Consider the following 243,659-nt stretch of genomic DNA (forward strand, 5'->3'; position numbering starts at 1 on the left):
GTGACCACAGACATATTTGGACCCCCTGATTTCTGACAGGAAAAACATATGGTTTGAGTTAGAAAATGTATGTCATTTCTTATTTTTATTCTGTATCTTTTATGATCTTTACAGATTTTTATCATTTAGGTCATTATTGTGAAGTCACTAGAATGTGGTTGATTCATCCTAAGTTTTCTTTCGTCACAGCAACTGAACTGTTGTTTGAAAATAACCAATTACCTCATTTATTCACATCCTAAGTCTTTTTTCTTCCTGTTCTGCAGCTCAGTTTAGAAGGACACCTCTATCTTTCATATGTACAGTGGGGAGAACAAGTATTTGATACACTGCCGATTTTGCAGGTTTTCCTACTTACAAAGCATGTAGAGGTCTGTAATTTTTTTTAAATCCAGAAAATCACATTGTATGATTTTGAAATAATTAATTAGAATTTTATTGCATGACATAAGTATTTGATCACCTACCAACCAGTAAGAATTCTGGCTCCCACAGACCTGTTAGTTTTTCTTTAAGAAGCCCTCCTGTTCTCCACTCATTACCTGTATTAACTGCACCTGTTTGAACTCATTGCCTGTATAAAAGACAACTGTCCACCCACAATCAAAAAGACTCCAACCTCTCCATAATGGCCAAGACCAGAGAGATGTGTAAGGACATCAGGGATAGAATTGTAGACCTGCACAAGGCTGGGATGGGCTACAGGACAATAGGCAAGCAGCTTGGTGAGAAGGTAACAACTGTTAGTGCAATTATTAGAAAATGGAAGAAGTTCAAGATGATGGTCAATCTCCCTCGGTCTAGGGCTCCATGCAAGATCTCACCTGGTGGGGCATCAATGATAATGAGGAAGGTGAGGGATCAGCTGTGATGGCAATTTTAGTACAATGTATTGACACTCGGAGTAAGGAACACAGAGACAAACATTTCTCTTGGCACATACTCACAGTTTTATTAACTATTATGCAAAATATGAGAGACGCGTCAAACGCTTACAGACATAACTCCATACATGAACAATCCATATTTATTACATAGAAAAAGGGGTGTGGTAAGTTGTTGCCCATCGGTCTCATGTCAATCAAACACATGCCCTTTGTTCTATCACATCTATCTACCTCATGTGGTTAACTTTCTCAACCCTTAAGGGAAACTTAAAGCATCTAGACAGCCTCCAGGTCGGCAGATGATTAACCCTACAACCTATTGTGACCAATCAAGAATGTCCCCTAAGACATATACCAGATCCCTCTCTCCTATGTTCCTAAAGAACAGAAAGGACTGACACCCTTCTTTGTCAAGGCAGGAGGACATGGCCCAAATACCTAATAATCCTCTGATATTATACAGACATGTGATTCACAATCAAAGTAAAGATTTACATACCAGCCAATGGAAAGACAGATATTTCTCAAACTTACCTTAGTTCAAAATTTCCATAACACAGCCCAGAACTACACAGCAGGACCTGGTCAATGACCTGAAGAGAGCTGGGACCACAGTCTCAAAGAAAACCATTAGTAACACACTACGCCGCCATGGATTAAAATCCTGCAGCCCCCTGCTCAAGGCAGCGCATGTCCAGGCCTGTCTGAAATTCGCCAATGACCATCTGGATGATCCAGAGGAGGAATGGGAGAAGGTCATGTGGTCTGATGAGACAAAAATAAAGCTTTTTGGTCTAAACTCCACTCACCGTGTTTGGAGGAAGAAGAAGGATGAGTACAACCCCAAGAACACCATCCCAACCGTGAAGCGTGGAGGTGGAAACATCATTCTTTGGGGATGCTTTTCTGCAAAGGGGACAGGACGACTGCACCGTATTGAGGGGAGGAGTGGCTGGGTCTTCCAGCATGACAACGACCCGAAACACACAGCCAGGGCAACTAAGGAGTGGCTCCGTAAGAAGCATCTCAAGGTCCTGGAGTGGCCTAGCCAGTCTCCAGACCTGAACCCAATAGAAAATCTTTGGAGGGAGCTGAAAGTCTGTATTGCCCAGCGACAGCCCTGAAACCTGAAGGATCTGGAGTAGGTCTGTATGGAGGAGTGGGCCAAAATCCCTGCTGCAGTGTGTGCAAACCTGGTCAAGAACTACAGGAAACATGATCTATAATTGGAAAACAAAGGTTTCTGTACCAAATATTAAGTTCTGCTTTTCTGATGTATCATGCAAAAAAAAGCAAATTAATTACTTAAAAAATCATACAATGTGATTTTCTGGATTTTTGTTTTAGATTCCGTCACTCACAGTTGAAGAGTACCTATGATAAAAATTACAGACTTCTACATGCTTTGTAAGTGGGAAACCCTGCAAAATCGGCAGTGTATCAAATACTTGTTCTCCCCACTGTATAAGTGGTTTAATACATTATCCACAGCATTATTAATAATTTGACACTGCTTAAAGAGACAGCGTTATTTTTTCCCATCTACCTTGTACATGAGGCTTTCAAAAACTCCCCTGTACTTTGCTTAAAATTAAATGCTGACAAAGAGACATACAGAATACTGAATATTATATGTACAGTGGATGTAAAAAGTCTACACACCCCTATGAAAATGAGAGGTTTTTGTGATGTAAAAGAACAAGACAAAGAAATCATGTACTTTTTCCACTTTTAATGTTACCTATAATGTGAACAATTCAATTAAAAAACAAACTGAAATCTTTGAGGGGGAAAAGTGGGAAAAAAGAAAAACCTTACAAGACACACTTGTCTTTGTACTCCTCACCTGGTTGCCACAACACACGCTTGACACCATCTGAACCAAATAAGTTTATCTTGGTCTCATCAGACCACAGGACATAGTTCCAGTAATCCATGTCCTTAGTCTGCTTGTCTCCAGCAAACTGTTTGCGGTCTTTGTTGTCCATCGTCTTTTGAAGAGTCTTCCTTCTGGGACAACAGCCATGCAGACCAATTTGATGCAGTGTGCAGAGTATGTTCTGAGCACTGACACGCTGACCCCCCCACCCCTTCAACCTCTGCAGCAATGCTGGCAGCACTCATACATCTATTTCCCAAGGACAACCTCTGGATATGATGCTGAGCATGTGCACTCAACTTCTTAGGTCAACCATGGCGAGTTCTGAGTGGAACATGGCCTGTTAAACCGCTGTATGGTCTTGGCCACTGTGCTGCAGCTCAGTTTCAGGGTCTTGGCAATCTTATAGCCTAGGCCATCTTTATATAGAGCAACAATTCTTTTTTTCAGATCCTCAGAGAGTTCTGTGCCATGAGATGCCATGTTGAACTTCTAATGACCAGTATGAGGGAGTGTGAGGGTGATAACACCAAATTTAACACACCTGCTCCCCATTCACACCTGAGATCTTGTAACACTAACGAGTCACATGACATCAGGGAGGGAAAATGGTTAATTGGGTCCAATTTGGACATTTTCACTTAGGGGTGTACTCACTTTTGTTGCCAGTGTACTCACTTTTGTTACTCACTTTTGTTGCCATTATTTTGAGGGTACAGCAAATTTACACTGTTATACAAGCTGTACACTCACTACTTTACATTGTAGCAAAGTGTCATTTCTTCAGTGTTGTCACATGAAAAGATATAATCAGATATTTGAAAAAAATTTACGGGTGTACTCACTTTTGTGAGATACTGTATATCGTCAACATGTAGTATATGGCTATTAAACCACAGTAAAGGGCCATTCTAACAAAAAATGCAAAGCCATTTATATTCTAGCTGTTTGGATCCTGGATGCTGAGCAGCATTCCAACACAATTTACATGTGACTGTATTGTTCAAACAGCACTGCTTCTCATGTATTATTGCATAAATACCACAATAAACCGGTTACTAATGAGTTTAGAAGTATTTGTTTGTCATAGTCTCATATAACGTAGCTTTTAGGCAGTCAACTATCAGGGCTCGAAAGCACCAGTCCGAAGTAACTGAACTAGGGAAGACAGTCATTTAGAATTTTTGTCTTTGTAAAAGTGGAAACATCCAAGTGTTTTGATATTGACAGGTATATACTCAGCCAATCTGCTTTAAAACACCTGGTGGGGACATTTTTAAGCTCATTGTGATTTTGTTTATTTCTAGTGAATCCCTCCATTACTGTTATTCTTGATCCTGCACTAAACAAGCCAACAAATGTCTTGACAACACTGCAAGTAGGAAATGAGGAGTAATGTGTAAGAATATCCCTTTAAATATTTGGGCACTTGAATAAAATGAATTAATAATAGCTTAAAGTTTAGGTTTGTGTCCATTTCCCTGCCACACAAAATGTTATACCTTTAGCACAGCATTTAGAGTTTTTTAAATCCTTTTTATTGATACAGCCCACTTTAAAAATGTATGTGAAACTTTCAAACTATGTTAGAGGATCATGAAAACACTCAAGGAGGAGAGGGATCATCAAATAAACCTTAAAAGATTTCACTCTCTGCACAAGCTGTACCCTGCAGCTTGCCTTCTGTTTTTATAGCACTGCAGAACCTATCCACACAATTAAAGATGCACTCCAGGATATTTGCACAAAGAATGTGTATAACAAAAACACAACATACTGTATTCTACACAACAATTTGAATTTGAATCTACCAACACATATGAACCTTAGCATATCATACAAATTGTACAAAAATAATAATCATGTGCAGGTTGTAAACTATTTTGGTGAGTAGTGCACTGAATTATGTAGAGTAGTAAACAAAACGGGGTAATTTTGGGGTAATGTGGGTAGATGAATAAAAACATTTCTAAAATGTCATCCATTTTAGAATACAGATATAAGAAAGTGTGAAAAACTGAAAGGATCTTAATACTTTCTGTATGCACTGCAATTTAACAGGTTGTCATGTAGGTGTAAGGTGATTGTGTTGTTTACCTACCCTCTGTTCAGCCTCAAACCTCTATTTCTGAGTTTCCATTAGTCAATCCTATCCATGCTGTTTAATTGACTTGTTTAGTCCTCATTTCAAACAGATGTCTTTTTTTGTAGATTAAAATCCTCTGTTCACTTCAGAAATCAGGCTGTTATCGTTAAGTTAAATTTAAAAATGGTAAGTACAGTATATGGTTGAATTATCTTCAAAAACATTAGTGGTCGTCTCTAAATGTTAATTTGGGTAAATAACCAAATTAATTTAGTAAATTAATTATTGTATTTATTAAATTTTTCTAATTGGTCTTTGTCAGTGATAGGCAATTGTTTTCAAGTGAGAACATACAATTTACATTAAAGATTAATCTGTATGGAACTGTGCAAAAGTCTTCTGAGGGAATTGTTTAAAGCCATTATCTAAGCACCTGTTTATTTGTTTGAAAAAAAACATATAACATTGAATTAAACATAAATTCTATGAGAAATAAGAAAATCCTGAACATTTAAAAAAATCTGTATTTTGTGTGAGAATGCAAAATTAAAGCAATTCGTTTAGCACACTACGTGCTTCAAATAGAACTCTGGTAAATTTTTTCCCTGTCTTGTTTTTCGATCTTTTCCCTGTCCACTAATAAAGACCAAAATATATCTATTTATTCAATATTTAGTTGAGATTTGCTCTGCATTGAGTGAGGCAGAGGGGCAAAACAAGCTACCAATGTTTTATTTAACTGTTCTAGGACTTTTCTGGGGAAGTCGTTAAAAAGTACCACTATAGTAATGATGACTTTGGGAAACGTCTTTATGATTTAACAAAGATACCACAAAAGTTCTAACAATAAACTCTGTCTTTTTTTGGGAAACTGGGCTCTGGTACAAACCGAATGAGGAAAAATTGAAAAAAAAGTGAGGAAACCTTTGTGTGTCACAAAATGCAAAGGTGTGAATTCTCAATTATACTGTAAGCCACCTGCACTTTTCAAAAGGCCCACTGCCTCTCCTATAGACAATATTGGTTTGTGTGATCAACTGCATTCACCCTTCTCTGGTACCGTGTAGTGAAAGATGACCTGAGTGCCATTCACACATTTTAGTGTGAGCAAGCTGAAGATAGGAATGTTCTATTGGCTTGAAGTCCCCCTGATGACATGAACCATCGCAGTCATTAAGTGGTATTATGTGTTACTCTAGAGCAGACCTGGGCAAGATAAGGCCCAGGGCCGGATCCGGCCCGTTGAGTCCTTCTATCAGGCCCGCGATACATACAAAACATTTAAAATAATTTACTGTTGCATATTTATTTATTTTCTAATTAAAAGTCCTGTGGCACTCCCAGTAATAAGTACAGCCTTATCATAAAATTCCTTTAAGTTGAAACAAGGTATTTGCGTTGCTATGATACGTAGGGACCAGCACCACAATCCACAAGCGGAAGTTATCATTTGTACTTGTACTACGCAATTGACCTCTCGCCGGCCCTTCCCCCAAAACGGCCATTGTCCAGTCACACATCATAGCAACCGTTACTACGTGAGCAGGTCCGACAAACATTGACTCCAAACAAGATGGTGAAGCGGTGCGCCCACGGCGTTTGTAAATCGGACACTAGATACCCCGTGAGATTGTCTGGAGGAGTTGTGTTCTTTCCATTCCCAAAGCCGAAAACACAACGTGAGCAGTGTCTACAATGGATAAAACAATGTGGACGGCCCCACTCCTATTTAAATGTGTCGAACATTACGAAGCATAAATACATCTGCTCAAAAGTAAGGCTAACAGCTAACTAGTTACTGTGTTGTCTAGATCTACTAACTAGAGGCAAGAACACAAATTGGACCTAAATTATGATTACCATGGATATCATTGCCAGAATATTAACCTACTCTCTAAGCTAAGTTTAACGAGCCCTTTAGCTTTAGCCAACATTAGTTAACATGTTAGCTACAGTAGCTGCTGTTGTGTTGGGTCTTTAAGCTCCCCAACTTTATTTTTCGTCAGTTTACAACAAAGTCGAACATAGCGCCCCAACAAGCAACTTTAAATAATTTTGTTTTCATCTTTCATGTAGCATTTTATGAACGGAAAACGGTTATTCTCAAAACAACAGAGAAATGTTAGTTAGCTTTGAATGGCTTTGACGCACATGTAGGTTTAGCTAGCTAACATACCCTTGTATTTAAAAAAAATAGCTACTCGCAATAGAAAATAATAGACCATAACATATGAAAGAGAACTTACCAGGCAGTGCAAGAGCATGACTGGTCCACAAGGCTGTGCTGGTTGCATTTGAGGTACAGGTCATGGGGTTTCTCAGATTTCGCTTGAGACCGGTAAGCATTAACCTCTATAGTAGTCATGTCTCATTCATTGCGTATTTTTATATTTTGAATATATCCCTCCACTGCATACTGTAACACCTTTTGCCTCGATCTAGAGGATATCGCGGAGGTATTGCTCCAAAAAAGGTCACTGACACGCACGGGTATACCTCTTCCCATCATGGCAATCTGTCCCGCTGGTCGTGTTTGACCATTTGTTTGTCGGACGTAGCAACAGTAACTAAGGGGGGCGGGGCTCGGCGAAAGGCTAATTGATGGAAATCTCTGGAAATGAGCCTATGAAAAGTTGATAACGAAAGCAGGGTATTTAAAAAACTATTGACAGGAAAAATATTTATTTGCAGATGTCGCAGGTAAAGCAACTTGCGTCACAGTTTTTAAGAGTACAATTTGCAGAGGCACTTACAGAGCAAGCATGCAGGGAAATACAAAAACTGTCACCCGATGCTACAATTCAACAAGTCCAAGCGCAGATGCAGCCTCACTGATGAAAATCTTGCAGCAGTACCGCACACTTCTTCAACAGAACCGCACAACTGCTTCTACAGAAATGACTCCTGACTTTACCTCACTTGTCAACGCCCATACGAGGCTCTCCTGTTCATATTGAGTGAGTAGCCCTAAAAGTTCATTTATTGGGTCTGGGCTGCTGGAATCGCTGTCGTTTAAAGCACGTAGTACAAAAAATATACTGTATGAAGTTAGATGACGGCAATTATACCAACATTTGCTTTGAGAGAAAATCTTCAGAAGTGACTTATGTCTGCCCTAATAACTATTATACCTATATAACTATTATACTCTATACCTTATTTAATGTAGCGTACTCTGTTGAGTTAAAAGTTAAGTTTTAAGGCAAATATGTGTTGCAATATTTCTGATGAGTAATTTTTTTTTAGGCCTTTGCCTGCCATAATAACAGTTGTTAACAGAAAATAATAATAAAAAAAACATTGTTAAAGTAAGTTAAGTTCAATTATGAAAACGATGTTGCATGAAAAATAAAAAAGCATAAATATAATATGCAAGTTAATAGAGTTAGCTATGTTGTGTGTTTTTTAGGCATGTTGGTTAAAAAAGTAATCTGGCCCACAATGCTCTCTGGCATTTTCAAATATTGCCCACCCCTGCTCTAGAGAGATGTATTTCATTCTTGGCTCCAAGCAATATTCCACAGAAGGCTGTATATTCTTTAATGTTTTCAGTATTTCACTTGTGGCATTTTTTTTCTTGCACACACAGTCCAGAGCTTGGCATATAGAGTTATAGGCCTGGTGTACGGTACATTTTCATGTATGAGACTTTGTCCAATCTGCGCTGTCTGTGGTTAATGGCCGTATCATGTTACTTTTGTAATGTTGCTCGCCCCTGTCACAGCTGGCTTCTCTACTTTCTTCACTGCAGATGAGAGGCCTAGAATGCGTCTCTTTCCATCAAAGTACAGGAATGTTCAATCCACATTGGTATCCCTGACCGCACATAAAAACAGCATCTTTCTGTCGAAAGGCCTTCAACTTCTCGACCTTCTGACTGCTCAGCCCTGCCTGGTTTTATGGGCAGAGAAACAAGGACTATTAGTGGGGACACATGTACTCACCTGTTCTCTGCCCATACTAACCAGAGTTCAAAAGTCACCAGGCAGTCCAAACGTACACCCTGTATTGTACTGTAAGTTTTAACAGGTTCTTTTGGAAGGCTGGACAATTAAAAATCACATACAGAACCCTATAGCTATTGATTAAGATGCTTAGAATTAGCCTTTCCCATTCTAGGCTAGCTCAGTCCCCAAAAAGCCTTAAGAAATATAGTAGTTTTTGATAGTGATTACAGTAGCCACAGTGACACAGAGAATGTCAAGCATCCTTAAGTGGACAAATATAAATCATAGTCACATTGGTGTACTGAATGTAATCCAGTATCAAACAATATTCCTACGTAACTACAGTTAGTCATCCCGAACAAATATGCACCATACTACAGAGAGAACCAGCGAATGAGGATCAACCTCTGGGCTCCCAACACCCACCATCTGCTGGTCCATAAAACCCTGTGTCTACCTCCGGTCCACTCCTACACCTCAGACCCCTTGAACAGAGAGGACCCACTAGGTCAGTACAGCTGGCCATATTGTGTAGGTCTATACTGCCCACCTCCCTCCGTCCTCCCCCCACCGACCATGTCGATGCCCGAGGGATTTTCTGACTCACAGAAACCTACTCAATGAGACAGAACACTTCCTCCTACACTGTTATTCCACATAAACAGATCCTGGAATTCTGTTTCGGTTTCCAGGGCACATGCATTCTAAGCACTTGAGAAATATGGGTCATTTGGATTTGCCCCTTACTTGTTCTGTTTATCAAATCAGCAATGAAAGCATACTCTAACAAATTCAGGTGAACCGGGCCACATTATATGCTTTTCTCATTTGCAGAGTGAACATTTTCTAAACAACAAACGAGAGTTCTTACTGCAGGTGCGTAGTCCGACCTAAATACTGCAGATAGTACTGGACTGTCATTAGTTTCAACGTAACGTGCTTAAACTGTATCAATATAGGGATTGGAGATTAACTGTAGATGTGTGTCACCTGGCTTGATCAACATTCAGTAGCGTGTTAGCAGGGCATACACATCTAGATCTAATTAAGCCTCTGTGTTGGACCCCTGTGAGTGGGCAGAAGGCACTGGGCTGGGGAGAACCACAGAACCTAGCTTCCACCTCCTCAGTGCTCCACTTTCTCCTTCAACCATTTTTTCTTCTTCTGTCACCAGCTTTCATCCAGGATGTGTCATTCTTCACCATAATTTTCATTAGCTCCAAATCTTTATATAATTGTTAGAATGATTTTGTTTTAGTTTTGCAGTTGTCTCTGTTTATCTTTCTATTTAGCTTCAACATTGTCTTAGAAGCCATTTGTAATGACACTCTGTCCAGCCTACTCTTCCACCTCTTCCTCTTTCTTCTTACATGTATAATATGTACAGTGGGGAGAACAAGTATTTGATACACTGCCGATTCTGCAGGTTTTCCCACTTACAAAGCATGTAGGTCCGTCTCTCACAGACCTGTTAGTTTTTCTTTAAGAAGCCTTCCTGTTCTCCACTCATTACCTGTATTAACTGCACCTGTTTGAACTCATTACCTGAATAAAAGAAACCTGTCCACACACTCAATCAAACAGACTGCAACCTCTCCACAATGGCCAAGACCAGAGTGCTGTGTAAGGACATCAGGGATAAAATTGTAGACCTGCACAAGACTGGTTGGTTGAAGATCAAATACTTATGTCATACAATAAAACGCTAATTAATTATTTAAAAATCATACAATGTGATTTTCTAAGATTTTTGTTTTAGATTCCGTCTCTCACAGATAAAGTGTACCTCTGATAAAAATGACAGACCTCTACATGCTTTGTAAGTAGGAAAACCTGCAAAATCTGCAGTGTATCAAATACTTGTTCTCCCCACTGTATGAATGTGTCACTTCCACTTGTTCCATTCCCGTCTCTAGGCTAGCCTGCTGATGGGTGTTGTTTGGACAATCTTTGCACACCAGTGGGGCTTATATGAAAGGATGTGTGCAGCGTGTGTAACAATGTCACAAGACTCCCTTTATGTGAGCATGGCCTGAAACAATGTTAGGACAAATGTGTCTGAGCTCCTACTTCCCAGTCAGAAATTACCCTCCAAGTGGAAAACTCTGTGTTAACCAAGTTATAACCCCTGATATTTTACCACTGATATTTATTCCTAAGGGATATTCCAGGAGAAATGTCTCAACAAATTCAAATGTCCACGAACATTTCCGGCTTCTCTCCACCAGATAAGCAAGTTGCTGAGTTTTTGGTTCCCAAAACAGGCTGGTTCTTGATTAAATCATTAGGTTAAGTGAAGCGCAGATTAGTTGATCCGACAACTTGCTTATGCATGCAGTATTTAAAAGGTCCTCATGACCAGTGGCCTCGTTAGCCCTGAGCGTCCGGGTCTATAGCCACGAATCTTTTATGAATAGCCCCGGATCTCAAACGGACCAAAAAATTATAATAAAAAAAAATAGCCCCTGATCTATTCATAAGTAATTCCGATTGAGCATTATGACAATGTAGACGTGTAGGCTGCTAGGTGTACATCGAAATGTTCCGCATGTACATTCAAAACCCTGTACTTTCTGTCCTGGGTGTGGCGGGAGGGTGGACTAAGCTCCTAATGTATTGTGATCCTAGCAACGCCTCGGCTCATGACAATGACAGAAAATGTGATGTCCATGACCTTCTCAAGAATTATAAAGATGGAGCACAATATTTTAGTACTCTGTAACAAGAAATGATTGCTACCTCAACAATCATGGACATTTACTTCAAAATAATTTGTCTGATGTTCTTATGGGCTGTCAAAGTTAACGCGTTCCTGTGTGCAATTAATAAAACATTTCTTCAAAGCTGTTTATTTTTTTTGTTGCCATCCACGCATTTTTCTTTTGAGCCTCAGAGCCATAGCGCTTTAGAGGGAGCTGTCAGGATCGCGGAACCCGCCCACACTAATTGTTTACTCCTCCGCGTCCAGACTGAAAATGAATCGCGCATGCGCATGCAGGAAGCCCCCACTGGCTTTTCCCGCCTATAATGTAAAATGTAAATGTTCTTTGTCTAAAATAAATCCCTGGACAAAAATAAATCACTGTCTGCATGATTCGACTCGCACAGCCTCAGTCACTTACTCACCTCATATCGGAAAAAAAATATTAAAATATCCATTCATGATGCTAATGGATATGATGCAAATTAGGCGATGACGTCATTTAGCGACTTCTGGCGGCTTTTAGGACAGCCAATAGCGACTTTCCTTAGTGAGGAGTGGGCAACACTGTGTGCTTGTTGAGAGTACAGTTTAGCCTACGTATTTCACTGATCTTCATAGCAAAAAGCTTTAATTTAAGTGTGCACATCAAGGCAGCAATCGATGACCACGTTAATGCATTTCATTCGATTTTCTTAAGGCAGGTTGATCACGTGGGAAGGCACTGTCTGCAGTTTTTGGTTGGCTATTTGTTTCAAGTGTATTACTATGAACAAATATTTGGCAAAATTGGTCATATCTCCCATTTCGTATTCGACTAGTGTTTTCTAAAGTGTACGGATAATAATTCAGCCACCATTGCTCTGAAATGTTTATATAATTTTATAAATGATATTTCTAATGTGCTCCTGCTTCGGTCGTACAGGGACCTGACAGCCCTTAGCAAAGGACCCAGGACCCCATATTCCCGAAGAACTCTCCACAGGATGCTGCAAGGGACACAGTCGAATACCTTCTCCAAATCCACAAAACACATGTGGACTGGTTGGGCAAACTCCCATGAACCCTCCAACACCCCGTAGAGGGTTTTGAACTGGTCCAGTGTTCCACGGCTCGGACGAAAACCACACTGTTCCTCCTGAATCCGAGGTTTTACTATCGGCCGTATTCTCCTCTCCAGAACCCTGGCATAGGCTTACCCGGGGAGGCTGAGAAGTGTGATCCTCCTATAGTTGGAACACACCCTCCGGTCCCCCTTCTTAAAAAGAGGGACCACCACCCCGGTCTGCCATCCCAGAGGCACTGTCCCCGACTGACACGCGATGATGCAATGGCGTGTCAACCAAGACAGCCCCACAACATCCAGAGACTTGAGGTACTCAGGGCGGATCTCATCCACCCCCGGTGCCTTGCCACCGAGGAGTTTCTTGACCACCTCTGTGACTTCAGCCATGGTGATGGACGAGTCCACCTCTGAGCCCTCATCCTCTGCTTCCTCAATGGAAGTCGTGACGGCGGGATTGAGGAGATCCTCGAAGTACTCCTTCCACCGCCCGACGACATCCCCAGTTGAGGTCAACAGCTGCCCACCTCTACTGTAAACAGCGTTGGTAGGGCACTGTTTCCCTCTCCTGAGGCGCCAGACGGTTTGCCAGAATCTCTTCGAGGCCAGCCGATAGTCCTTCTCCATGGCCTCACCGAACTCCTCCCAGGCCCGAGTTTTTGCCTCCACAACCACCCGGGCTGCAGTCCGCTTGGCCTGTCGGTACCCGTCAGCTGCCTCAGGAGTCCCACAAGCCAACCAGGCCTGATAGGACTCCTTCTTCAGCTTGACGGCATCCCTTACTTCCAGTGTCCACCACCGGGTTCGGGGATTGCCGCCTCGACAGGCACCGGAGACCTTACGGCCACATTTTTATTTTACTATCTGTATTTCAATATGGCAACGACACATCGTTCTACAGTATTCTTAGTTTTCAGTCACTTGGTTGTTCTGAAACATGGCGGCTAACACTGGGAATTCTATAGAGCTACTTCACAATCTGGTCACATTTTCTACCTTTACAGCCCATGAGTGTTTAGAGCACTTCGCAAAACATGAAGAACAAAGGTATGCAAACACACCCAATGTCAGGTTAACAATTCCTACTGTTTAAATGACCCACCATTGGCAGCCTGGGTTGTTATGGAGAAGGTTGGATTGGTGGATTATTCACTTTTATTAATTGTTTTGTTTAACAAGGGAGGTTTGGTTACCTTCACTAATGTTAGCTAGGACACTGGAGTTGGTTGCAGATGAAAAGAGATCAAAATTATTACATGTAGATATGTGGTTAGCACATCCAATGGAACTGCAACTATCTGGCATTTTGAAGTATAACTAGTGAAAGTTGTGTTGTTGTCGATGGAGGGCAATGGAAGGAGAGTTTCTTGCCCTTTAAGTGGGCGTTCCCATATGCCGTGACGACACGTCAAAACTACAAATTGCTATGATGAATTCACTGACAGAGACCATCCCCTATCAGCCAATCACTGGGGGCATTGTTAAGTAAGCTTGTTCGTGGAACACAACATCATCCATAGCAACGGGGTCAACCCCGCCCTTTCTCTTAGCGTAAGACTTCAATATTTTTTAGACTACTCTATAGTTTGATGATGACCCAGTAGATGAACTGATGCTCTGACTGGATGGTGGTGCTAATAGGGCTGAGTCCTATGCTAATGACGAGAAACTGTATTCGGCTTTGGCTGATACTGTTGGTTTGAAAGGCTTGGCGGTTCCAATGTTTAAAATGACACAAACCTTCCTTAAGGATTCTTTGAACAGTCGAGCGAAATTCAATTTGATCTTATCAATAACTTTATAAGGGTTCACCTACTACATTAGGCCTATTCAAGTTGTCCTAATACTTCAAACCTCAAAAAATATATATATATTCTAAGCAAAAAATGCCAATTACCATGTTATCAGCCACAATCTTTATAAGCAACAGCTGCAATGCTGATAATATACAGTATGTTTTTCATAGCAGTGTACATATATTGCATTTTCAACATAAGAAGAATGAGAGTGTGTCTGTACAGTTTGTGTAGATGGGGATAGACTCAAACACTAGTGTGAAAGTGTCAGATTTCCCAGTTGAACTGTTGGGGATTGTTTGTGTGTGGAGACCTCTCCCACTGTCACTCTTCTGTTTTATTGCCCATGATGCCTGGAGAGAGCCACTAAATACAACAGTTTTTCTGTGTGTTATCATGTTTGATGTAGATGACCCTAACCCAACAGATAATTAATTACATAGCAATTTGATCTACAGTGTTGTGACTTCAGATGTTGGTGTCTTAATGTAAAGTTGGTTCCATGTTTTATATTATATTTCATTTGACAGATTTTAAATTCAAGCAACTGTGTCCTTGCTCCTTTAAATTACAAATTAATCCAATGATGTACAAGTACATTATTGGCATCATCAATGAACATAACCACTGGACTGTGACGGTAAGAGCCCATAAGGCAGTACTAAAAAGTAAGATTAGATAGACAATATAGAAAATACACTAAGTATGTGTGTGCCATATGCATGCATCTTTGTGTGCTTGGTTCTGTCTGTCAGAATGTGAAAGGTTATGCTACCATACCAGCAGAGGGCTCTGTTCCTTGACCCAGTGAGAGAAAGTCCAAAAGAAAATCACAAGATGCCAAAGCGTGACAAGGAAAACACTGCTTTTAAACTAGTAGGCAGCAGGTTTGGTTCATTGGTTGCTATTGTTTCTGATCAGGCTACACATCCTGCATTCTTGCTGGAATTTGCTCTAGTTTTTGTTTGACACTTCTGAGTACAGATGTCTGTAATTCCCCTCCTGAAATCACTTCCTATTCCTGTTTTGTGACTCTAGAACTTTGTTCTATTTGAGACACTAAATGTACAGCAAATTCCACGGTTTGTGCTGCAAATTCCACAGTTTTCAGAAGCATTCTAACCTGGGTGTCAATAAAAGGTTAACAGAGAAATTATAATTAATTATTTTTTTTTAAATGATCCAGCATACAAATATTTAGTTTAGGTAAAAAAAAAAAATACAACTCAAATTTGCTAGCATCAAGTTATATACATTTCCTTAACATGTTTTGACCTGTTCCTAAATTTCTTTAACATAAAAGTTTTACCTACTTTAGTAGGGACAGACAAAATCAACTCGTGGATGCACTTGTGGCTTAAGTCATTGTTTCAGCCAATCCAATACATCTGGGAATGTCCTCCACTTTTTACACCTAGAAAACTCAGCTCCACATCAGCTCCACATCCTCTGAAGCAAACCTTCTGTTGAGTTAAATCTAATTCTCAGAAAAATTATAGAAATTATCTATTAAAAACTACCGGCTGAAGCCAAACATTAGTCTCTGGAACTAGTTTTGGTTTTGCTCTAGGACGCCCACAGGCTGATCTAAAATGGTATTGTTTGAGCACAGTAAAAATTTACAATTCCCAAACAATAAAACACTATGAATACAATTTTACTATTTTGGGAAACTTACAAATAACATTATAAGCACTATCATTGTCATATCAAATAAATGTCCATTATTTTGAATCGTACCTCTCAGGAATTATGTTCGTTTGGAACTATTCTGTTAACTGTGATTATGTTCAGTGGGAACATAAATCGGTGCAACTGTGTTCGCTATCAACATATCTCCAGTGCTACTGGTCCTTAATGACTCACTATTATGTTGCTCCTTAACGTAATTGTTTCGAAATGAAAAATATGTTGTTATGAATAACATTTACGGTTAAAGGTTATGGTTACCGGATAAGCGGATGAAGATGAGATGGTTATGGTTAATTTAGGATTACGTTTAGGCATCCCAGAACTGGCGTTAAGGTTAGGAATCAGGTTAGGTTACGGTTATGATTATGCATCAATGTACGACAGTTGGGCTTAGGAAGATGGTTAAGGTTAATGTTACTAAAATAGAAAAATGTCTAAACAACCCAATTCCTCAAACAATAATCTTGCCTCTCACTGGAATTGAACTCGCAGCCATCGGACTGAGAAAACGCCCATGCAGATAGCTGCTCTATGAATATGTTTAAAACTGCCCCAACTGGTTTCCAATTAGAGGTAAACAGCACTTCTTAAATGTTGACACTGAACATGGTCGCAAATCATGAAGGACAGATCGCCCTGGGATACGTTGATATTGAACATAATAGCATTGCTGATACATTCATACTAAATGTAATTACGTTTTCCAAAATAGTTACATATGAACATTACCCCTGCAATGATGTGTTGATTTTTTTGGAAAAGCAAAATAATCGCATATGTTAAATTTGCACTCAGAGATTTTCTAGCCTTGGACCTGTAAGTATTAACCTTAGGTGAGAGTGGCGGGCAAAGACATGAGCGCAGAAGATATTACACTTTGGTGAAGACATCACCCTATCGTGATGATACCCTGCCCAAGTCCAACCAGTTTTTCTTCTGTGATTACATTCTGCTACTGTCCATCTCAGGGCTTGACCTCCCAGGGTTACATGTAGAGAGGAGGGACAGCTGTAGATTTAATTCAGACATGGCACAATTTCCAATCGGTTTATAGATTTATGACAATCTTTACATTGCCTCAAAGTTCACAAAGTCCCATGCAGGAAGCTTGGATTTGATTGGAAAATCCCTGCCCACAGAACTTTGGTTGCCTTTAGAAGCTCAACTTTAATTTGTCTTTTCCATTGTTTTGTCTGCCCCTACATCATCCCTTTCAGCTATAATTTGTTTGATCCAAACTTTTTTAATAAAGTAGGCTTCTATAACTGAATAACTTATTGTTGCCTAGAAGCCTGAGCCGGTTTGTGGCTGATGAATAAATGTTGGCATTGTTATGGAGGGATATATTGTATTTTGCAGAGTTAGAGTATTTCATCTGTGAACATTGTGAGAAAGTGATTAAAGAGATGACAGTGAATTGTATTGGTAGACAGAGTTATGAATTCACTATACTAGAAACCGTTTTCTGAGAGAGAAGCGTGAGAGAGCGTGTGAGCGAGAGAGAGTGAGCTGGAGCCAGTGAGATAGAGAGTGGGAAAGATCGAGAGTGAGCAAGAGAAAGCTATGCAGCCACTTGATTGAGGCTCTAACTATAGAAAGCTCCACCTATTATTAACATACTCCATTGTAAAAAGAAAATCTTTCTTGAGGATCTTTCAGGTACGCCTTCTTCTTGCTAAGAATTTAGCAATGGTCAATGACCAGTAAGCATTTCACTGTTCACCACATGTTGGTTAGCATGAGACAAATAACATTTGATTTGATTTCTTCAACTACAAACTGTAGGCCAATTTGAGACTGTAGGTCAAGATGAAACTCTAGGCCAAGTTGAAACCATAGAAGGTCCTATAATTTCTGCATTGTGGAGATCCCTGATGGAATCAAGGAATCGAGACTTGAACATGGATTTCCACATTTTTATATAAAAACAGAATTCTAATACAAAGGCACAATATTAATAATAATTACCACTGCATTTTGCCAACTGTAAAAGAGTCGCAAATCTTGAAGAAGACTGAGCTCTGTGTGCAGTATGTGTTCCTTATTGCTCATTGGTTGTGTGGCAGTATCAGGTGGATCTCCATGGAGAGCATTTTTTGTGTGGAATATCTGCCTTTGCATACACCACAACAAAAGGGAAAGTTCCACCTAAAATAATTTGGATGAAATTCCCCTTGACCTGGTGGTGGGTCTGTAGATCCATTATGTCATATTTACAATAAGCCATTCACAACGGCTCCTGTGTTGTTGTTGTTTACTCTCTGAGCAACAGATGTTGTGGTTAGGGAAAAGTGCCAGCAAATTCCAGAGGCTACCTCACTAATATTCCAGTGTTCTTTTGCCTGTCTTCATTTTTTCTATTTATTGGCCAGTCTGAGAAATGTCTTTGGAACTCTGCATAGAAGGCCAGCATCCCAGAGTCGCCTCTTCACTGTTGACGTTGAAACTGGTGTTTTGTGGGTACTTTTCAATGTAGCTGCCAGTTGAGGACCTGTGAGGAGTCAGATTCTCAAACTATACACTCTTATGTGTTTGACCTCTTGCTCAGTTATGAACCAGGGCCTCCCACTCCTCTTTCTATTCTGGTTAGGGCCAGTTTGTCCTGTTCTGTAAAGGGAGTACTGCACATCATTGTACGAGATCTTCAGTTTCTTGACATTTTCTTGCATGGAATAGTTTTCATTTCTCAGAACAAGAATAGACTGATGAGTTTCAGTAGAAAGTCCTTTGTTTCTGGCCATTTTGAGCCAGTAAACCTACAATTGCTGATGCTTCAGATACTCACTAGTAAACCTATAGATGTCATAAGTGTTTCAAGTAACCCCTGTGGAGAGGCCAGGTACCCCCAGGGGTCCTAGTACCCCTGGTTGGGAACCACTGCTTTAATCAGCACAACCGCTTTCAGCTGTGCTAACATACAGTAATTGAAAAGGGGTTTTCTAATAATCAATTAGCCTTTAAAAATGATGAACATGGATTAGCAAACACAACATGCCACTGGAACACAGGAGTGATATTTGTTGATAAAGGGCCTCTGTACGCCTATATAGATATTCCATTAACAATCAGCCGTTTCCAGCTACAATAATCATTTACAACATTAATAATGTCTACACTGTATTTCTGATCAATCTGATGTTATTCTAATGGACCAAAAAAAAATATTTTCAAAAACAAGGACATGTCTAAGTGACGCCAAACCTTTGAATGGTCCTGTACATTAATTCAGCTCCGCCAAATGGTGTTCTCTGATGATTTCAGTTTGCAATGTTTTTTCAGGTGAATAGTTAATCAATTTGCTATTTTTATGTAATAAACTGGATGGGACTTGGCTGATCCCTCCAGATGACCTGGCTTGCTATTGGCTGATCCCTCTAGATGACCTGGCTTGCTCTTGGCTGATCCCTCTAGATGATCTGGCTTGCTCTCGGATGTAGAAGGTCGCCTGTACGAAACAAGGTTTTATGTTTTTTTTTTCTCTACTCCGACTCTAACGTAATATATCTTACGAAATCCCCTGGCTAACATTTACTTAAAATAGTCTGCGTAATCCATCTGAGACCAGGTTGGACTGTCAGATAGTCAGCAGGGCAACTCGCTTACATTGAAGCCACTCAGACACGTGTTATGGTCTCAATTACACCAAGGTTTTGCAACACTCAACACATTGTTCCGTTCTCTCTGCCCCTCTAGCCCATAAATATACTCACCTATTTTTAGAGCTATTCATTAAACACGCCACCACAGCCTGAGATAATGAGGCCACCATTTGATACACAGGGTTTGATTTGCATCTTTCAAGGAAGCAACATGCTGTGCAACTAAATGAGGCTAACTACGTTACCTTTGTTGACTCCAATTCATTTAAGAGATTCTTCAGTTTTAATGGTTTTGGTTATAGTTTTGTGAATGGCATACAGGAGGGGGTGAGTGATCTGTAAACGGGTGGGTGACTGACGTTAGAACGTGGGCCTGAAACCAAAGTTGTTGGTTTGTGGGCCGGCGAGGTTAAGATGTGTTGTTGTGCTTTAGAGCGAGTCGCTTAACTTTAAACGCCCTTCAAATGCTCAGGATCTGGGCATCTGCTAAATGTTATTTTTTTCATATATAATAGTTGCCATTGTCCTAATAAATGTATCGAAATAAAGCCCCCGTGAATCTGTTATATTCCTCTTAAAATGTCTCCAGGAACCTGATAGGCTCCATGTTTTTCCTCCTGAACCATTCCCCTGTCCCGATGCACATTATGGAGGCCGTGTATCACTGTCAGCGGAGACGGGCTTAACGGAATTAGAAGCAGTAACCTCCTTTGCAACATTATGTCTCCTACTCTCTCCTCTCTCTCTCGATCGTTCCCCTTTCTCTGGATGGTTAATGCAGCAGTAATACAGTCTGAGATATCCAACCTGCGTGTGTATTTATTAGGAACTGTGGCACGTCTCATCTGCAACGGTAATTAGTGATTGGAGAGCCGTTTGGGTCCTAATTACTGGCAGGTTCTTACTGTGGAGGGATCCATCACCTACTGGGCATGTGCAGAGTCTGTTTAGCGTCGTGTTGGTACAGCATATCCTTCCGATGCCAGGATCTCACATTTGATATCCAGGACCACCCATTGGAAATGGATGCACATGACTGTAAATTGCTGTTTTTGCTGATAATAATCTCAACTTAATGGTGTAGATTTATTGTGCCAAAATGAGCCCTACTTCAACATTCAGTGGGATAGTTAGTTTGTTTTCCTCCAACTAAGTGCTGAATGCAACAAGCAAGATGCATAGTTTGCAGGAGAGGATTGTTTTAATGTTCATTCACTTTAATTTCGTTTGACACTAAGGGAAGGATTAAAGATCGACAAGATTAATATATGAAATAGTTGTTTGTCTTAGATTTTTGCAACTATACTCCATCATCTTCCTCATCAGCACAGATCACACTGATGAAGTTAGCGCTTTTGGATGAACTTTTAGCTATTGTGGAAGGAACATTTGATTTATTGAATCTCCCCACACACTATATGTGGTGCAGTTTTTTATAGACCTGTTGTCTTCTGGTTGAAGGTGGTGCAACTTCTCTGAAAAAGCTAGTCAACTGTGGAATGACATAACGAAACCCCAGGACCGTGTTTACAACACTGTTAAATGGCCAAACCAAACTGCCACCCTGGTCCCCCCTGAGGAACTCAGTGGTGCTCCCCCTCATCCCTGCAGAACTCAAAAACGTACAGCTCCAAAGCCTGTCAAATATATGTGTCATGAAACAGGGTAGCTTTTGGGGAGCTAAAGGACTGTTTCAAAAGCCATAGGTTGAGACATATAGTATTTAAGCTAAAAAATTACAACATACTCAACTACAGCGAGAGGGTCAGCTCCGACATTAATGTATGTGAGGAAATGCCTGCCATCTGAAACATTTGTATCACACCGCATTGATGAGCCACGGTTCACAGCCCTGCATCAGGAACCACGGCGGTGATAAAGAGTATGCCCATGGGGCTCAGCAACAGAGGAGCCAAACAAAAGGTACGGATCCCTTACAGAGGAGGCTAAGAAAGAGTTTATTTTCTGGAGTTATATAAACCAAACGTAAGTTTGCAAACAGAGTGGAAAAGCTGTTATCCAGCCACCTGTGTGGAAAGGCACCAAGCAGATTACAAAGTGTAAGCCTAAACCCCCCAATGCCGACGTGGGACCGGCCCCACCGAGAACAATCACTGAAATTCCTCAGACGCTTCATCTCAACGACGTTACGGCGCCGCGAAGGTGCCCCGGCAGGTGTGCGACTTGTCACGGCTGATAGAGAGGCCACGCGTCCGTGTCTAGCGGCCCCAGATCGAGACCTTAATCACAGAGTCCATCCTCACCTCCTCCATCACCGTCTGTTGCACGATGGAGAGGTGAGCTGCAATCCGTTATACGGTCAGCAGGGACAGTCGCCGGGCCACCTTCCCGTCATGGAGATCCTACACGACTTGAGGTTGAGACAGCAAGATCACCGCTCAACCGTTACAACGCAGGTCGCCCACCTTTTTCAAACATTCTCAGGCAGAGAGCAGTTGGGTGGTGTAGACATGGCCGGCCTTAGCCTTTTGGGGGCCCTAAGCGATATTTGAGAGGGCCTTAAGCGACTGCTTGTGTCCTGATTGTTGGGTAATAAAAAAAAAGACATCCACCTGAAGAGTTTCATTTACCGTGCTGTCAGTAACGTACCATCTGCCTCCCAGTGACTGCCTCGACAATGTCAAGCCAAAATGTTACCTGTTGACTGAACAGCCCCACTATACTGCAGCCTAAAACTCTGCTCATCTCATTGCGTCTGTTTAAATCCACCCCCTTATTTTACAGTAGATCTGTTCTATTTTTTGTAATTCATTCTCGTCTCGTTGTCAAACTGAGTACTGGTGAGCACAGCCAAAGACCTCTATTCACGTAACCTGATCAAGCACTGGTTCCAATAGCATGTCAGCACGGAAATGAGAATATATGAGCAGAAAGGACCCCTTACCCACTGTCAAAATGGGCGTTGGTGGATCTTTCCCCCTGCAGAGGCTGTGGAGGTCTCTGGTAATCCAGTGCCCCTGCTGGTGTCCACATAAAACATCACGTGCCACTGTACACACCAGTTATAGATTAGACAACATGCTATTGATTATATGGAATTCAACTGAAATACATTATTCAAATACAGTTCAAATAGTGTCAAATAACTAAAATATTAATTACGTGCTGTTGATATATACATATTCATATTCACTTACAGTGCAGTTACATTTGAGCTTTAGGAAGAGGATTGTACCAGAGTGCCTATGTTCTATATTCTATCTTAGCTAAACTTGCTTTCTTTCTGAGCAATCTGTTTTGCTAAACATTTCCTAATGAAACTGCTCAAAACGTAATTGAGTGATGCAGTAAATCTGTCATGGGTATGGGCCCAGTGAAGAAACCCACTGTAGCATGTCTGGTGAGGTATTTATGTCTGTTTGAAATGTGTGCAGACATATTACACAGACTCACTTAACACACTAATGTTACTCAGACTAGAACATAAGCAGCCAATCTATCAAATGTCTACTCAACAGATGCGAGCTGAGGAAATTAATGAGGAAATTAAGGGAATTAAGAAAAACATATAGGGAATGGATTTAAATGTTGACAAAATGGATTCATACGTTTAGGGAATGGGATAAAAAGTTGAGGGAACGGAATTAAAATATGAGGGAAGTGATTAAAAGGTTGAGAGAATGGGATTAAAATGCTGAGGGGATGGATGAAAAAAAATAGGGAATGGATTAGCCTGCCGTTTTTACATGACCCCTAAGAGGCCCTGCTAAACCAACAGAAACAAATTCTGAAAACAAGCTACATAGTCTAATTCAGAGACAACTACAAATCTGAACAGGCTTGATATTCTTGTTTTGACACTTTCTATATTCTACTGTCTTGTTTCAGTTATGAAACTGTGCTTGTTTTCAGAATTGTTCTGTCTTGTTTCATGAGACCTGTTCTAAATGGGGGTTTCCAGGTTGATGTCATTTCACTTCCGCTGCTCCTTTGTTCCTGTTGGGTTCAACGTCAACGGACTATTGGACTTCATTGAGGACCTGGATCTTTTGTCCAGAAACCTGGAGGCCTCTGCCAAACCACTTGTCCAAAGTTCTCCATAAACCGCCTGACATGAACCTTTACCAATAATCGCATGTGTAAAAGTGGTTTATAAGATTATGGTTGCGTAACTGGATTGTTTTCAGAGCAATTCTAGGAAAAGAAATTCCACACCGCCCCTGTGAAAACACTTTTTCAGTCCTCCCATAAAAATGTTGCTGTACAATACGACTCACGGAGGTGAAACCTTTGACAAGATGGAGTGTGAAACTTTTCACTTAGCAACATAAGGAAGTATTCATACTTCTGCATGTTCACTCGACGAGCACTAATCCTTATAGCACATTTTCCATAGCAGTTAACTAACACCCACTTACTCAAGATAAACTCTGCCTCCTTTTTCTGTTTGTCAGTAGAATGGCTCCCGAAAACCTTTTAGCGCAGCAAGCACTACATGAGTCTGTCGCCGAATGCCAGAACTAAAAAGGACACAAACGAAATCTTTGCTGCATTGCAGTGTTACTGTCAACTCCGGTGTGCCGTGTTAACACAGTACGCCCTCCACGCAAGATCTGTGTTTTGGTGCCCTCTCGGCTCCCTCATTCGTCTCCCACAACTATTACACCACCGGCACATTTCGGCTGGTGCCAGAGAGCTGAGTAGATGTCCCCCCACCAATACACAGGCCAGTCAGAATTAGTCCGAATGACTTCATAACACGTGTGAATAGGTGGAGTGCGGCTCAATTGCCTAAGCTGGCCCAAAACAAAAAATGATGGTCAACACTGTAATAATCCAGTAGTTAAAACTTCGGGCTCTACCTAAATACATTACCTTAATAAAGGGATTTGTTCGCTTTTTGGCGCAATGTGTGCTTAATGTAATGTGGTTAGATACAGCTCAGTGTTCTGCTGTTGATCCCTTTGGCTGCAAAGAAGATTGTGCCATCCTTTCTCAAGGTCTGGTTACACCCCTCTGTCCACCTCACCCCTCTGTCCGCCTCACCCCTCTGTCTTCCTCACCCATCTGTCTTCCTCACCCCTCTGTCCGCCTCACCCCTCTGTCCGCCTCACCCCTCTGTTTTCCTCACCCATCTGTCTGCCTCACCCCTCTGTCTTCCTCACTCCTCTGTCCGCCACACCCCACTGTCTTCCCCACCCCCTGTCTGCCTCACCCATCTGTCTTCCTCACCCATCTGTCTTCCTCACCCATCTTTGTTCCTCACCCCTCTGTCCGCCTCACCCCTCTCTTCTTCATCCCCTCTACCTTCCTTAAGCCTTTATCTTCCTCACCTCCTTCTCTTCCTCGCCAACGTTGCCTCTCTCCTTCCCTTGCCGCTTTTCGTTCTTGATCAGTTATCTGACAGTCTTGTCTTGTGTCTCTGCTTTCTTTCAACTTTGGCTTCTTTGAGCATGACTTTACACACACACACACACTACTGTTCCTTTCTGCAAGCGTGAACGTGACGGCATAAATGAGTGCACGTGTGTGTGTATGTGTGCGCTGTCAGTGTGCTGTCTGTGTGCTTTGTGCGTACTGGGGCTGCAGCCTATAAAGTAGCAGTGAAATCCTCTACTAGCTTGTGACCACATTGTCTTGGACCGGGTCTTTTATTAATAATGTTTACATTATTAAATATTAACACGACTAGTAATGCATTCACATTTTCTCCAATTCCGAGGGTGTAACTGTAGGCAACAAAGCCTTTTAAAATGTTGGACCATTCCACCAGGTTAAATGATTGCCAGCCGGTGCTGTGCTGGAAAAGAAAGTAAGCATTTTTGAAGTCGTTACAAGTCCTCACCATCCTTCCCTCTAAGCCCATGCAGCTTTTCCCTCTTGATTAGTATTTGCACTGGATTGAAAGGCCAAGGGATGCTCGTTGCCACGTAACCCATCTAATTTGCCCAAGTAATACAAAGTGTTCTTAAACAAGTTTGCAGGATGTGTGTGTTTGTGTTTTGATCTGTGGCCCGTTTGATGTCAGTGATCCACGGTACTTCTACAGAGGAGGCAGAGGGTACATTAGTATTACATAGAGAGGGGCGGTTTCCACAGTTCCCTCTCTCTCTTTCTCAGTCTCTCTTTCCCTCTCCATGCAGTGGGGGCATACTCTGTGCATGAACGTGTTATTGACTAAGTGTATTGAGATTTACGATTCAAGGAGATGGCCGTGTTCATCTCTCAGTACCCTACAGCTTGTTCAGACGATATACTGCACCTGTTTACGAGCCACCGTCACAAGTCCAAGGATGCTAACAGCCAGAGGAATGTATAATATGTTCACGCGACGCAAGTGGCTGCTTAGATTTATGAGTAGGATTGTACATGCTTATATGCTTACATGACTTGCTGAAGTGGGGCGTGTCATTTCCACTCCTTCAATCTCACTGCAATGGAAAAAGCATCATTTGCTTACATCCAATGTTTTTCTCCGTCAGACATTTTATGAATCCACATTTTCACTGTACACGTGATCACAATTCTAGTTCCAAGACGGCAAGATTTGATTTACCAAAAAGTGGATGGGACTGATTTATTGGCACATGAAATCATTGTGCACTGTAATTTAAAAACAAAATCTCTAATGCTGAAACACTTGTGTAATATCTGAATTATTTTATCTCTACACACTTTCTCCATTGATTACAGGACAGAGAGCAAAAAGTCCAGGATCGGAAAGAAACTTCTGATAATCACAAATTGGAAAAAAACAAAATCAACACTGCACTCTTCAAAACAAGGGCCAAAATATGTAAACACAGAAGGCAGTTACTTTAAGCTTTACTTCAAATCATTTAAAACCCAAGGTACATAAAGCTGATGGTCTTAGTGGCTGGTTTGACAGTTATGTGGCCACAAGGTGTCAGTAAATTGAACTTAAACCTTAGTAATGTTTTGCTACCAGTTCCCTACAGGCAAGTTAATATTGGGTAAGGTGGGTAATGCCAATTACGTAGCATGAAGATGCATGCATAGATAATCCACACTGAGAACGAATAAATACCATTTACTATCAACTACCTTGACCCCTAAATAGCTCCTGCTGCTACTGTATCCAAGTCCCAAGGTTCCCCCCGTCTGATGCTGAATTGATTGTTTCGAGGCCTAGGGTGGTTCAGAGGTCAAATGCCTATGGTGCACATTTAGGGCCGGCTCCAGGCATTAGAAACATAAGCGGTCTCTTAGGGCCCTCCGACCATTAGGGAGTCCCTTAACGATAGGGGAGAGGGGGGCCCAAATTAAATTTTGCCTAGGGCCCCCAAAAGGCTAGGGCTGGCACTGTGCACATAAACTGCTGCGGTGTGAGTTCGAACCTGGCCCACTGCTTTTTCAGCCAAAAAATCTCTCCCCAATCATTCCCGTCATGTGTAACAAATACAGACTGTCCAACAAAGCATGGCAAAAGCCTGAAATATATATGTATAGAATGGACTGGTTAAAATCTGGTCGACTTCTCCAGAGAAAGGTTTGACAGGCTGAAATACTGAAATTGTTGGGAAGAGTGAACAAAACCAAAGTCAGTCCCCCCTCTCGGAGACAAGGAAGCGGGCAGCATCACCGGACTGGAGACCATGGTGTGGCTATGCGTCGGGAGGCTGGAACAGAGGAGGTGCCTCAGGTTACTGAAGCATGAAAATAAAAAACGACTGACTTTAACTCTGAGAAATATTATGGAAACACTGTCTCCTTGTCGCCGGTCTAGCGAGCGTGCAGTGAGGTGTTTCTCTTCTGTCGAGTCATGACAGTCTCTATTTGCCTAGGTTGCTACCATCCTTAACTAGATGCCACCCTTATGATGCAGGGCACCTGTTAGGTGAAGAACTAACCAAAGACGGCTCACCCAGTTACCTACCCTCTGATAGCATCAAATCACAGTTCCTGGTCGAATCTGCACTCAGTTCATCATTTTTTTAATCTTTTGGTGGTATGAAATGGGGATCCTGAAATCCTAAATCCTGAATGGAACAATCTACAATTCCCCTCTGTGTACATGAGTGTGTGTGTGTGTGTGTGTGTGTGTGCGTGTGTGTGTCTGTGTGTACACTGTGTGCTGCGACTGCAGGTCATAAAGCTGGTGAGCACATCATCATCAGCAGGCCAAGGATTTAACGGCTCCCACGCCAGCTCACTGTGGTTTATGCTGCTCAAATTCTCCCTGACAGCATATGGGCGGGAGGCTGCCTCACAAGCCGACTCACACAGTAGACTGACATGCTCATGCATCAACACACACACAAATGTACACATACTAGCACATAACAAGAAATCAGCTTCTTCCAGTGCAGCGACACAATCATAGGCTTTTAGCTGACTTAGCTAGTATGTGTGCAGAAGAGATGGGTATATGTAAGCGTCCTCCTCCTATTGCATCCCGCGTCTTGTCAATGGAGACGGCTTACATGTTGAAATGGTGTACAATGTCAGTTAGTGAGTTTTGTGCTTAAATCTGTGCAAAGCATATAATGGTCCAGAAATCCAGATCGTTTTCTGTGGAACGCCTTGGGGGGGTATTCCAGTGAGTCGAAGGATTGGAACAATAAAAATGTAATGACAGTTAGTCAACCTTTATGAAATAGTCACGCTTTGTTGAGCAAGTGGTGTCTTGGCGTAATTATTGTATTCCCCAAAGTGTAGTGCATTTAACTTAATCAGAAACCAGCCTTATAACTCCTGTCCCAGTGTACATTACTTCAGGATGAATCCCTTTCTTCAAGTAGAACATCATTTTGGTTGTGATTATTGTTGTAACCGTAGTATGCAGGCTGTTGAAGTTCTATGTTAGATACATAATATCTTATATCTAATGCCATGAACAGCGCAAACACACAGGTATTCAAAATGTATCAGCATTCCGTATCATTAACGCAACAAATGTACGGTCAGTACCTAAGCTTTGTCAACTTGTTGCAAAAGGATACTGACCCAGACAACCAGGTTCGGGGCGTTCCCTAACCAATTAGTGACTTTCATTTTCAACAGGCTACGAGGTAAGAGTGAAAGCTTGCAAACCCCTCGGACCTCCATGGACAGAGTTTGACAGCAGTGAGTTGGTAATCCAAGTGTTTGTCTTGGTTCAAATGCTGGGCCTCAGGTGTTTCCACATCGGTCTCCCCTGATGAACGTCTGACACTCATTGGGTGCACTCACTGTGTTTTTTCTTCCTTGGGAAAATATATGGACAGAAGTAATTACATGAACAGAACATCAATGACACAGACTCCAAAGTCAACACGCCTAAGGAAAGCCAGTGAGAGAGTAGTTTTGTTTTTAGCAGGTTTTTATCATTTGTATTGGCTCTTATCCAGCAAAGGCCATATTGGAAGCAACCAGATCTACAAACCAAACACCCCCATGACAAAAATGATAACGGTCATTTTGGGTCAAAATATGTTTAAAAGCAATTATCTCAGAGCCTTCTAGTACTGAATGATGCTCCCATACTGTCCCTGATTGATCAAGGTACAGGTGGTTTGGTTCTAAAGGTTCCTTAAAATGTTTTGCTGGCTGTTAGTAGGCATTGTATTTTTGCTTTGAGCTGGAGCTTGTGGTAATATGCAGAGCATATACAGGCCGTAATGTACATGGTTAGTATGCTCTCGACTGCGCAAAGTATTTGGACAGGATCCAAGGCGGGTCCCCTTTTGTTTTCATAGGGAGTAGAGTACCTGTTGTACCCTCTTGACAACAGTGGTGACAATGACAGCCCTCCATGTTGATTCATTGTTGTTGTTCATCAGGCTTACAACTTAAGTGTGGTTGGTAAACTGGATTGTGGAGCATTCGTGCGAATCCACTAGGGTTTGGTTGACGTGGGCCATGACAAGGCTTTTGAAGCATGTTATGATGATGATTGAGTGCAGCGAAGGTTACCAGTGCTCCCGTTGTGTTTTATAACGGCAGCTGCATTAGTGCACGCTCGCAAAATCCTCTGAGATAATCAAAAGGCAATCTTTGCGGAGTGTCCCTCATCTCAGCCTCAAAGATTGAGAGCACCTGCTCATTTGGAGCAGCAAAAGCTTTCTATGTTGACTCAGTGTTGTCTGCTTCAAAGAGAGCATAGAATATTATGAATTTGTCTAAAGAGGCGTATTGAATGCTACAATGCAGGCTTTCAGCAGGATCTGGGTTTCTCCTTTCATTCAAGGCTATTGGTTAGGATATATTCATATTGATATTGTGAGAACAACATTGTCCTCACATTTCCTAATGAACCTCCTCACAGCTAATGTATATTCTTCAAAGTTGGCGGAGTCCTTTGTGAATTAGTCAGCCTTTTTTGTATTCCCTCTCAGAGGCTCAAATTTATTTGGTAAATGAAAGAGGGTTTGAAAAAGTAAAGTTTTTTTGTCTACAATGACATGTATATATAGGGATGTATTTAACCATAAGGAGACGCTGGTAAGTCCTACAACCTGCAAAGAAGTGATTGACATAGGGCTGGTTTCGTGCGTATAGATAAAGCCTAGTCCCTGGACAAAAAAATCTAGCTTAATGGACAGTTGTCAGGTGTAGTTTTGATATACCTATGTAAAATATATAGAAACTACCTCAAACAGTTACACACAGACCAAGTGTCAAACCAGGGGAATAGCAGATTAAACATTAAATTGTGAGTTCATGTCTGCTACTGTATGTCCGATGTTGTCTGATCCTCTGGCAAACTCTGGTGTTCCCACAATCACACTGGGAGATTATTGTTTGTCCAGTGGATCGGCCCAAATTCAGACACTGGCTGGAATGACTTTAGAGTGGCATTTAAAAAGCAAAACCCATACACACGTACACGGCTCCAATCTCTCCAGTTTGAAAACATCAGAGGCTATTACAGCTGTGAAATAAATGGGATTGTTGAATGATATCTCAAAATATCCTTAAACAACCCCTGTAGACAGGAGCATATATCTAAGTGTAGCACAGGATAGTTTGTTTATTAAATATGCACACATTGACTTATTAGGTGTGCAGTACAGTAAAAATAAAAAAATAACTGAATAGACTGCACTGTGGCTTCAAAGGTTAACTACAGCCACAAATCCATTTTTACAGACTTAAAAGTATTCTCCTTGAGTGGTTTAGGTATTGCCAATCTGTTGACCATCCCATTTTTTTGTTCAAAAGCCAGAATACGTGATATGTGGTATGGGGGTGCATTAGTGCACATGACATGGGTGACTTGCACATCTGTGAAGGCACCATTAATGCTGAACAATATATACAGGTTTTGGAGCAAAATGTGCTGCCATCCAGATGACATCTTTTTCAGAGAATGCCTTATTTCAGCAAGACAATGCCAAGCCACACTACACGTATTACAACAGCATGGCTCCTTAGTAAAATAGTCCGGGTGCTAAACATGCCTGCCTGCAGTCCAGACCTGTCACCCATTGAAACATTTGCTGCATTATGAAACAAAAAATACGACAAAGGAGACCCTGTTGTGTTGAGCAGCTGCAATCATATATAAAGCAAGAATGGGAATACATTTCTCTTTCAAAACTACAGCAATTGGTCTCCTCAGTTCCCAAACGCTTACAGAGTTTTGTTAAAAGAAGAGGTGATCCAACACAGTGGAAACATGCCCCTGACCCAACTTTTTTGAAACATATGTTGCTGGCATCAAATTCAAAATGGGCATGCATTTTTCCAAAAACAAAGAACATTTCTCAGGTTCAACATTTTATTTGTTGTCTTTGTACTACTTTCAATTAAATATAGGGATAAATGATTTGTACATCATTGCATTCTGTTTTTGTTTCCATTTTACACAGCATCACAACTTTTTTGGAAATGGGGTGATTTTGGCGTATAAGCCTGAAAATATAAAGAAGTCAAAAACCTGGAAAAAACGAAACATAATTGAAATATAATTGAGTGAAAAAGAGAATGGAATCAGGGGGAAAATAAACAGGATTTTTTCCCTTCAATCGAATAGGCAGGAAAAGATGTACAGTAATACAACCAGTAACAGCCAATGAGATGTCACAATGGCATCATCAGGATTGGTCATTATGGAATATTAATATATATATAGAATGTATTAATATAGAATATTGTTTAAATTTGGATGTGGTCGTTTTCAAACTTACTTGCAACCAGAAAATATACTCCATTTGACATTAAACATCAGGGTCTGACCTGGGAAACTAAAGACTTCACATGAAACTTTTGGGAAAGCATTTGGGACTTACCTCGAGACACTAAGTTTAAAACTTGAGACTTGCTAAGGACATGCAAAATGTTGACTTTGTCTCTATTATTAAGACTCCAGAAGTGGGGTCGTGCGGCTTGCCAAAACAGAATACCAATGGTTTGGAGAATATTTTGGGTTTATCAGACAGTGGAGGAAGAGTGATTTGGCAAGCGGTGCTGACTTCCTTCACATTAGTGACAGGACAATAAAACTAAAACATTAGTTAAATGTCCAGAAGTACCCACACGTGCCTTCACGTGTTCAAATTAATTCCATTAATTGTATTATTGATATAGTTTATTAAGGGGATGTTCTTTGCCTATTGGCAGTTGAGTCGCCCTGAGAGAGTGGTGGTAACAGAGTGCTGCTGACAATGCAGTTGTGGATGGTTGCCGGCTTTGTTCTGTCACATTGAGAGATTTGACACCCCAAGTCATGGTACACCACCTCACTGAAGTATAGCCCCATCATTCCCTCAGCCTCAGCATACACAAAGGAGACCAGGCTCAGCTCTGCTGGGTTTTGTGAGACTAGCATTTTACTATTCGTTTTTTGGGGGAAAACATTTTAGATGAATGATTGGAAGCAATTTAAATGTCTACACAGTCTTCACTGAATCTTTGAAGATTTGTAGACACTTTGTTGCACAGTGTGTTTTGGGAGACTGTAAGAACACTGATTGCACTCTGTACTCTAAAAGTTTGGATTTACCATCTTTAAAATGCAGTTGGTTGGCTTTGGACTAACTGCACTGTGGTCCCCGATGTGAAGATCTGACATTTGTGAAGCTGTGAGCCCTGATAAGAATCAGCCTGGACTGAGACATCCTGACATTAATTTTCCAGAGGGAAATCCATCAGGGAGATCCATGGAGCCAAGTTGATTTAGTGTGGAAGAAAGAAACCCCTTGTTACTCGTGCCTTGAAGGTACCAATCACTGACTAATGTGTCAGTGACTCCATAAAATGGTACAAAACTTGATCGGTACTGTGATGTATAAGACATTTATTTCGGCATATATTCTTTGAGATAATCTTGATTGGAGCACACTGAAGTTGCAGGATGTCAAAAATAATATAAAGATACTTGCACACAATGCATGAATGCGAAAGCTTATGCATTGATAAGATATGATCAGTACATTATTATCTTTATATGAACAATGATTATTATAACTAAAGAGATAAATTCTTTATTAATTACAACCTTGATGAAAGTTAGTATTAAAGAGAACTGTTCAAGATGATCTATGTAAAGTACATTTAGTACAAAACCCTTCCCATAAAATGTTGCCAGACGTTGTTGTCTTTTTAACTAAAAGTAAAAAATAGGCATTTTGATTCTATAAATCTGTATGTATCATCACAATCAACGATCATCTAACTGCATTCATGATTGCAACCTACATCCAGTTATAAACATATAATCCTGTGTCCAGTCATTAAAATGCTGCATGATGTAATTCTTCCCTGCAAATGTAAAACAAACAGCTGTTGCTCATAGAACTGAGCTGGACGACAGCGAAAGAATCCTGCCAGGCATTTCAATCTGCTGCCAGTCATTCAAATGACCGATAGATTTGAATGACCCAGTAAAAAAAAGTATGAATTGCTCTCGAACTGTGCACCGCTACATTCTACCCTGTTCATTCTTGTGTATGATGTAAACATGTGCAATATGACTCCGAATATAGAGAGATCCTCATTAACTACATAGTCCATTTAGTATGCTATGTTTGAAGGTAACAAGTCTGAGGCTTGGGGTATTTGTTACCTGTCTCTACTGTAGCTATAAAAGTGCAGCAGGTTGCTGGTATGTCGAGAGGCAGCGGAGAGGGACAGCAATCCTCCGCACCTGCCTCTCAGTAATCCAAGAGTCTAAATGCGGGGGATGGAAAGCCGCCCTAAAGTGAGGAGAAAGCCATGGGACTAATGACATTTGGGTATATTTTTCAGACTGTGACAGAAGACCGCAGCACCACCACACAGTTCGTCCCTAGTAAAACAACCACACAAGTTTATTGTCTACAGTGTTCCTGAGCTCTCGTTCACATGACATTATCCATTGGTATTAAAAACCATGACGAAGAGGTAAACTTGCAGACTGTCTGGTTTAATTTACTCTGTGAAGCGTGTAGGAATTATAGCCCTTTAGATACATTGACCTTGAAATTGAAAAAAAAAACTTGGTTGCTTCAGCAGCCTGCTGCAATGCCGTCCAACTACTTTTCAGGCATTTGGTTGGATCAGAGAGGACAAAATGTTTGTGTATACTTCAGAATTCATCACAAAACAGGCCATCCACGTAGGTTGTGTGTATCCATAGAGATCCAAAAAGAGGGGGGGGTGGGGGGGGCAAAACAATCAGACAAAAAATGGGCTGCTTCAGAATATTCACAGTAAAAGTAGCATACAATGTTGTTTAATTCTAAGCTATTTGTTTAATGGAAATCTTATTTGGTGGATTTAAATTCTGTTTGGTGCGGGTGAGAGGTGTGGGTGCATGCGTGTATGGTTGTGTTTCAAAGAATGTGTGTGTTTGTGTGTGTGAGAGTGAGAGAGAGGATGTGTTTGAAGGGGAGCACTGTGTGATAGGGTGTGTGAGTCAGGGGAGTGTCAGAAGTTATCTGAAAACTAAACTATGTTTTATAGGTTTTTCCATTTACTGCCAGAATGAATGCTGATCATTATGATTTTATTTCTGTCACAGGCAGGCCTTTGGATATGAGAAAATCTAAATGAGTTTGCTGTAGTCTATTCTGTTGTACAGTAAACAAAGTGAAGTTAAACCCAATGCGTTGTAATGATTAGAGGGAACAGGTTTTGTGTAGCACATCTTCTGTCATTTCACTGACACTTCTTTGCTCCTCATATTGCAACAACAGCAACACAAACTGATATAATTTGCATATCATTTCATATTCAAAATTAGTTTGCTGATAATGTTGAATGTGTTCCATATGTTTATCACAATTGTTCGCCAGATGTTCAAATTAACTTAAAGTTTGCTACAACAGTGTGCCACACAAGTAATTAGCATTTGAAAATATGAATATTCCATAAATGTGCCAGAACTGTTTTGCAAGGGCACCGACTGCCCAACCACAGAGTAGCATTCCACTGCTAATATCTCAAAAGACTAAACTACTTAACTACCGACTCTCATCATACTCGTGTAGGGGGAAATCATCCATACAGTTTTAACCTCAAACAACAGCCGTACACCAGAGACCTGATTTGTGCCTTTTCCCCCAAATCAAGTCGCCCTAAAATGCACATTACCTTTTCTATGTTTTTGTGGTGAATTCACTATAAGACTATGTAGCATTGGTATGTCCACTCAGTACCGCTGGGGACAGTCCCCCACTTGTGATGAGTAAATTATAAATGAAGATATATATATTATACAGTTTATGTATTACATTGAACATTTAAATAAAAGTGTGGTAAATGTTGTTCAAAACAATAATACAAATAAAGTCAAATCAGTAACATCTGGAGTGACTGAGTAGTGATTGCATACATTTAAATAGTTTTTCATACTGACTCCTGGGAATTGAACCCAAATCTTGGCATAGCAAGCAGAATGCTTTACCAACAGAGATATGTTGGAGACTATTGGCAGCCTTTCAACAGCAGGCCTAACTTTTCAGTTTCTTAACAGTTTACTGTATCTCTTCCTTTTGACCGTATTCCCCTGTCAAGAGATGGAGATCATTACAGCAATGTCAACAGTTGTCAAGTATTGTCAGTGCCATGGATAAAAACAATTAGTTGTGCTGCCTTATGTCGAAAGGTTTTGATACAATTAAACCCTCAATTTTGTTGAGCAAGCTTTCAATACTAAGCTTCTATTTAAACAATTTAGAGTGGTTCAAGAATTATCTCTGTGGCAGGGGCGAAGTTTAGCTTTCGCTCCCATGGGTGCGAACCTTAGCTGTGGAGGCCCCCCACCCAACCCTCCACAGCTAAAAGCTTAATAGTGCTACCTGATTTTCCAACTGAATGATAGAGGCAGATAATATTCAATAGCCTATTCCCAAAAAAGTACATAAGTTTCATGTACCATTATGAACAGACACTTGTTATTAGACTACAGCAATACCTACCTGCAGTTACAAAACTTCGCTGCTAGCTGCTGTTGGACCTGTTGGATCATAACTGTATCTCTCCCTTCCCTTCATCAGTGTAATGTCAAATCTATCCATCTTTTCATTCTTCTGCTGGTCAACAACTTTACTGAAGATGTTTCTCAAAAGCACCTATCATTAAATTATATTTTTTATAATGTAATGCTATTCTTTCATCTGAGTGGCAGACATATCTACGTTCTATTTTTGTTTTGTTACTTAAGTTAGCTATTTTCCACAGTTCAGATCCTTAGCAAATGAGCCAACAAGATCGACGTTGCACCCAGGATTGCCCGATTCACTGACAATATACTGCCCACTCACCCGCGGACACCACAGAAAAACAGCACAAATGCTATTTCTTCTATTCGACCTTATCTGGAAATCTCTGCATCTGGCGACACTGGTTAAACCCCCATGGTCACATTTTGGTCAATCATACAAATGCATTATGGAATAATAAAACAAATATAGATGTATATCACTTCAGTGTCAACTAAATAGTATGTAGCAAATTAATCATATTATAATTTTATTCTGCTTGCTATAATATTTTCAACTGTAAGATAAACGTCTTGTGGGCCCCTGTGATTGGCTGCCATGGGTGCCGCGCATCCATCGCAACCATTTAAGCTTCGCCTCTGCTCTGTGGTAGAATGCGGGCCATAAGTGTTTAAGAGCAAAAGTGATTTTTTTAACCTGTTCAATTACAAAAAAGGTATTTTTGAAATTCTGGACAAAATTGTAAAATTCATGTTTTGTATCTGATTTAGAAAGGCACATAACTATCTGTACAACTATCTGTCCCACACTTCAAAGTGCATACTGTATCAGAGCAAAAAATATATAATTGAAGTCCAAGGACTTTCTGTAGACCTTTGAAATTGAATTGTGTGGAGGCATAAAGCTAAAGCATTGAACACTTCCAGGGGCACAGTGAGCTCCATCATTGTGAAATTGGTGAAATTCAGGCCTTTTTAGTGGAGTTGCTACACAGCAGACACTCCTGAGTAAAAAGCATTTGACATGATGCCTGAAGGACTCTGAGAGCATGAGGAAAAAGATTATCTGTCTGATGAGACCAAAATCAATCTATTAGGTCTGAAAGCCAAGTGCTACGAAAAACAAGTTACTGCTCATCACCTGGCTAATACCGTCCCTACGGTGAAGCATGGTGGTGAGAGCATCATGCAGGGACTTGGAAACTGGTCTGGATTAAGACAAGGACGAATGGAGCAAAACACAAAGAATAACTGATCCATAGCATATACCTGAAGCACACAGCCAAAGACTAGTCTGATAATGTCCGTGAGAGGCCCAGACAAAATCTGGACATGAACCCAATTGAACGTCAGTGGGGAGACCTGGAAATCACAGGTCCCCAATCGATCTTATAGAGCTTAAGTGGATCTGGAAGGAAGAATGGTATATACTGTAAAAATCCAGATGTGCTGGTTGAGGCGTACACATGAAGAAATCTTTCCTGATATCTGCTCTCCTGTTATCTGCTTTCCTGTTATCTGCTTTCCTGTTATCTGCTTTCCTGTTATCTGCTTTCCTGTTATCTGCTTTCCATCTTAATGATCCATTGTGGCATGTGTTAAGAACGGGTGATGGATATGAGGCCTAATTATTATTTCAAACAAGTTATTGCTCACCTGACATGGGATACATGAAAGAAAATGTATCTTTAGTTCCCCCCTCAAGGCTGAACTTGGCAAACACCATAACATTATTGACCTGCATTATTCCTTTAACCTGGATGATGCTGGATTACTGTCAAAGGAGATTTTCATCTAGCAAAGTTAATATGAACTGACAAATATTTGTGTTACGTACAAAGCCAGACCCAAACCTCAATAACCAATTAGATCATGTCTTTTGGTTTTTCCTGCTTACCTACAACTGAAAACTCAAGAGGGAGTCGGCAACACTAAGGTCAGTGAAATGGCAGACAGAGAACTCTGACTATTGTGGATCCAGGATTCCAAAATGGAGAAATGAACATCAACAGCTAAAAGCTTCATTAGAAAATGTGTGAATGTTGTTCAAAAATCAGAAACAAAATCCAATCGCATATATCCTAACCGAAAATCTTGCCTAATAGGAAAAACCCAGATCCTACTGAAAACTGGCACCATTGCGGTCAGCGCAAAGTACCACAACGACCCAAAAGTAAATACAAGATCCTGAAATCTATGTTTAACATCTTGGTGACTTGGGATGTACACTTGTGACAAGGACTGGATGCCATCAGGGATTACAAATGTAAATCCAACTGAATGGTGCCAATGACGCCTCCCTCCCAGAGGAGCTCCACTCGTTCTTGCTCTGAGGCGGACATCAAGTGAACCAGAAAAACCCTCACTGCTAGAAACGACAAGATGCTCTGGTTCTCAGAAACATCACTCAAAAGATCAAACCCTTACCAAGTGGCCAGTCCAGTTGGCATCCCTGAGCTTGTCTGCTGAGTGTGCCAACCAGTTGGTGGGCATCATTACGGACATCTTTTTACCAGGCTGTATTTCCCTTTAGCTTCAGCGAGGCTGACTATTGTCCAAATTCCAAAGAAAAGCATTGAAATGTGTAATAATGACTATCACCTGTCATGTGAATGCATTGGGTGTGGACTCACTTCAATTTGACCACAGCCATATTAGATCCAGGCAGGAAGCATTTACCATAGCAATTGACCCAATCTCAAAACACAAGAGGAATGTTTGTTTGAGAATGCTGTTCGTTGTTCCCTCCACCCTCGTCCCCATGCTCAGACACCACCCTGTGCAAGTGGATGCTAAACCTGCTGACAGACCGCAGGCTCTTTTTCAGACCAAGGCCACCCAGCTGTGTTTCAACTCCCATCAAGTTCACCAAGTTCACCTCAAAACACAAATGAGTAACCCTCCAGACAGGAAGTTTAGTAAACTGGATTTCTTTCTGTAGGCCGGTATTTTTCATGAATTACTGCATTGTTCCACAAAGTGCTGCAAAGCATTAAAAAGTCCTGTAATTCTTCATAAAATGTAGCAAAGTTTCATAAGATATTTCAAATATATTAACAACAGCTGTAATGTTTCTTTGAGCATATTGTAAAACAGTGATTAATTACGATTAACTCTATAGAAGATGTGAATAATCACAACTAATTATTTGAAACATTTAACTCCACTAGTCTGAATACTGATGTACATCAAATATATTTTATATTTTCTAATAAATTGACTCACATTTCCAAAAACCTTTTTTCTCTTAAAATGTTTAAGGTATTCTGTGAAGGTTGATGGCAAAAGATAAATGTAATCAATTATGAAATCTATAACAAACATAAATGTGGAGAACGTGAAGGGGACTGAATATTTTTCAAAGGCACGGTGTACCTACAAAGAAAAGAAAATAGATATCAAATAATAGCTCGAATGAACACCTGAGCATCTCATCCTTTTTCTCAGTCTGAGTCATTTGTTAATGAAAACAAAATAGACATGAAAACAGTCTTCATGTAAATAAAATAAAATGCCTTGATTTAGGCCATAGAATTTTCATTTAAATATACAAAATATTTAAGAAGTTAAGGCGTTTCACATTTACCTCTTAGGATCACTATAGGAGCACGCAGTACTGGGCCTCCATTTTTCCAATGGGCTCTCTGTGATTGATGTTTTGCTGTATGTATGTAAAAAAAAATAGGGACACTTCTGTGAAATCCTGTGGAGTAACCTTCAATGGAGAAAACGTGTCCCATGGGCTGCGGCATATTACCCCATAAGCACTTTTCGAAAATAAATATTTTATTAACTAAAACAAAATTCCGTCAACTGTTGCCCTTCATTTTCCTTTGTAGTTTGTTACCGTTAAGCATGGCCATCTCTACTTATGCCTTTCTTTCCAAATGTTGCTTTTGTGTGTCAGCAATTAGACATTGATCATGATGGGGGCGTGAATTCCCCCATTTTACCCTACATGAATTGACCAGACTTAAGTTCTGCACTATTCAAAAAATCTGTATAGTATATTTTTTATATTGATCCCGTTCTGGTATCGCAGGTAGATTGTGGTTGTGAAGTTGAGAATGGGTGCAGAATAGCGTGTAGCAGAACATTTAATGATTTGAATACCCCCTTGACCTTTCACTATTTATGCTCCAGTCAGTGGCAGGAGCAAAGGAGCCAGGTCTGGACGGTGATGGTGGTGGGATTAACCTGCTTTCGTCCTTATCACCCCATGTTTTCATTCCGCAGCAGCTCTAATCCCAGCCGTCCCTGAACACATCCCCCTATCTGTCCCTCCATCCGCTAATCTGGCCACAGCGCTTTTTTTTACATTTCAAAAAAGTCCTCCGTCCATCTGTGTAGTAGCACTGTACAGTAGTGTGGACACAAGACCCAGCCAGGCGGTGAATCTGAATCTGTGGAGCTGGGAATCCAGACAGCACCTGGTGAACCAGGCTTGGAGTTCAAGAAAGGAATTGAAGGAAAGGCAAATATCATGGTCGGAATCCCATCATAACCTCTCTCCCCACAACGTTTCCCCAGAAGAGTTACCTTGGGACGGGTCATAAATATGTTATCAAAGAGAGCACCTTGCTGATTACATATGCACTACCATATGGTCACATGGAAATGTCCATATTTTCCATGAAAACATACTTGAAATGAGTTTGAATAGGAAATATAACAAAATGAATAGAAAAGACCATATAGTCACTGACAAGGTTAGAAATAATGATTTTTAATTAAAATAATTATTGGCATGATGTGTTACCACTCACCCATAAGGCCAAACCAAACCAACATCGACGGACCAGACATTGATTATTAATCAGTGCTCTTGAACAACAAAACTGTTTTGAAGGATAGTTGGAGGAGAGAGTTTCAGAGAAATACTATAGTATACCGCCTGTGCACTGCTGGCTGTTGCATTTCTATGTTCAGTGTCTTTTAGTTCTGTGTTCTGTTTCTATGTTATGTTTTATTAGTGATGGCCATTCAAGGCTTCAGTACAGTTCTTCTAGCAGCAGGATATTATGCTAGCAGTGCTAACTCAGTGCAACTTATTTTTCTAAATAAAAGCCATAATTGAAATATATAAGGCAATATTGTTAACAATCCTGTCTGTCAATCAAGCCTGTCATTTTATGTTTAATGTCCATGCCAGTGTTGTTCTTGTCTGTTCTTTCTTACAGACTAGACTGTTAACTATATTGCCTTATATATTTCAATGATGGCTTTTATTGTGATAAAGAAAATCGGGAGTGCTGCCAGCAAAATATTCTGCTGCCAAATTAACACAAATGAAGCCTTGTTTGGCCATCCCTAGTTTGAATCCCATGTTCATTGATTTCACCTGTGTGCAGTTTAGTCGGGACACCTGAGTCTCGTTTGTCTCTCATCACCTCCCTATTTAGCTTCCCCAGTTCACTGTGTTTCTGGTTGGTCATTGTTGCATGTGATGTACTCTTCTGAGTCTTTGGTTTTTGAGCCTGTTATTACGTCTGTTTATTAGAAGTCCTTCAATCCACCACCTCTGTGCCTGTGTCCTGCTGATACTCAACATGACACATATGGGGCCCTGCATGGATCAATATATTGGGAAAACTCCATGTTTGTTCAAAAAGTATTGAACTCCCCAAAAACAAGTGGATGAAAATACCAGGAGAGGATGAAATCATGTCATATAATTTTATTACACTGCCTTCAACATCAGTTGTATACAACTCTTACCCTACGAGGTCCAGAGCCTGCTGGTTTTCTGTTGAATCTCATCATTCATTGCATCCACCTGGTGTCTCAGGTCTAAATAAGTCCCATATTAGAAGGGTGCAATGAAAAACATTAGATCCAGATTGAAGTACCGCAGTTCTACATTCTAGTTCAATGTATGGATAATCACATTTGAATTAAAATGGCGTGTAACAGATTTGACTACGTGACAGGTTTTAAAAATCACATTACCAGGTATCTCAAAGCTCAAGTTGATCAGTAATAAATCAAGGTAAAACTCTGATTGGGGTCATTGAACAGGCATGACCTCAATCTCTTTACTGCTGGCATCTTGGTCCAAAAGAGTTTACACCTGTTGGCATGCAACCTATGTAGCTGTCTGCTAATGTCACGGAGCAGAGGATTGATGCATGTTTGAAAGCGGCAAAACAGAATGTCACATGATGGTATTTCCATTTTGCTAACATCAATAAGAAGACAGGGTCATGTAACTTTCACACACTTAACAAAAGGTGCCAAAATGTTTCTTCCCATTAAAGAACCATTCTGGTTCAATTTAGGACCCTTTCCATGGAGGATTCTACATGGAACACAAAATTACTCAACTTGGAACACAAAGGGTTCTTCAGGAATTAATGTCACCACAGGAGAATTTAAGTGTTCTCCTGTGGTGACATTCGAAGAACCCCTTTGGAAGCCTTTTTTCCTAAGAGCGTACGTATTTATGTGTGTTTACAGAGGGAGAGTGGGTAGGGGGTCCTTTTGAAGTGATGTTTTGCTCAGGTATTGGCCACAAACTTACATTGTGAGCTATTCAAAATGATATAATCCATGAAAGGCCTGGCATCCACGTCAATCATTTAAATATTTATGTTAAGCTGCCAACATTCAACCAGGGGTATCACATGTCCTCCCTCTGGGAAGAAGAATTCCCCACTTCTGAAGCTTTTAATCCTGCCCCCCTCTCTTGCCTCACCGCTTAGATTCACCTGACCTCGCAGGGATAAGTCGCGATAAGAAGTCATACGTCTGTTTAAACACACCTATTTTTTCACAATAGCCTGATTTATTTATGGATTCAGGTTGGGGTTGAGGCAGGTCATTGGAGAGTAAAGGCTAGCTAAAGGGAGGGTACCACTGTCAGGCCCGGCGAGTCACCGTGGTTACAGGTTCAGAGCCACCAGCTGCCGCCACGGCCAAGGATGGATTTAATCCATGTCACTTTGCAGGGACGGAACAGGAGAGGGCAGGGGGTTGGAGTGGGAGGAGGGCATGCTCTACTAAAGGACGGGGGAGGGGTCAATAATCTCATACCCGTAATCATTTGGGATTTAAATTTCAACAGATGCCCTTCAGAGTGACTCATAGTTTTTCCTCACAATATCATAGTACTTGCGTTTGGTCCCACATTATAGGTAGTGGATTGGATTATTGCACACTCCTTTACAGGACTTGACCGATTGTACTGTACATTGAGGAGTATGACTATGCTATATACATTAACGGTCAAAAGTTTGTGGTCACTTAGAAATGTCCTTGAAAGCATAAGAATCGCATAATTTATCAGAAATACAGCATAGACATTAATCATTTTATAAATGACTATTGTTGCTGGAAATGGCAGGTTTTTTATGGAATATCTACTTGGCATACAGAGGCCCATTATCAGCAACTACCCCTGTGTTCCAAAGGCATGTTTGATAATCCATGTTTATAATTGAACTGGTCATTAGAAAGCCCCTTTGCAATTGTGTTAGTACAGCTGAAAACTGTTTTAGATTAAACTTTGTCATTGAACAAGTACATTACAACAAAATGCAGTTTGCGTCTAACCAGAAGTGCAAAATAGAGGCCTGCAGAAAAATTAAGTAAATGTATGTACAAGTGGAATGGGCAGGGTTAGCAGCAATGAGGTTCCTCAGGTAGACACGTGTGTAACAATCGAAAGTGTAAGTACAATGGCAGTTCTAAAATGTGCAATGAGGGCAAGTTTAAGATGCAAGAAATTGCCAAAAGACTGAAGATCTTGTAGAATACAGTGTACTAGTCCCTTCACAGAACAGTGCACACTGGCTCCAACCAGAATAAAAGGGAGTGTGAGACCCTGGTGCAAAACTGAGCAAGACGACAAATACATTAGAGTGTCTAGTTTGAGAAACAGATGCCTCAAAGGTCCTCAACTGGCAGCTTCATGAAATGGTACCCACAAAACATTAGTCTCAATGTCAACAGTGATGAGGTGACTCCGAGAGGCTGGCCTTCTAGGCAGAGTTGCAAAGAAAAAGCCATATTTCAGATAAAAAGAAAATATTAAGATTGGCAAAAGAATACAGGTGTGTAAAAGGCACATAATAATGCAATGAATGATGAGATTCAACAGAAAACCAACAGGCTCTGGACCTCGTAGGGTAAGAGTTGTATACAACTGATGTAGAAGGCAGTGTAATAAAATTATATAACATGATTTCATCCTTTCCTGGTATTTTCACCCATTTGTTTTTGGGGACTTCAATACTTTTTGAACAAACATGGAGTTTTCCCAATATATTGATCCATGCAGGGCCCCATATGTGTCATGTTGAGTATCAGCAGGACACAGGCGCAGAGGTGGTGGATTGAAGGACTTCTAATAAACAGACGTAATAACAATAGGCTCAAAAACCAAAGATTCAGAAGAGTACATCACATGCAACAATGACCAACCAGAAACACAGTGAACTGGGGAAGCTAAATAGGGAGGTGATGAGAGGTAAACGAGACTCAGGTGTCTCGACTAAACTGCACACAGGTGAAATCAATGAACATGGGATTCAAACTAGGGATGGCCAAACAAGGCTTCATTTGTGTTAATTTGGCTATTATGCTGGCAGCACTCAGATTTTCTTTATCACAACAAAAGCCATCATTGAAATTTATAAGGCAATATAGTTAACAGTCTAGTCTGTAAGATAGAACAGACAAGAACAACATTGGCACGGACATTAAACATAAAATGACAGGCTTGATTGACAGACAAGATTGTTAACAGTATTGCCTTATATATTTCAATGATGACTTTTATTTTGAAAAAGAAAAAATCTGAGTTAGCACTGCTAGCATAATATCCTGCTGCTAGAAGAACTGTAATGAAGCCTTGAATGGCCATCACTAATATAACAGAACATAGAAACAGACCACATAGAACTAAAAGACACTGAACATAGAAATGCAACAGCCGGCAGTGCACAGGCGGTATACTATAGTATTTCTCTGAAACTCTCTCCTCCAACCATCCTTCAAAACAGTTTTGTTGTTCAAGAGCACTGATTAATAATCAATGTCTGGTCCATCAATGTTGGTCTGTTTTGGTCTTATGTGTGTGGTAACACATCATGCCAAGATCAAAATACCCTTTCAAGGCCCTCCGGAGAAAGATTATAGAAGTCCAGAAATCTGGGAGGGGTTACAAAGCCATTTTCAACCTATTCAAACTAAATCTACAAAGGGGGGCAATCTACAAATGGAGAAAAATCCAGACCACATCTACAAATCCAGCCCTAGAGCTGACCTAAAGATGTTCAAAAAATATAAAAAAAACTCCAGGGGAACCTCAAAGGATATACAGGTCTCTTTTATCCAAATCAATGTCAAAGTATGTAAGTCAACTGTCAGAAAAAGACTGCAAAATCTTGGCGTACATGGGAGGTCAAGAAGGACAAAACATTTGCTCTCAAAAAATAATATCACTCAACCTGACGAAACTTGGGTGCAGACCAAAACTACTGGAACAATGTATTCTAAACAGATGTGTCAAAGTCAGAGCTTCTTGGATGTAATACCAGCCACCATGTTTGGCGAAAACAAAACCCTGCCTTTTAACAAAGAACCTCATACACTGTAAAACATGGAGATGGTGGCATTATGGTTTGTGGCTGTTTTGCAGCCTCAGGGCCTGGACAACTTGTCATCAACAAGTATTGACAAGAATGTTAGGCCATCTGTCAAGAGCTGAAGCTGAACTAAACAATGATATTGCCACAGGGCAATAATCCAAAACACCCAGGCTACAACAGAATGGCTCATTATGGAATGGCCCAAACTTGAAATGGGACATGCATGCAAAAAAGGTCACAAACTGGATACCGTTGATGGTGTGTTGAAGAGACTGATAGAAAATTAACAGAAATGGCTACATTAAGTTATTAACCATGGGGTGCAACAACAGCTATAGAAGCTAGGGGTGTACTTAATTTTTCAGCATGATAAATTAGAATTTCTGTAGATTTCTACTATTATAGATTAAATGATTGAATAGGTTGATAGATTAAATGATTTAAAAGATTAAATGATTTACAATGTAATTTCTGATCAATTCTATGTTATTTTTTATGGACAAAAAATGTGCTTTTCTTTCAAAAACAATGAAACTACTAAGTGACCCCAAACTTACGTTAGTGTATATTGAAGTACAAATCTATGAAAAAATAATTTCTGAGGGGTGTTCTTACTTTCTCACTTGAATCAATGTCAACCTTCAAGATTTATTTAAAAAGAAAGATCTAATGAATTTCCTGTAAAAAAAAAACTATTACAAGCTTTGCAAATAAGTGTAAGTGACATAGTAACACAAGTGAAAATCAAAAGTAAACTAAATCCTGATAAACAAAGTCACAGAACCTTGTTTGAAACACATAGAAAGAGCATTGGAGTAGAATAATTGCAGTGAATTAGCAGTATTAAAAATATAACACAAGACGACAAAACTTGGCATTGTTCCGGCAGACTTAAATGTACACATTTAACAATTAGTCAAAACCGACACCTTTAAAACAGCCTACAAAACACTTTTCTACAAATAATCATTATCAACAGCAGACTATGATACAATGTGGACTGACTCTTATGTTTGTACACTTGGGGGACTCAACAACCAAAATCACAAGTTTAGCTTTCATAATAAAGAAGCAAAAAAGTAGCTGGTTGTATATAAATGTTACCTGGCTAGCACAAAATACCTTTATTTATAGAATACTCCCCAGGAGTGGCACCATCTGAAACACATTTTCAACCTTAGTTTGAATTATGGAAATTGCTTCACTGTAACTGAAAGCCTAAAATTCTAAATATAAAAAAGAATAAGGGACGACAGTGAGGATGCCGCTGTTTTATACAATTATAAATGGCTTGCTTCCAACTTGCAGCTGTTTTATATAATTATAAATGGCTTGCTTCCAACTTGCAGCTGTTTTATATAATTATAAATGGCTTGCTTCCAACTTGCAGCTGTTTTAGCGTAGATGAAAGGCATTCGCCATGTCACATGTATGTCATGTGAGTTGCTGAGGCAAGCTGCCAGTCATTTGCCCGCAAGTGACGCCAAAGGGCAAAGCAGCTGTTATGCTACGCCCAGCCTCGCTCTAGCTCTCTAGAGGGTTGTTGGCCTGGCACTTAGCAATAAAGACCAATTTCTATTTTCTTCAAATAAAATGTTTTATATCTTTTTTTATACCTACAGGGGTGCTAAATTATCCATCTTATCACCATTGTACTGAAGATGTTAGCTCTGAGCCTGGGTCCTCTCTAGGTTTCTTCCTAAAATTCGGCCTTCTCAGGGAGTTTTTCCTAGCCACTGAAATTCAACACTACTGTTGTTTGCTCCTTGGGGTTTAAAGTAAAAACTGCTGTTGTAAAAAGGGCTTTATAAATACATTTGATTGATTGATTGAGAGAGCTTAGTATACTGGAAATGAAGGGAAACTTATTGAGTCACATCTTGTGTAACCTGCTTTCTACAATAAACAAACAGTAACACACATGTTGTTAGGTATATGGAAGAGGGGTCAGTGTGAGAGACATTCAGTATCTAATATCTTGTTTGATTAAAGACTGTCAGCTTTAGTTTTTGCCTTTAGACAAAATAAAGGTGCATACTGTACTGCTGAGCATATTTAGCTAGGATCTTTATTGCGTTTAATGTTGCGGTTGCAAAAACAGGATGTAAACACATTGTCCAGAGGATAGAGCATAATGGGAGTCTGGCTGGTAAAAGCCTAATCTTTCCTGTTTCTTTCACTGTGTAAATTGGATCCAGTAATTGCCTGAGGCAGCAGATGAGCTGATTCAGAGGAAAGCTTTTCTCTGACACAAAGGTCGATAAAGTCCACCAATCACTTTGTTCCATTTGGATTCACCAAATATGTTGAATGTCAATATGCTGTGCGCTCAGCATTTTTCTCGCCCGTGTCTCACAATTCCAACGAATCTCTCTCAGTTTAGTAATACCGCAGTAAAACATTCAGTCATTTTCAGCTCCAAGGTGCTTAATAAGGTTTTATCTCTTTAGTTCCATCATGTCCAAGCTCTATCACAGAAGAGTGCCCATCACTCCATGTAGGTTTATAATGATACCCCACATCAAACGTTTTCATAGTGTTTCCGGGTTTTTGCAGTACACCCAGCAGCACTCTGGGCTTTTACCACTGACACGGCACATACATCCAGGCATTAAAGCACTACATAATCAACATCCCACTATCTCCCGCTCATTGAGATCCCTAAGACAGCCTGTGCCCATTTGCTCCTCCATTAACCGCCAATCCTCCAGAAGATCCCTCACCCAGACTGCACCCTCTCTCGCTTGTCGTAATGTGTCACTGGTATCAAGTTAGGTCTTTATCCGCTGTTATTGCTGCTTTACTTCCCATTGTCTTTCTCTTGGCCCCGCGTTTGATTGGTCCTTTGCATAATGCATGAGTGGGAACATTACTAGCGGGCTGCCTTCGCCTCGCCTCACTCCTTATTAGATCGTTAATGCGGCTGCCCTCCGCTCAGATTTATCCACCACCGAGAAGTGGCATAGGTCAATAACTCAAGACCCAAGGCTGTGCCACGGGAGAACGTGTTGCAGGCAGTGCCTCCCAGAACCCAATTACCATTAATGACTCATTCATGCCACCACACCGTGAATCATGCGCTCATAACCCCAGCTGCAATTTCGGACACAACTTGAGTTGTGAGCGTAGCGTTTTTACTAATTGTTGCAGACTGCGTCTTTGTTGCCCACAAAGGAATTTGAGTGAGTTGAGATGTGGGTTGGGTTGTAATGTGGATCCCACATTGATAGTTTTTTTTTATGTATGGTTATGTATTTTGCATCTCACACCTTGCTGGGTCAAAGTACTCACCTTAAGTTGAAAGAAAAACCTAATAATAAAATGTTAAGTGTTTAAATAAGCTTTACTGTACTGGAAATGTAAAATTTCTTACAAGGTTGTTGTGTAGAATTGTATGCCAACAATATCAAAAAGGTAGCCAGACCAATGATTGCTCCTGGTACTGTATTGATGTTCATTAGTGAATGTGTGAAATTTCCTGTCAGTGTTCTGGCCAAGTTGATGCTTATTTGATGCTATGGAAGACGTTGTGTTATCACCTCCCAGAAGATGTTGAGCGGTTGCATTAGATTTTAAATCATGGAGCTACCGCTTACCATGCTCCTGCTATTGTGTGTACCAGATACAAACTTGTTTTAGTTACTTTTACTAATGAATTTTGTCTTAATTTATTGTGAATTACTCGTTGACAGTACATGTATTCCACATAATGGAGGGGAGGGAATGTACATAAATATAAAATTTTTAAATGGATCCCCTTGTGTTGGATATGCCCACTTTTCTTTCCTCCCCCAAAAAACAGGAATTGTATGTTTTCAGAAGAAATTGACCTTGAAAAGCAGGAACCAAGAAAGAAACCTAAAGAGTAGACAGGCCCTATGGGATGGACAGTCCTCTTCTGGAAATGCCAGGTGGAAATTACGAGAGTAACTGGGTTTTTAAATCTAAGTCCTTCATCAAGACAAACATTTAAATGACCAGCGGATTGAAAAAAAATACCAACTCCTATCGAGCTAATGTAAATGTCAGCTGCCTTTTCATATTTAAGCATTCGAAAATAATCAATGGTTAAAATGGTGCATAAAGTCTGATCCTCCAGAGTAATTGTAAATGTCAGGTAGCTTTAGAAATGTGTATCACAACCAGTTGTGCTCTGGGCAGAATGTGGGCAGTGTGAGACAGAATATAGATGAGCATCACCGGGTGGATATGAATGACTGGAAGTTGTCAGCAAGTGACTCAGCCCCCCAAAATATGGTCAGAGTCAGCACAGCCTGCCACGCCTAAACAGAGTTGGTGGTTAATCAGTCAAAATCTCTTTACATTCACAGACACACAAACTGAATTAAACATGATCATCAATACACCATCATGGGCGGCTCCATCTCTCTTCACTCTCTTTTCAGCCATTTTACATAGTGTTATACAATTTAAATACATTTATTACATTTGTAGCCTGTTTTCTCCTCAATTTCATGATCTCCAATTCTTGATTAAGGCCTTGCTTTGTGTATCCTCCGAAAGCCACTCTGTCTTGCCATAGATACGTCTTTCACATTTCCACTGATTGGCCCAAGTAGGAGCGCTTAGTTACTTAAATGCAAAATCTCAGTTGGACAAAGGCCCAAGCTGCCTCATTCGTGGGGTATGACACTTTGTTTTGCCTCATTTGGTGTTTGGTTTCTGACAAACACGGGCGTCTTGAAGCAGTGCCAGGGTCTTTGATTTGCACTGGATACATTCAACAAGAGAGGCTTAGAAAACAGCTTCTCTTCCACACAAGTCTCTGGCCAGGGAATCCTCCACTATTGATTGTTTTCAAGGGGATGCCAACACCACCTCTCCTGTTACCTAACAGCCTCCTATGGGACTAGCAGAGCCATTTTCCTCCAAATCTAGACACATCACACCCTCTAACAGGACCCGGTAGTTCACACTCAGAGAACATAGAGAGTCACTCTCCTGGATGGCAGGACCAGTCTGGCAGTGGGCTGCACTCCCCTGGGCCGACAAAAAAAAAAAATTCTCACAAAGATATCCACTCGCTTTCAAAAATAAATAATAAAGAACAAAGTATAGAGCTCACAGTCAGTGTCAGCCAGACTGAGGACTGCAGTCTTTGCCAAGTTGACTTGTATAGACAGGCGGGATAGGTTCTGGTTATTTTTAGTAGGAGTATGAGAGAGAAGCCCTCTGATTCCATTGGATTTGATTGTGTAGAACGACTACAATCAATTAGATATAACTTGATTTCTTCTGTTACTAATGAATTAATCAATTTAATCTTGTAGTAGTTTTTAAAAGAGAATGGGGGAAAAAGATGAAGACCAATTGATGAAGATTGTTTCCGGCTACTTGCAGGAGATAGTTAACATCACTTTTCAGTTTTATCACTGCAGGAGAAAGGCCTGAAGTCCAGGACGTTTCCACAGAATCTAGTATACTCACATGGAATGAAGTCTGATTAAACCTGTATGGAAAAAATATGTGTCTTAATACGTTTTATAACCCTGGCATGATGTTGTCTCCCGGCCCCTGTGCACAGCCCATCAAAGACTTTTTTAATAATGGAAGTGACCAAATGATTAGATAAGTGTGACCTACTGTGTGAATTGTTACAATTCAGAGCTCAGAAGTGTTGTCCACTTATTTCCAATATGTACCAATCTATAGCATACAGTTGTGCTCATAAGCTGGCATACCCTGGCAGAAATTGTGAAATTTTTGGCATTGATTTAAAAAATATGACTGGTCATGCATTTAAGGATAGTGATCATATGAAGCCATTTATTACCACATAGCTGTTTGGCTCTTTTTTAAATCATAATGATAACAGAAATCACCCAAATGGCCCTGATCAAAAGTTTACATACCCTTGAATGTTTGGCCTTGTTACAGACACACAAGCTGACACACACAGGTGAAAATGGAAATTAAATGTGAATTTCCCACACCTGTGGCTTTTTAAATAGCAATTAGTTTCTTTGTATAAATAGTCAATGGGTTTGTTAGCTTTCATGTGGAAGTACTGAGCAGGCTAAATACTGAGCCATGGGGAGCAGAAAATAACTGTCAAAAGACATGCATAACAAGGTAATGGAACTTCATAAATATGGAAAAGGATATAAAAAGATATCCAAAGCCTTGCAAATGCCAGTCAGTACTGTTCAAACACTTATTAAGAAGTGGAAAATTTGGGGATCTCTTGATACCAAGCCAAGGTCAGAAAGACCAAGAAAGATTTCAGTCAAACTTGCCAGAAGAATTGCTTGGGATACAAAAAGAAACCCACAGGTAACCTCAGGAGAAATACAGGCTGCTCTGGAAAAGACAGTGTGGTTGTTTCAATGAGCACAATATGACGATACTTGAACAAAAATAAGCTGCATGGTCGAGTTGCCAGAAAGAAGCCTTTACTGCGACAATGCCACAACAAAGCCCAGTTACAATATTCCCGACAACAAATTGACATGCCTCACAGCTTCTGGCACAGTGTAATTTGGAGAAATGAAACCAAAATAGAGCATTATGGTCACAACCATAAGCACTAAGTTTGGAGAGGGGTCAACAAGGCCAATAGTGAACATAATACCATCCCTACTGTGAAGCATGGTGGTGGCTCACTGATGTTTTGGGGGTGTGTGACCTCTAAAGGCACAGGGAATCATGTGAAAATTGATGGCAAGATGAATGCTGCATTTTATCAGAAAATACTGGCAGACATTTTGCATTCTTCTGCACGAAGGCTGCGCATGGGACACTCTTGGACTTTTCAGCACAGCAATGACCCTAAGCACAAGGCCAAGTTGACCCTCCAGTGGTTACAGCAGGAAAAGGTGACGGTTCTGCAGTGGCCATCACAGTCTCCTGACCTTAATATAATAGAGCCACTCTGGGAAGATTTCAAACATGCGGTTCATGCTAGACGACCAAAGACTTGCATGACCTGGAGGCATTTGTCAAGACGAATGAGCAGCTATACCACCTGCAAGAATTCGGGGCCTCATAGACAACTATTGCAAAAGACTGCACATTGTCATTGATGCTAAAGGGGGCAATACACAGTATTAAGAACTAAGGGTATGCAGACAGAGGTCAGCTCATTTCTTTCTTTGTTGCCATGTTTTGTTTGATGATTGTGCCATTCTGTTATGACCTACTGTTGTATATGAATCACATAAGTAAATAAAGTGTTTTGCCTGCTCACTCGTGTTTTCTTTAAAGATGGTACATCTATTATCAATTCTCCAAGGGAATGCAAACATTTCAGCACAACTGTACAATGAATGAGTGAACAGACTCATGAATCTAAGATACACTACTTTTTAAAAAGAGAAATGTCTTTTTATCCATTAAATTGCCATTAAATTAATCAGAAATACATTGTTAACATTGTTAATGTTGTAAATTATTATTGTTGCTGGAGATGGATGTTTTTTCAGAATATCTACACAGGCGTACAGAGGCCTATTATCAGCAACCATCAGTCCTGTGTTCCAATGGCACATTGTATTTTATAAATCCATGTTTGTCATATCCAGCTCTATACCCTCTACGGTGTGTTGGAGGGTTCATGGGAGTTTGCCCAACCAATCCACATGTGTTTCGTGGATTTGGAGAAGGCATTCGACTGTGTCCCTCGCGGCATCTTGTGGAGGGTGCTTCGGGAATATGAGGTCCTGGGTTCTTTGCTAAGGGCTGTCGGGTCCCTGTACAACCGAAGCAGGAGCTTGGTCCGCATTGCCGGCAGTAAGTCAGACTTGTTCCCAGTGCATGTTGGACTCCGGCAGGGCTGCCCTTTGTCGCCGGTTCTGTTCGTAATTTTTATGGACAGAATTTCTAGGCGCAGCCAGGGGCCCGAGGGTGTCAGGTTTGGGGACCACACAATTTAATCTCTGCTCTTTGCAGATGATGTTGTTGTGTTGGCCCCTTCTAACCAGGACCTTCAGCATCCACTGGGACGGTTTGCAGCCGAGTGTGAAGCGGTGGGGATGAAAATCAGCACCTCCAAATCCGAGGCCATGGTCCTCAGTCGGAAAAGGGTGGCTTGCCCACTTCAGGTTGGTGGAGAGTGCCTGCCTCAAGTGGAGGAGTTTAAGTATCTAGGGGTCTTGTTCACGAGTGAGGGAAGGATGGAACGGGAGATTGACAGACGGATCGGTGCAGCTTCTGCAATAATGCGGTCAATGTATCGGTCTGTCGTGGTGAAGAAAGAGCTGAGCCGCAAGGCGAAGCTCTCGATTTACCAGTCAATCTACGTTCCTACTCTCACCTATGGTCATGAGCTTTGGGTCATGACCGAAAGGACAAGATCCCAGATACAGGCGGCCGAAATGAGCTTTCTCCGCAGGGTGGCTGGGCGATCCCTTAGAGAAAGGGTGAGAAGCTCGGTCACCCGGGAGGAGCTCAGAGTAGAGCCGCTGCTCCTCCACATCGAGAGTGGTCAGCTGAGGTGGCTTGGGCATCTGTTTCGGATGCCTCCGGAACGCCTTCCTGGGAAGGTGTTCCGGTCCCGTCCCACCGGGAGGAGACCCCGGGGAAGACCTAGTACACGCTGGAGGGACTATGTCTCCCGGCTGGCCTGGGAACGCCTCGGTGTCCCCCCGGAAGGGCTAGAGGAAGTGTCTGGGGAGAGGGAAGTCTGGGCATCCCTGCTTAGACTGCTGCCCCTGCGACCCAGCCCCGGATAAGCGGAAGAAGATGGATGGATGGATGTTTGTCATTTCAAAATGCTAATTGATCATTAGAAAAACCTTTTGCAATTATGTTAGCCCAGCTGAAAACAATATAACTGGCATTCTATAGAATAGTTGAGTATCTGGAGCATCAGCAATTGTAGGTTCGATTACAGGCTCAAAATGGCAAGAAACAAATAACTTGCTTCTGAAACTCATCAGTCTATTCTTGTTCTGAGAAATGGAGGCTATTCCATGCAAGAAATTGCCAAGGAACTGAAAATCTTGTACAACGCTGGGTACTACTGCCTTCACAGAACAGCGAAAAATGACTTACCAGAGTAGAGGAGTGGGAGGCACTGTTTCATACCTGAGCAATAGGACAAACACATTAGAGTATTGAGTTTGAGAAACAGGCACCTCACAGGTCCTCAACTGGCAGCTTCATTAAATAGTACCCGCAAAACACCAGCCTCAATGTCAACAGTGAAAGGTTAATGCTGACCTTCTAGGCAGAGTTACAAAGAAAAAGCCATATTTCAGACTGGTCAGTAAAAAGAAAAGATGGGCATAGGAACACAGACATTGGACAGAAGAAGTTTGGAAAAAAGTGTTAGGGACAGATGAATCGAAGGTCGAGGTGTTTGGATCACAAAGAACATTTGTGAGATTCAGACCAAATGAAAAGATCAGTGTTTGACACCATCTGTCAAGCATGGTGGAAGCAATGTGATGGGCTTTGGTGGTGGTGAAGTGGGAGATTTGTACAGGGTCAAATGGATCTTGCAGAAGGAAGGCTATCACTCCATTTTGCTAAGCCATGTTCAGATTATCTCAACATGTTGACAACCAGAATGCCAAAGGTCGGCATGTCTGTAATTTATTCTTTGATGAAAGCAACGTGTGAAGGACAAAATTATTATTTCAATTATTATTTAATTAAAAATCATTATTTCTAACCTTGTCAAAGGTTTCATTTTGTTACATTTCCTATTCAAACTCATTTCATGTATGTTTTCATGGAAAACAAGGACATTTTTAAGTGACCCCAAACTTTTGAACGATTATGTATCTTTTTACAATGAGTTATTTATTTTGTAGTCTGTTTTCATCGTAAAGGTTGGCAAAAATGCTACTTGAATATAATGATATCTTCAAGAAAAATGTAAATTTGTACAAATTTAAAATAAAGAAATGACCTTTAATCATTCAACACGTTGAAAATAACCATATGCCCCTAGTAGGCCACTAGTATACCTTCAAATAATGGTTAAATATCCATCTGATGGTCAAAAGAACCCTTTTTTGTAATCCTTTTAACCCAACATGGTCAAATGTGAAATTGTAGCTGTGGCCTCATCTCAAAAGTCAGTATGCAGCTCCCGTTCAAACCTGAGAAGATAAGTTAGCCTCTGCATGCGTGACTGACAGTTTTGTTAGTCTCTTTTCCTCCCCTGAGCATCTCTCTTTTCTATCAGTCCATCCCCGAAAAGTCCTTATGTAACCTCAGACTAACCAACAGGTCTCATCCGAAACACACAGCCGACACCACACTCTACTGCTTCTCAGTCTGTCTCACACACGTGATATCACGCACACACACACACACACACAAACACACCTCGTTCACTCACACACACACCCACACAGACAAACACACATCCTCACAGAGTATATTCTCTTCAACCAATGCAGTGCCTGCCCCCAAACCAGCACATCTTCCCAGCTGCCATGCATTGCTATTGTACAGGACTTTCCACAAGCCAAATGGTATGTTCCAACAAATGGAAATGTCCCCTTGTGACCTCTCACTAGAAGGGAAGAATGGCAGGTTTCCTTGCCTGACCTGTGTGTGTGTACTGTGCTCAGAGAACCGATCGTTCTCACTGGCTGTGGAGTGTTGACCCTTGTTCCCTCATCCCAAATCCAGGGTCAAGGGTCGTTCACTATTTTTATCCTTCACTGGCCCAAAATGCTTGTCAGTAAATGTCTTCTAACTCCCCCCTCCCTCTGTGGAGAGGAGGGAAATAGGAGGAGGCGGATGAGGAGAGGCTGAGGAAGGAAGGAAGGAAGGAAGGAGGGACTCTTCCTATAGCAGGCGTAAAAAAACAGTGACGATGGGATAAGTCTGCGCTGCTTTCAAAATGAAAAAGGGTAAAACCGAGAGACAGAGAGGGAGATCGAAGAATCTGTCAGTGCATATGCGCTGTGTAAAGAATAGCTGCACTGAGTGAACGTGGTGGAATGTAAAGCACATAGAGGGGGTGACCGCCGCCAGACAGCTGAGTGGACCACAGTGAGTGACGGGTGAGGAAAAGCAGCCGTCTAATGGTTCATCTCAGGCTGCCTCACATGTTCTTCAGACGGGGGGGGGGGGGGGGGTTTAGGTGATACCCCCGCCGAAGTGTTTGTGCCTATGGTTCATCATGAATCAGACTTTTAGTTGACCTGGTTTAGTTATGATGGATGTTTCACTGGCTGCTACACTCTCCGGAAGTAGGATGCTTGCCATTTATTGTTTTGCCTTCATTTTGTTTTGCGCATCCGTCCATGCCTTTGGGGAAATAAAGAAACTCAAACACCTGACCAAATGATTGAGAACATTTTTTCCTTCCACAGTGTGAACAGCATGTGAAACTGTCATGGTTTTAATACCATTATTCATAACCTCCTTGTGAAATACTGTCCATTTCCATTCAGGCTTTGTACCGAGAGAGGGGAGACCACTGTCTCTATGTACCACTGTATCTATGTACCACTGTCTCTCTGTACTACTGTCTCTGTACCACTGTCTTTCTGTACCATTGTCTTTCTGTACCACTGTCTCTGTACCACTGTCTCTCTGTACCACGGTCATTCTGTACCACTGTCTCTGTACCACTGTCTCTATGTACCACTGTCTCTGTACCACTGTCTCTGTACCACTGTCTCTCTGTACTACTGTCTCTGTACCACTGTGTCTCTGTACCACTGTGTCTCTGTACCACTGTCTCTGTACCACTGTCTCTCTGTACCACTGTGTCTCTGTACCACTGTGTCTCTGTACCACTGTATCTGTACCACTGTCTCTCTGTACCACTGTCTCTCTGTACCACCGTCTCTATGTACCACTGTCTGTGACAACTGCGACCTCTGCTGGTTCACCTCCCCCTGCAGCGGGCGGGCCCCAGCGGTCGACGTCACCTGCTTTCTGACGCCACCGTCTTCATCATACATTTCACCTGTGTCTCGTTTGTGCACCTGTTCCTCATCATCGCTGTTTCCCCCGGTATATATGTTCCCTCTGCTCCCCCTGTCTTTGTGTGTAATTGTCTCTACTAAATGGAAGAGCTGTTCAACGCTTTGTTATACCTGTACTGATTTCTCTCGCTGAGAAACATTAAACCTTCATTCCATCACGCCTTCTCCGGTTCCTCCTTGCTCCTCTCAACCCCCGAAGCCGTGACACTGTCTCTATGTACCACTGTCTCTATGTACCACTGTCTCTCTGTACCACTGTCATTCTAAACCACAGTCTCTCTGTGCCACTGTCTCTGTACCACTGTTTTCTGTACCACTGTCTCTCTGTACGACTGTCTCTTTACCACTGTCATTCTGAACCACTGTCATTCTGTACAACTGTTTCTCTGTACTGCAGTTTCTCTGTACCCCTGTATTGTTGTACCACTATCTCTCTGTACCACTATCTCTCTGTACCACTGTCTTTCTGTACTACTGCCTGAGCGTACACTTGTCACGGAAGACAGGGGCTTCCAGTTGTAACTAGAGACTAAATGGTATGAAAAGTTCATATCACGTTTAAAGTGACCAAAATTTTCATGGTTATCAGAATTATTACTGTATTGTTAAAATGTGCTGGACATGTTCAGAAAGTACTGATACACACACTGAAATCATTTCACAAAGTTTTGAACATTAAAATAATAACATTAACATTAAAGATGGCACCATTTGGCCATGAGAAGTAAACGTTTACCTGGTGCAGCTTTTAATGAACACAACCATGAGTAAGCAAATCAAATGGACATATAAAAGCAACACAAGTCAAGCAATGTGCATGTAAGAACAATACAACTATATTTAATCAAATCCAGTGTGCAGGTGTTGACATTAAAATAACACAAAATATGTGAATAAATCAAATGAACAGCACTGATTGTATGTCTGTTCTCTTCTTCATGAAGAAATAAGGTGCTTCTGGGCTAAAGTGTTTCCTGTATGTATGAAACATTATTCACTTGAGATTAAAATGTAAAAATGTCAGCATATTTACTTTGTCCGGTTTAACATTCACTGTAAAGTAGTGGGTGGTGGTCACGATGACTCAAGAGATGACTCAAGTCGTTTTTGCATGTTCTGCAGATAGGGTGACCATCTTCAATTAAGTTTCCCTCAGCACTCTTGCAAAACCCAAAATACTACTACACTTTGGTTTTCTTAGAAGGCATGAAAAGTCTCCCGAACGCTGTCTCTGCCTTCCGCCATGTTTTCATACAACAAAACTCACGTTGGATGCTGCACCTGCGTCCAACTTTTGCTAACTTGGGTTGATGCTCAAAAGTCCAAGTAATTTATTTATCTGGACATTATTTACAGTGAGTTTTTCAAATCACAGTAATCAAATACAGTTTAAGTGATAATTTAAATGGTGGTTTATCGTGAAACTGGTAACAATTTCATCCCTAGTCGTAACACAACTGAAGAGGCTCACCGAGTGCATTATGGGAACACTGAGTCCTTGCTAATCTTTGCAATGGACAAACAAGCGTCTGCCATGTTGCTAACAGATGTCTATTGTGCACTTTCTTGTTTATAAACTAGACACAATAAAACCTGGGTATCATTTTACAATAAGGGTACATTTGTTTACATTAGTTAATGATTTAGTAAATATTGTTAATAAAACACAAGTTACAGGGTGTTAATAAACATGTATTCATCAATGTTTATATTACCTAAGGCAGTTATACAGGTATTAATGTTAATGTATTAGTTACAATGTATTAACAATTACTACATTCTTTGAATAAGTGATTGTTCATGTTTATTCCTGTTGAGGTAATAAACATCTACACATACATTAACTAAAGATTGTATTTTACCTTCTTTCAGACTGTGCATTTAACTTAATTGCATTAATTAACATTAACATTAATTATCCATGAATTATTATTCATGTAGTTTAAACTTTACAATAAGGGTCCAAAAATACCTTTAATAAATGCTTTACTACTATTATGTCATGCTAATAAAGAATCTACAAAAGTTAATTATCCATTAATTACTATTCATATGGTTTACACTTTACAATAAGGTTCGCAAATGCCTTTAATAAATGTTTTACTACTATTAGGTCATGCTAATGAAGACTCTACAAATATTAATTATCCATTAATAACTACCCTTATGGTTTACACTTTACAATAAGAGTCTGTAATGCCTTTAATTAATGCTTTACTACTATTAAGTCATGGTACTGAATGTTTAATCACTATTTTGTAATTGTACCGTTTGTGCCCACAAGCATTTACACGGTATAGGAATAACTCAAAAGGTGAGTACATTCAAGTTTGTCCTCTGTTCTCAACATGTTCAAGAGAAAGCGTCATGCTGGAAGATGTGCTAGTAAGTGAAATGAGCAGAGTCTGAAAAAAGCTAAGTAAAATACAAATGTTAATTAATGTATGTATTAATAGATGTTTACTTCAATAGAAATAAATGAACAATCACTTATTAAATGAATGTAGTAAATATTAATACATGTCAATGAATACATTTACTAACATTAGTATTTGCATGTATGACAGCCCTATATTAATGTTTGTTAAGACCCTGTAACTCATGTTTGTTAATATTTGCTAAATGACTTACTAATGTAAATTAATGTACCCTTATTGTAAAGTGTTACCAAAACCTGTTATCCCAATCCTGTCAACTGAATCAATGTTCTGAATCAAATGATTTAATGTGAGTTCTCTCATATTGCATAAATAAACAACACTTAAACAAGTGGACTGATCCTACAGGGGTTGTGTCTCTGGTGTATCTGTGTTTTCTGCTGATGCAATTTTTTTCAAGGATATGAAACCATTGTTGTTGTTTGTGTGTACCTGTGTATGTAGTTTGTCTGGGTGTTGGATTATGTCCCAACTTCGACTGTGTATTCCAATGTCTCACCCAATTTGCATTTTCCAATGTTGACTCAGTGAGTTTCTAATTAGCTACTGTCTGGTTCTCTAACTAATTAATCTCTTCAGAACGTGTTGTATAGATTCTGTCCAGTCTGTCTGTTTTTCAACTCCATAGAGATTAACAAGCACAACACTAATGTCTTACAAATCACATTCCCTTTCCACCACCTTGAAATATCACTGTATCATTGTTGAAGTAATTATATTCATTACCGTTTGCTTCCATTCATTTAGACTTTGCTGAGCTCTACAGGGTAATGTTTTTGGAAGGGTAATTTTGAGTTGAATCACAGATGACTCCCTTCTGTGGGATTTGCCTGTCTGCTTTTGTGCTTCTACTCCAGTCTCGATTCAGGAATGGATCAGTGCAGTTGCTGAGGGAGGCGTATGTTAATAAGTATGCGTTTGTGCATGCATGGACGTACTGCGTAGGGCATGGAGAGGGGAAAACATAGTCCTCAGCCTGTAGTGTTGTCACCTACGCCAAAAAATTATTTACTTTTCCGTACTGTGAAACGGTAAAACACTTTGTGCTGGCAAACCAGTGGCCCTTGTTTTGAGTGTCACCAAATCACAAGGAAGCTGTACTTACGATGCAGGTAGCTTACGATGCAGCAAGCTTACGATGCAGGTAGCTTACTATGCAGCATGCTTACGATGCAGGTAGCTTACGATGCAGCAAGCTTACGATGTAAGTAGTTTAAGATGCAGATGGCTTACAATGCAGCATGTTTATAATGCCGCAAGCTTACGATGCACGTAGCTTACGATGCACGTAGCTTACGATGCACGTAGCTTACGATGCACGTAGCTTACGATGCAGGTAGTTTACGATGCAGGTAGCTTACGATGCAGCATGCTTACGATGCAGGTAGCTTACGATGCAGGTAGCTTACTATGCAGCATGCTTACGATGCAGCTTGCTTACAATGCAGGTAGCTTACGATGCAGCAAGCTTACGATGTAGGTAGTTTACGATGCAGATGGCTTACAATGCAGCATGTTTATAATGCCGCAAGCTTACGATGCACGTAGCTTACGATGCAGGTAGCTTACGATGCAGCATGTTTACGATGCAGGTAGCTTACGATGCAGCATGCTTACGATGCAGGTAGCTTAAGATGCAGGTAGTTTACGATGCAGGTAGTTTACGATGCAGGTAGCTAGCATCTGTTACAGATCTGCAGTGGTGTTTAGTTCAACACTAGGTTTGCTGTGGGGTAAGTTTGGGTGGTCAGTAGAGGAGTATGTGAAATATCCTCCTCAGCCAGAACTGTCACCACTCGTTAACTTCTCAGTTGTGTCACCTGGTCAGATGCTTCAGGAGGCCGGTTATGTGCTAGCAAATCCGCATTTTGCCAAATCAGCAGGTAGCGGCACTGACTAAGATGGCCACGTGACATCCCTCACACACGCTTGCCATTTTACATTTAACATGTGTGCATATAATATGAGTAGAAGGTATTAATACTGTGTAGTAATAAAGCTATGGTTGTTGTGGTCTGTTTAAAGTGGAAATGAGAACAGTTAGACCGCCATGGATGGTGGCACATCAGACTAATAATCTTGATGAGACTGGTAGTGTGAGTGACGCGGGGTCTCCCTCTGGGCAGCGTTCAGGAGGTCCAGATCCAGACCAGTTCAGGTCCGGACCGGTAAATTATAAATAATTCAGCAGCCGGACACACTTCGTTATCAGTGGGAGAGCTGCTGCATCCTCCCGGCTACTGAAAGAGAAAGCCTCCCAGTTTTCCTGCCTCTGTTCTAAAGCTTTCATTCACAGAAGGCTCTCTCCCTCTGCCACTCTCCAAGCAGGATGTCGACTTGCTTGCGTTGTATGTTAGGCGTTTTAAGAACTGTAGGTTCTTTCAAGGTGGGTTTGGGTGTGTGGGTTTCCTTTGCTTTGTCATCTTCTGGCTAAGAGTTAATACTTTTCTCAGAAGATCCCGAAATATTGGCCTGGAATGTTTTAATCACACAGGGATTTTGTGTTTTTGTGCTTTATATGTGGCAACAATCTAAATTGCTCAGAGTTGCTCAGTAAGTCACTCTGGATAGGAGCATTTGCTAAATCATTGAAATGTAAATGTACTTGGTCTTCATTTCTTCATGATTCTTCATGGCCAACTTGTCATAGTATTAATATTCAGCAGGCTCATTTGCAGAGTTGGAGTTAAGGATTTGAAAAGGTAATGTGATATAAGAGTAAGACGTTGTTTTACAATATGATTTGCACAGAATATTACTCAATATTTTACCAGTTATATTTGTGTTACTTTAATTAAAAACATGTCAAAACGACCAGAGAGACCAAGACAAGTCATAATACAAACCCGATTCCAAAAAAGTTGGGACACTGTACCATTGTGAATAAAAACAGAATGCAATGATGTGGAAGTTTCAAATTTCAATATTTTATTCAGAATACAACATAGATGACATCAAATGTTTAAACTGAGAAAATAAGTTGATTTAAAATTTCATGGCATCAACACATCTCAAAAAAGTTGGGACAAGACCATGTTTACCATTGTGTGGCATCCCCTCTTCTTTTTATAACAGACTGCAGACGTCTGGGGACTGAGGAGACAAGTTGCTCAAGTTTATGAATAGGAATGTTGTACCATTCTTGTCTAATACAGGCTTCTAGTTGCTCAACTGTCTTAGGTCTTCTTTGTCGCACCTTCCTCTTAATGATGCGCCAAATGTTTTCTATGGGTGAAAGATCTGGACTGCAGGCTGGCCATTTCAGTACCCGGATCCTTCTTCTATGGAGCCATGACATTGTATTTGATGCAGTATGTGGTCTGGCATTGTCATGTTGGAAAATGCAAGGTCTTACATGAAAGAGACAACGTCTGGATGGGAACATATGTTGTTCTAGAAATTGGATATAACTGTCAGCATTGATGGTGCCTTTCCAGATGTGTAGGCTGTCCATGCCACACGCACTCATGCAACTCCATACCATCAGAGATGCAGGCTTCTGAACTGAGCGCTGATAACAACTTGGGTTGTCCTTGTCCTCTTTAGTCTGGATGACATGGCGTCCCAGTTTTCCAAAATGAACTTCAAATTTGGATTTGTCTGAGCACAGAACACTTTTCCACTTTGCCACAGTCCATTTTAAATTATCCTTGGCCCAGAGAAAACACCTGCGCTTCTGGACCCTGTTTAGATACGGCTTCTTTTTTGACCTATAGAGTTTTAGCCGGCAACGGTGAATGGCACAGTGGATTGTTTTCACCGACAATGTTTTCTGGAAGTATTCCTGAGCCCATGTTGTGATTTCCATTACAGTATCATTCCTGTATGTGATGCAGTGCTGTCTGAGGGCCCGAAGATCACAGGCATCCAGTAAGGTTTTCTGGCCTTGACCTTTACGCACAGAGATTGTTCCAGATTCTCTGAATCTTTGGATGATATTATGCACTGTAGATGATGATAACTTCAAACTCTTTGCAATTTTTCTCTGAGAAACTTTGTTCTGATATTGCTCCACAATTTTTCGCTGCAGCATTGGGGGAATTGGTGATCCTCTGCCCATCTTGACTTCTGAGAGACACTGCCACTCTGAGATACTTTTTTTATACCCAATCATGTTGCCAATTGACATAATAAGTAGCAAATTGGTGCTCCAGCTGTTCCTTATCTGTACATTTAACTTTTCCGGCCTCTTATTGCTACCTGTCCCAACTTTTTTGGAATGTGTAGCTCTCATGAAATCCAAAATGAGCCAATATTTGGCATGACATTACAAAATGTCTCTCTTTCAACATTCGATATGTTATTTAAATTCTATTGTGAATTAAATATAAGTTTATTAATAATTTGTAAATGATTCCATTCCTTTTTGTACAGTGTCCCAACTTTTCTGGAATCGGGTTTGTACGTGAATGGCCAGATAAGTCAGAAAAATAAGTAATTTTTTATTTCAGAAAATGCTACAAGAATAAAAAATGTAATAAAAGCTAATTGAATAAGGACAAATAATCAAATTATGGAAATAAGGATGAGATTTGAAGGAAGTAGGGTGAGCCATTGATCAATGACAGGCTATGTGCTACGCCGATTATTGTTGGTTTTTAATTATATATAATTAAAAATAATACATTTAGTCTTCCTATTTTTCTTGTACTGTTCTAATATTAAACTTATCCCACATAACTCCCTTATCTGTCACCAGTATTATTTCTATCATTCAGGGTGGTTGCGGTTGGTGGGTGTCCCTTTGGTTGATGCCTGGCAATGTGGGTGGATTTCCTGCCTGTTGGGCCCTGTCCGGGGCCTCCCCCAGGTAGGGCCACAGTGTTGCTGGACCCCCCCGTCTCAGTTCCAAGGTCTTACGCTGCTATACTATTGTGCTGGGGGATTGGGTTAGTTCTCCTTTCCCACAAAGTTCTCCTTCTCCACTATAAATCATTGTTGATATGAGGAATGCATTTTCTGAATTCTCCCAGTCTCCTCCCGTTTTAAACTTTAGGAGGACATGAGGTCCTGGTCCACACCTGCGGAGTACATGGTTTGGGGGGCCCGTTGCTGTTCCTGTCCTTGTCCATCTGGTCATACTTCTGACCTAGTCTAAATTTTAAATAGACTCTAGATTTAGCCCAGATAAATGTATTAATTATTCCAATTGGACTCTTAATATCTCACCTGGCACAGCCAGAAGAGGACTGGTCACCCCTCTGCGACTGGGTCCTCTCTAGGTTTCTTCCTAAAATTCGGCCTTCTTAGGGAGTTTTTCCTAGCCACTGAAATTCAACACTACTGTTGTTTGCTCCTTGGGGTTAAAGGCCGTGTGTCTCTGTAAAAGCACTCTGTGCCAACCGCTGTTGTAAGAAGGGCTTTATAAATAAATTTGATTGATTGATTGATTGGTGTTGTTCTTGTACAGCGTTAATACATTTTCTCCTTTTTCATGATAACACTTCTCTATTTTGACTTGTTATATTTATGATTTATATATTTTCTCTCCTTTTTTACCACTTTTTCTCCTTTTCCCAGTTTTTTCATGTCCAAACATACAGTATACATATGTGGCCAAAAGTATTGGCACCCTTTATTAAAATTAATCACAATAATTTCTAGAATACTGTTGATATTCAAAAATATTGTAGTTCTGAATAGTTTACTAAAGCTTTTTCCACAAAGAAATCCAAAAAGGGCCTTGACAATGTTATTGGCATCTTTCACTACAATAGCGAAATAATTAGATTTCCCACCAGGAGATTCTCCTTTACTTTTGAATTGAACTCAGCTGTGGTTGGCAAAATAAAATCAATCATTCAGCCAGTTTGAATAGAGAAAATGATTCATTGTCTTGTTTTATGCCACTGTTTGAAAGGCAAAGAACATGGAGAAAAGAAAGAAAACCACAGATTTGTCTGAAGAGATCTGACACAAGATTGTTACAAAGCATGGACATCTCAAGGCTACAAGTTCTTCCCCTGAGACAGTGATGTTCCTCTCACCATCATATGTACTTTTATCTGAACACATGAGGCCCTGCCACAGTAGAGTTGCCACAAGACAAAACCTGATGGAACATTGCAGCAAGGGATTGTTTGAATGGTGTAGAAGGCTCCTCTGTCAACTGACACACAGAGTCATGCTGACCTTCAGACACAAGTTATGACGGTTTCAACTTGCACCAGTTGTCTCTAAGTCATTCTAAAAGGCTGTATGCTAGGCGCCCCACTGCTGAGACAGAGCCATAATAATACATAAGCCTACTTCAATTTGCCAAAACATACCTGAAGATGCTACAATCCCTCTGGGACACGCCTGTTGACAGATGAGCTCAAATTAATACTTTCTGGCAACGCACACCGTACCTATGTTTACAAATAACAAACAAAATTAAGCCTTCAAACACATTTCCCAAAGTCAAAAATGAGGACGGTTAAGAAATGTTTTGAGGTTGCTTGGCCTCCTCTGGTACTGGGTGTCTTGAATGTATGTACTGTATGACATCATTAAATTAGGAGAATACCAATGCATGTCAAACCCAGTGTCAGAAAACTGGGTCTCTGTCAATGAGTCTTCCAGCCGGACAATGATCCCCAACACACTTCAAAAAGCAGCCAGGAATGGATCCAGATTAAATGTTGACTGTTCTGAAGTGGCCGGGAATGAGTTCAGATGTAAATCATATTTAAAATAATCGGTTGGGAGGCAAATTGTTATTATGTGAGAACTGGAGCAGTTTAGAAAAGAAGAGTGGATCAAACTGCCAGTACAGAGGTTCAGAAGAGCATGATTATTAAGAGTTAATAATTATGTATTTGGAAAAAAAAAGGTTGGTTCATGTTATCAGTGAAATAAAGAATTCTGGAGACTCCATTCTGTTTTTCCACAGAGCAGGCTAACAATTTTATTTATTTCTCAGGAAATGTTGGCCATTTTGCATCACCAATTAGGCCTCCCAGCTATTGGCACAGTCAAGGCTTTAGGTTAGACTTTGATGGTCAGCTTGGTGCTAGTAAAGAGCATCTTACTTCACTGCACTTTATGGAATGCCACTGATAGACAATTTGAATATGAAAATATTGGCTCAACTCAATGGATAAACTTATATGCTATGAAACCACAACATTACTTTACATATCCACTAATAACCCATTCCAGAAAATCCTTCTAAGACACAAAACATTATAACGTTTATCAGTTTACTAATGATGTGAAGTTCACCACTTTTACTAAGATTCGTTTTTTTCGTCAAAAGAATAATTATTTCCAGTAATTTAGATTTTCCTCTTTATGCCCAGGACATGCAAGTCCCCTTCACACTAATGAAAAGGGCTTCTAACAGTGTCTATTGCAAAGGGATGGGGTTCTACAAGGAACCATTTAAATCTGAAGAATGCTTTTTGAAAGCCAAGTGTTATTTGTTAGGCAAAGAGTTTAAAGTTATTCAAAGCCTTTCTTTCATAAACAGATCTTTCGAAACAAAAGCATGGACGGTCAGTCATCATTATAATAAAAAAAATGGTGTTAGTCAGTGGCTTAACGTCAAGTTTAAAATGTAGATATGAGAAATGGGGGGCAACAACTTGATCACCAGTACTGTTTATTCCCAAAACAGTGAACCTGGAACCCCAGACAGAGTTAAAATGGGCAGGGCCAATATAACTGTTGAAGATAATTTCATTTCTTTCTGTCAAAGCTGTCATTTGACATAGTCCCTCACCGCTTACAAATCTGCCCTACATTTGGGCACAGTTTTTGTACTGTAGGTGGGAATTGAACAGTCTTGAGCTTGAGAGCTTCAGCATTTACTAACAAACCAAAGAGGAAGACAACAGACGAGGCTCCTCAGAGAGGCCTCTTAAGCAGTGCAAATGTAACAGCTCGAACATGATTCCAAAAGACTTCTAAGTGCACCAACAGCTACGTTCTATACACACCAGGTGTTACGAATTCACAGTTAGCTACACATCAAAGCGAACTCAATCTGAGAATTTTGTTTTGGGAATTTCATGAATTAAGCACATATCTGGATTAATTTACACACATCACTTAAAACGGTATTGTGAATTAAAAGAAGGAATTAAGCTTTTCTGTTTTACTGAGGTTTGATGAGGAATATGTTCCAAATCGTGTACATCTGGAACTTATGACATGGGCTGCACGAGCAAAGCCTCAATGTCATTAAGGTAAAGTTACATGTTTGGCCACGTTGCAAGTGTTTGGAAACAAAACTTTACGGAAGAGTTGGAGAATGGAAGGTTCTGCTGTTGGAAATGTGGAAGTGTGGAAATAACCCCCAGAGTTTCTTTTAGGTTGAAGAAAGGCAAAGCAGTGAGGATCAGGGCTGTCAGGAGGAGTGATATGCAGAGCCAGTGCACATTTTCAAAGGAAGCAGATGAAATGAAGAAGTAATTACAGGAGACGCCCTTGAGCCTGTGGATATCAGTCAGATGAGTGACCCTGATGTATTGTATTGGAAGAATCTAGACTCTGCCACGGCCATCGTACTGGCGATGAACTTCACAGGACAAACTAATGAAGAGACGAAAAAAATTTGACATAATAATAGTTAGTCTTTTTACAGTGTGAAAGTTCCTAATCACAGCTCTTCAAAACTAAGCAGGCGGTGGAAAGGAACAAGTCCAGAGTCAAATCATAGTTCTCTTGTGTTGTTTATATGTTCCTGGTAATCCCCAAACATTTAAACTCAAAACACTCCCCCAAACACTGAAATAAATAAAATAAAGGGAACCAAAACACCGTCAGACCCTTTTTGGCTCAGGGGGACAAACGGGTAGCATCACCATGTGCCTTGCGCCTTCGTTTTTCTTTTTGTATTATTTATGGTTTTGAATACTTTTTTACTTTTACCTAATTCATAATAGTATATACACTCACCTAAAGGATTATTAGGAACACCATACTAATACTGTGTTTGACCCCCTTTCGCCTTCAGAACTGCCTTAATTCTACGTGGCATTGATTCAACAAGGTGCTGAAAGCATTCTTTAGAAATGTTGGCCCATATTGATAGGATAGCATCTTGCAGTTGATGGAGATTTGTGGGATGCACATCCAGGGCACGAAGCTCCCATTCCACCACATCCCAAAGATGCTCTATTGAGTTGAGATCTGGTGACTGTGGGGGCCATTTCAGTACAGTGAACTCATTGTCATGTTCAAGAAACCAATTTGAAATTATTCGAGCTTTGTGACATGGTGCATTATCTTGCTGGAAGTAGCCATCAGAGGATGGGTACATGGTGGTCATAAAGGGATGGACATGGTCAGAAACAATGCTCAGGTAGGCCGTGGCATTTAAACCATGCCCAATTGGCACTAAGGGGCCTAAAGTGTGCCAAGAAAACATCCCCCACACCATTACACCCCCACCACCAGCCTGCACAGTGGTAACAAGGCATGATGGATCCATGTTCTCATTCTGTTTACGCCAAATTCTGACTCTACCATCTGAATGTCTCAACAGAAATCGAGACTCATCAGACCAGGCAACATTCTTCCAGTCTTCAACTGTCCAATTTTGGTGAGCTCGTGCAAATTGTAGCCTCTTTTTCCTATTTGTAGTGGAGATGAGTGGTACCCGGTGGGGTCTTCTGCTGTTGTAGCCCATCCGCCTCAAGGTTATGCGTGTTGTGGCTTCACAAATGCTTTGCTGCATACCTCGGTTGTAACAAGTGATTATTTCAGTCAAAGTTGCTCTTCTATCAGCTTGAATCAGTTGGCCCATTCTCCTCTGACCTCCAGCATCAACAAGTAATTTTCGCCCACAGGACTGCCACATACTGGATGTTTTTCCCTTTTCACACCATTCTTTGTAAACCCTAGAAATGGTTGTGCGTGAAAATCCCAGTAACTGAGCAGATTGTGAAATGCTCAGACTGGCCCGTCTGGCACCAACAACCATCCCACACTCAAAATTGCTTAAATCACCTTTCTTTCCCATTCTGACATTCAGTTTGGAGTTCAGGAGATTGTCTTGACCAGGACCACACCCCTAAATGCATTGAAGCAACTGCCATGTGATTGGTTGATTAGAAAATTGCATTAATGAGAAATTGAACAGGTGTTCCTAATAATCTTTTAGGTGAGTGTAATTTAGAAAATAATCACCACAAAGATGATTCCATTGCCCAGATACGAATATTTTTCCAGAGAAAATTTGTGGTGGATGCACTGACTGACTGACTGACTACCCACCCCTTGTAGTGGTTCGAGACGCGGACAACGGAACAACAGGTCCCACGTCGACTCCTGTCACAGTCAAAACGCATTATGCCTTAGGATCTGTTCACGACAGTCAAAACATTTTCTGGATACAACCCTCTGTGGCTACGTTGTAGGAAGCCTAAATCATAACATTTCTGGTGGATCTTAGGATTTGTTCAGTATAGACAAACTCTTCGCTGGCTACACGATTTTCTCATCTTTTCACTTTATGAAAAAGTTACTTATCATCCCCTATATTGATAGATAGTGGTTCAAGACACAGCCTCTCACGTGGGAGACCTGGGTTTGAGTCCAGGGAGGGCACCAATATTCGTCTCTCTTTATTGCGTGCCGGCTGAACTTGGCTTGCCTGGTTTCTTGTTTAAAGGAAGCCCATAAACCTTCCTTAAAAAACATAGAACTGTGTCTCACGCACACACACACAGACACCGTTGTACTTATACTAGATTGACCACTGAGTAAACGCCCAAACCTCCTACAGCTACTGTCTCAGACTCACCCGCCCACCTTACTCATACCAGTTACTGACAACAGGGGAGGACGGTCCTCCTGCTTTGGTAATAGTCACAGCACTCATGCAGAGTTTTCCTCCCCTAAGTGCTTTCATCTTTGACTTTCTCTCACAAAATCTGTGTCAGCTTGTCTTATCCTGGCTGGGTAAATCTGCCAAACAGGGAGTGCTTCAATTTTTTTCCTCAACCACTGCGGTATCACAAATCAAGAGGCTGCACAGCTATACCCAGAACACAACCCATAAACTTCACCTGGAATATTGAGTGTGAATGACTGTGCTGGCTCTTTACTCAGGATATTATATTCATACATCAGGCAGACTAGTGCTCAGGGCTGTGGTAGTCCCTACACACAACAACACATGAACACACGCGAAAGGCTTTTTGAACCAACTGTCATCAGAGGTGCTCTTTTTGCTGTGTCATTAGCGTGGAAAAAGTAGATTCAAGCCGTTTTTGGATATGGCTGTAATATATCAAAATGTGGGTCTGAATGTGTTCCAAATGCACTGTACATTTAGTTTAAGTTGTATTATCCGTATTAACCACAAACACTACATTCAACAAAAGACCAACATTTTATTATTTTCACAGATTTTCTCTAACCCAAGTCACTAAACCAAATTCAACACAAGACCAACTTGACCAACAAGACCAACCACTTTACACTATGGATAAAAAATTTCCTTGACCCATTTTTTTCTTGTTTAATTATCTTTGTGTGACATTTTGGTCCCAGCCAGGACCAAATAAACAAACACACACATATACACACACACACACACGCACTCAAAAACACACACAAACAACCACATATTCTCTCTCTCATCTCAGTCATACACACCCCTCAGTATTGTGGCAGGTCACGTGGAGGGCAGGGAAGCCAGCATTTTGTGAGTCCTGCTTAACTCCAGCGTGTGAGTGTGCCCTGAATAATAAAACCGTTCTTCCAGCTCTCTAGGTCTGAGAAACATACTGTGATAGAAAAACAGCCGCAAATGGATCCACTCTCCTCTTCGGGCTGTAAGATGTCCGCCCTCTTTGTAATCGTCTCTGCAGGCACATGTAGTGGTAGGGCACAAGCACCTTTGCCCTAGCGTACCACGATTATTCCCGCCGACACTCTGAGATGCAGCGGGTCTACGTCTTAGGGCTTGTACTGTTTTTAAACCACGTCTGCCGTCCACCGTGTCACAGCCATGTCTGGTACCTGATGACTGGGTTCAACCGCGGGGCATGAATATGTTAGCCATGGCTGGTAGAAGTGCCCGGTAAGCAAAAGTTGCAGCAGTCGCACCGTGTAGGGGAAGGCTGTGCCAGGGGTCGTGATACCGAAGCTCCATTAAATTCCGCTCTACTAAGCCCCGGTCCATATCGCTACACAGTGTCTGTTAGCTGGGCTAATGCCTTCAGCACCTAGCGCTCCCACAATCCCTCTGGCTGCAGCAGAGACTGGCTGGCTGGACTGAGAAGGCCTGGACCGGGGCTGAGGAACACGTGCACCTCGCATCAATCAAGTCCCAGGACAGCCCTGTGTGGGTGAGGTGTCGGGGGGTTTCAAAGTAGGCCGAGGTTGGAAACGCGTGTGGCTTGATGGATCTGAAGTGTACGTGAACGGTTGGATTCTGTCCACTTCTGATGCAGGACTAAAGTCATCAAACCGGAAAGTCCTTTTTTTCTTTATTTGCGTGATTCCAAGATGTCGATCTTCTTCAGATCTGAAATGTTCTCTGAATAATCAAAAGATAACATAGTCCTTTATGCCAGAAGAGGTGGTCTACGATCATACAGCCAAGCCCTACACAGTCTATTATCCACCAATCAGAAACTGACAAAGGATCTGTGTGTGTAATTGTAATTGGAAACAGATGTTTCTTCTCTCCTATGGTCTGTAGTGTCCATGGGTCTATTCATGAGAATTAAGACAGTCACATGCACGCATATTAATAAACATAATGTCTTGGAGTTCCTAGCTCTATACACGATGTGTGGTCAGGATGTGCAGTTGTGCTCAGATTGCATACCCTGGCAGAAATTGTGAAATGTTGGCAGTGATTTTGAAAATATAACCGATCAGGTTCCTCATTTGGCTCCTTTTTAAATTATAGTGATCACAGAAATCACCCAAATGGCCCTGATCAAAAGGTTACATAACCTTGAATGTTTGGCCTTACAGACACACAAATTGACAAAGTGAAAATAGCAATTAAAGGTGAATTTTTCCACACCTATGGCTTTTTAAATTGCAATTAGTGTCTGTGTATAAATAATCAATGAGTTTGATAGCTCTCACATGCATAAACTGAGCAGGCTAGATACTGAGCAATGGGGAGCAGAAAAGATCTGTGTAACAAGGTAATGGAGCTTTTCAAAGACGGAAAAGGATATCAAAAGATATCCAAAGCCTTGCAAATGCCAGTCAGTACTGTTCAATCACTTATTAAGATGTTGAGATCTGTTGATACCAAGCCAAGGTCAGGTAGACCAAGAAAGATTTCAGCCAAAACTGCCAGAATAATTGTTCGCGATACAAACACAAATCCACAGGTAACCTCACGAGAAATACATGCTGCTCTGGAATATGGTGTTGTGGTTGTTTCAAGGAGCACAATACAACGATACTTGAACCAAAATGAGTTGCATGGTCGAATTTCCAGAAAGAAGCCTTTATTGTCTCAATGCCACAAAAAAGTATTGTTACAATATGCCTGACAACTCCTTGACACACCTCACAGCTTCTGGCACACTGTAATTTGGAGTAAAAATGGTCACAACCATAAGCGTTATGTTTGGAGAGGGGTCAAAAAGACCTATAGTGAACAGAATACGATTCCTACTGTGAAGCATGGTGGTGGCTAATTGATGTTTTGGGGGTCTGTGAGCTCTAAAGGCAGGGGGATCTTGTGAAAATTGATGGGGAAGGTGAAGGTGAATGCAGCATGTTATCAGAAAATACTGGCAGACAATTTGCATTCTTCTGCACGAAAGCTGTCCATAGGACACTCTTGGACTTTCCAGCACGATAATGACCCAAACTACAAAGGCCAAGTTGACCCTTCAGTGGTTACAGCAGAAAAAGGTTCTAGAGTGGCCATCAAAGTCTCCTGACCTTAATATCATTGAGCCACTCTGGAGAGATCTCAACATTTTGCTAAGATGAATGGGCAGCTATACCACCTGCAAAAATGTGGGGCCACACAGACATCTATTACAAAAGACTGCACAGTGTGATTGATGCTAGTTAAATGTGAATCCCATAAGAAATAAAAGACTGTAACGAGGGCACGCGTGGAAGACGATGTATAGACAGGATGTATGGACAGGATGTATAGACAGGATGTATTGACAGGATGTAGAGACAGGATGTGTGGACAGGATATATAGACAGGATGTATAGACAGGATGTATAGACAGGATGTGTGGACAGGATATATAGACAGGATGTATAGACAGGATGTATAGACAGGATGTATGGACAGGATGTATTGACAGGATGTAGAGACAGGATGTATAGACAGGATGTATAGACAGGATGTATAGACAGGATGTAGAGACAGGATGTATGGACAGGATGTATTGACAGGATGTAGAGACAGGATGTATAGACAGGATATGTGGACAGGATGTATAGACAGGATGTAGAGACAGGATGTATGGACAGGATGTATTGACAGGATGTAGAGACAGGATGTATAGACAGGATATGTGGACAGGATGTATAGACAGGATGTAGAGACAGGATGTGTGGACAGGATATATAGACAGGATGTATGGACAGGATGTGTGGACAGGATATATAGACAGGATATATAGACAGGATGTATGGACAGGATGTATAGACAGGATGTATGGACAGGATTTATGGACAAGATGTATACACAGGATGTATACACAGGATGTATAGACAGGATGTGTGGACAGGATGTGTGGACAGGATTTATGGACAGGATGTGTGGGGACAAGATGTATGGACAGGATGTGCGGGGGATAAGATGTATGGAGAGGATGTATGGACAGGATGTGTGGACAGAATATGTGGACAGGATATGCGGGGACAGGATGTATGGACAGGATGTATAGATAGGATGTGCGGGGACAGGATGTATGGACAGGATGTATAGATAGGATGTGCGGGGACAGGATGTATGGACAAGATGATTGGACAGGATGTATAGACAGGATGTGCATGTCCTACCTATTGTCTTTTGTTCAGCTGTCAGTCAGCACTTGCATGTTAAACTTTTTTGCCCATAATGTCACATTAACTTTCTTGTTTCGATGGGAGATACAGTAATTACGTCCCCTTCAGAACTAAAGTCTTTTGAAAATAAATCGGTTAATTTCAGAAGGGCCTCAAAGGCACTTTTTTTTTGTTTCTCACACTTTTTCAACCCCACTTTTCAGTTTTTTACGATAAATGATTTTGACAGGTCAGAAACCCCCTGTCTTTGAGGATTCACATTTGGCATTGAATGTGAATTTTTGACCCACCAGCTCTTTTAAGATAAACATTTAAATTCTCTTTTTACATTACATAAAAATACATACTTAGAGCTTCAAAATGGTATATCATAAACAGCAATTGGTGGACAAAGGGAATATGTTGATGCTTTGACAGTTAATAAACTTGTAAACACACTTCTGGGAAATTGGACTTCAAAATTAATTCCTAAATCTAAGGTTATGTTGCAGCAGAAATTAATCAGACTTGCAGAGATACATAAATGTTCTGGGTTCAAACTGATTTATTCAACTATAACTTTTTTTGAAATATTGGTACAGTTAAAAAACTTTTAATATTACATTTACAGAAGTACACCTTCACTCAGTACTTTGTCAAAGCACGTTTGGCAGCAATTACAGCCTTGAGTCTTCTTTGGTGTGATGCTTCAAGCTTGGCACAACTGTATACTAGAAGTTTCTCCCATTCTTCTCTGCAGATCTTCTCAAGCACTATCAGGTTGGATGGAGAATGTCACTGGGCCATCATTTGAGGTCTCTCCAGAGATGTTTGATCAGGTCTGGCTGGGCCACTCAAGGACATTCACAGCCCTGTCCTGAAGCCTCTGGCATTGTTTTGCCTGTGTGCTTAGGGCCATTGTCCATTAAGAAGGTGAACCTTCAACCCAGTCTGAGGTCCTGAGCACTCTGGAGCAGGTTCTTCAAAGGTCTATCTGTAGTTTGCTCCATTCTTCTTTCCCTTGATCCTGACTAGTCTCCCATTTCTGTTAGTTTGTTTATAGTTTTGCAAAAATGTCTAAAAACCAGTTTTCCTTGGTCAATTTTAGAATATGGCTGTATAGCAACATTTTTGGAGGAAAAAGACCGTCCTCTCTCACTGGTAGGCAGCCAGTGATACATGATTGATTCATATTGTAACTAGCTGGCACAATGTCTACAATTGCCCAAGTAATGCAGTAATACATTGCAAATTTAACCCACATTACACAACTTTATTGGGTCACTTCCTATATTTGGTTAAGATTGTACTCTCACTTGGAAGGCCAGGTCTCATTTGGAAACAGCCCAAAACCACCTTGATCAGGCGGACCATGGTGCAATTAGTGAGTTCTCACCTCCCATACAAAAAGCATTACCGCTTTGGCAGAGGTGTAAAGTACTTCGCAGTGTTCATTAAAACCTAAATGACCAGGTAAAGAGGGTTCAGGTAATAATTTGTACCTGGCAGCTGGTCCCATGGCAGGCCCCTGATTGCTATAACAGAGAATTATGGAGTGTGTTAATACTCCCTGATGGAGGGATTGTGCTGATAGAATAGTTTTTCTACTGCATCATTCTTTTACTCTGTCTCTTTTTTGTAGCCACCACCACACCTCCAACACACCTTTCCTTTGTCCCTGGTTTGTAAAAAGACCTTTTGTTTCCTTCCTTCTAGCACTGACTTTGCTGATAAAATGTACTTACTATTTCTGGACTGTGTGGTTGTCCCAAGACATCATAAAACAAATGCAACTTAAGTCACTCTGGAAATAAGTGCCATCTAAATTACTGACATGTTAATTTAATGAAGGTATATTTCTCCATGGTTTTCTCCCATTTTTTTGTACTTGATTTTTACTGGAGCAATGGCGAGAATTAATTACCCATCTCTGGTCCCAGTGTATGCAAAGCTTTCATGCTTGAGTGACACAAGAGCACTGGAGACTGTTTTGTCATCAGTGTCAAAGTCTTCTTAAGATGACATTGTTCTTTTTGCGTGCTTCAGATACACTTCATTCTCTTAGACTTCTTTCTAAGGTGCCCTTGTGTAGGAGCATCCAAAACAAAGTTCAGCAGCTAAATCTTGTTCTGCAGATAATTCTTTACTTTCTGTAACTGTTCACTGGTGTTACTTGTAATAGAAATCTAAAGCCAGAACCCTCTAAGGCAGGTAAGGTAGAGATCAAAATGCTCTTTAACACAAATACAGTTTATTAATATTTGCAAATAGAGACAGAAAGACACTAACTCAAGATCAGTGACAGTCTGTCTGCTGTACAGTTCAGAAACACCTCCTTTCGTATGGGCAAGAAGGTGGGACAACATCTCACAGAATAACTGACACATGACAATGGTCTCAATTAGCCTGTTCTTGTTCCATTGATTAATTTAGCTCTGTATTAACACATCTAGCATTTTCCTACTGTGTGAACACATGGACTTAGTACTTTACTATCAATACAGAGGTAGCTAGTGATTTTTTACTCTCCTATAGAATGATATAATGAATCAATACATCAGCTCAGTAAAGATCTGCAACATACTGCAGGGAGTGCTACTTTGTCTGCCACTTCTCTTATACATTTGCAAAACCTGTGGCACTTTAAGTTCCAGCATGAGCATAGGCGCTGATTTATGTTTTCCTCCGTGGGTGCTCATAGGCGCACGCCATTTATATATAGATATATTTTCGTGGGTGCTCGCTATTTTCCGTGGGTGCTCGAGCCCCGGAGCACCCACGGTATCGGCGCCTATGAGCATGAGCATAGATTTTTTTACTGAACTGCGGTAACAGCCTTTACAAAACAGTAGTTCATGCATAGTGGTCACTCAAATACAAAACAGTTGTTTATGTAAAGCAATCACTCAAATACAAAACAGAAGTTTATGTAAAGCAATCACTCAAATACAAAAAAGTAGTTCATGTAAAGAAGTCACTCAAATACAAAACAGAAGTTTATGTAAAGCAGTCACTCAAATACAAAACAGAAGTTTATGTAAAGCAGTCACTCAAATACAAAAAAGTAGTTTATGTAAAGAAGTCACTCAAATACAAAATAGTAGTTCATGTCCGACATTCACTAGGCCCAAACCACATGTGATGTTAACTAATGTTAACGTTTATTTACAAACAATATGGAGTCAGATTAGAGATATTCAATTATCATGAAGGTTATATCTTCCTTCCGGTCTCCTCAGCAAATTCTAGGGGGAAAAACAGGTAATGTGAGCAGTGTCAGTGAGGGCATATAGGTCTGGGTCTGAGTGGTAGATGGTTATGAGGCTCCTTCTCTGAGTGCTGTTGCTTTGCCATTTCTGTGTACTAACGAGAACTTGGTGTGTCAGCACTATCTCCATGAAAATGTGCCCATCTTTTGTGATGTATGAAGGCACAAAGAACAACTTCCATCTCCAGAGAGCCTTTATTCTGGGCAAGCTATTGAGGAGCACTCTACTCCTGCATTACAGAAGACGTGAGTGAAATATTTTTTAACACAAATTGCCAAAATGATTGGCTACTCCAACAACTGTAAACTAAGGCCTATAAAAACAACATAGTTTTCAATGCAAAATCCAGTCAAGGTTATAACACATACATTATTCAAAGGAGATCTATATAGGTTACGATAGGCTAAACAGATTTTCCAGTGGCATTGCATATAATGAATCCTAGGATATTGACTAATTATGGTACATTTGTTCGTCTCAAGATGAGTTGAGTTGAGATGAGAAAAACTGTGATATTGAGTTATTGTGAACCATTTTTTTATGTTTGGAGAAAAATATATATTTTCAACATTATACATTTGCTCTGTACCATTTTAATAGAATTATGATTATTTGATGCCAGTGGATTTATTATAAACTTCAAACACACCTTTAGTTTTTTCTTCATTTTTCCTTTTTTGTAGATCTTACATATCTATGCTGGCAATTCCTATCTCTCCTCCTCTCCTTAACCTTCAATAAAATGTCCTTCAGGGCCCCAAACACCGGCATTGTGTCCGTTCCCTGTGTCTCTTCCTGATACATAATAAATACAGCAAGGGCATTTAACTCTTACACCACAATGTTCGGAGCCTGCTGGTTTTCTGTTTCTATCTCATCATGAGCTATACCAACTTGGTGCCCCAGGTCTAAAATAGTACCTGATAAGAGGGTTTGCAATGAAAAAATGGAGTGGAACTGGCTTTGAGGTATAAAGTTGTATATCCCTGAACTAAATGTCTGATTTTGCTGCCCTTGCAAAAGAGTCACCTTCTTAAGCTTGACAGATATACACTGAACAAAATTATTAACGGAACATTTTTGCCCCCATTTATCATGAGCTGAACTCAAAGATCTAAGACTTTCTCTATGTACACAAAAAGCCTATTTCTCTCAAATATTGTTCACAAATCTGTCTAAATCTGTTTTAGTGAGAACTTCTCCTTTGCCGAGATAATCCATCCACCTCAAAGGTGTTGCATATCAAGATGCTGATTTGACAGCATGATTATTGCACAGGTGTGCCTTAGGCTGGCCACAATAGAAGGCCACTCTAAAATGTGCTCGGTTCTAAAATGAGATTTAGAACCAAGCAGCAAGACATAAACTCCAGCTCATTAAGAAGAGCATTAATACTTGTCTCGAGTTTGCTAAAAAGCACCTGGATGACCCTCAAGAGTTCTGGAACAATATTGTATTGGCAGATGAGTCAAAACTGGAACTTATGTGGCAACATGGGCCCTGTTATCTAGCAAAAATCAAACACTGCATTCCACATTAAGAAACTCATACCAGTGGTCAAGCATGGTGCAGGCGGTGTCATGGTGTGGGGATGCTTTACCTCATCAGGACCTGAACAACTTGCCATCATTGAAGGAATCTTGAATTTTCCTTTGTATCAGAGAAGAATACAGGAGAATGTCAGGCCCTCCATCCATGAGATGAATCTGATGCATAGCTGGGTCATGCAGCAAGACAATGAGTGGAAACAAGTAAGCTAACCAACAAGAAATTAAACATTTTGTAATGGCCTTGTTAAGTCCACAACTAAACCCCATTGAGATGCTGTGGCAGAACCTATAAAGGTTTCATGCACCTATATGCGCTTGGTTTGCGCATAGAAACGAGAGCAATTAACATCCCAATTAGTGATTTTCATGTTATCATTGACGCCTGGTCAGCAAGAAATGCTGTGTAGATGATCAGTTTGGCACATGCACCAGAAATATCTTCTTTTTGCTCTCATTGACTTTTACTAGCAATTTCTACACCAGTTTTCTTATTGGCTCAGAACAGGCATCTAGCGGATAGCAATTCAACAAGATGAAATAGTAACCAGCCGTGGGTAGTCGTCAAAATATTGCGTGAGCTAAGTTAGTGATTAGAGGTAAGATGACCGTCAAGTATTCTCATGGTCCTCAGTTGGCCCAATGAGCTACAGCCTTAATGAACATTTAATGAAAAAAAGACTAAATGTCACTGAGATAAAGCAGTTCTGCTGGGAGGAGTGGGCCACAGTTCCTCACAATTCTGGGCTGTTAAAGACTGATCAATAAGGAAGCGTTTTAGCTGCAGTCATTGCTGCTACAAGTGGCATAACCAGTTTTTTCACACGTCAGTGATTGGCGTACAGAAGCTGTGATTGGCTAGTGTTTTGCTTGTGTCATAGGCATTTTAACCTGAGCAGACAAGATAGACCAGATTCTCCATGATCACTCCCAACATGCTTAACATTAATGCAATTAATGCTGTAAGCAATAGTTCTTAACTCTTCTGGTTCAGCTACATATAAATCAAACTTAACCCTGGTCAAACGTTCATCCAGCGCAGGTAACCCACTTGAAATGTAAGTTTCACTCTCTGCACTGAGACAACTAGTCACATCATATCTGCCTTGGGGGCATATAAGCCTCAAAAACTAAATTCACAGCAAAACAAACTCCAACCTGCCCCCTTGAATTTTTACCTTGTTGGGAAGTTGCAGAATTCTGACTTGATGCAGCCTCACTCCTCCCCAGCAACTATCAGAGAGCCAGAGTAAAGAGTTTGCCATTGTAAATGCTTTTAGGTAATTTATTATTGATATAGCAGTAAGGCAGAGAGAGAAAAAGAGATATGGAGAGAGAGAGAGAGAGAGAGAGAGGGAGGGACAGAGGGGGAGAGAGAGAGAGAGAGGGAGGGACAGAGGGGGAGATAAGGAGACTGAGAGGAAGTGGCACGCTATTCTAACGTGTTGCCGATAAGCAAGAAACACAGGGTGATAGGAAGAAACCCAGAGAGGAAGAGTCAACATGAAGATGGAGAAAATCGTTCCACGCTCCCCCAACGTCCTCCTAAAAATGGGCGAGTGGCTGTGGCTACATCTCATAGTCTTATGGTCGTATCCCATGTCACAATGAAAGAGCTTCCCCAGGCCAAGGTCACAGTGCCCGGGGAGAGTGGCAGGATGCTATGTCCTCCTGGATGACCCACTGTCATAACACACTAGACCAAGGAGGAGGAAATGGACTGATTGGCTTAGTCTGTAAGACCGTGGGTGGGAGAGAAGGAGAAAGGATAGAAAGATGAGAGGGAGAAGTGGGCAGGGGCATGGAAGGACTTGACAGATAGGAAGTATTATCCTTGTCAGGAGCTGTTTGACCTGTACAGAACAACCTCAGCAAGATTCAATTTGAATACAATCAAAAACATGATTTTATTTTTACATTGTTCTGTTCCCCTAATAAAGAAATTTCCTCACTACTTTCTCGCATGTGACCTTGGATTTTACAATACAATATGTCACAAAAAATACCCTGAACCGAAAATATAAATGTGACAGAGGAACAGATGTTGCCTGTTGAATATGCTGTAGGTTTAGCCAAAAATGTTGCACTAATGTCACTCAAATCTAAAAAGAAATAACACTGACAATAAAACCATGCTTGAAAGATCTGAAATCATTTATGTTTACCAATGAAGTTGTCCACCAGCTGGGCCGAAGACGTGAGCTGGGTTCTCACTAAGGGTGATACCTGCCAGGTTATTGAGTTTTTGACATAATATTTTGTTTAACTTGAATTATACTACTGAAGTTGGAGAAAAGTGGTTTCAAAACAACTAGCATTAAATTAAGGGAACACAGGATTTAGAACTTCTATTCCCACCAAAACCTTGTCTCGCACAGCCACGTGATCCGGCGAGCTGACATTCAACCGCTATATGGATATCAGTCTGGTCGGACTGGGATTCAAACCGTTTGGGCACAGAGCATTTCAAATGGATGTTGAGAAACGTTCAACTCAAATGTGATTGGATTGACCTTCAACTAATCAAACCAACAAAACACATTACATAGTAACAAAGCGCCATAATTCACAACTACAAGCTGTAAGGTACATCGAGCAGCAGGAACTAAACAAAATCAGCGAGTGTAGCTGATTGGTATCTGAAACAGTTATTGCCGTCTTTGTCACAAATATTTGTGCATCATTTCAGCAAGTACCAAGAAAATATTTGAACAAGAAAAAATTGCAATGAAATCAATGAAATCAATGATGGCAAATTCAATGATGTTGATGAAAACCTAATAGCATTAGGTTTAAAATTGTTAAATGTTCCTGAAAAATCTGTTCGGGTTAGTACTCGTAATCATCTAGACCACATCCCTAATTCATGAAAGTGAACTGATTGGCCTGGTTAAATGGTAGCCGGCTCCAAACTTAAGCCTACTCATCATGACCAGATTGATATCCATGTAGCTTTTGAATGTAAGCTCGAGGGATCAGGCAGATGGACAAGGCTAACCAAAACTCAAGTTATCCTTGAAAAACAAGGAATTGTTGTTGGAAAAAAAGGAAAAAAATTAATCGGAAAGGAGCTAAGGCATTAAAGCCAAGGTGAAGGATGGATATTAAGCAGACACTCTTATCCTAAGCAATGTACAAAGGCAAGTTGAATCTTGCTATAACATCGTGACCACTTCTGACTATTTAAAACCTGTTCCTTATTCTTATGGTTATGTTAACCAGATCATTTCTTTATCTAGATGTGTCCAAAGCTCAAAATCCAAAGCTCATTTATACATTTTATTTGGATTGATAGTGTTATTAGACAACAGGTAGTGCAATTGTCCAAAGCCTGGATACATGTTTTCCCCTTATGACTTTCTTATTTTTGGGCCAAAACATTTAACATTTCTTACAAACAACCTAGAATCCTCATTTCCTAAGATATATGGGACCCAGTCTCTCAGTAACTGAAATAAGTCCTCTCATTATTCCCTACATCTAGAAGAACCTACAGTATTGCTACCGAATATATTCAGTGATGATACATTTGGTATGTTTTGGTATTACAGAGGGATCAAAGGTTTTTGATGTCTATTTAATAAGGGTCATTTCTTAGGGATCATTTCTTTCATTATAGAGCTAAGTTAAAATATAATATTTAATCGTTTTGTTTTGTTTCTTTCTTTGTTCAGATAATGTACTTTGTTCTTACCAAACATGATCTAAGTTTACTAGATTCCTTGAGTATCAAATTGATTCTGATGAATATAGATAATATGGATAAAAAAAGTAATTGTTGTGTCATGACCATTAAGTCCCAGATAACATAATCTTTGCGCTGAACACAAAGTAAAGTTAAGAAAAAGAATTACTAATGAGAAATAGGAAAAAATCAGGGATAGCTTTCACTCAGGCATTTCCAACCTGAGGCACTACATTTAGCTAATTAAGATGTTACATACTGTAGTGTGCTTCACCGCAGCACGACTGGATCAAATGCAAACAGGAATGTCATACTTATGCCGAAGACACAAGCAACCAACGGGGACTGTTTGGCCTACCCAGAGCTATATCATTGTCGGGATTCTTTAACAGCAATAATATTTTTGCATGTGGGAATCCGCTCACAGTGCAACCTCTGAGATGTTGAATCTAGCTGCTTTTAAAAGGCATTATGAAAATAAATAAAAAATGCAAATACAAAACAGAAAAATAATTGATTATATTAGTATGTAGCTCCTTTGGCAGTAATTACTGCCTTGAATCTATTGGGGTAATACCTTACATGCCGTGCACAGCCATTTCTGCCCATTATTCTTTACAAAACTGCTCAAGCCCCGCGAAATTGGATGGGAACACCATGGTTGGGATGGTGTTCTCAGGACGATTTGTGGTGCGTGTTAGGCTTTTGTGAAACATAGCACTTGAAACAAGCTGTGTTTTAGTCTCATCACACCATATAATCTTTTCCACTTGTTCTTTGAGTCTCTCATGCTCTTCCATAATAACACAGGTGCTGGGAAATAAGTATTTAATATATTTATCATGTTTAATTATTAATAAAGTTTTACATTCTTTACCATATAACGATTATATATGGCTATGGCTCTAGATGGCTAGACAATTGGGTCAGAGCATCTCCAAAACAGCAGCCCTTGTGGGGGGTTTTCCTGGTCTGCAGTGGTCAGTACCTATCAAAAGTGGTCCAAGGAAGGAAAAGCAGTAAACAGGGTCACGGTCGGCAAAGGCTCATTGGAGCACGTGGGGAGAGAAGGCTGGCCCATGTGGTCCGATCCAACAGATGAGCTACTATAGCTCAAATTGCTGAAAAAGTGAATGCTGGTACTGATAGAAAGGTGTCAGAACACACAGTGCATTGCAATTTGTTGCGTATGGGGCTGCGTAGCCACAGACCAGTCAGAGTGCCCATGCTGACCCCTGAACTGCCAAAAGCACCTACAATGGGCATGTGGGCATTGGAACTGGACCACAGAGCAACGGAAGAAGTTGGCCTGGTCTGATGAATCACGTTTCCTTTTACGCAACATGGATGGCCGGATGCGTGTGCGTCGCTTACCTGGAGAACACATGGCACCAGGATGCACTATGGGAAGAAGGCAAGCTGGCAGGGGCAGTGTGATGCTTTGGACAATGTTCTGCTGGGAAACCTTGGGTACTGCCATGTGGATGTTACTTTGACACATACCATCTGTCTGAGCATTGTGCACCCTTTCATGGCAACAGTATTCCCTAATGGCATTGGCCTCTTTCAGCAGGATAATACCCCCTGCCACAAAGAAAAAATGGTTCAGGAATGGTTTGAGGAACATAACACAGAGGTCAAGGTGTTGACTTGGCCTCCAAATTCCCTGGATCTCAATCCAGTCAAGCATCTGTGGGATGTGCTGGGCAAACAGCTCCGAACAGCTACCACAGCACACCTTCCGAGGTCTAGTTGACTCCATGCCTCAATGTGTCAGGGCTGTTTTGGCAGCAAAAGGGCGACCTACACAATATTAGGCCGGTGGTCATAATGTTATAGCTGATTGGTGTAAATGCCTTCATTAATACTAAGTTGAAGCTCAACACAGGTCAGTTACAGTTATGTGACATTTTTCATGTGATACTTCCTGGTTTACATGAAAATATATCAGTATGAAGGTGAACTGTTTCTTCTCATCAGCCCTGTTAACTTTGCCTGCTGTGGGGCTATTTTTTGTCTAATGGTCTTCGGTAAATGTTATTAATTAAATGTATCCAGGAGCTAAAACTGGTGGTCTCCACTAGAAAACGTGACATAACTTGCTGTTAAACATTTGTAGTAGTTGTGGGCTTTTAGTACACAAGACCCAGCCGGTGTTAATTTGGCCATGGAAAAATGTATTTACTGTGCAAATACTGCAATATAGGTTTGATTGAATTGAGCCTCACGATCATAGTGAAATGAATTGGCAATATGATGTATCTCTTCTCATATGAAGCAAATTATGGTTGACAGATGATGCAAAATGTGCTGTTCCTAGCTATTGCAAGAATGACTGATTAGTGAAACTGCCTTCGCTTTAGTGTCAGAAGCAGGACTTAATTTGCTATAGAGAAATCTTTGATTGGAAGTGTTTGACTCTATGAAGGATTGCCTGTAGCTAGTGGGGTCCACAGTACTAGTTCACTGTGATGGTGTATGTGTATATCTGTGTGTTGTGGTGTGTTCTACCAATTAAATAATGACAATGGCAATAGCAATTTACTGTCATGCTAGCTCTATGGATATAAGGAAATATTGGCATCCAGCTAAAGACACCCCAGTGAGCACCGTTTGGTCCTGTCAGGACTGATATCTAGTTGTTTTGTCTATTTTTGGTGCTTTTTGGTCCAGCTGCTCCAGACTTGGTGTGTAACGGCATATCCAACCCAGTGTTTTTGGGTAATGTTTTTGTAATGCAGGTGAACAAAATGCAGTACAGTGTTCAGCATTCAACTTGTTCCTGGTAATGTCTGTTGTGGGGGGTTATTTCATGTAACAGGATTGTTAGGTTGGGATCATCAATTTCCCGCTTTGATGCTGCACCAAGTGGGGGGTGGGAAAGTCATCAATACCAGTTGAAAGCACGTCTTTGCCGAAATGAGCAAAAGAGGGAAGCTCACAACGTACTCAAGCCCTTTCTCTACTTTCTCGAATTCTTTCTCGTAATTTAAAGGTACAATAAGTATGTGACAGACTGAAGCGATCTTAAAGATTGTAATCATCGATTTGCTCCTCTAACCAATATCAATAAAAACACTCTGTATATTGTTGTGATGTACTTCAGGCAGTAAGCATGAGTGGCTGGAACTAGGCAGGGCTGCTGAGAGGCGCAGTGGTCTAAGGCACTGCACACCTGAATCTAATCACTAACGTTTGATGGTGAGTCGGTCATTGGACTGTGAAGCACTACAGTAAACACAGGAACGTTCACCCCATTGGATTCCAAAGGACCAGGCTGGAGAACCACTGGTCTACTGCAGGCTTTTCTAACCCTCTCCCCCTACAATGAATACTATTCCACAAAAGAAATACTTGTATTAGGAGTTTTGGGGGATTCGGTGAGAGACCTGTAAGAATATGGGATTTTTAATAGAATTATGAGACATATTGTATTAAGGGTGATTTATTTGGTCAATTAATTTCAAAAAGACAGTTCAGGGATCAAAGTCTATTCACCTGAGCACCTACTCAAACGGTTGAGTGAGAGGGTCAGAGTACACATGACTACCTACTCAGCATTGTTAAGTTGACAATAACTGTTATGAAAACCTCAGCTGTCACAGGGAGATGAGGGAACCAGCAATCAACTCTGTAATGGGTCGGGCAGGTATAGTTTATGCTCAGACACGAGAGCAATTAGCACTAGGTTTCCGATTAGCATAGTTCTCAATGCCTGCTTCTCAGCAGAGAATGTTGTGTTCCGTGTGTGAGAGTGTTCTTCTCCTCCCTCTTGTTGATTTTTACCAGTGACTGGCTCAATGCAGCCATTTATCGATTCAACAAGACCCAACGCCAAGCGTTAGACCCTAGCCATAGGTGGTTATCTAAACACAGCATGAGGTGAGTTAGCGATCGGAGCACCGAATACTTGCAAGATCTACAACATGTGAGGGATGCATCGCTTAAAAGGTCCCAACAAAACGCTGGCAAGGATGACTTTGAGATAATGAAAAGCTTTGATAATCCTTGTGTACTGTCTGAATTGCTATAGAAACACGGTGCGTTGATGTGAGTTTAACTTATAGAGCAGGAACATTTAGTCTGAAAAAGTTATGAGAATGACCATCAGTATGGATAAACAACCTAAATATAATAAATATATATAAATTGATGTATTTTTCTGCAGAGCTGGTGAAACATGAATTAATGGCTTGGAAATTAGGACAGGGCATTACATTATTTTAAAGGTTATATCTAATACAGGCTAAATTTGCTGACACTAATTCAAAGTGAGAGCTTCATTCCAGGATAATAACACAAAGAGAAAAATAACTTCGTTTGGGGAGACTGGCACTGCTTGTCTGAGAAAAAAAAAAAATTAAGATCTCTCATTTATTAGGCTCTATAATGTGCATTTCATAATATTCTCTCTCATGCTCTCTCTCTCTCTATCCCTCCTGATCTACCCCCCTCTAAATGACAAACATTATTAGGAACGTGAAAAGTTTTATGGCATAGCTGTGCAGTGTGCACAACCGAGGAGAGTGTTGGCGATGCATGTGTCATCAGTCACACCTCTGTACCCATGTTCCACCAACAACAACATCAACAGCAGCCCCATGGAGCGAAAATCAATCACTCTGATATGTTAACTTCCTTTAACGGTGAACACACACATGCAGGCTTCCACTTGATTCTCTTTGAAACAAAATTATTCTTTTTTGAGGTCCTTTAATGGATGTAATGTTACCAGGGGTCAAACTGGGATTTGTGAGCTAAGTTCTTATTACTTAGTTTAACAGCTAAAACTATGCCAACTTCAACATTTTAACTAGGCCCAGTCTTAAATGCTGGCCTATTAAATATAGTCTAAAATATAACTTCTTCCTTGAGAAATGAAACCAATGATATACACTGATGAGCCAAACTTTATGACCACTCACAGGCGAAGCGGCCAGCAGAATGTCTACTATGGCACAAGTCACAGAACATGTTAATGATGGTTACGGGAGGAATGTGTCACAACACAGTAATTCACACCCTGCTGTGTATGGAGCAGCGTAGCCCCCTCCAGTCAAAGTGCCCACAATGACCCCTGTCCACCGTAGAAAGTACCTACAATGGGCATGCAAGCTTGGGAACTGGACCTTGGAACAGTGGAACAAGGTCGCCTTGGTCCCATTGAGAGAGTCCCATTTTCTTTTACTTTACGTAGACAGCCGTGATCATGTACGCTGTTTACCTTGGGAAGTGATGGCACCAGGATGTACTGTGAGAAGACGACAAGCCGGTGGAGGGAGTGCCACTACGTGCCATACGTGCCACTTACCTAAACAAATGGTCAGAACAATTCCCTTTCTGTGCTGAGATGACAAACATGTTTTTATAAAAAGAAATGATCTACAGCGTAACCAACTCAGTAATATTTACATTAAATGAGATCTAACCAAAATGCACACCTTGAGAATAGCATATACAAACCCGATTCCAAAAAAGTTGGGAAACAAAAGGAATGGAATAATTGACAAATCTCATAAACTTATATTTAATTCACAATAGAATATAAATAACATATTGAATGTTGAAAGTGAGACATTTTGTAATGTCATGCCAAATATTGGCTCATTTTGGATTTCATGAGAGCTACACATTCCAAAAAAGTTGGGACAGGTAGCAATAAGAGGCCGGAAAAGTTAAATGTACAGATAAGGAACAGCTGGAGCACCAATTTGCAACTTATTATGTCTATTGGCAACATGATTGGGAATAAAAAGAGCCTCTCAGAGTGGCAGTGTCTCTCAGACGTCAAGATGGGCAGAGGATCACCAATTCCCCCAATGCTGCGGCGAAAGATAGTGGAGCAATATCAGAAAGGAGTTTCTCAGAGAAAAATTGCAAAGAGTTTGAAGTTATCATCATCTACAGTGCATAATATCATCCAAAGATTCAGAGAATCTGGAACAATCTCTATGCGTAAGGGTCAAGGCCGGAAAACCTTACTGGATGCCTGTGATCTTCGGGCCCTCAGACGGCACTGCATCACATTCAGGAATGATACTGTAATGGAAATCACAACATGGGCTCAGGAATACTTCCAGAAAACATTGTCGGTGAACACAATCCACCATGCCATTTGCCGTTGCCGGCTAAAACTCTATAGGTCATGGCTGCATAGAAGAAGGATCCGTGTACTGAAATGGCCAGCCTGCAGTCCAGATCTTTCATCCATAGAAAACATTTGGCGCATCATAAAGAGGAAGGTACAGTGTTATCGGCATAAAATGTTAAGTTACAGTTTTTCACTGTCACAGTTATAAGTTATATATAAAGTGAACGGTAAAGGAATCAATCCTTGATCAATCCTTGTGGAACTCCTTTCTCCACAGCAACAAATGCTGATTCGATGTCATTTGCAATAATAGCCTGGGATCTATCGCTGAGATCATTTTGAAACCAGAGGCGTGTGTCTATGGTGTAAACCAGGGATTTAATTTGTTACTCACTCATCCTCTTTTGAATGGAGCCCAAAGTGCTCATGTGCTTCCCCTCCTTGGAGGCCTGATGAAACTGCACCTAGTGGATGACTATTGAAGGGCATTCATTGACTGTATTCATGCTATGCATTTACAGTTTATAGCAGCACAATGGTTGACGAACCAAACCACCTACTGGGCCCAGGTCACTGGGTGTGGGTCAGGCAACACATTTAAGAAGGACCAATAAAACTGGTCTGAGAGGCTTGTTTCAGATCCTCCTGACCGCCCAGACAGCAGTACAAGACAGGGGTCAGACAACTGAGGTCCATGCCTTGCTCTTCATTCAAGCTGTGGACTGTGAGATGAGAGAATCAGAAGAGTGGAGGAATCAGAAGAGTGGAGGAATCAGAAGAGTGGAGGAATCTAAAGAGTGGTTTGGAAGCGATTTGGAATGAACTGGTATGGTAGCCTCTAAGGTTTTCAAATGTTATGAACACCGATCGGCCATAACATCATGAACACTCACAGATAATCTCCTTATCATGGCACCTGTCAGTGGGTGGGATATATTAGGCAGCAAGTGAACATTCTGTCCTCAAAGTTGATGTGTTAGAAGCAGGAAAAATAGGCAAGCTTAAGGAAATTGTTATGGCTAGATGAGCAGCCCTTGTGGGGGGTGTTCCTGGTCTGCAGTGGTCAGTACCTATCAAAAGTGGTCCAAGGAAGGAAAAGCAGTGAACCGGCAAAACGGGGCTTGGTCGACAAAGACTCATTGGTGCACGTGGGGAGCCAAGGCTGGCCCATATGGTCCGATCCAACAGACGACATGTGCACCCTTTCATAGTAACAGTATTCCTTGATGGCATTTGCCTCTTTCAGCAGGATAATGTGCGCTGCCAAAAAGCAAAAATGGTTCAGGAATGTTTTGAGGAACACAACGAGTTCAAGGTGTTGACCTGGCCTCCAAATTCCCCAGATCTTATTCCAGTTGAGCATCTGTGGGATGTTCTGGACAAACAAGTCTGTTCCATGGAGGCCCCACCTCGCAACTTACAGGACTTGGTGCCAGATAGCACAGCGCACCTTCAGAGGTCTGGTAGAGTCCATGCCTCAACGGGTCAGGGCTGTTTTGGAGGCAAAAGGAGGACCTACACAATATTAGGCAGGTGGTCATAATGTTATGGCTGATCGGTGTATATGTGGTCTCATTCCTTATTGTTCTGGTGAAAGCCTTCCAATGACAGCTATCCCAATACCTGACTGTGACACATGTTCCTTGCTTTACCTTAGTGTGCTTAATGGTGATGGTCATGATAGCTGTCTTACGTAGCCCAAAATGAGACACCATCTCTGCCCAATAAAACGCCTAACTTCTGCTCACTACCACCAGCTTCCATAAAGCTGATCACGATAGCAAGAAAATCTAAGTTTTGCCGCAACAGAGGTCAGGCACAATAGTGTAATAAAGCACGGATAACCTCAAGAGGCCGTGATACGTAATGCTTTCAAGACATCTACGGCCCCTTGCCACTGTATCCACCCTCACTGGATGTGGCTACAAGATACACCTCGGTGGATAAGAGTTCTAGTGGAGTGAGCACCTCGATCGACTGCCACAGAGATCCAAGCCAGCTACTGTGTGAATCGTGTTGAGATGTCTGAATAAAGCAGTCACCCTTCAAAGATGAAGTCACCCTTGAAGTCATTCTTCAAAGCTGTGGGAACTGGATGAGTTTGTGAAGAAGACTGAGGTGCAGGAAGCTCATCAATGGCTAAGGGAAGTGCTTGATTGCAGTTATTTGGGCCAAAGGCTACTCTACATAATATTGAGTTTGGGGTGTTAATAATTTTTTCAATGCCATTCCTGTTTATTTTCTGATTTAAAAATGGTCTGAATTAAAAACAAAGGTTCTGTAATATGTACAGTAAAACAAAGAAGTGTGTAGACCAAAAGCATGGGTCAATTCTAACTTATTTTTAGAGGGAATGCGAGTTATTCGAAGAAAGTGCAAAGGTGCCAATGATTTTGGCCACAGCCTAAAATTAAAACTCTCTCATTGAAAACTCTCATTTGTTAAAACTCTCTCATTTTATCAAATGCTAATTGAGGAGGCTGTGGGCGGTGGAGTCAGGCAGGCCATCACACAGGCCCTGGGCCATATGGACATGCAGAGCCACACAGAACACAGGTACTGCAGCGGTTATGCAGCCTCCTGAGGCTCTGTACCGGCTTGGGATTGAATACATTACTGCTGCGGTAATACCTGGATACAATAAAGGTTCAATTCCAGAATGTTCCAGAAATACTCCTTGTATTTAATATACTATTCCAATGTGACACAGACAGTACTGGCTATAGGCCATATGCAGATGTGTCTGCGTCGAGGAAATAGAGAAGGTTTAATATTGCTGTTGAAGACCTTTTCCATATAAGCCTTGAGCACCTCCTGGTGCTTGGTTACAAGTATTGCGCCTGACAGCAGACTAAAATATATCTAAACAGTGGAATTCAAAGTTTTTCATTTTATTTAAATCTCTCTTGAAAATAAATGAATATGTGTATAATCTAAAAACTATAATTTTAACAGTGTTGATGCTTTGTTTCTAATTTGGGGCGATCACACTGCAGTTCTCACTCAACCCGCACTTTGAATACCAATGCTCTTTAAGCCCTTTGAATTCTTATTCAGAAGACACTACGTTATCTCATTCAGAGGCATTTGTTTCTGATTTTCAAGCCCATCAGTATACCATTATGCGGACCAAATGTAAATTCCATCAGTTACCCACTAGCCCATGAATTATAGTTAAAGGCGGGGCAAAGAGTACTTAAAACAAAGGAAGCAGCACTAAAGCATACAGTATAGCTTGCTATTGGACTTTTTCCCATCAACTGTTAATATAGGTTTTTTCAATGTCATTACATTTTGCAGTTTTCACACTAGTGACCGCATTTTAACACGGTTGATTCAATCTGAAACTACCTTTACATTTATGTACACAATCTATAACCCTTTAGCTTCACTGTTTGAAAAGTCTCTAGAGCTGGTTTTGTGGGAATGTATTTAGAAATAATAACAACATGATACATTTCCATCTGTTAGTTTAAAACTCAGTATTAATTAGTTAACATGACAAAATGGTCGACATCATTGAGAATGATAATGATGATATTTCCGTAAATTCATTAAAGGGGTCTTGTCATATTTATTTATTTTGAACTGTATTGATATAAGAGGTTTGATTAAAATTTGGGTGAACCCCTGAAGCCCATGAACCCCTGCTGTGTTTTTGGAAGATCAACATCAAGTGAAATCACGACTTCATAGAGTGGTGAACATGAAGGGCCAGCCGGAATAAACACCTACAACACTCCTAAAAATTGTTATCTGCATTTACTTAATGTCCACACTCTAATCAACCTGGGGTATAGCAATTGGCTAAAACCCACACTTGTTATAAACATCACACAAACATTCCTTCCTCTATGTACCTAAAGAAAACCAGGCAAGGCTTGATTAATACTTAACTGTTAGCAATAACAGAAACATTTACAAACTTGCATATCCTGGGGAAGCCGTTGTAATTTCCTGGAGGCCCAACACATAGGGTAACATGGGGAAAACACCCACCTTAGACATACTGTAGATCAATGTCTACTCCACATGTTTTGTCCAAACTTTTACAACATGGACTTGATTAGAGGTAAAAGATTGTATTTTTTTTAAATGGTTGCCGTTGGCAGATTTTTTGTTATTTGATTAAATGCTTAATTTTTTTTGGAAAGTGTCATTTGGCTCAGCTATCATGGAAATAAGCCCCCTTTCCTGGGGTAAGTTGTCCCCTATTCTTTCCAATTAAAGATTATGCCATAGGCGGAATGTCCCTTTTTTTTTACCTTTCTTTTACTTTTTCCTTAGACTCCATTATGTACTGTTAAACAAAACGTGTTATAATTTTAATAATTCAGGATTTTATATTCCAGCAGTAGATGACCGAATGGTTTTAATTAGTTTGTAATACTGCAGGATAGTTATTACATTTTTAACAGCTTGGTGGGGCTGTCATCATTTCTGAAGGACCTCTGTGTAGACAGACAAAAACAATTATTATTTGTGCTAGACAGGTTGCTGGTGTAATTTGGATGGATAATTGGGGTATTGTGTGTACTATATTGATAGAAAGTAGCAAAATGTATCAAAATGCAGGGAAAATGAATAGGTCTGAATACTTTCCAAATGCACTGTAAGTGGGTCCATCAAAACACACTAGTAAGAAGTATACTTTTTTTTTACTATTACATTTTTTATGTTGATGCTATTTACTGTACTAAAGTACAACTTAAGTACACTTATTTTTGTCTTGCAGAACTGTTCTAAAGAGTGTCTAAATATCAAAATCACAAAATTAGAAAAAAATGATCAACCATAAACCCATACTAATTTAATATATTACTATTTTACTCTAAACAAGTGATTACATTTTCTTAAGGCATCCATCTCTATATAGAAAAAATATAACAAAAAACTAATTCTATATAACAAACAATTAGATGAACTTTCATCAAACTATTTTTTGATAGAATTACTTAAAATAGATGGATGAAATAATTATATTGTTTGTTTGTCAAGTCTAGTGGCGCTTAGAGAAAAAGTTCTAAAAAGGAATGTGTGACTTCCCCAGTGAGTGTATAACCCCATGTGCCCCTACACACTTGGAACACTTCCCCTCTACACCCTTCCTGCTTCTTCCCTGTAGCCATTTTCTCCCTTATTCCTTTCTCTGTGTGAGAGCCTGCTCCTTTAGTTCCTGGCTGGGAGGCTGTTGCAGTGTCTGACTGGACAGCAATCACTCAGAATGGACTACACACCTGCCTGCCTGTCTCTGTTGCTGCTGTCAAGTCTGTTCGCTCCCTGTAAGGACCAGTTGCTCTACTCTGCTCCCTCAGTTGAGATCGGTACCATCAATTCACCTTCCATTCCTATGCACCTATGGCTGTCTCTCACATCCTTTTCCCTCCTCTGTCTTATTCCACTTACAGGGCAAGGGGCTGAAGCTCAGTCACGTGAGTATGAGATACTATTATTTCACAGGTATACAGTCATATTTTTTTATGTGGAAACTTTTCCATCAATGCGGAGTTAAAGGGAAATAAATATAGTGGCTTACAGGATCAACTGCCCTCAAGAATGTTACCAGTTCCGGTGTCTATAATGCCTTTATTACAGCCTAGGCTGATGGCTCTGTTATTTTAATAGCTTTTTGTTGATTTATATATTTTTTATGTGCATTTTTCTTAAATAACTTTTTGTTTTTGAGTTGCTAATCAAATGCTGATCAGTTATATATTTATTTTTTATTTCAACCGTAACACTTGAACATAAATTGTACTCATCTCCAGTCAACTCATTGGAGCTAGTTGAGTGTTTTCATTGAAAATCTGAGGTTTCATCTATTATCTGAAGATCTACAAAGGACTGAAAGGAAGGACATTCAGATCGACTCAGGAGTGTTTCTTTATAGTTTTGTGAGAATTGAGCAATTCTGTTAGTGATGAGCATGGGGAGCGACTGGCGCAACTTGGGAATCCTTCAGAAAAAGGCCAAACATCGAGGAGGACAGGAAGTGAGGGGAAACTGGGTCAGCAGCTTTGGAGAAGTTGCGGTTAGATGGCAGAGATGGCAAGGTGTTAATGAGACCAAGGAATAACCGACAAGTTTCATTGTTCTGCTTCAGCATGTAAATAAGCTTCTGAGAACATTGTCTTTGATACGTTCTTACTGTAATTAATTATATTTATTTTGTGCTGTTGATGGGGTACTAAGAGGAAGTTAGTGTTATAGAATTTTAAAGGCTGTATCTATTCCCAATGGCTGAGTCAAAGATTTGGATCCGAAGTGGTTTTGGCTCAGTTCACTGCCTTTTCTCCTGCATGGGTGAGCTGTACCTATTCTAGAAGCATTACCAAGGAGGAAGTGGAACAAAATGGCTGCTTTGTTGTGTGTCAACTCAGGCCCAATATTGTTGCTGTGTTTAAGTGAGAAAGGGAACCAGAGTATTGCTACACGGTCCCCAGGGAACAGTAAGGTTGGCCTATGTTTGTTAAGTGTTTTCCTCCTTTTCCTTGTTCCTCCACCTCCTGTGTTCTGAGCAGTGGAGTGTAAAGCTCCAGGGACTAAAGAAGGACTCAAATGCAGTGTATGAGCAGAGCACAAACCGGCAACTCCCTGGCTTGTTTTCAAGAATGGCTCAGAGGCGGTTTACTGTGGCTTAAACAAAAATCACTACACTTAATCACAGTTCTTACGCACCCCAAAATAGACGTTTTCATTCGTCTCTTTCTTTCATTGTGTCTTTGTGTGTGTATATGTGTGGTTGGGCAGGTTTCACCATAGACAGTGTCACACTCAGTGTGGATCCCAGTGGCGAGATAAGCACCGGGACCTTTGTGGACATGAACTGTCAGGTCATCGTCAGCCATGACTCCTCTGTCCCCTTGACACACAGCTTCAACCTCCTGCACAACGATGTCGTGGTCTTCTCCAAAAACACCACAGATGATGCTTTCTTTTACCAGCTCATGCCGGCCAGGGCTGCCAATTCGGGCACCTACATGTGTCGGGTCACAGTTCAGAATAAGAGCAAAGGAAGCAACTCCAAGAAACTTGTCGTCACAGGTACTGAAATGGATGGATGATTGTATTGACTCAATGGGAATGTTCTCAGAACCTTTTTTCCGTAATTAGAAAGTATTTTCCTGTCACAATATCAGCCTTAATCCTAGTAACTGACCATGTTTCCTGTCACAATATCAACCTTAATCCTGGTAACTGACCGTGTTTTCTGTCAAAATATCAACCTTAATCCTAGTAATTGACCGTGTTTCCTGTCACAATATCAACCTTAATCCTAGTAATTGACCGTGTTTCCTGTCACAATATCAACCTTAATCCTAGTAACTGACCGTGTTTTCTGTCACAATATCAACCTTAATCCTAGTAACTGACTGTGTTTCCTGTCACAATATCAACCTTAATCCTAGTAACTGACCGTGTTTCCTGTCACAATATCAACCTTAATCCTAGTAACTGACCGTGTTTTCTGTCACAATATCAACCTTAATCCTAGTAACTGACCGTGTTTCCTGTCACAATATCAACCTTAATCCTAGTAACTGACCGTGTTTCCTGTCACAATATCAACCTTAATCCTAGTAACTGACCGTGTTTTCTGTCACAATATCAACCTTAATCCTAGTAATTGACCGTGTTTCCTGTCACAATATCAACCTTAATCCTAGTAACTGACCGTGTTTTCTGTCACAATATCAACTTTAATCCTAGTAACTGACTGTGTTTCCTGTCACAATATCAACCTTAATCCTAGTAACTGACCGTGTTTCCTGTCACAATATCAACCTTAATCCTAGTAACTGACCGTGTTTCCTGTCACAATATCAACCTTAATCCTAGTAACTGATCCTGTCTGTTGGACCACAGGTTTACAGACGCCTGTGCTGCTGGTGAACCCTGAGATGCCATTTGAGGGGGAGGAGGTGATGGCAACATGCCACGCCCTAGAAGAGTCTGGCTCCTTTTACTTTTACTTCTACCAGGACTTTGAGCAGATCAAGCAGGTGCGGGCATCGGGGAACATGGTAGAAACCAAGCTGGAGATGAAGCATGCTGGGGACAAACACCTGCACTGCGACTATGAAATTGTCATGATAGGAAACACTCAGAGGTCCAACAACAGTAATACGGTCAAAGTCACGGTCAAAGGTGAGAGGTCATTAAAAGAAATGTGGATTCTGTTGAAATTCTAAAACGTTGAGTTCTATTTGCTCCGTATCCCAGAGTGAATCCATATTTTAACTCTTTTATGACCTCTTTCGTTGTACTATTAGAGCTTTTCATCACACCTGTCATGAACATTCTTCCTGGTGAGAACGTGATCGAGGGTGACGTTGTGGATTTTGTCTGTAAAGTGGTGAGTCCCCCATTTCCTGTGTCGGTCTTCCTGACCAAGGACAAGAAGATGCTGAAGGAGGCCTCGACTAATCTTACTCATCGGCTTAGAGTGCTGGCTGAAGACTCTGGGGAGTACGTATGCAAAGCAGAAAGAGGCAACTTGCTAAGAGAGGCCTATAAGAGCATCAGAGTCAAAGGCAAGTAATGGATGACTGCTTCTATGTTTTGGCAAAGCTCTATCAACGTGACATTTTGAACCGTTTTAAACTGAAGTAAATCCTCTTTTTAACAAAAGCATTGTTGAAATGATCTTTTAACAGCGTTCTTCATTGCAAGGACTGCGGGACGCATTGTATTGGTTTAACATTTGTCTTGTGGCAGCCCTCACACTGATATCGTATTGACCAGTGTCCCCAGTTGGAAAATGAATGAAGAACAATGGGATGAAACCATCACTGTCTGATATCCACAGACTTGTTTTCCAAGCCACTCCTAAAGATGAAGCCCAGAGAGGTGTTTGAGGGAGAGGTTTTCACGCTGAACTGCTCCAGCAAAGACTATTCCTCTGAGAGAATCAACAGTGGGGATGTGAAGTACTCCTTGTACTGGAACCAGGTCCTCCTGACTTCAGGAGGGTACTACAATGCTACAGCACACCTTTCTCTGAATGGAAACTACTCCTGCCAGGCCTACGCCCTAGACAGAGGCCAAAACCAGGTCTTTAAATCCAGCAACCAAATTGTCCTCAAGGCAAAAGGTGGGTCTCTCCGTGTGGATTATTGGAAAGAATGCTTGACGTTCTCGGACTTGTGCTTTCTTTAGCGATTAGTCTCGTCTCGTCCTTTCTTTTACTTTCTCTTCATCTTCAATCCGCTGTCCCTCTCTTAGTACCTGTGTCAGTGCCTCGTGTGAGCGTGGTCGGGGACAGATTGATCCTAGGCAAGCCCTTCCAGCTCCAGTGTCGGAGTGAAAACGGCAGTCTGCCCATCACCTACAGTCTGCTGAGCCACCACCGCCAGGTCAAGTCCAGGGTGGTCAACAGCCCCCGGGATCTTGCCATCTTCAACTTAACCTCCATCCACAGTATTACTGACCTCCAGAGCTTCTCCTGTAAGGCCCAGAACCATCCCAGTCAGCCCCCCAGAGAGAGCTCGGGAGAGTACCTCAGAAGAATTGCAAACATCATAGGTGAGCCAGGCCACTGCATGTTAATAACTGCGCCAGATGTAGGCACATATACCATATACATATATAAAACAAACTGGTGCAGTCACTCTAACCGACAACAAAGCAGATGAACTGTAATGACATTACCAAACGATATTTCCAACAGTGCCGGTCTCCAAGCCGGAACTAAGCATGATGCCGACCAAAGTGGCCGAGGGGCAGGACTTGACCCTGACCTGCACTGTTCAGCGAGGCACACCCCCCATCACTTACACCTGGTACCACAGTGCCCTGCCCATGCACTCCATCACCATTAACGTCATGCAGGGATCATACATCATCAGAAGTGTTGGTCAGGAGCATGGCGGCGAATACTACTGCATCACAAGCAACCCATCCAATGACACCGAGAGGAGCGGCTCTCTTATCGTTGAAGGTGAGAAGGAAAAGTGTCTCAGACTGAATGTTTGACCAAATTGAACCAAACCTAATTTGACCTACTGTAACCTCTGTATCATTGCTTTGATTAGTGAAGTTGGCCCCCTGGAAAATTTTCCTGATAGCAGTGTTCTGCATCTTGCTGACAGTGGCTATCATTGTATTCATCTTCGTTAAGAAAGGCCTTCTTCCTTTCCGAAGAAAGCGAACAGGGGACCTGTCAGTGTAAGTTGGCCCAAAGCGTCATTAAATAAACTATAATTTTATGTTGACTCAAAAAAAAAAATTCTACTTGTGTTTTTATGTCACCTCCCTCTCAGGAAGCCAGCGAGCACTAAAACAGACGAAACTCTGAGACTGACGCATGGAACAGGCATTGAGGCTGCCAACGGTAAGCTTTGCCCAGTGACTCAATGTACGGTAGGTTCTACCGACAACTTCACAATGACAGGCGTGAAACGTTAACACACACGTCTTTCTCCTGGAAATTAATGCAGAGACCTTTATCAAAACAGTTGTTTTCATTAGCAATGGAATTTGATAGGAAGTCCTATATGGCTTATGTGTCCCACAGCCACTCCTGGGGTCATGGGAAGGAATGTCTGGAGTGATAATGTCTCTGGCTCTGGTGAGTGTATCACAAGTCATGGGTTCAACTACATCTACAGTAATAATTACTGCTTACCTTTTACCTATACGTTTACCCATGTCCCTATAAGCTTACCCATTAATCTACAGCTCCGAAAAAAAGTTAAAGACCACTGCACCTTTTTCTTTCCTTTCCAAAAAAGTTTAATAGGAAGGTTTTGATTGAGGAACCGAAGGGTTAAAATGAAGAGACCACTGCAAATTGAACATTTCTGTTCTTCACTCAAAACCTTCCTTTTCAACTTTTTGGAAAGGATAGAAAAAGTGTGCAGTGGTTTCTTAATTTTTTCCAGAGCTGTATATGTTTGTCCTGTTTAAAGTTCTGCCATTCTCTGTTCGCTGAAAATATATAATTTTATATAAATATATAATTTTCTAGAAAGACACAACCATTACCTAGTTTCTCTGTTGCTTGACAACATGAGACATTCTCCTCTCATGACCTCGTCCATCTCAGGATAGAGAACACAAAACTTATGAAACAAACAAGAGGAACGGAGAAACAAGAAAATTGTCCCGGTTGTACAAAAACTACGACTGAACTTTAAACTGGACAAGCGTAGGCTCAGCGGTAAGCTGATGAAAAAAAAAGAAAGTATCTCGACATTGTTTGTACTCCATCCAGCCTTCAGACGCCAAAACTCAACAGTCACATAGCTGAATAAAGTTGGAGTTCACCTTGTTGATGTGTAACATTCAGTTTGACTATTGTAGAGTCTGATGACCAAAGGAGCGAGGGAATCCCTGAGGTCCCTGACATAGAGTATACAGAGGTCCAGCCCCAGGAGGCGGATCCCGGCAGAGGTGAGTGGAAAGGGCTTCAAATAGTCTTTTTAATGCTTTCACGGCTCCATTTGCTTTCTGTGAAATACTCATGAGCTGTCCATTTGCATTTTTAGATTATGTTCCTATGAAGCATGTGTTTATGCATTCCCAGCTCCCGTAAAGAAAGGCACGGAGACAGTGTACAGCGAAGTGCGGAACTCGATGCAAGGTAGGACTGGCGTTCTTCTCCATGTTCAGTAAAGCCCCTAATACACCGAGCGACAGCTAAGAAGATGGGCCGTGCTCTCTGGGTTTTAAGACATACAGGAAACCAGGCCAGGCAAACTGTAAACATCTGGATTGTTAGCGTTGGAGGGTGCTTTTAAGAAAGCCACGGAGCCAGGTGTCTACTTCCGGCTTTTGTCAAAGGGGACTTCCTGTTAATACAACGCGACCCAATCACAGGGTCCATCTGTTAAGCCTTGTAAGAATAACCCAGCATAATACGTTTGGTCCATTGTTGATTCATTGAAATTGCCGACATGCAAACGTCAGTGGCACGTGTGTTAAACAATGCAACAGCACAGGGAAGGGAGCACTAGTATTGGCAAACAATGGACATGTTGTCAGGGAAACTAATTAGTAGCACACCCGTCAGTGGCAGTGGGTAGAGACTGTGGGTAGAGACTGTGGGTAGAGACTGTGGGTAGAGACTGTGGGTAGAGACTGTGGGTAGAGACTGTGGGTAGAGACTGTGGGTAGAGACTGTTGGTAGAGACTGTGGGTAGAGACTGTTGGTAGAGACTGTGGGTAGAGACTGTGGGTAGAGACTGTGGGTAGAGACTGTGGGTAGAGACTGTTGGTAGAGACTGTGGGTAGAGACTGTGGGTAGAGACTGTTGGTAGAGACTGTGGGTAGAGACTGTGGGTAGAGACTGTGGGTAGAGACTGTGGGTAGAGACTGTGGGTAGAGACTGTGGGTAGAGACTGTGGGTAGAGACTGTGGGTAGAGACTGTGGGTAGAGACTGTGGGTAGAGACTGTTGGTAGAGACTGTGGGTAGAGACTGTTGGTAGAGACTGTGGGTGGTGTGAGTCTGGCCAAAGACGCAGATTCCCTCTTATCACTGGCTGTGATTTCCTGAGCTTTTATCACTTGTTTTCGCAGGTGTCTTAAAGCCCGAACAAGCTGACAGTGTAAGTAGAGCAGTGTGCTAACAGATACGCTCATGCACATTGTGTGAATACATCCATAGACCTCACAACTTTGTCTTGTCTTAGAGGATACTGCATGAACAGACAGGATACTTTTTGTAAAAGGAAATATGTATGTTGTCTATTTCAGCAAGGCTCAGTTGAATACGCCCAGCTAAACAACCATGACCATGAGTCGGAAGAGCAAGAGCATGAACCAAGCCAGGACCAACAATGATATTTATTCTCTAAATTATTTAGCCCAAAACAGAAGTTGTTTTCACATGAAGCTTGTTTGGCCTGCAACAAATTCTTTCTCTATTTTTACACCTCTTTTTACCCAGCATGTAACAGTCTTCAGACAAAATGTATGCTTTGGTAATTTTTAAATAAAACAACATCGCGTAGTGGGAGATCTTGTCCTTTGTCTTTGTTTGAAAATGAAATATTGTTTGACGGTTCCTGTCATCACTCCTGAGAACGTGGACAGATTATGTGTTTTTCTACCCGGAAGAAAAGGCTCAGAGATTCATTTCTCACCCATCTGCGCTCCTTAGATATGGGGGAAACCTTTGAAGGCTGCACGGTGTAATAACATGACACCATTGTAGAGAAGCATGTTGGTGGGTGGGAAACAATTTGGTGAGAAGGAGGGTGTGGATGCAGAAGGGCAAAGGAGATAACAGTGGGTGAGGAGTTTGTTGGTGGGTATGAAGGAGCAGGGAGGATGGTGGATTACCCCTTTGGGGCCACCTTCTCCTTGCTCTTCTTTTTATTTTTTCCTTTTGTACTGATTAAGGACTGTTTCCTTCCTTTGTGTTTGAGAGTGTTGTATTTTCTGCTGTTTGTTGTATTAAAAGGAATCTTAGTGATGATATTGTATACTAAGTTGCGGTGCTTCATAATCATTACACAAAATATTTTAGCCAAATATTGTTTGAATTTGGAAGCAAGAAAAAACGTCCACCTTCCCTGCTTGAAGACCAGGCCAACTGCTCTGCCTCTCCAGGCCAGAAGGGGGCACAACTGCGTTTGCAATGCGTTATGGAAACTTGTGAAGTTGGCGGCATGCTGTTAAAGTTACTTTCATGTGTTGTTTTAGCACAGGGGCATATCAGTTTCAGTTTCCATCCTCCAATGGTTTTGATGGACTGGCACAACTAGTAATTCAATTTCTATTAGTAGGCAACCAGATAAATAAAACAGACTATCAAATGTGCACTCTAATTTCTGAACTTCACTTCCGTCTCTAAGGCTTGCTAAGTCTTCACCCCCAAGGAAATACAATGACCGTCAGATATACTGGACCCCAACCTATATATTTTTTCTGTTGGACCAGATCGGGACCCAGAATGGGGTCAATGCGGACCATGGATTCAGACACAATCCCTAGTATGAACACAAATGAGCCATGGCATTTTTTACTGTACCTGTTTTAAGAAAGGCATGTTTTGCAGTGTTAAGATTAGGGCTAGGTTAAGATTAGGTATAAATGATATGTTATTGATGCTAACAGTAGTTTGAGGTTAAGGTTAGGGTAAGGTTTAGGATTAGTATGAGTAAAAGTAGGATTCTTTAAGGGAAATCAATTTTGGTGTCCCCATTGAGATTGCTAAGTAAATGTGTGTGTGTGTGTGTGTGTGTGTGTGTGTGTGTGTGTGTGTGTGTGTGTGTGTGTGTGTGTGTGTGTGTGTGTGCGCGTGGCTGGTGGCCCTCCATTTGGGGGGCTCAGTCACATATAACAGCTCACAGTATGTCACTTCCAAATAGCAGCACTGCTGAGCAATTATTGCTGTTTGAGGTCAGTTTGCTCTGGTTAGATTATTACATTATTGAGATTGTCTATGACTGTTAAAATCAAATGAATATAAGAACCTCCAAAATGACTGGCACCCTTTACAATGAAAAAAGGTGTGTTTTAAATAAGCACAGGTAATGAGCCAAATATTGTAATTGTTACATTAGTGACAATTAGTGACTTGTTCTTAATTCATTTTTCAAGGGGATCAATCTTGTTTGGTGTACTGCATGCAACCTCCCCTTGCCAGGACAACAGCACGGAACCTTTTCCTTTTATATTTTTCCCTAATATTTCATGAGATTTTATGAGATTGAAGAACAGACTACAGGCCATCTTAGATTATTCCACACATAATCTTTCCAGATATTTCAGATACTTTGGTCTATTTTTATAGAATGTACTCTTCAGTCCAAGTCAAATTAGCGTTAACCTTTAACGCCGTTACAAAGTGTTGAACTTTTGTGATACATTTCCGTTCATTTCTGGATTTCTGGTGTAGTTTATATATAGTTGCTGCTTGTGCATTCTCATTTCAACACCAAAACAACGGCTTCCGTTTCATGTCAACCAACAAATGTAGATGCGTGGAATTTGTTAAACAGCACTCGCACTTGAAATGAAACCAATACTCTTTGGTCTGATTAGATGAAAATTAAGTTATTCTGTCACATCAAAATTGTTCATATTGTTTAAATGACAGCCATTTTTGACACGAAGCCTTAATAAAGAGTGATTGATCTAAAAACTCTTTATGTTCCAAAATGTGTTTATTCAATCACACACTGAACATTTTGTGGTGGTGAAGGCATTATTTACACTGCCTTTGGAATGAACTCATATCCCTTCACTTTCTACGCATTTTGTTGTGTTATAGACATACACTCACCTAAAGGATTATTAGGAACACCTGTTCAATTTCTCATTAATGCAATTTTCTAATCAACCAATCACATGGCAGTTGCTTCAATGCATTTAGGGGTGTGGTCCTGGTCAAGACAATCTCCTGAACTCCAAACTGAATGTCAGCATGGGAAAGAAAGGTGATCTAAGCAATTTTGAGCGTGGCATGGTTGTTGGTGCCAGACGGGCCGGTCTGAGTATTTCACAATCTGCTCAGTTACTCGGATTTTCACGCACAACCATTTCTAGGGTTTACAAAGAATGGTGTGAAAAGGGAAAAACATCCAGTATGTGGCAGTCCTGGGGGGCGAAAATGCCTTGTTGATGCTAGAGGTCAGAGGAGAATGGGCCAACTGATTCAAGCTGATAAAAGAGCAACTTTGACTGAAATAACCACTCGTTACAACCGAGGTATGCAGCAAAGCATTTGTGAAGCCACAACACGCACAACCTTGAGGCGGATGGGCTACAACAGCAGAAGACCCCACCGGGTACCACTCATCTCCACTACAAATAGGAAAAAGAGGCTACAATTTGCACAAGCTCACCAAAATTGGACAGTTGAAGACTGGAAGAATGTTGCCTGGTCTGATGAGTCTCGATTTCTGTTGAGACATTCAAATGGTAGTGTAAGAATTTGGCATAAACAGAATGAGAACATGGATCCATCATGCCTTGTTACCACTGTGCAGGCTGGTGGTGGTGGTGTAATGGTGTGGGGGATGTTTTCTTGGCACACTTTAGGCCCCTTAGTGCCAATTGGGCATGGTTTAAATGCCACGGCCTACCTGAGCATTGTTTCTGACCATGTCCATCCCTTTATGACCACCATGTACCCATCCTCTGATGGCTACTTCCAGCAAGATAATGCACCATGTCACAAAGCTTGAATCATTTCAAATTGGTTTATTGAACATGACAATGAGTTCACTGTACTGAAATGGCCCCCACAGTCACCAGATCTCAACCCAATAGAGCATCTTTGGGATGTGGTGGAATGGGAGCTTCGTGCCCTGGATGTGCATCTCACAAATCTCCATCAACTGCAAGATGCTATCCTATCAATATGGGCCAACATTTCTAAATAATGCTTTCAGCACCTTGTTGAATCAATGCCACATAGAATTAAGGCAGTTCTGAAGGCGAAAGGGGGTCAAACACAGTATTAGTATGGTGTTCCTAATAATCCTTTAGGTGAGTGTAATTAATAATAGATACATTCAATCACTTATAAGTCTGTAAATGTGAAGAAATTGAAGGTTTTGGAATACTTTCGGAAGGGACTGTAACTGACCTGAAAGTGGTTAGCAGTGTAATTTGATGATTGGCAGCTGCAGGTCATGTGCTGCTGGGGAATTAAAAAGACTGTAGCAGAAGAAAACATGAGAATTTGTTTGCTGGGTATTAATGACAACATTTTAATTTGCTCAAGCATTTTTTACAAGACAGAGTTCGGATTTATTAGTGCAGTTACAAATAAATGACCAAAGTCATATGGTGTACCTTTACACCCTAAGCCATTCCTCCAGGACATTACATATAATCCTCTAGCCTGGTAAATCTCCTGAGGCCATTTCCTGCAGATATCCCTTCAACCATCGACCATCCAAATCCTGCCCACTGAGCAAAGGACTTTAACACGTTTTAAAAAAACACATTTCTGGTTGAAAAGACATCTTTTAGATGATTTAACTCAAGTGGGGGAGGTTTCCATTCTGAGGATGGTGCCGTCCCCTGCAGAGGGCCTGGTCTGTAGAGCCTGTTCACCCTGTCAAAGACGCTCCTGCATTTGCCACGTTCCTGAATCCATCATGTGAGGTCATGTGCTGTCACTGACACTGCGCATTTCTGTTATTGGACCTTGCATCTGCACTGGGGAAACTCGACTGAATGTCCTCCCTGGTTACAGTGTCATTGGTATGTATAGGGCAGGTTGTCTTCATACAGTAGTGAAATAAATACAGCGTGATAAATGAGAGTTCTGAACGTTTCCCTTTTAGAAGTGTGGGACGCTGTGTCCCTTTAGTTTTACTGCTTGTGTGTTCGTGTCTTCACATGGTAACATTATCCGACATCTCCTGTATCTGGAGCAGGATTCCAGCTCAGCCATTGGCTAGGCTGCTAAAATTGGCACGTTGACCCCTGTGAAATGCATTCTGGGAATATCCTGTCTTTCAAGTGGCCTTATGGGGCCAATCCTCTGTGCTGCTTAGATGCAGCGGTGAGGTCATCGCGGAAGCAGGTTCATTCTTAGACTTGCTACTATCATAGATTAAGATGTTCCCAACTAGACACTCTGTGGAGCTGTTCAAAAATACTTCTAAAACCTGACACCAAAGTGACAGCATAAGACTCCATTAAGAATGTACCTGATAGCTAACTTTCGAGTATTCATTCATTGCAGAAGCTCACAAAATAATGATCATTATTACCAAAGTCTTGAGGGCAGGTCTGCTTGTCTACACAATGCCCTGACCCAGCCTGTGGATATACACAGACACTTCTCCTTGTCTGGGTTTGGTTGGCACCTAGCCTGCCATTCAAATTCCTATCATTAGACACCAGGCATCAACTAAAAACAATCTGAGGGTTTTGGGTGAACAGTTTTTAGTTCTATTTATTAACCGTGATTGAAATCAGAAATAAAACATGTAAATAAGCAAAACATTATGCAATGGCAAAAGCTACAAATGCTGTGATTAAACTGCGTCAGTTTCTGCTTGGTCAGAGACCTGGCACCTGTGATCCAACTGAAAGCCTGTCCAAACAAAAACATGAGGGTTCTCCCAGTGGGCCCAGTGATCAAAGTGACTGCTTTGTAGTACAGCTGCACAATTGCAGACTTCAATCTGCATCAGTGCACCTGCAAGCTTAACTGACGCCGTTGGCCAGAGAATACAATCTACTCCAAGCATGTACAGTTAGGTCTGAAAATCACTGGACACTGACACAAGATTTGTTATTTTGGCTGTTGATCAAAATATATTCAAGATACAGTCAAATATTGAACACTGAATATGGGCTTAAAGTGCAGTCTCTCAGCTTAAATTTGAGGGTATTCAAAAGGGTTTAGAATTTACAGCTCTTTAATATGTAGCCCCCTCTTTTTCAAGGGACCGAAAGTAATTGGACAACTGACTCATAGGCTGTTTCACGGACAGGTGTGGGCTATTCTTTCGTAATTACTTCATCATTTAAGCAGGTAAAAGGTCTGGAGTTCATTCCAGGTGTGGCATTCACAGTTGGAAGCTGTTGCTGTGAACCCACAACATGCAGTAAAAGGAGCTCTCAATGCAAGTGAAACAGGCCATCGTTAGGCTGCAAAAGAACATCCATCAGAGAAATAGCAGGAACATTAGGAGTGGCCAAATCAACAGTTTGGTACATTCTGAGAAAAAAAGAACACACTGGTTAAGGCTGCAACACAAAAAGGCCTGGACGTCCACGGAAGACAACAGTGGTGGATGATTTTAGGATCCTTTCCATGGTAAAGAAAAACCCCTTCACAAGCCAAGTGAAGAACAATCTCTGGGAGGTAGGCATATCATTATCCAAGTCTACCATGAAGATGAGACTTCACAAGAGCAAATACAGAGGGTTCACCACAAGATGCAAACCATTCATAAGCCTCAAGAATAGAAAGGCCAGATTAGACTTTGCCAAAAAACATCTAATAAAGCCAGCCCAGTTCTGGAACAGCATTTTTGGACAGATGAAACTAAGATTATCTTCTACCAGAATGATGGGAAGAAAAAAGTATAGAGAAGGCTTGGAACGGCTCATGATCTGAAGCATACCACATCATCTGTAAAACACAGTGGAGGCAGTGTGATGGCATGGGCATGCATGGCTTCCAATGGCACTGGGTCACTAGTGTTTATTGATGATATGACAGAAGACAGAAGCAGCTGGATGAATTCTGAAGTGTATAGGGATGTATTGTCTGCTCAGATTCAGCCAATTTCAGCAAAGTTGATTGGACGGCCTTTCACTTTACAGATGGACAATGACCCAAAACATACTACGAAATGCAACCCAGGAGTTTTTAAAGGCAAAGAAGAAGGAAGTAAAGTCAATACACCTGATCTCAACTCGATCAAGCATGCATTTCACTTGCTGAAGCGAAAACTTTACTTGCTGAAGGCAAAGCATCACAAAGCAGGAAACCCACCATGGACTTGGTGATGTCCATGCATTCCAGACAAAGGATTCTTGACGACGTATTGAAAAATGACAATTTTATTTATGATTGTATGAAAATGGTTGCAATTCCTAAATTTTTCATAAAATATTTTTGTTCAACCCCTTCAATTGTAGAAAGGTATTGAGTAAAGCTGAAAGTCTGCACAAATCCATTGTGGTGGCGTACAGAGCCAGAATTATGAAAATTGCGTCAGTGTCCAAATGTTTCCGGACCTGACTGTATGTACCCCTGAATTCTTCTTGGTTAAGCGAGCAGTGTGACAACTGCTTAGGAATTATGAGGCAAGGCCATAATAGAATAGGACATTACAAAACCACACATAAACCATGACAAATAAAAAGCCAAATCAACCAAATCTTGACGTGTTTTAAATGTATGAGTCCCAGAGGGAAAGAGCAGAAAATGAAATTTTACAACTACCACAGGCTACTCTCAAAACACTGGTTATGCACCAATGTCAATTGTATCCAATTTCTCTCAAACCTGATTCTAGGTCATGCAAAGGGGAAGCAACCCCCAGTTTGGGAAATTATCTCCAGGTAGAATAATCGGCAGTTCCTGGCAGACTAGCAATAATACAATAATAATAAATTTTGCTAATGACAATTAATTTTAAACTGGCCTTCATAAAACTTGCAGCTATAGTTGTTATCAGTCTTCTACAGGACAGTATAAGTGAAGAGTGAAGAGCGGAGAGGAGGGGGAGTTTAGGTATTGGCATTGACTGGGCACTTGGCATGTTTAATAAGACTAATAAATCCTGTCTGCTCGGCTATAAATCTCAATATTTTACACAACCTTTGCATTTCCTCGAAAAGCTATGTTGGCAGGCGTATGACTGAAGACAGTGCAGCCCCAACTTGCTGGCTTGGAATAGGTCAAACTCCAGCTGGAGGTTCTATTTGTGTTAAGTAATTAGGTCAATGCAGCACCCTTCTTACCAGCCAAACTTCAGCCTCCAGGCTCCTAGGTTGAATTCATTTCTTTCATAGATTCTCAGCAGCTACTAACGAGGAACGTGTCCGTGAGTTATGCCCCCCAGTATATTAATATAATTGGCTCACGGGGGGGGGGGGGGGGGGGGGGAATCCAGCCTCATCAGTGTGTGTTCACAAGGACATACACTTCACACGGATATTGTGTCATAGATTAAAGCGGGATTACTGTTGAGGTAGGTTTCAATAAATCATGGGCACTTGAAGTGTATATCACTCGTGTGCATAGACTGTTTACCTGGGAGTACATTACAGTTGGGTTGTGGCTATTAAATTGTCTTGTTACAGTGTGCTGTAGATACCCACGATGTTCCAACATGTCATTGTCTGAAGGTCTAATAGCACAGTGTTTTCTATGCAAACCTTTGCTGTGGGGTAAAGGTTTAATAAGGTTAGTTACAGCATGCCACCTGTTTAGCACTATTTCTCTTTAATTGTCTGAGCTTTCCCAGAGTCAAGCAATCAAACCAATGCCCTCTATTGTGCGTCCTCCTCTATACCCATTTGCATGATCAGTAAGAACCAGCCAAACTACGCTTCTCCATTTCCCGCTGACTGCCAGCCATTCCCAGGGCCAAACACAGTCACACGGCCCATTATGTAATCGAGCATCAACAAATTAGATGCCCGCGTGGGCGTCCCTTCACCTCCCCCTCCTTTTCCATGGATGCTAGCTGGGCAAGAGTAACCCTATCGCAACGAAAACAGGCCTTTGCACTCTCCCCTCTGTGTGAAGTTGGGACACTCCTGGCCCGGCTGTGGGCTGGACAGCTGCTGGCCCTGTTTACTGCTGTGGCTGCCTCACGGGGTAGCATTCTTCATACCTGTTCAATGTCAGCAACTGCAGCCCCTCATTGTGATCAGGGTCTCCAATGGGAGCACACAAAACATTATCCTAAGCACTTCATAAAACCAGTGATCCCCTTCGAGGAATGTTTTGGCTCTGTGAAGCAGGAAGTCTTAACATTTTGGTTACCTTTGGGTTTACATCGGAAACTATTCTAAAAAAACAGCCGGAGGCAGGGCCTTCTCTCATAGAGCTTCACTACCGTGGAATGATTTGCCAATTAAGGTTAGAAATGCAAACATTCAAGTGTCTACTAAAAACTCATCTCTACAGCATGGTCTACGATTAAGTGTAGTCTGGCCCAGGGTTGTAAAGGTGAACGGAAAGGCTTGATACTGTCCACCCTTGCTGTCTTGCCAGGTGGGCACTCATCGCCACTGGGATGCCCTCCCTCCAATGCCATTCGGGGGCAGAGTCACTGGCTTGTTGTTGTCTCTCTGTTGCGCACTTGTGCAATTGGGCTGTACTCTGCTGGCAATATTCGGCCCTCATTCAGGGTGGTTGCAGTTGGTGGGGGTCCCTTTGGATGATGCTTGGCAATCTGGGTGGATTGATTTCCTGCGTGTTGGGCCCTGTCCGGGGCCTCCCCCGGATAGAGCCACAGTGTCACTGGACCCCCCTGTCTCAGCCCCAAGGTCTTACGCTGCTATATTATTGTGCTGGGGGAGTAGGGTTAGTTCTCCTTTTCCACTATAAATTTCCACAAAATTTTCCCTGTCTCCTGCCGTTTTAAACTTAGGAGGACATGAGGTCTTGGCCCACACCTGATGAGTACCAGGCTTGAAAGACCCGTTGCTGTCCCTGTCCAAAGTCCTCCTGGTTGTGTTGCAGGTCAAGATGATACCTGACGATTTCAGCTGCCACTGTGCTGACACCTCCCCCCTCCCCCGTGTTGTCCTTGTCCTTGTCCATCTGGTCATGCTTCCGACCTGGACTAAGTTTCAATAGACTCTGGACTCAGCCCACATGCATTTATTAATTATTACAATTTGTACTCTAAATATGTTCAACCGGCACAGCCAGAAGAGGACTGGTCACCCCTCTGAGCCTGGGTCCTCTCTAGGTTTCTTCCTAAATTTGGTTTTTCCTAGCCACTAAAATTCAACACTACTTTTGTTTGCTCCTTGAGGATTAAGGCCGGGTGTTTTGTAAACGCACTTTGTGACAACTGCTGATGTAAAAAGGGCTTTAGAGCAAGCAAGTTTATTTACATAGCACAATTCATACATCGAAGCAATTCAATGAGCTATACAAATTAAATAAAATAAAATATATATAAAAATACAATAACATAAAAACAAATACTCAAGTGAAAACGTCAAAACAAATGAAAAAATCATAATAATAAGAAATACAATAAGAAAACATAAAGATAAAAAAAATTATAAAAAGATAGGAAGCTAAAAAGCTAAACAGTGTGGTTAAGTGTAAGTGCTCAGTCGTAGGCACGTGAAAAGAGAAGTGTTTTTAACCTGGATTAAAAAAAAACTTTTAGGGCACGTCTAAGATCTTCTGGTAGTTTATTCCAGTTGTGTACAGCATAAGTGCTAAACGCAGCTTCTCCATGTTTAGTTTGGACTCTGGGCTCTACTAGCTGACCTGTATTCATGGATCTAAGAGCCCTGCTCGGTTTATATTCTTCAAACATATCAGAAATGTATTCGGGTCCTAAACCATTCAGAGATTTATAAACTAAAAGCACCACTTTGAAATCGATTCTGTAACTGACTAGAAGTCATAAATACATTTTATCTGATTGACTGATGGAGCAGATTGCTGAGAAGTGATGTGTGGGGTCAGAAATGTTGAGTTCTTTTGTATGCCCCACCTTGGAAAGGGCATCAGTAATAATACCCACAATGGCTTGATGTCTGAACTAAGAACATACCCTCACCCTCCAATATCGACATGGTCATGCAGACACTACACTTCAAATATGTTGGCCTTCACAAACAAACATTGGTATTTCTAAAACTGTAATACCTATTAATAACCATAACGTCCATAACAACTTTTGCTCTGATGCATTTTCCAAAAACAATATGGTAGGGTGACGGGCAGGGTTAATGGACATTAAATGGGTTGGTTGTTCAAATTGAAATGTTTTTAACAATGTTATTCTCTGATATTCTCATGTTTGTTTTCCATTTCCATTGTTTGCTTGACTGCAATTTTGTTATTTTTATTGTAAACTGCCACAGTGTTTAACTGCTCAAATGTTGCATGTATATACAGTGGATATAAAAAGTCTACACACCCCTGTAAAAATGCCAGGTTTTTGTGATGTAAAAGAATGAGATAAAGATAAGTCAATTTCTGCTTTTAATGAAATTTTCGAGGGGGAAAAATGAAAAATAAAAACCTTACATTAACCTGGTTGAATAAGTATAACTGGGGATGTGGCTGTGTTCAGAATTAACCAATCACATTCAAACTCATGTTAAATACAAGTCATTACACACCAGCCATCATTGAAAGTGATTCTGATTAATCACAAATAAAATTCAGCTGTTCTAGTAGGATTTTCCTGACATTTTCTTAGTTGCATCTCAGAGCAAAAGCCATGGTCCGCAGAGAGCTTCCAAAGCATCAGAGGGATCTCATTGTTGAAATATATCAGTCCGGAGAAGGGTACAAAATAATTTCCAAAGCATTAGATATACCAAGGAACACAGTGAAGACAGTCATCATCAAGTGGAGAAAATATGGCACAACAGAGACATTACCAAGAACTGGATGCCCCTCCAAAATTGATGAAAAGATGAGAAGAAAACTGGTCAGGGAGGCTTCCAAGAGGCCTACAGCAACATTAAAGTAACTGCAGGTACTGGCTGTGTGCTACATGTGACAACAATCTCACGTATTCTTCAAATTAATGGGCTATGGGGTAGGGTGGCAAGACAGAAGCCTTTTCTTACAAAAAAAAACATCCAAGCCCGGCTTGTCTCCCAAAAGCACGTGGGAAAATGTGTTATGGTCTGACGAAACCAAGGTAATTCCAAAAGGTCTGTTTAGCGCAAAAACAACACTGCATATCATCCAAAGAACACCATACCCACAGTGAAGAATGGTGGTGGCAGCATCATGCTTTGGGGCTGTTTTTCTTCAGCTGGAACCGGGGCCTTAGTCAGGGTGAAGGGAATTATGAACAGTTCCAAATGCCAGGCAATTTTGGCACAAAACCTTCAGGCGTCCGTTAGAAAGCTGAAGATGAAGTTCACTTTTCAGCATGACAACGACCCATAGCACACATCCAAATCCACAAAAGCATGGCTTCACCAGAAGATGATTAATGGTTTGGAATGGCCAAGCCAGAGCCCAGACCTGAATCCAATTGAACATCTGTGGGGTGACCTGAAGAGGGCTGTGCACAAAACAGATGTCATAGCTTACACAGTGTACTATATTAAACTGAATAAAAAATAATAAACATTTAGGGGCAGATGAGTCACTTGAAGTAAAGCGACTTGGAGCCCATTAGCTACGGGATATTGTCATCACTCAAACTGCTGGTAAAAGTAACCGCAGGTTTAATGTGGACTGGTTTTTGAAGAAAAAGTGGCTAAAGATTAATATACAAAATAAGGCACTCTTCTGTTTTCCATGTCTGCAATTTGGTGGAGATGGTACTTGGTCGAGGACGGGTTACAATGATTTGAAACATCTTTCTGAGAGGATTGCAAAACAGGAGAGCAGCGGGAGACATCTGGACAATGCTGTGAAATTGGGCTTACTTGGAAGGGTAAATGTCGAAGCCCAAGTTGACAGTGCATACAGGCGTTCCATTGAGCAGCATAACAAACCGGTGGAGGAAAACAGGTATGTTCTCAGTCAGAACATAACGTATTAAAATGTGTGGAAAATGTGAAACCGCACTTCGAGGGCACGACAAGTCGGTGGACTCCCTGAATCCTGGAACATTCAGATGCATTTTCGAGACTGTGTGAGGGGAATTCGAGAATTCAGAGGCACTCTGACGCTCAGCCCATCTTCAAAGGAACATCTAGCACTGTACAAAACAAACTTAGACAATGTATGAAGTATACAGGGAGGAGATAGCCAAGCAAGTGGATGAGACATCATTTGTTGCCATACAGGCAGATGAGACAACTCATGTCACCTGTAAATCACAAATGGTGGTTGTGTTGCAATACATGTTGCCTGACAATACAGTGACAGAGGTTTTTGGAGTTTGTGGAAGTCAAAGATAAAACTGGACTCAGCCTCTTTAATAGCATCAAGGGTGTGCTGGAACCACTGAAGTTGGGAGAAAAGCTGATCGCCCAGTTTGTTCACTGCTATGCTCACCAGCTGAACCTGACCTTGCAGCAAATTTGTTCAGCAAGGATGAACATCCTGAAGGTGTTTTTTGCTGATTTAACTGCTTTTGACACCTTTTTCTCTGGCGCTCCAAAACGTGTTGCGGCACTTGCTGAGGAAACACAGAGACGCATTCCAAGGCCACCCGCTGTACGATGGAACTTTAAAAGTAGAACTGTCAATGCAGTTTGGGGAAACTGCACTGCGCTGCTCCTGTGTATAGAGGACATACGCACACAGCCAGGATGGGATGAGGCCACCATAATGAGGCATACAGCCTGTCAAAAAAATCAGTGACCAAGCCTTTCTGCAGCTGCTGGAATTTTTTATCTTCCTTATGCCAGAAGTTGATGTTTTATACAACACTCTGCAAAAACTGAGCATCAGTGCATCTGGGATTAGCAGTGCGCTCACCCGTTCCAAGGAGAATGTCCAGAATATTCGGAAGCAAACTGATGAATGGGCTGCCACAGTTCACGATGGAACAGACGAGCCAAGGCGATGAGTAACCAAGTGATGAACGAGGCATGCGACAAAGTCATCTCCCAGGTGGAGCAGAGGTTTTCACAAAGTGACCACCTGATCGCTGCCAAGCTGGTTGACAGCTAGCTCTTCCCACAATTTGTCCTGACATTCCCTACATCTGCGCTTGACTGTGCAGTGAAACTATGGCCTCTAGGAAACAAGGAAAAGTTGAAGTCTGAGCTGACCACTCTGTACCGCCACACTGAGCTTCACACTGGTAAGACGTCCCTGTCTCTGTTAAGATCCATTCATGAGAACAACCTAGAGGCTTCTGCTGAGACCTTCACTCTGCTGAAAATTATCATAACAACACCAATGACGACATCCGAGTCAGAGAGGAACTTTTCCATCTTGAAGAGGGTAAAAACCTTCACTCACAATACCATGGGACAGCTGCGACTCAACGCATTGGCCATGTTGTCCATCGAAAGCCAGCTTTTTCAGCAGCTACATGAAGCATATTTTATCATCCTGCCTTTGTGGTGCTGGTCCGTGCATTGGTCATATTTTTGTGCTGGATCGATTGATATAGATGGTGACGAGTGTCAGTGTGTCCATGCTTATCTAGTAAGTGACAGTGGTAATTTTGCATGAGTGTGAGAGAGAAGGAGAGCAATTACACAAGGTCTCTCTCTCACTCTCTCTCTTCAGTATGTGTACTACAACACCTAGTGTTTTGTGGAGCCATGCTGTTTGTTGATGTGTTAAATAAACACATCAGTAGCAAGAGGGTGTTTTGTAGCTTTACTGGTATGTATCCTATATTTTGAAATGGTTTGTGCCCCATCAATTTTTTACATATAAAAACACCCCTGGTCGTTGCTGTAGCTAGTTAGGCAACATTTTGAAGACTACAAAAATATAACCCTTGAGGTAGCCTATATTTCCTCCCAATTTAAGTATATTTGTAGGCTCCGACATTGAGGCCGAAACTTATAACCACGCTATTATGTATGGGACAATATATTGGTGCCACTCGCTAGCTTGAAGCACGTCTTCGCTAGCAGTCTCAGTGTTAACTCAAACTAACATTCAAAATCCATCAAGCATTTAATAAAAATGTGTTCGGGTATTTAAGTAATCTACAAAAAACCTACAGCACCTGCAAAAAATACTATTACGGACGTACGATATGGGGGTATTATTGTAGCAGAACTATTTACAAATGTGTGTGGAGAATTGTGTAACTGTATCTCAATCAGTGTGTGCGTAATCAGATATGTAAATGTGTAAAATAATCTGTAATGCGTTTTGTGAATGTGTACAGGAATCTGCAAACGTGTATTCAGATTATATGTGTGCGTAATCAGAATTGTATGTGTAAAATAAGTGTATTGAGATTTGTAAATGTGTGGACAAATCTGTAAATGCGTACATATATCTGTGAATGTGTAGAAAATCTGTATATGGACAAGTCATCAGTTACAACTCAGACGGGCCTCTTAATTTGCTGTCTTTTTAATTGTTAATTGTTTAATAATGCGTGTTGCAATTTGCAAATGTGTGTGGAGATTTGTATGTTTTGCCACCAGGCGGCGGTAGGACGCACTGATTTTACACATGACCATTGATGGGCTGGTAACGTTGTGGTTTAAGGAATGCAATTTATTAAATAAATGTCTCCCAGAAAAGCATCTCAGAATTATTGAGCCTGCCAACTGCCTCGACGGGACGGGGTATGGGCTCTAATTCAGGACATCTTGGCTTTCTAAAGCAAACATCATTACTTTCGTATTATATGTATGTTAGCTATCTAGATGTTTGATGTATGTAAACCAAATTAACACGATAACACTGTGGACGCAAGTTACAGCAAAATGTTAGATACAGTAGCTAGCTACAGTCCTAACTACTTGTGTGCTGAGTTAGCAATGTTTTTTGCTAAATAACAGTACAGTAACCTAATGTTTGCTAAGTTAATCTCATACCTAATCGTTAGTAATAACAAATGCTACCAGTAATGTGTATCTTGTTAGTTAATCAATGTAAACAAGTGCAACTGTAGCTACCAATAAATCATGTATTTATTAAATTCACTCCATACAGTAGTCGCTTCAGATACTGATATAGCCTAAATTGACTAATTTGCCTTGATTCTAGGTTACCCAATTGCTTGAATATTGACTAGTTTACACATTTTTTATGTTCACCACTAGGAGATAGATGTACCAGGATAAGTGTGAAGAACGGGTGTCCACTAACTGTTGATCATCCTGTATCTGGTCTATACACCGTTGGGGATGTGACAGGCCATAATGTCCAGCAGAGCAGGTAGCCTAACCACCAACCCTTCCCTATAAGGTATGGAGACTGACCATGTCAGCTTAGTTTACACAAAATGCATGTATTGCTTTTTTTTTTATAAAGGTTGCCTTGTGGGAGAGATCAAGATGTCAGGCAAGACTACAAATTCTCTTACTACAGGTGTGTTTGTGAGGTATAAGTAAAAAAACGCATTGACTTGGATTCCCCTTTAGCTATAACTGTAGAATATATGATTAGTTGAATATTAGTGAGAATGACAAGCATGGCATACTGAAGAAGTTCTGTCTGTTTGTCTATGGAAGGTCTCTGCATCCCACTCCTGGCTTGTGCGTCTGAAGCTAAGTAAGGTCGGCCCTGGTCGGTCCTGGGGTGGGAGACTACAAGGTCGGGCCTGGTCGGTCCTGGGGTGGGAGACTACAAGGTCGGGCCTGGTCGGTCCTGGGGTGGGAGACTATAAGGTCGGGCCTGGTCGGTCCTGGGGTGGGAGACTAAAAGGTCGGGCCTGGTCGGTCCTGGGGTGGGAGACTATAAGGTCGGGCCTGGTCGGTCCTGGGGTGGGAGACTATAAGGCCGGGCCTGGTCGGTCCTGGGGTGGGAGACTACAAGGTCGGTCCTGGGATGGGAGACCTGTTGCTTAAGTGTCCTGCACAGGGTGCTGTGATTTGGATTGGATGGCAAATGGGTGCCCAGACTGTTTGTAGTCTCCATAGATACCATGTCACTGATTGTAAGAGAAGGGGTGTTTACCAGTGTGATGGCAATATGTAATATCATAACAGCATGGCTATCTTTCCATCCCCAGCTTCCAATTGGTTGATCTTCTCTCCTTCTCCTGTAACTATTTCCCAGGTTGATGCTCTAAATTAGACTTTTTTCTCTGACAACATACCTTCAAACCAGGACCTTCAGCATGCACTGGGACAGTTTGCAGCCGAGTGTGAAGCAGTGGGGATGAGAATCAGTACCTCCAAATCCGAGGCCATGGTCCTCAGTCGGAAAAGGGTGGCTTGCCCACTTCAGGTTGGTGGTGAGTGCCTGCCTCAAGTGGAGGAGTTTCAGTATCTAGGGGTCTTGTTCACGAGTGAGGGAAGGATGGAACGGGAGATTGACAGACGGATCGGTGCAGCTTCTGCAGTAATGCGGTCAATGTATCGGTCTGTCGTGGTGAAGAAAGAGCTGAGCCGCAAGGCGAAGCTCTTGATTTACCGGTCAATCTACGTTCCTACTCTCACCTATGGTCATGAGCTTTGGGACATGACTGAAAGGACAAGATCCCGGATACAGGTGGCTGAAATGAGCTTTCTCCGCAGGGTGGCTGGGCGATCCCTTAGAGATAAGGTGAAAAGCTCGGTCACCCGGGAGGAGCTCTGAGTAGAGCCGCTGCTTGGGCATCTGTTTCGGATGCCTCCTGAACGCCTTCCTGGGAAGGTGTTCAGGGCCCGTCCCACCGGGAGGAGACCCCAGGGAAGACCTAGGACACGCTGGAGGGACTATGTCTCCCGGCTGGCCTGGAAACGCCTCGGTGTCCCCCCGGAAGAGCTGGAGGAAGTGTCTAGGGAGAGCGAAGTCTGGGCATTTCTGCTTAGACTGCTGCCCCCGCGACCCGGCCCCGGATAAGCGGAATAAGATGGTGGTAACATACCTGGTAAAATAACAGGCTAGATCAAATAAAAATCTCACCTACAAAACATGTTTCACTCATTTATCTTAATTGCTCTATTCCTCTATAATGTTTCAGTCCATCCCCACACTCACCACAATGGTCTTTTCTCGTTCTCTGATGTTGCGGACTACCAAAGGACAGACAAGGCCCATTTCAGCGGTACTGGGACTGAAAGATATTAACAAAACAATATGTTTGCTCACATCACCCAGTAATTGGGGGAAACTGGAGAGTAGGCTGGCTTTTAGATTCATTTGCTAGTTAAAATTCTCCAGGTTACACGGTGAAACATGTCTCTGCTTTTGTGCAAGGCACCTAATCCTAAGTACTACTGTAAATTGCCCTGTATAATAGTGTCTGATAAATTATTCCAAAGTAAACATTTGTACAGATTAACAGTGGGTTCCAAATAAAAAGGGCCTTGCTGCTTAAGGAAATTTGGTAATAACCAGACAAACAAGTTATAACCAGACAAACAAGTTATAACCAGACAAACTGTACAGTATTAGTTTCAGTTTTGTCACAGTTTTTGTCACTCACCTGTCTCATAGTTTTCCATTCTTCACCTCCACCTCTTTCCAGGTTAACTGCCTGGGGCTCTACACTCTGTCCCCAATTCTGGCCACCAGTGTTCTGGATCACAATGTTCCACCATGGGTCCTGACTACCAAGAACACTACCGGGCTAAACATGCTCAAAGAGATATGCCGCTTATCCTTTACTCATACCAAACATGCATCTGTGTACTCAAATATTCCATAACCTTACTTGGATACTGCATACCACATAGTCTCCAACACCCCCCCGTCTCAGTCCTTAGTTTTTATGCTGCAAGTGTTTGTGCCGGGGGACAAGGGTCAGTCTGAATTCTGAGGTGTTTTTTTGGAGGAATGCCCCAGCTAATTACTGTTGTGTCCTGTTGAATCTGAAGATAACCTAAGTCCTTGGACTGTGTTTTAGGATTACCTGGCCTGATGTCTCATAGTTGTCCCTGATCAAAGTCCACCTGGTTGTGTTGCAGATTTACAGTGATGATGGGCCACCTGGTCACCCATCTGGTCACTCAGCCCACCTGTATTTACTGACCTGCCAGTAATTGGAACATGCACAAATATTGGACCAAAAAGGTCATGTATTCTTATAAATTTCCCCCAGAACAGCCAAAGAGGAGCCCTCAAACTCTGTCTACTCTCTAAGTTTCTTCTTAGGTCCCATTCCTAATAGTTCTAATGCAAAGTGTTCTATAAAATACATTTGATGAACAGAACACCAGTGGGTGAGTGGAACAGCTTATAACCCACCCAACATATGGTCTGTATTCCAGTAATAAATCCTCCTGCTCTGATTTGTATTGAACACTGATACAACCTTACAGCATGAATATTTACAGATGACAAAGGAGAACCACTAAAGCTCCCCAGTTTGAATCCTGCCTCGGTCTGAAATAACATTTATTAAACATTAGTACGTAGTGTGAAATGTGTTATTTACATTAGTGATGAAATTAAGATCTTAATTTTGTTAACTCTATCGCCTTATTAGTACTATAGAATTATAAACGGAGTTGTTCAAACACTAAATGTTGATTAGCTATAAAATCTCGTACAAGTTAGTAACTGGTTTATAATAGTAATAACGCAGGACGTTTCAGGTGAATGGCTGATATACAATGTGAAGAACTTTATCCAGGCATTCTGCGTCACACCATGCCTAAGAACAGACCTTAGTTGTCGTATATTGGTCATATACTACACCCCTTCCTCTCTAATTGCTGAAATATCTTACATTACTATTTATTATTCAGAGACAATTTAAGTATGAATATTGAAGAATGACTGACAAACAAAAAGATAATTCAAATAATTTTATTAAATATGGAAACACATTAAATGCATGTCAAACACACATACAGACCTTTAAGCCCATGATAATGACTGAGTCTGTATATGTCAAAGCTGTATCCAACCACAGGACAGCATCCATCCTGACTGGAAAACAGTTATTGTTTCATAGAGAGGATAAAATAGGCCAGTATTAGCTATTATGGAAACCAGTGAAGCTTGGCCAAACTGATGGGTTGTTTTTCAGATTGTGTGAGATTGGCTGGAACTGTAGAGGTACTGGGAGCAGTAAACTGACTCATTCCCTTAAGGTATCTAGTGTTTCCCTCTGCACTCTTGTGTGTCTAGGACTTAAAGACAATTAGCAAGAAATTACATTTTCAGTCTTAACAGATGTAGATGTCCATGTAGCTACTACCAGAGGCAAGATACTGTAGGTTTACTGGTTTGTATTCTGGACTACAGATAACATGGAGGGTGGATTTTTGCAGTGGTTGTCCATTTATTTTATCTAATTAGATGAACATTGCCAAAGAAAGAAATCAACAATCACAAATGAAGAGTTAAAAATGTCTAGCCCTTGAATTGTAAATTGGGTAGTTCAGGACTTTAACCAATATTTTTCTCCATCAGCTAGTCATACATCTTCCAATCACTTCTCCCTCCACACATGTTTACATTTTGGTCAGTTAGCAGTTACTCTGAGACAGAGAGACCAACAGCAGCAATAAAGGTTAGGCCTTGCTCAAGGGTAGAGTAAGAACTTTAATCTGGGAAATTTGAAAAAGCAACATCTCAGTTACCAGCCCAAACCCCAGTTACCCTTCATGACTGGATGACATGAGCAGAGGTCTTTCACAGGTAGATGCCTCCGTAGTTCCACCACCCCAGATATATGAATTCCTTTAAGACCCAGTACCTGTGGTAGTCTGCAGCATCCAAGCTCTGAATAGACAGACAGATATGGTCACTGAACAGTAAAGACATATAGACTAATTAATACACATGAACAGAAGGTTTTTTCTTTAGCCAATTGATTGTTATTAAACCTGTTATTTTACCAGGTAAGTTAAGAGGCCCATATTTGATATTTTGCCATGACATGGTCTAAAACCCATACAAAACCCATACTCATACCATCAGTGCCATTGGATCTGTAGTGATCAGTCAGGACCCTGTTTAACAATCCATCCAAAAGTAAGCACAATGTTCAGGACACTTAGAGCAAGTCTGGTCTCTCAAGTCTGGACCCACCCTGCTAACTTGAGAGACCAGCCAGCAATGGGAGACTGAGAACTTCTGAATGCCATGCTTACCATTCTCACAAGTACTCCATGTCAGGGAAGTTATGAAACGGGAGTAAACGGTGGAATTGTCCAAACGTTACTAAGGTTGCTCAAGTGACAACAGTTACGAGGTTTAGCCAGACGAGTTTTAGCCAGACGAGTTTTAACCAGCGGAGTCTGCGGGGCTGCACCTGGAAGCTATTGGAGAATTCTTCTCAGGAGGTTAGTGTTGATTCTGCTACATCATACTTACAACTGAACCTGTAATTCAGCAAGTAACTGAATTATGGCGCTTTGGCACTACATCACGTGCGTTGTCGGTTTGACTGGTTTAAGGTCGATCCAATCACATTAAAATGAACTTTTCTCCACGACCCATTGTAAACGCCAAACGGTTTGAATCACTGCCCAACCAGACTGATATCAGTGTAGCTTTAAAACTTACATTTGCAGGATCAGGTGGCTGCGCGAGGCTCAGCTTTTCCAGCTGCTGGGTAAATCTGGGCCTTTATGAGTATGGCTCAACCAGCTGCTGAGGGAAAAAATTAGTAGTCATGGATACGCTTTCTCAACACTTCCACAAATGACCTTGCGCTGTCTGCTGTCTATTCACTCTCACACAAGATTACCGTCTCCTGATATAGATGGTGGGCTCCCTATTCTGGCACAGCCGCGCGTGCCGTAACTGGACCCGGATGGCCCTCAGCATGCATCTCCCACTGGGCGTAGCAGGATAGCCAGGATCCACACTGAGATCCGGCCCCAAAGTGTTTACTGACCAGTAACTCTGTGTGTCAATCTGCTCCCCTGACAGAAGCATAGTGCTGCCACCGACAGGGATCCGTGTGACCAGAGAAGGCCAGGCTGTTTGGGGAAGCGGATCATCACACAGAGCCCATGGGACACAGGGTTATTTTTATTATTATTACTATATTATTATAGCTGCCACCCTGTGATCAAGGACCCTGTCTGCCAACTTGATGTTAATTTCGCAGACAGCCTTAGTCCCTAGGCTAGCGGTGGTCAACACCGGTCCTCAAGTACTCCTAACATCACACAGTCTTACCCAATTCAGTGTGCAAGTAACTGTGTTCATGTGTTGTACCCAATGACCTGAGTGTAGATTGTAGCTATGACACATTACAACACAACATCCTCATTTCACAGATGGATCAGTTATAAGTGTCATGGTAGTAAACAAATATTGTGACAATGAATAGAACATAGCCTCTCACCAAATGAATGGCACTTTCATGATTTGTGTTGCTGAGGTAGATTACCCCTTTAAGTCGTTAAGGCATTCATTGAGCCACACACAAGCCCTTTGGAAGTACATGTTATTTGGAGGCTGTATTTCCCACCCATGTTGCTTACCAAGGTTTAAGTCTCAGGTGTGGGTTCAGATACAAACATCCGTAAGGTGTGGGTTTTGAAATGTTTTAATTACCCGCCTTTCCTTGGAACCTTTGTTGCTAGTAAGTTGTCTAGCAATGTTTGTGTTCTTTGAGTCTCTTGCTCAACTTGTGACCCTACTCTTGCCTCAAACTCCTGACACAGCTGCAAAACACTAAGACAATTACACACCAGGATGGTTTTAACAAGGGACTGATTGGTATTTGGCGCTGTGTAATATGTATAGCCTGGTGCATTACTTGGAGGTCTGGGTCTATGTATAGCACACTGAATGGAGGTTGTTTGGACCCTTACAGTTGCATGAGCACTCCTTTTGGCACGTTTCCACGGGTGATGCAATAGGACAACGAACACACAACTCTCAATACCCGACGACCTCCTCCATCTCAGTTGGGGGGGGGGGGGTTGGGAAAGGGTAGCACTGTACTTCAGCACCTTCTCACCACGCATCCTTATAAGAGACTGAGAACCTCCATAGTAAGTGTACAAAGCCTCTTCCCCACAGCCTCCAACATTCAATTACTCTCACCTTAATGTGTCTAGACATGAGCGCAAGGCATCTGCTTCACCAGGCCACATGCACAGAATGGCCCGCTGGGCTGGGCGGACATGGTGCAGGCTGATAAAGGTTGAGGTTCAGGGCCAAGGTCAGGCAGAAATGAACACTGGACACCTTTAACACAAACGGAACCAACCATAATGAGTGGCAAATGTCACCTACGCGATTAGTTAATGGATGGCGTTAATAGATTTTATTTCTTTACGTAACTGAATACCAAAGCTTTTTACATGCCTCTTTACAATCAGATTTCCGTAGACAGTATGGTTTTGTGACAACCCTCAATGTCCTCTGTCATTATGCTGGCAATGTGCCATGAAATGATGCAACGTAAGCAACGTTTTAGCCAGTTGATCCTTCTAGTGAATCTGGGCGATACAACTGAAATCTAGGGTGCACATAACATTACAACGGACTGTATTGCTTTTCAGTCAAAGCCTGATAGCGACATAATTCCTAATAAAGTTGTCCCTTTGAAACAGCAATGTCTCTCATACCAGTCTTGGTAAGAGAAACCCACTGGGATGGTATTTTCCTTGGCCAAGGAGCCGCTCCTGTGAAATGCCCAAGCCCAAAGCCTTTTAAATCTGGCTTGAACCAGCTTGGCCACTCTTATACGTTCCTGCCTGCCTGCCTGCTGGGAACAGCTGGTGTCCTGGCTGACACTGTTCACACGTACAACTTTCGACACACAAAATCATATGAAACGAAATTAAAGCTCCAACCTCAGTACCATGCAACTGTACTAAACCTCAAAACATTGCTGTGGTACAACACATGTTGGTGGGCAAACTTTTTGGTTCAAGGGCCACATCAGGACTTAAATAATCAGCGAAGCGCTTAACATTTGTTTTGTAGTGTATAGTATGTTAGCAAAAACGGATTTGCGGCCCAGAGTCCGTAATCCTTTCTCCACACTTTCAACCAAGTGTTGTGTGGGCTGTTGTTGGAGGGGCTGTAGTCTTCAAACTAACGGCGTGACACTTCAGAATTGGCTATAGTTGGCCAACCCCTGCTCTAATTCATTAAGAATTTGATTTTACAACATCATATTACACAGTTTGAAATTAAAGGAATTTTACTTGTAAAGGGCCTACGTTTTGATAACCAAAAATATCTAATATTTTTAGTGCCATCTACAGGGAAACCTGTGCTCCTGCAATGAACTCTGAATATTGGATTCTTCTTCCTAAGCGTCCTGTCAGGCAAGATACTATTTGTTCAGTGGGTCCTGGATGTCCTGTATGTGTCCAACGGGTCCAGATGTGTAGGGGTTTATAAGAAGCCCTAGTAGCAGAGTTGTGTTCAAACATAACAAGTTAACTCAAGATAACTCAAGATCTGTCACGATGAGTTATAAGGCTTTTAAGGTTGAGGGTTTGCAGCCTCCAACCCTACCTTCATTTGCCAGTGTGATTATACAGACAGGGTGTGATATCATAATTAAATAATTAAATCATATGAAAATATATTGTGCAATTGTTCTGCATTTTGTAGTTACAATAAATTGGCAGCCAACACATGAAATGAGCTGAAGATGTGTTGATACTCATCTTGAAACGAAAATAGCCAAACTGCAATGCTCTCTTTAGACAGGTCCTGGCTGACTATCGACATTTTTACCTAAATGTCTAGCGAGGTAGAAAGCATACCTACAATATTAGCAGAAAATATATTGCTGTTAATTTAGGAGTTCAAAACACGTCTTAGTGAAGATCACATTTCTTTCTCCTTTTTACATGATTCTTTTCAGGACTTGTATGCTTTATTGGTCAGGAAAGTAAATGAAAGACAGAGGAGAAGGTTATTGCTGAAAGAGCCCTGGACGGGTTATAAAAACATGTTGCCGAACTATGTGTGGAGAGGAGCCAGAATGCTGGCCACAAGAACGTATTCTCACTTGAAATCTGTGTTCATCAGATATGGCAACACTCACACTGATTCTGAAAGCAGGACGAGGTTGCCAGATGCTGCTGAAATGTCTAGCTCAGTGATCGCACAAAACTAAAATACCTAAGAAAGTAACTATATTTCAGGAATATTACAGACATGTTAACACTGAAGCAGGGAGACAGTGGGTAACATGCACAAATTGCTTAGCTACATTTTAATTTGAAGTAGTGTCTACTGTCATGATGTTTAATCAAAATATATACTTCCAATATATCATTCCAATATACACAAATGGAAGTGTTCTGTACGTCCGTACCATTTACTGGCCGGTTTTGCAAACTGGAGTGCAGGTCATTGTTTAAAAGTGTTATGAAATATAATTTATCCTCTATTCAAAAAAATATATAGCTATGACGGGTTTCAACAAGATTTTTACTTTTTTATTGGCAAACCACTTAGAAGTTACATAATAGTGAAAAAACATAGTACACCCACTAATAGAACATCCTGCAAACCTTCCCCAAAATGTATAGGGGCAACATGATTTGTGTTTCTGTTTTTAATCCTGTTTGCTTACGTGATTCCTATACATGTGACTTTTACACTACGATGAGAAAAAAAAGCAAAAAAAGGCCGCCTGACCTGCACCCAATGGCCCTCAAAACATGTATTCACCACAGTGTAAAACATTCATTTGCCTCATGGGTTGGCGACAGCTTGTTGCTCTGCTGACATTTGTCATGGATGTTTTGATGTTGATGAGGTATTACATTTGGGCAAGCTACATAACGATCCCCATGTGTTTGTGCTGAGATGAACACCTTGACTTATGGCTGTCACTGTGTTTTATGGGGCTCAGGGTGGAGGCAGAGTCAAGGGGCATGTGACTGGATGGTGGGAAGGGCCTGGTGGAGGCCCCTCAGCTCCAGGCAAAAGTCACTTGATATGACGGGCACCAAAATAGCCCTACCGAGTGTATATAGGGACCCTCTCCCTCCTGCTTCATCAGACTACCCGCTTGTACTCAGCCAGAGGATACTATATAGAGACAATTAAAAAGAGAGACACAAGAACTCCCGCAAACCAGAAGGAAAAAAAGACTTGAATAGAGCATGTTTGGCGACTGAGGCACCGCTGGGAAAGTTCGGATTTTCTGCAAAGAGTAGAAATCCTACTCTGGTTGGAACCTTGAGGATCTGAATGAAGTGAGAAAAGTCAAGGACAATTTGTGGGAAAAGGACAAAGGACTAAGGAATTGATCTCCCCCCAGCTAGTTTTCTTGGATTTCCCCCAGCCCTCCTGAGCTGAGAGTACAGGGGGGGAAGAACCACGTCGACCGCAGGGATGAAATACAGCTACCAGCTACCGGTGTCCTCGTACACCTCGCGATACAGTCAATGCACACCAGCGACATACACACCAACACACTACACCCCTACCAATTACAAACCAACACACTACACCCCCACCAATTACACCCCAACACACTACACCTCCACCAATTACACGCCAACACATTACACATCGACCAATTACACACCGGCCCACTATACATCGACCAAATACTCACCCAGCTCATATACCCCAAGTCACTACACCCCAACACACAACACTGTATCCCTTTACACCACCCCGAATAAAACCAGTTCGAGTTACACCCCTTCGTACAGCAAGGGATCCCGGTACAGTGCTGCTACGCGATGCACAGCTCACAAACCTGCACCGCAGAACCCTGCACCGCTGCCACTAAAGCCCGTCCGGGCTGTACACTTCTCCAATGACATTATCTTCCAGGACATTGTCCGACATGGAGAGATAGAGCAGATCGGACGCTTCATGAGAGCGAGGAAAGTACGCCTGGATACGTTCTTCCCATCTGGTGAGTGAGCCTACAAATGGAAACGGATTGAAAATGTTCAGAGAATGACTGCAAGTTACCACAGCAGGCAATGGCTCCTCTGTTACTGTCTGTGTGAAAATGTCCCCACTTAACACTATTTAATCATGCTGATGAACATAAGCCATTTCAAACGAGAAAGTTACACTTTTTTTGCCATAAACTGCATATGTATTTACATTCTGAAGCAGTAAACGCATGTGCTGACTGGCTGAAAGATGTGGTATATGAGACCAAATATCACACGTATTACATCATAAAATTTGCTGATGTACTAATTGCATTGTTAAATGGTTTATAATAGCACTAAGGCATCACAGGATTTTGTGGTAAATTGCCAATTGCGCCAGTTCCTGACAAGGCCCATGTGTGGTGATCTGTGTGCAGGTATGGCAGCGCTCCATGAGGCTGTCCTCACAGGGAACCTGGAGTGTGTTAAGCTGCTGGTGAGATACGGAGCTGATGTCCACCAGAGAGATGAGGACGGATGGACCCCGCTACATATGGCCTGCAGCGACGGCTTCCCAGAAATAGCCAGGTCAGCCTTCTGTTGAAGTGCAAACTCGCAAAACATAATATTTGCGAAATGACTCTCCTTACAAAAATGTTGTTGCTTATTAGCAACACACCTTGACCTCAATTACCTGACCGAACCAGTCATGCAACATTCCATAGCCAGTGTAAATGTCAGTCATAAAGCTGATGACTTGTGTGGATGTGACTTGCGCTGAACATCATCATTTTGTCCCCGCTCAGCTACCTGCTCTCTCTGGGTGCCAGCACTGAGGCAGAGAATGAGAATGGGGAGAAGCCGGGAGACCTTATTGACCCAGATTGTAAAGAGCTGGTCAAGCTATTCCAGACAGGTTGTGTGTAACCTACTGGCAACCGACAGTACAGGAAATAAAGGAGCTTGATGTGGACACATGGACACACAGCTCTGGTCTCGACACTGGAATGGAAAAGACCAGCCAGAAAGATGGAGAAAGACTGCAGGGACCAGGTCACTTTTCCTGCTACCGAGCACTTACTCATTTTATAATAGTGACACACAATGCTTTTTGGAAAGGTTTTGCATTAAATCGGACTAAGCTTTGTATAGGTCTTTTTTTTCTTTTGCATTATTTGCTCATAAAATATGTACTTATTTGGTGCTTGTCCTACCATGCAAAAATATTTTTGACCTTTTAGTTGTTCCAGTATCTTAGACTGGTCATAGCCCTTCATCAGCAGCATTACGTTTTCCAGATAATGGGTGCATTTTAATTTAGATTACTGAACAAGAAAAAGTCCCCCCTTCATCTTTTGAGAACTAAAGATAATGATAGAGAAGAGACTTCTTTTAACTCACTGCTTCCAAAGGACTGTCTGTACTTCAGATTGTATTTGGCATTGCTCTCCGATTTTTGCTTGTATGTTTGTGCAGTCGAAAGTTGTGTGTATCCTCTCTGCTGGGCAGAGAGGGGCTTAACAACTAGTAATATCAAAAATTGCATTTGATTTGGTAGGACATAAATCATTCAAAAATAGCTAGCATGCCACAAAACACTGCTGCCACTGTATTGCCATTTTTCCAGTCATGCTTTGCTGTCGTGTTTTTCTGAAATGGTTTACAGTGTTGCTAAGTGTAAGTGGGAATCTGCGGCTTTCCGTTCATCTAATGAATGTCACCAAATTAAAGTCTTATTCTTATTTTTTTAAGTAAATATTTTCATAAATAAAGATTGTTCCAAAATTCCTGATATATGTATGTGTTTTGGTATTCATTTTTGGGGATCTCACTGATAGAGGAATGTAGCAGTATACAGTTTCATTACTTCTAGTACTGCTTGAATCCTGTTCATAGCATACCCACAGTAGCTGGGGTCCAGAGGGGGGCACTCTAGACATTCCTTGTGGTGTGTCTTGCACCTGTGAGCTCAATTTGTGTTGTTAACCTAACCATGTGTATGCCAACATTCATGTACTAATTGAGTGAGCAGTGTAATAACAAGCAGAAGGGCTTGGCTAGCTGTGCTTTGGAGACATGTTTTGGTCTTTGACTTTCCCATACCTGCAGTGGAGCAGAGGCAAGACCATAATCACAAATTGGATACCATAAAATTATAATTTAAATGAGTGGAGAAACATGCAATTTAAGCATAGAATACAAGAGGCACTCAATACAACAAAATTCTCACTTGAAGATTTCTCTTCGGCAATGCTTGGAAAAAGAAATAAGAGGAATAAAATGTGTGTGCTTGTTTTTGTGTCTGTTTACAGTTGAGTGTGTGTGTGTGTGTGTGTGTGGGAGCTCAGTTGAGTAGAGTCTGTGTAAGTGATCAGACAAATTAAGTGTGTAGCAGTCTATAATGCTTTGTAGATAATAAAATAAGTGCCTCCAAACCTCTTAGTAGGCTATGTAAACTATGTTTTTATACAGTCAATGTCTGACCAACAGTAAGCAAATCAACTTTGCATGGCTGTAGTGTGATATGTCCTTGATAATGCAGCATCATTCAGGATAGATTAGAATCAGAATCATCTTTAATTGCTAATGAAATGTACTACCTCCTTTAATGATGCTGCTAGTGGTAGACACCAGAACACAGAAGTTATAGGTTGACATAAAATTGTATACAATTGTAGTGAGCACAAAATTATATCAGTTTATATATTTACAGTTCAGTGAAGTTATATAACGAATTAATTTTGCGATCATTGCCTTGTCATTTATGTGTACTTATTTAAAAATATATATATAAACGTACCAAAGAGGAAGTATCGTCACAGGCTCTTGCTTTCCATTTTAACTGAGAACCGGAACCTCAGCTAATGGGGGACGCCGCGGAGGGTGCCTAAGTAAATCTTACATGTTTAGCTAGCTAGGTAGCCAGCCAGCAAAGAAAGTGAAAGGACTTCATAAAGGTTTGTATACATAAGAACATGTTAAGTAATTATTGTATTAACAGTAAGACATCGAACGTGACTGTATGAATTCCTACGCCGGCGCTATTTGTTCAGTTAATCTGTACACTTATGTGGATACATTTTCAGTAACGTCGTTAGCTAGCTTAATTAATATTCGATTTTGGACAACGTTACAGTAGTTAGCACACTAGCTAACTGACATTAGGTAGGTAATGTTACGTTGATAGAGCTCTAGATATCATTATATTTTGCCTGTCAAGTGTCGAGTTAGTTGACCCGCAAGTTTATTTAACCAACATTTTGAGGCAATATAAAGTACGATAAATTGAGTAACGTTAGACAGTTGGGTATTTTGAGGAGTCGACTCAGTCTTGTCAATATGAATGTCGACGTTAGTTAACGAATTAATGGCTAGCGCAACTGGTAATTCCATATACATTACTAGTAACGAACGCGTTACGTTAGTTATTCATTACTCTGTTTACTAGCTTGCGTTCAGTGTAACGCCGGTAGCCAGCGTAGTACAGTAAGTGTCAGATGTAACTTGTAAACATTGAAACATAACGAAGAAGGAGGCTAGCTTGCTTCAATATGCAGACTAACTCTTCCCGTGAGTCGTCGAATGCAATGATTCATAACTGACTAACGTCAACGTTATAAAAGATATTGCTGCCTTGGCTTTACCGTATAGCTAGCTGAAATGTTGCATTTTGGAGGCTGTATTGCTAACTAGCTATCACATGTAAATATTCCTGTTTGCGATGTATTTTCGAATTGATAATTGAAGTCACGCCTGGTTTCCACCACTAGATATCCAACAGAAGATAAAGAAGTGTCATATTCTCTCAACCCCAAAACTATTTATTAGAAAGGAGTGAGGAGCAGGAGACGGACTGCATACAGAATGACCAGGTTGGAAGAGGGTTGTGTGCCTGTTTTGGTTGTGTGGCATGCCCTGGTGGTTTCCTAATTGTATGTCGAGCTGTATCTTGTATACCCATTTCTACTGCATGCCAAAGAAATCTGGGGTGTATTTATTCTGCCAAAAAGAACGTTTTAGATTAAAACAGACTGGCTAAATAGAAAGACTGGCTAAATCCCTCATTTATGAATACATTGAGTAATTCAAATGTTTGTTTGGTAGAAAATATGTTCTGTTCTGGGGTGTAATCTGGCCAAACAGTTGCATTTAGCTATGAAAATTTGAGATTCCGTTGGAAATATTCAGGTAGGTAGGGCCTTCTCCGTTCTATTTGGTTGTGCTTATTTTCTAGTGAATACACCCAGTTTTCTAGCCTGTCTTTTGTTGTTCAAAATCAGTATTTCTGCTTTATTTCCTGCTTTTGAGAGAGTTTTATTTTATTTTATCTTCACTGATATAGCTCATCTGCTCCCAGGATGGTTAACAGCTACAAGCGGACTTCAAGCCCTCGGTCTCCTACAAACAGTGGGGAGCTCTTCACTCCAGCACATGAGGAGAATGTGCGTTTCATCCATGATAGTGAGTCTGCCTCAGAAGGCTCTCCCTAAGACCCGGCTCTCACATTTTCAGTAGTCTCATCTGTTAGACAAACATTATCAACTTTAAGAATATCCTTGACTGGGGGTTCTGTACTGCTGAGGTATGGTGAGCCATTTGGATGGAATGATGTCTGTAAGGACATGATTAAAATCTAACATGTGTTCTTCACAGCCTGGCAGTGTGTGCTTAAAGACATCAGGTCACCACAGAGCAGTGAACGCAGTGACCGTGGACCACAGGAGTACGTGGAAAAGAACCCCAATCCCAATTTAAATTGTACGTGCCCAAGTTAATCTGAGGATCTTCTTTGTCATTTAAACATTGACTATTCACTAGAGTAATCATTTTTAAATGCTTTCTTGCAGCTTTTACACCAGTTGACCTGAGTGACCTCAGAAAACGCAACTCACAAGACTCCAAGAAGTCCTAGTCTTTCACCTTACAGTCCAATAGCTTTCTCGACCCATTATCATTGGGAACTATTCTTCTCCAGTCTTCTGTCACGCAAGTCAGCCATTCTGGCCAGTCCTGCCCTGGATGCAGTCCCCTCTCTGCCCCCCTGGCCTGGACTAACAACCGCCTGCGTGTCGTCAATTTTGTCTTGCCCTACTTCTCTTCTGAATAATGTGGAATGCAAGAAAGCTGGCATTTGATTTCCTGGGGATCTCTATTCTTGAGATTCTTAGTTTTACATTTGTGAATTTTTCATTATCTTTTTTTAAGTGAATGGGACTGATGCAGAGTTTCAATGAAATATGCTGACATCCATATGCCGAAGTACAAACTGTGCACAAATTCTTCGTGGGACACTTTAACGGACTGGTAGTCTTAAATAGAAACTTTTATTTTCAATCTACAAACAACCTTTGAGGATAATCCTGGTGGGCTGACTATTGTTTTTGAAAGATAGTTTGACAGTTTATTTGTAGATGTACTGAAATTAAATTAGACTGTACATGCAGGTTTTGGAACCAAAAGTTGTTTAGTGGAGATTTTTCATATAAATGAAGCCCCTAAAGTGAACTTCAAGTAGATTCCCCAATATGCTCCCCACATTGACTTACGTTGAATAAAATGTTTTTACAATACTTCACATTCAACACTCTGAATTGGTCCTTACATTCTGACCTAAATGAACTTTTGGGATGTGTCCCCAATATTGCACAGTGCCTATGAGGGTCAAAAATGGTCCAGGATTAAAATTAGGGTCTAAAACGCATTTGACTATAGTCATTTACGCAAACTATGAGTACCTCAATTAAGAAGTTTTTGCTAATCCGGAAGAATCAAAACCATATACCTGGTAGAATGCACCATGCTCTACTGACCAATCAACGCAGGGCTCCCAAACAGGTTCTGGCCCTAACTTTAGGCTATCACAGATGGAGAGTGTAATACTGTAGTCTGTAAAGTGTATTTTTCAATGAATGCCTCTCATGGGCTCTGAGGCATTCTTATGGCAGGCCAAATTTTATTTTAATATTTAATCCTTTCAAGGACAAATCAGTCAATATCTCATTGTGAGCTGTATTAAGAGCAGATGTGAAGTGCACAGAAATATAAAGGCTATAGGCTCACAAAGTAATTACACACACATTCTCACATAAGCAGGTTGGTCTGCTGGGCAGTACATGTCATATTTTGATATGTATTTAAAGCTTTTACTGCAAAATCCATATTGAGTACTGAAAGTACTTTTTATCTCACCATTGGAGCTTAATATGTCTTTAGGTAGTCTACTGGAGTATATTACATAAATTATCAACGACAACTGGTATGGACATACCTATTGTAGCCTACTATACTCCCGTTTACCTGGCTTTAATGTGTAGACCGCTTATACAGTCAGATAAATCCTGAATATTCGCCAGTTCCCCTTATTCCCGCGCACTTTTTACTGCCTACTCCGTAGGGTATTCTGTCTGCACTGATATATTCAGTGTCAACTATTGTTATTGTTACAAGTTGTATCAGCGTTTACATTTTATTTTTAAATCCCTACTCTTTAGGACCCCTACAGTTGCCCCCAGCGCCTGAATGAAAAAGGCATTCGTATTATGAGTGATTCCCTAAACTAATGGGGAAAAGGATCTGAAATCGATTACAATTGTGTGAATAACCCCTCAATTGCGTCAATGTCTTCACAAAATAACATACTAATAATATTTTCCTTTGTATGTCATGCTGATAGCTGAAATGTCTACACTTATGAACTATTTTGTTTAAAATGTCATGTTTAAAACAGATAGGATGGGGGAGAATGTTCTATGGCTTGGACCTTCAATTGGTAACTATTGTACCTCCCGAGTGCATAACTTTCGGTTACCGATCCAACGCGATATTTTTTAGCGTTGGCTCGGCAAAGATGCTTGCTCAACGGTGCATTGTGTGTAATTATGTGAGACGTAGTGCGGTAACCTAGTTGAGTGCGGTTCAAAAACCCAACAGACGTATATCAATGAGAAGCATAACATTTTATTTGTGGAGATTTGTACCTTTTTTACGTTCTCATTAAGCAACAAAAAAAAGTGACGCAGCATGACAAACTCAACGCGATTGGTCAAACGTTTGCTATCTTCTACGTTGTGTGGTGTGAAGTATCTGGCCTCGCCTGTGTTTTAGTCGGTTGTAGTAGTGAGTATCCAGGGGAGGGGGCTGAAAACAACAAACTGAAGGCGTCATCATTCCTTATACGTAACGAGGGTTCGTGGTTATAAAAGCAACGCGAGCTTCAGTCGGGTGTTTTTTTCCCCCTCCTTGCTCATCGACGGTCCGGTTTTTACAAAGTTTTTTTTTTGTTCTTCTAATCCAGGGATCAGTCAGGCTAGTGTGTGCTTTTAGTTCGCTAACAGTTCTGTTCAGCGTAATTAAAACTCAATAATGGCCGATAAGATGGATATGTCACTAGACGACATCATCAAACAGAACAGGCAGCAGAGAGGAGGCGGAGGAGGCCGTGGTGGAAGAGGCCGCGGCCGCGGAGGCTCTGGCGGGGGCCGAGGCAGTGTCGGAGGGGTTGGCCGTGGAGCCGCTGTTGGAGGCTTTGGAGGCCGTGGTGGAGGATCAGGCCCCATGAGGAACCGACCGAACCTGAGCCGTGGCAGAGCAAGACCTACGCCGTACAGCAGGGTATGAGAAAGTTAGAGGAATGAGCTGAGAAAAAGGAAAACACCTGGTTCACTGAAAATGCCTGGGTGACGTCCTTCTCTAATCTTCGTGCTTGCTAGCTGCCCAATGTGCAGTGGCTAGCTCGCTAGTCAACCGAGCACTTAGTGTCGAGTTTCTCTCGAATTAATAAAGGGAAACCCCTTTAAATTGCGGTTGATTTGGAATATAATGCATAACGTGTCCTTGCTCCCCCAACCAATGTCTGTTGCTATTTTGAGAAGAAGCATATGGAGCGAGTTAGTTATTGCTAACTCCGGATCATCTGCTAACCTACAAGGCCCAAGCGGCGCCATTTTAAAGTCGGCGTCTTCAATCAATGAAATATTAGTGGTACTTCATGGTCTGTAGCTGTATCTATCACCCCAAGGAGTTCCCTTGCTGATCAACAGAAGGCAACTACGTCGAAGAATCTCATTACGATCGGAAGTGTTTTGCTCCGTCAACTTTTTGGGGAGTTTTATCCTGCACTCCTATCTGGTGGAGTCCTTTGTTTGGGAGTGGCTGGCGGGTTAACAGTCCCTTTCGGTGGCCCCATATCAACAAAGAATGTTGTTCTGTGTGGATGGAATTGTGGACTTTTGATCGTTTATAATTAAATATATTTATATTCATATCTTCACATTTATAGTAATGTGACTAGTTAGAACCACCCAATCAAAATGGCGTGGTTTCAAAATGGACGCCCAGCTTTGCCTTCCATGTTCAGGCCAGATAGTTTGTTGGCCAATTTCGCTAGCTGTCTCCTTCAAATGGACACTTTACCCGTCAAAGCTAACATCTAAAGAACAATTTGAGCAAAGAACCACATACACCTGGAGGCGACACTGCTGTGGAGAACAACTCCAGCGCCATATGGATTATTCATCATTCTCTCGCTGGAGATGGCCGTGGGGAGATCCTTTGGAGGCGCAGATGGCAAGAGAAAAGTGGGCAACGTTGGTAGTTAGCTAGTCTACAAAGGGGGGTGGGAGTAGAGTTTAAATGAGTCAGTGGTTGCTGTCAGTGTGTACTTTTAAGTGTGTACTTTTAATGACTCGTCTGCAGTTAAGTGTCTATCATAATGGGCTGCTCAGATGTCCCTCTTATTAGTTACCCTCTGGGCCTGTTTGTTCAATTCCTTGGGCCTGTCAGTTTGTACTTAATGCTTTGACTGTCTGACCTGGTCAAGTGGCTTGAATTGATGTTGCCTGTTATTGCACTAGTTTATTTGCTCATAGTGATGGGGTGGGCACTGGGCAGGAAATGTTGGGAATATCCAAGTGGGAGCTGTGTGAAACCACCAGGCCCTTTTTGGACGTGGAGCCCCTGCTCTCCCCAGCACCCAGCCAGCCATGAGGACTGGACTCTGATTGGCAGAGACAGGGGACCATGAAGTTAGCAGGTGCGTTCTCTTTCATCTGTTGCAGCCGAAGCAGCTTCCAGATAAATGGCAACACGACATGTACGGCAATCATGGCTTCAATGCCAACGCCGGCGGTGGCGGAGGAGCCGGCGTGGAAACCGGAGGGAAGCTTCTAGTCTCCAATCTCGACTTTGGCGTTTCCGATGCCGATATTCAGGTTTGTCTTGGCTATGACAACTCTTATGTAGGTATTGTTTGCATTTGATTATGTATTCCACAGATGTACAGTTATTCATGTGATTCATGGTTCATCTTTTGTCATGGCAGGAGCTCTTTGCAGAGTTTGGTACACTGAAGAAGGCGGCGGTTCACTATGACCGGTCGGGAAGGAGCTTAGGAACGGCAGATGTCCACTTTGAGAGGAAGGCAGACGCACTGAAAGCGATGAAACAGTACAATGGCGTCCCACTTGATGGTAGGTTATTGCAGTTACTTTGACAGTTGCCCACACACCAATGAGACTGATATATTGTGATTTGCAGTGTACCTCGCAAACATGGTCAACGATTAGTTAACGATTCAACTAACCTGAACTTTTGCAGGGCGTCCCATGAACATACAGCTTGTCACGTCACAGATCGACACACAAAGACGACCACCCATGCAGGGGTAAGTGTTTAATAATTGGTCGGTTTTCTGACACATTAAGCAAAAGTATCACAAATGGAAGTTAATGTTCTGATGTTTTAAACTACTTCAAATGTAATGAGGTGAAAATGTTCTATAGCATGAATCGAGGTGGAGGTGGCATGAATAGGGGTCGCGGCAGTGGGTTTGGAGGGATGCAGAGAGGACGAGGAGCAGGTCGGGGTGGAGGAAGAGGCAGGGGTCGCGGTGGCCGTGGAGGAAGCACCAAGCCACTTTCGGCTGAAGAGCTGGATGCCCAGCTAGATGCCTACAATGCCAGAGTGAGTTTTGTTTGAAAATTAGGGGAACATTTATTTACTGACCTGAGGGGTGTTTTAAAGTCTTCATTTTACATTTCCTCCCTCCAGATGGAAACCAGCTAAGAGCCTTGGCAGCTCCTCCAGGCTGCATTCCCCTCCAGGCTGAACATGAGGACAGTCGCAGTTGTTACAGCGTTGATGATGCAAAGGGTTTTACAGTTGGAAGTCTTCTAGTGTTAAAATTTGTGTACCAATCTTCTCCTTTTAAATGCTCCGAAGTGTTTTTTACCAATTTGTTTTTTGAAAAAAAATATTGGTTGACTGTAGGTTTGAAGGGGGTGGGGTGTTCCCTGATGATTCCTTCCCCCTATTGATTACTGTAATAAATCCTGCAGTACATATTAACCATATTCTGCCTCTGACTGCTGTTTATATTGATGGGTTTTATGGTGTCATGTCTGCCTTGTTCCAAATGTTGCTCTCTCAAACACACCCTGGCAGTGATCAAATTGTCGGTTTGGGTGAGATTAATCTCTGGTATATGAGGGCTGAATTACTCTACCCAACATCTTGTATGGTTGTTCCTTTTGACTAACAACCTTAGTTGTGAAAGTAGTGTTCATTAACTTAAGTATGTTAAATGGTGGGACCTAACTGAAATTCAAAGCCATGTAGACAATGGTACTGATTGGCTCACTGCAGTTTCAGCCTTTGTCTTTCCAAGCAATAGTGTACATGGACATCCTTAACATGTAGGGATGGTGTCGCATACACAGATTAACCATAGTCTAGGACTCCATCAGGTTCAATGGAAAACTCCATTGAGCTTGTTTATTTTTTAGTCCTAGACTAGGCTTAATCTGCGTGTTGGAAACTCCGGTTAACATTTTGTAATCACCACATGAACACCGCTGCACTTAAGGTGCCATAAAAGATGTCCTCTTCATAGAATCCTGCCAATTTAAGAGCAGCTGCAACGGTCATTTAATTTACATGCTATTGCATCTCAAATCAAAAGGCTCTACAAATACTGACTGCATTACTTCTGCTGAACCACTAGATGGGCGTAGTCGGTTGTCCCCAACTATTCGGTTCAAGTTGACTTGCATGTTGCCTATTTTGCAGTGAAATGTCCGTTACTCTCGTTTTTTGGTCTCCTATGCGTACGGAGTATTTAATCAGGCAAGGTCGTCTGGTCTAAAGGGTTGTGATTTAGCCTTTTACTAAGATTCAATAGATGTGCAATGGTTCCCTGTTTTAAGGAAAACATTTATTTTCGCCAAATTAGTTTCTCATAGCTAAATACATGTTCCGAGTTTAGGGTAACATGATTTGTTTCATGCATTTGATACCTGCCTGTTACTGATTTCACACCCAGCGTTCCGACTTCCGACCACGACAGCCTTTGTAGTGCGCGTCAATATTCCCGGAAGCGTGTTGTGCATTGGACTTGAGCTGCCGCTCCCTCCTCGCCATTCAGAGGCGCGTACTTCAGCGTAGCAGCAGCACCACCACGGTAAGGGCCAAGAAAATAGTTAAACTTGCCAAACCACTTTATCTTTATTACATTTTTTAAGCTTCAACTTTTATCTCCTGTAGGACAATCTATAATAGGTCAAATTAGCATGGGGTTACTTTGACAAGAATGTTGTTCGTGTTCTGTAACTTGTTACTATACAAGCTAACAATCAAATTACAACATCAATGAATGGCTATACTCTCGATTACCGTCTCTATGTTTTTCAGACCAGGAGCTGTTTTCTAGTTTTGATGTCGTTTCTGTGGTAGAGGCTAGTTTGAAGTAAAATGCTAAGTCACATGTCTCAGGTAGGCTATCCTTGAATACCTGCTAATAAGTTGATCTCTGATCCGATCCAGTTGGCCAAGCAAGCCATTTAATTAATTGCAAAACAACAAGGGCAAGTGACCGTTTTTGTCACATTTAAATTTAAATAGGCATTTGTAACTATTTAACTCAAAAGTTGTTAACGTTTTCGTTGTCACTTCCTGGAATATGTAACAGGAATCATTGGAGGAAATGCAAGTTCTTTGTCCGCGATTTCAATCAGAAATTGATCCCATTATTAATTAAAACTGGAAGTGGCGTGTTTACAAACCTGTACGAATGCTGTTTTTTCCCGAATGTCAAGCCTCCCGTTTTTTCCTGTTTCTAACGAATAGCGAAACGTATATACTTCTGTTCTGTTAGCATGTACATACTAGGGCGATTCTTGGTTTGCAGCATCTGCCTGTAAAAAAGTTGCACTTGCAGTAGTATTAAAATATCAAATTGCAGGTTAAATGTTACCTACAATTTGTAATACGTTATGACAGATGGCTGCCAACTTTTTGCTCTGTCTGCTGTGATTTTAGTGGTCATATTCAAGTACTCGATTTTTCACCTTTATTCAACCAGGTAGGCCAATTTAGAATAAATTCTCATTCATATTGAGGGCCTTGGTAATGGCATAACACATTGCGAGGCGATATTTTGTGGCACATGAACACAATCAAGAACACAATGTGGAATGAAATAATTAAGAGATCAATGAGTTACAAAACAGGTGATCTGAATGTACAGATAGATACAGATTATCTCACCATATGAGGTGATATGTAGACATGGTGCTTAGCAGGTGCAGTGATTAGGTAACCGCAGAATATTTATTTTTGAATGAGTAAGGAGTTTGCTGTCAAGTTTGTGTCTTTTGTAATTCATTCTGGTCCTTGAGATCAGAGAACTGAAAATGATAAAATTAGGGGTTAACATTACCAATGATCAGAGAATGAAACTTTGCAGATCCCAATTTTCTATAGGGTAGGTGGACATTGAGGTAAGGTGGGGTTTTGCCTATGAGGGACATGTAGAAAAGTTTGTACCTCATAATTCTGGCGTGTGTATTTATCAAAACACAATTTAACAGAGCTTAAAGACCTCTGTGGTGAGTATTGCAGAGGGCACTGGTGTCAAAACTGAAGGTGTTGTGATAAACTATGCTACATCGAATTGTTTGAGGTGTCTGATCGTGGTGATGCAGTAAGTCTAGGACTGGTAGGATGGTCATTTTTGCCTGTGTTTGTTTTTCAGCGTGGGTGACGAAGGCTTTGTTGTGAAACTGCAAACCAATTTAATATTTTATTTTGGACTGGAGGTGGCTAATGTGGGTCTGGAACAAGAGTGAGCAATCTAACCAGATACCTGAGTACTTAGAGATATTAAAGTTCGCTAATTGATATCCATCGAAGGTTAGGATGTTTGTGGGGAGGGCAGGTACTTTCCATTTAAAGACCAGACATTTTATTAGATTTTAGTAGTTGGAGTTTGAGGATAGCATGCTGTATGTTATTGAAGCTATGTTGAAGGGTGGTCAGTACATAGTTCAACCAGGGACCAGGTACAAAATAATGTAACCTGTCTAAAGGTGAATGAGTCACCTACAGCCTATATATAGGATCAGTTATGTAGGTGGATATCCGTATATTCTACTGCTTTAAAGAATTAAATTCACCTCTCCTGCTAGAATTATTGATTTACATTTCCCCAATATAGTTTCCGGACAAGGCTACACTCCTGCCTCTTATCGACCTACATCAGACCATTACTGTATCTTCCGAAAGGGCATCAGCTCAAAAATACCCTAGCTTTGTTATAATTGTTTTTCAGAGGTTCATGGGAAAGTTGCCTGATGTTGACATTTTTTGGAGTAGTGTACCCTTAGCCAAGTAACATGGTTCCTAGTCTGCAAGAAGATTGGCTGTTGGCATGACTGTTTGTGGCCATGTAGAGAGAGGATGTATTGATCCATAGGGATAAATTGGGCATCTCTCTAATCAATGGTATTATACCACTGCAAGACATTTCTGTTGTATACAGTTTATCTACAACTGCTAATTGTTTTATTAGCTATGTTATTCAGTAGGACTTTATGGCAATTTTCCAGCCATTGAATTGACATTTAAGTGTTAACTTCTTATTCTTCAAAAACATGAACATTGCTCCGAGTTATGACTGCAAACTTATTTTCTCAGATTGAAATGAGTGACATTGAGGCTAATCTTGTTCTCGATAAAGGTTCTCCGCCATTCTTTATTGTTAACGAGAGCACAAAGTTCCATCTGTTCCTCAGCTGGAAGCAGGTGAGACAACAAGTTTGTGGCTAACCCTGCTTCCCTGACAGATTGTATTCTTAGGCGATCTGACTGGGGAAGTACACAGCACCAGCTAGCACACAGGCCTGGCAAGCAATCCACAGACAGCTATCACAATGGAGGCCTTTAATAAAGCTTCCTGCACATTCCTCTCACTCCTATAGCCCGCTTAGCCTGTCCTGACAAGAAACAGACCTGAGGGTGACTTCTTTTCTTTCAGAGCCAGTTGGCTATCTGTCCTCTCAATCACTCACCCTACACGTCGGTCCCTTCTGTGTTTGCTCTAACTCACAAGGGTCTTGGAACGGGACGCTGGCCAGCATCTCCACACAGACTCCTGTTTTACGGATGAGCTCTTATCTTCTGCTGCTTCCTCATTGTAACATGACTTAGACTGGACAAAAAAGATTACAACAGTCGCGCCCTGAGGACATCTGCTTTCTTGGCTGGCTAAAACAAAAAACAGGCTAAACTGTTGTTTGGTGGGCTTGTGTTAGCTTGTCCCCCTTGGGGTAGAGTAATAAAGCAGATTTATTAGCAATTATTTGATACATGAACTTGACAGATCGTAGTGCCTGTTTTTGTTTTTTGTAAGTCTTTGCATCGATTATCATTTCAGATGAAAGGCATTGATGAATCCAAGAACATTTACATAGCGAGGAAAAACTATTCTTCAGAGTGCATTAGGGTTACATACTTAAATTTACAAGTCCCCTGGAAAACAAGGCAGGGCACTAGAGCATGTAGGTGCCAAACTTGTTTTACCCAGGGGGCTGCATTCTGATCGTCTCAACTCCACAGCAGGTTGAGATGAGTCCAAGTTAGTCTAAGTTTTGTATCCTCTGTTGCACATCTTGGCAAGCTGTTCTGTTTCTTATCACACAGGTCCCTCAGCATAATTATAATTTATTTTGTTGGAAGGTGTCATTTCATTTGAAAAAGACATTCCAGAATTTATCACAGATTGTTGATGAACATTCTTTTCATCTTTCCATCTTAAAGTAAAAGTGCTGCCATGTATATGCAATGGCTTTTAGCAGATATTTTCCAGCAGAATCATAGCTAAAAGCTAAAAAAGGTTTGAAGATTATCCGACGACACATCAGATCATGAAGCCACACTGAAAAAGCCCAACTGAATGCACCCTCTATACAACAGTATGATTCACATTGTCTGCTGTCTATCCAGGCAGAATGTAGAGCCAACATTCATATACCGTGATTCTGCTTTGTTCAGTTATTTTTGCAGAATAAAATTGGGTAGTTTAGTAGTTGTGATTGCATAGAATGTGTTGTTCCACTACAGTCAAACGGCGTTTTACGTTTTTTGCTATAGGTTGGTCGCAGCTTTCTGGAGCGTTTTACATAACTTTTTCTCTATAAAACGAGTAACGTATCTCGGCCCCAGTACACTAGAATGCAGGAAGAAACAGAAAGCTGTTTTCTTTATGACAATTATGAATCACTGGTTCCATTAATACATTTGGAAGGATACGGCTATAGTTATTGTTCTCCTTTGACAGTGTTGATGAAATATGAACGCTATATTTGTGTCTTACAATAATTGCAATATCTGGACACCGATTATTATTAATTGCCTAATTTGTTTCAATAGGATTTCAAGTTTAAGTAGAATATATTTGTCTCTTTCAACTGATACGTTCTCAACTTCACTCCTCCCTGCTTTATTTATTCATGTGTCACTTTGTGGAAAGGGGAGGTCCTCCAGCATTGCATCAGCTCTGACAGGATTTCCTGGCTGCAGTTCTTGCTCAAGGCATTCTTCTGTAGTTCGAGCTGTACCCTCTGGTTTGTACAGCAGCCCTGGGTGTCTGATGATGTCACATCAAGCCATCGTTGGTAACCTAAATACCTGCTCATAAAATCAAGGTTGCAATTGAGATATTGCCTGGTTGAAAATGTCTCACGGGTACAGGCGAGGAGATCCGTTTGAAGCGTTTTGCATTAGAATGTGTTTTAAATGCAGTTAAGCAGTCCTCTCTGAACTAGCGGATGTTAGTTATGTTCTCGCAGAAGAAGAAACACAGTCATAGCAGACAAGGAAGTAGAGCACTTTTTAGCCAGCATTTCCGATTTTGCACTTGATTTAAGGACTTACTTGTTAGGTTTGTCAAGGCAGGAGAATTTCCAAAAAATCTTTATGTAGCATTTTGGACAATGGGAACATTTAGAGAACATGAACTGTTCCTCGATTGAGATACATCAGAAGGCTATCCCTAACAGACCTCAACGCAAAGCTACATCACAAGGACACATGAAACGGGGCATCCTGTGGGGAAAAATTGAGAAATGCAAAGGTTCTCTAGATGACAGGAGGGATGAAAGTGTTTGCACGTACGCATGCACATGCATGCACATTTCAGCAGCCCCAGTAAAACAAGTCAATGGGTCTTTCCAAGATACATTAGAAATAATTCTACTGTTCAAGTTTGGGGTCACTTAGAAATGTCCTTGTTTTTGAAAGCAAAGCAAAACACCAGTCTCAGTGTCAACAGTGAAGCGGTGACTCCGAGATGCTGACCTTCTAGGCAGAGTTTTTCCTCTGTCCAGATTTGTTCTTTTTCCCATTTTAATCTTTTCTTTTTATTGGCCAGTCTGAGATTTGGCTTTTTCTTTGCAACTCTGCTTAGAAGGCCAGCATACCGGAGTCGCCTCTTCACTGTTGACGTTGAGACTGTTCTTTTGCGTGTACTATTTAATGAAGCTGCCAGTTGAGGACCTGTGAGGCATCTGTTTCACAAACTAGACACTCCAATGTATTTGTTCATTGTATTCTGTTCTGGTTAGGGCCAGTTTGGACTGTCTTGTGACAAAAGTAGTACACAGCATTGTAAGAGATCTTCAGTTTCTTGGCATTTCTCAGAACAAGAATAGATTGATGAGGTTAAGAAGAAAATTTTGTTCTATGGCCATTTTGAGCCTGTAATTGAACCCACAATTGCGGATGCTCCAGATACTCAACTAGACTATATAATAACAGCTTTAATCAGCACAATTTTCAGCTGTGCTAACATAATCACAAAGGTTTTCTAATGACCACACAGCTTTTTAAAATGATATACATGGATTAGCAAACAACATGCCAAGAGTGATGGTTGCTGATGATGGGCCTTTGTAAGCCTATGTAGATATTCCATAACAAATCTGCTGTTTCCAGCTACAAAAGTCATTTACAACATTAACCATGTCTGTATTTCTGATCAATTTGATGTAATTTTAATGGACAAAAGAAAAAATGCTTTTCTCTCAAAAACAAGGACATTTCTAAGTGACCCCAAACCTTTGAACGGCACTGTATGTTCCCATCCCCCTTCTTGAGTCCGTTAATACAGCTGTGTCGTGTTCCTGGAGGCGATTGTGTCAGTGATTATGGTGGGTTTACCCTGGCATTGGAGTTAAGCCCAATGAATGATTTCTGTAATCTTCGGTTTCTCAATCCCTTCCTCACTGCCGTGTCTCCACCCCCTCTGTGATTTAAAGCTTATTATAGCTTTGGGGCAATGTAGCTGTTTTCTTTCAAAATACACTTGGGATGTCACCTTTTTTTCCCTTCTTTTTAACCCCATCTGAGATCTGGGGATAAGGCTGAGACACCAGATTACTTTAAAGCTTGAATTATAGAAATACACTAATGAGGCTTATCATAGGACTCTTCACTCCTGACACCCCCGAGCCCACTAGCCTGCTGTCCCCCAATGTCTTATTAGCAGTCGTCTCTTTGGCAGTAACCCATGGCTCTAATTGTTGCCAAGGAACGGCTCTTATCTGGGTGTCAGACGCTTGAGAATCCAGAGTGTTTGGATGAAAGTGCTCCTGAGTCTCATCAAATTAGGATAATCCTCCAATTAAAGCTAGTGGTATTTATCTGCCAATGCTAAGAACTACAGTGGGTTGTTCAAAGTTGATACACAAGCAGATCAGCACATTTATACTTATAACACACAACTTCACTCGCAGGCTGTTTATGTCTGTAGTCAAAGTTGACATGTTCACTCATTGAGTGAATTAGACCTCTGATTGGTCCGCTCATCAGCTGTGCTTGGTTGACATCCTCTTTTTGGTTGTTGATGAGTCTTTGTTTAGTTGGTTGGTTTGAGTGCGTGCCTGCAGACTGCCATAAGTGTCCATAATCTTGTTTGCCTAGCGGGCGTAGTCCCTCATGCTAGCTGAGGGCCACACTGATTCACCATACAGGACAGTGATTAACATGCTAGATGAGGGCCACACTGATTCACCATACAGGACAGTGATTAACATGCTAGATGAGGGCCACACTGATTCACCATACAGGACAGTGATTAACATGCTAGATGAGGGCCACACTGATTCACCATACAGGACAGTGATTAACATGCTAGATGAGGGCCACACTGATTCACCATACAGGACAGTGATTAACATGCTAGATGAGGGCCACACTGATTCACCATACAGGACAGTGATTAACATGCTAGATGAGGGCCACACTGATTCACCATACAGGACAGTGATTAACATGCTAGGCTACAGTGGCCCACTGCTTGGGTGGTGCCTCATAGACACATGTATACATTAAGTTACAATGGCTGTTTGTTTGCTGTTGTCATGGAAGTTTTTTTATTTTGTTATCATAAATGCTGCTTTTTGCTATTTCTTAACTGTAGCCATTCCCAACCAGTACGGTATGCTCAGTATGCATGTTGTGTTCTTCCTCCCCTTGTTTTTCACTTCACTTACTCTGAAGCGGCAGCCACTCAAGTTATGTGGAGGCCGTGCTTTGGCGTGCGTGAGGGTCAGGCGCTCTCCTCCGCATCCCTATTATTCATTGCGGTACACCCCAACCCCCCCCCCCCCCCCCCCCCCCCCCCGCTGAATGCAGCGGCACTCCACCAAACCCCGGATCAGGACAGGGTCCGGGGAATCCAGGAGAGGCCGCGGAACGAACGGCGATGACGTGGGAAAGAGGTTCCCCCGAACCTCCGCCCGTTCTCCCCCCTCGCTGCCTTTCCACAGCGTACTCGTTTATACAGGCGAGCTGTCGAAGCACCCCAACCGCCAGCGGGACAGGATGTCTTGCTTTTGTCGGAATGCGGAGAGGCCCGGTTCTGGTTCAGAGTCCTCCGGTCTTGCCTTCGGGCAGGCCCGGCTACGCCCGAAGCGCTGTGAAATCGTGTAGGGTTAAATGAAAGGGTGTTGTAGTGAGGAGGGGTGTGGGACTCTGGTTATCGTGGTGACAGATATGAGAGCCCGCGCCAGGTTGCACTAGTTTGATTTTGACGCAGTTGCTCGGTGAGCTGGGATTCGATGGCATGTTATATCAGTGAAGTCATATCGACGCCTGTGTTTGTTCAGTGTCTGGAGCCCTGCCCATTATGTCAAAACGTCCGTGTTCAACTCTTTTGCGGTGCGCTTGTGTGTAGTTAAATAGCCCCTATAATAAAATTGGTGTGGCGTAAAGCCGTTTTATTAGATAGAATTTGCGCGTTGCTCTTCCCCTGAGGGGCTGTGGATGGCTATTTGGAGCATGTCTGGTTTTGTTAGAGTTCTACACAACACGCAGCTTGATTTGTAATAGTTGGACACTATTTCTAAAACAGCACAACCTGTTTTTCTGTTCTCTTTATTTCCATTTTCCTGTAATGTGTATGGGACCAGGGTTTCTCTGTCATTGAAAGGGGCTGGTTTGAATTATTCTACTCTCTGACATAGTGTGATGTAAAGAATAACCAAGGCTTCCTGTCTTTGTCGGTTAGGGTTTCCTGTGAACATGTTACACAGACATAATCCCATTGTTCTGTATTGTGTTCGTGAAGGTCTGCCTCTGCCCTGTTCGGTAAATGACTATTCTTAACCATGCCATTTGTTTGACCATTCCTCAGAGATGACCTACTCAATGTCGCTTAGTTTATGTATTGTAATGTGTGTAGGCTTGTTGTTGTGTAATGCTAAAGGAAAGGCTATGTTGATTTGCTTCTAAGTGTGACATTTAGGGTCAGCTACTGTCAGTTCCCCTGTAACACAAAACATAAGGGGGTTTACTCTCTCAGTTGTAGAATTTCAGGTTTGACAGAATGCAGTAAGGCAATGAAAATACTTGACGATCCTTGGCCTGCCTGTGGGTTTGGATTTCAGGGTTTTTGCTCCAGTTATGGTTTATTAATGACCTATTCATGTTTGCTGGAGTTATCAGGAAAACTTTTCAGTCTGAAAACAGTAATATGTAAATAGATTTTTCAGGTTTGCAACAGGAACATGTGTGAATGTGGGGATGGGTGACGAAACATGCAAACAGTGTCTTGCCACCTGCATGATCCACTTTCACCTTTTTTTCAGCTGGTTAAGTGCCGTCAGCCAATCAGATCTTCTGAAGGCACATGCAGTCAGGCTGATCTTTTTAATGGTCAAAAGAGTAACAGGGAAAAAGTGTATTATAAAAAAGTAGTAGACAGTGATCCTTTAAAAATCTAATTAAAATGACTTCCTGAGGTGTTAGTGAAGTACATCAGTAATTTAACATTCAAACAATGCACCATTGACTCCAAACTGAGCTGCTGCCACTATGGGCATTCAGAATCTCTGTCTGTCTGTCTGTGGTGCACTTGTCTGCTCTGTGGTAATCACTCACGAGGAACCAGGAAGCCACTCTGCAGAAACGCAGATAAAGGACAGAGATGCAGTTTCAAGGCAGCGTAGCGGAGGCATTACATCAGCAACGACCACACTACTATGTAACCTGGGAAGACCTTTGTATCAGTTGCAACTAAGCGCTACTCATGAACCCCAATGGTCAGAAAAGAGCACCCTTCCTCTAATCACTGTCCTGATTCCTTTGAATGGTTTCGGTGGTCCCCAGGGCCTAGCTGCCGTTGAACGGTGGGCAGGATACTCCTAGCCACATTAGCATGTTGCCCTCCCCCCCACCCTTCCGCTTGATCCGCATGGCTGGAGCTGACTGCACAGCGGTGGAGGGGTCGGGAGGGGGGGTGAAGGAACGGGTTTGGGTCCAGATAGACATCTGCGTTTTGACCACCCAGCCCCTTATTAACAGAACTGGGCCCCGAAAGGCCTGGGGTTTGGGTCCAGATAGACATCTGCGTTTTGACCACCCAGCCCCTTGTTAACAGAACTGGGCCCCGAAAAGCCTGACGTCTACTGGGACTGTGTCCAGACACTGTGAGTCGGGACCTAAAGCCCTTCGTTGCAGTAGAAGCCTCTGGCGAAGCCCAGTCACACCCGGCTGAGGTTTCACTGTACCAATAAGGGTGCCGTGTACGAAGTCCAATGAGAGGTGTGTACTTACATATCTTCTACCAGGGTGACTTATTAAGAACAGTCTCTTCCCTGTGCTGCTTGCAGATCAGTTTAGGGACCTAATGTTGGGTCTTGAATGCTAATGTCTTTCACCATCTGCTCCTGAATAGTTTAAATACACCTCGTCCCTCCCTTGTGGTGGGTGATGAGGAATCTCACGTCTTTAATGGAACATCAGCGTTTTGACCCCTACCAGGTTTCTTACCATTTCAGTAAAGTCAGTGATTTATCTCCAGATGCTGAGTAGGGAAGACCAGTATATCACCCTGATGAAGTGGGAGTGTTCTCCACTCTGCTGTTTTTAATCTTGTCCTCCTGCAATGGAACATTAATAAAGCCGGTTGCCATTTTTCTTCCCAATGAGACAGAGGTCCTTGGAGGGTTTTGTGTTGGGCTCCATACAGCGATCTACTAAGGCAACAGCGTTTCCTTCCAGGCTACTAGTATATTTCCGAACGCATCAGGACAGGCCACCTGAACGTCTTCTTCCTCTCTCGGACTCCGCAGAAGACCATGGCAGAGCACGAGCCTACCCCAGAGCAGCTGGCGGCCATCGCCGCGGCCAACGAGGAGGCTGAGGGCGGGGTCAACTACAAGCCGCCTGCGCAGAAGAGCCTGCAGGAGATCCAGGAGCTGGACAAAGACGACGAGAGCCTGCGAAAGTACAAGGAGGCCCTGCTAGGGAATGCTGCCGTGGCTGCAGGTTGGTGTTGTCTCTCCAACCCCACACGCGCACACACACACACGCACGCACAGCCACATGGTGTTTCTCGCTTTTGACCAGATTAATAAACAAAGCCTCAAAACTATATTTTTTATGAAATCAATACCCCTCATACTCTGCTAGTGTTTCCACGAGGCATTTAATGAATCCTATTTGCAAATCCCATGACTGACAACGGCTGGAGATGTGTGCTGTTGATGGTTGTGGGTTGACCTTTTAGACCGAGTTCGGTTCCTTCTGCACTTTCCTGGGACAACAACAGCTTGCCCATGTCCTTCTTTGCTTCACAAATACTGGGCAGTAGTCCAAACATGAAAATGTAAGGCACCCCTAATGTAATTTGCCTGAGATAATCCACTGAATGACTATAACCTAAATGAGTAATATTTCTTTCAGATACAGGCTGCTGAGTGGAAATGAAGTGTAGTTTAGTTAGACGTCAAAGACTTAGATGGCCCACTTACTAGTAGAGGCCTTTCTCACATTCTTCATCTGTTGCTTCAATCTTTCATGAATTTCATTATCCACGGTGTATTTTCTTTATGGAATGTAATAGATACATGCTTAAATGAGAAATGTTGTTTTTGTGTTGTGATATATTGTCAAATACAGTGAGTAAAATGTATTGAAATGGGAACGGTGCGAGCCTACCCCAGCAACAGGATTACGTATACTAGTCATAAAAAAAGTTATTGGTGTCAGTAGATTGCTGATTGGCCAGCTCATTCATTTCTAGACTGCTGATTGGCCAGTTTGAACACCTCAGGGAAGACTGTCTTCCTCCTGAGCGGTGTTTGAACTGTCTTTTTGAGTTAGAGGTTTGAGGTGGGGTCATAGAAGGGGTTTTATTCACTTAAGCTTTGACGGCATACAAGTACAGGACGAGTCAACAACATTATTTGGGTACACGTTAACAGAATACAAACTTTTTGAAGTCATATTTTCACACTCCAGTTACTACACACATGCGCTTTTTCTATTTTTTAATTGTGTACTTTCCTTTTCTGTTCTTCCCAGTAGATCCCAACGCTCCCAATGTCCAGGTGACACGTTTGACCCTGATGTGTGAGACGGCGCCACTGCCCCTGACCCTTGACCTACAGGGTGAGTACAGCGTTAAACTTGGCTGCAGTCTGGTATTTGGAGGGTGTGTCTCTTTGGCACACTGAAGTTTACCTACTTGTAATTGAGAAATGGCCGGCCGTACTGAAAGACTTGGTTGTGTAATGGGGTCTTAACATGAGAATGTAATATTTTCCATATGAATGCGAAGGCGGCGCTCAAGTGTACCAATGGTAGAACGAGACATTGCCTCATAGCGGCTGAAATGGTAGAACATTCAAAATGGTGACACCTGTCCACCTAGGGTTAACAAACATGCATCCTCCGGTAGAGACGTCAGGCACATTTTCTCTGGGCCATCAGTAATGCGTGGGTTCAGCATTTGTGTTGGGTAATGAGGCATTTCCTCTGCTGTTCTGGGACACTCATGCCCTCATATGGCCTGTAGAGTCAACTACATTAGCCGTAGAGCTGAACCCAAATACCGGGAAGCGCCACCTGGTGGACACAACCGTGGTGAATCGGCTTGACAATCCTTCCGTTGTGCCTTGCATTTTCTTAAAGATGCAGTGTCCCTCCCCTGACAACTGGATTGGTGAGCGCCATGTAATGGACCCCATTCATTTACATATCCAGTCCTACACTATTCCAATTGCATTGCATTTGTCATGTAGCTTATCCAGAGCAACTCATCTCTGCCTGGAGCCCCCTGACCATAACATATTCCAGCATCGACCTGGCCGTTGAAGGCATCTGCCATTTTTATGTAGCCAAGTGAGTGGGACTTGTAACTTCATTGGCTGATGCCAACAGATTGATCCTGTGATCAGCACATTGAATGAGTCATCAGGATCGGCCAAATAATTGTGCCAGAATTGACTGTTTCAACATGGTGATGGCCTCAGTGGCCCACACACTGCTGGAACAGATGTTGTGATACCACTGACATGTAGGTGACAACTCTTTATGTCCATGACATTCTCTTCCTGTGGTCCCGTCCTCCTCCACCCCATCAGGAGACCTGGAGTCCTTTAAGAAACAGTCGTTTGTCCTGAAGGAAGGCGTGGAGTACAGGATAAAGATCAGCTTCAAGGTAAATGAAGGAGCTATGTTGTGTCTGTACAACAAATGGGAATATACTCTGCCTGGTCAATATCAAGCTGTTCTGGACATGAAGCGTTAAAGTGAAAACGAACCGCTTCCCTTTCTAAAAGGGTGACGGTCCTATCCGAAGAGGGGTGGTGACCTCTTGTTTTTCTGTTTCTGCAGGTCAACAAAGAGATTGTGTCAGGACTGAAGTACGCCCAGCAGACCTACAGGAAAGGAGTCAAGGGTAAGTTCCTGCATAGGGACCAAGGCTATCTAGGATTGGATGTTGAAGACAGTTGCTTGGTCCATCTGGGAGACTGTACAGAAGCAACACAGCCTGACAATTACTTCTAATTAGTTCCGGAATGGCCTAAATAATTAATGTTCATCTCTGCCTCTCTCTCTGTCTCTCCCTCTCTTTCTATATGCCTGCCCCTCTCTCTCTCTCTCTCTCTCGCCCGCCTGCTCGCTCGCTCTCTCTCTCGCCCGCCTGCTCGCTCGCTCTCTCTCTCGCCCGCCTGCTCGCTCTCTCTCTCGCTCACTCTCTCTCTCGCCCGCCTGCTCGCTCGCTCTCTCGCTCGCTCTCTCTCTCGCCTGCCTGCTTGCTCTCTCTCTCTCTCTCTCTCTCTCTCTCTCTCTCTCTCTCTCTCCTCTCTCTCCTCTCTCTCCTCTCTCTCCTCTCTCTCCTCTCTCTCCTCTCTCTCCTCTCTCTCCTCTCTCCTCTCTCCTCTCTCTTACTGTCTGTAGTTGATAAGTCAGACTACATGGTGGGAAGCTATGGGCCCCGCCCAGCAGAGTATGAGTTCCTGACCCCTCTTGAGGAGGCCCCTAAAGGCATGTTGGCCCGAGGCACCTACAACATCAAGTCCAAGTTTACAGATGACGATAAGCATGACCACCTGTCCTGGGAGTGGAACCTCAACATCAAGAAGGAGTGGAAAGACTGAGCCTGCGTCAGCCTAATCCTCTCCATCTTCCCAATCCTCCCCCTCTTCTTTTTTTATTCCTCCAATTTGAGATCCATGTATTCATTAGGTATTCAGAATTGTGTTGTGAAGTAATCAAGCAAATTGCTCTCTCCGTCCAACCCAATCCACCAAGGATCGAAAAATCCAGCAAGACACAGTTCATGTTTCAGTTCCCATGACAGTAATGATTCCAGTCAGTGCTTTTTCTTATCCAACCTTAAAAGAAAAAATTCACACACTGATGCCTAATAATGGGGTAGGTTTGGCTGTAGACTAACTTGTTGGCTTCACAACAGATCCAATTCTGAAATATTTGTAGAATTACAATTTGGTAACATATGACAGCAATTGAGCCATTTTGTCTTTATGATCCCGGACCCCCTTCTTAGCCGACTCCTTGTGACGACGAGTACTGAATATGTGAAGAAAGCAAACATTGTGCACAATCATTACTTTGTGTTTTAGTTTGTTTGTATATAAAAGTAAAAGAAATAGAAGAAAAATGATAGCTGAGTTTTAATGCTGGTGTGGATGTTATTGGTAATCAGGTGAGCTCCTCCATCCTTTTCCTGATCATTCTTCTTTCTCTTTTCTTTGTCTTTTTGACATTCCTCTACCCCTGCCTTCCTGCTGATTGTTTAATATGACCATGATTTGCCTTGTAAAGAGTTTTAAAGGGGGATTTGCTGTGTGTTAATGGCTGTTTAGGGCCAACACTTTACACTCACCTGGGGACATTGCCCTCTCACCAAGGTTACGTTTGCACACGGTGCCCAGTTTCCTCACTTTTGAGTCAGCCTAAAGACTGTAGTGGGGAAAAGGGTCAGATTTGGTCCTTCTGAAAGCAGTTTTGTACGGTGGAAAGCCTTTGAGAGCATTCTATGTATCGGGGTCGGTGTTCGGAAACTGGTGGGAATTCCAAACTATTACAGGTGCCATGAACAGCACTTACCTCAGACCCACCAGAGGCACTGTAACCCCTGATGAAAGGTGATTGTCCCTAATCAGGGTGTTCTCCCATTCACCCAGTTTGTTTAGCAACGATGTCGCCTTATTAAGGATTCCTGTAGAACAGGGTTTCCCAACCCTCTGCTCAGTGGGGCAGTCCCAGGTGTTTCACATATGTCTGGTTTTATCCTTAAACTGGTGAAATGTCTTGTTTTTCAAAGATTTGGTGATTCGTTGACAATTTGAAGCAGTAGGGATAGTTCATGGTTGAAACCTGGCTGTAGAATCAACAATGGACAAAATGACCCACATGAGAATAGAACTCAGATTTTTACGAGAGCCACTAGAGGTTTGAGTTAGAGTATAATCTGATCTGGTAGAATTTGAAGAGCCATCGTGTTAATCCATGCAATGAAACTATTGTACTGCTACAGTCAGTGCTGTGTTGTAAGCTAAAAAAAACAAAACGTTTTGTAACATCTATACTCCAAAAGAACCTGCCCTGCGAGAATGATCAGTCAGTTTACATTTCCTGCCGCAGGCAGTATTTTTTTTTGTATCTTGGCCCAGATTCTCTTTCAGTTCGTGCTGACAAGTTTAAGTTTTGAGTCATATTCCAACATAAAAGTATGCAAGTAAAAAAATTCCTGCTACCGCCACAACTATCAAACAATTAAATTAATTGGTTTGGATGATGCTAATTATGCTCTCACCCAGTTGGGGCAATATTAAATTGTGGCTCATACCAAATTGGGACACGTTGGGCATTTCACACAACCCAAATATGTTAAGCATGAACTATCCCTTTAAGGAGCACATTTTATCTTTGCTGTTGTCAAATGGCCAGTAAGCAGACCTTTCAGACACTAACCCCACTCCTGTACCAACTCAATTATGGGCCCTTTCTGGTGGTCCTTGTGGGAAGAGAGGAATGTCGCACAAAGTCTGTTAGAAAACATTGCATTACTACTCCAGGATGACCAACACTGAATGTGCCTCTAGCCAATCCAACCATAAGCTGGTCCCTGTGCTAAGGTCTGTTGACTTGAGGCAATACAGAACTGGTGCTCAACATCAGAATAGTTATTTTGACTTTGTCCCTGTGTACTATTTATAGACTCCTGAACGTGATGTTTTAGGTCAGGTCTACATAGACAAACCGTTAAGTACAACAAGGACAAGAACAGCCAGGACATTATTCATAACCTTTATTTTTGTACACTCCATTTTCTAATGTTGTAAGATTATAAAGTTATGTAGGGCTAGGCTCAGTTCTTTGAATCAGTATGATTGTGATATTTTTTTTTTGGACTACTTTCTGCACCTGGAGATTACGGTTCACCTGTGTCACAATAAAGGGTTCTGAATGGATGTTTTGTCCTGACGTTTTTATTTTGAGTCATTTTACTGCCTGTTCTCAGAATTAACCTAACCATCTTCCCCATTCCATCATGTACACACAACAAAACCGTAACTATTAAAAATGTGGGGGGGAAAAAAAATCTGTTAACCAATTCTTAAAAGACCATATCACAATTTGTACACAATGAGAACAAAAATTGCAATGACAACCAATGTACTTAGAAAAACAGATGGAAACTATATGCAGATCCAACATTTTCAGGATTTATTATCTCCTGGACCAAAACGTGTAATTTCCACCCCGAAGCATCTGCGGATCTTGGCACATGTGTTCCAGGTTGTAAAGTTTGTTCTAATCGGAAAGACTGAAGAATTTAATAAAGTAAGATAAAACTGAATCAATGCCTGCAAGACAAATATACCAACGCAATAAAATAATGTTTCAACATCCACACAGCATCATTCTTCATATTAACATTTTATCTTAAAGTTTCATGCATTTCAATGTTCAAATGAAAAGTGTTGTTTTGAAAGACGTAGACTACAGTGAATACACCTGAATTCTGCAAGCTAAGGTGTTACCAAGGAGCCATTACTTAGGAGACTGAAATGTGATTGAGAGTTCCGTTCCCAAGCAATGCATAATTAGTGTTCATGGCTAAGACACATTCAGTTTCTGGCAATGAGAGTTGCGCGATTAAGAGGCGTCAGGTAGAATGTTTGTAACTCACGCTAACCCTTTTCCTAACCATAACCTAACATATCCATAACCGTAACCTAGCACGTCGTCAAAATCCTCAGACTCTGCACTCAATTTGCCAATATTGTCATCTCAAGAATCATTTTAAGGAGGTAAATTCAATAACATACTATGTGATTTTACAGTTTGGGATACAGCATTCATTCAAGAACAATTTCATTGAGTCCTATAGTCTTTTACAATTTCATTTTTGACAAACTGGCTTTGCCTACTGCTTTTGAAAACCAGTGTATGTTGTATTGATGCAAGTCATGTCTAATAGCTGTGTTTCATTGCGGAGTTCACAACGTGTGAGCATCAGGAATTAATTAAGCATATTGTTGTTTTTGAAAACATTTTATCCCCTCCACATGTTATTCATTATGACAGTCATCATTGGCAAAAACATTAAACAGTCAGTCTTTGTACATTTTAAATATAATTAGTGCAGTATCAGTGTACACTCAGTCAGATTAGGATTTGAAATATTGTGTTGGATTGTCTTAACAAAGGACAGGTCAAAAAGGGATGTTAGTGCGAGACTATGTTGTCATTACTGTGTTAGGTCAAGCAACAAGGCATTTCATCTGCCCAGTTGATGAATGTCTAAGATCAATTACTTCATATTAGGGTGAAATTTGGCAGCGTAGATTTAGATAAGGCTAAACTAGTTGAGGATCATCCGCAGTGGTTGTATTTCCCCCGTGCACAAATAGAGTAACCTGCTATTAAGACATCCAGTGACCACTATGACCAAGCAACATAATCAAAGAAATAAAAATAAATTCTGTTTTTTGTACCCAAAGTTCAGTGTATTTTCAGTAGCATCAGGCGAGAGGGAAAGCAGCTCATTTGTCTTTGGACTTCCTTCCCTTTGGACTTCCTAGCCTTGGGGACTTCCTAGCCTTGGTTCCCTTGGTGGAGTTCACTTCACTCTTGGTCTTCTGCAGGCGGGAGAAGATCTCCTTGAACAGGGCTTTATATTCCGGGGTGTTCTGTCCCAGCCTCTTGTCCACCTGCTCCACCTGCCGGCTGATGCCCTCCAGGGCCTCAGGGGTGGAGGGGGTCTGGGGTGGGGTGGGGGGTCCAGCGGACGCCGTGGCGGAGCAGGAGGTGCCGGCGGTGGCCATGCTGTAGTCTTTCACGGACGGGTCCCTGGAGACGGGCCGCGACGTCTGCACCCCAGCGTGGCACAGGCTCTCCTCGTGGCGCCGGCACTTCCCCAGGAGCTCCTCGTACTTCTCCAGCAGGGCGTGATACTGCTCGTCCACCTCCCGGAGAATGGACATGCCTCGCTTGCGGACGCCGTTGGCGTGGATCGCGTAGCTGCCCTGCCGCCGGCCTGTGGCGTCGCGGGCCGAGATGGCGTTGAGCGCCGTGTCGCTGCAGCTCTTCCTCACGGGGCCACCCTGTTGCGTGCTTTTTTCCCCCGCCACGCCGGACCCCACGGCTCCCTCCCCTCCATCCTCTTGCCCGGGCCCGTCGGGCGTGTCTGTCTCGAGGGCGTTGTTGAGCAGGGTCTGCTCCAGGCCCTCCTCGCCCCCAAGCAGACACACCCTGGACCTCCTCAGCTGCTGCATCTCGTGCAGCTCCGCCTCCAGCTCCTGCACCCGCAGCTGGCAGCCCTCCGCCCCCAGGAGGCGCTGTTCCAGACGCTCAAACTCCTGCAGCACCGCCGTGCACTCCCGCTCCGCCCCTTCGCGCCGGCCCCGTTCGGCCACCATGGCGGACCTCAGGGAGGAGACCACGCCCTTCAGACGCTCGTTCTCCTCGTCCAGGGGCCGGCGTTCGTGCTCGGACACCAGGTCCACACTGCCGGGGTTTGCCACCAGGAAGCCGTCCTCGTACCTGTGCACACACCAGACGGAGGAGGCATTTGAGGCTCCAGCAGAGAGATCCTCTTACGTCATTCTAACACAACACCATAACTAACACCAGGTTGGGCCAGGAGTGTACTTTGGACCAAATGTAGGGTTGTTTGGTAAGTGTAGTGAGCGCATTAGCATACCTCACATACCTAAGACCTAAGTCTGAGTCTGAGGAGAATTTCGCCTCACCGTACCTTGGGGCCGTGCAGAGTTCTTTGAGGCAGGGGAAGGAGTGGACAGTCTTGCGACGCTCCTTCTTCTCTCTGCGGACCCGCAGCTCTTCCAGTGTCCGTAGCTCCTCAACACGAGTCGTCATGGTATCTACCTGGGCCTGCAGAGTCTCCATGGTACCAGTCAACCTGGAGAAACACACGCCTTCATATTACCAAGTGGACCTACATCATGCAGGGCTTTTCCCCCCCGTCGCTTTGGTACTATGCCTTTCATTTTTTACCACTCTTAATACATTGCGTACACAATTACTAGGTGCATTGATGAGCCTTGGATGCCCAACACCCTGTCGCCGGTTTGTGGCTTGTTCCTCCTTGGACCACTTTCGATAGGTACTCCATACCACTGACTGGGAGCACCCCACAAGCCTGGCTGTTTCAGAGATGCTCTGAACCAGTCGTCTGGCCATAACAATCAAGCCTTGGTCAAAGTCACTCAGGTCTTTACTCTGCCTATTCCTCCTGCATCCAACACGTTGACTACAAGAACTGATTATTTGCTTACCATCTAATCAACCCAGACCTTGACATGTGCCCTAATCTGATCAGTTTTTGAGTTTTGTAAAATCATCACATACTATCAAAAATAGTACCACAGTGAGATGAATATTTGTTTGTTTTTTTTACATACAAAGTGGGCACTACACTGCAATGGGATTATACTAAGCCTTTGTTCCAGAACCAACCGTTAGAGGCATTTATTTACTTAAGTATGAACAGTAGGAGCCATTCAAGAACTAAGCCTGTTAACTTCTAAACCAAATAGTTCTTAGCATTTCTTAGACATTCTTGGTATAACCGCAATGAAGAAACTGGTCAGGGTACAAAGCCTAAGATAGAGTGAATACTCATGTTGTGGATCATGGCAGTTAGCAAAACAAAGGGAGACTATTAACCCTCACCTGTCGATCTTCTGCTGGGAAGCCTTGCTCTCCAGAACCAGCTTCTCATTGGTGATCTCCAGTTCCCTGGCTGTCACGTCTAGCTGCTCATAGACTTTTGCATGCTGCTCATTCATCTCCCTCAGCATCTCCAACTGCTTGGACAGGTACTGTAGGGGGCAGATGTGTAAATGAAGACAGGGACCTTACAGGGGGGCACGGTGGAGTTTCCCTTAAACACGTCGTGGTTTTAGCACCGGACCAGCACACTGGAATTAATTAGGCATGGGCTTAGTGATTAGTAGGGCTTTGCAAGCTTTGGAATACATCTCAAATGTGGAACTGCTGGGGGTCCACAGGAGAGGTTGGAGAAGCCCTGATCTAAGGTACAGCATGTTACAGTAGTGCAGATGGAGAGGAAGCTGGGACTACTAAAACACACCCAATAACCCATGACCCAGACATCGAACACAGACATGAGCAGATTAAGGTTAGGAAGATCGGCACTTGACCCCTACCAACTTCCTTTGAGGGCCCTCAATTGTCAGGGGTTGCGGAAAGGACACACTTGACTTTAATGCTGCATTTCATATTCCACTTTTTTATGAAATGAGCATGTAACGCAAATGAACAAATCCCTTGTTGTTCGAGATGTATACCTCAGTTTCAGTTCAAACGTAACATTAAGTAGTCTCGAAATCAGAAAGTATGAGTCATAATCAGGCACACCTATCCATTGTTGTGTGATTTTTTGCAAACTCCAAAATTACACTTAACCAAAAGATTCATCCTCAGTTTTTACTCCCTCAGCTCCAGATTTTTTTTGCAAATGGGAGAAGTGTGTGTGTGCGTGCGTGTAAAAGCAGAGGGGAAGAGGAGTGTTTGGAATTTAGCCTACAGGGATAGATTCCTAATTCCTCTCTAAGAGTGTAAATCAACTTGATTCCGATTCTCCAGCAGATTAAAGCATGTGATTGGTTGATGCGGTCCTCCACAGGCAGTTTGCTTGCAGCCCAATAAGGCAAGTCTTCCTTCACTAATGAGATGGCAGATCAGAGGAGTCTACAGTTCTCCCTCCCCCACAGAGCCACACCCCCCCCCCCACCTCCTCCCCCCACCTCCATGTAGCTGCCCTCATCTCACTGCTGAAACTCAGCTACCACACCAGTTCAGCGCCCAGCTTGACAACACGGCATCTCAACAATTCACCATCGATCATGACACGCACTCCCACCCTCTCATTCAACGGGTGGTGTCAATCCATACCTCGATCTCCTGCACCTGTTCCTCGTTGTTGATGTACATCTGCTGTAGGGAGTCCTCCAGCTCCTTGTTGCGCTCCAGAAGTGTCTTCCCCAGCTCGGCTGCTAGGTGCAGGTCTGTGAGCAGGGACAGAGTGAAGGACGGGGAGACACGGAGGCGAGAGGAACAGTTTGAACACTGAAAAACACATCAACACCATTTCATTCACATTTAACCTGCATGTGATATCACTTTTAGCTGGGAAAGCGTTAAAGCTGTTTTAAGTGTGGCATTGGATGATTACACCGTTTTAACTGAATTATTTAAATCCTGAATGAAAGTGCTGACTTCAAAACTACAGCCCCTCATTTCAAATTCAATAAGAACGACCAAGAGAAAATCCCTTCATTTGATTCTGCCCTGCCAGACTTATTTTATCCTTCTATTCTGATTAAGAACAGCTTCTGTGACCTCTGCCAAGATGGGCACAAGAAAATGGAGTCTGACTGCAGAGAAAGGGGAGACGGAGTGAGAAAACCCAATAAGCAAAGGCTCTGCCCGGATTAGCCAAGGCAGAACACACAGTTTGGCTCAGAACTCCTTAAGGTTCCCAAGACTAGTTTCATGTAATGCATGCAAGTTTTAGCTTTAGTCTCTCACAACTAGACCCATCCCCCTGTTTTCACAACAAAACTGGTTTCTTGGGACAAGGCCAAACAGCACAAGCTACAGCACTTCTCTGCTCTTTGTCTCTCGATCTGCTCTGACAAACATCTCCCAACAAAAAGGCACATTCAAGCAAGGCAATCGACACGAACCGACATGAACAACGAAGGCCCAGGAGAGCGCAGGGAAGCAATTCCCTAGGTTTCCACAGAGAAGCCTGATGGATTCATTATTCATTGGGTGCTGCGTACCTGGCCTGGGAGTGAGGAAGAGGAGCTGCACTGGCTCCAACAGGCCTGCCTCACCACTCGGAGGCCATGACACTACAGTGGTGGCGGGACAGGGGGGTGTGACAGAACGCTTGACCTCCGTTTCGGAACGTGAACGCAGTGTTTTATCACTGGTGTCAGCGGCACATTTGAATCACAAGGGACAGGAGTTGAATTATAGTGCAGCTAGCTGGGTGTGTGTGGGGGGGGGGGGCATGCTACGTGACTAACACACGTGCCTGCTAAACATCCTCCAAGGCCTGAAGGTTATGTAATCCCATGGTTGGGCCTTTCTCAAAATGCGGTCACGTTAAGGTTGTAAGAACTGGCCTGTGCACAGAGATGATTGTTATGGGTGTTTCTCCCAGTAGCCTGTCCTTTGGTTTAGTTTCCCATTAGCCAGCTATGCAAACGCTACACCAAACCATTTGTTTCTCGCCACAGTATGGAGTTTCACAGAGCAACCATCGTCATTACAGGCATTAAAAAAAAACATGTTTTTGACCATCTGCACGTGTGCGACTCACAATAGAATTAATGCCAGACAGGTCGGCTTATCCTGCAGCAGTACAGCATCCTGAAGGATTATATACTTTTTATTTTGTAACCATTTTTGGAAGCACATACAGTGGCTGTCATCAGTAAGGATGCTAGTTGCTTTGCAAAACTCAGTATTACAGTGAGAAACAAACATTTCTGCATTCTGACGTTTGCTGGATAATGGAAATTTCAATTAAGAGACTGGGCCCAGAGCAGAACCAGTCATACAAATGATCGCCTGGTGCACAGATTTCAGTTTACCATGTACCAACATCCTCTACATGTGAAACCTGTATAGCAGGGGTATTCACATCTGGCCCTCAAAGCCAGTTTCACTCCAATTTTTAATTGCAACCTCATAACCAGGGACTTAATTAGACCTGAGATGACCAGGTGGTTGCAATTAATTATGGGACAGAACAGAAGGCTAAGTCCCCGATTAGGGGGTTGCAATGATAAAAAGGAGTGGAACTGGCATAGAGGAGCAGATTTGAATACCACTGCTGCATATGTAACAAGCCAAAGCAATGGCTTTGCTGTCAACCTGACATCAAGTGTCACTTTACAGAATAGCCAACAAGACACACCCGTTTGTGTACTGTGTCTTTCCGCACGTGTGGCTCTGCAACCTCCCAACACCCTTACGTACAACGCACACAGTAGTGACATCTAGTGAAGCACATGACAGCCACACTGCCCTGCCTGCTACAACTATGACATCATCCCCTGACAACTGCAGCCACACACGTGCTCCCTACTGTATGTCGAGCTGTTGACAATGGCCACTGATGTCAACTGGCAAGAAGGCCTGGGTGCAGATCACTTACATAATGGCATAAGCACTCGCCTGTGTGTGAAAGTGACGGGAAAGAGCTGATGCAGCCGACACAGCGTGAATCATTGGCTGGGACGGTACGTGAAGAGTGAAGACGACTGTGGTATTATTTCAATTTAATATGCTGGATGGCCTCAAATCCCTCCAAAACCCGGCGCTCAAATGTCTGATCCCAGGCTGACGGGCAGTGGCTGGAGCTCCCTAATCAGATCATCCAGCTGGGCTTAGCGCTCCGACTATCCGTACCGAATAACGCTGAGAGATGAGAACCCACCTGCTTCCCAAACCTCGATCAGACTATAGGGAAACGCAAAGCTGCTTTGGTACTCTGGGTCATCGGTCAATGGGATGACGTGGAGGACAGGACCAGGTCCCTGTCGGGTAGGGACACGACGGTGCCTAGTGGATGTCTACACGCCCTTTGAGCGGACTTCACTTTTATTTACCCAAAGATGATCACCTTTTTATTTGTTGATTTACCTCGGCACACTTTACCAATGTAGTATCAGTACACTTTAAGAACGATATGACTGCTAATCACACACAACCTGGAAAACATAGATTATGCAGCAGTTCCTCACCTGTGCTATAGATTTAAATGAGGATAAGAGAAGAGGTGGATGATGTTGCTAGGAAAGCTAGTTCAATATACAGGATCAGTGAGAGCAGAGACCACACGACAGTATCAATCTAGCCATTGGCATAGTAATGGGTTCAATTGGGTTAACTAAATCGAATAACTGCGGAAGAGATAAAGGTGAGACTCTAGGAGGCAGGTCTGATCATGTTCACCTTGGCTGAATTGTAATGTTTGTGTATATAATATGGCCTCCACACACACCTCAATTCATGCTCATTGGGAGCGTCTCTCTTGCTGATCCCAATGATTCACCTAAAACCAGACTAATGATTAGTAAAATGTCCTGTGTCTCCAGTCTAGGTTGCAAAAAAATTAAGACCCAACTCAGACATTCTCCTCCCTCAGACTGCAACTAAATCATATCTTTGTCAACTGTCCCACAGAATACTAAGAATCCTTTATGTTCCTGAAAAACCCACTTGTTTTCCATCTCTTTCTGTCAGCCAACTTTGGCAGCCTTGTATCCCAGTCCATCTCCTAAAACCTCCCCAGTATATTCCCGTACCAGGCAGAACCGAGACTTAGCGTTTGTTGGAGACTTAACGAAACTATACCTAAAGGTAAACGGGTTGGTTGGCACGTGACCGTCCATCGTAAGTAGAGGAGAGAAACAGAGGGCGAACTCAGACAGACAGTAGGGTTATTCTGAGAACACGCACTTCACTGACAAGATCAGAATAATTGGCAAAGGCAGGCAGCTCGATAATGGATGAATGGGACGAGAACAGCGCCCGTACACAGAGGGGGAAATTCAAGAGATGAAAGAGTAGGCCTGTGTGTGTGTTTTTCAGAGAGAACAATATAGAAAGATTGAGAAAACGAAATAAAGGAGGAAAAAATACATTTAGAAAAGATGAGCATGGTCTGACAGATGAAACATGTAGCACGCATTTCCAACGCATCCTTCTTCAAATGTAGGGTAATGGGGCATCTTAGGAAGATAGAAAAAACACATTTCCCCATCTTAGAACGTAACAAATCCAGTTCGAACATTATCAATGATTATAATATCGACAAATGAAAGAGCAGGCTCTATATTACACAATTATCTACAGCCAAAGCAACAGAACAATAATTATTCCAGCCTAAAGTCATTATCCTGTTTTCCTGCAGGGACAAATGGCATCATCTGATATACCATGTATTTATAGATATCGAATTAAAGGACAGTGATGATGCAGTCGGTTTTCAAAAGCAGCAGTTTTGATAAGATTCTTTAATTGTAGGCTAATTAATCTATTTGCATACAACAAGCGCAAAACAAAATTATAACCAAATGCAATGTATGACATCGTGCCGGCTTACTTACCCTGTTCCAAATCCCGTTGATCGTACCATGGCTCGTCTTCCTCCGTAACAAACTCCTCCATCCTGCCTGCACGAAGCATCGATGCTCAGTCTATCGTTGTGGACGTTCACCGCACCGGGCGCTCGTCAAATGACGTTTCTCCCGGAAGCAAACGCACGCGTCGTATGATCAATAAATCTCAAACTGCGCCGTCCCCCAAACTGTAACCCTTTCAGCAACTTCCACTATCCAAAAACCGCGGGCCGACCTGTCCTGACATGTATCTAAACACCGTGCAATACGCCTACCATTCGAGGTACGAATGACACAGAGGTTATTTATCGAACATGAAACTACCGACGTCAATTACAATCACAAAGAGACTTCGCAAAAAGGTTCCCCCCCATCAGTTAACAGAAGTAATCATGCGGTAACCACGCCCCCATGTTATGATTTACGTAGGCGTCCAGCTGTTGTCACACGCCCCCACTCACGCTGGTGCTGGACACCGATGTCTCTATCCATTTTGTAATGGTCCCCAACTCCCTCGCCATGCGCGTAACTATCGGGGGCGCGGGAGGTGCGGGTCCGTCCTTGGCCTCTATCATAAAGAAATGTTGTATTTGTATTTTACATCGTGTGTTTCTATTCTGTTATTACAAGCAGAAAGCTAGTACATATAAGGCAGGATCACATGCATATACCGTTTCATAAGTAGGACATCTTGCACCAGGGCCCAGCGCCACGCTATGCCAGTGCCCCTTGCCTATAGAAGATGCTGCTCCATTAAACATTCCTCCCACTTCTACTAATTGTATAAAACCCATGGGCCACTTCATAAACTAACAATAAGCGGTCTGTCACCACAAATTTCATTATTCAAGATTTTATTCTAAACAGGTCTCACAAGGAGCAAACAGTACTTTGTATAATGGCAGGATGTTTTGGGGCATCTTGTGTGCTGGCAGGGTGTTTTGGGGCATCATTGTGTGATGACAGTGTACTGCCCAATTGTGTATCAAGCGTTCTTTGGATATCTATTTAAAAAGGCACCCAATCAGAACCAGCACAGACTCAAGCTCTCCTCTTAGTAGTGACAACTTCATAAAACCAAATAACAGTCATTCTAACAAAAACAAAAATACATTAAACGACAGCTCTAACATAAATCAAGAACAGTGTTAGTGGTTTTGATCAGTCAGATAGAATGACAGACCAGGGTGTATCATAGCAGCAGAGGGGTTTGGCCTGGCCTGACCAATAGCATCCATGTCTGGGTCACATGCTGCTCAACATCCAACTGAAAGCCACCACTGTTTGGAGTTGACCAGGGATGACTAACTGTTTCCCAGCAGCACTGGCGTGCTTTACACAGTAAACGTTCAACTGCTCCGTAACACTGGTTCTCCGCGCCGAGGCAGTATGAGCCTGGGGTTGAGACAGCTTCGCAGCCAACCTATCATGGCTCAGTATCTTGGTTTTGCAAACGTGTAAGGAATGACGGGCATATGTTGGAGAATGGATGGAAGAAGGGATCACACTTCCTGGTTATCCTCCAACTTCTCATCCGTTGTTCCTCCCCCCGTTCCTCTGTGTTCACTGATTTTAGCGCTGGGGGGTCCCTTCAGGTGCTTCCAGTCCGCCTCGCTTTCACAGCGCTTCACGCTGCTGAAGAACTTCTTTATCAGAGATCTGGCCTGCATTTTTACTGTGGACACAAATACACTGTAGGTCATTATTAGAAAAGCATGTACACACACACACACACACACACATACACACCTCAAGACACGCCCGCCTAAAATTGCACCTCTCGTTGCCATCATTTGGGTGTATTTCAGAAATGGATAATCTAGTCGTCAGCTAAATCGTCCCTTCACTGAATGCTTTTAAAACAGCCACTGAATATATCAACAGGATTAAAGGCCCTCGTGCTGCCAGTGGTCACCGCCGTCTCGGTGCATTGATTAATAACACAACGATGCAGTTTATATTTCCAGTGGGTGAGCTACTGCTACAACCCTTTTTATAGTCTCATTTCAGAATGACATCAATCTTGAGAAAAAACGATTGCATGTCTTAGAACAAGCCTTGATGCACGCTGACGGGAGTCATAACCAGAACCCAGGATGAATACAGTGTACGCTCTTCACTGCCTTCAGCAGAGCACGGCTAAACAAACCAATTCCAAAGTTTAAACCAGGCCTTCGGCCCTGCCTACTTGCTTCTTCTATTGTCCTGTGTTGATGACGAAAACTTAACAAGACCTTTGTGAAGGTCACAGGATTCAACTGCACTCATAGAGAGTGTGTCACTGCGCATTCGCCGGAAGAGGCCACTGGAGGGTGCGTCACAGGATTCAACTGCACTCATAGAGAGTATGTCACTGCGCATTCGCCGGAAGAGGCCACTGGAGGGTGCGTCACAGGATTCCACTGCACTCATAAAGAGTATGTCACTGCGCATTCGCCGGAAGAGGCCACTGGAGGGTGCGTCACAGGATTCCACTGCACTCATTAAGAGTATGTCACTGCGCATTTGCCGGAAGTGGCCACTGGAGGGTGCGTCACAGGATTCCACTGCACTCATAAAGAGTATGTCACTGCGCATTCGCCGGAAGAGGCCACTGGAGGGTTCGTCACAGGATTCCACTGCACTCATAAAGAGTATGTCACTGCGCATTCGCCGGAAGAGGCCACTGGAGGGTTCGTCACAGGATTCCACTGCACTCATAAAGAGTATGTCACTGCGCATTCGCCGGGAAGAGGCCACTGGAGGGTCTAGCCCTTTACATGTTGTGTGAATAATAGTATTCACTCCCTTAGCTTTGGAACACTATGGTTAAGAACATTTTCCTCTGTTGTGTAACAAACAAACGTATTCCATGGACCCCCCTGACCAAAATCAGTATGTCTGGTTTTTACGTCCAATCAGTTGACACGTCTCGCTGGATCTGAACAGATGAGATGTTTCTGTACACCACATAATTCATCCTACTGCTTATAGGGCCATAGGGAACTGAACATCACAAAATAGGGCCATAGGGAACTGAACATCACAAAATTTGTAGGGAGGAAAATACCCCCCAAATTGTTTTATAATAAATGTTTAGTTTGCTGCCAGACACACGTGTTTGTCTTCCTCACCTTGACCTCTTCCTCTATTCCTCCCCTCTGCTAGTAGATGAGACAAGTAGCGGGCAAATGACTTGAACAGCTCCTGTAATGACAAGAAAGATTTCACCGATGGAATTTTGGGACGTTAATGTGACAGACGAAGAACGAAACATCCTCATTACTTATGCCTCTTCTCCTACAAGCCTACCTTGGTGGAAAACTTCCCCTGGGTGTAGAAAGGATCCAGACAGCGCACCACAATGTCAGCCACCTCCTTTAGAGACACAGGCTTGGGGGGGGCTTTGCTGGGGCTCCCTGGCTCCAGTACAGTCTCCTGAACTCTGGGGTTAAAGGTCACTCTCTTCTTACTGTCTGAGTGGGAGCAGGTCCGCTTTGTTGGGGGGAGGGCCTCTCTCTCTTCACAGTCCTCAGATAGCTGACCCACACACACACACACACACATACACACACACGTTAAAAATTATGTCACAGTTACATTTTAAATCGGACACCAAAATAATACCATGTAATCTTCATCTCCATACCCTTTGTTTTAGCAGCAATTTGGTCTTGTTGTTGTGGGTGTTTTGCCTGTGAAGAAGAAAGAAGTTAAGAGAGAGAGGAAGAAGAATAAATCCAACCAAAGTCTTTATCTACACTTCATCTTAAGGAGATCTTACTCTGGGGCCGGCTCCAGGACAAATCGAGCTTCCTCATTAACCTCGTCAACATCGTCCAACTTGATGATTTCCCTGGGGTTGTAGTGTGTAGGGACAGGTTCCATGGATATGTTTTCCATGGGACTAGTATCCATAAGGATGGTGTCCACGGAGACAGCAGCCGGTGTGTTGTCCTGAATAGGGGGTGACGTGGGAGACAGGACCTGAGAAGACACGTCATGGTTCTTCATCTTCACCTCTGGAAGGTTTTCACTGGGTTTCTTCCCAAAGTACTGGGCAATGTTGCGGGAAATCTTAGCAGCCTCCGCTAGCTTCTGCTGCTTCTTGGTCAAGGCCTTGCCTCTGGGTTTGGTGGGACTGCTTAGGGAAGCAGCAACTGCACTGGCTTTATCTCTGATGGAGGACGTGATGGTTGGTTCGCTGCATCCGGGCCTCCTTTGCTCCTCCTCTCTGCCTGACTCCCCAGACCCTGCCAGGCCATCAGGGTGGAACCCACCACTCAGTATCCTTCTGTTGGCCCCTGGATCCGTCCCTGTGGTGGGGTCCTCACATTTGGAGGCCCTCAGTAACTCACTGGCTGTCTGGAAGGGGTTGGAGGAGCCCCTTAGACCGGCTCCTATCCTCTTACGCTTCAGCTGGAGGAGAGAAAGACAGGGAGACAGAGGGGGAGGACAGGGAGACAGATGGGGGAGGACAGGGAGACAGTGGGGGGAGGACAGGGAGACAGTGGGGGGAGGACAGGGAGACAGAGGGGGGAGGACAGGGAGACAGAGGGGGGAGGACAGGGAGACAGAGGGGGGAGGACAGGGAGGACAGGGAGACAGAAGGGGGGAGGACAGGGAGACAGATCAGTACTGAAGTTTTGTTTAAAGCAGGTGAAGCTGAAGGACTATTTTGGTTGGGCCTTACTGAGTAGATCTGGGAGGCGGGAGTGAAGCCCTGCTGCTCCTCAGGCATGGAGGATGAGGAGGAGGCTGCCTCATCATTGGATTCAGTCTTGGTCGTCTCTGTGGCCTCAGTGGAGCTGCTGGCTCCCTCTACACACGCTGCTTTCTTCATCTCTGATACCTTAGGAACAGGAGCCATGTTATATTAGTGACAGATCAGATTCAGAAAAAATACCTTCCATAGGGTTCAATACACAAACTGACTTCCAGTGTATTTTCTTTTGTAAAATAAATCAGCAGCCAGGAAGTACTCACCCTCTTCAGGACGGCCGCTTTGTACAGGTTGGAAGACTTAGTGCTCTTGAAGACCTCATGTTCAATATCCACCGCCAAGGAAAGCCTGTCTGACCTGCTAGGGGATTGTGGCATGGCGGGAGGAAGGAGAGAGAAAAGGAGGAGGAATCTGAATGTCAGTTCAGTTGTCCCAGGACCCAGTGGCATCAGTGACTTGGCATTTTAAGAGCATTAGTGGTGCCTGAAACCTGCATGTGCCCGCTGCTGCCACCTGGTGGTTGGTTAGAGCCTCCTGTAGCAGGGCCAGACAGTGTTCCCGGGCCTGGAAAATAGTTGAGGCACAGTTTTTATTTTAAAAATCAATTTTACTTTTATTTAACCAGGCAAGTTGATTAAGAACAAATTCTTAGTTATTGACACCTCTTACTACCTCTTGTAAAAAAGTTTTAAAAAGGGAAGATGTATTAACTTTGTATGATGTGCTTTAACATGCTTTATGAAAGCATGCTTTAACACTGGCAACTTCAGTCATACACCATTAAAAATAACATACAAGCCTTAAACTTTACATTGAAACCGTTTTCCTGTAATACTCCGATGGACCACAGTGAGGCGCTGCTACTCCCCCTTTTAGCAATTAATCTGTTTACCAATGAGAAAGACCGGAGAAACAACTTCTGTATTAGGGTGGGGAAGAGTACATGTCATGTAAACTAGCCACTAGACTTCATGGTGTGAAATATAATAGTACTGAGAGACGAGAGACAGTGGGAGATATAGAATGAGTGTTTTGAAACGGCAATGGGCTGGAATCCTGCAGCCTTTTATTCAGACCAGAGGGTGGAAACGACAACTCCCCAGAGTAAACAATACTATTTCACAAGAGGTTATGTTGGTGGAGACACTGAATTATCCAGGACATGTGAACTAATAACCAAAAGAATGCGAACTGGAATACTACTTTCCCTGCGCTCACTGTGTGAGTATGTGTGTACGTTTCTTTCCCATTGTTGTACCTTCACAGTAAGTCTGGGAATCTTCTGGCTGCTGGCCTCTTTTAGCGGACAGCCGTCATCTGGGGGCACAGTAGAATAAAACAGAGCCGATCAGCGTGTAGTAGTCCTGGAGTCAGTATCCCGGGTCGCGCGTCACCCAAAGGACTCCCATGCGCCAATCACCTGAATCTACACTAATACAACGCTACCGGAAGACCCACCTGGAGCAAGGAAGGACTCTCTGCGGCCCTCAGACACCTAGAGGGGACGACGACAGAAAAGAGGAACAACAGTCACCCTCAAACACGTTCACCGTTTTATAGCGGGACCCTTGGCGTGGGCACCTCTCACCTAGCTGTTACTGGTCCAAGCCCCAAGCTGTTTCTGGCAGAGACTCACAAGAAACAGCCTGAACAGTGCGGATCAACTCAGCACACATTTGGCTTGTCGGTGTGTGTAGTATAAAATGAGTACGTGTTGGGGGGGGGCCTGGGGGGAACTGTTCTGACGGCAGTACTTTTGGGTTGTTCTAACTTCACATGTGGAAGACATTGGCTACACGGTGCCTTTACACGGGCCCCCAGAAACGGCCTTCCTGGCAGACGGACTGGCTGGCCGCAGCTGGGAAACAGATGTAGAGGGAGTTTCACAAAGGTCTGTTTACTGAAGCCCTAACAGGAGAATGCTCAGTAGTGGTGTGTCGAAGGATGAAGTGTGTGCGTGTGTCTCTGTCTCTCTACTTATGAAAGTAAGGCTGTGTGCGCACGCGTGTGCACGGAGGGTGACAATTCACCTTGCGCAGGCTCATTTGTTTCTTGAAGAGATCTCCGAACTCCTTCCTCCTGAGCTCAGATCCATCGCCATCGTCTCCGCTTTCCCAGCCCTCCTCATCATGCCTGAGAGCAATGACATGGCGACAGTCCTCAAAATGACAATGATCTCTTTATTATGACCAGACTGACTGACTGACTGACTTACTGACTGGCCTACTGCATTCAGGGGATCTGTCTGTTTGGAATTTCCTAATGCTTTAAAACATGGAGCTCTTCAGCTACAAAACAACAACGCTAGCATGGAAACCACTCCGTTTACTTTGCTGTTGGCATGGAAACATAATGCCCCCCCCACGCCCCACCGGACAAACAAGATGCAGGCATTGCTGACCTCTCAAATCCGTAGCCTTTCCTCCCCCCCGCGTAGAGGTCCCTGTCGAACCCGAACGGGCCCCGGGGCTGCGCGCTCTGAGCTGCTCCGGTCTTGGTGCAGAGGGTGGCCGCCTTCTCCAGCTGGGCCCGGACCGCCTTGGGGTCCTGACAGTAGTCACAGGCGGCGTCGCACTCGGGCTTCCGGTCCCCGAAAAACTTAGAGATGGTGGCATGGCGGCAGCTGAGAGATAGACACACACACACACACACAAACACGCTCTTACACGTGCCAGAGGTCTCTTCCTGAAACACACATCTTTACCAATATGCTGTTGCCAAGGCATCACACAAAACACCCCCATGTGTACACACACATCACATTGACAGGGAATGTGGCCTAGCGTTCCTTCACAAACCCTACGAGCCACCGTTATCCGTGTCTGCCGTGTGGGTGGACGAGGGGTGCGGGGCGGGAGGAGGAACTGATGAAAGGAGGAAGAATCCTACTACAGACGAGGCGTCCGTGAGACAGCTTGACGCTGCAGAGAGGAGCGATTACGCAATGATTGGGTCAGAGGCAACTGACAGAGGACCTTTATTGACAAATACTGTAACCTCTGTTGTGTAACAGGTCGGCCATTACACAATCAATGGGTGTGTGCACGTGTGTGTGATCAAACAAGGTCACCCTCGACTGGCCATCAATGTGCCATATAAGACAATGGGATAGAAGCACTGAGAACAGAACCTACGTGGATTTAGAGTTCACGCGATCATTCCTGGTTACAGTGAGTGTATCGATCTAGATGTGAGGAGATGAGTAGGTCTTTAAGGGCTGTGCCTCCATTTAGTTAACAGTTAACAATTTGGAGGAGGTGGCCTGAGGTTGTGAGCCTTGTTAGAGAGACGACCCTGGTGAAAACTACCGCTGACACACATGCACCTACCACACCCTTCTCTTCCGACAAACTGGACTGATGGGAAGGAATGACTAGCGTGTGAGTAATGGGATTCCGTAGAAGCCTGTTGCTTCGCCAGGGCAGAGCAACAAAACAAAATTGATTTTTGCGAGATTTGTCACGAGCAACTGAATGAGCCTGACGATGATTCCAAAACAGACAGGACACTTTAAATGGATTTTAACTTATGTGAAGGTTGTTTCTGTCTTTGTAGCACTGGAGTTCCACTTTTACATAACAACAACTGCCTCTTTACATCAACACACGCCATTATATAATATATGCATGCACATCTCTTGGGGGAACACTGAGCAAGCCACTTCCATAACACACCAGCCCTGCCTACCGTGAAATGGAAAGTCAGACTCTGTGGTGATCCATGAGCGGCATGGAGGGGAGCAACAGAACAGTAAACAGAGCGAGAGTGAGAGCGAGAGAGCGAGAAAGATTGGGCAAGAGAAAGAGTGTGAGAAAGAGAGAGTGAGGCCGTGAAGCGACAGTCTTCAAAAAAGTAGACTGGAGGATGTAGATATCCTCCTCATCCGCTGAGGCTGCTGGCTGTAGATGATGACATGGCCTATATTAATACACACCGGGCAGACAGCAGCCCCAACAGGAGTCCTCTGTACATAGGCATAAACAGGGCCGCCTTTCCACTGACTCCAAACACAGCAACATTACAGAAAGAAGAAAAGGCGAGAGGGGCAGAGAGAGAGAAAGAGTGTAGACCAAAGGAGACGGCGGAGAGAGAGAAACACAGAAGGGGAAGTGGGGAGGGAGGGAGGGAGGGAGAGAGGGAGGGGAAAGCAAGCCAATGACAGCCGGGGAAGATCGTTTCAAGCCTGTTCTTTGTTTTCCTTCTGAAACAGAAGAGAGCGGACAGCCGTGGTCGAGGTTGGGTCATCTCCTGCTAATCGGAGGACTTATCTCTGCTAACCCTAATCCTGAGGACATTACCCTGTCTCACTGCAGGCTCCCAGGCACAGTGGGAACTCACACTCCCTGCTGGCTCAGGTAAGATGTCCATGGACCTGTTACTCCAAAATAAGTGATTTTGTGTGTGTGTGTGAGTGTGTGTGTGTCAACTGTCTAGACTAACTAAAAGCATGTGAACAGTGAGATGTAGTTGTAGTCGTCGTGAGTGTATTTCGTCCGTGCCTACAGTGGGGCTGTGTGAACACGGAAAGCCTCCTGTCAGCACGTCTTCATCATCCTCGGGACGTATCTGACAGCTGGATATGTAGCTCAGCTTTAATACTGTGGGAAGGTTGGCTCTCCAATCACTGCTTCCATTCATGAAACCTGAGATTGAGACTGGTTGAAGAAGACTGGTAATGCACTATACCAGCTGGTGAACCTCTACCTGGGGAGATCAGTCGGCCAATCAGTGGACGAGAGAAGAACGACCAGGCCAATCAGCAGTCTGCTCACTTTAATATGTTTTATGATCGGTACACGCCCACTCCATTTTGGGGTTGTCGTACGTTAACAACATTAAAATGTAGAGAGCTGCTTCTCACAGAGCTGAATTTCCTTTTTCTTTTCAGGAAAACCATTTCAAGTCATATTACGCACTTTACTTAGATTTGGAAACACCGGGCCGTCACTTTAATCTTGACTTGGCAACAAGAACCATCGTCCCAATCAACTGCCATCAAGGGTTATTATGGAACATACATAGCTCTAGCAACACATATTAGCCTTCTCAAACATGCATAGGAAGACAGAAAATAACTTAAACACACCCAACCAAGTTAATTCTGCCCTTGAAATAGAGAGAGAGCGAGGCAGGCAGTGAAAGAGAATGTGAGAGAGAGAGAGAGAGAGAGAGAGTGAGAGAGAGAACATGAAGCAACTTTGAAAAGTGGACTAAAGTTACTACACAAATTCCCACAGCAGGAATAGATGATGATGAGCTAACCCACATTAACACAAAACAGGCAGACAGCACAAAAACATAGATCCTGTGGAACAATGCGACAAACTTGGCCTTAATTAGTGAATAACATTGAGGGACTGCTGAGAGCGTTGTGGGACAACTGAGGTCGTTGTGGGACAGCTGAGGTCGTTGTGGGACAGCTGAGGTCGTTGTGGGACAGCTGAGGTCGTTGTGGGACAGCTGAGGTCGTTGTGGGACAGCTGAGGTCGTTGTGCGACAGCTGAGGTCGTTGTGCGACAGCTGAGGTCGTTGTGGGACAGCTGAGCTGAGGAAAACAGTGCACTGGAGCGGTCCTGACAGCGAACTGACAAGTCTCAGTTTGGGGCCACGCCTCACAGTACTCTGATTTGCCTTAAATCCAAATATAGTGGACTCAGTAAGCTCCTTCCCATACAGCGATACCGTCACTCCCTAACGGCAGACTATAATTGTTTGTTGTGCCAGGCTCATGTGCGCCCAGTAGCCTGGGGACGTGTTAGCCTGGGTTCTCTGGAAGATGCACACACCCAATCCCACTGGACCAGAAAAACCACGAGACATCAATAAGCAACACCCAGATTAAAACAGTCTCTCGGTCCTCTTCGTTACAGGAGGAGACTCATTATAACAGCACACTGGCACCTAAATACACAAGGATGAACGCATCACGGCGGGTCATGTACCATTAAAGTCACATATTCTGCATATTCAGTGACATCTCTGACTTGTTGACCGCTCAGTCCATCGCGGGAGATGAACCAAGCCTCGACTAATTACAATAATACACGGCAACAATGATACACCGTTAATAATCCATCTTCCATGACTCGGTGTCTGTTCATTTGCACCTTCACACTCCAGGTGAAGCCAAGTGGGCCCATCGAAGAGCCTACAGCCAGACCCACCAGCCTCACTGGGCCCGTGACATGGCCGACGCCGGGAGGGAGGTCCTGTCCCTGCTAGAGAAGATCTGGAGCAAGCTGCAGGGTCTTCCCACCGCCAGTCCTCTGGAGATAGGGGCCTTCTGTGTCCTCATCCTCTTTATTCGTGAGATCCTACCCTACACCTCCCCCCTACACCTCCCCTCTACACCTCCCCTCTACACCTCCCATCTGACACACTGACAGGCCTGACCGTGTGGTTCAGCGTTGGTGCACATCCCGTAACGGATGAAACTCCAACATTTTTCATATCGCTTTAGAGCACCGTCATCCTGTCAGGATATAAACGTATTTACAACGTAACTACAACGTCCAGTAGACTGCCGGTGGCTGTGTGGTAAATGGTGTTCCCCTTTCTAGTGGTCTTCCTGGGCATGCTGTTGATGACCTGTGTGACCTGCTGTTGCTGCGGCCGGACCAGAACCAAGGACGCTCAGAGTCAGCTGACCCGAGAAGGTCCCCACCACCCTTAACCATAAGGAGAGCCAAAAGCAGGCAGGACCAATGCCGCAGTGTAAACCCGAAACCCTCTGAGACACTCTGGGCATCCAATATACAGGCGTCCCTGCGGAGGGTGTGAAGTGACTCTAGAAAAGGAATACAGCCTTAGAAACACAGACCTCTGTACATTACAGACTCGAACGAAGCCTCCCAGAGAAGCAGCATGACAGCAGTATCAACATTCCGTGGGGCAACCATGAGCTCTGCAGGCCAAAAATACGGTGTTTGACCATGAAGAAGGAAAGCACAAGGCTGGGTTCTTACACAAAGAACCCAGATGGGGGACATAAACACACACACACACACACATCAAATAGCACAAACAACTGCACACATTGCAAAAAGTACAACATCTGAAGGATGCACACGAGAGAAGACGATGTCTGTCGGATATGTGGGTGTCAGCTACACCTCTGCCACTGACTCAGGGAATAGACATGTGGAAAGAACCCTTCTCATTTAACGGAGACATCTTGCCAAACCCCTTTCAGTGTTTCCACATTTCTATTGTCTAAAAGGACCTCTGCCGTGTGATCAACAAAACCAAGCAAATGACTGGTGAGATTCAGAGGAGCGTGCCTGCCCTCTGCTGTACGGACACGGAACTGCAGCAAAGAAGCATTGCATTAAGACACACACCGTGACATGTAAACAATATGACGTTGCTACCTTATGTACTTTTGAATACAAATAGATATTTTTTGTAGCCTGCCTTGAATAGTGCAAAATGCTTTTGTATCTCTCTTGCATGAAATAAAAGGTTTTTGTCATATGGCAGTCATCCTCGCTCCACAGGAGGCATTTTTCCTCTTACCATCATGAGAAATGTTTAATTGTCTTGACTGGCTAAATAAAGATTACAAATAAATTGACTCACCCCTCTTGCTCACAGAAGTACACCATGGCCTCGAAGTCTTTGATGGAAGCCTTGTCCTGATCTTTCTCCGAGCCACGCTTTGCCTGCAAACGAGTCCCTCAGTCACTCACTTAACATTGCATAAACAAACACCAAACACCACAGCCTTATAACGGTGCAGTGTAAAGGCCAGGGGACTCCCATCCCCATACATTCACAGCACCGCAACATCACGCTCCCAAAACCAGCCTGTAAGGTAGGTCGGCAGCGGGCTCCCGTCCTCACCTGTTTGCGAGCCACTTCCTTGCGGATGAGGAAGTTCAACTGCTCCCTGTCCCTGGGGGAGTAATACGTCCGGCAGGAGGAGGGCAGCCCGTCTCTCCCCGCGCGCCCTGACTCCTGGTAGTAGCTGGCCAGTGACTTGGCCAGGTTCCAGTGGGCCACGAAACGGACGTTAGCTTTGTCCACTCCCATGCCGAAGCTGACGGTGGCCACGATGACCAGCACCTTCCCCTGCATCCACTCCGTCTGAGCCTGGGTGCGATCTCCCGCCTTCAACCCTGCGCGAGCCACGGGTAAAGGTCAGGGGTCGCGTCTTGACAACCAACACAGTAACATGCTCAGTGTTCCCACGGGCATGCCCTGTCACCATTTAACCCCTCGAGCAACGCCTCGTCACCTGCGTGGTACGGCTTGGCCGCGACTCCCTGCCTGGTCAGCTGGTAAGCCACCGTCTCACAGCATTCTCTGGTTCGACAGTACACGATCCCACAACCCTGAAGAGAGACACACTGATAACCATCCCGGGCGAAGCACCGTGCCCAGTCGAACGCCACGCCCTTTAGAGACAGCCTTCACACAGAGAGCACACAGTAGGAAGAGAGGATAACTGGGTATCTACACTGCCAACCTGTCCGTCTCCGAGGCTGAGAGCCTCCCGGATGAAGGCGTGCAAATGCCCGTAGGGGTCCTCCAGGAGCTCCCTGTACACCACATCGTAGCACAGGTTACTGCGGAACACGGGCGTGGCGAAGGAGAGCGGCGAGTGCAGCCTCAGGGATTTGGCTATGTCCTCCCTCACCCTCTGGGGCGCCGTGGCCGTCAGGGCGACGCAAGGCACCCCGGGCAAGCGTGCGCGCAGATCACCCAGTTTTAGGTAGTCGGGTCTGAAGTCGTGGCCCCACTGGGAGACACAGTGGGCCTCGTCCACAGCGAGGTAGGAGAGGAGGCTGCGGGATAGCAAGCCAGTCAGGCAGGGCTGGAAGCTATGGGAGGCCACCATCTCTGGGGTGATGTAGAGCAGCTTCAGCCTGGGGCTCTCACTCTGCAGGTCGGCCAGGATCAGACTGCGTTCCCCCGGTGGGAGCTTGGAGTTGATGGAGCACGCAGGGATGTTAAGGTCCCTTAGGTGTTCCACCTGGTCCTGAGGGGGACATGGAGAACGGGAATACAATCTCAGCCAGCTAGTATGTCAAGGATAGGTCAACCAGTGTGATAATCACCCAGTTAATCAGGGACAATCATACAACAGAAGACTAAAGAAGAGAGTGACCTGGATGAGAGCGATAAGAGGGGATATGACCAAAGTAATGCCCTTCGCCAACACTGCAGGGAGCTGGTAGCAGAGGGACTTCCCTGACCCGGTGGGCATGCACACAAACACATCCTTGTCACCTGCACACAAGGAGTCATTTACACGATTACCATTACGGGCCGCATTAGTCATGAAATCCTTTACGAGACAGCAACTGATAATGCTAACGTTAGACAGCAGCCCGCAGTCAATAGACTGGGGACCATGTCTAATCTGGTTAGCTAGCGGCTGGCTAAGATTAGCCCAAAAAGATATATTTGGATTAGCCAGAGCCGAAACAGAGAAGTTGTCATTATCCGTAAAGCTCACCCTTAACAACTGCTTTAACAGCATCCTCCTGCTTCTGCGATCTGAACTTTTCGAACCCAAAATGGGTTTTTAACGCTTTTTCAATGGAAGTCATCTCTCTGAAACACTTCCAATTTCACAACAAACTTCATTCAAGCTCTAGTCGTCGCGTATCGATGACATCATGGCTGTCTGGAAATAATAACGTGCTATATATTCACTAATGAATCCTTCAAGTCTGACACGTTTATCTAAGTTTTATAATTTACTTTTTGTATTACATGTCAACTATATGTTCACCACCAAAATAAATGTTCATGTTTTTTGCAAAACATTCAAGACACCTGATTGGATCAAAGGGTACACACCTTTGTTTTATTAGCCAATAAGAGTTGGGTTCGCTGTGCTTAACACCTAGGGTCCAGGTCAGATCTTCGTTTAATTAGGGTTTCTAGATTCAGGGACGTACAATTTAACATACTTGTATTATGACCAGACATGCGTTCACTACTCTTTTAACGTTCTGGAAACTTCTGATAGAAATATGCTATATAAAACGAATATGCATTTTCAACATGTAGAAATATGTCTGCTTATTGTAGGACCTGACTGACTATAGTTCACAATTGAATTCCCGAACTACAATGATCAACATTAAATGTTATTTTACTTTGGTGATAATTGCTACAAGACTGCGCTTACTAGTGGAATATAACATCTACAACGATTCAAAACATTGTTATAACTGATCGTGGCCCATTTAAAAGATCTGCTTGGGTTAGGGGCGTTTGGAGGAAGCCGTCAGCATTGCCACTATTTAAATACGTCACTCATTGCTTCATGCCACACCCCCGAAACGGTAGTAAACGGACCTCGAGGTTTTGAAGAAACATGACATTTTGTTACAAATAGTTCTGGGACGTAGCAAATGTTGAGGCGAACTGAACGCACCTTCATGCAAGGATTTGTCATTGGTCTCAACGGGTGAGGTGAGTCGTCGTATACGTTTGGGTTTAGGTAGAATTTTGTGTTCTCCAACGACCACTTCGAGACCCAAACCAAAGTCAGATACAGAGTCAAAACCCTGGGAGCGAAGAGGCACAATATTCCAGAATAAACTCCACTTTATCTCCATGGACCTCTCCACTTTATCCTCCGTTTCTGACACCGTCTGTGTGCTCTGGGGTATGTACTGAAGTTAATGCTACTTTGAGACGGTTTGACAAGACCTAGATGCCCAACACTGTAGACACCAGCATTTGTCCTCCTTTGACTAGGATGTGAGTTGAGTGATAACCAGAGTACAGCCGTGTTTGAAATAGAGGAAGACGACTTATTGGAGCATCAGTTCTTCATCCGAACGGTCAGTCTGTTCAAGTCTGTCTTCATCCATCTAAACACAACCCATTAGCAGAAATCAGTCTGTCTTGTGAATCTACAGTGAACCTCCAATGACAGCCCGATCCAACTCTCCCCCTCTGTGTAGATGTGCCTGAGTGCTGAAGCCAGAATGGAGATGCATGTTGTAGAGGTCCTGGACAGAGTCGGGGTGTACTCCAAGCCAGTGCCCATAGCCACCCTTCATCCCAAGTGTCAACCTATGGTCAGTTTCACTGGGTTTGAGCTCATGCCACCGGTCACCTTCAGCCTTCGCTCTGGGCATGGGCCCCTTTTCGTTTGTGGACAGCATGTGACATGTAAGTAACAGAAACAATTTGTGGACAGAATTGCTGGAAAACATGTATACCGTATGTTGATTCTGGACCTTCAACATTCTTTGTTCTCAACTGAACTGATACCTGGTCTGTGTGTACTGCCACAGTGGGATTTGAGGAAGAGGAGGAGATATTCTTCTCATCACCCTGGTAAGTAAACCCATCAAGATCTTCAGAGCCTCATAAAAGGTCTATTTTGTACAATTCCATATTCAATGTCGTTGTCTCTTTTTCAGATTAGCTTGGGCTTGAGAAACATGTTCACATTTAAAGGACTTCAATAAAAACAAAAAAGCACAAGACTTCTGAGTTTCATAATATTTATTCTTCACAGAAAGTGCTTTGTTATTGCAGGATTACATATTACAAGGGTGACAATTCTACGGAATTCTTACAAATGAACGAGAAGTAGAGAACACGTGAGCGCATAGCATAACTTCAGCAAAGAATGGACAGAAACAACCGCACGGAAGAAATGGCAGCAGCGTCAGTGGTCACACAGCTATTCCATAGCGTTTAGTCTTGTTCTTTACAGTAAGGTTGTGATTACAGCAGTGGCGTGATGGTGACCATGAGGGGGAGGGTTCAGCCCCACAGGCACAGGGAAGAACAGAGGCAGTGGTTCTTGCCCCCAGGGGACTTGATCACCAGGTCCTTGAACTCCGTGGTGCCGAACAGCGGAAACAGCTTCTCGTTGAAGCTTTCGTTGTAGGTGTAGATGTGCGAGCGGCTGTCTACGTCGTAGAAGGACAGCTGGCCGCGCTCGTAGTCCAGGTAGACGGCCACCTTGCGCGGGATGAGGCCCGGGGGAAGGGCAGTGAAGGGCACCGTCAGGGCCTTGAGCTCGGTGCCCCTCTCCAGGCGCAGGGTCAGGTAGCCCGTGTTGGTGTTCAGGGACTTGAAGCCCTTCCTCAGGGCGGACTCCTTGGCTACGCCCAGCCGGAAATCTCGCTCGCCCACCTCCACCTCCCAGTAGTGGCGGCCGGAGTCGAAGCCCTCCACCCCGGTGGCGCACCACCAGCCATCGAAGCGCTGGTGGTAGTTGGGCACCTCCTTCCTCACGAAGCCACATCGCATCCTCTTCTCGTCGCTGGAGATGAGCAGGTCAGGGTTGGCCGTGTCCAGGTCAAGTGAGATCTCCACCGCGGCATTGGAGATCCAGTCCCACACTGGAATGTAGATCGAATGGATGAGCGAAACATATTTTAAGAAATAAACCATATGAAAAACGCTTGACTACCAATGCCTGTCCAAGGCGTCACAGACCTGAATGAGGAATGTAGCGGACAGCGCCTATCTTCTGAGTTCTCTGCTTCCAGATGAGCCACTGTTTAGGGATGGCCTCCTGCCGGCACAAAGACAAGGAAAAGACGGCTAGTGATGGCCATTTGAGGCTTCATTAGCCTTATTTTAGCAGCAGGATATGATGCTGGCAGAACTCAGATTTCCTTATCACAATAAAAGCCATAATTGAAATGTATAAGGCAATATAATTAACAATCTAGTCTGTGACAAAGAACAGACAAGAATAACATTGGAACGGACATTAAACATAATGTACAGACTAGATTGTTAACTACATTACTTCATATATTTCAATGATGGCTTTAATTTTGAAAAAGTAAATCTCCGTTAGCACTGCTAGCATAATAGCCTGCTGCTAGAAGAACGGTAATGAAGCCTCGAATGTCCATCACTAAAGACAGCCTTGCTAAGTACCGTGACCTCTGTTGGCATGTTCCGTATATGTAGAGGGAGGACATTGAAGGTAGCCCCACCTTGTCCAGGCCCTGTGTCAGTAGGACCCACATGAGCAGCTCCATGGCTGTCAGCAGGTTGGGCGTGCGGCCGTTCCTCCATGCCGCCTGGAGGTCGGACAGAACCAGAGCCACGGCTTCCCCAGGCCAAACACTCTGCTCAGGTTGAGCTCTAAGGTCCTTGGTCCAGTTGACGATGGTCCCCTTGGCGTTCTTCACGTCCTGCTCACTGAACAGGTCCCGCTCCCTGACCTCGCTGATTTCTGGCCAGCCATCCGTCTGCATGGGCCTCTTCTGTACAGAAAGAGGACAGGCTGTGTTTGGATGTTCAGAATGCTGTATACTGTGTCCTGAAGCTCTGAGTTAGGGCTTAGTTGGTCCAGCCTTCAAGTGGTTTTACCTTGCTCTCCAGCACTGAGGCCCAGTCCAAGATGAAAGCCCTGCAGAGAGGAATAGGCCAGATGTCCTCTTGGTTCCAGATGTTCTGGAGCACCTCAGACCTCTGCAAAACAGCCCAATCATGCACGGCCTTAGAATTATGTAATTATGCGGGGGTTGAGGTTACGGTTATGTTGGCAGTATTTGTCCACAAAAGTTGATAATTATTCTGTATACACTACATAATGGCTGTTACTGCTGCTGTTTACCACATCTATGTAAAAAAAATTCTAACATTTGTACTCTTAATTACATCGGTAACCAGTTCATAATAGTAATAGGAAACTGCAGTGGTATGTGGTGTATGGCCAATAAACCACAGTTTAAGGGCTGTATTCAGGCACTCCCCATTACACTGTGCCTAAGAACAGTCCATATATTGGCCATATAAAACGCCCCCTTATGGCTTAAACCTACCAGGCATACTCGGTTGAGATCCCTAGCGAGCTCCATTATAAACAGCTGATTCTCATCCAAAGACTCTCTCTTCTCATTCTTCGCCCTCTTGCGAGATTCCTGGAAAATGTGTGAAAAGAGTTTCAGGACACCTCAGAGCCCCATAACACATACAAAGTAGCAATAAAAGGCAAAGTTGGCAAAGTGTGAAGGACAGACACTGAGGACACATAATGGTGCTTTAGAAAGTAATAAGGTCAAACCAGAAGAGGAGGAGTCACTTGGCCTGATCAAGATGCACACTATGTTCCTTTCCTGTCAGCAGAAAACAAAAAGATCTCCCTCTCTCCCATAACCCCATGAGTCACCACATCTTTTGTCTACACAACAACACCCTTAGTCCCAGTCAAATTAAGTGAAGTATAAATCAATATAGAACCAAACCAAACCTCGAACTGCAACTCACTAGGGATAGTAGCATCTGCTAAAGGAGTAAAATGTGCATTTACTGTAAATACATAGTAAAGTAATAAATTGTCAGTAAGAATGTGGGGGCACCATGAAAACCCCACCACACTCTGTCACTTTAATAAGATCTCCGACAGAAGAAAAACAGGTTTTACCAAAAACATGGATATTGGGTTTTTGTTGTTTGGATTTGTGATGCGTGACCCACCTTAAGCCTGGCAGTAATGTTCTTGGCTGGCTCGATCATGAAGTGGAAACACTGCATCATCTTGGTAACTGCTCAGATCCTACAAAGAAAAAGACAGATTAAGCAGCATTACAAATTAAACTTGACTGACAGGACACCTGAAGGCAGTTCACCTCTACGTGAAGGAATGTTCAGGTAGGTTGACACAGCCATCCCACTTAGTGAAAGGGTTTCCGGTAACAGGTCTAAAAACACGTTATCTGTTTGAGTGATATAGTATGATGTTTGTGTGATACACAGATAACTAGTAGGACCTCCTAAATGTTCTGTGGGCACTCAAATGTTTAGTATCTTAATCTGCATTGTGCACCACTTTCATTACAATGTGTAAGCCGTTCCTTCCCAGTGCCCTAGTTCTGTTGCCAAATTTAAAGACGCTGGCATGAATGCAAAGGAAGGACGCCTCCACTGCTTGGACCGCAAACATGTTTTCCTTTCATGCACGATTATGTAAATCATTAAACAATGAGCAAAGGACAGGCAACGAATGGCTAATCTTCCTGGACCAAATCATAACAGCAACACCCCTGTGGTCACGTAAGAATCATTCTAAATAATACTGACTTAGAGGAGGTATTGTGTGGATATTATTGAAGTCATCATCGTGGGATAAGCAGGGATTGACCTGGAAGTGGTCTAGGGCATAGGACTGATCATTAACTGGAATAGGATCAGTGAAAACAGTCAGAGAAGAACAGAGGTTATGTAGTCGGTACTAACTTGAATAGGCCTGCATGTTCTCTGTCTCTACTACCAGCAGTAATGTGTTCGGCGTGAGTTTTTCCATACCAAAACACACACTCAGTACTTGCAGGCTAGCCAGTAATAAAGCCCAACCAGATAGAGGACGCAAAACACTAGGGACAAAATAGCAGCGATTGGCCCCAAATAATAAAATTGGTAATACAACACACAGGGAGACAAAACCAGCTGTTATGTGTTAAAATATGCTGTAAACTCAGGTCAACAATTATAATTTAAAAAACTGTAAAAAATAAATAAAAAATAGAACCACTGAATGTTAATGTGAGTAGGTTAATGGAAACTGGGAAGAGAAGAAAATATAGCCTAATTCAGAGAAGGCTTGTACGTCTGGGATCCAACGTTAGTAGCTACATGCATCTTTTGTTTGAGAGCCAAATTGATCAGTGACCCAGTTCTGACTAGTCTAGACTACAGTACGCAGTCTGCGCAAAAAGTAAACATGGACAAGGTCGTGTGACTTTGCCGCACTATAGCTTGATGCTGCAAAACCGATGCATTGGTTTGTTGACATGGTAACATGTCGAAAGTTATCGTATGTGTCGTTGTGTTTTTGACAAATCGCGACATAAACAAAAGCATGCCGTGCGGGCTGGGGAGTTCCATGCAGTCAAAAATCTGTATTTCATGTAATTGAAAGTGTAACACAATCATGCAATTTAATCATATAAACATGTAAAACTTACCTGTCCGAATGTTGTAATGTTAGTCTTCGATGTCTTCCAGACGGGAGAGTATTCCGATTAAATGTAACTTCTATTACAATAGCTAGCGTAGGCTGTGCTGCAGTATGACTGACCTTGTTTACATACAATATTTTCGTAGAACCGAAGACTGTTCGGCTTTCTCCGTTTAAGAATCCGAGTGTAGATGAAGGGTGCAACCATTTTTGTTGGGGTAGCCTGGTTCAGTTCAGTCACGCTTTTTTAAAGTTTTGTAACTACACACTGAAAACATGCAAAATACATTATTTAAAGCTTGCTGCATACATTTGACCATGCCATATATACATGCTGATTTTGAGGTTAAATAATTATCAACCGCATTGTGATTCAGTGTTGTTCACACTGTATACAGTGGTGATAAGTATTTGTAGTTTCCATATGTCAGCAAATAGAACTTTTCAGGCATTTGCACTTAGTCATTTAATATTGTTAAAGCCCAGCTGGCCAATGATATAGTGGATGACATATAGTGGGGAGAACATGTATTTGATACACTGCTGATTTTGCAGGTTTTCCCACTTACAAAGCATGTAGAAGTCTGTAATTTTTATCATAGGTACTCTTCAACTGTGAGTGACAGAATCTAAAACAAAAATACAGAAAATCACATTGTATGATTAGTAATTTTATTGCATGACATAACTATTTCATACATCAGAAAAGCAGAACTTAATATTTGGTACAGAAACCTTTGTTTGAAATTAGAGATCATACGTTTCCTGTAGTTCTTGACCAGGTTTGCACACACTGCAGCAGGGATTTTGGCCCACTCCTCCATACAGACCTTCTCCAGATCCTTCAGGTTTCAGGGGCGCTGGGCAATACGGACTTTCAGCTCCCTCCAAATATATTCTATTGGGTTCAGGTCTGTAGACTGGCTAGGCCACTCCACGACGTTGAGATGCTTCTTACAGAGCCACTCCTTAGTTGCCCTGGCTGTGTGTTACGGGTCGTTGTCATGCTGGAAGACCCAGCCACGACCCATCTTCAATGCTCTTACTGAGGGAAGGAGGTTGTTGGCCAAGACCTCGCGATACATGGCCCCATCCATCCTCCCCTCAAAACGGTGCAGTCGTCCTGTCCCCTTTGCAGAAACGCATCCCCAAAGAATGATGTTTCCATCTCCATGATTCATGGTTGGGATGGTGTTCTTGGGGTTGTACTCATCCTTCTTCCTCCAAACACGGCGAGTGGAGTTTAGACCAAAAAGCTCTATTTTTGTCTCATCCAACTACATGACCTTCTCCAATTCCTCCAGATGGTCATTGGCAAACTTCAAATAGGCCTGGTTTTCTTTGAGACTGTGGTCCCAGCTCTCTTCAGGTCATTGACCAGGTCCTGCTGTGTAGTTCTGGGCTGATTCCTCACCATTCTCATAATCGTTGATGCCCCACGAGGTGAGATCTTGCATGGAGCCCCAGACCGAGGGAGATTGACCGTCATCTTGAACTTCTTCCATTTTCTAATAATTGCGCCAACAGTTGTTGCCTTCTCACCAAGCTGCTTGCTTATTGTCCTGTAGCCCATCCCAGCCTTGTGCAGGTCTACAATTTTAGCCCTGATGTCCTTACACAGCGCTCTGGTCTTGGCCATTGTGGAAAGGTTGGAGTCTGTTTGATTGAGTGTGTGGACAGGTGTCTTTTATACAGGTAACAAGTTCAAACAGGTGCAGTTAATACAGGTAATGAGTGGAGAACAGGAGTGCTTGTGAGAGATGGAATTCTTACTGGTTGGTAGGTGATCAAATACTTATGTCATGCAATAAAATGCTAATTAATTATAAAAAAAATCAGACAATGTGATTTTCTTGATTTTTGTTTTGGATTCCGTCTCTCACAGTTGAAGTGTACCTATAAAAATATTACAGACCTCTACATGCTTTGTAAGTAGGAAAACCTGTAAAATCGGCAGTGTATCAAATACTTGTTCTCCCCATTGAATATACTGTATATATCATAACCACCTAACTCATGTTCATTACACCTGCACAAAAATTACTTACTTATTCATTCCAGCAACGTTTGCACTCTGCTCCATTACACTAATATAATGTAATGGAGCAGAGTGCAAACATTGCTGGAATGAATAAATAAATAATATGCTAAATAAATGCTCCATTACACTATATATATATATATATATATTAGTGTAATGTAGCAGAGTGCAAACGTGTGTGTGTGTGTATATATAGAGAGAGAGACAGACAGAGAGACAGAGAGATCACATCCACTGTCATTATGTAAATAATATCTGCATTCAAATATTTATTTCCAGCACCCTTTATACCCTCCTCATTGCACTATTGTCTCATCAGTCTTACTATGTTGTTGTTTGGTTTATTATGTGTATTTATGTGTACTGTATATTGCATTCGATGACTTGTTGAGTGTCCTTTGTTTTGTTTTTTATGAGTAAGCACACCATGAGCCTGTATTATCCAGAGTCAAATTCCTCTTATGTGTACACATACCGGGCGAATAAAGCAGATTCTGATTATCACTTAGCCTCATTTTTACAATAACATAGCTGACACCCCGAACGTTTTGTTGAAAAGCTAGGGATTGGTCTGAGGACATGGGCTTGACCATCCATCAGAACTATTGTTTTAATCATGTTTTGAGCCTATACAGTGTTTTTTAACTGTATGGGGCCAGACAGTTGGAACAAGCTCATGAGGCGTTGTTCTCCAAGAATAAGTGGCTAGGCTTATGAATAATTTATAATAAGAAAATGTAGATTTCAGCTTTTAAAGAAAGTGCCCTGTCGTAAAATTACCAGATTTTCCAATTACTTTATACAAAATCAAGGCTATTCTATTAATATTCTTGTAATATTTTTTTGTATGAAATAGATTTAATTACGGCTTACTGAGCATATTGGCTAACTTGATATACTTTACTGTTTGATATCCCAAATAATATAGTTAGAGGAACAGAATCATCCAAAGGCACAGATATTAAAATAAATGTTCAGCCTTCTGCATAAAAAAAGGCAGACGATTAGAATGTGTTGGGGACATCTAATGAAAAACAAAACCCTTTCCTCGTTTGCTTAATTTCATTCTAATCCAGAGGGTTATCAGAAGGTCATTGTAAATCTAACAAAGCCTTTAGCCTGTGTTCAATCCCCTAAATACCAAATCTGCATGCTCAATTAGCTGCTGATGTCAGTGATAAAGAGGGGATCCAATATCCCCTATTTATGGTCTCTATTTTAAAGGATCAAACAGCTATATGATATAATTAACTATATTGGGTTCATCCTGTAGGACATGCGCTCAGGGGGATTTTACCAAACAATGGCATTCTGTGTAAGTCTGTCTCAAAACAGACAGGGAAGTTGTTTTTCTGTCGTGTTTTTTCCTCAGTCATTATGCTCTTATATTATAGTATGTTTCCAACTGTGCTTCCCAACTGTGAGAAGCTTAAGAACCTCTCTGTCCTCCCTCTTCTGGTCCTCATTAGATACCCAACTGCAGCAGAACAATGGAGACCTTGTGGACTCCTCATCTAGGCAATTAAATATATAGTGAATGGTCATTCATGTATCTCACTAAAAGAACTGTCTGAAAGGGACAAGATGGGTGCACTCACGTTTCTGTGAAACGTTATCTTTGAGATTGCAATTTTAAACTTGGCCACCAGATGTCAGGGGACAACCTATTCATGAGGGAAAGTGTGAAAGTTACTTGACGAGGCAATCTGATTACAAATTGTATGTTCTGTTTATTAGCTCAGAAAGAAAAAAAACATTCATTTTACTCCTGTTGGTATGATATTTAACATTTGGCAATTTCCCTGTAGAAGAATGTACAAAAAAGAAGTTCAATATGTAACACCTCAGTTTAATATGTATATACATAAATCTGTACATAGTGAGCTTAATGTGTGTTAATAGTCATAGGCCAGATATAAGTAAGTGGTGGGTTCAAAGGAAAATTGACTGATGTTTTAACTTCTGTAAAAACATTCAAATGTTCCCCCCTTGTTGTTCTTTGAATAAGCGTATCTGTAATTAACTGCTGATTAAGCATCTTACTTTTTTATAGACTAGGAGAAAGTATACTTTATATTTGCTGTTTTTTATTCCCCGGCTTGTTCATGGACTATTAAAAAAGGCCACCCAGAGTTTAGTTAATAAAATCAGCTTGTGAACAAAAAGCAATTTGCTTTTGATATTTTCATTGAACACATTCATATAGCTTTTGAATGGACAAAGCCACGTCAGGTTGGAGTATCCTAGAATCCCAGTGCTTAATTGTCTTTTAAGACTCTTGTGCCAGTGCTAAGACAGGTCTGGTGTTGTTGACTCACTCTCTTCACAGGTTTCAAGGCTAACACGCGAGTTGTAGCTGACTGCTGTAGAACTCCCCCACATATGTCTTTGGCTCCCACACAGCTCTACGAAATGAGAGTGGTTTTACACAGAATAGGATTTGCTACAACACAGTTCCCCCTAAAACAGTACAATCAAGATTACTTTCATCCATAAAGTGACTTAAAGAGGGTACCATTGATCAAAAGTAAATAATATGAGAAACAATTGTAAAAAGTGTAACTTTCCTGTTCTTCCCTTTTTGGTGTTTTCATCTGTTTACAGAAATGGTTAGTCTGTACAGACGGGAAGTGTCAGAGCCATTCCTTTTTGCGTGAGATGAACCTGCCATCTCAGATATAATCATGTCATTAGTCATCTCCAGCAGATAAATGGCAATCAAGGTCTCCCCGGTCTTATTTCGGATAACTTACATAACTGACAAGGTTGTATAGACATTCAAGTAGGTCAGCATGAAGTAACCTGCCACGGAGGCAGTGGAGGAATTTCTCAATCTTTGGTCGTCGTCCCATTACCGACGCACTTTCAGCGCTGGATATTCCCACGATGCAGTCCATCTAGTGATCTGATTGGACCTATTGAAAATGTGTAGATTTCTAATGTCTCCCATTCAAAAAGCAAGGAGTGTACAGAGCATCCACAGTCCCGACGCCCTCACCACCGTTGGCCAGGAGGAGTAGGTAGAGGGGGGTCTGAGGGGTTCAGACGGGGAGTCTGGCACTGCTGATCTCCTGAGGTGATGGATCCAGAGAGGACGGGCCCTGAGTGGATAACGCTGTCCGAGTGGTCAGGTCTGCGGCGGGGAACGGAGGGTTCTCCGAGTAAGGGGTGTCCATTACAGACCCCAGAATGTCAAAAGGCACTTCAGCAGACTGACGGATGCTCTCCTCATATGACGGAGGGGGCTGTGGAAGGAAAGACAATCCTAGTTTAACGCTCCTTTAGAGTGGGTGGTGAGAACGCTCTGTGTGAAATAAGAGAATGGAGGGTTTGACGGACCCCAGGGGTCCATTTTAGGGCCTTACATTTTTACACTGTATTTTAAGGTGGGAATTTAAACTGCATGTATGCTGATGACACACCACTGTACCTCTACAATTTGAAAGGCCTTTCAGTATTTGCGACTGGAGCTTGTGATGAGTGCAAGAAAGGCTGTTTTAGAAAGAAATGCTAGAATCAAGCCAAACATTTGCCAATTGGGTGAGAGACCTTTGCTTGTATCAGAAATTTCTGAAATTAAGCAACACAGTCTAATTAATACACAACTTGATTCATATAAAAAGACAAGACGATATTAAAGTTTGATCAGATTTGGCATTGTGTCTGAATTATACTATGTACCTTTGTGTGTGTGTGTGTGTGTGTGTGTGGGGGGGGGGGCCTTCACCTGTGGTTCAGTGGAAACACAAATGGATAAAAGCTTCTGCCAAGTGGTTAAAATGTAAAGGACTGACTCACCCATCACTGTGAACACACCATGGTGAAGAGGCCCTCCCTCCCTACTAGGCTGCACTGGTAAATGGTTGTGTACCAGGCAGTGCTCAGGCAACTCCCTGCATATCTTCATATCAACCACCTAGAACGAGGACTACGATGGTCCCAGGTCTTGGAATGAACTAAACTGAGGGGGGCTATCGCTGTCTGAGATTCAAGCTTTAATCGACTGGAACGTGTAACAGTGTTTTCCAGGTTAATTCAAGTTTCAAATGTTTTTTTTTTTTTTCTTCCTTCCTGAAAGTGTCACGCTAACTTGGTCACGCCGCAAAAAAAGAAACTGTGACCTTCGCCCTGGCGAACGCGAGAGCATCGAACCACAGGTGTTGTGGGTACTGGCTGATACATCTGACACAGAACCTGATCTCATCATGTTAGCATTTACATGACAGATTAGTTTGGCAGCACCCAGGCAGCCATGAGGGTCCCTCCTCCAGTACAAAGCCAATCTCTGTCATCAACCGGCTCCTCCCTCCCTGACTGACGGACTCCTCTTATCTTTTAATTGCTCGGGGGCCCTGAGGGTGGAAGTGAGAGCCCTGCGCTCCTCTACCAGCCCTGTAAAAACACCACACCCACCAGGACAGGGCGACCGCAGTTTGACTGCAGCCTCTTCTGGCCACTGCACAGAGGGCAATTACGGGCCGTCGGTACCCACTCTAGTGTGTGGGGGGGGTCACTTTGAGCTAACGGGGACCGGGTGAGGGACTGGTGGGAGAGCACTTACTGACCAGGTCAATACGTAATGAAAAAGAAGAGCAAACAGGTCGAGTGAAAGAGGAAAGCACAACGCTGTGTTCACCGCTATTGTTTACACTGAGGACCCGGGCATTAATTATGTTTGATGTGCCTGTTTCTCATTACCTTGTTTGCTCGAGCATTACGCAGTCAAACCCCCTGGTAAAAGATCGACACGGTGAAACCTGAAAATGTGCAGTCTGCCTGTCGCTGAAGCAGGAGATGACCTGATAGGGCTCCCATTTACTGTCTTCTGAATAGTGTTCAATCTCTGAATGAGCCCCGGTTATCCCATGACAGCACAGTTCAAATGAACACCTCTAGTTTATCATCTTGTTTATTGTCAAAACTAAAGATGACAGACCCCGGCATTCTTCAGTTAACGGCGGATTACGTGAGGCTGTTTAATAAAGGACCGGGAACTAAAGATTAACTTTGGGTAACAATCCGTAATGTCGACTGTCAGGCAGCATGTAAGAACACATCAGTTCTGTTACCAGGGCCGTCGACGGTAATCCTGAAGCTTTTAGACGACAAGGGGGCCCATGACATGGGGCCCCACAAATGACATGGGGCCCCACAAATCTTTCTCCGGGTTGGCGACGGCATTGTACGCGGCTACATTGTGTTACCTCAGACAGCATGGGGCCGTTCAGGCCAAAACGGTCTGCGATCATCATGTGGATTTGTCTCTGGCGGTCCTTCTTCCTGACGCTCTCGTAGGATGGCAGCCTGGGCAGGGGCGCCTCCAGGGAGGGCAGGCGGTAGCTGGACGGCAGGCCGATCAGGAACAGCTGTCCCGTCTGACGGTCAGAGAGGCGGGACAAACATAGACGGGAGGTTAATACGGGTGCCTGTACACTTCGGAAAGGATCCCTGTCGGGGCGCCACTCCTGACTACAGCGGTCAATAAACCTGTCCTCACACCGGGTATTGACGGGTACTGGCCGGGTACTGACCCGCTCCCGGGGTCCGTTACCTGCGAACGGGCGCTGTTGTGCACTGTGTCCTGAGCCTGGTCCTGGCAGGGCGTTCCCACCAGGGCCTGTCTGCTGCTGTAGTAGTGAGGAGGGGCGTCCTGCAGGAGAATCAAGGAAACGCTGGTCAGTAAATCAGTTTAGTGGCACACCCTTAGCACAGAGCGCCCAGAGACGAGTGCAAAGCAGCCGCGCTTTACAACTCCGACTAAATTTAGAACGTCGATGGCGGCCCCCGACCAAAGGCCCGAGTGGGAATGCCGTCGCTAATTTTAGCCTCATTGACCAATTACACGCCTTGTTTCATCCTCGTGGGTCCTGCCTGGTTTAGCAGTACCATAAATTACTTAGCCTATAAGATGACCACCCTTCGATTTCCGTGCCGCCTCCCCGTTCCGCCCCTTCCAAACAAGATTAGGCAGGCTCACACTGTATGTGGCGCTGGAATTCGTGAAGAAAAAAAAAAAAAAGCCCTCCCGGAAAACTAGGTGATTACCCTGGAGCTAAATGAGTGTCTTTGTGTGGTTGACAATGCAGTGTCCTACTGTGTCCTCAGAGTCCCTGGCAACAAACCCCACAGTGTGGTCTGGTCAGTGCCTCCCTGTCTCCTCCCTTGTAACTGCAGCAGGTAGCCCTTAACGAGCGCGCTCCGATGAACATTATAGACCCCCCACCGCCCCCGCCGTACGTCATTTGGGCAGCATTACACAGCCTTACAGCTAAGTCATTTGTCGCCTGACGGAGAGCTCTATTCAGCGCGAGGAGGCATAATGAGGTGGAGAGAGGCTGGAGCAATTGGAATGGGATTGTTGCCCCGCTGCGAATCACGCACGTTAAGAACGCTCGTTTATATCGATAGAAATGTTACGTTTTCGAGGGCCTGCCTGAACGGTGACATCGCTCGCGTTCCCAGTGACGCAAGTTTGACCTTTGCCACCAGCCCTCCAACATGTGACCGAGGGAGAAGCCAAAGAAACACTTATGTCAAAGGTTACCTTCCCTCGCTAGTTTGCACTTTTAAGACGTGGCAAAAAAGGCCCGGGGATTAAAAGAAGAGATATCCTTTTGTTTACGCCACTGATTCAGCCAGTGTGAAAAAGCACAACCGTGTAAAATCAGAGCTAAAGTCGGGGGAGGACCCCATCAGCAGTGTGCCTTTTTCAGTGCCACGACCTGAAGGAGAGCCATTGTCCCCGCTGTCCCCAACACCCAACAGGAGGGTCTAGCCACTATTCATGGAGCAAACTAAAGCAGTGAAAGGTATGTGGCCGATAGAGGAAAGTAAACGTTCCATAGGAAACAAAGAAAGAGGCTTTTTTCCATGTAAGACTGCCTTCCAATCTGCCTTGCCTTCAAGTTTGTGTCCCCTTAATGATCATGTAACGAAACCACCCTCCTCGACAATATACCAGAGTTGCTCCGGTCAGAGCTTTATGGGAGATTTGGTGGGTTTTCAAGAAACGTAGACAAAAGTCAAGAGCAAAGATTTTGATTGCTTTGCGCGTCCGTTTCAAATGAAAGTAACTTCTTTGTTGGGAAATCTGTTGTCTACTTAGCTTCCACCAGAGTAGGCTGTATCCCTTCACCCAGTATCACTTTGTCATCTCTGTATTTCCCAGAGTTCAATTCCATAAGATACAGAACAAGCTCTCTCAATATTTACACTCCGTCACCCACTGTTTACTGTGAGGCTCCATTACCCTCGCTGGAAACATGTTTGCCCTGTGAACGGACTCCAGGTGACAGCAGGTCAGAAATGGTTGACACGTACGGGAGGACAAGAGACAGTTTAACTTCTCTCTGTCCGTTCAGGCCGGAGCCAAACAGGAGGGGTGGAGGTTTCCTGTCTGTGAGACTGGGAAAATCGGAAGGCATTAGTAGTGTCACTGTGCCCGTGAGATAGCGAACGAACCCTCCCCCAGAGATCGCCGACAGCAGGAAGAGGAAACCTAGAGCATGAGTTGAAACTGGAGACGGACTTCTGTGGAGAGTTTCTCCTTCCTGTTCACCATTTCCTTTATCAAGTTAGGGGCTTGAATATCGGTTATGGTTGGTAAGCTCTGAAGTGAAGTAGTTCGGTAATATTCAGACTGCACATCAAGGTACCAATGATTTATGGAATTGTTTGTGAACTACCGGGAGAATAAGAGTGAGCAAGCCCCCATCGACGGGATCACTGTTTAATTCCTCAGCCCTCACATCTGGGATGACCTGAACTGGTCCCACAACATGAACACTAGTAAGAAAGGCAACAGAGCTCCTCTATTACACTTGGCATGTCCCTCAAGACCCTAACAAACATCTACAGATGCACTATTGGGAGCATTCTGTCCGGTTGCATCATCGTCTGATGCGGCAGCTGTCAACGACAGGGCAGCCACGACAGGTCAACTGTCAAGGGACCTCCAGAACAGTTGCACCACACAGTGCGGAAGGAAAGCTATGGAAAACACCTCAGCCATACACAGACTGGTGAGATGTTTACTGTTAGTCATCATATAAAGAGAGAGCACAGAAAAGGGAAGCATTTTTGACATACAATTCCATATTAATTTGTGGCGAGCATACAACATAAGGAGATGCTGTATGAGCAATGAATGTGTGACATACATGGATTTCCATTTACAGTATCTGTATATTATATCCAAAAGCAGGGAGATTAACAGGCTTTTGAGTGCAGTGGAGTGCAGCTGTTTAGTTCAGCTATTTAAAGGTGTCTTGATGTGGTGAGCATAGTCCTCTCTCTATGGGAACATGGTCAGTCTCTATGGGAGCATAGTCAGTCTCTATGGGACAGATGGCCTGTTACTGAGGGCCACAGGAACAGGAAAATAAACTGCTCATGATGGCAGGATTTTTTGGTCATCTGTAGTACCTGCCTGCCCTCAGGCTCCAGTCTGGGAGGGGTCAGCGAGGATCTGTTAATGCACACTTCCTTGTCCTGTTGTCAAACAGCTATTAAAAGTTACAAGTTTATTTTCGCCAGGCCATTAGTCTAAAGAATCTCCACTACTAGCTGGCTAATGGCATAGTACCCTGTCCTGGACCCTCAGGGTCCTCTAACACACGAACACAGTACCAGTCTCACCTCACACTTACTGTATTTTCATAATGTCTGCATTGCTCCTACATAGTACAGTGTAATTATTCATCCAGTGAATGTATTTATGGCCGTTGCCCTGTGGCTAATATACTGTCTTCATACAGTTTCATACATACATATTGTTTCTATGTATAGTAGTCATTGTTACAATATGTAGAAACACCTCATCTAATCTAATTCATCCACAGCTACACAGGACTACTTACATACAGTCAACTCAAAAAGAAAATAACAACACAAATTTGTCAAATTAGGGCTAAAACATAAGGAGGAGCCATTTACTATAATTTCAACACAATAATTTCTCAAACACAAAAAAATATTTTTTAGTAGTAAGGTTTGTTTCTTCAGAAAATTGGTTTTAAATGTATTGGCAATTTGGCACCCCTAAGGAATATAAAAAATAAAACCAAACAAAGTTGTGTCTATTATAAAATGCTATGCTTTTTCGGTCTTTCACCTGTTCCTGTTTCCCTGGAGTATAAATATGAGGTCACACGCATGTAAAATCCCTCTGTCATCCATTGCCATGAGTTAAACCAAAGAGACAGACAGAAGACAGAAGGTTGTTGACCTACAGATCAGGTAAAGGATATAAAAGAATACCTAAAAAATGGAAAATAGCAGTACAAAGGGTCAGGCCAATAATGAAAAAAAAGTATATTTACCAAGAAGATGACGCAAGTGCATATAGTGCTCACGTACAGTGAGGAAGGTGGTGAGGGAGTGAAAGAAGAGTCAGAGATGAGTCAGAGGATCACAGATTCGGAACTGCACAGCATAATGGAATCTTGGGTTCATCAAGTATCAAAATCAACTGTTAGATGCCACCTCCATGTCATCTTACCTCTTTGGAAGGGTTGTACGAAGGTTTCCCTTGCTGAGCCCAACCACAATTTGCAGTGCCTGAGTTTTATTGAAACTTCAATAAGAATTGTGTGTTGTAGTCAAATGTAATTTTTGGCTTTGCATACCATGTTTGGTGACAAAAAGGAATTGCCTGCAAGGAAAAGCAGGTGATTCTCTGTGGTGGACCACTGATGCTCTGGTGGTGTTTTGCAACTAGTTGTCCAGGGTTGTTAAGATCGATGGCACAATGAATTTCACAAAGTGCAAGAATAATTTAGCCCAAAACCTGGTTGCCTCTGCCAAGAGATTGTGACTTGGCTGTGGATGGACCTTTCAACAAGACAATGACTCGAAGCACATATTAAAATGAACACAGAAATGGTCGTAGGACCACAAAATGAATGTCTTACAATGGCCTCAGTCTCCTGATCCTGTGGTAAACCTGTTTTCTGATTTGAAGAGGGCAGACCACAAGCACAAAACTAAGAAGATGAAGGATCACAAAATCTGCTGAATGGAGGTGTGGTCCAACGTTCCTTTAAAAGCATGAACCAACCTTGTCAGACTTTTCAGAAAGACGCTCAGAGTCGTTATCACAAAATATTTATGGTTTCCAATACATTTGAAACCTTTTCTTTGCAGAAAGAAATCATACTACTCCATTAAATGTTTTGTGTTTGAGAAATTATTGTGTTGGAATGAAAGTATACAGAACCTTGTTTTTGAGCCCAAAACATGACTCATTGTTTACAATACGCTGTTTATTTTTTGCCTTCACTTTTATTCAATTTCATGAAGTATGCCAACACTTCTCGAGTTGACTGTACCTTCTCACCAAATGTGGATAATAACTGGGATATTCTGTAGTCTATTCCAGGGACTATTGTAAATATCTCTTTTCATTCTTTACGCTTCCCTTTTCCTTATGTTCCTCTTCTATTCAGCATTATTGTTATGCTGTTATTTTGAAGCATTTTGATAAACCCCCCTTTATACCTGCCTATCCTGTACATACAATGGTACTGTTGTCTCCTTATGGCTGAAAGCTATGGTATATGTATGTAACAAGGTACAAGCTTGTAAGGTATACGGCCAATTTACCACAATATGAGCCATTATTAGGCACTACACATCCCAGACCAATTAGGATATTCAGCATTCAGGCTTCAATTCCTCCGGTTTATAAAGTGTATTATATATGCCGCTGCTAAGCACTGTGTCCAAGCCGCAATGCGTCGTGTCATGTATTACACACCCTCTTGTGCCTTCTTGCGTACATATACCACATATATGACATCACGCCTAAGGACCGCTCTTACTGTAGTTGTGGTATATAGACAATATACCATAATCTCCCAAGATATTTACTTTAGTATGCTGTATTATTTAGTGTATATAGTGTTTTTGCCGTTTATTATTAGTTGTATTTACTATAATGTTTCATAGATTATCTACAGATGTATAATAGCAGATATGACACAGTAACAACACAATAATAGCATGATAATGTATTAAAACATCCACCAAACAAGATAGAGTTAAAATGTCAGTAGGGAGTAAAACATTATATAGGTGCCTAGTAGATACAGAGTTACAGTATCATAGTATGATAAAACATGTTAAAATGTAAAGCTCTGAAAAAAAGATGCTTAATACTTTAAAAGCACTGAAAATGGCGTGCTAGATAAAACTCTTCTGCCCCAGAAGTTGACATGTGACATGCAGGGAACACACTATGGTCTATAGTTGGTCTATATATTCCACAGTATACTACAAAAATACAACAGTCTGTTTCTGTTGTTAACTGTTTCTATGATTTTTTTCTAAATAATTCTCTTTTAAGAATTACAGATATGTAAACGCTACTAAAATGTGTATTATGAACCGGTTAGTTCGCAACCTAAATGCTGATTGACTGATAGCTGTGGTATATGTAAACAATAAGTTACGTGGGAGTGTCGTATATTGCTGTGTTATATTGGCCATATATCACAAACCCATAAGACATCTAATTGCTCTTATAAACCGGTTACTAATCCAATTAGAGTAGTAAAAAGTGATGTGATGTCATACCTGTGATATACATTCCTTGCTATTAAGAAGAATTTAATAGAAAATAAGTCAAATGTATGTTTTTTGGGTGGATGCCTCATCGCAATAGTTTTTTTCTCCACAATTTCATTAAAATATCAATGACCACCATCACTTATATCTTTCCTTTCCGCATCCTTAAATTATTGTGATTACCAGTTGAGATGAACATTTCTGAGTTTATTTGGCTCAGTTTGTCTGGCCAGTGTCTAAGGGGCCATCTTAAAACTCACTCTAAGCTGGCATTTGCTTAGGGTTTTATGGGTTTTAACAGGACTCCTATTACATGATGCTTTGTGGATACAGGCCCAGATTTCCCCTTCCCTGTGTCAGCCATTCATTTGTTTTCATACAACATGTTTTGAGTATGGTTTTGAACAAAATAATTTGTAATGTCGTAGTACTAGTGTTGTATTTAAACATCACACAATCGATGCAGGTGTCAATATAATTTACCAGCGCTGCCACCCCCCTTAATGGCTCAGGTCATTGTTAGTCAGAGCATTGCTAATTCCATCAATGCAAATCCATTATTTTATGGAGATCATATCAAGTCCATTCTGTCCTGGATACATGGATTGTTCACAAGTGACACTTTCTCATCAATCATATCTTTTAGTGAAATATAGCAATTCAGCCTCGGGTCCTTACCAAGTCTCCACTAGAATCTGGACAGCACTGGAATTTGCAGCAGTGAGGGTCTTTGCGGTATATAAGCAGCACCACGATCACCACAAAGAACACCAGAGAGGAAACTAATATGAAAGAAGAAAGAAAAAGGAAATAAAAAGTAATCACCCACTGTTATAAGCAATGTATGAAAATAACAATACATGCCCTTTCTTGTGCAAAATGTATATTATGTTTGCCCCACTATAAAGGAATGTGAAGTATTAGTTTAATACTGTAATAGACAGTTGCTAAGGACCAGAGCTTTCTCTGCTCAGGTCACAAATAGGATAAATGCTGTGGAAACACTAATTGTATGCTATCTAATGGAACAATGTTCAAAATGTATTTTCCATCTGTTGACAGGGATAATTGGCTACATTAACGTTGGTCGCAGTCTCTTTTCCATTCTTCAAATTAATTGAATATCTAATCTAAATATGAAGTCAACCATGTAATTAATCTTCTGATACAAGTCTAAGAGGAACACTGACATATTCAAGATGATATAGATAGTTCTAAAAATACAATATTATTAAATCTTTAATATCTACAGTGATAGCAGGTTACAAACAATGAAATTCAAAATATCCTTAACACAACTCCACAGAAGAGATTAGATATAGTCAAATAATCCAGTTGTTGCTGATAACCTGCTGAGGCAACAGTCTTCCTCTCTATACCTATAGGTCAGTGGTCCACATGCACTCGTTAAGTTTTCCACAACTTACCAATACTTGTTGTTTGTGCAAGGAAAATAAAGTAACCCGCATAACTTATTGAGGGGGAAATACTCATGTCAATACTCATAACAGCAGGGTTATTTACAAAAACATGCCTAGGATTACATCTGCTTCTGTTCCATGCTCAAATGACACCATACATTTTATGGAATATGAGACATTTTTAGAGATTAAAAGCTTACTTACATGTTGCCACAATGACGGTGAGTTGATCCGACGTTAACTGAGACGGGACGGTTGGAGTTGCAGCGGTGGACATCTCTGACGAAAATGGTATTCCCATGGATCCTCAAATCGGAGTGTTAAAACAGTGTGTTTTTGTATTAAAAATGCCTGAGAAGGGAGATTCTGCTTCTTTCCACACCCCCTGTCCCATTTCAGTGCAAGAGAGACGAGTTCCGAAACAGAGTCACATCAGGGTATCTTACCTCGGGAAACATGCCACAGTGTTTGAGTCTAATGGCACACTGTCGCGCAATCAAATGCGGTGACGTCGCTGGGCACCGGACAACACTCTTTGTACTTTGTTTATGGACACGCGCAGGCAGTCGCTAAGGAGGCAATTGGCTTACATTGGTAATCAAAGCCAATGAACGCATAGCTCATAGCACAACAGCTGCCTTCGAAATATATTGTCAAGTAAATGAGGAAGCAATAAGCGTATTTTTAAGACTAGACTGTTCAGAAACATTCAACTCTTTGAAAATATTCTGTTGTGTCTGTGGCATTAAAATGTGTGCAGATGTCCTGGAGAAAAATAGAACAACCACTGGGTTTCAGACAACTGAGTTATTTTTACATTTATTTTTTATCCTAGGAAACCCAGTCCTGAAGATGACAAGCATACCCATAAAATGATGCTTTCACAATACTTGAAACTACTTTCAGATGTCACAGTAAACTATATTACCGGTTATTTCGCTTTTTTAATAAAGGATCACCACCATCAACTTGATAAGTTGATAGACAGACATTAGGCCTAATAAAACTCCTTTCTTTTGATCAAATCTAACATGTCAGTACATTTATGTCTTTGTAGTTGGAATTCCAATATAGGGTCCAACACAGAGGACATGACATTCCAGCTTTGGAGTCACAGGTTACCTTGGAGATGCCATGGATTAGATAGGCTACACAATGAGAGGGCACAGCCTATTGGTAGCATACAAAACTGCATTATGAAAACTAAGACCATAGGCTTACACATATTCCCACACTGTAAGTAATAAAAATATGTATAAAAACATTATAATAAAAGTTTCAGATGGATTTTCACAATTGTTTGTTTCAATATTTAATTATTTTCATATGTACTGGTTGACACAAACTACTCAAACACATATTTTTCTTTATTATTCCAAATCTTTATTTTTTTTCTACTTTAGATCCAGTTCATATGAAAATGGCAGTCAGTGTAAGAAGTATTCTCTAGTCAGACAGTGATTATCAGTGCAGGTTGCAGGAGGTGATTAAAAGCCAAATTGATGGATGTCCTCGCCCTGGCCGGGTTCCAAAAGGAATTCCACATCACATTACAAGCGAATATTGATGAACTTAATGCGTTTATATAACAAAATTACATGGGTTTTGATTCAACAGAGAAATGTAAAGCAAGGGCTCCCAAATGGTGGAACAGTTAAGTCACTTTGTTCTGCCCCATGGTGGCTAAGAGATTTAATCCTGGTGGAAGAATATTGAATGCACTGGGGTCTTGCAAACTGGTCTTTGTTGATGCAAATTGGCTCAACGCCATCCAGGGTTGGTGTCAGACAAGGACTGCCGTGCCTTGTCTCACTGCATCAACTTCTTGTGATAGGATCAGCGCTTAACTTAAAGCCCTTAACTAAAATCTCACATTAGACTATGTTCATGAAAATGTATGTGTTAATAAGGCATGCCTAAAAAAGGAACAGGAACTTTGTATGCCTAAAATTAGAAGTCAAGTACTGGATAGGATGGGTGCCAACAACTTTGATCATGTCATGATCTTTAACTCACCCAAGCCCCCTGGAAGTTTCTGCAAACTGGCCAGGACTTCAATTGGGACAGAAGAAGGATGGGACACAAAAAGGGCATGGTTGATTTAACCTACAATTGAACAGCAAGAGCTGCAATAGGATGGTGAGCATTGAATAAAAATCAAATATTTCATCATCACAAAGAGAATGACAAAACTTTCTTTAAGCAATAAGGCACGTGTGATGTATGTTTGGCAATGGTATATTGGCAATATATTGAACTTGATGCTAAGATAAACCGGTTTCCAACAATTATAACAGTAAAATGTGCTGTACCAGTGGTATATGTCTCATATACCATGACTATTAGCCAATCAGTGTTCAGGATTCAAACTACCCGGTTTATAATTATGCAATAACGGTGCACGAACTAAGCTAAAGTAATCAGATTAGTTGACTGATTTTGAGTAATCTAAAAGTTACGTTACTGATTACAAATGTGGACAGGTAACTTGTAACTAACGGATTACATTTAAAAAGTTTACAGGAGACTGTGTACCATGGTTGTGCCGAGCTCTTAGCTGTGATGTATTGGCCAAAAAGCACACCCTCATGTCTTGTGTCAATAAAATGTTTACATCTAATCAAATTTAATAAGATTAAAAGCTTTATATAAACCAAAATATGCAACGTATGTTGAAATGTTTTTCTATTTTTTATTAACAATTACACATCAGTACAAATAGCTACAAACGGTATCCTGCATACAGATGAGAGAAATTACTAAAACACGAATAATTTCGACGATTTAAAAGAAAAGTCTACGTCACCGCGGGCGCGCGCTTCTCAGATTTGCTTCCCTGGCATGCGCTGATGTAAACGAGAGTCGGAAAAATGGTGGCCAGCGTCAGAGTGCAGAAGCTTCTCCGACGGTACAAACTAGCGATTGCCGCCGCTTTAACGATACTTTTGATTCAAGGGCTAGTAGTATGGAGTCTGAGAAGTCTTGAAGAGGGAGAGGCTGAGGTGAGAAAGATGAATATGATATACAATGCGGTCTCTTAAGCTAGCTTTAGTGGTTACGTTAGCTAGCAGTCTGTGTAACGTTAGCTGTCTCATTTACTAACGTAACGACGATAGCTGCCGTTAACTACTGTAGCTATTAACATGTATTGTAACTTGGGACGTTCGAGTAAGTTACTCACGGTAATTAACCAGAGCTGTTTTGTAGTACGCTTAGCTGTTCATTGAACGCTTAGTTTAACTAGGTTGCTATCACTGCCCATTCAAACCAAGCAACTAGTTAGATGAACTACCCGGTAAGTTAGGTTAGAGTGTTTTAAGTTGAACCACCGCTGTTGTTGCCTAGGGTAATGACGTCGTTACTAAGAACTTCGTCAAGATGTAATACTAGGTTGCTTACCAGCTTGTTATTGTAGTTACCCAACTTAAAATGCGAATTGTCTGTTGTTTCATTACGTTGGGAATTGTTGTCATTTTCTAAATATTGAGTGGTGTTGGACTGTCTGTTCAATATGTAGTGTGGCTATCTCGTGATGCGGAGAGAATAGCCCTAATTAAATCCGACTAGCAGTCATGTCACTATTCACTCCGGCTTAAGTCAGAGAGGATTAATGGAGATTTGACATTGATTATCTGTCTCGACAACTGGATTCATAGATTCAAAGACGGGAGACAAGACTAGCAGGTATAATGTCGTTGAATGTCATAAAGAATAATTTATGACAGTCAAGGAGTTGAATCCAGCTGTAGCCATATGGAATGCGCCCAGGATCATTTTCCTTGTCCTTGTACCAAGTTATGTGAGTTGGGTCATGATCCCTTGCAGACAGTGTGACACATTACTCATGAACGGTCATTGTTTGATTCTCAATGTATTTATTTATGATACGATACTGTGCAGGCCTACATCTACAGCGGAAATACAGAGTCTCCATCTGAACATGGTTCCCCGGCAGTGCCCTAAAAACCCCAGTTTCTTCAAATAAGGCAACTGTGAACCGTTGAGGGATTTTGTTTCACCCGTGGGCTTGCGTTTTATCATTTGAGGCATTGATACAGACGCAGTTTAAGGAATGTGTGCTAGTAGAGTCTGAAGCCCTGCTCTGTCATGATGTGACATGTGTTGTGTGCTAGCTGTATTCCCTTTCAGACTGATGGGTCAAACAGAGCTAGTTTCACTAAGCCCTGCCTGCGCCGGAGGGCCCCAGAGGAGGCACAGTGCGTAGTGCGTAGGGTGGGTGGGTTTGCCCTGCCTCAGGGTTTGCCCGTGGGCTCAATAGATGCATATGCTCCAGTCTGTGTCAGTGTGTAGACTGTGGACTTCACTGGGAAAGGTGATGTTATTTCTTGGATGAAACCAACTGTTAGCCCTTCTAGGCTTGTTGTGATTACTTTCTAGGCTACACCATTTGTCTCAAGCAAGACAGTTTTTACTCTAGTGCTGAAGCCAATACAGTGCTGAGTGAGCGGGCCGGCTTCCTCACTGTGCAGCGGCATTGATGTAACTCACATTCCTAATCAGAAGCTGTCTGCCTGGCTGTGCGTGTGTGAACCCAGCCACATGGATCCTATTATAGTGCCCATTGAAGAGGACTTGAGAAGAAGCGAAGAAAGCGGCCCGTTCTGTTCTGTCATCCCTAACCCTTCATACTGCGCTGCTGAGGCGTGCAAGCTCGGTCCGCTTCCCCCTCATGGAGATGACGGCGCTGATACAGCTTCAGCTAATTGGAAAGAAAATATTAAAAGGACTCAATGCTTTTCTGACATGATGGTGTTAATTAAAAAAGTGTGATAAAGAGTGAAAAGTTTAATTGAAATCACTTTCTTTTAATATGATAAAATTGCCCAGAACATTCCACTTAAAATGTACCACCACTATACCATCAGTGTCTTTTTGAAGATGGATTTTGTGGTCCAACCTCTACTGTTTTAGTTTTGTTTGCCCTATATGATGCTTTTTGGTAGGCTGTTATAAAGCAAACATATTCAGGGGGCCTGGGTCAATGGGCTGTAGTAACATTGTCTTTTATGGCTTTTTAACTGGAAAAAGGTTTGCGTTTGTGGTGTACTGGAACATCAGTAGCTGTGTTGTGTGGTTTGGCTGTCAGTCTGTCTGGTACTTTTCTAGCTCTCTGTGGTGACTGTCCCAGACCACAGCGTCAATGCTCTAGGGCTGTCTACTCTGCCAGTGGCGTTGTGAGGCCATGCCATCAAGACGGGCAGGAAGCGCATGGCCTACTCTATTATTCTACCCCCTCTCTGGGTGCATATTTTGGGGCCCTTCTGTAAGGTTCCAATAAGCCTGCATGGTGAGCTGTGATATTGACTTGGCAGAAATGAAAATTGTTGAGGGGTTTGCTGGTTTCTATGCAGCCACATTTAGAAACCCAATTTCTTTTTTTGCCGGACCGCGTATGCAGAGCCGGCTAAGAAGAGCGAATGTCTCTTACTGAGTGACTAACTGTCTACCCCTTGTTAAATAGCGTAGTGGTTAGCGAAGCGAACTTGTGAACTGTAGGTCCCGAGTTCGTATCTCCTTGTGAAGTACGCTTTAATTATTATTATAGTAAGCCTGAAATAAAACAGTTTTCAGTTATATTGCGACTGTTTCTGGTGGATTTTCCAAATACGCATCCGTGCATGTGTTTTGGGTCACGAGAGACAAACACATTTGCTGGCTTAACATACATTAGTTACGTTATAGTGAGCCTTTACTGAAACTGTGTACAGTTATAGTGCAACTGTTTCTGACAGGGAAAAGCTAATCTTCAGTCCCGCTAGCAATTGCTCAATTCCTAACGATTATTCCTAGGTAGTTAGTAGATACCAGTAAGCTTATTACTGTTTAATACGCTGTTAAAAAGTGGCAAAAGCCATACAGTTCATACACGCTATGGTGGAGGTAAACTTAATAAGAAACATTAGTCAGTGTAACACAGTCCTCAATGGAGTCTGGCGATTGCTGAAACGAGTAATGCTGTGGCGTAGTGGTTAAAGACAGTGTCTCTCAAGTGGGAGACCTAAATTCTATTCTATTGAGAGCAGCAATATTTATTAATTATTTCTGGTAGATTCCATGATTCTCTAGTCTTTTCACTTGATGAAAAAGTTAGTTATCATCGCCTTTATTGATATTTATTGTATAAATGTCATTCACGAATGAATGAACAAAGTATGTTGTTTTGCCATGAAAGTAAAGAATACGTTCTTATGCCATGAAATGAAAAAGCTTTGGCAGACTCGCTAGCAATTGCTAAATTCTTATGACTATTCCAGTAAGTTAGTAGATACCGGTAAAGCTTATTACTGGCTAATACGCTGTTAAAACTGCCAGTGGCAAACGCCATACATAGACGCTATTTGTGGTGGAGTTAAACTTAGTAAGAAACATTAGTTAGTTTAACTGTATCAATGTCTTTCATGAATGGCCAATTAACTATTAAAACGGCCAGTAGCAAAAGAGGATTTTTTTCATGATAGAGACAAGAGGCTATACTGACACCTGTCACATGTACAGCTCTGTGGTGTAGTGGTTAATGAGATATCACATGGGCGACCAGGGTTAGAATCCTCTCTATTGTGGGCCGGCTGAACTAGGCTTGCCTTTTTCTTGTTTATGTTGATTTGGAGTGTGTGTTTTTCTTTTTGTTTATCATTAAAAAATATATATATATAATAATAATAATCCTTTGAGCCCGAAGTGTCATGGTGGTTGTTTAGCATCCAATATTTTTCATTTAACCCCGTAAAAGACATCACATGCATTTCTTAATAAATGTGAAGGAAAAGGAACCCCTAGTTCTTTCTTCCATTTTATGGACTCTGGTGGGTTGATTAACAGATACATCATATACACAAGATGTGTGTTGAGCACATAATGCAAACCATCAAATATGGAGGAGCTGGCATTTTACAAACTGCAGATATCTGTTGGTCAAACGGTAGTTTAAGGTCAAAGTACGCCTCAATTTCCTTCCAAATATGGATTCTGTTATGTGTAATGGGATTATGATTATAATGTCACTTCAGTTTGGTGTTTTGCAACAGTGTTTTGCAAGAGTCACATGTTTTGCTAGAGTGTATGCAATCGTAGCTCAGAACATAACAAAAGGGTACAGACCTAAAAAATTGTGTGTTTGGTTTTGGATCTGGTGTCACGCTCCGGCACCACATCAGGTAAAACGCATTAAGCCTGGTTATGTGTTCTGCCATCAGGAGACGCAGGTAAACAAGCAGAACTGGAGAGCAGAACTGGAGAGCACGGCTCGGAGTGGCTTTGCTATTGAATTGATTTTTCAGCACAGTGTCTTGCTTTGAAATTGAATTGTTCTTTGCTCGCCGCTTGCTGAAAGGCTGCTTCGAACAGGAACACACAGTTTGTTTGTCCGTCAGTCCCCCGTCCCCCCGCCAGGTAGCTGTGGTCGTAGCGGCTGAAAGAGCAACGCTGCCGGGCGGGAGCGGGGCCTCTGGGCCAGGTCGGGTGGGGGTCCTTAGATGGTGCTGGAGCGGGGACTCCCGGGGATGCAGGCGTGGCTGCCGATAAGGCCGCTTGGTCCCTGGCCGACAGGGATCGCATTGAGCAGCTCAGAGTGTGGCAGCCCTCCAGTTCCTCCTGCCAGCCTGCCCGTTTACAGGCCTGACTAATTACTGTCAGAGGGCTCCTCTGTCTGTCTGTCACACACGCTCCCTCAGTGGCCTGATAAGTACCGTCGGTGTGTGCCTTTCCAGATGTGAGCGTACGTCTGATTCCCTGTGTCGTGTGCTTGACAGTGGAAGGCCCACGGCCGCACTGTGTGCTCCGCTCCGTGCCCCCGCTACAACTGAGGTTTTTTGAGGTCCTGTGGTGAATCACTGCCTTCATTAGCCATCCAGTGTGCCTTCTCCGTACCCTGTCTTTCCCAGATTAGACTTCTTCCACCAAAGGCAGAGACTGGGCTAAAAATATCCCTGAGCAGAGACAAAACGCACAGTAAACACATCTCTCCTCTGGGGCTCCGGTTCTGTTGTCTGTTTGTTGTTGTTTCGATCGTTTGCGGAGGATGAATCATTATGCTCGCTTTGGAAACGCACTTCCTCAATTTCGTCGTGCCTAGTTCGTTGTAGGGGATGGACAGGGAAGGATGCGATGAGTTTAACTGTTGCTAAACCCCCCCCCCCCCTCCTGCTCACACAGAGGAAAATGCGGCGGTCGAAGCTCCCGGATCACAACAGCCAGGACCCCAAGCGGGAGGCGGGGCCCTGGGAGAGACCGAACTCCTTGTCCGGGAGGAGCGGCTCGCAGTGGAACGGCAGACAGGAAAGGACCGGGGGCACTGCCGCCAGCGCCCTCCGGAGGGGTGCCAAGCGCAGAGGAAAGCCCACTGTCAGGGTGAAATGGCCTCCGCACCAGGGGGAAGTTGCAGCGACTGACAACGTGCCCCCCCACGACCCCTCCAGCAGCCGCAACTTCACAGAGACGCGTAGGCGAGGCGAGAGGGTGACCAGGCCACCTCCCCAGCCCATACCATGGGAGCCTGGCAGCGTCGAGGGGGCTCCCCAAGCCCCCAACAGTGACTTTGTACCTAAGTGTGACATCGTGGGCAAGGACGCCCTGTCGGCGCTACACCGCGCTGGCTCACGACAGTGCAGACAAGAGATCGCCAACATTGTTTGTCAGCACCAGGCTGGGCAGCTTATGCCGGGACCGCTGCCGCAGTTCTGCCCGCAGCACGGTAAAACACACACACTGACCGATGGGTTATGTAAGGGCACGTCCATGGGAAACTGATCCTAAAAATATGTATCTAAAAGCAGCCATTTGTGCGGGTCCTCTCTCATCATGTGTTGTCCATGGCTCATCCTCAAGGCCTGTCCGACCCGGTCCAGACGGGCGACGTGCTGGACAATGACCTGTATCAGGTGGAGAACCCGGTCCGGGTGGCCTTTGTACTAGTGGTCCACGGCCGGGCCATCAGACAGCTCAAGCGCCTCATTAAAGCCATATACCACCGGGACCACTTCTACTACATACACGTGGACAAGGTAATTACTGGCAGATATACACTTGGTTGATGGAGAATGTTCTTAAGTTATTGAATTATCAGCCCTGGTGGCCTGTCACAGCCTTTTCTCATTTGAATACTAGTAAGGAACAGTCAAGGGTTGAATTCTAGCAAATATTACGTGATACTTTACAGAGGAACTGGTATGTAGCATTATTAGAGAGAACAATGGAGTGATTTTGCTATTTAATACAACATGTGTTCCTTGTTCAAATGAGAAGGCCTCGATATGTAGAACCGTGCTTCTGGTTTTTATTTGGAGGCGAGAGTTTTAACCTGGAGGGTTGTGCTGACTCGTAATGCTTAACGAGGCCCTCTATATGTTTTCCTTTAATAACGTTCAGTATGGTATGCAAGTGCTTGGCGGATTAGTTCTTATCTAGAGAAGCTTACAGGAGCCATAATGGTTAAGAGCCTTGCTCAAGGACAGAACAACTGATGTTTGGCCTTGTCAGCACATGGGATTTGATCATGCAGTCTTTCGGTGATTGGTCAGTGTTACATTATCAACCCTATAGACTGCTGCAGAGGTATAGCGCCGACCTCCACACTTTTTACATAGCATGCTCACAGTTTGGGGTATAAACAGGTTGGTACACTATTACAAAAATGAGATTGTGTTTTTTGAGTTGGTTCGGCTGTACCTGAGCCAACCAGACGACTCCTATAAAGGCAATTAAACATTTCACGACACGGTTCTGTTAACCTCATGTTTTAACTATACAAATTGAATTTGTTACTAAAGCACAAAGCCAATATAGTTTTTTAGTTAGAAATACACTAGCTACTATTAGCACAATAACTGGAAGTCTTATCTTAGCACAATCAAGGGATCAGATTTCCCTAACACCAGTTTGCAATGATTCTAGAAATCATTCCGTCAATTCATTCCAAATAATAGAACCTCTACTTGTCATAAATTAGTTCGTTACACTCCTTTCATTCAATATTATCTAATGATACTGGAAAGCAGAATTTACCTTATGCCAATGTATCATAATTGTACCTGCAAGTGCTACTCATAAATGTGTCAGGGTTGGCGGGGCTGCGACAGTTTAACACTGCAGAGTAGAAAGATGCTGATAAATGAGGAGCCAATGGTCTCTCAGCTCAGAGACTACTATCGACGCTGAAAAGGCCCACCCCTCATTGCACACTGGGAGGAGCAGGAAGGCAGGCACCTTGAGAGATGGGACAGGATAGAAAGCAGGTCAGGTTGTGCTGGAGTTATTCTACCAGACAGTGCTCACTCTCTGTCTCTGTCTCCCTTCCCAGCGGAGCAGGCCACTCTCATATGTTAGCCTGGAGCTGTTAGCTGTCAGCAGCAACCCTCCCGTCGTTTCTTCCTCTTTTTGACGTGTTGCTCGTCCAGCCACCCCCATCCACCGTATCCATCTGAATGTTTAATCCCCTTCTTTACGGTTTGGAAGTAGCCTCTAAGCTGTGCTTTTATTTCCTTCATGTCCTGCTGTCAGAGAACCTGCAGCCATTTCACAGCAGGAGATTCTGTTGAGTTACTTCCACATTTCTGTTTTAGATGTATTGGCTCATTATTACAAACAGGTTCTATGTCTCTAAGGTTCTGCTTTTACAATTCTGATACCACATTAGCCAGCTGTTCCAAATGCCTGCCAAGGTGGCAACAATGTTGTTAATTCTAATCCTGCTACCATGTAAGTTTATTGCTAATGATACGCATACAGGCTAAGGATAATAAATAACTAGGTTAGGTTCACCATTTGATAGCAATGTTCCCTCTAAGCTGTTTAATTGAATGTAGGCCTGCATTGAACACCACAAAGGCTACCGTATGTTACATAATTTAAATCAAATGCTATGTCTGTATGAAAATGCTGTAGGATTTGCTCAATTTTTTTTCTTCCCATATCTTTGTTTTGTCTTGGGCCTAAATTAGGCATAATAGCCTAAAGGCTACTGTCGAAAACTGTAACTTGAACTAGGTACAGCCTCAGTGTTCGCTGGAATTGCATGCCGGACATTGCACAGAATTCTCCCAGTGTTTCCGCTCAGGTTTCCAGACGTGCTCCGTAAACTAAAAAGTGAGAGGGAACATTGTTTGACAGTATGTCTCTGTCTGAAACCTCCCAGCGCTCCAACTACCTGCATCGGGAGGTGCAGCAGATTGTTCAGCAGTACCCCAACGTCCGTGCCACACCCTGGCGCATGGTGACCATCTGGGGTGGTGCCAGCCTGCTGAAGGCCTACCTGCGCAGCATGCAGGACCTGCTCTCCATGCTGGACTGGAAGTGGGACTTCTTTATTAACCTCAGTGCTACAGACTTCCCCACCAGGTCTGTTAGCGTTTGTCATTTCTATATTCCTCCTTCCACCCAACTTCTTTGTGCATGTAGGTTCTTTTTTGTCTGTACTGGGGAGCTTTTCGGCTGTAATGGGGGGAGCTTTTCGGTCACGCTCCACTGTGTTTGGTTTGATTATTATAGTGACCTGCTGGGACTTTTACTAGTATAGCTACACGATAAAGGAAAGACACAGATCCTGCTACATGAAAGTCCAGGCTGTTAGCCGCCTGTAATTGGCTGTTTTGGTCACTGATGTGCAGAGAGACTGTTAAATCGCCCTCTTTCTAGTCGATCAGTTCTGGGCTAGATTTCTGAGGTCCTTCTGAGTTGCTTCCAGAGCAGTGGCCGATCCTCCGGAACCGTCCCAGGGTTTGAAAGAGAGTGGGAATGAACGGGAATGCTTGAATGCACATAGTCTCAAATCCTGCCGACAGCAGCTAATTCCTCCCTGGTGGAAGTCATCATGTTTCCCTCATTCCCTGCTCCCCACCTACGCCACAATCCAGTCAGCGTTTTATTTCAAACCTTAATCCTCTTTTTTTCTTCCCTTCTTTCTCCGTCTTCTGGGCCTATCGCCTTCCGACAGAACCAACGATGAGCTTGTGGCTTTTCTGTCGCAGCACAGGGACAAGAACTTCCTCAAGTCACATGGGCGGGAAAATGCAAGGTAGGACGCTTTGTTTTACCAAACCTTTGACGTACAGCTCAAAAAACCCCAAAGAAAAGACTGTCAATCCAAAAAGCACAGGCACACCTCACATCTCATGGGTTTTTCCTTTGCTGCTTCTCCACAAATCATATGGATTAATGGTTGTAAATCTTTGACGTTGAAGGAGAGGTCTAAGATATTTGAGGGAGGAGAATTAAAAGAATGATTTCAAAGAGATTAGATGTTTATTTCCCTTACAGCCATAAAGGGCAGCTCCCCGACATTGGCGTAGTGCCTCACCCCTTGTGGGAATCAAACCCACAAACCTGTCATTGCAGCACCATTCCCTACTAACCACGCCACACATGACCTAGACGCTGACAACAGACGTCTCCCCCCTTCCCCCCAGGTTCATAAAGAAGCAGGGTCTAGACCGGCTCTTCCACGAGTGTGACAACCACATGTGGCGGCTGGGAGAGCGGACCATCCCCGAGGGCCTGGAGGTGTCCGGGGGCTCCGATTGGTTTGCCCTCACCAGGCGCTTCGTGGAGTACGTCATCAACTCCCAGGATGAGCTGGTGGCCGGCATGAAGCAGTTCTACACCTACGCCCTGCTCCCCGCTGAGGTAAACCACTGGGACCTTGGTGAAGTGTGCTGTGTGGTGAAGACGACACGTCTGTTTCCCAGGACTGAACCGAGACTAGTTGCCAGTCATAGTGGATTGGTTGATGTGTTTTTGAGTCCAAAGCATTGATTATTCACTGCACTGAAATCTCAGTTCGAATGCTCTGTGATGCCCCAGCAGTGAAGTGCTGAACCCTGCCATAGGGATCTGGCTTTGATATGGTTCCAAAATGCACTCTGAAATGTCACACCCCTGTCTGACCTAAAGTCATTCAATTGGGTATGTGGGTACATCTCCACACCCTGAGCAAATGTTGCTTAAGGTACTCCTGGGTCTACCTGATAGATTTTCCTTAAAACACTGCTCCTCAGGGACTGAAAGACTGATCTGCACAAAACCTGATTTGTGGCATTTATAGGCAAAGGTAGCGTTAAGATTTTTACATTTAATTAGAATGGCTGTTACTGATGAAAATACATGAATGTGGCCATTACGGAGTCTAGCATTTGTTTTGTAACAATATGAACGCTTGAAAAATACAATTGATATCAACCAGAAACCGGTGCTGTATTTGGCACATGCTCTGTTGTAGTCCAGTCAGCACCACCCGATTATTATCACTTGCAACTCTCACACTACTGCTGACCTCCACCCTCGTCCCGTTGCAGTCCTTCTTCCACACGGTGCTGGGGAACAGTCACATGTGTGACACCCTGGTGGACAACAACCTCCGCGTCACCAACTGGAACCGCAAGCTGGGCTGTAAGTGCCAGTACAAACACATCGTGGACTGGTGCGGCTGCTCCCCCAACGACTTCAAACCCCAGGACCTCATCCGCATTCAGGTGTGTGTCTGTGTCGCACGCGTCCTCTGCTGCTTGTGACGTGACGGCCTGCAGGTCCAGTACTTACAGTGTCTTGTTCCCCCTGAACCCCCCGCAGCAGCTGACCCGGCCAACGTTCTTCGCCCGTAAGTTTGAGTCTATGGTGAACCAGGAGGCTATCGACATCCTGGACACTCATCTGTACGGCCAGTATGCTCCAGGGACGGCGGCCCTCAAGGCCTACTGGGAGAGTCTGTTTGAGCGGGCGGACGGGGTGGGCTCCCTCAGCGACGTGGCCCTCACCGCCTACTCGTCCTTCTTCCGCCTGGGACTTCGAAGCCTGGAGAGTAGCCAGACCAGCACGGAGACCTGCAGGTGAGCCCCTCGTTTCTGGAAATAAGCCTGCCTTTCAGAATTGATTTTTGTTGCCAGTTTTGCTCATTGAGCCTCAAAAGATTGATTCTTTCAGAAGAACAGGGTTGTCATCTTCCTTGCCTCGTACTGTCTGGTGAAGTCCTCGTTTCTCCTGTCGCATAGCTATGAACCCATTGGCTACCCGGTGTCGGTGCACCTGTATTTTTACGACGAGCGTTTCCAGGGCTACCTGGTCCGTCAGGAGGTACAGAACGTCGTGTCCGGAGCCAGGGAAACCGTGGAGGCGTGGGCCGTGCCTCAGGCCACTCTGCAACTTGACACCAACCTCAGGGAATTTGAGAGGCTCAAGAACCTGGAGGTGAGTGAGCCCCAAGTACACTGAGGGACATGAAGACCGGTGTCCAGGGGGCCCCGCTTTCTTCTGTTGACATTATGCCTCAACGCACAGAAGGTGCCCTCGTTTTGTCTCAGACATATCACCACCGATCACAGTATCAGTAGCAACACATAAACCCAAACCACATCACTAAGGATCACATAATGTCCATGATAACAAATAGTTTTGATTAGTTGGAGCTACGTGCACAGCTAAGAAAACAAAATAGGAGACTGGGGTGCTCAATATCATCTAAAGTTCCAGTACTAGTCTAAAACAAGTGCCTGCTGTTCATATAACTCCTTGTCTATTTGGCATCATGCCACAAGTTTCATGTTGATGTGAAAAATCTTCTCAAATGTGTCTGAGTAGTTTCCACTATGTATTCAAGCAGCCAGACAGTCTGATTTGGCAACAAAAAAAAGCACAAGAGCAATGGGTGTGTGTATTGGTGTGTGTATTGGTGTGTGTATTGCTGCGGAAATATGCCTGGACTCAGAATAGATAGAGGGTCTCCGCAAACCCCTAATCAGCGCAGCACCTTCATCATTCATATTCTGGTGAAATGTGTTTTGCAATATCAAATCCCAGGCATTCCAAGTTGCATGATAATTTGCTGTTGAATTCTAACAAATTATACTGTGGATTATACTGTAAAGTGGTTTTACCAGCAGAGTTGTATAGAATAAGGAAGTAGATTCGTCTTGCTGATTATGTCTTATTGAATATTCGATTGTTCCCACCCTAAGAAGTTTTAGAAAGTTTTTTAAATACCTTTAAAAATAGTATTTTTTCCAGAAAAATACTTCTAATATCATTTCAAGGACGGTATTCTTGTCACTTTCTCAAGCCACATTGTAGACATGATATCTTGTAGCGGAGAAAGAACATTTTGATCTATTCACTGTAAAATTTGAAACGGTCACAACCATTCACTTTTGAGATAAGGGTGAAATCCATAGCTGTGATATAATTGGTTGTCATTGCACAGTTATACAAATAAATATGCTGAAACGACAACTTAAACTGTGACTGTATGGGCAATTCAGGAACTCCCAACCACATCAAAGGCATGTTGTCCCTGACTAATCTAATAAGGGGTGATGCTCTGCCTGTCCTATGGCTCAGAACATGTGCGCGTGCGCACTCACACAGCCACTCAGCTTAGTGACAGATGTCACCGATCCATATCCGAGTGGCCCAGTCCCTGAGGTCCGTTAGTAACACATTTTCATTTGGCATGAAAAACGAATGTGTTCCTGCCATAAATGTGTTCCGCTGATCAAACGGAATTATGCTGATGTGGATCATATCTGAGCTCCTGTATCATTGCTCCTTTTGGAATCATGCTTGAAAGGAGGACATACTTCCTGGCTCTGGGATCTAGCAACCTTGGTTATCTTTCAGGTGCTTTCTAATTGTTTGCTACTGTTTCAGTTTGCCTGATTTAAATTTTAACGATAACGGTAGACTTGTACTAAACATTTCTGGATTATTTTGTTTCATTAAATGTAGTTTCCATATATCAGCAAATAGAACTTTTCAGGCATTTGCACTTAGTCATTTAAAATTAATATCGTTTAAGCCCAGCTGGCCAATGATATAGTGGATGACATATAGTGGGGAGAACAAGTATTTGATACACTGCTGATTTTGCAGGTTTTCCCACTTACAAAACATGTAGTGTAATTTTTATCATAGATACTCTTCAACTGTGAGTGACGGAATCCAGAAAATGACATTGTATAATTTTTAAGTAATTAATTTGCATTCTATTACATGACATAAGTATTTGATACATCAGAAAAGCAGAATTTAATATTTGGTACAGAATACTTTGTTTACAATTACAGAGATCATACTTGTCCTGTAGTTCTTGACCAGGTTTGCACACACTGCAGCAGGGATTTTGGCCCACTCCTCCATACAGACCTTCTCTAGATCCTTCAGGTTTCGGGGCTTTCGCTGGGCAATACGGACTTTCAGCTCCCTCCAAAGATTTTCTATTAGGTTCAGGTCTGTAGACTGGCTAGGCCACTCCAGGACCTTGAGATGCTTCTTACGGAGCCACTCCTTAGTTGCCCTGGCTGTGTGTTTCGGGTCGTTGTCATGCAGGAAGACCCAGCCACGACCCATCTTCAATGCTTTTACTGAGGGAAGGAGGTTGTTGGCCAAGATCTCGCGATACATGGCCCCATCCATCCTCCCCTCAATACGGTGCAGTCGTCCTATCCCCTTTGCAGAAAAGCATCCCCAAAGAATGATGTTTCCACCTCCACGCTTCACAGTTGGGATGGTGTTCTTGGGGTTGTACTCCTCCTCCTTCTTCCTCCAAACACAGCGAGTGTTTAGACCAAAAGTTTAGACCAAAAAGCTCTATTTTTGTCTCATCAGACCACATAACCTTCTCCCAGACCAAGGGAGATTGACCGTCATCTTGAACTTCTTCCATTTTCTAATAATTGCGCCAACAGTTGTTGCCTTCTCACCAAGCTGCTTGCCTATTGTCCTGTAGCCCATCCCAGCCTTATGCAGGTCTACAATTTTAGCCCTGATGTCCTTACACAGCTCTCTGGTCTTGGCCATTGTGGAGAGGTTGGAGTCTTTTATACAGGTAACGAGTTCAAACAGGTGCTGTTAATACAAGGAATGAGTGGAGAACAGGAGGGCTTCTTAAAGAAAAACTAACAGGTCTGTGAGAGCCGCAATTCTTACTGGTTGGTAGGTGATCAAATACTTATGTCATGCAATAAAATGCAAATGAATTATTTAAAAATCATACAATGTGATTTTTGGATTTTTGTTTTCTGTCTCTCACAGTTGAAGTGTACCTATGATAAAAATTACAGACTTCTACATGCTTTGTAAGTAGGAAAACCTGCAAAATCGTCAGTGTATCAAATACATGTTCTCCCCACTGTAACTGGCCACGTGCCTTCGTGTAAATTGTTGCCGTTTACGTCGTTACTTAGCAACACACTACTACTTTTACTACGTTGCCTGTTATTACAAGCTGGCGAGGCAATTTATGAACTAGACCTCCAATGTAAAAAATAAATCGAATTGCACAGTCTTTATTTAGTGTCTGTGGGTGGGTGTGCAGTCAGGATGGTTGTTGCAGATAAGATAGTGTTTTGCAATTGCTGTTGGTGAGCCAATATTGTGGACTCCCTTTATCTAATTAGACGGTACAATAATGATGTTAATAATTTATGTACCCCAGTCTAGATGTCAGATTCAAAGCAGCCCTATGATTAGGGACATGGCAGTAGGACACAGAAGGATGTTGTCGATGCAATGAACTTCTACTCGTTTCCTCTCAGGTGGGCACGGAGTGGGACCCCAAGGAGAGGATCTTCCGGAACTTCGGCGGGGTGATCGGCCCGCTGGACGAGCCGGTGGCGGTGCAGAAGTGGGTGCGGGGACCCAACCTCACCGCCACCATCGTGTGGATCGACCCAGCCCTGACGGTGGCGGCGTCGTATGACATCAGCGTGGACGTGGATGCCGAGTACACGCAGTACAAGCCGCCTCTGCAGCGACCTCTCCGCCCCGGCGCCTGGACAGTCAGGGTGCTGCGGCAGTGGGAGCGCGTGGCCGAGGCTCGATTCCTCGTCATGCCCCTGGCCTTTAAAGGTCGAGAGCCGCTTCGCAGCGGTAAGACTTTCAATGTGGTCAGCTTCTATTTCACAGATAGTTACATTGTATCATTGGAACTCATTGTAAGACTTGTATTTCTGTATCTAATGAGGTCGTTCACCAACTCGTCTCCTCTTCTGTGTTAATCTGTCTTTCTGCCGTCGGCCTCGTCCAGAGGAGGACAGCTGGCTGCATGCTGGGCCCCCGGGCAACCTGTACCTAGAGCAGGGTTTCCAGCAGTTGAGCTCCGTTCTGAAGCTGCCACCCCAGGAGCCAGCTCTGCAGCAGGCCCAGAGGAGGGCCCAGCTGGTGGGCAAGCCCCTGGAGGCCTGGGTGGACAGCACCGTGGGGGCCTTCTGGGTGACCGGGGACTTGTGCTCCACCCAGGCCTCGCCGGGCCCCTGCTCTGCCCTTGGCCCCTGCGCCTCGTCCACCTGGAGCTCCCTTTCCCCAGACCCCAAATCAGAACTGGGTCCTGTCAAAGGTGACGGCCGGATCAGGTAGCCCCCTGGAATGGAGCCATGCCGGTCTACCCTGGAGGAAGAGTGGGGAGGCCCCGGTGACTGGGATCTGGTCCCCAAGGCTGACCCATACCTGGACAAGTCTACTCCCTACACTGAAAGGACATCTCTCAGTTCAGAGCCAACATGGCCTTTTCAGACAAAGATGAGTGCTAAAAATTTGCACATGAAGACTTCAAGATAACGTTGTATTTGTGTTGTTCAAACATTGTCACACCGTTACATGGACAATGTTTGTCATTCGTCTGCACGTTGGTCTTCTGTCAGGTAGGACTTTGGAAAGAGCTCCACTCGCACGTTTTGAACTCTGTTCAGTGCACAGTTTTCTTCTGCTTTAATGAATTTAAAGCAGTGGCCAACATTGTGACAGTGGCTCAGTTGTGTGTGTTTTATTGTTTTCAGAGGGCAGCAGGCCCTCTGAACTAGTATTCTTATGCTTATTTTGAAGCATTGTAATCAGAACTTCAGTAGCACATTGATGATGTGCACTTTACTGTATGACTGTAAGGTTGCACAGGAACAAGATTAGGCCTAATCGAAGAATGAGAAGCTTAAGAGCTGGCTATGGAAGTCTTCATTGTCGGACGGCCTTTTCTCTTCACTACCATGTCTTTGTATCGAAGTGCTTCTAGAACATTTCAGCGTCACTATCACAGACACATTTGCATATTTGAACAAGCTAGCTGACCTGGAGGCGGAATAATATTTGAGTCTGGACTTCCCAGCTGGGACATATTTAATCAGAGTTCAAGTTAGGAGAGTTGTCTTCTCACGTTAATGCTTTGTTTACTGTGACATTTGTCTGTTTTATTTGTTTGTTTGCATCGATCAGATATGTCTTTTTATTAATTTTTTTGTCCACTGCTAAAAAGCCACCAGGGGGGTGTGTCAGAGGAAGAGCCTAACTGATGTGGTTGATATTCTCCAGTTATTGGCCTGGCTCCAGGGTGACATCTTCATGGAGCACTACGCCCCGCCATATTAGGTGTAGTCAGAGTTATGCCTCCCTGTGTAGGCCTGTCTTTAGTTGACATGCAGTGCTGTCTATCCTGTCCATGACACGATGAACAACCCTCTGTCATCTACTTAACCACTTAAGTGTTTATACAGAAGCATTACTATAACACTGAAACGCGCCCAAGAGGGATCAACGTGACCGTTTTGGGCGGCCAGGTCAAGATATTGATGCTGCCTTCACTTTGTTAATATACCTTGTTTTTAATGGGAGAATAGCTTGAAGATGTGATATTATTGCTTGTTTAGATCATTATGAAACCCTACCCGATGTCTACATTTTTATTTTGAAATTGTTTCCAACAGGCTGAAACCCCTAGCCTCTTTCCTTTAGATTATTATCTAGTCCACCAATATGAGTTTACAAGTGACCTTGTTTCTCACAATTGCTTCAGTGAAGCCTCCATTTCATCAAAGGAAAAGCAGAGCACTGTTTAGTTTAAATAGTATAGTCTATTCATATTTTTGTATTTTAGTCTTTGAGAAATATTTTCCATCCATTCAACAGCAACCACTTTGACACTTAAGAACCACTTTCTGTATCATTCTTTTGTCGTTAAGTGTCACTTAAAACAGATCCCCGCCCCCTGTTGATCATGGTCTCTGCTGATGCACCCCTCAGCCCACTCATGACTCACGCATGATGACGGCTGTGTTCCCCTGCTCAGACGTTGCATGCATCAACCAATGGTTATGTTCAGTGGCACTGACTGGCAGATTGCTATGACTCCGATGTGGTTATTTATTCAGGAAAATACCCATCCAGGCATTGTAAGATCTGTTAAGCATCAGTGATGGCTGGGCAGAAGAACGTGCCTGATGACATCTGGCACTGGCTCCATCCCTGGGGCACCACAGTGCTGGACTGGAAAGGAGATTGCTGGCCAATCACAGAAGCCTCTGGTATAACCGTCATAACCCGTCGACTAGTGGCACAGTGGAAAAATAAATCATTTATCAAATCTGGTCCTGGTCCAACTTTTTGTGTAATTTCTTTTACTGTTTATAACATTAATTTTGCTAGTGAGTAATGTCAGGGGTTTATGGCATTAATATAGTGATTGAGATTTTCCATTCACAGTTAAAGGGTAATCTTAATTTTCAGCTAACCTACTTTACCATGCTTTGTACTACCTCTGATCAGCTAACCTGCATTATTATATGATATTACTATTGAAATATCTCTTGTTAATTGAATCAGAGAAGTAACGACCATCTTTTCTCTTTACAAAATTCTCATTGAGACAAGTATCATGACATGCATCAGTTTCAGGTGGACAGCAACCTGTCTTGAAAAAGGCAAGCTCATTTATTAAACTTCAAGTTTAATTTTCATTACAGAAAGAATCTCAAAACGCTTCAAATAAAAGGAAACATCTATGACTCTATGATACGTTATTCACTATAAGAGTAAAAGGTTTTCAGTTCAGTTGTGCCTCCAGCAAATAGAACAACAGTCAAAAGGAGGACCACATGACTTAAAGGGATAGTTTAACCTCGATTAATATTTGGGAGAAATTCCATTCAGCATTATGGCAGGCAGCTCTATAGCCTACTCTGCGAAAACCTATTGCGCGATGACATCACTTCACCATGCAATGTAGTTAATGTAGTCCTCCACATAGGTTCAAGAGTGTCCGTAGAAACAACAAATAGGCTGGTGTATGTACAAATAAAATACGCTAGCTAATCTGGTAGAATGGTCTCCCTTTCCATCCACTTCGGCATTCTAGCTAATGACATACCGGTTAAGTGATTTCCACAGGTTTGTGGACCCTACTTTTTTGGCATGATATGCTACTGTAGCACCTGTTTGCAAATTTGTGATGAATTGCTACCAGCTATTTCCTTTGTTTCCCCAAAACAGCCTCGACAAGTTTGACGACGTTTCACCAGTGTGTCGTCTTCCAGAGTTCGTTATATAAATCTCTCTTTATACTGTTCCCACATTTACAATGGGCAATTTTACTTAAGGAGCTGTCTAAAATGAAGAATATAGGTTCATGCTTCGAGAAGCCAACCATCACCCAGACCTGGATCACTCTGAGGTGTTCCATGACCATCCTCCCTGAAATATCATGAAATATGGTTAATTATACGCTAACAGATTGCGTAAGAAACTGGTTGCCATATCGTCTGAGGCGCTAGTGAGATAGACACACAGATGCACTAAATTGCTTGCACTACCATCATATAACAATCCACAATTTAACAAGCTCTGTACCTGGACTTCGCCTCTGTCTTTTAAGGCCCCTTTGGAACGATTTTTTTGGAGAAAAATGTATTTGTGTCGGGAACTGAAAGAAATACCGCCACAGTGGTGTAAAAATTAGAAATTAGAAGTAATAATTGTCATTTTGGGGGTAAAACATATTTTTTACTTTATAGCTTCCTTGCAAAGAAATTGCAGTTACAGTGTGCCTCTATGGTGCTGTCTGGTTTTCTTGATAAGGAATTTAATTATTCTTTAATTTAGGTACGTACCGTCGGAAAGTATTCAGAGCATTTCACTTTCTCAATTTTTTTTGTGTATTATAGACTTAATTCATAATTAATGAAATATGTTTTTGCCATCAATCTACGCACAACAGCCCCATAAAATGCGTCCGGAAAGGCGCTCTCCAAGGTGCTGATCACAATGCACATCCGTCACGTCACGGTACACAGTAGACATGGTTTTATAAATAGTATAGTACAACTTAATGTTCACTTCCAGTTGCTTTAAAATTTTATTATATTTTGCGGAAACGATCCCCCCTGGTACTATAATTCTTGTCAGGAGTGTCAGTATCAAACCTGCAAGAGAAAGCTGGACAAAACGGTGGGCGGCGTACACGCGTGTTGAGAGAACCGAGACAGATCGGAGAAAGGAGACAAAGTTATTGCAGCCACACTCTGCAAGCCCCTCATAAAACAAGCTATTTAGCTCATTGACCTAAAGAGTATTTTATTACAACAAACAGACGAGCTCGATATCACTATGAAGTATCATTATACATCGGACTTTAACCATGGGACTACCGACCATGACGAGGCGGTTCACTCAGATAGTGCCTACGGGTCATCCACGGTGGACACGGATACAGAAGACTGCCAAACTCTCCTCGAGACCACTTTCAACTATGACGAGGACCTAATTAACAAGGTTTGTGCATTGCTGTTTTAAACTTGAAATCTCAGAAAAATAATATACTCTAGTTAGATTATGGGGACCCTATTATCTTTTTACACAAGTTTGAAGTAAATGTTTCTAATGTAATTATTAACCTTGTGAATTGTGTATATTATCAAAATGTACATTGTATTCAAATATATACTGTATACACTTACGTGCCTTTGTTAGGCATGGACATTGTTCATGATTTTTTGCGGAGAACCCATGACGAGCTTCCATTACTTCATCTCACGTCTCACCTGAATCAGCATTGCTACCTACCAGGCTTCAGGGGCCTTGGGTTGCTATGGAGATCTTACACTTGAAATTCTTGGGCCACCAAATATATGTACATTTGACTTACAGGTTATTTCAGTGTTCTAAAATGAGACTTTAGGTCTGATAGGTTGAGCTACTGCAGATGTCTTATTACTGATCCAAACAAACATTACATTTTAGTCATTTAGCAAAGGCTCTCCTTATTTACAGAAGCATTTTTGGGTTAAGGTCCTTACTGATTTAATTGTATTACAATTTCAGAGTTTTTAGATTTTTTTCACTTGTTGCTGGGTTACTATGTGTAAATATATCAGGACAAAGTCAGATTTAATGTTCTCATTTCAGGCTGTAAGGCAAGAAAAGGGGAACATTTTGAAAGGGGTAGTGACTTTCTATACCCACTGTATGTATACCCATATTTTTTAATTGTTTATTTGATATTGAGAAGGATATGCATCCTGCACTTTAAAATGTTCTTCCAATCTGGAATTGCATAATAATATACCATATTTCTTTTAAAGACATAAGTAGCTTTTTAGAACTCTAACAGTGATACCAATGTCAAGTTCTACTTGTGAAATGTACATTTTTAATGACTTGTTTTACCTCAGGAAATATGTGGTTATGTGGTGGAAGTAGATAGGCGGAAATGGCATGAAAGAAAGATGAGACATGGGACATTTTAATATGTCAAAGTTGGAAACTACAACGCCAAATTGGAAAAAGTTGGGACAGAATGTAAAATGCATATACACTCACCTAAAGGATTATTAGGAAAACCTGTTCAATTTCTCATTAATGCAATTATCTAATCAACCAATCACATGGCAGTTGCTTCAATGCATTTAGGGGTGTGGTCCTGGTCAAGACAATTTCCTGAACTCCAAACTGAATGTCAGAATGGGAAAGAAAGGTGATTTAAGCAATTTTGAGCGTGGCATGGCTGTTGGTGCCAGACGGGCCGGTCTGAGTATTTCACAATCTGCTCAGTTACTGGGATTTTCACACACAACCATTGCTAGGGTTTACAAAGAATGGTGTGAAAAGGGAAAAACATCCAGTATGCGGCAGTCCTGTGGGCGAAAATGCCTTGTTGATGCTAGAGGTCAGAGGAGAATGTGCCAACTGATTCAAGCTGATAGAAGAGCAACTTTGACTGAAATAACCACTCGTTACAACCGAGGTATGCAGCAAAGCATTTGTGAAGCCACAACACGCACAACCTTGAGGCGGATGGGCTACAACAGCAGAAGACCCCACCGGGTACCACTCATCTCCACTACAAATAGGAAAAAGAGGCTACAATATGCACGAGCTCACCAAAATTGGACAGTTGAAGACTGGAAGAATGTTGCCTGGTCTGATGAGTCTCGATTTCTGTTGAGACCTTCAGATGGTAGAGTCAGAATTTGGCGTAAACAGAATGAGAACATGGATCCATCATGCCTTGTTACCACTGTGCAGGCTGGTGGTGGTGGTGTAATGGTGTGGGGGATGTTTTCTTGGCACACTTTAGGCCCTTTAGTGCCAATTGGGCATGGTTTAAATGCCACGGCCTACCTGAGCATTGTTTCTGACCATGTCCATCCCTTTATGACCACCATGTACCCATCCTCTGATGGCTACTTCCAGCAGGATAATGCACCATGTTACAAAGCTCCAATCATTTCAAATTGGTTTCTTGAACATGACAATGAGTTCACTGTACTGAAATGGCCCCCACAGTCACCAGATCTCAACCCTATAGAGCATCTTTGGGATGTGGTGGAACGGGAGCTTCGTGCCCTGGATGTGCATCCCACAAATCAACTGCAAGATGCTATCCTATCAATATTGGCCAACATTTCTAAAGAATGCTTTCAGCACCTTGTTGAATCAATGCCACGTAGAATTAAGGCAGTTCTGAAGGCGAAAGGGGGTCAAACACAGTATTAGTATGGTGTTCCTAATAATCCTTTAGGTGAGTGTAATTGAAAAACACAGTGATTCATTCATTTATTTTGACTTTAAATTCATTGCAGACAGTATGACTCCAAGATATATCATGTTTTGTCTAGTCTACTTCATGTCATTTGTTAAAATACATCCATTCCTGCATTTCAGACCTGCAGCACATTCGAAAAATAGTTGGGACAGTAAAGCATTTACCACTTGGTAATGTTGCCATTCCTCCTCACAACACTTGACGATACCAAGTCACTGAGGATACCAAGTGATTCAACGTTTCAGATGTTATTTAGTCCCATTCCTCTTGGCAAACACGTCTTAACTGCTACAGGACGGGGTCGACAATGTTAAAATTTTACACACATTATCTGTTGGAGACAGGTCAGGGCTACAGGCAGGCCAGTCCAGTATCTGTACCCTCTTCTTGCACAGCCATGCCTTTGTAATGTGGTTTTGCATTGTCTTGTTGAAAATGCATGGACGTCCATGGAAAAGATGTCGTCTTGAAGGCAACATATGTTGCTCGAAAATCTCAATATACATTTCTGCATTGATGGTGGCATCACAGAAGTGTAAATTACCTTTACAGAGGGCACTGACACAACCCCATACCAAGACAGACCCTGTTTTTTTGGAATTGTTGCAGATAACAGTCCGGATGGTCCTTTTCGTCTTTGGTCCTGAGCACACAATGTCCATTTTGTCCAAAGAAGATCTGGAATACTGATACATTTGACCACAATACATGTTTCCAGTGTGTGAGGGTCCATCCCAGATGCCTCAGAGCTCAGAGATGTCGACGTCTCTTCTGGACATGGTTGACATGAGGCTTCTTCTTTGCACAGTAAAGTTTTAAGTGGCATTTGTGTATGTAACTCTGTATTGTAATGCTTGACAATGGTTTGCCAAGGTAATCCCTTGCTCATGTAGTTACGTCAGCTATTAATGAATGACGGTTATTGATGCAGTGCTGTCTGAGAGCTCGGAGATCATGGGTGTTCAGCTTAGGCTTGCACCCTTGCCCTTTACGCACTGAGATCACTCCAGATTCCTTGAATCTTTCAATGACATTATGCACTGTGGAGGGAGAAATATGCCAAGTCCTTCCAATCTGTCTTTGAGAAACTTTTTTTTAACATTTCAGTAATTATCTCACGCATTGGTTGACAAACTAGAGATCCTCTGCTCATCTTTGCTCCTCAACGTTTCAGCCTTGGGTGGACTTAGCTTTTGTACCAAATCATGATTGCAATCACCTGTTGTCATCACCTGTTTGAAACACCATTATTTCATGGTTTGTACCTCTTTACTAGCCCAACTTTTGGAATGTGCTGCAGGCCTGAAATGCAGGAATTGATGTTAACAAATGACAGGAAGTTCACCAGACAAAACATGATATATCTTGGAGTCAATGACATGGAAGTCAAAGTAAATGTAAGAATTGTGTTTTTTTTATTTATATGCATTTTACATACTGTCCCAACTTTTTCTGAATTTTCTTTCTGATTTTCTGATGTAACGTCAATAGTTTCTCCACATTATTATAATTTTTTTTACAATACAACCACTAAGCCATCCTATTTCACCAGCATTTCTGGGTAAAATGTATTTAAATCTTAAAGGGTCAATCTGTAGTTGAAACAATAGTAAAGCCTCCATCCTACCACTGTTTCTGGGGGTAGTTATGAGACATCTGATGGGGGTAAGAATGAGACATCTGCAGGGTAATGATGGGACATCTGATGGGAGGAATGATGAGACATCTGCAGGGTAATGATGGGACATCTGCAGAGTAATGATGGGACATCTGATGGGGTAGTGATGAGACATCTGCAGGGTAATGATGAGACATCTGATGGGGTAGTGATGAGACATCTAATGGGGGGGATTGATGAGCGATCAGATGGGGGTAATGATGATACATCTGATGGGGTAGTGATGACCTCGGACCTCCACAGGGTTCCCCCGGCTCTGTTTGTTTGGGCTCTGTATGTCATCTGACGACAACAAAGCCATCCACTATCTTTAACCACCACAATAAACCTTCAGAAAAACATATTAAATAATTAACCTTTAAAAACAAACACATCAAATGCAAATGTATTCCAAAGCAGCTCTTTATTCAAAGAACTTAAGATAAAGTTGCCTCAAAAGGTCAGTTTTGGTTGATAGAGATGAGTCTCAAAGTTTAAAAGGTCAACACTAATGTCAGCACTTCTTAATTCAGATGCCAGATAGTCTCCACTTTGCATTCTGTAAAAGGAAAATGAGTAAATCCGGGTAAAAACTCAAAATAATGTAATTTCACTAAATCTGCCATATCTGGTGTGACAGTAATGAAGAAATGAACACTTTCTGAGGGCTGGAAATGAGAAAGGGAAGAGAGTGTTCGGAGGAACTGAGTGGCTCCATGAGCCAGTAGATAAGAGCCAACTGCTGAGAAGTGATAAATGTCAACAAAAGAGACAAGGATGTCAGCAGCACTGGAGCTCCAGCCAGCCGCAACAACACCAGCCAGCAACCAGATAACCATGGCGACCGGGCCTCGCTGCCTCCCACGTGTAGCCCTCCTCTCTCAAATGAACGGCAGTTGGGTTGAGGCATTACCCTCCGCAATAGAGAATGATGCCTATCGTATTAGAGGACCCTCGACTGAGTGTTAGTCTGGCCCATTATTCGGAATCCCTGTCGCGCGTGTGCCCCGCGTGTCATCGTGCGGTTGAGTGAGCATCGTGAGATCTCTTAATGTGCCGGGGCACAGGGAGCATGGTCTTGAATCTAAGCAGCCGTGGCTGACGTGATGTCTGATCTCCAGAGGCCCCAATTCCCCAGGTCCATTCAGGCTCATCCGCAGCCATTTCCCTCTGCCCGTTGGGTTCTTACACAGCAGGCCTTCAGAACGTCACGTAAGGACGTTAGGGCGACTGGCGAGGGCATGTACTGCACCGGAAGCAACAGATGCACATCTGAGGTAGGGCACGCTAGACCCACACGAAGAGAGCAGGCCTTCAAAATGAGCAGCGTGGTGCTAACACATGCCAGGGTTGTGTGTTTGATTCCCTCGGGCGGCAAGTGTGTGGAAAAAAAAAAAATCTGCATTCACTGCTTTAAGATGCTCTGGATAAAAGTGTCTGTTAAATGCGCTGTTGTTTATATATTTAACCAGGTGAACGGATCGTGAGACCAGTTCTCATTTACAATGACAGCTGGGAAAAGGCGTAACAATTGCTAGACTGAGTCTAAAACAATAAAACACCAGTTCTACAGCCTTGTGTTTTGTGGTACTGAGCTCTCCATTCTCCCTGGTGTCCACAGACGATAATGGTGGGAGACAGCGGCGTGGGGAAAACCTCCCTGCTTGTCCAGTACGACCAGGGCAAGTTCATCCACGGCTCCTTCTCCGCCACCGTGGGCATCGGTTTCACGGTGAGTCTCTCTGCATCAGTGTCTGGCTAGAGCCTTAGGGGACAGGTAAGAATGTAAGAACCTGGCCACCTTGCTACCAGGGTTGATGGAACAACAAGTGTCTTCCCTCTCAAGCTACCAAGATGGAGACTCCCCCGTAGGCTGTCGCTGGAAGGGCCTCTCACTGCAATCGAAATGGTCTTCGGGACAGGGTTGGGGGTTGCTGGAAAGCAGTTGTATAATTACGTTAATGCCATTGCTGTGATGAAATTACTGAGGACAAAGCCGGAGTCTAATGAATGCAGCAGACTGTCTGTTCCCTGCTGGATAGACAGTTCATCACTGGTGTGTCATAGCATTCACTGGAGCGGTTGTGTATAGTCTCCATTATAAAGCTGTATTCATGTACGGTTGAGTGTGCTGCCATTCAGAAAGAAAGTAAAGAAAGGGATTATAAAATCTAGTTCAGGGTAATGCTCCAGCTATTTTCAGGAATAGACCTGAGTGTCTTCTGCTGTGACAGATAGTAATGATGAAGGTTTTGAGCCACCATAAAGCAGTGTAGGAAAAGAATGCCAAAATCTGCTTGCCTTGGGGATACAGAAAGATGTGTCATTCTAGAGTGAAACTCCTGAGACTGAAATGCAGCAGTGATGAACATGTTTTGGTTGAACTCCGGTGTCTGGTAACAGGGTCTATAGAACCCATGGAATGGGTAAGTGGCACCTCTTTAATTCCCACAGAAGGGACGGTTGGCTCTCTCAAACTATTGGGTGGCAAACATCCACATGGTCACATTTTGGTTTGATGACACCCCTTGGTTTTCCAGAATGGATCCGCAAATTAGTATTTGCAAATGATAGTGCATGGCCATCAAGTAACTGCACCTGATAGCTAAGTACCTCTCTTTCACCTTTTCTAACCTACACAATGATTTTGATTGCAGTTAAGATCTATCTACTTTACACCATAAGAGAACAAAACCTATAGGATGATTATGCCTCCATTTAACTGAGGGAAAAGTATACTCTAGCTAGAAATAACTATTAAACATTATTGCACATAAGAAACTATGTGAGAAGAATCCACTCTGCATTTTACGCTATGCCCTTTATGTTTAATGGTTGCATTAATCTGTGCCCTGCCTTAAAGGAACTCGTATCCCACTTTTAATACACATTTCACTGTCCACCCAACCTCCAATGAGGCAACTGCTTAACGAAATTCCTGTGCCGGATTGGGAGGACATCTGTACTCCAGGGAGGGGAGGATGGCTCATAATAATATCTAGAATTGAATAAATGGAATTATTCTAAATACATGGAAAACCTGTAGGTGGTAACTGCATTACATTTATTCTGTTCCAGCCATTACTAGAAGCTTGTCCTCCCTAATGGATGTGCCACCAGCCTCTTGTGGATTCGTACCTGGTCTATCAACTCCAGACATTATCTCTTACTATTTAGGTTTCATCAATAGACCACACTATGCCAAAGACAAAACTACATCAGATATACCCTGACACCTCTCCTCTGTGTGACTTTGGAAGACCCATTGCAGTTTTCCTGTTTATTCCAACTTGCACAACTATTGGTCTAGAAGCTTAAGGATCCTATCCAATGTTCCAGAGTTTCCAAAGGTTCCAGACCTGCTGATTGTTTTGGAGTTCATGCAGGTTCTGGGCAGAATTAAACAGGCCCCAACAGCAATTTATTCATTAATAATAATTTTTATAAATAGAACTAATTTGGACAGCGGCTCTAAACATAATGCAATAATATATGATCCCATTAATCACATATTGAGAGAGAGTGATAGTTATTCTTCCCAACCTGAATCTTCTCTGTTTTTCTTCTTTTAAACACTGGAGGGAGACAAACTCTTAGTAAAATATTCTGCTTTTACACATTTAAGGTGTACATGGATTGGCAGAACTAGAGACTTTTAGCATAGGTCGAGATTGGGTCAGGCAATGCAGGCAGTGTTAGTGCACTGGAGCCTATGACCAGAGAGCCCAAGTCAAGACCCTAGATACATTCAGACCGGACCCAGTATGCTGGGCCATCTCAATATTAGCATACAGTGTCCTGCCTGTGCAGTATTTGACAGTATACTGTTGTATCAGTCTTTTCAGTCAATTCTGCCTTCTGCTCTGCACTGTGAGAAGGCTGCCCGTGTCCTGAATTGTCACTGGAAAAGCATCGATTAAGCAGTTATAAATTGAGCGGTCTGGCTTAATCGGCATCACGTAGACAGTCCTTTAATATATATTTTTTTAGACCCCTGTTGTTTCCTGTAGCCTACTCGTCTTTCATAATCAACGAGTTCACTAACACCTGTGGCGACTGGCTAATGACTGGTGCCACAAACCACCGTTTCCTCTTTGCGGTTGACTAGATGTTTTACTTTGTACAAAAAATTATAATAATAAGACAAACAAAACAGACGAATTCATCAGGCCTTGATAACGTAACATTATCTCCAACTGACAAATGGCATAACAACGTCTGCTCATCTGCCTACGCGTGAAGAAGAATGACAGTCCACCGTTCTGCACAACTGAGAAATGTTTCCGCCTATTTACCATTTATTCTCCACGGGCGAATGTAATCGCGTTCTCCAGAGATCGTTCCTTTATTAAGTTTTAACCAAGACTCTGTTATTGACATTTGTTGTTTCCGCTTAAGCAATTGTTGCGATAAAACACTAGTTTTGGACAAATTAATACATATGGACTGATGACTTGTGGTAACTGGGATTGAGCCACCGGCATCTCAAGAGGAATATCGCGCGGCGCGTTGACAGATCTTGGTGATACTGTGGCTTTGGTGATAGTAATTATTTGTCTTTGCGATGTCCACGAGGAAGGCATCGTTGAAGGATAAAGAGACTAATAACGGGACATCCAGATATGTGTTGGAAAGATGCGCCTCGGTTAACGAGTGTTTTGATATTTCCTTCAAGGTCTGTATAGCTGTTCCTGTTATTAGGATATGATTGTTTATTATGTGCCTACAGAATAGTCATGTTTTCATGCTGCCTTCAAGTATTACCGTCGTCTGTAGCCTGTCTGTGAAGCATCTCTGGTGGTACAGGTGTCCATCTCTCAAACAAATAGTAAGATCTATTAAAATACAGTAGCCTGTCTAATCTCGCACACCAGTATCCCTGGGTTGTTTGGAGTTTCTCCTAATGAAGCCTAGGTACACCGCTAAGCGTTAGACAGTCTCGCTAACTCTTCATTTAAGAGTTTACATTTATCTTAATTACCAAAACACTATAAATGATTTCCATGCAAATGCAACAATTTAGAAGTTGTTTCTCACCTTTATATTAAGTAGCCTTTGTGACATGGCTTATTTGGTATGAATCAGTTATATCTAAATATTTGTTCAAGGAGGAATGTATTGCAATCTGTGAACCTCCCATTGGGGGATGTAGAATGCACCTGTGTGCATTTTGGTAATGTACAGTACATTAAACTACAAACCAATTAATAGTACATTTATCTAAAAATCGAAATGCCATGTTATAATAAGTGACCATAAACCACGTGTTCACATTTACACAAGTAATGTATAAGAAATATAGTGGCAATAGGGTGAATATTGTAACCTAGTTTTTTTAGTCGCTTTGGAACTATTATCAAAAATATACTGTGGTTTTCAATACTCTTAGTACATAAGTCCGACATAAATCTTGCATTTAAACAAGTGAGTTTATAGTTTATAAATGTATTTTATCATAAGACCATTGATTTGTTGATTTCTACAATTTCTATCCCATAATCTAAAGTGTGATCAATGAAAACATCTACAATCGTTGATAAAAATAAATAAATTTGCAACCTGGATTAAGGAGGGTGACATGCTCATGGGGATGGTGGACATAGACCTTCCACCTCCCTAATGAAAAGAACATGGGTGTAGGGTCAGGAATCAGTGATTTTCCCAAAACCATTCCTGAACCACCTCTGAATGGTGGAACTTAACATTACCCCACACTATTTCACTGAAGAACTCAATTAGGTGTGTAGCTCCAGCATTGTAATACACAAAAAGGGGCTTATGTCCTACCATCCCATCTTTGGAAATGGTAGCACGCATGAATATGTTTCTCCCAAGTTGTCCAGGCACATGGACAGGTGCTCAATGGCCAATGATATTTGTGCTGACAGCATGCCAAGTTTTGGCCAGCTTTATTAACCTAGCTTGCTTTATTAACAAAGATATATTTGTGATGGTTCACCGCAGCTCAGTTTGTACAAACATATTTCCAAATAGTTGGGACACTGCGTGAAATACAAATAAATACAGAATGTAATGATGTGCAAATCTTTTATCCCTACATTTAATAGAAAAAAGTAGAATGACAACATCATATGTTGAAACTGAGAAATGTTATTGTTTTCTGAAAAATACATCCATATTTTGAATTTAATGCCAGCAATACGTTCCAAATAATTTTGGGACAGTGGCATGTGTTCTTGCTTGGTATAGATTTCTGCTGATCAACAGTTCGGGTTCTCCTTTGTCGTAATTTTCATTTCATAATGCACCAAATGTTTTCAATGGATGATATGTCTGGACTGCATCCAGGCCAGTTTAGCACCCAGAATCTTCTATTACAGAGCCATGTGGCTGTAATGTGTGCAGAATGTGGTTTTGTATTGTGTTGCTAAAATAAGCCGGGCCTTCCCTGAAAAAGACATTGTCTGGATGGCAGCATATGTTGCTCCAAAACCTCTATATATTGTTCAGCATTAATGGTGCCTTCACAGATGAGCATGTTAACCATGCCATGTGCACTAATGCACCCCCATACCATCACAGATGCTGGCTTTTAAACTGAGCACTAATAACAAGCCAGATGGTCCCTTTCCACTTTAGCCTGGGGGACATGGCATCAATGATTCCAAAAAGTAATTTAACATTTTGATTTGTCAGACCATAGGACAGTTTTCCACTTCTCCTCAGTGCATCTTAAATGACTTTGGACACAGTGAAGGCAGAGGCAGTTCTTGATCTTGTTTACATATGGTTTATTATATGCATGGTAGACTTCTAACCTGCATTTGTGGTTGCAGCGATGTACTGTGTTCACAGACAATGGTTTTTGGGCATATTTTTCACCGAAACAATAATATTTCTCAGTTTCAACATTTGATATGTTGTCTTTGTACTATTTTCTATTAAATATAGGATTTCAATGATTTGCACATGATTTTTGTTTTTCTTTACATTTTACACAGCGTCCCAACTTTTTTGGATGTGCGGTTGTAGTTTTGACCTTGTCTAGGGGCCATCTGATTTGTTATCTGTCCTGTTCCACGCTGAAAGATATTGACAGTGTTCTGGGATTGGTTGGAAACAGAGGTTTTGTGGTTTAGTGAATAGAGCAGAAGTCAACAAGTCATTCACATAGTCAAGTAGTTCCTCATGCCTCCCCTGATAAATTGCTCAAATAGGATATTTCATACCGTACATATCAATCAGTTTAACTGCAGACCACTCATGTTGAAATATTCATGAAGGACTTAATAAGGGGAGACAGCTGTGCATCAACCACATAATTTAGTCTACAATGCTCTGCAGATCAAATCCATGGATGGATAAAATATCCAAACTCGCTTAGGCACCAAATAACAAGGAACTTTAGATGAGGCTGAAACAAGAATGTTGTGCAACAGGATCATGAGTCAGTGTGTCAGCACTTAACACTAGTCATCAGGCTGTCGTGAAATTCAAGTTCCATCATGTTATGGATGCATCTCAAAGTCATCAACACATTCCTTTCAGAATGTCAGTTGCGTAACAATCAATAATAAATAAATAAACAAAGAATCTCGAGACCGAATATGGTCGGGCGAAAGCTGGTTTTTGGGATGACTGCTGTTCTTCTGATCGTGTTCAGGTTGATGTCAAGTGTTTTGGGCCCACATATGAACCCCTAACCCTTCTCTCTGACCTCTGGCCGTGACGGCTCTTTAGGTGATGCTGCTGGGAGACTCTGCGGTGGGAAAGACATGTGTGCTGGTGCGCTTTAAAGACGGGGCCTTTCTGGGAGGCAACTTCATAGCCACCGTGGGAATAGACTTTAGGGTGAGAGAGACGCCAGTGGACTTTGGGCTCCCCTCGTGGTCCGGAAGGTTCCTTTCTGTCTGCATTCGTTATGTGTACATCCTGTGTACATTACAGTACGTCAGCTGTCCACAGTATGTCTTTCTTCCTCATTTCTAAATGGTACAACCACTGAAATGTGTTTACAAATCCATGCATACAATGTATGTCCATCCTAGTTCCGGTCCATAGGTTTATCCCACAAGCACTTCTGCATGCAGTTAAGGAGAATTCTAGGGGATGTGCAGGCAGAAGGAGTGGCTCTACATGCAGACACCGCTGCTCCTCTACTGATGAAAGATGTTAGGTTGACCCCCAAAAACCCATGCTCAGCCCTGACTGGAAAAAAAAAGCAAACATCTCTCAGCTCTTTCGTCTGAGCTGGATATCCATAGCTACCAACCTGCTGACTGAGAGGCGAAATTGAAAGATGAACAAAGGTTTTCTGAATCTTGCCCGTGCGGGTTTCACCCTATAAAGGAAACTGTCTTTACTGATGGCCCAGTAAATTATAGATGGAAGAAATTTTTAAGGCAGAGACACTTTGGCGTTGTCAGCATAAACATCAGAAGTCCAATGGGATTGGAGGTGCGTCAAATGTTCATGTAGCCAAGTGGCGGTCACCGCATGCTTGTGAAAAATAGCTAATCACTATTCACTGAATTCACAAACAAATGTATCATAACGATGAGCTGGGAGATGTGCCCACTTGTTCCTGCCTCTGCACGAAACAGGAGCACACAATTGGGAGCATTATACAGGACCAGTCAATACGTTCCTCGTTGAATCTCCGGGCTGCATGAGTCAATACTTTGCGTGGACCGGGAGGCTGCTGTGACCAGCTGCCGTGAATGACATGGCGGGGCTATTTTGGGCCTGCTAGCTTGTAGCAGTAAAGCGGCATGCAGGCGTGTGTCAATGCGGAGGGCCAACGGTCGTCATAACTGGACAAAAAAAAAAACGAAACCCATGGCAACTAACGCAGGGGTTGGGCCGCGCCCGTAGCGCCAAGGCTGGAGTCTAGGCGTCTGATGACTGCTATCGACTGAGGCGACTTTAGGGGATTGGAGGGAGCACAGTGCGTTGTTTGTTCAGTCGTAGGAACAGCGCAGGCCGACTTATCTGTTTCTGATAGTTGTAAAAAACGATAAGAGGAAGTGATATGTGATACGGACCGGTCGTTCCGTTGACTTCCTTAATGTCAATATTTTGCTGGTGTCCCTCTGGGTTTCCTCTTGCTTTAAACACAGAGGGTGAGGTTAGAACTTCAATACCAACGCCACAACAAATTGCGATTGGTTGAAACCGGTCTTGACCTCTTGAACGTGTTTTTTTTTTTTTTGTTGCTGGCTGTCTGTGTACGTATATACCTGATAGGGACTCTCTTTTCATGGGGACATGTCAATCCTCTTGACTTTGAAGCATTTGATTTAACTCAACCTTCCATTTCCTTTCTATATCCTGATGGATATTTTTTGGACAGTTTCTGATTCATATATTTTTTGGCAGATGTACTTATTTCTTGCTAACGTCTATTTTCAAATCGTCCTTATACAGGAAATCACAGGGTGTATCTGACAGCCACAGGAAATGAATGGGGGAGTGGGTTGTTATTTTGCCAGCCTTCTCAGTCTTGTGTAATTAAGTCTAATCCGAGGACCTCGCTGTAGAGTGGGCGTAGCACATGGTTTTCTCTGCTAGCATCTGATGCTCCTCTTCTGTTTCATCTTCTGTAAGCCTAGCCTATATAGCATGCTGTGTCTGTGCCATTTCCTGTCCAGTGTTGGTTTGTATTTACCGATATTCTCGCTTTCTGAGGCTTTTGTAATATTTAAATGCCTGAGTGCATATTGTCTGAGTGTCTTTCTGTGTCTCTCTTGCAAAAAGGCCCCCCACAGATAGTCCTTTGGTTAATGGTTTCCTCTCCTCCTCAGAATAAGGTTGTTACGGTGGACAACGTCAAGGTCAAACTCCAGGTGAGAGAGCAATGATCTCTACTCCCCACATTGATGTCACTGTTCCAGTCTTGTTATTCCTACAGGGCCATTCAAGTTCAGTAAACCATCACCACCACAATCAATGTGTCACAGAGTATCTTTTGTAAACACAGACTAACTTTTTTAAATACACTGTCTCTTGTAATCACAGTGATTTTTTTTTGGTAAACGGATTATCCGTTGTAAACAGTGGGTATCTTTTGTAAACACTGGGTATCTTTTGTAAACACTGGGTATCTTTTGTAAACACTGGGTATCTTTTGTAAACACTGGGTATCTTTTGTAAACACTGGGTATCTTCTGTAAACACTAGGTATCTTCTGTAAACACTGGGTATCCGTTGTAAACACTGGGTATCCGTTGTAAACACTGGGTATCCGTTGTAAACACTGGGTATCCGTTGTAAACACTGGGTATCTTTTGTAAACACTGGGTATTTTTTGTAAAAACATTTTTAACCTATCCTATTCTTCTACCAATTTCGGATGGGAGGTGACAAACTGGGTTGTGAGCAACTCGAGTGACCATTCTAATGCTTTTCCTCATGTATACTGCAGCATATTCATAGTATATTTGATGTATTTCCCATTGTGGCTTGAATACTGCATGCTTATCGGATGTAGATAGTTGGGACATTTCCCAGTGATGTTTGTTTTGCCGTCTTAGATCTGGGATACTGCAGGCCAGGAGAGATTCCGCAGCGTCACACACGCCTACTACAGAGATGCTCAGGGTAACCACCTCTCTGCACTTCCTGTTCCTGTGTCCATGTCTCCCCCTGTGTTCTTAGCATTTTAGAGTGCTAAGAACACGTGGCTACAATACGTCACACTCTGCCTCTGTCTCCTCAGCCCTCCTCCTGCTATATGACATCACCAGCAAGTCATCCTTTGACAACATCAGGGTGAGAAAACGTTCAGGACACTCTCCAGCCCTCCTCAGTGTCTCTACTTCTCCTCATAAACCCCTTCAGATGAACAACAATCAGTTACTTTTACATGTGAAGTAGCAATGGGCTTTAAATTTTTTTAACTGTCATGATATTAGCCATCGCTTTGATTGTAGTGGCCACTTCAGTAATGAAATGTAATTTAATGTGAAGGTTTGGGGATGAGTGCGAGTGCAGCGCAGAGTATTTGACGATCCTACTCATTTCTGAAGCAACAGAGCAATTGATTATTTTTTGTAGAGAGGATCTCTTTTAGCGTTGACATTTTGCTGACTAATATACATTTTTATCTATGCATATCACTCTCTCTCTATCTATGTAACTACTCTGTCTCAACAGGCCTGGCTGACTGAAATTCATGAGTACGCTCAGAAGGATGTGGTCATCATGTTGCTCGGCAACAAGGTAAGCTAGACTTCCTTGTAGTCATGTAGAGAGAATCGAGACAAGAAGTCATACCAAATCTCATAATGAGAGCACAACATATTTTTACAGAAACACGTTTGTCCCTGCATTTGACTTAATAATGTCTGGACTCAGTCACACACACGTTGACAGCCATAGAGTTTAAATTGAAGCTGAATGCGACCAGGCCCCTGCAGTGATGATAAAACAGAAATAGTGGTGTGTGTCTCCAGTAGAACCACCACCGTAGATCATGTGTCCCCTCTGCTGGTACTGTTGCCAGGAGACACTCTGGGTCAGAGCCTGTCACAGTCAACCAGAGATCATTTATTCCCAGAGCTTGGGAGACCGGCAGGACAGGGCACATTTCTGTCGTTGCCCTGCGGTCGGTGGCCAGGGAAGAACAATCCTGAACAGGCGACCAGCCTCTTAACTGCCCTGGGAGCAGCTGTGGTTTTTGCAGACTGATGTAGCGATGGTGGTGCCTTTGTTGAATCTCGTGTCGCCTCTGTTTTCTTTATGTCAGTCAGACATGGTCGCTGAGAGAGTCATCAAGCGTGAGGAGGGAGAAAAGCTGGCCAAGGTAAGAGGCCTGTTAAAGGTATGGCTCCACTTTCACACCACAAAACACCAAGTAGCCTCTCGCGGTACAGAGAAACGGAAAGAAGCTTGACATGTAGATTTATCTAATGCAGTTACAAACTAACGTTCCCTCAAGTGTTGGAGAGCTGGATTACTCAGTGTTTGGTAATGACTTCATTAGTATGATGAATGTGGTCTACGTGAGTGGTGTCATTAAAATGCCCTGGTTCTATCTCAGGAATATGGAGTGCCTTTCATGGAGACCAGTGCCAAGACTGGGGTCAACGTAGAGTTGGCCTTCCTGGCTGTAGCAAAGTAAGTCACAATAACTGTATGTGAAAGGGACATTTTGTTCAATTAAGTTTCTCTGTTCTCCTTATTTTCCTCTGTTTTCAATATATCTGCTCATGTCTTTTTCTATTTCACACGCTCTACCTCATCCGGTTCCTCTTCAATTATCTCTTTCTTGTTCTGTCTCTCTCTTCCCCTTCCTCTCTCTCTCTGGTTCTCTCTCTCTCTCTCTCTGGTTCTCTCCCTGCCAGAGATTTGAAGCACAGAGCTGCCAAGCAGCCCAACGAGCCCAAGTTCCAGATCCATGACTACATTGAGTCTCAGAAGCAGAAGTCTGGTTGTTGTGGTGGCTACATGTAGCTTAGCCTTTCACCAACTTTTACCCAACACCAGGCCACAGAGAGATAGAGAGGAGGAATTGAGGGAGAGAGAGAGACACACACACACACACACACACACACACACACACACAGATGTGGGGTGGGGGTGGGGTATATAGAAGGACCAAGAGATAATTTGAAAAAACTGCAGATAACACCATTGTGAAAAAGACAATTCTTCTCCACTTGCCTGTTTGGAAGTCCCAATGGAAACTAGCCAACTCAAATCCACCCCAATTAGGAGAAACCATTCCAGTGTTTTCCATTCCAGTGTTTTCTGCCAGATAGAAAACCACCCATTATCCAGTGTATTTACAATGTCAGTTAGCATCTTGGGTCATTCAGCTGGCAGTAATGACTGTTTGCACGTCCCCGTCAGTCTTTAACAGTGTTTAACATCCTGCAGACACAGCTAAACCTTTTCCAGTTTTGACTTCATGTAAATGGGATTTCTTGATGCGGTTTTGCCAGTTTTTGCCATATTTAGAGAGTTATTGCAGAATAATCTTGTACAGATATTAAGTGGAATAAAACCGATGTTTTGGGGATTGTGGTTTCATTTGTCTGGCCACATTTTATTCTGGACTAAATTCCATTCGATATGTATTAGGAGTGGACTTTACAATTGCATTGTGATCCACATTGTCCCTGTGGCCTCTGCTGTGTAATGAAACTATTGACAGTGTTTTTTTATTATACACCAATTTAATATAATTTTCTGAAACGTTGTGGTCAAATGTTGCTTGAGATTGTGGTAAGGAGTTCCAGTGTGTGTTTGAATTGCTTTTACAACATGCCATCCACCACACCTGCTCTGTGAGATCACTGAGGGGGTTTGATTATCTGGGGCACGTTTCCCTGATGGGAGGAGTTTGCACTGGGTGACAAGAAATTGCATTCGATTTAATACCGGGCGTGAGCTAGAGGCCCAAATTTGACAACCGCAAAGTCAACTCAAAACAAAAATGACATTAGCTAAACATGTAGGGTACTCATGGCCGGATTATCAAACAGGCATTGACTAGGGTCTCCGATCTACGTGGGGTTACCCATCCCAGTTTTTATCATTTACTTATTATAATACTTTTCATTTTACATTAGCCATAGCACATGGTGGAAGAATGTGCCCAAATAAAGGAAATTAGGTGCGCTATGGATTACTGAGTATGGCTCTCAGTATAACTGGTTTTGATATAAACACTTGTATGCCTTTCCAATGGAAATTAATTTCAAAACTCAAGCCTATATTTTATTGAAAAGGAAAACGTGCGGTTTTCTGAACGATGAGCCTCACTGTCTTGTTGACAACTTGCCTTTCGGGGGGGACCTCAGACAAATTAGATTTGTGGCCCCCTCTCCCCTATCTATCGGGGGAGCCCTGGTGTTTGGAGGCCCCCTAGTGGTTGGGGTCCCTAAGCGAGCGCTTATGTCACTTATGCCTAGAACCGGCCCTGACGACATGACGACAGCGTGGTGCAGATCAACGCTCCTCCCTCACTGCTTTTCCCCGGACACATCACAAACCATTACCCAGTGAACCGCGGCTCAGGTTGACAAAACTATAAGTCCAACACTCTGACACTGTTGTTGCATAAAGACCTCTGTTTTCATTAATGGGCGTTGTTGTCTCTACATGAGCTGTGCTGTATTTGTTCATAGTTATGTAACGTTCTTTTGTGTTTGGTTCATTATGAATGTTGGCTTATAGAATTTGCTTGATGTCACAATAATTATTAACAGTGACCACAAAGTGCCATGGAGAAGTGCTTTGTTATAGTACAGTATAAATAAAAAAACTATTTTTTTGTAGTGCTGCTTGAAGGCGTTATTGGAGTGTGTGGTTTTTGTGAGGGGGGGTTATACTGTTCTTTACCACTGGGTGGCAGCATTGGTTTTTTTTTAATAATGGAGCATGGCTGATGGTGGCACATTTTAATATATCCACTTTTTATTTGTTTTGAATAAATATCCTGAAAGATAGAAGAGAATGGTGTTGTGAAGTACATCCGTATGAAAATATTTAAGGAAAAAAGGCCATTCATTGAGAGACAACTTTTCGCAGACATTCTGTTACAGTGTAGTGTACTGGAGAGTGGAGACACGTATAGAGATGAATCTGGAAATGTGAGATCAGAGATCCTCAAAACCCTGTAACAAAAAAAGCTAATTCAGCCTTACTGCACGAAAGAGGATCCATATGAGCTGAGGAGAAGAGCTATAAATCAAATCAAATGATTTATTTCACATTCAGCACAAAGAGCTGCAAGACTGACAAAAAATACACAGCAAAAATGGCAAAATACTGAAATATAAATAAATTAAATAAAAACAAGAGTATATTATATTATTGTATGTATATTCTACTTATTCTGAAATGACAATCTGGTTTGTTTGTTTTAATACTTTCCATGTAAGTCATTATTGTTATTTGTATAAATGTGTATAGGATTCTTTGTGTTACAATTTTTTATTCTTATGTTGACTTATTTCTGTTCCTAACCCGTTTTGTCCTTATTCATACCTCCAAGTCAAACAGACCATAAACGTCCAAGAAGTCCTTCCTCAACAAAGTTGTATTCTGAAGTTAAACTCCCCTCCATGTATTTGGTTTGATCCAGAGTTTTCAATTGCACTAATGTTACATATGAGGCAACAGCATAGAATGTCAACTTTTATTTGTAAACTTCTAACTTATCATTTATTACGTTTCCATGTTCAGAAACATACATTCTTACAATTAAGGTGACTCAGACATTGTACAAGAAAAGCATTATAAAAGTGTGATAAATTATAATTATTATGGTCAATAGAGGATATTTGGTAAAATTATGCACTTGTGGAAAGCCAGGGACGTGAACAGAGTCTGTCTTATCTGCTAAGTCTCTTATCTGACACTGGTAAGTGCACCTGGCAAACAGACCAGTTTAAAAAGAAGAAACTGCTATGCATTTTGATCAATGAGATCCTTGTAATTGATGATGTTTATTTTGACAGGTCTGGGCCAGAGGAGGGTAAATTCATTGAAAATAAAAAAATATCTCGTATACATATGTTTCCAGACCCTTTATTTAGTACTTTGTATACGGTAAGTACCTTTGGCAACCATCACAGCTTTTGAGTTTTCTTTGGCCTCTACCAGCTTTGCACAGTTTCTCACATTCTTGTAGATCCTATCAAGCTCTGTCAGATTGAATGGTGTGCGTCTGTGAACTGCAATCTTCGGGTCTCCCCAGAGATGTTGTCCAGGCTTTGGTTTGGCCATTTCAGCATTGTTTTGTTTGTGTGATTGAAGCCATTGTAATGATAAAAGGTGAATATTTGCCACTGTCTGATGTCCTGTGCTCTCTGGATCAGACCTAGTTTTGACTCACCACTTAGCATTCATGCTTAATAGTTCAATTCTGGTCCCATCAGACCACAAAGGATCTGTTTGACAGAGTCATTCAGGAGGCATGTCATATGCCTTTTACTAGTCATTCAAGAGGCATGTAATATGCTACCTTAGATGTGTGCCTTTCTAAATCATGTTTAATCAATTGGATGTAATACAGGTTGACTTCAGTCAATTTCTAAAGACATGTCAAGGATGATCATAGGACATGAGATGCATCTTAGCTCCATTTGAAATGTCATGACCAGGGTCTGAATATTTTATGGGGTATTGTGTGGAGATTGATGGCAAAATAAAAAAATATTTAATTAATTATAAATTAAGTATAACCTGCATGCTTGAAGGGACCTGCATGCTTTCCAAAGCCACTGTATGAACTTATTCACCATCTACGTGAACTGTGTAACCTATAACCGAAGAAAAAACGTTACTCACTGAGCACCGAAATGTAAGGGGATAGGTTATATATGGGCTACATCATGATGGTCTGATTAATCTCTGAGTTCATGCATCGTCCACTTAGCATGTATTATGTGATCGATGTGTGATCACTCAGCGAACAGAAAGCTAAACACTAATGATAGGCTATTTGCTGTGGTATCTTATAAAAAAAATAAAAAT

General features: G+C 42.6%; 12 protein-coding genes and 1 long non-coding RNA gene across 26 annotated transcripts; 9 read left to right on the forward strand and 4 right to left on the reverse strand.

Annotated features, from left to right (window-relative positions):
• The first annotated feature begins 94,544 nt into the window (after positions 1–94,544).
• On the forward strand, positions 94,545–102,396 carry pecam1 (platelet/endothelial cell adhesion molecule 1). The gene is made up of 15 exons (XM_010874034.3): positions 94,545–94,719; positions 94,846–94,869; positions 96,188–96,481; positions 97,304–97,585; positions 97,711–97,971; positions 98,247–98,531; positions 98,663–98,962; positions 99,108–99,377; positions 99,472–99,604; positions 99,700–99,770; positions 99,954–100,007; positions 100,742–100,831; positions 100,965–101,021; positions 101,958–101,986; positions 102,135–102,396. Exons 1-15 carry the CDS (start codon positions 94,662–94,664, stop codon positions 102,219–102,221), a joined length of 2,295 nt encoding a protein of 764 aa, XP_010872336.2. The 5' UTR covers positions 94,545–94,661; the 3' UTR covers positions 102,222–102,396.
• Positions 102,397–127,513: 25,117 nt separating this feature from the next.
• Positions 127,514–130,136, forward strand: LOC105012895 (protein phosphatase 1 regulatory subunit 12B). Its single transcript, XM_010874035.4, has 3 exons — positions 127,514–128,374; positions 128,780–128,930; positions 129,149–130,136. Exons 1-3 carry the CDS (start codon positions 127,840–127,842, stop codon positions 129,267–129,269), a joined length of 807 nt encoding a protein of 268 aa, XP_010872337.2. The 5' UTR covers positions 127,514–127,839; the 3' UTR covers positions 129,270–130,136.
• A 1,026-nt stretch (positions 130,137–131,162) lies between these two features.
• mcrip1 (MAPK regulated corepressor interacting protein 1) lies at positions 131,163–133,917 on the forward strand. Of its 4 annotated transcripts, none has more exons than XM_010874038.2 (5): positions 131,163–131,299; positions 132,113–132,214; positions 132,700–132,803; positions 132,996–133,100; positions 133,190–133,917. In XM_010874038.2, the coding sequence occupies exons 2-5, from the start codon at positions 132,207–132,209 to the stop codon at positions 133,252–133,254; spliced, it is 282 nt and encodes a 93-aa protein (XP_010872340.1). In that variant the 5' UTR covers positions 131,163–131,299; positions 132,113–132,206; the 3' UTR covers positions 133,255–133,917. The 4 variants fall into 4 exon arrangements, with proteins under 4 accessions (XP_010872340.1, XP_010872341.1, NP_001290957.1 ...); NM_001304028.1 differs by having other exon boundaries at positions 131,202–131,299; positions 132,685–132,803; positions 133,190–133,916; XM_010874037.3 differs by lacking the exon at positions 131,163–131,299 and adding an exon at positions 131,349–131,507 and having other exon boundaries at positions 132,685–132,803.
• A 1,545-nt stretch (positions 133,918–135,462) lies between these two features.
• On the forward strand, positions 135,463–138,691 carry alyref (Aly/REF export factor). The gene is made up of 6 exons (XM_010874040.4): positions 135,463–135,953; positions 137,399–137,551; positions 137,662–137,809; positions 137,937–138,003; positions 138,122–138,302; positions 138,390–138,691. Exons 1-6 carry the CDS (start codon positions 135,705–135,707, stop codon positions 138,402–138,404), a joined length of 813 nt encoding a protein of 270 aa, XP_010872342.1. The 5' UTR covers positions 135,463–135,704; the 3' UTR covers positions 138,405–138,691.
• A 779-nt stretch (positions 138,692–139,470) lies between these two features.
• On the forward strand, positions 139,471–155,071 carry arhgdia (Rho GDP dissociation inhibitor (GDI) alpha). 2 transcript variants are annotated; one of them, XM_020051108.2, is made up of 6 exons: positions 139,471–139,797; positions 150,248–150,443; positions 151,485–151,568; positions 152,543–152,619; positions 152,796–152,859; positions 153,363–155,071. In XM_020051108.2, exons 2-6 carry the CDS (start codon positions 150,254–150,256, stop codon positions 153,560–153,562), a joined length of 615 nt encoding a protein of 204 aa, XP_019906667.1. In that variant the 5' UTR covers positions 139,471–139,797; positions 150,248–150,253; the 3' UTR covers positions 153,563–155,071. The 2 variants fall into 2 exon arrangements, with proteins under 2 accessions (XP_019906667.1, XP_010872346.1); XM_010874044.4 differs by having other exon boundaries at positions 139,476–139,797; positions 151,482–151,568.
• A 553-nt stretch (positions 155,072–155,624) lies between these two features.
• cdr2l (cerebellar degeneration-related protein 2-like) lies at positions 155,625–165,513 on the reverse strand. Its single transcript, XM_010874042.5, has 5 exons — positions 165,113–165,513; positions 160,878–160,990; positions 159,633–159,781; positions 158,695–158,859; positions 155,625–158,480 (listed from the first exon to the last, which is right to left on the reverse strand). The coding sequence occupies exons 1-5, from the start codon at positions 165,189–165,191 to the stop codon at positions 157,481–157,483; spliced, it is 1,506 nt and encodes a 501-aa protein (XP_010872344.1). The 5' UTR covers positions 165,192–165,513; the 3' UTR covers positions 155,625–157,480.
• Positions 165,514–165,911: 398 nt separating this feature from the next.
• On the reverse strand, positions 165,912–179,526 carry recql5 (RecQ helicase-like 5). Of its 3 annotated transcripts, none has more exons than XM_010874046.4 (18): positions 179,287–179,526; positions 178,936–179,057; positions 178,294–178,806; positions 178,063–178,159; positions 177,669–177,943; positions 177,405–177,487; positions 172,228–172,449; positions 171,857–171,959; positions 171,285–171,321; positions 171,085–171,143; positions 170,317–170,390; positions 170,090–170,183; positions 169,797–169,955; positions 168,888–169,522; positions 168,753–168,798; positions 168,416–168,643; positions 168,238–168,310; positions 165,912–166,799 (listed from the first exon to the last, which is right to left on the reverse strand). In XM_010874046.4, exons 1-18 carry the CDS (start codon positions 179,378–179,380, stop codon positions 166,627–166,629), a joined length of 3,087 nt encoding a protein of 1,028 aa, XP_010872348.2. In that variant the 5' UTR covers positions 179,381–179,526; the 3' UTR covers positions 165,912–166,626. The 3 variants fall into 3 exon arrangements, with proteins under 3 accessions (XP_010872348.2, XP_010872347.2, XP_010872349.2); XM_010874045.3 differs by having other exon boundaries at positions 165,946–166,799; positions 170,090–170,186; positions 179,287–179,525; XM_010874047.3 differs by lacking the exon at positions 178,936–179,057 and having other exon boundaries at positions 165,946–166,799; positions 170,090–170,186; positions 179,287–179,525.
• On the forward strand, positions 171,499–177,399 carry LOC105012901. Of its 3 annotated transcripts, none has more exons than XR_002197480.2 (4): positions 171,499–171,717; positions 174,037–174,181; positions 175,947–176,132; positions 176,387–177,399. It is a non-coding gene; the product is annotated as an uncharacterized LOC105012901 (long non-coding RNA). The 3 variants fall into 3 exon arrangements; XR_828200.4 differs by lacking the exon at positions 171,499–171,717 and adding an exon at positions 173,058–173,206; XR_828201.4 differs by lacking the exon at positions 171,499–171,717 and adding an exon at positions 173,760–173,792.
• A 519-nt stretch (positions 179,527–180,045) lies between the features above and the next one.
• Positions 180,046–181,282, forward strand: npm2a (nucleophosmin/nucleoplasmin, 2a). The gene is made up of 5 exons (XM_010874048.4): positions 180,046–180,450; positions 180,543–180,628; positions 180,752–180,962; positions 181,088–181,130; positions 181,217–181,282. Coding segments are annotated over exons 1-5 (393 nt in total). The 5' UTR covers positions 180,046–180,398; the 3' UTR covers positions 181,218–181,282.
• A 4-nt stretch (positions 181,283–181,286) lies between these two features.
• LOC105012904 (butyrophilin subfamily 1 member A1-like) lies at positions 181,287–185,886 on the reverse strand. 2 transcript variants are annotated; one of them, XM_010874049.4, is made up of 7 exons: positions 185,735–185,886; positions 184,248–184,326; positions 183,593–183,691; positions 183,138–183,239; positions 182,759–183,031; positions 182,247–182,325; positions 181,287–182,149 (listed from the first exon to the last, which is right to left on the reverse strand). In XM_010874049.4, the coding sequence occupies exons 2-7, from the start codon at positions 184,305–184,307 to the stop codon at positions 181,566–181,568; spliced, it is 1,197 nt and encodes a 398-aa protein (XP_010872351.1). In that variant the 5' UTR covers positions 184,308–184,326; positions 185,735–185,886; the 3' UTR covers positions 181,287–181,565. The 2 variants fall into 2 exon arrangements, with proteins under 2 accessions (XP_010872351.1, XP_019906136.1); XM_020050577.2 differs by lacking the exon at positions 185,735–185,886 and adding an exon at positions 183,835–183,886.
• A 3,621-nt stretch (positions 185,887–189,507) lies between these two features.
• si:ch73-364h19.1 lies at positions 189,508–201,300 on the reverse strand. 2 transcript variants are annotated; one of them, XM_010874052.3, is made up of 5 exons: positions 200,959–201,294; positions 200,012–200,115; positions 193,320–193,418; positions 192,973–193,143; positions 189,508–191,013 (listed from the first exon to the last, which is right to left on the reverse strand). In XM_010874052.3, the coding sequence occupies exons 1-5, from the start codon at positions 201,053–201,055 to the stop codon at positions 190,810–190,812; spliced, it is 675 nt and encodes a 224-aa protein (XP_010872354.1). In that variant the 5' UTR covers positions 201,056–201,294; the 3' UTR covers positions 189,508–190,809. The 2 variants fall into 2 exon arrangements, with proteins under 2 accessions (XP_010872354.1, XP_010872352.1); XM_010874050.3 differs by having other exon boundaries at positions 190,921–193,143; positions 200,959–201,300.
• A 2,291-nt stretch (positions 201,301–203,591) lies between these two features.
• Positions 203,592–221,105, forward strand: xylt2 (xylosyltransferase II). The gene is made up of 11 exons (XM_010874053.3): positions 203,592–203,756; positions 208,927–209,464; positions 209,599–209,774; positions 211,904–212,106; positions 212,702–212,782; positions 213,174–213,390; positions 214,059–214,235; positions 214,333–214,589; positions 214,752–214,947; positions 218,289–218,622; positions 218,780–221,105. The coding sequence occupies exons 1-11, from the start codon at positions 203,625–203,627 to the stop codon at positions 219,106–219,108; spliced, it is 2,640 nt and encodes an 879-aa protein (XP_010872355.1). The 5' UTR covers positions 203,592–203,624; the 3' UTR covers positions 219,109–221,105.
• Positions 221,106–222,992: 1,887 nt separating this feature from the next.
• Positions 222,993–241,456, forward strand: LOC105012908 (ras-related protein Rab-37). Of its 4 annotated transcripts, none has more exons than XM_020051261.2 (9): positions 222,993–223,284; positions 228,835–228,945; positions 236,978–237,019; positions 237,707–237,773; positions 237,892–237,944; positions 238,329–238,394; positions 238,925–238,977; positions 239,215–239,291; positions 239,519–239,633. In XM_020051261.2, exons 1-8 carry the CDS (start codon positions 223,120–223,122, stop codon positions 239,264–239,266), a joined length of 609 nt encoding a protein of 202 aa, XP_019906820.1. In that variant the 5' UTR covers positions 222,993–223,119; the 3' UTR covers positions 239,267–239,291; positions 239,519–239,633. The 4 variants fall into 4 exon arrangements, with proteins under 4 accessions (XP_019906820.1, XP_010872356.1, XP_028979492.2 ...); XM_010874054.4 differs by having other exon boundaries at positions 223,016–223,284; positions 238,921–238,977; positions 239,519–241,456; XM_010874055.4 differs by lacking the exons at positions 222,993–223,284; positions 228,835–228,945 and adding exons at positions 231,278–231,888; positions 234,915–235,025 and having other exon boundaries at positions 238,921–238,977; positions 239,519–241,456.
• The last annotated feature ends 2,203 nt before the right edge of the window (positions 241,457–243,659 follow it).

The sequence above is a fragment of the Esox lucius genome, chromosome 11 (assembly GCF_011004845.1).
Source record: "Esox lucius isolate fEsoLuc1 chromosome 11, fEsoLuc1.pri, whole genome shotgun sequence".
Taxonomy (NCBI): domain Eukaryota; kingdom Metazoa; phylum Chordata; class Actinopteri; order Esociformes; family Esocidae; genus Esox; species Esox lucius.

Coding starts and splice junctions, on each gene's coding strand:
- LOC105012904 (XM_010874049.4), bottom strand. CDS start 184,307: ATGATGCAGTGTTTCCACTTCATGATCGAGCCAGCCAAGAACATTACT. Junction 183,240..183,592: donor ATCTCAACCGAGTATGCCTG/GTAGGTTTAAGC, acceptor GCTGTTTTGCAG/AGGTCTGAGGTGCTCCAGAA. Junction 183,032..183,137: donor CCTCAGTGCTGGAGAGCAAG/GTAAAACCACTT, acceptor CTTTCTGTACAG/AAGAGGCCCATGCAGACGGA.
- recql5 (XM_010874045.3), bottom strand. CDS start 179,380: ATGACTTCCATTGAAAAAGCGTTAAAAACCCATTTTGGGTTCGAAAAG. Junction 179,058..179,286: donor TGTTAAAGCAGTTGTTAAGG/GTGAGCTTTACG, acceptor CCTTGTGTGCAG/GTGACAAGGATGTGTTTGTG. Junction 171,322..171,856: donor AACAAATGAGCCTGCGCAAG/GTGAATTGTCAC, acceptor CGTCCCCTCTAG/GTGTCTGAGGGCCGCAGAGA.
- arhgdia (XM_010874044.4), top strand. CDS start 150,254: ATGGCAGAGCACGAGCCTACCCCAGAGCAGCTGGCGGCCATCGCCGCG. Junction 150,444..151,481: donor GAATGCTGCCGTGGCTGCAG/GTTGGTGTTGTC, acceptor TGTTCTTCCCAG/TAGATCCCAACGCTCCCAAT. Junction 152,860..153,362: donor CTACAGGAAAGGAGTCAAGG/GTAAGTTCCTGC, acceptor TACTGTCTGTAG/TTGATAAGTCAGACTACATG.
- LOC105012895 (XM_010874035.4), top strand. CDS start 127,840: ATGAAATACAGCTACCAGCTACCGGTGTCCTCGTACACCTCGCGATAC. Junction 128,375..128,779: donor GGATACGTTCTTCCCATCTG/GTGAGTGAGCCT, acceptor ATCTGTGTGCAG/GTATGGCAGCGCTCCATGAG. Junction 128,931..129,148: donor GGCTTCCCAGAAATAGCCAG/GTCAGCCTTCTG, acceptor GTCCCCGCTCAG/CTACCTGCTCTCTCTGGGTG.
- xylt2 (XM_010874053.3), top strand. CDS start 203,625: ATGGTGGCCAGCGTCAGAGTGCAGAAGCTTCTCCGACGGTACAAACTA. Junction 203,757..208,926: donor TTGAAGAGGGAGAGGCTGAG/GTGAGAAAGATG, acceptor CTGCTCACACAG/AGGAAAATGCGGCGGTCGAA. Junction 213,391..214,058: donor ACGCCCTGCTCCCCGCTGAG/GTAAACCACTGG, acceptor GTCCCGTTGCAG/TCCTTCTTCCACACGGTGCT.
- cdr2l (XM_010874042.5), bottom strand. CDS start 165,191: ATGCTTCGTGCAGGCAGGATGGAGGAGTTTGTTACGGAGGAAGACGAG. Junction 160,991..165,112: donor TCAACGGGATTTGGAACAGG/GTAAGTAAGCCG, acceptor CCCTGCTCACAG/ACCTGCACCTAGCAGCCGAG. Junction 159,782..160,877: donor AACAGGTGCAGGAGATCGAG/GTATGGATTGAC, acceptor TGCCCCCTACAG/TACCTGTCCAAGCAGTTGGA.
- si:ch73-364h19.1 (XM_010874050.3), bottom strand. CDS start 201,055: ATGGGAATACCATTTTCGTCAGAGATGTCCACCGCTGCAACTCCAACC. Junction 193,419..200,011: donor CAGATTCTAGTGGAGACTTG/GTAAGGACCCGA, acceptor ATTCTCCTGCAG/GACGCCCCTCCTCACTACTA. Junction 193,144..193,319: donor ACAACAGCGCCCGTTCGCAG/GTAACGGACCCC, acceptor TCTGACCGTCAG/ACGGGACAGCTGTTCCTGAT.
- npm2a (XM_010874048.4), top strand. CDS start 180,399: ATGGACCTCTCCACTTTATCCTCCGTTTCTGACACCGTCTGTGTGCTC. Junction 180,451..180,542: donor CACCGTCTGTGTGCTCTGGG/GTATGTACTGAA, acceptor TCCTTTGACTAG/GATGTGAGTTGAGTGATAAC. Junction 180,963..181,087: donor TTGTGGACAGCATGTGACAT/GTAAGTAACAGA, acceptor GTACTGCCACAG/TGGGATTTGAGGAAGAGGAG.
- mcrip1 (NM_001304028.1), top strand. Junction 132,804..132,995: donor TGTGCGTTTCATCCATGATA/GTGAGTCTGCCT, acceptor TGTTCTTCACAG/CCTGGCAGTGTGTGCTTAAA. Junction 133,101..133,189: donor CCCCAATCCCAATTTAAATT/GTACGTGCCCAA, acceptor GCTTTCTTGCAG/CTTTTACACCAGTTGACCTG.
- alyref (XM_010874040.4), top strand. CDS start 135,705: ATGGCCGATAAGATGGATATGTCACTAGACGACATCATCAAACAGAAC. Junction 137,810..137,936: donor CAATGGCGTCCCACTTGATG/GTAGGTTATTGC, acceptor GAACTTTTGCAG/GGCGTCCCATGAACATACAG. Junction 138,004..138,121: donor AGACGACCACCCATGCAGGG/GTAAGTGTTTAA, acceptor AATGTTCTATAG/CATGAATCGAGGTGGAGGTG.
- pecam1 (XM_010874034.3), top strand. CDS start 94,662: ATGGACTACACACCTGCCTGCCTGTCTCTGTTGCTGCTGTCAAGTCTG. Junction 94,870..96,187: donor AGGGGCTGAAGCTCAGTCAC/GTGAGTATGAGA, acceptor GTGGTTGGGCAG/GTTTCACCATAGACAGTGTC. Junction 98,963..99,107: donor AAGAATTGCAAACATCATAG/GTGAGCCAGGCC, acceptor TATTTCCAACAG/TGCCGGTCTCCAAGCCGGAA.
- LOC105012908 (XM_010874054.4), top strand. CDS start 223,120: ATGAAGTATCATTATACATCGGACTTTAACCATGGGACTACCGACCAT. Junction 237,945..238,328: donor CATCCTTTGACAACATCAGG/GTGAGAAAACGT, acceptor CTGTCTCAACAG/GCCTGGCTGACTGAAATTCA. Junction 238,978..239,214: donor AGGGAGAAAAGCTGGCCAAG/GTAAGAGGCCTG, acceptor GTTCTATCTCAG/GAATATGGAGTGCCTTTCAT.